This window comes from Cetorhinus maximus, chromosome 24 (assembly GCF_964194155.1).
Source record: "Cetorhinus maximus chromosome 24, sCetMax3.hap1.1, whole genome shotgun sequence".
Classification (NCBI taxonomy): Eukaryota; Metazoa; Chordata; class Chondrichthyes; order Lamniformes; family Cetorhinidae; genus Cetorhinus; species Cetorhinus maximus.
This window is the reverse complement of record NC_135902.1, coordinates 13,105,296-13,393,653: the sequence shown is the minus strand read 5'-3', so window position 1 is coordinate 13,393,653 and position 288,358 is coordinate 13,105,296. Positions and strand designations below refer to the sequence as shown.

General features: G+C 44.6%; 1 protein-coding gene across 1 annotated transcript; it reads right to left on the bottom strand.

The window, feature by feature from the left end:
- Positions 1-70,738: 70,738 nt before the first annotated feature.
- Positions 70,739-249,429, bottom strand: gsg1l2b (gsg1-like 2b). Its single transcript, XM_078570601.1, has 5 exons — positions 249,040-249,429; positions 247,670-247,717; positions 231,406-231,558; positions 76,189-76,300; positions 70,739-71,856 (listed from the first exon to the last, which is right to left on the bottom strand). The coding sequence occupies exons 1-5, from the start codon at positions 249,338-249,340 to the stop codon at positions 71,553-71,555; spliced, it is 918 nt and encodes a 305-aa protein (XP_078426727.1). The 5' UTR covers positions 249,341-249,429; the 3' UTR covers positions 70,739-71,552.
- Positions 249,430-288,358: the final 38,929 nt, after the last annotated feature.

Here is a 288,358-nt window from a genome sequence, read left to right as displayed (position 1 = left end):
TATTTCTGTTTTTTCCATTTGATTTCAGTCAACTGCTGATGTCTGTCACACTTTCCCGATCCACACCCCTGGTTCTACTCCTGATAATTATTGTGGAGTTACAAGATCCAGCCAATCATTGTTCGGTGGTCTGATGGAGACCTAATAACATGCAGCACTTTGATCATTTTACTCCAACAAAATACAAGCTCTTTTGTTTTGGCTTTCCTACCTCATCTTCCGTCTTTACTTAATTTGTGTACTTTCTTGTCATCTTGCTCTTTACTGTTACGCTCATGGTTTTTTTTTTCAAACCTTTGTTGTTACGGTTTATTTTTACCCAAGATGACATTATTATAAAAAGTCCTGGGGATCTATAAATACATGGTTTTACCCGGCGCTACTGCACTTAGTGCAAATCTGGAACGATTCCGCCCGGGGTGACAATCAGTGGCTGAGTGTCTATCAGTGACTGGGTGTCTATCAATAACTGGGTGTCTCTCAGTGACTGAGTGTCTATCAGTGACTGGGTGTCTATCAGTGACTGGGTATCTATCAGTGACTGGGTGTCTATCAGTAACTGGGTATCTATCAATAACTGGGTGTCTATCAGTGACTGGGTGTCTATCAGTAACTGGGTATCTATCAATAACTGGGTGTCTATCAGTGACTGGGTGTCTATCAGTGACTGGGTGTCTATCAGTGACTGGGTATCTATCAATAACTGGGTGTCTATCAGTGACTGGGTGTCTATCAGTGACTGGGTATCTATCAATAACTGGGTGTCTATCAGTGACTGGGTGTCTATCAGTGACTGGGTATCTATCAATAACTGGGTGTCTATCAGTGACTGGCTGTCTATCAGTGACTGGGTATCTATCAATAACTGGGTGTCTCTCAGTGACTGGGTGTCTATCAGTGACTGGGTGTCTATCAGTGACTGGGTATCTATCAGTGGCTGAGTGTCTATCAGTGACTGACTACCTATCAGGAACTGAGTGTCTATCAGTGACTGGGTATCTATCAATAACTGGGTGTCTATCAGTGACTGGGTGTCTATCAGTGACTGGGTGTCTATCAGTGACTGACTACCTATCAGGAACTGAGTGTCTATCAGTGACTGGGTATCTATCAATAACTGGGTGTCTATCAGTGACTGGGTGTCTATCAGTGACTGAGTGTCTATCAGTGACTGGGTGTCTATCAGTGACTGAGTGTCTATCAGTGACTGGGTGTCTATCAGTGACTGAGTGTTTATCAGTGACTGGGTGTCTATCAGTGACTGAGTGTCTATCAGTGACTGAGTGTCTATCAGTGACTGGGTGTCTATCAGTGACTGAGTGTTTATCAGTGACTGGGTGTCTATCAGTGACTGAGTGTCTATCAGTGACTGGGTGTCTATCAGTGACTGGGTGTCTATCAGTCACTGGGTGTCTATCAGTCACTGGGTGTCTATCAGTGACGGGGCATCTATTAGTGACTGGGTGTCTATCAATGACTGGGTGTCTATCAATGACTGGGTGTCTATCAGTGGCTGGGTATCTATCAATGACTGGGTGTCTATCAATGACTGGGTGTCTATCAATGACTGGGTGTCTATCAGTGACTGAGTGTCTATCAGTGACTGACTACCTATCAGTGACTGAGTGTCTATCAGTGACTGGGTATCTATCAGTGACTGAGTGTCTATCAGTGACTGGGTGTCTATTAGTGACTGAGTGTCTATCAGTGACTGGGTGTCTATCAGTGACCGGGTGTCTATCAGTGACTGGGTGTCCATGTGTGACTGGGTGTCTATCAGTGACTGGGTGTCCATGTGTGACTGGGTGTCTATCAGTGACTGGGTGTCTATCAGTGACTGGGTGTCATTGTGTGACTGGGTGTCTATCAGTGACCGGGTGTCTATCAGTGACTGGGTGTCTATCAGTGACTGGGTGTCCATGTGTGACTGGGTGTCTATCAGTGACTGGGTGTCTATCAGTGACTGGGTGTCATTGTGTGACTGGGTGTCTATCAGTGACCGGGTGTCTATCAGTGACTGGGTGTCTATCAGTGACTGGGTTTCATTGTGTGACTGGGTGTCTATCAGTGACCGGGTGTCTATCAGTGACTGGGTGTCTATCAGTGACTGGGTGTCATTGTGTGACTGGGTCTCTATCAGTGACTGGGTGTCTATCAGTGACTGAGAGTCTGTCAGTGACCGGGTGTCTATCAGTGACTGAGTGTCTATCAGTGACTGGGTGTCTATCAGTGACTGAGTGTCTATCAGTGACTGGGTGTCTATGTGTGACCGGGTGTCTATCAGTGACTGATTAACAGCCAGCACGAAATGTGTGCCGGGGAGTTCAGCGCTGCCGGGGTGGGGGCGGGAGAAGCCCCAGCGCTAAAGTCTGCTCTGCGCGGGGGAACACGCACTGAAAGCTCCCTGAAGGTACAGAGCTGCCTCAGGAAACTGAAGAATTTTACGATGAAAAATAAAGATTTTAAAAGGGAAACATGTTCCCACATGTCACTCAGTCACATGAACAGGGATGTATTAAAAATTTGTTATTTTTAAAATTACTGTTGGAAACCTCACCCTGTCCGTGGATGTGGTTTCCTAAAAGATGTAAAGGCCGCCTGGCCTATTCACCCCCCCTGCCAACCGTAAGGTTGGACTGGCAGCGAAAAATACAAGTTAGTTGCTAGTTTAATGGTCTTAATGGGCCTCTTAGTTGTTGGTGGGCTCTCGCGTGCACCTACTGACCAATATATCATAGAAGTGTGCAATGACGTTCGAATGCTTGTCCGACGCCGTTGCGCACTATTTTACACCCGACCGGGTCAGGCACGCGCTAAGTTAAATTCTCCCCTATGTGTCTACCAGTGACTCTGTGTCTCCCAGTGACTGTGTGTCTACCTGTGACTGGGAGCAGGATTTTGAGGTCACCGGGCGGGTGCAGAGGGTGGTCTTGGGAGTGGCTGAGAAATGGTTTACCGCCCGCGATCGGGCCCCTACCCTTATTTCACACTGGGCAGGCCAATTAAAGCCCACCCAGCGTGAAACGTGGCTCTGCACTGGAGAGCTGGTGGCCGGTTTTATAACGGTCCAGGCAGCCCCTGGAGGGCTGCTATGGAAGGACGTGTGTTCAGTATTCGCAATGGAGTCGATGCAGCTTGACACGGCTGTAGGGAGGGCAGGTCGGGTGGGCATTCAGTCCCCTGCTTTTCCGACAAGTGCCTCGCCGTCCTCCTGGAGGAGGTGGCTGCCAGGAGGGACACCCTTGTCACCATGAGGAGCAGGCCTCCACATCTCACCAAGTGGGTATGGGAGGAGGTGACAGCAATGGTGAGCAGCCATGTTGTGGTGTGGTGCACATGGGTGCAGTCCCGGAAGCGCTTCAATGACCTGCTGCACTCAGGAAGGGTGAGTACTATGTTGGCATGGGTCAATGTGCTGAAGTATTAAGGCCTGGCTGCCCTCCCTGTGGACATCGGGGTGTTAGAGTCTGAGTGCCAACTGTAAGTGACGCTGGAGCTGGCCAAGGGGGTGAGCCCCTGGTTGATTGGACTGATTGGACTGGGTGCCTTGTGGCTCAAGGCCCATGACTCAGCTTTGCCCTGCAGGGTGCTCCTCAGCTGGGGTTGGCCAGGCCACAATGGCGCTGCTGGTACAGAGTGGACTAATTAATGCTCCTCCGTTGTTTAAGGAGAAGACAGGCCATAACCAGGCAGAGAGGGCATGTACAGGCGGAGGGCAGCCCAACTCCTGCTGCTTAGCAGGTTCACGTAAGATGCTCTGGAGCTTGAGAGCCGGCACGCCCCACGTGCAACTGGGCGTGGAGAGGTGGGGGTGCCAGACGAAGGTAAGAGTGCAGTGCACAGAGGTGAGAGTTTCGGATTGTGCAAACATTTTAGTGCAGTCTTTTCATTGATGGGAGCCTCCAACCTGGAGTCCCCATTGATCATTGAAAGACGATGGCACCATGATGCAGATCTCCATTGTCTCACCAGGATACCTGGCATGCACAGTGACAGTGTGATGACTTTAACTAATGACATGTCCTTGTTCTCCCTTTTAGGTTCACCAACAGGCACTTGTTCTGCAGACCCCGAAGGGCCATCCCTGATGCCAGAGGACCACCGAGCTTCTGTTGCATCTGCATCACGCCCGCTCTCTGAAGCCGGAACCAACGCAGATACCGGCACTTCGGTGGGCATTACATCGGTGGCTAGTCTCTCGGTGCACACTGGTGAGGGCACTTCACAGTGGCTTGAGGTGCAGGCGGAGACAGAGAGTGCTGAGGGTGCCGGCAGTCAGAGGACTGCTGGAGACCAGGACGATGCCCAGTCGAAGGCAGATGATGAGCCTTTGGAATCATCCATTAGGCGGCAGATGCTGGATGTCCAGCGAGATGTGTGGGAAGATCTGGCGGAGATCCATGATGGTCTGCGTGCCATGGTCTCTGTTGTGGAGGAGTCCATGTGAAGCATAAGCACTGTGTTGACCCTCATCACCGAGCACACTGCCTCCTCCATTGATAGAGTGGGGACTCTCATGGAGAGGCAGCTGCAGGGACAGAATCAGGGGTTCCTGGGATTGTGCTTGGATCTGCAAGTCCTCACACAGGCACTGACCCCAGTGTGGGAGATGGATTGGGCACCCAGTATCCCAGCTAGGTGCCCGTCCATCAATGGTGAGCAGGGAGGTCCAGAGCGACCTCATGTTGATGCATGAGCTGTTTGTCATCTCTGCTGGCTCCTTTCAGGCAGCAGCTCCTCCCCCATCTGCCAGTGACCGTGGCACCTGATGAGGCTGCGGCGACTGGAGTGATGCCAACCGTGGCACTGGCTCCTCCATCCCGGGCGGGGCCAGCACAGGCTCCACTGACCAGAGGACAGTCGCCAAGGTCATCAAGGCCAACAAGACAGTAGAGTCAGCAGCTGTCTCCAATGCCAGTGCCAACAGAGGGGGTGGGGCATGTGGCGGGGACAATAAGACGTAGCACTCGCAAACGTAAGTTAAAGGAACCATGAGCACAAGAGGAACAGGTCACAGGTGATTTTATGTACATTTATGTTTACTTTATTTATACTGGTCTGGGAATGAAGACCAGAGAAGTTTATTTAAATAGTTTGGAATTGTCAAAATGAGATAAATTTTATTTTTATCATCATGGCTTGAGCGTGCTTTACTTTTTTATTTTATTGGTGCAGCGTATGCCAGTATGTAATGCTGGATATCAGTGGCTCTGAACTTTATTGCACAGGTACTGAGTGCTCTTTATGTTCAAACAAAAGGGTCCTTTGAGACATCCAGGATGGAGGCAGCAGCCCTGGCATGCGGTTGAAGCTGATCTTTGATAATCTAGCTGAAGGAGCTTTGGATCAAGGCGTCCCTGGTTTCCCTGTCTCCCTGGAGGTTATCAAGGTCTGCCTCCACACCCTTAGTGTTCTCCTCACCTTGCTTCTCTTCAGACTCACAACTGGATTCATCCTCTGTGGCCTGTGCAACAGCGTCAAGATCCTCTTCCTCCAGTGGGTCCCCCCTTTCCAGTGCCAGATTGTGGAGAGCGCAGCTCTTGTCAGTGACACCGCTCTGGGGGAGTACTGTAGTGCTCCTCCTGAACGGTCCAGGCATCGAAAGCGCACCTTCAGAAGACCTATGGTCCTCTCTACCACCACCCTTGTGGAGTCATGACTCGTACTGTAATGCTTCTCTGCCTCTGTTCTTTGGTGGCGGAGAGGCGTCAAGAGCCACCTCTTCAACCTTGTCATCTAGCAGCCATTCATCCAGTTGGACTGGAGCACTCAAGAGTTTCAACACCCGGGAGTATCTGAGGATGTAAGTGTCATGGGAGCTGCCAGGGTACCTTGCACAGACTTGCAGAATCTGCATCCTGTGATCACACACTATCTGCACGTTCATGGAGTGGAAGCCCTTCCTGTTGACGAAGGCACCGGGCTCACCTGCTGGTGCCTCGATGGCCACATGTGTACAGTCAATGGCACCTTGGACATGGAGGAACCCAGCAATCACTGCAAAGTCTCTGGCTCGCTGAGCCTGGTTGGCTTCGTCCACATGGTAAAGAATAAAGGTCAGTACTCGCTTGAACAGAGCTTCTGTCCCAACTTGATGCAACTGTGGACAGCTGATTGGGAGACTCCACACAGATCCCCACTGATCCCTGGAAAGAGCCGGAGAGATAGAAGTTGAGGGCCACTGTGACCTTCAGAGCCACTGGCATGGGGTGCCCACTCACACAGTTGGAGCTGATCTCAGGCCCAATCATCTGACAAATGGAGGTCACAGTCTCCCTGGAGAGGCGGAGCCTCCTTCGACATTGCACCTCGGACATATTAAGGTAACTGCATCGCCACCTGTAAACTCTGGCAGCAGATAGTGGCGTCTTCTGCATCTCCTTCCACCTTGGACTTCCTGTTGGCCCTGCGCCCCTTGTGCCAGCACCTCTCCACCCATAGGTCCCTCCCCTGGAAGCTGCATTGGCACACCTTGCCTCTTCTCCTTTCTGCCCCTCGCTTCCCCAAAGGGGGAGGTGTCACCAGTGGAGACCACAATCCCCATTACCAGAGTAACGGAAAGCTGTCTGACACCTGGGCGGGTCCACATGTTCAGAATCCACCAGGGTCCTTGGAGACACCAATGAGTCCTGAAATGAAGCCTGGAAATGCCTGAATGCCTATCAGTGCCTGAGTGTCTATTAGTGACTGGGCATCTATCAGTGACTGGGTGTCTATCAGTGACTGAGCGTCTATTGGTGACCGAGTGCCTATCAATGACTGGGTGTCTATCAGTGACTGGTGGGGTATAGTCTATAAATATCGAGGCGTCCCTTCCACTCTTGCAGATTGGTTATGGCAACATTAATTGTCAGTAACTGAGTATATGTTGCAGACTTGGTTGCTGTCAAATTCATGCCGTACTATGTAATTTCATGTCTCCTCGATGTATATGTGAGACAACTGCACATTAGACATCAGAACTAATAGCAAAGCAAATGTACCAATCCTGTAATGACATTGGTGGCAGGTGATTAATGTGATGACAGATCAGAGGAGGTGAAGGGAGACTCAATAGTTACATTTAAATTCAAATTCACTGGAAGTTACAAACAGTATTCATGTAAACCAAATACTCTTTGTTATGCCCAGTAAAGGCATGGCATATTCATAACCTGAAATATGCACTCAGTCTTTGTATAGACATTTCTGGGACTGTCTTTTATTTAAAATGGGCACTGCTGAACTGCTAAGATGGCTGCCCAGGGTCAGGCGAACTTTGCAGCTTCAACACAGGCTATCTGAAGTTTCTGGAAAGTTCTTAATTGCATTACCTTGGGTTGGGGCCTCCCCCTGGAATGGACATATCAAGATGAATACTATATGTGGAATTCACACTTGATATTGTTTGGGGATTTACTCAAAACACAAGTCCAGACTCCATGTCTCCAAGTTGGAACCTCCAATGAGAGCTGGGCAGGAAACAATTCAGCCTAAGTGTGAAGAACTCATCCATTGTCTCTATTGTTTAGCAATGGCAAAGCATTTCTGGGTTGACAATCTCAGTATTGGTCATGTGACTGAAACCAGCTAGAGATAACGAGTTTATCTGAGGACCCAGAAAGACCATGGGCAGTCTGCAGGAAATGCTGAAAGAGACAGCAACTGCAGCAAAAGGCTGTGTCATCTTTGCATTTAAGGATCTGGGGGCTGTACATCTTCAAAGAGTCTCCCAGCCTGATTCCAAAGCTCCGTCCATCTGTAAAGAAATTTGACCTCCTGATACAACAACCCCAAGTGCCTAGCATCGTGACCTGCTGAACATTCATCTGTTTCAAGAGATCCGCAACATCCAGATATCTGACTTCAGCTATTTGAACCCATCTGAATTACAATTTAAAGGTCGAAAAAGACCCCCTTCTTTATTGGGGCTGCAGTGATGAACTTAACACCTGAAATATGAACTTCTGGCTTACAACTTGTAAAAGTAGGCTATTTTCTTTAACTGTACCTTTCTTGCATGTGTGTGAGTGCTGAATGATTGACGCTGTGCTTAGACTTTCACGGTGAATGCGTGAATAAATAATTCTCTTTATTTAAACCCACAATAGCTCACTGCTGATTTTCAAATCGATTACAAACTCAAGAGGGCTGGGAGATGAACACACATGCACCTCCCTTTCTAAAACTATACTGATTATGGATAGGAAGGGAAGGAAACTCAATGTTTCAGCTTATCTCTCCTCCACTATCCATAACACATCCCAAATGGGGTGGTGAACTGTTGGCTTGATGGATCACTGACTGTAACCAGTCAACGCTCCCAAATTTCCGCGTGGCTTAGAAAATCTGGTAGTTTGGGGATTAAAAATGTGGGACCACTTCTACAACAGTAGGGTCAAGTAACAATCTGAAAGGGCGACAGAGCAATGCATTATATTACAGTCATTGCCCAAAGTGCTCTGTGATAGGATTGTTAGAAGAGCTCATTATTTTGATAAGTTAGGTTCACAAATCATGGCTAAGTCTACATTAAGAACCAGAGTCATGAAGGCACTCCTGAATAGTGTGATATGGTGAAATGAGAATACAATATCTGTCTGCATCATTTTCCCTCATTCATCTTCTTTCTGCTCGTAGAGGATAATAATTGATAGCTATGCTGAAATTCAGATTGATAAGTTCAATCAATATTCAAAGAAGATGCATGTGGATAATGAGGATGAATAGTCCAGCGAATTTTTATAGCTGCCTGAGAGTGATGGGGCAATTTGCTGAGGATACAATTCATCCTGAACCCTAAGATGATTCATTTGGCTGCTGTTTGAAAAGTAAAGGAGCAAAACCATCTTGTTTATTTAATAACCTACCTTTGAGCAGAGGACCAAAACATTTCATGTACCAGTCAAGTGCAGTGGGAGAGAAGTACTTGCATTTTTCTGGCATCTTTCATGATCTTAAGATATTGCACAGCCCTTTACAAAGAAGGCAGTATTTTTGAAGTTTAGTCACTGTTGTAACATAGGAAACAGGATAGCCAAGTTGCGCACAGAAATATCTCACAAACAGCAATTTGATAAGGTTCAGATAATCTTATCTTAGTGATGTGTACTTGTGGATAAATAGTGGCCAGGGCACTGGAGAGAACTAACCTGCCCTTCTTCAAATAGTGCCATGGGATCTTTTATATCCACCTGTAAGGAGTTTAGGTTTAATACATCATATAAAGAAATAGTAAAATCACTATTGTAACGACTGTCTTATATATTGGATGGGTTCAACTCTAGGATCAATGAATTGCCAAAGCTCTCAATGTAGGACACCACGAAAGCTAAGAAGACTAGGAAAGAAGCAGGGATGAGGTGATACCAAGCTAAGGTTTGAAAAACTGCAGATTTTTGGATGAAGAGGGGGGGAGGGAGTCCCATAATTTGTGACCCTGGAAATAGATTTGCCAACTTTGGTTAGATCGTATTCCAGGATATTTTGTCACCTGAGACCCACCTACCTCCAACCGCCCCATCCCCGTGCTTCTGCCATGCATGGCTGAACCTGGAAATCCTCACTGTAAGATCAATAATGGTGGTCATAATACCCACAATCCTCTGCACTCCAGAAATAACTCTATCTATCACATGCTTTTAGCAAAGCACGTCAGGGCTATATTGCATCTTGTTGGGGTTGGTCGGGGGGTGGGGGAGAGACTGCTATCACTGTGTTGCTTGTTGTGAGTCTCACGCGGTGAAACAGCGGATAACACATGTTCTATGCTTTTTCTCCTGGGCTCTTTAACATCCTGGAGATGAATCTGTAATTCCAGGAGAGTCCAGGTCATGCTCGGAGGTTTGGCAATCCTACATGGGAAAGAATGAGTTAGAGTGCAGCACAACACAATGAGCCTTGATTTAAGCTTAATGGGTGTATTGGCAGTGCCCAGTTGGCTCCATTGGAACAGATAATTGATCAGAGTGTAATTCTGATCCAGACAAAGGACTCCAGTTTTCTTAATTCTTTTTTCCAATTGTATAACCTTCTGGATCCAAGCGTAACACTCAATAAACCCAACCCAAGCTTAAAGCAATCTCCAAATATTTTGGTTTTCTAACTCAAAAATGTAAAGATAAGTGAGCCTGTTGCCAGTGAAGGAGCCACAAGGTAGAAATCAAGTTACTTTTGTACAAACCGCAATATTGTTCCTGTTTTGACTGTGTTGGGAGTGGGTGATTGACGGGTCACGGTACAAAGATTTACAGATTGACTATTTTTATCTTTGGCTAGTGCAATTCCTGATCTAAGCTCACTGCTGATCCAATTGAAACATACATTTGGCAAATTAGGTATGTGTTTTTGTAGGATTTGGTTCTACTAAATTTATAACATCTGCAGCCGCAGCAACTCAGAGGACATTTCGCTGGCTTGTCACCCTGCCACCTCCTGTGTTTACAGCTCTCATCTCATTTTACAAAAAATGTTTATTTATTCATGGGATGTGGGCTTCGCTGGCTGGGCCAGCATTTACTGCCCATCCCTAGTTGCCCCTTGAGATGGTGGTGGTGAGCCGCCTTCTTGAACCACTGCAGTCCATGTGGTGTAGGTACACCCACAGTGCTGTTAGGGAGGGAGTTCCAGGATCTCAATCCAGTGACAGTGAAGGAACGGCGATATACTTCCAAGTCAGGATGGTGAGTGGCTTGGAGGGGAACTTCCAGGTGGTGGCCTGTAGGTTTTGTAGGGTGGTCAAGTTGTGTCATTAATGATAGAGTTGATCTGCAGACACTTCCTGGATGGAAACTTTAAGTTTATTTACAATATAATCAGCAGCTACTACACATGTGCTTTCAACTCCAACTCTATCTCTACACTGACTGCTGAGGTAGCCTGCGCTATCTCCTATTGGTTACTACAGATCATGTGATCTCTCCTAACAAGTATTATTCTTAAAGGTACATTACACACTAAAATAAAACCATAATTACTACACAAGGTGAAATGCCAAGGTCTGTAATGCAGAATGAGATAATCTCTGCGTCCTGCTCCTAACCCCACCCGCCCTCTCCCCCTCCCCCACCAACCTCACCGCCTTACCCAATGTTGGCATCAAGATACAAACGGTTCCATATGATTTGGGGCTTTGGTTCATAGCATTTTGATTGGAAAATTTTGGATGTGAGTGCCTGTATTTTCAACACTATTGTTTGCTATGTCAGGCTCAAAACAATGTTTTTGCCGCCTGTGCACACTTCTGGTGTGGGTCATGCCAGACACCATTTTGGTGAGGTTGTTAGCACGGGCACTGGGAGCTTTCGCCGGGGGTTATGCAGAGTAGACAGATTGTGATGTCAGTCAGCATGGAATACTGATTTGACTCCAGTGGTGCCATTTTCAGCCTCAAACTTTAGCTGATGCTCTCTCTCAATCTTACACATCTGGACAGGTATTCAGCAACAGGGGGGATCCCTAACCTGCACAATTTAAAGGGATCATCAGTTACTTTCAAGTTAGTTGCTGATTGATTTCTACTGGCTGTTGCAGAGTTAGTTGAAGTATTTGGTGGATTGTGCTGCTATTTGAAAGGAGGCCTTATGGAGTGTGACCTTACCCAGTTCATCAAGCAGGTCAATGCCCATTATCCTGGCAGCTGTCAGGGTGCCTTTATTCAGTGCCAGTCCACTGTACCATCAGCATTTTAGCCAATACGAGAAACCAGAGGGTGGCTACTGATTAGTCATTGACTGCCTGGCTTATGACTCCTGTGTATATGTAATGAGAGCCAAGTTGCCACAAAAAATGCCATCAGGCTGACCACTGGGGTGTTTAAGCAACGCGTCCACGCCCTGCACTGCTCTGGAAGAGTCCTGGAGTTCCCTCCAGAGGCCTTGTCTCAAACTGTCATGGTCTGCTGCATCCTGCACAGCCTGAACATCATGAGGTACCAGGTACACAGCAAGTAGCTGAGGAGGTGGAGGAAGGATGAGACAGCTAATGCATTCTCTTTCTAGCTGGGTTACCTATTATTGGCTCATCCACTGTGCTATAAGTGAACCCTACCCCAATCTCCGGTACAACAAGAGTCCCACACCTCATCATCCCTCTGTTATGGATCATCGTAGAATCCTGGTGGCCACAATGCTGAAATACAAACCACGATAAACAAACACTCCAAATGAACTTTATCAAACAAATCATCCAATATTCTATAGACAAACTAATAACAAGGTTTGTGCATTCCCTTAGTGCCTGTCTTCCATTTGCTTTACCCTGTCTTACTGCATCCAAGCAGCACTACTCCAGTGGCTGCGGCATCGCTGGTCGAAGGCTACTAACTTCCAATGGGGGAGACACAGGTGGTCTTGCAGGATGACCATGGGCAGGTCTAGGCCCAGAAAGCCTAGATTCAGGCTGTACCACCTCAGCATGGGCAGTAATAGTGTAGGCTGGCTGACAGGTAATGGGAATGGGCACTATTAGAGTAGCTGCAGTGAGAGGACACGTTCTGTCATCCTGAGAGAGGAGACAGCGGGTTCATGCTCCATGAAGCCACTTCCACTCCCCTGTGGCGGTGCCTCAGTGACCATCTGGGAGACAGAGAGCCTGCAAACCCGTTTGGCAGCCACAGCTGAGCTGCGGTGGCAACAGTCTGACTTGTGCGGCAGCAACTCGAGCTGGAGTTTCCACTGCACCTGTCCTGCCTGTGCTGTAACGGAAACTGAGACATCGACCATCAGGTGCTGCCTCAGGTAAGATAAATGCAAAAAACTGCAGATGCTGGAAATCCAAAACAAAAACAAAAATACCTGGAAAAACTCAGCAGGTCCGACAGCATCTGCGGAGAGGAACACAGTATAGTCCGTAGCGGACTCGAAACATTAACTGTATTCCTCTCCGTAGATGCTGTCCAACCCGCTGAGTTTTTCCAGGTGCTGCCTCATGACTGAGTCCACAAGTATCCTCATGAAGTGAGCCACCACTTCCACACTAGAATGGACACTCTCCAAAACCTGTGTAAAAGCCCGTGTGAGGTTAGCGCTGGGTTTCTCCATTCTTCTTGTCAGTGACCACAGTGTTTCCGGCCATCGGTCAAAGCACCAATGATTCCTATGTGCGTCCTCATCAGCAGCACTGGTCTGGCCATAGCCCCTTCAGAGTCAATCATCTGGGTCCTCTGGAGCAGAACTCGTGTGCCTTCACCCCCCTGGCAAGCTGGCACCTATGCCACCCTTTCTTACTGCCCCTGGTTGCAGGCCTCTCATGCCCAGTGTCTCAGCACAGGCAGATCCTGCCTCTAAGTTTCCCTCTAAAGTCCAATAGGTCCTCGCTTTAAGTCACCCTGTTTTAAGTCGTTTTAGTCTAACATTGGCCGGTTAATGGAGCGAAAGGTATTTGCGCTTAGCTTTGGGAGTTTCATTTTAATATCGTTTCGTCCGGGTATGGTACACCATTTTGGAGCAGCTGCCTCCCGGCCCTCTAGGTCCGCTTTGTGAGTGACCTCCGCGACCCTGTAACTCGAAACTCTCTCGCTCTGTAGACCGCATCCTGCCTCTCGCTGCCCATCCCCTCCGAGCCCTGGCTCACAGGGTTTCAGGAGAGGGGAGCGGTGAGCAGGAGAGTTGGCAGCAACTGAGAGGGTTGGCCAGCGGCAGGCTTGGGAAGCGCGAGAGGCGGTGAACCTGAGGGTCAGGGAGCGCGGTTGATGGTGAGTTGGAGGTAAGTAGAAAAGGTGAATGCATTTCTTTTGTCATTTCAAATTTATTTGAAAAATGACTCAGTTGACGAAATGCTTTAACAGCCTATTACTTCTGTTTCCCGGGGTGTCATACTCAGAGGGTACCCCAAAGTTGTCCCCCCCCACCCCCCACCAAACCCCCAGAAGGATTGTAAGCCAATTACCCTGGAAGTTCAAACTTCCGTTGGGCAATTACCCTGACCCGGGAACCATCCGATACTATGACTTAAATCACAGTCTTCGTCGGTTGAGGGTGGGGGGGGGTCGGGTGATGAGTGGGAGGTTATAAGTTGGGGGGGTCGTTACTGAGGGTATTTTAGGGTGGGGATGTGGTCAGGGGGATTGGGGGGTAGTCAGGAGGGTAGGTGGAGGGTTAGTCGGGTGTCGGGAGGGTTGAGGGTAGATGGTTCCAACTCTCTTACAATTTTGTCCCACAGAATAAAAAACACTTCAAACTCCAGCGTAACTATAGTACTGACACCCCCAACCCTTCTTGGGACATGTCGACCACCCCCCATCCCCTGGCTACCCTCCAGATCACCCATGGGACCCACCGACTAAATCCCCACCCGCCCCCCATGTCCCCTCCTGACCCTCCTGAAAACCCCCAACCGCTGACTACCCTCCCGACCCCCGACTAATACCCAGCCCTCTGCCTACCCTCCCGACTACCCCCCAATCCCCCTGACCAAATCCTCACCCCTAACTACCCTCACTAACCTGCCCCCCACTGATAACCTCCCACTGACAACACAACCCCACCTCCCACCACCTGGTCCCACCACACTGATCCCTCTTGACCACCTGATGCATCCCCCGCTCCGCCACCACTGACCACCCGTCACCCTCCCAACCACATGACCCACCCACTGACCTCCTGACATCAACCCCCCCCACCACCAGACCCTCCCCACACCGAACACCCGCAGACCCTCCCCACACTGAACACCCGAACACCCCTGACCTCTGACCCCATCGATCCTCCCCACTTACCTCACACACTTACCTTCTACCTGGCTTCTCAAAGTGGTTAAGTGGACCTTTAAACCTACCTGGTTTACGTCTTCTTTTCCCCTGACTCAGTTGCCCTCGACACAGGGCCTCAGGATCCTCTTGCACTGGCTATTCTCAGCCGGCCTGGATCGGAAGGTCGGGCGAGAAAGTTGTGGCTGAATTTTAGTGGACACAAGTAGGAGCGGAGTGAGAATCCAAACTGTGACTGCCACTTCACAGAAGTTATGGCCCAAAACCTGACTAAAGTTTTGACATTGGTTTTAATGGGAAAATCTAGTTTGTTTAAAGTTGCACTCTTCAGGAATATAACTATAACATTAAGCAGGGACTTACTGAATGCACAGCATCAATATCTGAATTGGTGGCTGTGAGCGTCAGAATGAGTAATGGTGCTTATTCTTCATCAATCTTTTCTTCAGCTCCCATTTCTTCCCTAGGCCCCACTCTCTGGCCAGTTTGGGTGCCTGAAAGGACAAAGCCACAAAGGTTGCTTTGTGGTGAGGTGATGGAGGGGAAAGCAAGAGATGACACCACCTGCAGCTTATCAATCAGGAGAGAGGGTGTGAGGACGGGGAGATGGAATATGAGAAGGAGGATATATGAGGATCTTTTGGTTGCCACAGTCCTGCCTCTGACCACAGCCTCAGTCGTGGCTGCTCCAGTGATAATGAAGCAGTGTCTCCTCCCCGGGTGTTAGGACAAGCAGCGCAGCCTGTGTCCCGCCCGGTCGGTGTTGCTGACATCGATTCAGCACCACCTCGCCCTGCAAGAGAGAGGAGGTGTGTCAGATTGGTGATGTGTGTTTGAGTGATGTGGCTGCCATGGTTCAATAGCTGGCAGTGAGGTGTGGCTGTGAGGTGTGGCTGTGAGGCTTGCACCAGTGTGAAGGGTGTGAGGCTGAGGTGAAGCTATGAGTTTGAAATATGAGGTGAGTAAAGGGATTGGGGATGGGGGGGTGGCGGTGGGCTGCCTGCTGAGAATTTTTCTGAAGGACACCTGACCCCCAGTGGATTGGTAACGTCTCTCCTCCTGTCCAGGCTTGTATCAAGTCTCCCAGTGGTGTGTCTGCAAAGCTTGGAGCCTGCTCTCTGCGTCGTTGTGCTATTAATCTATATCCTTCCTGCACAGAATGTCTTCTGCAGCCACTTCCAACACCTGCTACAGCCAGAATGCACCTTCTCTTTCATTCGTGCACATTAGCTTTAAGTGGAGCTAGCATCAGACGTACTGGACCCCCTGCTGAGGCGTGCAGCCATTCAACAGCACATTTAGTGCTAGTCTGCGCACAGCAAACCTGTACTACCTGCATCGGGAGGAACGGTGAGGTTTAATCATAAATTCTGATGGGGTGCTATCCAGTTTTACCTCCTTCCTGCTACATTTTGTAACACCATTACTACAGCATCGACTTCAATGTGTATGGTGTAGTGTTCAGTTGTTCTGTGTTTGATTATGTGAGTCTGTTTACTATTGATGCTCACTGTGCTTGATTGGTTAATCCTAGGTGTGGACTCAGGGAAAAGAAAAGAAAGTTGTGGGAAGAGCTGGAAGCCAGGGCTAAAGCACGGAGTAGGCATTTATTTTATTCATTTGAGGGATGTGGGCCTTGCTGGCTCAACCAGCATTTATTGCCCATCCCTAATTGCCCTTGAGAAGGTGGTGGTGAGCTGCCTCTTGAACCGCTGTAGTCCATGTGGTGTAGGTACACCCACAGTGCTATTAGGAAGGGAGTTCCAGGATTTTGACCCAGCGACAGTGGAGGAACGGGTGATTTATTTCCAAGTCAGGATGGCGAGTGTCTTGGAGGGGAACCTCCAGGTGGTTGTGTTCCCATCTACCTGCTGCCCTTGTCCTTCTAGATGGTAGTGGTCATGGGTTTGGAAGGTGCTGTCTAAGGAACCTTGTGAGTTTCTGCAGTGCATCTTGTAGATGGTACACACTGCTGCCATCATTCATTGGTGGTGGAGTGTGTGAAAGCATTCTGAATAAAACCTGTTACACATAGAGCTGAGATATAAAATATACAACATATGGTAAGTGTAAAATGACCATTTTGACATGTCTTTTTCATTTACTAGTTATAGTGTTCTTTCCTATTATTAGTTCCAATCTAGACTGTGCTGTTCTCTGGCTAAGAAGTCAAGACAAGTGACCGTCCAAGTGACCTCTGTGGTTTACAGTGTTGCTGAGATCACTGAGAGGCCTAGAAAACTATATTAAGATGACTCCCAATTTTCCCTCCCTTTTCTGTGGTGGCTTTCTCCTCCACTCCTTTCTCCTGAAAGCACGATAGAAATTGGAAACTCATTCTCCAGAGGTGTATCAGCATAGAAACATAGCAACATAGAAACTAGGAGCAGGAGTAGGCCATTCGGCCCTTCGAGCCTGCTCCGCCATTCATTATGATCATGGCTGATCATTCAACTCAATAGACTGCTCCCACTTTCTCCCCATACCCTTTGATCCCTTTCGCCCCAAGAGCTATATCTAACTCCTTCTTGAAAACATACAATGTTTTGGTCTCAATTACTTTCTGTGGTAACGAATTCCACAGGCTCACCACTCTCTGGGTGAAGAAATTTCTCCTCATCTCAGTAGGAGTTGTATTCAGATACTCAGCGACACATATTTTAGCATCTCCATAACACAATATGGTATTCTCCAGGACACATATTCCAACACTCAAAAACACATATTCTAACACAGCATAGCTAATATAGTTTAAGTAGCAAAATAATACTTTGAAATACCATATGAGTGATTTGAGAGATAACATGTGGTGAGTGCGGTGTTTTTGAGAGGAAGAGGTGACTTTGGGTCTATGGTTCTCAAAACTCTTCATTGGGATTTTCCTCATGTCATTTTAAGGGCTGGTGTAACTCTTTCGAGTTATCAACAGTCACAGATTGTAACTCTTTTGAGTACATTCACAGTTCTTGGTTTCCGGGAGTGGGACATGAACCCACAACCTTAAGGGTTGGTGTAGATGAATTAATAGAGATTGATTGCCATGATTAGTCAATGATTCCAACGCTCCATCATGTGACTATCAGGATGTATAAACTAGATGGATCTTGATCTTTTCTCATCTAGTAACTCCTTTGTTCCTATGTTAATGCTCTAGAACATATGTTCTGGCCTTTAACAGAACACATTTTAGCACTTCATGTTGGAGCACTAACACACTGCACTGTGCCTGCCACGCTGGAGGACTTCCATTTGGTAGCGATTCTTCCTGTGAGTGATGCTGATTTGTATAATTATTCTGAATTCACAATCGGCTTCATTCTTATTGATTCACTGACTCCCATAGCTATAATACAAAGAGTGAATTAACCACATTGAATATGAGAGTGATCAATATTCTGCGCATGATTTCATATTTTCCTTCTTCTAATGTAACTGAATTACTGCACAACAGCAAAGACATTCCTGAAACTGTCGAATATAATGGTGAATGTAATCTGAAAACAAACTCCCCTCGATGTGCAATGCTGAAGCCACTCTCTCGAATTTGTTGCAAAATCAGTCATGTGACTTTGGAACAAAATCATGACTGTAGTGATAATTAACCCATGTAGGTTGCTCCAAGTTACTAGCTCAGTTGGCTAGAGTGTGGTCCAGAATAACACTGATAGTGCAGGTTCAATCTCTGTACCAGCTATGGTAGTTCATGGGGACCTGCCTTCTTGCCCTGCCCATGCTTGAAGTGGAGTGGTGCCCCTCAAACTGTATAACAATCGTCTATCTTTATGGAGAGAGACGCCTATGGTCCTTTGTGGACTATGGCTAATTACATTACCTATGGCTCATTACCGTGTGCAGAGAACTTGAATTACTTATTAGCTAATGTTAGAACAACCATGCAGAATGTCTATTGATACCTTGAGGGTGATATTGTCTTGCCAGCAAATAACACAACTACAAGCAGTGGCCAAGCCAATGGGCTCCTCTGCCTTGACATCCAACAATTTGGGCTCATAGGCCCAGCCTAGTGCTATGAATCTTATTGCCATAGTAACTAATTGCTATGATTAGTAATGTGCACGTTCTGGAAGCTAAACTGGAGAGCTGTATTTTCCCAAACTAATTAGCATTTGATAAGAAATATGTTGCAAGTGTGGCTTTGCAGCCTATGAGTCAGATTTTTTTGTTTGGACATTCAGCCATTGGGCTCGTGCACTCACTGAGTGTAGACCAAAGCCAAGACAAGTGGCATTTTCCAGGCTAGAAGTTTGTAATCAATGGTTTCTAAAGGCTGCCTGTTTTTTTCCAACCAGATGAATGTCTGTTGTTTAATGCTTATCATGGATGACCAGGTCATCTGGAGATGTTCTCCCTACAGAAATGGAATATAGAGAACACCTGTACTTTCTGAACTTAAACTCTTGACTGAGCAGCTCAGTTTACTGTATTTAGAATGCTGTATGTAAGAACATAGGAACATGATCAGACCATTTAACCCCTCCAACATGTTTGCCATTCAATGAGATCAAGTATTACCCAGTTGACTCAATTTCATTATCTCAACATCAGAGTGCACACTTTAATTTCTAGTTGTAGAATTTCTGAATGAAAGGCTTGGAAACAAGTGTGAGTATTCAGACTAGCCTGGGTGATGGTGCCTGTGAAATCAGTTTGGCCTTTTCACTAACCAAAACTGTTACCTACAGACTAACAAGCTGAGTGCCAATGTTCCCCTCGTTTTGGAGCAACTAGAGACAGATTGACCCTTCGGGAGGACCAGTTGATCTGAAAATATATATTTTTTATTGGTCAGCAAGAGATTATGAAAGACACCCTGTTGGTTTTTATTAAGAGTTTGGAAATCAGTGGGAACACTGGGGAGTTTTCGTGGAACATCTCATGCTGAGCAGCAGACAGAACATTAAGCAACAGGATCCAATCGAATAGCAAGTGTGGTCAGTGCGTTAACACACGGGAATATCAATCAGCAATTCATAGAAGGTGGCTGCCATTTCTGCAGTGGCTCCATTGGTAGCACTTTTACCCTCTCAGTCAGAGGATTGTTGGTTCAAGTCCCACTCCAGAGATTTAAGCAAAAAGTGTGGGCTGGTGCTCATACTGTTCAGGGGGAGTACAGCACTGTTGGTTATGCTCTCTGTCAGATAAGGTGTTAAATCAAGACCCTGTCTGTCTTCTTGGGTGGAAGTAAACAATCCTACAGTGCGGAGTGCTCTGTAATCCCTTGGCCAACCCCTCACTGATCATCACTAAAAGCAGATTATCTGGCCATCCTCTCATTGCTGTTAGTGGGATCTTGCTGTTCTTATCTTGACTGCTGCCTCTATGTTAAAATAGAGGCTACACTATTTCAAAAAAAAAAAATACTTCATTGGCTGTCAAGCCACTTGGGAGCTCCTGAGCTCATAAAAGTCTCTACATAAATGTAAGCATTTTTCCTCTTTTACCACAGGCTAAATGTGATAAAAACAAATTTTGCTCCTCGGGGAAAAAAATAATTTTGCTCGTTTCATTGTAAAATATTTCAACTGGAAAAAGTGCTTCTCTGCTTCTTCCCCATGGCTGTTTGCTAATGATATAAGGCAGGCCTTGGAAGCAGTTTGTGTCGCCAGTGTTCACAACTAGTGTCCCACTTCTTTTATTTTGCTGTAAAATCTGAAATAAAACAAATTTTGTGGAAATCTTTTTTTTTAAAAAAAGCTCTATTAATGAAGATTTTTTTAAATCCATCCTTCACGCATTATTTTACCTGTTTTGCTGATGCGAAGTCAGGTCTGAGCTATAGGTGTCTCCATAGTGCCATCTGCTGGAAACTCTTTGCATTACAAGCATTCCCCATTACATTGCATTTTAAGTCACATCCCAGTGAGGCATGTTGGTGTTGATTAGCTCAGTCGGCTATATGGCTAGCGTGTAATGCAGAATGACAGCAAAGGTGTAGGTTCACTCCCTGTACTGGCTGTGCTAGTTCATGGAGCCCTAAGCTTGTGGAGTGAAGTCCCTCAAGTTATATATAACTAAAGAGAGAGAGAGAGAGCTCCCTATTGTCCTTTGTGGGCTATAGCTGATTGCTCCTAATTAGGCAAAGAATGTTCAGTGATGGTTAAAAAAGAAGCAGATGCTCAAGGGTATAGAAACTCACCTCAAGGTGAGACAGAAATATCAAGAGGGAAAGAAAGATTGCTGTATTGATGGTTTCAGCAGAGAGGAGTGTGGAATATGACACCTGGTGTAGGGCTCCTTAAAGGAGCAGTAAACATGTGGTGAAAATTATATTCAGAATGGCTCATTGTGAAGAGAAATACTAACCTAGTCTAGGTGAGCTGAATGACCCCTTTCTCTATATAGTAACTTTTTGATTCAGGGTAAAACTTTGGAAAGGGCAAGTTGGCTAAAGGGTCAAAGGCAACGGGTATTGGTCAGGGACAAGGACTGAGTGGCCCCAAGTCTCAGTGCTAGAAACAGTATGGTCAGTGATTCTGGAGCTCAATGCAGAGTGGTTACATTTGCAGAGGATTTTAAACAGGCAAATCCAGTGGAATGGAAAGAGGCAGCCCAGAAATTACAGAACAAAATAAAACAAAATACGTCTATTGGTGCTAAGTGGGAGTACAGGACCAGGAGTAGGCCATTCAGCCCCTCAAGTTTGTTCCATCATTCAATAAAATCTATGGTTGATCTATATCCTAACTCCAGCTACCCACCTTGGCCCTGTACCCCTTAACATATTTCTCAACAAAAATCCACCGACCTCAGTTTTGAAATTTCACATTGATTCCCAGCCTCAATAGCTTTTTGGGGGGAGAGAGTTCCAGATTTCCACTACCCTGCATGTGACCATGGTTTAACTATAATTCTAAGGCCATGCAATCCCTTCTTCTGGACTGCCCCCCCACCCCCACCACCCCACCCACAACCCACGACCCTTCCCTGTCTGAGGAAATAGTTTCTCTCTATCAACAGATAGAGTGTCAGTGCAGACTCGATGGGCCGAAGGGCCTCTTCCGCACTGTGTGATTCTGTGAACACCTTCCATCATTTTAAACACCTCAGTTAGGTCACCCCTTAATCTTTTATACTCAAGGGGATCCATGGAAACCTGCAGAATTTAAATGGGATCTATCTAGAACTTTATTTAATTGTAATATAACTTCCATCCCTTTGTATTGCAGCTCTCTTGGAATAAAAGCCAGCATTTCATTTACCCTTTAAATTATTTTTGCACCTGCTCACCTGCTTTCAGCAGTTTTCATTCTTGGACTCCTAAATCTCCATTCTTCTATAATTCCTAGTCTTTCATCATTGAGGAAACACTCTGGTCTGTCACTGGTCCAAACAGGATAATCTCATATTTCCCATGTGGAACTCCACCTGGCACAGTTTTCCCTGGACCAACAGTAGATGGATTATATTGCAAGCCTTGCGCGGAGAATGGAAAAATGGGTGGCAGCCAGATAGTGCTAAAATATCAGATGATATGGTTGAAAAAGACCAATGAGACTTAGGGGATTCAATGCTTCATGTATACAGCCGAACGAGAGAACCGAGTTAACATTGAATTTTATAGTCAAGACAGTAGAGCACAAATAGGGAGATGGCTTGATCAAACTGTACAGTGCTCTGGTCAGATTGCATCTTGAGTACTGAGTGTAGTTCTGGTAGTTAATAAACAAGGGAGACATTTAACTACTGAAGGCAGTGCAGAGTACAGCCATGATACCGATTCTGAGTTCAAAGGTTTAAGTCACGGGCAAAGACTGTAAAGAATTGGGCTTTTCACTTGCAAGAAGATGCTGATAGAACTTAACGAGGTGTATAAGTTCTTGTATGTATGTGAGGTAGACAAAGAAATGGTAAAGATAAACCCAGAATATTACTTCAAGTCAAATTGTGACCAGAACAAAGAATTATTGGTTCCAACTTGGAAAACATAAATTTGGCAATGATTTGAGGATCTTTTTCTTAACGCAAAGGGTGACCAACAGATCGAATGCACTGTCAGATAGAATCGTGGAGAGGATGATAATCCCGGAATAATTGAAGAAATAATAAGGCATTTCCTGCATTGTCGAATTAAGATGGGCCAAATAACCTTTCACACCCATCAAGATATTGTGATCTCGCTTGCTTGAGATGGACTCTGAACCAGATAACCAGCAGGTTGGGAAATCTCATATCTGGAGCAGGACCTCAACTCCAGTTCACACCAATGAGGTGGAAGTTGTGATTCTGCCAGCTGGAAAGATTCCCATGTGTAATGAGGTCGGCCAGGCTCCATCCTGTTTCCAGTACCTGAGGGTTCACAGAAGAAAACTTACTCATGATTTGGTTGAAATGGATAGTAAATCAATGGTTTCACTGGGAAAAGGCACAAGCTTGTGTATGGTTTGGTATAAGGAGCAGGATCAGCATGCTTAAACATCTCTCTTAGGCACAGTTTGCAATTAATACCCCACTGCAGAAGTAAACCAAACAGATAGAAGGTATTGAAGGTTAATCCCTGTGCTACATAGTGATCTTATGTTTCTGAGATAGAGAGATGTAAAAGGAATGGAGATTCCAACTCCTACTTGCTAACCAGTGGCCATTACTGGGCGGTATTCCATATATATGTGTGACTGTTGGGCAGAAGTTGGATTAGGCTGTCCTCATTCAACCTAGGCCCACAGATGATGAACGGCTGCATTGACAAGGCGCTGGTGAGCAATTTGTCCCTGTGAAATCTTAGCCCAAGATTTCAGCATCTTTAAGCAATGAGGAGACCAAACCAGAGGCAAATAGCGGCACGCTGATGAAATGTGGAGTGTTGGCCATCATTTTGTCAGGGGCTGTGCAAAGTCATCAACACTGTCGCTGCCCCATATCAGCCCTGTAAATTCTACGTGGCAGATGGAAATTGGGAAACAGTCACAGATCCAGGCCACCCATTCTTTATCCTAATGAGCACCAAATGAGTCTTCAGGAATGATGTCTTCTCTGGAGGGGTTTGAACAAAGAGCTAATGGATCACTAATTGAGAAATCAATACCCATTACATTGCTGTCACTCTTGTTCTTTATTGATTGTTAAAGCTAATTCATCAAACACTTGATATTTATATATATATCACTACACACATATATATATATAATATATATAAATCCCCAAATGAAATTGTAATGGGTCCCTGCTATTACACATTCATTTCTAGCTGACAATGAAGGCGATTCCTGTGCAGGGACAGTTGATGGAGTGACAATAACAGAACATTGCTTCACTGGGCTGCTGCTTTCCTCAGGCAGGATGGACTGTGTTGTAATACAACATTTGGCAGTGATTTTTGTTCGCATTTGAAAAGATTTTGTAGACAGGTGACTGCTCTCTTTATTGGATTAAGCTGACAATGTATAAAGAAGCAGAGAGGATTGATTAGCGATTTGAGACTTGAAAACACCTTTGTGCACCAATTTGAAGCTCTGAATCCTGGATTTACTTTATGTTAAGGCAGGAAATCTAGATCAAGCCAAGCCTCACTGGTATAAAGTGATAGTGGGTCCTGGAAGACAGTGGGAGGAGGGCATATACTTTTATGATATTTAATATAGACAATGAAAACGTAATAATGGCCTGACTCTTCTGGTTGGTGAGCCGGGGGGGGCGGGCCCTGCTTGATGATGTGTAAAATGACACGCGGTGATGTCGGGCGTGCGTCCCAACGTCACCGCGCTTCACTCCGATCTTCAGTATGGCGGGCACGCATGGGAGTCGGCTGCACGTCTGCCGAACTGTCAGAGGCCTGTTAAGGCCATTTAAATTCCAATTAAAATAATTAACAAAGCTGCCCGTCCAATCTTAAGGTTGGAGGGGGGGGCAGGCGAAGAGCCCAGGCGGCCTTCGCATTTTTCATGGAACCTCATCCACGGGCGGGATGAGGTTGCATGAAGGGTTTATAAAAATTTTCAGTAAAATTCATTGACATGTCCCAGCTCATGTGACACTGTCACATGAGAGGAGAGGACATGTCCGAATAATTTAAAAAATTTTTATTTGCAAATTTTCCAAATCAAAATAAGTCTCCCTGATGCAGCTCTGTGCCGTGCCTCAGGTAGGTTTCTGCGCTTTCTCGCGCGCATGCATGAAAGAGCGCAGGCCCCAACTCTCCCTCATAAGCGCTTCCAGGTGCGCGTCGTGCTGGGCATGCCTTAATTGGCCCATCTGTGCCCACTCCCATGCCACCTACCTGATGGGGGAGAAAATTCTCCCCCAATGTTGCACCAAACCAATTCGTCCTACCATAGTGATTGATTCTGGGTAACATACATCTGCACTTGCATTGTATTTGATGTTTGTTTTTTATTCATTCAAGAGATGTTGGCATCACTGGCTAGGCCAGCATTTATTTCCCATTGTTCAGGAGACATTTAAGAATCAACCACAATACTGTGGGTGTGGAGTCACATGTAGGCCAGGCCAGGTAAGAACAGCAGATTTCCCTAAAGGGCAGTAGTGAACCAGATGGGTTTTTACAACAATGGTTTCATAGTGATCACCAGGCTTTTAATGAATTCAAATTTCACCATTCACCATTGGTAGGATTTGAACTTGGGTCCCTAGAGCATTATACTGAGTCTCTGGAATACTAGTCCAGAGACAATACCACTATGCCGCCACCACCTCCCCACAGATGTTAAGTGTACTCATTCCTAATACACCCTGGCTCTTCACAGTTCTTGTAGATTGAATATTCTGCCATGCAAATTGAGAATTTTGTTATCCAATTGAGTAGAACTTCTTCTACAGTAGCTTTTAGATGGACTCTGTTTGGATTAAACTCCTGACCCTGAAAAGCGGGAAAGGATAACCCCTCTTTAATATATGTCAATCAATTGAATCTTTACCCCAATACATTATCAATTGGTGGGAGTGGGTGGGTGGGGAGAAGTGGCCTAGGTATTGCATAATTTCTCACAGCAGTCATGGGGGTAATTCTACAACAATAGACGGCTGTCTCCATCTCACTCTGGGCAACCGGATCTGTTAAAGTAAAGGATCAGTGAAAGATCCCTTCAATAATCTTGTAAGACTCCATTCCTCAGTGCAGGAGAGATCGAGTCCTCAATTGCTATGCAGTCATATTAACTTTGTGCTAAATGATTGAGTCTGAGAGAGATAGAATTGTAAGCGTCAATTGCCAACCCAGAGCATTGACTGCCCTTGCTGGCTGTGCTAATAGCTCTTCCTGTGAGCGAACTGGAAACATGATGGTTTCCACTGTAGGTTTTGAGTTCCTCAGTGCTAACACGTATTTATTAGAGATTATGATGCACTTGCGGTAGTGGGCAAGTAGAATAGGATAAAAGTTGTGAAATCATCAAACCTTGTGTGAGAGATCAGGCTTGGAGTTGTTGAGTGCAGAGGGGAACGGTAGGTTGTATAATAAATCCCCAAGCTGTCCTGGAAAAGCTCAAAAGAGTACGACTGTGCTGCCGGGAATACTCGAACATTGGATTGCCATGGATGTCTGTCACAGTATGTGACAACACCTGCCCCTTTACCTCCTCCCTTTACACCGTCCAAGGCTCTAAACACTCCTTTCAGGTGAAGCAGAGCTTCACTTGCACAGCTTTCAATTTGGCCTATTGTAGTCGGTGCTCCCAATGCGGACGCCTCTACATTGGGGAGACTAAACGCAGACTGGGTGACCGCTTTGTGGAACACCTTCGGTCTGTCTGCAAGCATGACCCAGACCTTCCTTTCGCTTGCCTTTTCAACACACCATCCTACTCTCATGCCCACATGTCCACCTTTGACCTGCTGCAAAGTTCCAGTGAAGCCCAACGCAAACTGGAGGAACAGCACCTCATCTTCCCATTAGGCACTTTACAGCCTTCCGGACTTAACATCGAGTTCAACAACTTCAGACCATGAACTCTCTCCTCTATCTTCACCCTCTTTCTAAAATTCAACTTTAAAAAAATTTTACTTTTTATTTTCATTTTTTAATTAATTCATATTTATTTATTTAATACCTTTTCCCCAATCCCACCTCCCCCACCCCCACAGGGCCATCAGTCACTTGTTTCCATTTTGTGCCTTCCCAGAGCGCTGACCCTTGTTCTGCTATTAACGCATTCTGCTCTTACCTTTATGCCACTATCAGCACCTTCTTTAGTCTTTAACACTACTGTTAACACTCTCTTTGTCTTGTGTCCATGACACCTTTGTCAAGTTCTCCTTAGCTCCCACCTATCCTGACCTCCTATCTTGCTCCACCTGTTCCATCCCCTCTTAAACAGTATAAAATCCATCACATTTCTACTCTTTAGCTCCGAAGAAGAGTCAGATTTCCAGCGTCCTCAGTATTTTGCTTTTATTGTATATTTTGAGAGTTCTGCTGTTGAATCTCTAAATTGTCAGAATCTCTTGCAAGGTGGGAGTTTGAACATGAAGCCATGTCTCCTTATGGATAAAATCACTTTTCTCAGATGAAAAAGCCCTAATTTCAAACATCTTAAGAGGGGTGAAAGAGGTCAGGGGTGAAACCTTATAAAACGATGAGTGCCTCAACACAACATGTCACACATGCACCTATTGTCATTTTTACCATGGTAGATATCCAGCTGTGCAGATGCCCTGACTCAAAGGGACAGGACACTTCATTATCATTTTTAATCAGGCTACCACAGTTCAATGAGGAATGTGAATTAAGTTCAATAGCCGCTGACTAGAATGACAAGGCTCTTGTAGCGAAATGGAGGCTGGGGATGCCAGCTCCTGAAGGCAAGTGGCTTTAAGGCTTGTGGGCCCAAAGAGCAGGAGTGTCTCTCCCAGAACAACAAGAAGGCCTTCAATCACCCTTCTGCAGGCTGCAGCCCCTCTATCGCTCCTTCTGCGATTGGTGCCCTCCAGCTAACCCATTCCCACCCTCCTGCCCCCCCCCACCCCCCACCCCCACCCCCCCCACCAAACCCTGATCTGTAACTTACCCCTTGATTGAACTTCTAACACCAATTGTTAACCTCTGGCCTGTTTCACAATTACAACCCCTGACTGTGGCCTCCTGGACATGGATTTCCTGCCAGGCTATCAATTTGGCTAGCTACTGGGTGGGAAACTGAAGAGAATGATTACAGTGAGGTCCAGATTTTAAATTCGACAGGACCTCCATACACCACTCACCCACCCCTCTCTGACCCCGCCCTGCTGCATTTTCACCACAGTTCCAGGCCCCCATGCACCTTCTCTGCCTCCATCTAAATATCAGGGCCAAAGAGACTTAATTCCAGTACCGACTAATTAATTATAGAGCCAACACGGTACAGAGGGAGACCATTCGGCACATTGAGTCCACGCTGGACTCTCTTGGGATTGCACTGCTAATTAAGCAAGTGGAGCAATACTATAGAGGAAAATTTCACTGCTTGCAAACAGAAAGGTTAAGTTTGAAATCAGGTGGCATTTTTGAAACAAGAAAGTATGGTGTTTTAGTAGCTGATCTGGCTTCCCAGAAATGTCACAACTTCATAAAGAATGCAGTGCAGTAATTGTTATATTAAGCAAACATAGCCACCAACTTGTATCAAGATTCCATCTGTAGCATTGAAATGAAGGACCAGATAAACAAAGTGTTTGATGGGATTAGTTGAAGGAGAAACATTGGCCAGGGCACCAGGCAAGACACCCTGGTCTTCTTTGAATAATGTTATGGGATCTGGAACATCCATTCAAATGGCCAGGACAGACTCAGAACAAAAATAGAATTACCTGGAAAAACTCAGCAGGTCTGGCAGCATCGGCGGAGATGCTGCCAGACCTGCTGAGTTTTTCCAGGTAATTCTATTTTTGTTTTGGATTTCCAGCATCCGCAGTAGCTTTTAGCTTTTTGTTTTTAGGACAGACTCAGTCTTGGTTTAATCTCTTGGGTACTGTATCACAGCACCAGTCTAGATTGCGTATTCAAGTTCTGGATTGAGGGATCAAAGCACAACGTCTGGAGCCAGGGGAGAATGTGCTACCATTGAGTTAAACAGGCTTTGTTCACTTATGCAGTTTATCTAATGTAATGCTGCAGATTTTAATGAAGGATATGTTGATTGGGTAAACTAGCTAATAAAAAAGGAGAAGGCTATTCAGCACTGACATCCAGAAGCACTTCTTTAATTAGTTCTGGGGCCAACGTTCAAATGATTGACTTGAGAATGTTATTAATAAAAACATACCATCAGATACTGGTCCTCTTAAATCTGCAAATTAAAGATGTCAACCTTACATTCTGAGTGCCTGTTCTCAGGTTGCCATCCTCACTTGCTTTCTCATAGACACCATGAAGCTGAGGGGATTAGTCCATTCCAAATTGTTCTTTTTACAGAAGTTGCTGTGGCCAATCCAGAGCATGAACAAATGATTATCACATGGTGAGCCTCTCAACTGAATATTGACTCCAGAACCAATAGTCAGTGGGTTACTCAACATGAACAGATAGTGTGTAAAATGTGAAGTTTCGATTAAAATGCATTGGGGATTAATTCTACCTCTCGTATGAAGAAGACATCTCAATTTCTTAACTCAGTGAAATTGAAGAGCAGAATTTAAAAAAAACATTTGAAGCCCTTCAAAATTTGTAAGCAACAGAATAAAACAGAGCAAAACCAATGTTGAAATGCAGAATCCTAAATTATTATTAATGCCTAAATGAAAACAAGTCTTACAGTAGGCAAGCAGAAATTAATCTACCTAAAATACTCACCTCTCATTTTCCACTTTAATTAGTTCGATGTCCCCATGTTCCCGGCAAAATCCTGCCAGGTGACTCACTGATTGACTTGAGTATATAATTGATAAAAACATATCTTCAGATACATATTCCCTTAAATCCCAGGATAGAAGATGTTGCACTCCATTCCAGCACATGTAGGATCTTCCGTGTTTGTTATCCTGCCCATAAAACTATTGTGGGACGAGATATTATATAGGGAGGCATAGGCCTTGAAAAATATGTGTATGAGAGGGATAAGTAAAGCAATCACCATTGATTTGCACTAGGCTCATTACAAACATTTAAGTAAAATTAAAGCCATAATCTTCTTTGAATAATCCTGTGCAAAATGAAATAGAGAACCCAGAATTCTCACAAACTACATCTGCTTTTTAAGATTAAAGGCTGCAAGTTGCAAGAAGGCGATATGAGTAAAGGTTCAGTGAGTGATTAAGATCTGGAACGCACTGCCTGAGAGAGTGGTGCACACTGTGGGCTGAAAGGCCTCCTTCTGTGCTCTAACCATTCTACGATTTTAAATACTGGAGCAGCTATTTTCCGGATGGTTCAAGCCAGATCTGACCATTAACATAACAGGGGCTTAAACTTATGCTGTAGGGAGAACATGGTGGAACAAAACTTAATCTAACTCAAAGAAAAATACTTATGGGGATGACCTAACAGCATACGAAGGAACATGGAATCTTAAGAATAGGCTATTTAGCCCCTCAAGCCTGTTCAACCAATCAGTCAGAAAATGGCTGATCTGCTTCTTAAATCCTCAACCTACCTTGGCTCCACATCTGCTAATAATAAAAGTTTATTGATTTCAATTGATCTAGCATAAATATCTTTTTGAGGCATGAGACCGAGATTTTCACTGCCCATTGTGTGAAGAAGTGCTTTCTGACATCACCTCTGAATGGCTCAGTTTTAATTTTAAAGTTATGTCTCTGTCTCCTTGTTCTAGACTCTCCCACCAGAGGAAATAATTCCCCTGTGGCAGCCTATAAACTCCTTCGATCATCTTAACTATCTCAATTAGATCATCCCTTAATCATCTATATTCGAGGAAATATGTGTTGTGATGTGATGCGTTGCAGTCCTGCATAAACGTCATTGTAGTAATTGTGGTTTTGTTAAATGTTGGACTGTACCTTTAAGAATAGTCCTGTGATGTAAGATCACATGATCTGTGTAAACCAATGTGTTAGCAGCGTGGGCTACCTCCGCAGTCAGTGGAGAGATAGAGATGGAGTTGAAAGCACATGTGTAGTTGCTGCTGGCTGTATTGTAAATAAACCTAATGTTTCCACTTAGAAAGTTCTAGGCAAATCAACCCTATTACAAATAGGCGTCAAGGCTATACTACAACAGTCATACTATATCACTCTGACAAATTATACGAGGTATGTACCTTAACTATAGTTGAGTAACGGGTGGCTCTGGCAAATTTGCAGGAGAGGTTGCCAACTGAGGAGACACATTACAGATCTACAGGATGTCCAGAAGGAAAAAATAGTTTGGACAGTTTTAACTGGTGTTCCATTATAAGTTCGGACCAGCATTTTTATTTCCCAGTTTTTATTGTTTTTTCCTTCTGGGTAATGAATGGTATGGATGCAAACGACCTATTTTTGAGTTGAACTGTTGTATATTGTTGTATTATCTGTAAATAGCTAGGAACTAATGTGTTATGTGCAAGTGTTCCAGGGGCCACATCTCACGGCTGCACTAGAGACTCATGTTCTCATGTTAAGTATAACAGAACCAGTTCACTGGGGTCCTCCTCAGACAGCGTAGTAAAATTAAACAGAGTGTCTGATCTTTCCAAGCTTGAAGTGTGATTATTAACAACACCTGGGAACCAAAAGGCAACGAGAACACACAGTATGAATCATCTGCACAGAACTACGGGATGCAAGGAATAAATTCCGATTTCACACGAGTCTAGAAAGAACATTTAGTTTTCCACAAGGTAGTGAGAAAATCCCAGGAACGGCCGTATTCTGGATCATTTGGCACATTTTAAAAAGGAAATTGATTAATTCCTGTAGAAAGTGGGGTTAAGGGTTATCTTTTGGTGTTTTTTTTAGGTCAGATTGGATGGGTTTGATGGGCCGAATGATCTTTTCTCATAAGATGATAAAAAATAGAAGCAGTAGGCCATTCGGCCCACCGAACTTGCTCCGCCTGTCAATAAGATCATGGCTGATCTGATTGTGGCCTCAACTCTGCTTTCCCGCCTGCCCCCTATAACCCTTGATTTCTTTGTTGATCAAAAATCTAACTCAGGCCTTAAATAGATTCAATGACCCAGCTTCAACTGCTCGCTGGAGAAGAGAATTCCAAAGATTGTCAGCCCTCTGAGAGGAGAAATTCCTCCTCATCTTCATCTTAAATGAGACACCCCTTATTTTTAAATTGTGCCCCCTAGTTCTAGATTCCCTCACTAGGGAAAACATCCTCTCAGCATCTCCCCTGTCAAGCCCCCGCAGAATCTTACCTGTTTCACGAGGAGCAACTCTCATTCTTCTAAACTCCAGTGAGTATAGGCCCAACCTGTTCAACCTTTCCTCATAAGGAAATCCCTTCATTCTCACTCTGGAGCTTGATAGATTTCTTATTGTGTACTCCTTACTACACATTAGTATGTTTGGTTTGGAATAGTGTGCCATTCCTTCTGCGCTGTAAGCAGGATTTATTTATTTTGTTTGCTCACTGTGCTTCTACTTTGCCACATGAACTCCTGTGGTTCTTTCTGGCTTTGGTTTTGCAACGAAAGGGAGTAGGGGCTTTGCTGATGTTGGTATTTACCGTCTGCACAAAGACCAGGAATTGAGACCAGACCATTCATTAACCTTCAGAGTTCTCCATGTAAGAACGTGAGTGCAGAGTAAGAAACGGCCTCATACGCCCATCGAGCCCACAAAACCTGCTCCATCAGTTTTCCACAGTGACCTAACCCAGACTGGGGAGGGGATATCCCACTAGAAATATATATAATTTGCAGATTTGTTGAATTGTGTAGGGACTTTTGAGGGATGCGGACATAGTGTTTTGTTTTAAAAGGCAATAACACTGCTGTTGTGATTTCCCTAGTTCTTTAGTTGCCAATTCAGTAAATTCTTCAATGTGGGACAGTTTCTATTCCTAGGTGTCCTGGCCAATAGATATTTCTGAACTAATACCATTAAAACACATCATTTGGTCATTATTACATTGCTGTCTGTGCAAACTTGTTGTGTTTCCCACATTACAACAACAACATTATACGTCAGAAGTATTTCATTGGCTGTAAAAGCATTTTGGGACGTTCTGAGGTCATGAAAGGCACTGCATAAATGCAAAACTTTTACTTTTTGACGACAGTGACTGAAACGGTGACATTATTACCTCATAGGTTCTTGTTTTACTTCTGTCTTCATTTTTTTTAACATTAGATTTCTGTCTTGCACTCTCCGTAACACACATCTTCCACAACTGTGACAGCAAGTGACCTGCTCTTGGGAAAAGCACAACCTATCTCACTGACTCTTCCCCGTCTCTTTGGGGAAAAGGGCCTGGCCCACGCTGCTGCCTATGTGAGAAGCATGTTTTGGTAACCTTGTAACATAGCATGTAGCTGACCACAGTGACTCCTTATCACTCCATGACTGACAGTATTTGTGCAACTGTCTTATTTGCCATCAGTTTTAATTTTAAGAAGGAATTTCCTTGCATATTGTGCCACTTAAAGAATGGTTTAAGGCAGATAAGGGGAAAAAATTGGCCCATATTATACCCATGAAATAAAATTGAAAAAAAGGATCAGCGATTTTATAATTTACGTCAAGACCCAACACTTGGGGGAGAATTTTCTACCTGGCGGGCGGGCTGGTCGGGAGCGGGCGTGGCGTCAAATGCCGCTGGCGATCGGCTACGTGCTGCCATTTCACGTGGGCGGACCAGTTAAGGCCCAGTGTGACACACACCCGGAAGCACTCAGCACTGTGCGGGCGGAGAGGTTCCCTGAGTTGGGGCCTGTGCTCTTTTGCGTATGCGCGCAAAAAAAGCGCAGAAATCTCCCGGAAGCACGGAGCTGCCTCAGGGAGATTAATTTATTAATAAAGCATTGGAGAAAAGAAAAAAGAAAATTACTCAGACATGTCCCCTCATGTGACATTGTCACATGAGCTGGGACATGTTTACGAATTTTCATAAGACCCTTTATATAATTAATAAACACTTCATGAAGCCTCATCCCGCCGGTGGATGAGGTTTCATGTAAAAATGTGAAGGCCGCCTGGGCTCTTCGCCTGCCCGCCGACATTCAGGTTGGACGGGCAGCCCTGACAATCACTTTAATTAACTAATTAATGGCCTTAACAGGCCTTTGACAGTTCGGCGGGTGGGCAGCCGACTCCGGTATGTGCCCGCCGAACTGAAGATCGGAATGAGCCGCGGTGACGTTGGGACACACGCCTGACGTCACCACACATCGCTTTACGCGCTGGAATGCAGGCCCCGCGTCCCACAGGCCGAACAGAAGGTTCTGGCCTTGGTTAATTAACTAAAGTTCGACATTCTTCTCCATGAAGCAATTCCACCTTATTCCACTAGGTGTAGGTAAAGGCTTTTGGATGAAAGATAACCGCAGAAAGCACAAATCATTGAATTATTATTCTAATCTTACTACTCTCAGGCTGGTTGATATATACAACTTCAGCTCAATCAAACTGTGTTCAGACTTAACCTTGGCAATAAACTATTGTCCATTATTACATTTTATATTTTGTTTTCCATCAAAATAGTTGTCCAAGTAAAGAAATATTGCCTTCTTCAGATAGTCAGTTTTAACTCCCAAGTACTGGCTGTTATTTAAAAGGGGAAGTATCTCTCTTTTTCTTCTTTCACAGAGCGAGAGCATCATTTGCCCCTAATACCCATGAACTGAGCAGCATGCTCAGCCATCTCAGAGGACAGTTAAGGGTCAATTGCTTTTGGGGGGAGGTCCAGAGTCAGGTAAGGATGGCAGATTTCCTTCCCTAAAGGGGATGGGTTTTTACAACAATTGTTGATAGTTGTCATGGTCACCATTACTGAGACTAGCTTCATATTCCAGATTTTATTAACTGAATTTAAGTTTCACCAACTGCCGTGGTGGGATTTGAACCCATGTCCTGAGAGCATTGGCCTGGGCCTTTTGGATTGGTAGTCCAGTGATATTACCACCATGCCACCAACTCCCCATGTGGCCTACCCTCTGGTCTCTTACTCTCTAAATAATAGAGGTTAAAATGCGATTACAACTGTGGAGAATCACATCTGCTTCCCAACCAATCCTTCAGGTTATATTGAGGGTTCCATGACAGATCAAGGTTGAACTGGGCCCAGTGCTCTAGTAAAACTTAGCATTCTTATTTCTCATTCTGGCACAATTCCTACTGACACACTCTTGACCTTGCAGGGGGTTTTGTCGAATGGGGAATTGGATAATGTTACCGTTGTCACCAATGTACAATAAGGACTGCCAAGCCTGTCAAAAACCATTCATTGTTGCTTCACTCCATCTATATCAGTTTCAGAAAGCATTTCATAAAAATATTTTCAAAGGCACAGAGGGGTAAACAGGTAGTAACGAACGTGCAAAAATTGAATGACACAAAGGGGTCATCCTGGAATATCCAACATTTTCTGTTGCTTTACATTTTCAGCAATTTTTTGTTTCTTATTTGTAGCTAGTTTACTGAACCGTTCAGCTTCTGCCTTAACCCTTAGTCAGCAAGTAGATTCTCACTTTCCTGATATTGTATCAATTAGCATTGTCAATTGTTGGAAAGCAAGGTCACTCCACATAGAAGATCATCATTATTCATAGTATTTTGTGAAATGAACATGACTTTTTGAATTGTTACTGTATGAGGTGATCTTGCCTTTGTGGCCATTTCCAGGCCGTATATGTCAGGGAAGGTCATTGAGCCCAGATCACTGGCTTTATTTAAGAATCAATGCTACAAGGTTGGCAAAGATTGGCAAAAAGGCTTTTCTCTTTCATCTTGTGATCGAATTAGTTTTGACCACTTTTGCTATAAGAATTTGGCTCTGCAAATTAGCAACAGATTGTGTAAGGGAGCAACTGTAACAAGAACAGCACTTAATAACTTTTTTTTCTCTTTCATGGGGTGTGGATGTTGCTGACAAGGCCAGCATTTGTTGCCCATCCCTAATTGCCCTTGAGAAAGCAAAACGTCAACAATCTTATTTATTAAATGACATTTAGCAATGTATTTAATTTTCTGTACACAAAGGACAGAGTTCTAGGCAGTGATGCCATCAGCTAGGAATCCCCAGGGCAGTTCTGGTCCTTCGTGACTGATATAACTTTGAGGTAGAATACAAAGGTTCATCTTCAGTATTGACTGTTGTGATATGCCTTTAAGGGTTTAGCAGCATGCCATCACTAGAGGGGAAGTGTGTCATGTGATCCAGTTTCAGCTTCACTTTGGCCTGTGAACAAAACGCAGCACACACAGACCTGCTGCTGATGTCTTCAAACTTTCTATCCATGTAAATATATTCCTCTGTGCCTAGTTTAAATAAATGAACCCACAATGTGTTTACCCAATCCCTTATGAGTGATTGGCACCTTTATATCATCATAAAAAGATAAAATGGTGTTCAGCAGTGATCAAACAGCATGGCAGCAAGATTAAGTACAGATATGACATGGTCAACATCCTTAGATTGTTCTACATGGCATGAGATGACTGTCAATGTTTTGGTCTGACCACAACAAAGTCAGAGAGTCGGCGAGTGTTGAAACTGCAGTATGATGACTGCACAAAAAAGCTTGGAAGACACAGTGAGCTAGTGCTCAAGAAAAGAGCTGGGAAGTAGATAGATCTCTTGTGGTGAGATTGCAATGCATAGCCTGTCAGTTCTGGAGTCGAACAGCGCATGAGAGGACAGCAGTGGGTTAGCTCAGTCGGGAAAGGTGAGTGACCAGGTTGTGGGCAGGATAGCGAGCGAGGGAGAATCAAACAAAAAAAAAGACTTCATAAAATCGGGCCAGAGAAGGTTGCGATTATAATGGGTAGCTTTGGCAGTTGCTGAACAATAAATGGAATAAAACAAGGAGGAAGGTCAAAGGGATATTGTCAAAATGCCCACAAAATTCCCCAGTTTAAATTGGGATGCGGCTGACCTACTATCCAAATTCATAATGTTTAAACCATGTACAGAGCTGTTTATTCAAGTGTGTCTGAACCAGACAAGCAAGCCATAAATTGGGAATGGAGGTCTATACAGGCTGAACTTTTCAGGATTAATAGAAGAAGAGCAAAAGGATCGCCAAAAGATATGGACTACATTGGAAAACCAGTTCAGTATCAGGCTAAACTTCCCCTGGTAGCATTCCAGAAAAACCTGCTGTACAAGCCCAAAATGTATAGCATTGAAGAGCTACTCAAGGATGGACATAAGTATGAAGCGATCCTCGTAGGTCGACAATGCTTACAGATCCAAAGAACAACCTCAACTGTTGACGCACTCACTAGAACACCCAAACCTAACTAGACATGTAGAAGGTGTGGCCTTCTGCTCACACCAAGGAAATGCCCAGCATTTCATCAATTCTGCAAGGCGTGTGGCAGAAGGGGCCATTGGCAGCAGCAGTGCACTAGAGAAAAGGTTGATTCAGCTACAAAGAACCGTGGAGTGATCCAAACAGACCAAACACGATGGGTACCTTCAAGCGATACGAATGAGCACCCTGTATCCTGTCAGAAACATATACATGAGGTGAATGACACACCAGAAAATTATCACAATGTGCACAGTGAGACAAAGAACAGTGAATACGTTTCACACTGTCAATCTCGTGGAAAACCTAAATGCCATCACGCCATCCTAAGTGTTTGCCAAGATTAAAATGATCTGCTCTAAGAAAGTTGGTAACTATTTGTTATTGGCCAAGATTGACAAAGGGACAAATGCCAATATCCTACCTCTGTGGATTCTATAAGACATGCATCAACAGGTGTGAGGGGCCATGGTAAAATCTAGTGTTGTGACTTTCAGCGTATAACAGTTCACTAATTCCATGTGCAGGATCCATAGTGCTGGACTGGAAGGACAATAAACCCTCCTGCGTGTCACAGATATTCTACATCATTGAGACTAAAGATCCAACGATCGCAGGTCTACTGACATGCTGTGACCTCACACAAGTGACAATCCATGGAATTAATCAGACCTCATACCTCAGAAACTACTCCCATCACCTCAGTTCATGACTTAACATTGAAAGATCCAGAATGTCTCAACAAAATTGGCAGTTTCTAGGGAGCTGAAACATAACGCTTGCAGGAGAATGCAAGTCCATCAACTGATCTGGGACATTTTGCACAATGCAAATGCCAGCAGCTACAAGAATAAATGGTGAAAGATTCTATGCCACGGAATCTGTGGAAACAATCATTAAAGGATAGCCTGATTCAATTTAGCATGTCCACGAACATGTGAGACTATTTTGGTCTTACTGGGACAAGCTAGGCATCTCGCAGGGAGTCATTTTTAAAGGCGGGCAGGTCATCATACTGGAATCTTTGTAACCTGATATTCCGCAACAACTTCATCCCTCACACATGGGCGCAGATTGAATGAGAAGGCTCACAAGAGAGACAGTCTGTTGGCAGGGTATGAACAATGACATTGAAGTCGTTGTCAAGAAGTGTGAGGCATGTCAAGAGTATGTGCCAAGATAAAGAACCACTGATGCCACATAAAGCTCTTACCCGTCTTTGGTCCAAAATCGCACCTGACCTCCTTCATGTCCATGGAACTAACTTCATCATCGACTACTTCACCAAGTACCCCATTATTCAATAATTGCACAATACGTCAAGTGTAACTGTCATGTACACTCTTAAGTGCTATTTTAGGTTTATTTGTTGTGCCTAGAGAGATCGTTATGTATAACTGTCCACCATTTATTGGTAAACCATTTCAGGACGTGTGAAAAGTGGCATATTGATCACGCTACTTCTTATCCTCATTAGTCTAGTTCAAACAGCCTAGTTTAATGAATGATTTGCAGGGTGAAATCCCTAATTCTCATATGTAGACAAACCAAATAAAACCTAGACATTGCAATGCTACATCTGAAAGCAACACCTTTTAACTGCAACTATTCCATCACGGCTCATGTTTGAGGGATCATAGAGAGCTCAGACCTTATGTTTGGCAGAACAGTGCATACCAATTTATGTACTCTTACCCATTCTACTCTCTCAGAAACTAGAGAGCAACTTTTAAAATTGCAAGTGCAGATGACCAATGTGCACATTAAAAATGCAGGTGGAGAATTGCCAAGTTTACAGTTGAGACAACAAGTTCGTATCCAGGATCCCGCAGAAGGCATGGCCGAGGTGACAAGGATTTGTTTGGCACCAAGGTCCTATGAAGTCATTATACACAAAGGTGCAACAGTGAGTGGAAGCAAGGACAAATCCGATCCATTCCAGTGTCTCAACCACCGTACAGTCCCATTTTATCTAAGACAAGATCCCAAATGCAACCAGGAACAAGAAACAAGAATGAGAAGCCCACAGATCACTGTAAGCAATTAAAGAAACCCCCAGACAAGGTTACCATTGGAAGATCTGGGCGTATCAATAGATTATCACTATGCTTTAGAGACTCAGAGATTGGTCAGGTCTAAACGCTCATAATGGTAACTAAACATGAACGTGTATTGTAAATAGTAATATTTCTTTGGAAGGGGGGAAAGCATCTTTTTTAAAAAAAGGTTAATATGCCTTTAAGGGATTGCAGAATGCTATCACTAGAGGGGAAGTGTGTCATGTGATCCAGTCTCAGTTTCACTTTGGCCTGTGAGTAGAACACAGCACACACAGCTCTGCTGCTGATGTCTTCAAGCTTTCTATCCGTGTGTATATATTCTCATGTGTCTGGTTTAAGTAAGTGAACCCACAATGTGGTTACACAATCCCTTTGAGTGATTGGTGTTTTTTATCATTATAAAAACATGGCACTGACAACACTGTTGATTTGTTCCACAGAAAACCTGAGAGAAGCTGCCAACACATTCAGATCTATCCAGCGCTGTACAGTAAGCAGGCCCAAACTTCTTGTCATTGTGAGATTGGAGACTGTAAATAAAATATAAATCCATGCTGCTGTTCATTTCCACACCCCTAACATTACTGATGCTAATAAATCAGAACATAACATGGGGCAGAATTTTATGCCTCATGGGCAGGCGCGGGCGTAAAATCACATGAGATGGCGTCGGGCGACTGTCCCGATGTCATCCCGCACGTGAGCAATCTTCAGGTCGGCGGGCATGTGCGGCTATCAGAGCTGTGCCCGCCATCAATTAACAGGCCACTTAGGGCCAATAAAAGGGCAATTGTTCATGATTTCACATTGCCCGTGCGATTTCGCACCCATCACATGGGCAAAATGGGCAGGCGGGCAGCCCACTTTTTGCGAAAGCTCATCCAAGGGCGGGATACAAAGGGTCAGCAGCATTGCCGTTGTGAGCAGTGAGGAGTTTAGGAGATAGTTTGCTGCTGGTTGCTTATTTGAACCTGACAGCTTCATCTCTGTTCTCAGCTTCAGCCTTACAATTTCCAGGCTTCATTTCAGGACTCATCGGTGTCTCCAAGGCCCCTGGAGAATTTTGCCCATGTGGACCCTTCCAGGTATCAGACAGCCTTCTGTTACCCTGGTAATGGGGATTGTGGTCTCTGCTGGTGGCACCTCCTCTGAGGAGGAAGAGAGGGGCAGAAGGGAGAGGAGGCCAGGTGTCCCAATGCAGCTTCCAGGGGAGCGACCTGTGGGAGGAGAGGTGCAGGCACAAGGGGCGCAGGGCCAGCAGGTAGACCAAGGCAGAAGGGGCCACAGAAGATGCCACTATCCTGCTGCCAGTGTTTACAGGTGGCAATTCAGCTTCCTCAATATGTCCGAGATGCAATGTCGAAGGAGGCTTCGCCTCTCCAGGGGACAGTGACCTCCATTTGTCATATGATTGGGCCTGAGATCAGCTCCAGCTGTGTGAGTAGACACCCCATGCTAGTTGTGTCAATCTGGTGACTGATGCTCTGTTCAGGCAGGTAATGACGTTTATTCATTTCTACATGGGTGAGATCAGCCAGACACAGTGAGCCAGAGGCTTCGCGGCCATTGCTGGCTTCCCCCATGTCCAGGGTGCAATAGACTGTACACATGTGGCCATCAAGGCGCCAGCAGGTGAGCCCGGTGCCTTCGTCAACAGGAAGGGCTTCCACTCCATGAACGTGCAGATAGTGTGTGACCACAGGATGCAGATTGTACAAGTCTGTGCAAGGTACCCAGGCAGCTCCCACGACACCTACATCCTCAGACACTCCCAGGTACCAAAGCTATTCAGTGCTCCAGCCCGGCTGGATGGATGGCTGCTGGGTGATGAGGGCTATCCGTTGAAAAGGTGGCTTCTCCGCAACCCAAGAGCAGAGGCAGAACAGTGTTATAATAGGAGTCATTCCTCCACAAGGGTGGTGATCGAGTGGACCATAGGATGACTGGACTGTTCAGGGGGTGCACTACAATACCCCCCAGAGCGGGTGTCATTGATAGTGGTTCCATGCTGCACTCTCCACAATCTGGCACTGCCAAAGGGGGATTGACTGGACAAAGAGGATCTTGAGGCAGCTCCACAGGCCATAGAGGATGAATCCAGTAGTGAGTCAGAAGAGGAGCATGGTGAGGAGAACGCTGAGGGCGTGGAGGCAGACCTCAGTAACTTCCAAGAAGACAGGAATGCCTTGATCCAACGCTCCTACAGCGAGGCTGCCAAAGATCTGCTTCCACCTCATGCCAGGGCTGCTGCCTCCATCCCGGGATGTCTGAAATGACCCTTTCATTTCAACCCAAAGTCCACTCAGTGCCTGTACAATAAAGTTTAGAGCCACTCACGTCCACCACTACATAATGGCATACCCTGCACCAAAATAAAGGTAAAGCATACTCAGGCCATTAAGACAAAAGCAAAATTGATATAATTTTGACACTCAAAACAAATGAACATTACCATATCTAGCATCAATGTCCACACCAGTAAACATATAAGCAAAACATGGTAAAACAGAAGATCAACCGTGACCAGTCTTGTGCTCATGGTGCCTTAAAACTTACATTTGCGAGTGCCCTCCCCTCACTGGCAGCGGTATTGGAGACAGCCCGCTGACTCTGCTGTCTTGTTGGTCTTGATGACCTTGGTGGTCGTCCTCTGGCCAGTGGAGCCAGTGCTGGCCCCGCCTCGGAGCGGGTGGCCAGTGCCACGGCTGGCATCTCCCCAGTCACCGCAGCCTCATCAGATGCCACTGGCAGAGGGGCGGAGGAGCTGCTGCCGCCATCCAGAGCGCCCTGAGAGGAGCCCGCAGAGACCACAAGCAGCTCGTGCGCCAACATGAGGTCGCTCTGGATCTCCCTGCTCACCGTTGATGGACGGGCACCTAGCTGGGATACTGGGTGCCCCATCCATCTCCCACACTGGCACTGACTATCTGAGCTCATTGCTGAAGGCTTACAGGTCTGAACACAAACCCAGGAACCCCTGATTCTGTCTCTGGAGCTGCCTCTCCATGAGAGTCCCCACTCTCTCAATGGAAGAGGCAGTGCACTCGGCCATGAGGGTCAACGCAGTGCTTATGCTCCACAGGGGCTCCTCCACAACAGAGACCATGGCACGCAGACCCTCATGGATCTCCACCAGATCCTCCTGCACATCCCACTGGACATCCAGCATCTGCCGCCTAATGGACGACTCCAGAGGCCCATCATCTGCCTACGACTCAGCATCATCCTGACCCCCAGCAGTCCTCGGACTGCCGGCACCCTGGGCACTCTCTGCCTCCGCCTGCTCCTCAAGTGAGTGTGAAGTGCCCTCACCACTGTGCTTCGATATTCTAGCTGAAAATCTAACACCCACTGAGGTGCTGATATCCGTGCGGGTGCCTGGTTCAGAGAGCAGGTGTGACACAGGTGCATGTGAAGCCCGGTGGTCCTCGGTGTCAGGGGTGGTTCTTCAGAGTCCTGCAAGCGAGTGGGTGCTGGTAAATCTGAGGGAGAACAAGGATATTTATCAGTTTAAATCATCACACTGTCACTGTGCATGTCAGACACCCTGGTGAGACAATGGAGATCTGCATCATGGTGCCATTGTCTTCCAATGATCAATGGGGACTCTAGGTCTGAGGATCCCATCAATAATGAGGCTACACAAGAATGTTTGTACAATCCGACACTCTCACCTCTGTGCACTGCACTCTTACCTTCATAAGGGACCCCTGCCTCTCCACGGCCAGCTGACCGAGGTGGTTGGCGGCTTTCCACTTCATCGTCATGATTAGGAGGTTTGGGGAGTCTCTGCCTGTCCATGACATCTCAACAGACAGAGGAGCATTGATTCGTCCACTCTCTACCTGCAGCACCATTGCAGCCTGACCAACCCCACCTGAGGAACACCTTGCAGGGCACATCAGAGTCGTGGCCCTCGAGCCGCAAGGCACACAATCCAAACAGCCAGGGCTCACCCCCTCGGCCAGCTCCGACGTCACTGACAGTTGACACTCAGACTCTAGCACCCCTGAGCTCCACGGGCCAGACCTTAACACTTCTCCATGCTGTCCAATGCCAACTTAGTACTCACCCTTGCTAAGCGCAGCAGGTCATTGAACCTTTTGCGACACTGCACCCATGGGCGCCTCACGATGTCATGGCTGCTGACCTTGGCTGCCACCTCCTCCCAAGCTTTTTTAGTCTGAGGCGGTGGCCTCCTCCTGCCATCCCTGGGAAAGAGGGTGAGCCGCCTGATACCCACCTCCTCCATGAGGACCACGAGACACGCGTCTGAGAAACGGGGGCTGAGTGCCCACACATACTGCCCTCCCTCCTGACGTCACCAGTCACTGTCGAGGCCATTGCTCCAGTCTCTAGACCACAGAAAGGCTCTCCCCTGGCAGCCTTCAGGGAGCTGCCTCTGGTGATTTTAAACTGCCCACCAGGTTGCCACTGGACCTGGCGCCCGACAGGCGCTGCCTTTGCTCCACCAATGCTAATGAGAAAGTAGCCTGGATGTAAACCATGTGACCAGCAGACATTGTTCAGAGGAGCTAGTTTAGCTAGCAGCATGTGGTGTGAAGGAATTGCAGCCGCACTTTCCTGTTAACAATGGTTGTTGAATCTTAATCGTAAATCTGTCTGCTCAGTAATCCTGCATTACATCTGCAAACAAACCAAACCTACAGTTAGTTTACCAGTCCTGTGTGAGATGGGTAAGTTTGTACTAAACAAACAGCAAGCCATGTCACTGTCAATCTTACTATCAGGGATATTGATTTGGTGTTCTCAGTAGTGAAAATAATCAGGTATTTTTCCACTGGCTGCCCAATTCTACCTGCAGTAATTCCATTTGGAATGTATGCTTCTTCATGTTGTATGTTGGGTCATTGCTTTCACTGAAATTCTAGTCCGATTCCAGGAAGAATACAATTGACGTTTGTATCTTTTTTTATTTTCTCATTCTCATTGATTAAATTATTTCAATGTGAGCACAGACAGCATCACTGTGGAATAATTTGGATTGCTAAGAATAGTGCTGATCAAACAAAAGCCGATTGTATTTTTCCTTTGATGTGGGTTAGAAGTTCAGTGAAAGTACATTCAACACGAAGAAGCATACACTTTCGAACAAACCCAAGCAAAATCACTGAGGAGAGTTTTTGACAATTCAATGGAAAATTACTGGATTATTTTCATTACTAAGAACACCAAATTAATGTTGTTTTGACTAGGACTGACCGTGATATGAACCACCCAGGTACAGTTCCATCAACACTAGTTGACAGTCTTTCCACTGCGGCTATTGTGAACGACACAATCATGTAATGAGAGGCTGTTTTCCCAGGCCAAAGAGTGTAGAATTCTCAGGGCAAGGGACTGACCATTTCAGGCTGAGTGAAGAGAGGAGACATTCTTTCACTCAGAGGGTCTGAATCTTTGGAATTCTCTACTCCAGAGGACCATTACTATATTCAAGACTGAGATGGATAGATTTTTTTAAAAAACTGGACGCCAAGGGAATTAAGGGACAGGAAAAGCAGACAAGGAAGTGAATATGAGGTCAAGGATCAGCCACGGTTGTATTGAATGGTGCAGCAGGCTCAAGGGGCCATACAGCCTACTCCATCGAACCTAGAAAAGTTACGCTGCAGAAAGAGGCCATTCAGCCCATTGTGTCTGTGTGGCCATTATAAAAAAGGAAGCTAGCCACTCATTTTAAAATCCCACTTTCCAGCACCTGGTCCATGACCTTGCAGGTTCCAGCACTTCAGGTGTAGATCCAGCTACCTTTTAAATGAGTTGAGCGCTTCAGCCTCAACCACCAACTTAGGCAACAGGTCTTTCCTGTCTCCCCTATCTAGGCCCCTCATAATTTTGTACACCTCAATTAGGTCACCCCTCAGCCTCCTCTGTTCTAAGGAAAACAACCCTAGCCTATCCAAAACAAAAATAAAAATACCTGGAAAAGCTCAGCAGGTCTGACAGCATCCGCGGAGAGGAACACAGTTAACGTTTCGAGTCCGTATGACTCTTCAACAGAACATCTTTCTTCACAGTTGCAATTTTCAAGCCCTGGCAACAATCTTGTAAATCTCCCCTTTACTCTCTACAAAGCAATTATGTCCTTCCTGTAATGTGGTGACCAGAACTGTACACAAAATTCTAGCAGTGGCCTAGCCAGTGTTTTATACAGTTCCAGCATCCCTGTTTTTGTATTCTATACCTCACCCGGTAAAGGAAAGCATTCCATAGTGTTATGATCCTAGCTGATGTTACCACTGGACGAGTCAGATCCCAGGATGGAACCTGGCTTGATAGATCCTAACTTTTATTTTTTGTTTAGGTATGTGGAGAGTGGCTACTGAACAGAGTCACATAGGAGTCAGCTGGTGAACTTTTAACAAAAGAATAAAACATTTATTAAACAAGAAAAGATGAAGTATATTGCAATACTCCTTCGCACACAACTATACACTTACAAGTGTATACAGATTCATAAGGATAACACAAATTACAAAAGCTATTTAGCTATTTTATACTTTACTGTTCACAGTCCATGTAAACCAATAGGTGACCTGTGGTCAGGCACACCACACTCAGAAACCAAGTGACAGATGCCACCTCAATCAGATGCTATGGATCTCTTATCAACTTCCCCCAGACGCTTGTCACACCATGAACCAACTGGTCTCCATGAACTCTGTCTTTCACATGAGGGTTTCCAATCTCCTCTCTCAAAGAACCCACTTTGGAATCTTTTCCCAAATGATGCCTTCTGTCAAACGGCTTCCACAAGGGTCCACCGTGAGGGTTTCAAAATCTCCTTCTGATGTTCGATGCCACTGGATAACCACGTGCATTCAAGCTTCCTTCCATCCACTCTCTCTCAAGTGCTCAGCTGTGCCAACTGAACACAACTGCTTCACATGCCCATAGTAAAGAGTTACAGACCTTTGGCTGTCTCCTTGGATTCTCTGGCTTCTCGCATGCCTATTTTGCTTTAAGTCTGTGCCCTGCAGCTTTCTTCCTTTAAGTTTGGAGTCTTTCTCTGCTCCTCACTCTTAACTTCACTTAACAGGACCTTTTCCAGATTCCTGTTCTTCCGCTTTGACTAGAAGGTCTTCTTGCGGACTGCCTCCAGTTCCACTGCCTGGTGTTGGGGACTTCTTTAGTTTTTGGAATCTGCTTCCTGTAGTTCCCTCCCTCTCCTGTCAAGCTTTTCCTGGCTGCTGGCTTCCAACTTTAGTTTGGGACTTACTATCTGTCCCTCTCCTGGGATGCTTCTGCTGACAGCTGCTTTCAACCTTAAAGCTTAATCACCAACTGAACTCAATCTGCTTTTGGTCTCTGGCTGGAATTTTCCAGCCTCTCACGCCAGTGGGATCTTTCGATCAGTGCTGGGGGTGGGGGGCTAGAAAATTCCGGCCTCTGTCTTTTTAGGGCCTCTCTCTCTGGACCCCTGTTGCTAGGCAACAGCACAGCTCATTTCCACACTGTGTTTGTTTTAACTCCCCTTCAAGAATCGTAAACCTCATTAAAATGCAGGCATCTTTTAAAGTGAAACTAAACTCAAGTTCACCCTTTCTTAACACACAAAAACAGAAATACAAATTAAACTTAAACTTAAAATTAAAACTCATTCATAGCACCCACAAATACAAACATAACTTCCTTTACACTATCTCTTGTTCCTAACAATATGCTTTTTTAAAACCACCTTATCCACCTGTCCTACCACGTCCAGGGACCTGTAGACATGCACTCTTAAGGTTTCTCACCACTTCCTCAACCCCTGTCAATATCCTCCCATTTATGTGTATTCTCTAGCTTTGTTTGCCCTCCCAAAATGCATTACCTTACACTCCTCTGAATTGAATTTCATTTGCCACTTTTCTGCCCACTCAACCAAACCAGTGATATATATCCTCTTCACTATCAACTACACAGCCAATTTTTGTATTATCCGCAAATTTCCCAATCATGCCTCCCACATTTAAGTCCAAATCATTAATATGTAAAACAAACAGCAAGGGACCCAACACTGAGCCCTGTGGAACACTACTGGAAACCACTTTCCACTTGCAAAAACATCCATCGACCATTACCCTTTGTTTCCTGTCACTGAGCCAATTTTGGATCCAACTCGCCGCATTTCCCCATACCCAATGGGATCTCACTTTTCTGACCAGTCTGCTATGTGGGACCTTGACAAATGCCTTACTCCTACTCCTTCCTCTATTTGTTACGCTCTCATGTTCTTACCTGACAATATTCAATAAAACTCTGGGATGGAAAAACTGAACAAAAAAGTTGTCTAGATACCTGAGAGTAGTTATAAAGCAAGCAGTTCCAAAAAACTTTGATTGGATGATTATCTCTTAACTCACATGTAATTTATGTTCTCCACTGATGATGACATTCACGCAGAAGGATTAAATTTAGTGGCAGCATTACTGCAAGTTTATCAAGAGTTCACTTGCTGTTGAATGGTAGGAAGATCTATGACCAACACATTATTAAATTGATTAAAGGCAGGATAGATATTTTTTAGAATACCCCTCCCAGTTTGCTGGTAAATAATGGGCCCTTCTGATGGAGGCCCTTAGACATTTCTTTGTGTGGCTCATTGCCAGCTGTATCCATCCATCTATGAAAGCAGCTACCTTGCAGAGTTGAAAGCCAATTAACTGCATGACTAAATGGCTGGAATCCTGGAATTCCACCAATCCCCGCACCACCCCCCACCCGCCTCAAACCCCCCCCCCCCCCCCCCCCCCACAACCACCCCCCCCCCCAACCACCCTGCTGTGGGCTCCCGCATGGCAGGGCCGGTGAGCTATTGAAATTGTCATTCACCTCGGCGGGATCGGAAAGTCCCACTGGCGTGAGGGGCTGGAAAATTCCGGCCAGTGTTTTTTTTTCTCTCTCTGTTTCCCTTTCGGCTTTTTGCGAGGAGGGAGGGGAAAACGTGTTTGCCCAGCACCTCATCACATTTCAGAAAACTTGCTCGTGTTTTATATTAGGTGAATTACTTTGAAGTGGGTGATTACGCAGTTGATTGCAGTAGTCATTTTCCACACAGTAAGGTCCCACAAATAGCAAGCACATAAATGTTTTTTGTATTGACGATTTTAATTGAGGGAGGAATGTTAGCCAGGACACGAACAGAACTTGTCGCTCTAATTCAAATAGGAACATAGGAAGAGGAGTAGGCCATTTGGCCCCTTGGGTCTGCTCCACTCCCGTTCAATGAGATCATGGCTGATCTGTGACCAAGCTCCACGTACCCACCTTTGTCCCATATTCCTTAATACCTTTGCCTAACAAAAATCTATTAATCTTAGATTTAAAATGAACAATTGATCTAACATCATAGATTGGAGAAGGTAGGACTGTTTACCTTGAAGAAAAGAAGGCTAAGAGGAGATTTGATAGAGGTATTGAAAATCATGGGGGATCTGGACAGGGTAGATAGGGAGAAATTGTTCCCACTCGTGAATGGATTGAGAATGAGAGGGTTGAGATTTAAAGTAATTAGTAAAATAAGCAAAAGTGGCATGAGGATTCTCACAGTACGTGATTAAGGTCAGGAGCGCACTGCCAGAGAGTGAAGTGAGGGCAGGTTTAATTGGAGCATTCAAAAGGGAATTCGACTGTTTTCTGAAGAGGAGGAATATGCAGGGTTACAGGGAGAAGGTGGAGAATGGCACTAAGGGAATTGTTCATTGGGAGAGCCGGTGCAAACACGATGGGCTGAATGGTGTCCTCCTGCGCTGGAACAATTCTGTGATTTGCAAAAGAGAGTTCCAAATTTAAATACTCCCTTCCCTAATTCCATTCCTGAAATGTCTCGCTCAAATTTTTGGATTATGTCCCCTAGTTCTAGACTCCCAAACTAGCAGAAATAGTTTCTCTCCAGCTAGCCTTACTGTACCTCTTAATATTTCGAAAACTTCAACCAAGTCATCCTTCAACCTTCTAAATTCCTGGGAATACAATCCTAGTTTGTGTAATCTCTGCTTTTAATTAAAATGATGAAGTCCAGGTATCATTCTGGTAAATCTTCACTGCATTCCTTCTAAGGCCAATACACCCTTCCTAATGTGTGGTGTGCAGAAGAGCTCACAGTACTCAGATCGATTTAGTTGCCATCACCATTGATTCCGATGCCATTCAATTGCTTGACATCGAGCCCTGGACATGTTCTTCAGGCCGACACTGACACTACTCTGGCCAGTCCAGGATGGGGGGAGGGGTGAAGATGCTGATGATGCAAACCCCAACACTTGAAATGTTCATTTTTCTTTACTTTACTTCACATATTTTGGAGCCGTCACTTTGGAGTGTCAGGCAGTTACATTTTCTCACTAGGCATTCTCAACAGCATCCTTCTAAATCCACGGCAGCCTGACTGCACTCCATATTAAAATTCAAACCTTTCCCCACTATGTAAATCAACATAGTTTTCAAAATGTTTCTGTACAAATCTTCCTCACAGCAAAACACACTATTTTCCTACATTACAATAGTGACTGTACTTCAAAAGTACTTCATTGTCTGTAAGGTACTTAGGGATATCCTGAGACTGTGAAAGGTGCTATGTAAATGCCAGTCTTTCTTTCTAATTGTCCACTGGCTTGTGTGGGGTGAACTTCTATGGGGATTCTCCTGTTTGTTTACCATAGCTTCATCTATTGAGGTGTAGAAATTGTGGAGAAGGGGAATAAATGGTGTTATAAAAATGTTTTAAATTTTTCTTTTAATTCATGGGATGTGGGCGTCGCTGGCTGGGTCAGCATTTATTGCTCATCACTAATTGCCCTTGAAAAGGTGGTGGTGAGCTGCCTTCTTGAACTGCTGCAGTCCATGTGGTGTAGGAACACCCACAGTGCTGTTAGGGAGGGGATTCCAGGATTTTGACCCAGGGACAGTGAAGGAATGGTGATATATTTCCATGTCAGGATGGTGAGTGTCTTGGAGGGGAACTTGCAGGTGGTGGTGTTCCCATGTGTCTTCTGCCCTTGTCCTTCTGGATGGTGGTGGTCATGGGTTTGGAAGGTGCTGCCTAAGGAGGCTTCGAGAGCTCCTGCAGTGCATCTTGTAGATGGTACACACTGCTGTCACTGTGCGTCAGTGGTGGAGGGAGTGGACGTTTGTGGATGGGGTGCCAATCAAGCGGGCTGCATTGTCCTGGATCGTGTGAAGCTTCTTTAATGTTGTTGGAGCTGCATTCATCCAGGTAAGTGGAGAGTATTCCATCACACTCCTGACTTGTGCCTTGTAGATGATGGACAGGCTTTCGGGAGTCAGGAAGTGAATTACTAAGCCGCAGGATTCATAGCCTCTGACATGCTCTTGTAGTCACAGTACTTATATAGCTAGCCCAGTTCAGTTTCAGGTCAATGGTAACCCCCATGGTGTTGATAGTGGGGGATTCAGTGAAGGTAATACTATTGACTGTCAAGGGGCGATGGTTAGATTCTCTCCTGTTGGAGATGGTTATTGCCTGGCACTTGTGTGGTGCGAATATTACTTGCCACTTGTCAGCCCAAGCCCGGATATTGTCCAGGTCTTGCTGCATTTGGACACAGGCTGTTTCAGTATCTGCTGCTTTACGCTGCTTTTCCGAGATTCACCAGCCTTGTCATGGTGGGACCCGCGTGGGAGATTTGGCGGCCCAGCCAACAGTCCACTGACTTTCAGTGGAATCAGATGATCCCGGCAGTTGGCAGGGTCAGAAAATCCCGCCTAATGTGCCTTCCAAATGTACAGTGTTTGGAGAGCACCTACAGACAGTCACCCTCTTAGTTCCATTAGTCAGCCTCTGAACTTCTCTAATGGCCATTCTATTCATTTTGACGGGCTGCTGACTTTCAAAGCTGCAGTTTAAATCTTTGAACTCGGATTTCAGATGTTATAATCCACCACCTTATATTTAACTCAAAATTAGACACCTGTGGATATATATTCAGTGAATGGAAACGGCTTTATTGCATGGCAGTTGGCTTAGATGACAGATTAGTAAAGTAATTATCTTTTTACTTTATATACCCAAGTGAAGATATTCTACATGGGTATACATCAATGCAAATTTCTCCTGTCTTTTATTATGGCAGGTTGTATAAAGATTCCTCGGAACCTGTTAGAAAGGATCCTGCTTCACAGCACTTAGCTACAGCCCTGGGGAGATGCAAGGCCTTAGTTTCAAAGTCTGATTGATAGTCTGTACACGTCAGTCACGGGATTGCATTGAGGCTGTGCTCACACAGCAGTGCTAAACATCCTTTTACTCTCTAGAAGGCAAGCCTGTACTGACATACATTTCCTAAATCCATCCCTGACAAGAGCACTGCTGTGTGCTTGGCCGATGTTGGATTACAGAGTGACTGTCAGCTCCAACCTGACAAAGGGAGATGAAAAGGATATTGATCTGCATTGTACAAGTACAGCCGCTTAAAAGCTGAGCCAGTTGCTAGCATTAGCTGAACATGAACTCAGAGTAGCCTAAAATATCTTGTCTCCTACAGTACACTATTGTAAATCACAAATTCACTCAGTGGTCATCGGTATTTTTAATACAATATCATTATATCATGCTAATTTACAATTGGTCTCATCTTACTAGAGTGTTCATCAGTCCAAGGTCCATATAACATATGCAAGATTACAGCATCTAGTTCACACAGTAGGAATCTTCATTGCTTTACTCCCTAGCTAGGTCATGGTATTGAATAACTAGATGTTGGGCAATAAATTCCTGATTGAACATTGGAAGGGCTATTGACTTCACAAACTTCATTCCCTCACCATCAATTCCAACCCCGTTCCTGGCCACTGCCTGGGGTTGAAACAGACTATTCACAACCATGGGACCCTGAGCTGACCTTCCAATGCCATATTCTCTGCACCTGGTTCCACCTCTGTAGCATTGCCCATCTCTGCCCCTCCCTCAGCACATCTGCTGAGACCCTGCTTTTGTTAGTCCCAGACTCCACTATTCCTCTCATGACCAGTCTACCATCTTTTACCTTCCATAACTTGATCTCATCCAGAGCTCTGCCACTCAATGCTTGGATTGAAATGCAATAATGTACTAAAGGTCCTACCTGGCTTGCCATAGTCATGTGACCTCTGCCATGGGGCACTGACTGGGAGCAGCCATGTTACTTTCAGTTCTAATAAAGACAGGGTACAAGAAGCATTGTGCTCTTTGAGCTTGTAACACTAATATCCTAGCGTAACCATACCACATTCACCCCTGTGTTTGCTGACCTACATTGGTTCCCAGCTTTGTTTTTAAAGTTCAACAGCTGTCCTAATATTTCTTCCTTGGCTTGGTGTCAACTTTTGTCTGATTTCTCCCCCACCCCTCCAACGAATTGCCTTGGGATGTTTCACTACATTGAAGGCAATGCATAAAAGCAAGCTATTGTTGTAGGGGTCTATGGTTCAGTAATGGCAGAGACCAGCGACACTAAAGCCAAGAAAATATCTAGTGCAGTTAGCAGTTTATTGTAAATGCAAATATATGTACATACATATGTGTGTATGTACATATATCTCATCTCCATGGTAGCTTAGTGGTTATGTTAGTGGATCAAGAATCCAGAGATATGACTAAGTGGCCTGGGCATCAGTTCATGTCTTACCACAGCAGCTGGGTAATTTTAATTCAGTTGTCTAAATAAATCTGGAATAAAAAATGCATATCAGTGACGATGATTGTGAAATTACTACATTGTTGTAAAGACCCAGCTGGTTCACTAATGTGATTTAAGGAAGGAAATTTGCCATCCCCATCCAGTCTGGTCTCTATGTGACTCCAGATCCAGAGCAACATGGTTGACTTTTACCAGCTCTGTCAAATGGCCAGGGATTACTAATAAACGGTTCAAGAAGGCAGCTCACCACCATCTTCTCAAGGGCAATTAGAGATGGGCAATAAATGCAGGCCTTACCACTGACACCAACATTCCATGAGCTAATAAAAGAAATATATATATGGGTGTTTGTGTATGTATGACCTGGCAGGGAGAAATATTTGCTTTATAAACTGAATAAATTGTCTTTTTATCAGGAAAACAAGGAATACTTTTCAATAGTCGTAGCAAAGCACAAGGCATAAAACACGATTTGCTACAGCAAAATGATTTGCACCCATACTGTTTTTGATACAACTATATGCACATGATAAGAAATATAGCTGGAATCACTGAAGTACAGTTCATGTTTCAGATGGTTTGCTTGTATCTCTGTAGCTTAGTCCTAACAAATTAATTTTAAACCAAGAAAATGGTCTCATACTGCTCTGATGTTGTTGATCCAGTCAAGATGTAATATTGAAAAATATAAATGATGAGCTGCCTGAGGATTCATCATGATGATTATTCCAGGAACATCCATTAAGGTTTTTTAAGAAGATCTACAAAAAATTGCTTTGATGGTTACATGTAGTATAATGTGGGAAAATGTGAACTTGTCCACTTTGGCAGGAAGAATAGGAAAACAGTTTACTATTTAAATGGAGAGAGATTGCAGAACTCAGCGGTACAGGGTGACCTGAGTATCCTGGTACATGAATCGCAAAAAATGAGTCTGCAGGTACAGTAAGTGATTAGGAAGGCAAATAGAACGTTGGCGTTTATTGCAAGGGGAACGGAATATAAAAGTAGGGAAGCTTTACTGCAGCTGTACAGGGCATTGGTGAGACCACCTCTGGAGTACTGTCCACAAGAAAGACCCAAACTTCCCTGTCGCTTGCCAATTTAACACTCCACCCTGCTCCGTTGCCCACATGTCTGTCCTTGGCTTGCTGCATTGTTCCAGTGAAGCCCAATGCAAACTGAAGGAACAGCACCTCATCTTCCGACTAGGCACTTTACAGCCTTCCGGGCTGAATATTGAATACAACAACTTTAGATCTTAAACTCCCTCCCCCCATCCCCACCCCGTTTCTTCCCCTTCCCTTTTGTTTTTTTCAATAATTTATATAAATTTTTCTTTTCCCACCTATTTCCATTATTTTAAAATCTACAACTAATACCTTATCAGTCTTTCCACCCCACCCCCACTAGAGCTGTACCTTGAGTGTCCTGCCATCCATTCTTAAGTAGCACATTTTCTTAGATAATATCACCACCTTCAACACCTCTTTGATCCTTTTGTCTGTGACATTTTTTGATTATCTGCTCCTATCACTGCTTGCATGTCCCTACAACCACCGCACCCCCCTCAACTTCTCTCTCCCGCTCCCCCACCTTAAACCAGCTTATATTTCGCCCCTCTCCTAACTATACTCAGTTCTGTTGAAGGGTCGTGAGGGCTCGAAACGTCGACTCTTTTCTTTTCCACCAATGCTGCCAGACCTGCTGAGTTTTTCCAGGTAATTCTGTTTTTGTTTTGGATTTCCAGCATCCGCAGTAGTTTTTTGTTTTTATCTCTGGAGTACTGTGTATAGTTTTGGTTTCCTTATTTGAAAAAAAGACATAATTGCATTAGAAACAGTTCAGAGAAGGTTCACTTGACTCATTCCTAGGGTGAGGGGTTTATCTTATGAAGAAAGGTGGAACAGGTTGGGCTGAAACCCATTGGAGTTTAGAAGAATGAAAAGTGACCTTAATGAAACATATAAGATCCTGAGGGAATTTGATAGGTTAGATACTGGGAGGATGATTCCACTTGTGGGAGAGGCTAGAACCAGGGGATACAGTTTAAGAATAGGAGGTCTCCCATTTAAGGCAGAGATGAGGAGAATTTTTTTCTCTCAGGGTATCATTAGTATGTGAAATTCCCTTCCCCAGAAAGCAGTGGAAGCTGTGTCATTGAATTTATTCAAGGCTGAATTAGACTTTTGATAGACAAGGGAGCCACGGATTATGGGGAGGCAGACAGCAAAGTGGAGTTGAGATCATAACCAGATGAGCCATGATCTTATTGAAAGATGGAGCATGTTCAAAGGGCTGAATGGCCTACTCCTGTTCCTAAGTCCTAAGTTCCTATATGATGTTGCTCTATTACACACCTAACGTTGTCTTTTAGAATCCTGTGCAGCTAAATTTGATAACCCCTGAAAATGACAGCAGGTTCATGATTAGCCTGTTGACTGAAATGCGGGCACAGCATGCCAACTTTGTGCGACATGATCATTAGGATGATTTCTATACGCAGCCAGGGATAACTGAGCTGCTCATTGGCTGCATGCATTTTTTTTTTATTCGTCATTGATATCTGAGCTGACTTCTTGAACTGCTGCAGTACAAGTGGTGTGGGCACACCCAAGTGCTTTTGGGAAGGGGGCTCCAGGATTTTGACCTGTTCTTTAAAGGAATGACGATAAGGTTTCAAGTCAGGATGTTGTGTGACTTGGAGAGAAATTTGCAGGCGGCGATGGTGCTCCCATGCATCAGCTGGGCCTTGTCCTTCTAGGTGGTAGAGGTTGCGGGTTTGGAAGCTGCTGTCAAACAAGGCCTGGCAAGCTGCTGCAATGCATCTTGTTGATGGCACCCACTGCTCCCACTGTGTGCCAGTTTGGAGGGAGGGACTGTTTAAAGTAGTAGACAAGGTGCCGATCAAGTGGGCAGCTTTGTCCTGTTTTGAGTGCTGTTGACTCTGCACCCGTCCAGGCAAGTGAAGAATATTCCATTACATTTCTGACACCAACAGGGGACCTAAAATTGTAACTGCTTCACACAAGTTCAAGCTCGCCTGCACCACTCGAAGGGGAGGGTGATTGTGACTGCAGCAGGCGCTGGGAGATGCACACGCTGTAAAGAGTGGTCTCCAAGATTTTCAGATGCTGCATGGGAGGTTTTGGTGGAGGAGGTGGAAATTAGGAGAGATGCCCTGTACCCACAGGGAGCCAGGAGGAACTCCAAAGACACAATCACAATGGTAGCTGATAGCTGTGGAGGTTATTGTCAAGACTTGAGCCTAAGGACCTGGATGTAGAGCCTTAAGCAGTTAAATGACCTCACATATGAGTGATCAAGGTCAGTAATGCATCTTCAAATGCCATATCCTGTCAACTGCTTCATCAGCCTCAATTAACACTCAAGTCAGTACACTCCCCATCACTCACCTACCAAAAATCCCTATCAATCAGCACTCCTTTCTGATGTTCATATGCTTCACCTCACCCTTCACACACAGTGCTGGTGCAATCCTCACACCCACATCTCACAATTCGCACACTACCAGCTATTCAACCATAACAGTTACATTACCCATATGGATTGCACAACACTCACTTTCCCCCCGCCTCTTGCAGAAAAAGATGGAGCATAACCAGAGGTAACAGGAGCTAAGTAGAAAGGATCACGCACAGATGCATGCCCTGACCCCAGCGGAGGGACAGCCATGGCTGAGGCTGTGGCCTGCGGTGGGGCCAAAACCATTGAAGGTGACAGCGTCCTCGTGCCCAATCTTCTTTCTCACATCCAACTTCCCCCTTATCCCACAATCTCTTCGCCGCAGATGATGTAATCATGCACTTGTTACTTCCACCCACATCCACCATCCCCGTCCTGAACCACAACTTACCCTGCGGCCTTTCTCCTTTCAGATGTCCAAAAGGTGAGGCACAGCATGGAGAGTGTTGATAAGGCACAGTAATGCCACATGATTTCACACTCTCAGCCACCAACTCAGATACCAACACTGCACAGCTTAGAGCATGGATTAGAGGTGGGATCAGCAAGTGCTGAGACACCAAGTGTGAATGTGCTGCAGCCAGGGGAGGGGGCAAGGATAGTGCAGGTGCAAATTTATCGGGGGTGAGGTCGCATACGGGTATTACTGCAGAGAAATCAGAGGTGGGCTTTGATGGGGGTAAGAGCAGGAGAACGTTGATGGGTATGCAGAGTGAAATGCTTGGGTTTTTTTTTGAGTGCAGGCTTTCTACAATGTCAAGGGGCATGGAAAGGTCCAGCACCAACATAATATAGGGCTTTCCCCAGAGTTTGGAGCCCAATCTTACCAGCAAGGAAATGCTGGACAAATCCGTTTGCACACTTGTAGACCCAACTATGATACAGCTTCTGATGGCTGATATCTCAGTCACTATAGCAGCAGCCACCCAATGACATGGTGCTGCCTTGAAAGCTCAGACTGCTGCCATCATGGCTGTGGGTGTTCAAAGTGGCTTGCAGGCTTTACAGCAATCCTACAATCTATCTTCCAACAGATAACTAGGATTGCTGAGGCAACTGCGCTAGGGAGTGGCAATAGTTTTGTGGAGCACAAACTTGCTCTCCTCTCTCAGGATGACAATATTGAAAGCCCCACCTCTGCCACTCCACCAGTGCCTTTGCTGAATAGGTTTGGTACAGGTCAGGGCCCCCGTGCAGCCAACCTCCACCACTGGGCCTCACTCCAAACCCCTTATGCGCTTATGGAAAGACACAAACAATGCTGCACATTGCTGAGGAGTGTCCCCTCCACAGGTTAAGTGACGGACTAAACACCTTAAACTCAGCATTTGAGGAGGCTACCACTTGACTTTGGGGATTTGCATTTGCTAAATAAATTTAAGTGTCCTTGCTGTTGCTTATCAGTCAGTCCAGACTGCTTCTTCTCAACTGAGACAGTGTAATCCACAGCCAAGCCTTACGGCCCAGAGCTGCTTGACATCATCCTCCCAGGACTATTAGCACTCTCCCCTAGCGAACGTCAGCTCCCTCCATTATCCATGCTGTAGCTACTGGGGTCGCACTGTGACAAGGCAAAGGCAAGTGGAAGGCAGGCGCTAAGGGAATATGCAGTGTAATTAGGTTAGTTTATATGCAATATATGGCATCACATTATTTAGAAGTTTGGTTTGGAATCTTTATTCTGTGTTGGGTTTTATTTTTGCATTGCACACTAGCTGGAAGTTATGGGCGTGGAATTCATTTGGTTTCTGGTATAGGTCAGAGTGGGAATGCAGTACCTGTAAAGTGTTGTGTGTATGCTCAGTGGCACCGTGGGAAGTCTGCAATCTGAGTAAAGACCACAATAATATTGGTAAAATAGAAGTTAAATATTGGTCTATTAACAGACCAGAATGGGAGAGACAGTGGCGGAGTGGTAATACCACTGGACTAGTAATCCAGAGGCCCACGCAGACAATGGTTCAAATCCCACTATAGCAGCTGGAGGAATTTGAATACAGTTAATAAATCTGGATTTGAAAGCTAGCCTCAGTAATGGTACCATGAAACTATCATTGATTGTTGTAAAAACCCATCTGGTTCACCAAAGTCCTTTAAGGGAAGGAAATCGGCCATCCTTACCTGGTCTGGCCTACATGTGACTCCAGAGCAACAGCAATGTGGTTAACTTTTAGCTGCCCTCTGAAATGGCCAAGCAAGCTGCCCAGTTGTACCTCATTGCCACAGACCACATTGCTACAGATAGCAGATGGACTGCAGCGGTTCAAGAAAGTGGCTCACCACCTTCTCGAGGGCAATTAGGGATCAGCAACAAATCCTGGCCTTGTCAGCGATGCACATCCCATGAGAGAGTTAAAAACAATTATTTATCCATTACAAAATGGAGCAAATGCTTATGCGAAAGCTCGCAGGTTAAGTATGCTATCTGGCTTGTTATTGAACTATTCATGTTGGGGAAATTCCAGAATTGCTTCCTGGTCCATACTTGGAATATGAAAAGTTGGGAAACGTGATTTGAACTGATACTTTCATCCCTTTTTGCGTTGTTCAGACCCAACCTACCTGAAGTCTCACCATATCTCTTCTGACTCAGCAATTAATCAACTTGCGTCCCGGAGTCCGTTTGTATTCTCGGTTTCAGCAGTCCCTTTCAACACAGTGAAACTTTCTGCCCGACCTCGCCTCTTACTCCCCACTTGCTAATTTCAACTTGTATTCCTTGTTTAGTTGAACACTTTAATGGAACAAACTTTTGCCTGGATCAACTTTTTCCAAATCTCTTCATAATTTTCAAGTTGATTTGTCTCAGCTGGAATATGTGGGATGTAGACAATTGGCTGCAGTCTCTTCAAAACAAGGAGGGCGGTTAGATATTGGGCAGGATTTCTGGTGTCTTTCAGCCACTTGTGAAGATTGGATTAGCTTCAGTCATGATGCCTTAAATGATCACAGTGCATGTATGTGATTATTGACCAAATGGTCTTGTGTGCCAATTGTGAGGGTTATCTAGGCCAGTGTGTGTATCCAAGCATGAGTCAGCACCTTCAGGGGATCAGATTCTTAAAGAAAGGCAAGAAAAATGCAAATGCGACCAACAAATTACTTTAGAAAAATGCTTTATTAACCTCACGGATCATTGCTCAAAAATATACAGTTGTACATAAAAACATTGAAACTTTTCCACATGAATGTTTGATCAATATGCAGTACAGTGATCTGTATTACTGAAAAGTAATCATTTACAATAATATAAACCATATTTAATATTTAGAAAGTACATACAATAATTTATGCCCATAAATATCTGCGATGCTATTCAAATTCCCAAAAAAATGTGGCGCTGCAGTTTTTTGTATTGATTCAAATAATTGTTCTGTTTCAAAATAGAGGGTGGAATTTTATCACAAGACCATAGTTCATAACATTTCTATGATGCACTTGTCTGGGCCACAGCTCCTGTATGGGGCAGGGAACGGGCAAACTCGCCCAGTTCCAGTGGCTAGGGTGAGACTTATCAAACCTGATCTGAGCAAGGGGACAATCTGTATGAGGGGACATTTATTCTGCTCATTATGTGTTAGCAACATTGTAAAATGAGCTGCTGAATTCCACCAGACTGCTGCTTCTTGCTAAACCCTAAATCCGTTTAACACATTGACAATTCTTCTGAAAGTGGCAAACGCAGAAAGAAAGAGCTGCACCTTTCGTGACCTCACTGTCGCTGGGTCAAAATCCTGGAACTCCCTCCCTAACAGCACTGTGAGTGTAACTACACCGCAGGGACTGCAGGGGTTCAAGAAGGCAGCTCACCACCACCTTCTCAAGGGCAATCAGGGATGGGCAATAAATGCTGGCCTAGCCAGCGATGCCCACATCCTGTGAAAGAATGAAAAAAGAGCAGTATATAAAAAGCTTTACAGCCAAAGTACTTTTGAAATGTAGTCGCTGTTGTAATGTAGGAAATGGTAACCAATTTGAGCACAGCAAGCTCCCACAAACAGCAATGTGGAGCTAGATTGTACACTCCCCCACTGGTGGGTTTGAAGGCTGGGGGCATATAAAATCCAGCAGGCACCATGCCCACCAACTACCCACTTACTCCTGCCATCACCACAATTAAACTGGGAACAGGGAGCCCTTAGGTGGCCTACACACTCTTGGGCCTATTGAGACCCTTAAGTGGCCAATTAATGGCCAATTAAGAGCCTCATTCTGCCGCCGAGGGTGTTTTACCTGAGGCAGGGAAAGGCTCACACCAGTCGGGAAGTTGGACTGGTGTCAGGCAAGGTGGGGGGGAACCTCATTTTTGGATCCCCTGGGCTCATCAGAAATACCCCAGCCTCCCACCGACCAAAGACGCCACCCTTTGTTCCTCCCACACTGACCTGTTGAACCTGGCTCCTCCGCCCCGTCTTCAGCCCGCTCCAGTCTGCTAGCCAGGCTCCTGTGACACTTGACCCCAGACTTACCTGGGCTTCTCAACGTGGTGGGATTGCCTGTAGTCCCAGCAGTGGCCACTGCTTCCGGTGGCGCTGCTGGGACTACAGAGCTGCCACTCATCTGATTGGCTGGTAGCTGTCTAAGGTGGGACTTACCCCTGAGCGAGGAATAGAAATCCTGCCTCCAACCAATTAACGCTGCTCCCAGTGTTAAATGACTGTGGGGCAGCCAACGGGATTGTGAACAGGTCCCCGTCTCCGTCCCCCCACCCCTGCATTTTGAGCCTGGAAGGGTGGGGGGGGGGTGGGGGGGAACGGGGACTACATTGTCCGTTAAATCCAGCCCATGATCAAGACTGGGTAATCTGTTTTAGTGACAAAGGTTGAGGGATAAAAGCTGACCAGGATGTAGAAAACTCCCCTGCTCTTCTTCGAATAATGCCATAGGATCTTTTAATCCACTTGAGAGGTGCCTCAATTTAATGTCTCAGCTGAAAGATGACGCCTCTGACAGTGCAGCACCCCCTCAGTATGGCATTGGGGTGTCAGTCCAGATTATGGGTTCAAGTCTCTGGGGTGGGGCTTGAACCTGTAATCACTTGACTCAGAGGTGAGTGGGCTATTACTGAGCTCTGTTTAACAAAAAAACTCTGTCCACTCAATCTCACTAACACTCAGAGACCAGAGGAACTCTGTCCACCCCTACCATGGGGATATCATTTCAATTCAATATTTAGCAAGCACGTAGTTAGATACAAACACACACCCTCTGCTCAGGAGCTCGTGTAATAAGAAAAATATCTTCTCCACTTCACAGTCATGACTGAAATCTTGAATTCCTGCATTAGCCAACTTTGGAACTGCCCAAAAATGGAGCAATGTAAGTTGAAAGAGGGTTGACCAATCACATTCTAATATAATGGGAACAGCCTAACACATGAGGTCTTCACAAAGCAACAACATCTTAGCAGCTGTTATGCATTAAAGAGTAAACACCATTACTGCTACTGAGATCATTTTGGACTACTGATCTATATTTTGGGTATATAACTATAGAGAATTATAATTGAATAGCAATTTGTTTCAAGACTATAACACAACTGAAGGGTTCCACACAAATCAGAAATTTTCTTGACTTCTAACATTAGAAACCGCATGTCAACTTCCCTATAATAAATTATGATATAGGTCTGATGTAACAGTATAACTCAGGTGGGTACAGCAGCATTACTAATTGTATACACCTCTCTTTCAAACACACCTAATGAAAACCATATATTGTACACCTGTCAGCTCATATGCAAAGTGTGCAGTCCTGGATTGCAAGAAGCCAATCTTAATCAGTCAACTGCAAAATCTTGGCCACACATAAACTTTCTGAGTCAGGTAGGCCTTCAATTACAATTAGGTGATATTGTGAACTTCAGCAACAGGGCTGATCTAAATTCAAAAGGGAAAGCTGTGTATAGACTAGAACAAAAACTAATAATGTTTTATTTTGCTGGATTGGAACATAAAAATTCCCAGGTAAGGCATGAGTATCCCACTACCCTCCAATGGTTCAGGTAGTCGTAGCAATGGATGTGTAGTAACTAAAGCAGGGACTCCTCATCAGTGATGTCCCGCACCAAAGAGAAGGAACAAGTAGGACCTGTTTGTGCAAGAAAAATGGTTGAATCCAACAGAGAGCTCTTCCATTCAAATCCCAATTAAATTTCAACCAAAGTGTGTCAATGACTTCACATTATAATGGGACTTGGGGAAGAACGAACAATGGGTAAGTTTTGGTTTAGATTAGACCTGTTTCGACAAAGGCTAACATAGGCTTAACTGGTTGGCTTTAGAAACAAACAGTTGAGAAACACTACAATCAGCAGCAGAAGGTTGAATTACACTGTCCAGTACTTAATACTGATCACATATAGTTCTTCACGGATTATAACAAGTTATCACTAAAAAATATCGTTTGCTCCATTCTTCCTCAGAAAGGTTCAAGCTGTCAAAGATACAAAACTATCTACAATAGCGTGAGACGGAAAGTCTGAACAAGTAGTCTTATGGAACTGATGTTTTGCATATGTACAGTATGTCACACTGCCTCAGAGTGATGAGGTCCAAGAGTAAATGTTATTTTGTCCAACGTGTTCCAAATTTCTATTGGAGTTGTGTTAGGAGACATCTCCCCCGAGGGGTGGATGGAAAATGGTCAAGTTGCGTGGCTTACATGTCCACCCTTGGCATATCGACTACTCAGCACCATTGATGGGACATTGGGGCCCAATTCTGTGTCTCTAAAAATAAGGGGAGAGAATACGAGGCCCTGCCAGTTATCCAATCAGGTCATGTTCTGATAGTCAAGTCCATAAGTGCTGGGCTATAAACAGATTTTTCATGTACAGCCATTGTCCAGTAATTCTGTTCAGTCTTTTGAATGTGAGAGTAAAATTTCTGAAGGGGCTGAAGCTGTGTGAGTTGCCCTACACCACATATCAGCACAACCGAGAGGTTAGGATCGGCTGATGCTGTTGTTTCTGCTCAACATATTTTCATTAAACCTCCAAAATTTGGTTTGCAAATATAGAACAGGCACAGTTACGTGGAAGTTTCCTTTTTGACTAATGGTTGTTGAGGATCTCAAGTCAAATGAGTCTGGACCACCCAATCGAGCTTGAAGTTGCCACAGTTCCACAACATTTGGCATGATTTGTACTAATTCAGTCTCACTCAGAAAGGCCACGAGTACAGGCAGCTTGGCAAGTGGAAAAGTCATGCTGGTGCAGTATACTCTGTTCTGTGGAGGTTAAAGGTTAGACACTGTCAAAATAACATGAGAGCCTATGCTATATTGCATCTAATTTGTGCTACAAGTGGTCTGAGAGTGCAGCTTGTTGCTTTTGGATGTAAAGATCCCCAAGCTCCAGTGTTGCCATCCCATTCTTTATTGGCATACAGAATAAACTAGTAAACAGAACAGATATTTTGATAACTAATTGCATCCTGGGGAAGGTGAAGTGTTGTAAAATATTTGCACTATTGTTGCACCATTTTCCATTAACTATTTCTGGATGTATTTGGTACTGTAGAAACAAAAATTCCTAGCTAGGCCGGAAGAAGATGGAGCCTCGTCCTCACACAGTAAGACAGGCTGTTGGGGAGAAAGAAACAGGAATGTTGGGCTGGATCTTGCAACAGTGTGAAGTGACACTGACATCAAATAAATAAAATGAGCTGCCTACAAAGATCTAGCGATCTCTGCGATGTGGATTTTCCTTTTCCTGACATTGGTTTTCATGCCCAGTATATTATGAACTTTCAGTCAACTACTTTAAAAAACTGAACACAAACATATTAAAATGGCTGCTACAATCATGTGACCTTTGGCATTTGCGCTACAGAGAGTAGCAAGTTACAGTCGTAAACTAATCAAGTATGGACATTCATAGCCATCCGAGGAATTCATACATCTCTTTATTTAAGGGTAACAAACACAAGAGATTATGGAGTTACCAGGCTGCCTTTCTATGTCTCATACTGGACAGAAGGAAAGATTGAAACTCAGCTAAATGAGCTCTATCACCATCCCAGTGCATTACGATGACTGTGTCAAATCCTCAGAGGTGGTAACCCTCAACAAAGGTTGTGAAATCAACATAAATATCACCCCTTATTTGGAAAATGACTTGAATTTGTGAAGCTTATGGGGCAGTCATGTTTTGTTTGCAATTAAAAATCAGCTAAGAGCTGTTTTCAGTTAGTCAACAGTCATTAGTTGGTCAGAAAAGCAGACCATGAACTGGCTACAAGTCCTCAAGCAACCAAGGCAATTAACAGCAATACCTTGACAGTGGGAAAACCACAACAGAGATAATGACTGCACCCCAGCTTGTTTCAGTTTAAAGTTCGCCTGAGAACCTACCTACCAGCTATTCAACTACAAGAAACATCACTACCTTCTGTGAACCCTGTGCTTTACAAGGTCCTCCCTTCAACTTCAAAGGATTGAAATTATCCAAGAAACTCCAGGCCTACCACACAGGAGACCAGAGATCGTAAACCCGAGACTGTGATACATGTAATCTGTAAAAGTACATTACTTTCATCGTATCAAATCTTTGTGTGTGTATGTGTGTGCGCGTAAGTCTAAGAGACCGAGTGGGTAATGTTGTGTTAATTCGGGTTGAAGTAAGTGCGTGAGAATAAATAACTTCCTTTATTTTTTTTTTAACTCACAAAAGCTTGCTGCTGAAATTATTTCATTGGAACACACACTCGAAGGGGTAAGAAAACGTGCCCCTTTCCATAAAAAACATACTGAATACTGGCAATAAGAAAACGCACACATTCTGTCCATTACAGTCATCTAAAACTCTTGCTGCATTTTTAGATGAAAATAAGTATCTCTGATAAGATACCACATAATAGACTAATGAATAATGTCAAAGAATATGGAGTCAGGGGACAAGTCACAACGGCTAGTTGGCTGGCTATAAGGCAGGGAGCCAAGAGTAAGCGTGATCAGTATTCAGAGTGGCAGAAGGTGGGAAGTGGTGCTCCACAAGGATCAGTACTGGGACCACAGTTGTTCACAATTTGTATCAATGATTAGAAATTGGAATCTATAGGCCGGGATTTTCGGGCCCCGTCGTGGGTGGGACCCGTACCAGGCAAGGTGGCGCCCAAGCCAGAAGTCCATTGACTTGTGGCGGGACCGGAAGATCCCGACGGCCGGCAGGTGCAGAAACCCCCCACCCCGCCCATAATTTCTAAACTTTTCGATGAGTGAGTTGTTGAACTCCCCCTGCCACCCACACTGCCACCCCCCACCCCCAACACTCAATCAATGAGAAATCACTGAACGGAAGAGAGCTTGTATTTTTACACGATTGCTCTCACTGTAAAACCCTTGAAAAAGTTACATTTTGTTGACTGAGATGTCACTGAGTTTTCAACAGTGTACTAACCTCATAATTGCTGCTGAAGCGGAGAATCTAATTTGATACTTGTAGAATGTCAAATTTCTCCATTATGATTTTTAAAAAATGACACTTTTAAAATACTTTTAAAAACCTGTTTATGATATATCTGTTTCCACCTTAATCCCATATGCATGTCCCAACTATTCATTTTGTTCTCTGCAAAATTGGCAGGGATAGTTGGCAGAGGAGCCCTGCAACAAATTACATGATACTAATAAACTTAAGGAATGGGTTTATAACTGGCAAATGAATTTCAACATAAATAAATGTGAGGTATTACATTTTGGCAAGAAAAATAGAGGTTGCGTATTTCTTAGAAAAAATGAACATAAGTGGTTTAGAGGAATGAAGGGATCTGGAAGCACAAATACATAAATCATTAAAGGACACAGGTTAACAAGCCATAAAAAACCAAGCCAAGCACCAGGATTTAATTCTCGAGGGATAGAATTGAAAAGTAAAGGAGTTATTCTAAATTCGTATTGAACCTTGGTTAGAACTTTGGAGTATTACATGTACGTCAGAGAGATGTCTCAACCAGCCAACATTTGGTCCTGTGGCTTAGCAATTTCTCCCTGCAGGTTCTGTTGCAGGCCATGAGGGGATGGTGACAGTGCCTTGACCCCAGTGACCACACCAGGAGACCCGTCTGTCTGACCAAAAGAGGCCTGGACAGAAATCGCAGCGGAGGCTAACAGTCATGGGGTCCATAAGTGAGCCAGGGTCCAGTGCAGGAAAAAGGTCAACGACCTTTTCCACTCTGCCAAGCTAATTTGCACGGTGTTACATGATGTTACAGCAAAGTAGTTCTCATGAGGCCATCAAGCAATGTATCCGTGTGAGTGGAGAGGTAGGCTAAATGGGAGATAGTGTTCTTCACCTCAATACCAGGTGTTACTTGTGGCCTGAATGAGTGTGAGTCAGATCACATAGATAAAGCTGTGCCAGTTGCAGGAGTGTGTGTGTGTGGACCATTTACTAGGGAGGGGCCTTTATCTATCATAGGACTGCATGCACATAATGGATTATAGCCAGTGAGATGACACTAAATGTACCTGTCTGCCTGCAGGAAAAACTTATGCATAACACAGAGGAACGGGGGAGGAGTCCACGACATAGGGATACTGATCACTTCAAGGTCCAATACCCTTGACCGTCCATCCATCACCCTTGACCTGCCTTTAGTAACACTCGACCCTCCCACCATCACCCTTGAACAATTCTCAGCCACCCTCATGCTGTCATCTTCGAGCCTCCACCCATCATCCTTGAGCTGCCTTCAGTAACCCGGGACTTTCCCCCGGCCACCCTTGAACTCCCCTCCCCGAACTCCAATTGTTCAACCTTGACCTTACTTCTGTTGTCCTGATCCCTTCCCCTGCCTGCCATGAACCTCTTTAGGCTGACCATGGTTCTCCCTGGACAACTGACATGCACAGCCACAGACAGCCACCAGCTGCCCCAAACAAAGCTACTCAGCATCCCCTGTTCCAACGACCCTCCCCAAACAAGAAAAGCAGCTCCTACTCACTCCAAACCCAGCTCAAAAACTACTTCACTTGCTCCATGCCAGCTTTAGCAGTCGTGAAAGTGAAGCTTGTTCACCGTCGACTTAATGGCAAGTTAATCTGAACAACTTGCTTTTTAAAGAGTTTTCATGATATTCTAATGCATTACAAATAGGTTCCTGCAGCTTGCCATTGGGAACCCTGATCCGCCGAATTAATTCAGGAACTTCATCCCAATGTCAGGAAGCTGAAAATTTGCCTCCCGCCCAATTAAGTTCCCCACCCGCCTTTTTTCCCACTCTTGGGCCATCATTAAATTCCACTCTATTCTCTTCATTTAAACTTCAGCCAATCTGCTTTGATCAATTTTCTCAATTATCTTCACAAACGTGTCAACTTGAAGATTCCTCTCATCCATGGAAACAAGCCCAGATATATTCTGTATCGGGGGAGATGCAAAGTTGGACTTCGGAAGGCTGATGGGTCTTCAATATCTAAATCTAATATCTAAAGCAAGGGTGGGGAAACTTTTTCTTATTACGGGCCATTCAAGCATAGACAAAAATCAGTCATGGGCCATACACACGTAAAAATCAGCTTCATTTTGCTTTTTTAGTGAGAATACAGAAATGTTCAACTCACCCACTGTTTTAATGAGATGGCTGAATTTGAAATTTATATTATTAAATATTATTATAGTAATTTAGCTGATGCTTTTATCCATGATGATGTTATAATGATGATGTTAAATGCTATTTTGAAGGTGCTACTGCCTTAGGTCTATATTTTCAGAAATCTGGCTGCGGGCCGAATGAAATTGTGCAACAGGCTGGACCCGGCCCACAGGTCGTAGGTTCCCCTCCCCCTCACCCAATGAATAACCTTAACCCCTCCTTTCTTATCCTTAACATAATAGATATCGGCAAACAGTTGAAATGTCCCAACTGTGCCTTGTCCTTTTCCCACCATCCCGTTATCTTTTATAATATATATCAAATATGTTAAAAGAAACTTTGTAAAGCACATTTGAAAATAAAAACACATGCAGATTGCAGCCAGCTTATGAATGAAGTGTTGATGGTAATCTGCTTTGTCGGCATCATAAAGCTGATTTGCTGATGCAATGCTTCCAGTGAAGAGTGGAGTTCACAGGCAGCCCCTCTAACTGGAATATAAGCTTGGTGCATATTACATGAAATATAAGTTCAGTGCACGAATTCTTAATAATACTTGAATTTATCTATTCAAAAGCTTTGGTTCTCATTTGAACTATGCACTCTTAGTTTCTGAAATCACTGGTTGTCTCTCATTGCAAACTGTTTTTAGCTAACTTGAGTTTGTCTTGTGCAACAGCACTATATTAATGAACCTCATCATCCCATCCCCTTCACTACCTACAGCTTTACAAGTCCTTCGAAAAGAGATGGTGGTGTTGTGATAATAGCACTGAGCTAAGTAATCCAGTGGCCTAAGCTAATGCTCTAGGGACATGGGTTCAAATCCCACCATGGCAGCTGGTGGAATTTAAATTCAGTCAATAAATTTGGAATTTAGAGCCTCTGTAATGATAACCATGAAACCATTGTTGATTGTTGTTAGAGAAAGAAATCTGCCATCCTTACCTGGGATGACCCCACAGCAATGTGGCTGACTCTTAACCATCCTCTGCAGGCCTAGCAAGCCACTCAGTTGAACGGCAATTAGGGATGGGCAACAAATGCTGGCCTTGCCAGTGACACCCACATCCCATGAAAGAATAAAGGAAAAAAAAAACTTGTAAATAAGTCCTACCAACTGCATAGAATTCAGTGCTTTATTATTAACCTTGCTGGAATGTCATTCTGTCTAATTTACATCACCTTCCAAACAGGCTCAATGGAACAAAAATAACACTGCCATAAAGAAATTGGGGCTCTATTTCCCACTTTGTGAATGTATACGCTACTTTGGAGAACAAAAGGGGGTCACAAACTAAAAGAATGGGATTTTGACTTGCTGAATGGTGTGACTGGGGTTCTGTTTCATTTTCAGAATTGGACAGACTTTGGCACAATGAGACTTAATAGCAGATATACTAAAAGAAACTTTGCAAAGCACATTTCCCATTTCCAGAATTAAAGGGAAATATTACGCATGATGGAAATGTGGAATAAAATCAGAAATTGTTACAAATGCACAACAGGTCAGTCAGCATTGGTGAAGAAGAAAAGCAGTTTCTGACTTTTGAACGGTGTGGGTTAAAGGAATAAATTTAACATTTTGTAGACCTGAAGATTCAGATTCTGGATCTATACTTGCAACATGAACCGTCCTTTACACTTTCCGTATGCTGGTGGACTTGTGTATTTCAGCATTTTCTATTTGAATCTACTATTTTAGGAAAAAGCTGCAAAATTCCTGTTGGGAGGCAATGCAAAATAATGTCTAGCAGAAAGAGGAAGCAAAGTTCCATCAGGAATCAGCAACACTTGAGACTTTTGATCACTAACTGGAATTTAGATCGATTCTATTATGTGTGGTCTGTCCATTTGTGGCTACAGCACGGTCTCCAGGACAATCCTTAAATATCATTGGCTTCTTTGCACTTCCTAATGAATTGAAATCATTTGAGATCAACTATTGGTATTTCAGAGTATAACAGACTATGTTTTCAAAGATCCTACACACTGGGATTTATTAATGCTGTTGCTGGGGAGAACACTTCAATGTATTTACAGAAAAAAACTCACCCCATTTAATTTACCGTAAATCTTCAAATTGTTGGAAAATTATTTCCCCATCCATAAGGTGATTTCTAAAACGCTGCTAAGGTTGTTGCCACAGTCCTCTGGCGGTGTTCAACTTTTCTATAATGTTTGCTTCAGAGAAGGACCTTCTCTTCCAGTAAATGTAACCGATGGTGTACTGCCATAAGGGGGCTGGAGTGGCTCAGCGGGTAGCTTTCCCAGTCTCTGAAGGGCTGGAGTTCAAGCCCCACTCTAGGACTGACTTGCCATGGAAGAACCCAAGCCAGTGTTTATTGATGCTGGTCCTCAGTCTATATAAATGGGAAGAGTCTGTGGCTGAAAGGGCATTTGGCAGTAAAACCACCTGCCAAACTTAAGACAAAATGATGATGCCAGCAATGTGGCAACCCCATCTATCAGGGGGGGAAAAATTGAAAGAGGAAGCAATAGTATTGATTATAATTGATCCTTTCCATTTTAACTTCGTGACATCCTGCATTCTGTTGTATTGCCCATTGACTAAGCAGGGATCTGGAGCAGATAGCACTCTGAAGGAACAAAGGAAGAGGGCAGACTGTGAAATATGCAGCATGGAATGTGAAATAAAGAATTATGTGTGTGTGCAACAGTTTTGGTCTTATGAATATATTTTGTGACTTGTTTATATTTTTGGAACAAGTGTTTTACTGAAGTTCCATATTGTTCTTGGAGATCTTTCAACCTTTACTTCTTGGTTTTCGTGAAGGGGAACGATGTAAAGGAATGGAACACAATTTCCATTTCAAATAGGCAACCGTGCTCAGGTTGTGTGCAGTAGAGTAAAGCTCTCTGCTCTGCTTCAGAAAAAAAAGGTTCAATCACAACCTCAGAAAAGCTCTATCTTCAGCACTGGGTCCCATTCTGTGGCCTCTCTGAGCTGGATTGAAATCTAGGGCTAGATTTTCCAAGCATTGACTATGGATGGTTAGGAGGTCCAGTTCCTAATGCCAGATCAGCCCTATTTTGTGCTTTAGTAATGACCAAACTCATTTTACATATGACCTTTACAGAAAGCAAACAAAGGAGATATTGATCGCACAGCCTCAGCTGGATTCTATTCCAGCTTCCAGTGATGGAAGACCAGTGATTAACACTCTGTCGCCCCGTGTGTGTGTGTGAGTGTGAGTGTGTCTATTTAATCTATTCACTTTCCCATAAGGTATTTGTTAGCACAGCCTCCATAGGTGAATGCATACAGTAGTGACTCCCCCAAGTACAATCCAGTGATCAGGACCAATTGGGCACCACTGCTTAATGTTTTCAGTGGTTTGTGAAATACAGTATTGAAACAGAAAACATAGGGATCAGTAATCTTAATTCCCAGTTTTTACTGGTATTCCATTTTAAGGTATACAAGACCAGTTCGAACCAGTAATCTTATTTCCCAGTTTTTTCATTCTGGGACACCACACACAAACAAAGTTAGTAAGATCTGTAAACCAGCGATTAGGTGTGGTTATTTCCCTCCATTGCCAGGGATCTTTGCCAATCGAAGTGCAACAGTACAGTTGGTCAGAGAGGCAGAGTGTAACAGATATGCTTATTGCATTCTGTCATGATAATGCCTGATGTGTGACATTATAAACTTGAGGAGAAAAGGAAATAGTAAGAGAGAACCTTCCAGAACATATAGGTGATATCTAGAACCTATCTGGCACAATGTCCCAGAAATCTCAGCAGTATTCTTCACCCTGTGCATCCAGAATGTCATTGAGATCGGCGAAGACGGAACCACTGGACATCTTGCGGCCATTACTGGAGAGGTCGAGGAACTCCTCTGTGGAGCTGGGCACTGAGCTAATGTACCTGTCCCAGACTCGCTCCGCTGGTACTTCATGCTCAATCAGTTTGGGTTTTGTTTTTAAACTTCTTTCCAAATTCTTCCTTTTGTGCTTGAACTCGAGGATGGTCTTTGTGTACGTGTTTATTGTGGTCACTGATGCAGCCATACAGCACGTAAATGATCCCCAAGCGAGACTGAGGGAAAATATATATCTTAAAAGTTAATGAATAAAAATAGCAGTTTAATGTGCAGGTTAAAATTTAAAAAAATAGTGTAAGAACGTACAAATTTTTTAGAAGCAGAAGACAGATTCAACTCTCTCAATTCCTTCACTATCCAGAAACAGCAGTGAGCTTAGTATCCACTGAACAACATTATTGATGCACTCATTATCTGTATCACTTGCTCTGTATACAGGATTAAGCACTGATTTTGAAAATAAAAAATGACTGTGTTGGACTTCCAGCTTGCTATCCATTGTGTATGTGTTAAGTGATGCCTCAAAAATGGAGAACAAAATGAATTAAGTCAGTGTAGACTGCCTGATTCAATTGCCTTTCCATGAGAATGAGAAGCTACCTCTGCAATCTTCTCACCTTGTCCCATGGACTGCTTTCCTTCATGCATGGTATTGCCAGTACGATACCGACATGGCCCCAGATTTGCAAGGCTGCTTCATTTCAATGATTGGAATATGCCCTATGAGACATTGGCATTAGTTGAGGCTCACTGAGGGACACACATATTGTTTGTAAATGCTTGTTGCATTTTGCATTGGGAGGTGTTAGCAAGGCAAGGAATGGAACAGGGTTTGTGAGTAAGTACTGGGGAAGTGCAGCATCTGACCACCTGACTATTGGTAAAGGAAGTATGCTGAATGATTGAGTTTGTTCTGATTGACATTTCAAGATATTCTATCTGCAATGTGCCAGTGCACCATGTGGTGACCAGGCCTAATGCTATGCACAGCAGTCGGGCATTTCATAGTGGGGCATATCAGGTGCGGCGCATAACTGGCAGTGAGCATAATGGGTGAGGCTATAACAGGTGGAACATACAACAGGCAGGAGAGTCAAGGGCCCTGGGGTGCATGCAAGAAAGTGGAGTTAAAGCCGCAATCAGATCAGCCATGACCTTATTGAATGGTGAAGTACGCTTGATAGGCTGAATGGCCTACTCCTGCTCCTATTTCTAATGATCTAATTGTCTAATAGGTGGCTATTCATTTACCAAATCAGGCAGCAGAAGACATTCTGCGAATCACTACTATTTTATTGTTAAACTATAGTTCAGTACAAATACCAGTTTCCACTCTTCCCTTCTGGATCCTTGCCCTGTCCAAAAGCAAAAGCTCCTTACTAGGGGGAAAAAACCTAGCTCTGAAGTACAGGCTTCAATGAGCATCACCTGCTCTCAATTCACTCAGAAACTTGTCCTGGTTTCCTCTTAAAGGGACCTGCATTTCTAACATTGTCACTTATAACAGATGAGGCGATAACTGGTGTGGGTGTATAACAGGTGCAGTGTATAATGGGATGGGCATAGGACAGACAGGGTGCATACAAGTGGGGCATATAAGGGATGGACAAATAAAGGGTGGGGTATAAAGGGCAGGATGTATATTGGGAGGGGCATATAACAGGTATGGTGTACAAACGGCAGCGGGTATAACAGTTTGCTGATCTGATCCAATGTTACTTATTTTATACCCCTGCTGAAGTTTAAAGTTCCACTGAATCTACCTGGAAGAGGAAAGGTGCCATGGTGTTCTGAACCCGGGTCACTTGCATGGACTGGGTTCATTTTCACCAACAACGCACCTGCAGGAAGGGTTGTTGGACGCGCGGTATGGTTGGGAGTTCATGGAAATGGGAGTGTTGTTGCAGGTCTGAGAGATTAGCAGTGATTAGCAGTGACCTTTGGCTCCTGATAATGGAACTTGTTGGCTGTTGCTGGAGACTGATGACCAAAAAGGTTTCATGTCCCAAATCTTCTGGGGATTGGGGATGGGTGGGGGGAGGTGGGGGTTGGGGGGTGGCTGGTGAAGTCTTTCTTCTTTAGACTGCCCCTGCAACCTTTGCAAGAACTGCAGCTGGTTTCTTCAGCTAAAACTGTGGAACGTGAAGCATGAGACTAGGTTGTTCCCTCCTGCCTTATTGTAACATGTATGCTGGGTCTGCACCTAATGCTGACACAGGCCCTACTCTGCTATTTGGGGAACCCTTGGAAATACTAGCGCAGCATTCGGTGTGAAGACCTATCCCATTTTGTCCACCCTCAGTCTCCTTCCATCGCACCCAGGAAGAAATTGTTCCCCATGTACCAGGAAAAAGAAAATCAACCCTCAACTATCCAATGGGTTGCGGTACTTAGATTGCAGAGTTATGTTGTAACAGAGCCCTGAATTCAACATAATATTGTGAGCTATGAGATCCAAGTGATAGATGATTGTACAGCTAGCCATGTAGGGGATGCATAAGATTAAAACAGAGCTAGTTTCTGTCAGGCAGATGACTGATTCACAACAGTTAGCAAGTTACCAAGCAGTCAGTTGCTGTAACCAGGAGACCAAATGTAGGAGATCAAGGTAATCTGAGGCCCAAACGAAAACAAGAGTCATGGTCTAACGAATTATCAGCTGGCAAGAAATGATTACAAAAGGGATTGTAGAAAACAGACGAAAGGGGAAACGAGACTGGATGTAAAGACAAGCAGGATAGAAAGTGACATCTTGGAACCTTCAATAGTCTTCACGCCCAGACATTTTCCATAATACAACGTTTCTATGCATTGAAGTGGCTGGACTGGACCTGTGATGATTTTCATGGTCAGAGACCACCCCAACACCACCCCCTCCGCCCGCCCACCCCCCCCCCACCCCCCCCACCCCCGGACCACCCACTGGAGAACACTCCCTTCTCCCATCATTTCCTCTCCCACTCTCCGTGGCTGAGAGAGGGATTCACTGTGTGCATCACCACCATGAGAACAGCCATGACTTCAACACAATGGAGCATTTAATTCTTCCCTTTTTTAGGGCAATGTTCAACCTTTATCTATTGATATGTGCTCTGTAGACTCCAAGCACTGTTACAATCGAGAAAGCGGGAATAGTTTAAATATCGATAAGCTCCACAAATCAGATAGTGTAAAATAGTTCAAAACTAAATCCTAGCTCCGTTAATTGTTATTTGATCATGGCTGAGGCCAAGGTGGAGAGATGAAGGTTTTAGGCCAGTTTCTACCAAGGGAAAGGGTTAAAGAAATACTTTGTGCTAGGATATCAGTTAATGAAGCTTCCCCTTTAAGCCATAGTTTTGATTCTAATGTGGTTCTGCTGACTCCACCATGTAACAATGTTTGGAATTGCCTATCACATCCCAGAGACAAACTAGGCTGTTGATTTTAAAAATATGCCTTTGAGAGCAGTTTTCAACATTAAAATCTCACTGCCGGTCCTGTTGCCACGATTCTGTAATGTCATCCTGTCTGTTCACATTCAAGGTTCAATGTTCCAAGCATAATGTTAATGTTGTCAGTAGCTGTGTTACTAGATTCTCACTGGACACCAAACACGATCTGATTCCATTACATTTACTAGAAACTACTTTTCTCCCTCGCTCCTTGAGCTGTGGTTTCCCAGAGCTGTTGAAACGTCTCATATCTATGGAGTTGGCATGAGTTAAATCTTGTTCAGGGATCTCTGAAAGTTCACTGATCATTTCAAAGGAAACAGCTGTTTCAAGAGAGAAACTCTCGCAAAGATTACTGAAACAAGTTTCAAGAAATCTAGCTGTAGCAATGTCAGTCATTAGGGAGAAATAGTTAGTCCTAGCTAAAGTATTGGCCCTGAGTACACAGCCAGCTTGCCATTTTGAGCACAGCTGAATTGATGTGTTAACACCAGCTCACTGTGGGAATTGGGCACTATGGGAGTGAGCTAGATGAGAATAAAGCTGTCTGCAATGAAGTCTCCACTGTCTTCTGCTCATGAGTCACTGAACCAATAACTCTTGAACATTCTTGCAGCCCTCTTTGAAATATTGGAACAACATCATAATTTTCTGATGTCTGCCCATCAAAACACGCATAGGCCCTGAGAAAAACGGAGACGCTTTCTAATAAGTTTTCCGCATGTGAAAGAAAAAAAATAGTGTTAAACGGGATAATGTTGGAATTTAAATGCATAATATACGGTGTGCAAGCACTGCACATAAGCCCAGAGAGTGGTTAGAATGTGAAACTCACTACCACAAAAAATTGTTGAGGTTAAATAGTGTAGATGCATTTAAAGGAAAGCTGGATAAACATGACCAAGAAAGAAAGGTTGATAAGTTGGGTGAAAAAGGATGGGAGGAGAATCGTGTGGAGCATAAAAACACCAGTATGGACTATTTGGACCAAATGACTTGTTTTTGTACTGTACTTTTTATATAATATAACAGCAGACATTCAGCCATCCTCTACTTGCACAGAGGATGGATGGGAATTGTTACCTTTCACACAGTTTGGACAATGTCACTTACCAGTATGACCACCCATAATCCCAGGTCTGTGGCCGCCAATCTTCAGGACCAAGGTTGACGGTCATTTGAAACACAGTTGTGTACATCATATGGGCCACCATGCCCAGGAGACCTGAAACGCCAAGTCATAAGAACATTGGATAGTAAGCAAAGCTTAAAACCAATAAGTAGCAATTTACTTTTTTATTTATTCCAGAGTTAATATTTTGATACAGCATTTTCTGTTTTATTGCAGGTGCATCGATCCAATTCTTAGCAGAATCAAGTGTCTCACAGTCAGGACTGTCTAGGTTTGGATCATCTATAGCCTCACAGTGTTAGATAGCAGTGTGAAAGCAGTCTGTGCATGTGTTCTCCCACCGATAACGATGACAGATGCCTGGATTCAGTCCATCTGCAATCTTGCTATGTTAACTACCTCAATCCAATTCAGGTGTGATATCCCATTGTTAATACTGTCAGGTGCCAGGATCCAATTCATTATGGTGTCCCTGAGCTAGTACTGGAGCTGCCTGGATTGAGCTACATGTGACTGACCAGTTTTAATGCTGGCAGATGGCTGGATTCAGTCCACTGGCAATCATGCCCAGTTAATATTGAGATCTACCTGAATGCCATTCATGTCTGAACTCCCAGTGTTAGCACTGACTACTGCTAGGATTCAATTCATTTGTGGTGTCCATGAGTTAGTACTGGAGCTGCCTGGATTGGGCTATGTGTGTTTGACCTATTTATGCTGGCAGATGACTGGATTAAGTTTCCTGCAGCTTCCTTGGGTTACTATGGAGAGGTGCCCAGATCCATGGGATTGCCCAGTGTTAATTCTGACAGATGCTATGAATCAATTCATGCATAAACTTTAGAGGAGCAGTAAGGCTGCCTGAATTCAGTTCCAATGCAGTCTCTCAGGGCTAATACTGAGAGCTGCCTCTAGGGATAGAAAGCTAGAGGCAGCCAACAGGTTGTGAAGCAATAAAGAATACTATAGAAAAGAGAGGCAAAAATAAAAGACAGGGGAAAGAGGATACATGACAAGATAGAAAAATATATTCAGGCTACTTGTCTGTGCCCTATGAACAGCATGATCTGCTGCTGTGAATGAGATTAAATTGCAATATCTTTCACATAGTCGTTTGGTAGTACAGAACTTGAATGTTGCTGAAAAAAGACATTTTGTCAAAGCTTTTCATCTTGCACTCATCAAGACAATCGCGAGAATACCAATGTCAGGGGAAGCAACAACTTTATACTGTATGAGAAGTGCGCTTATTGGTTGGCAAGTGGACTCTGATTGGTAGAAGTGTTGCCATGGAGAATGCACCAGTTAATGGTGACTGACAGTTAACTGCTAAGTTTGAAATTTTAAGCCACGCAGCTTGACTCTGAATGGCCAAGGCATTGCCCTGAGGAATGAACCAGCAAATGGCTACTACTTATTTTGTTTAGCTGAAACAGGTGCAATGCGTGTATGTGTTCTTTCTGTCTGCAAAGAACAGGCACTGTATTAATATATGCAGTTTCTAATACACAAATGCTTCACACATATCTAATGTTGGACACAGTGTTTGGAGTTTTGCAAACATGGGCTGACTGGGTCCGGCCTGTTGTGAACAGCGGCTGGGACATGCTATTTGATACAATCCGCCAGTCTTTGGGGCATACGGCCTACATACCTGGCATCACACTGGCACTGAAATTCATAACCACATTACTTATCTGTGCAATAGACAGAGCATCTTTTGGCTTGATGGCAGCACCATGTTAGTGATGAACATCACGCATGTTGTTACTGCATAATAGCAGCGTGATATAGCTAGCTTCACCTGTTGCTCAAAGTTTTGAGATACCTTACCCTTCCAGGTAATCTGAGGTAGAGTGGGCACCTTTCAGGGCCAAAAGTGATCATCTTAGGCCCATTCATGAGTTTGTGTGATATACAGCACAAAATGATCTGATCAGGGTAGTCATTATCCTGCAGGATGTCTTTGATGCACCCTACTTCATCATCAAGCTTGCATGGTGAGCAAATGGCTTGGGCCCTATTTACGAGGTTGCCAATAAGGCCAATCTTTCGCGTGTGGAACTGTAAGAATCCCAACACGTGTATTGACCAGTGAAGGTAGGCTTGTGGTAGACCGTGGTAGAGAACCCAGCCCCTGGCAGATTTCTCAACTAGTATGTCAAAGAAGGGGAGTTCATTTAGCTGCTGCATTTCAAAAGTCAATTTGAGCGCAGGATGGAGCCCATTAAAACATGTAAAGAAATTATCACATGCTGCTATAAATTTAAATATAGCAAACGTATCATCCACATATCGGAAATATGCAAGTGGTAGGAGGTTAGGTGTCATTCCATCGAGGGCACATTTCTCATGGAACCCAACAAAGATGTTTGCGAGAACTGGGTCCCATGGCAACACCATCTATTTGGGTATACATGGTGTCTTTAAAGCTGAACTCATCTGCATAAGTTGCCGAGTTGATAAGCTGGATGAATACTGGTTCACGCAATGGTGGTGGGTCTAGATCACCATGATATAGTGCTGCAGCGCAAATACCTATGGCTCCTTTAAGTGGAACATTGGTGAATAAGCTAGCAATGTCAAATGCGCACATGGACACAGCATTGCTACCGATATGCAAGTCCTGTATGGTCTTCGCAAATGTGAAGGAATCCTTCACCGCATATCTGGAAAACTTGGTCAAAACTGGTTGCAACAACTCGCCCAACCATTTGGTCAATTCATGCTGTGCAGAACCGGTCATAGATAAGATAGGGCATAAAAGGATATCACTTTTGTGCGTCTTGGGCAGTCCATACATACATGGATGCAGTGGCCAGTGAGGATGAACCCTGTTATATACACACAAACATCTTTGTTGGGTTGGATTGGACAACATTTGCTAAATAATCCTCAATGTGCTAAAAATTAGGCTGACAACCAATTGGAGATTGTCAGTTCGGCTTGCAATTTGGTGCATTTGTGTGTACAGGAAGCTACATATATTAATACACCGGGCCCTGTTCTTTGCAGACAGAAAGAACATGCACACATATTATGCCAGACATAAAAAGTGAAAAAGGAAGCTAGCCGCTCGTTTTTAATCCCACTTTCCAGCACTTGGTCCATAACCTTGCAGGTTCCAGCACTTCAGGTGCAGATCCAGGGACCTTTTAAATGAACTGAGCATTTCAGCCTCAACCACCAATTTAGGCAGTGAATTCCAGACGCCCACCACCCTCTGGCGGAGGTATCTGGTCATTTATCTAGATGCTGTTTAATGGATCTTGCTGCAGACAAATTGTTTGCCAACATGACAACAATACTTCAAAAAATACTTTACCTCCAAAGCCCTTTGGGACATCCTAAGGATGTGATAGGTGCTAATTCACAGAATCACAGAATTTTAGCAGCACAGAAGGAGGCCATTTGGCTCATCATGTCTGCACCGGCTCTCCAAATAAGCATTATGACCTAGTGCCATTGCTTTGCCTTTTCCCTGTACCCCTGCACATTGGTTCTATTTAAATAATCATCTAATGCCCTCTTGAATGCCTCGATTGAACCTGCCTCCACCACACTTCCAGGCTGTGCATTCCAGACCCGAACCACTCGCTGTGTGAAAAAGTTTTTTTCTCACGTCACATAATTAGATACAAGTTGTTGTTGTTGTTGAGGATGGGCTATCCGAAGATTCAGAGTGATAATGAAAACTCTTTGCAGACCGTGGGACCATTACTTTAACTAGAAGGCTTTTGCCACTATTGTGTAAGGAGGAACAGTTTTGCTTCTATAAGTATCACTTGTTTCCTGTGTCACTTCAGACACAAATAGCAAGTGAAACTGCTTTAAAACATCATGGTGAAGATACATGGAAGGAATGAGAAATATAGAAGAAACAGCATGGGGAAGAGTGAGAAGGATAAGAGTGGGAAGGAATAAGTGGGAGAAGAAGAATACAATAAAATGGTTTGGCCAGCATAAGGAGATGCAGACTGCTGCTTTCAGCTGTATTTATTGTACTTTTAGCATCAGTGAACACCTAAAAACATATATGCCTGATGATGAAGATTTCACACCCCAGAACCTGTCGAATACTTCACTGTTCCAGTTCATGCTGATGAATCTGCCCATAGTCAATTTTGTGTATGGGTTATTGGTGTATGGGTTGTGTGCTGGGTTATTCCTGAGCATTATTTCTGTTTCATTGGCCCAGAATTTGTAGTAAGTAGTGAACAAACATTATTTGCCGTATGTTACACTTACACTTGCCGGCAGAGTTTCGATGGGCTTTTTCACTGTGATTTGCCATCATTAGAGGACTGAAGCAGCATGGCATGCTCTAAAAGGGAATCTGGGACCTGTGTGAACAGGGCAAGCCATGGCATGTCTCCTCAACCAATCAGATTGAAGAGTCCTTACTGAGGCACACAGAGCCTAAACCAGGAAGTGAAAATTAGAGTACCTAGTTCAGTGTAAAATCACATATAGAAAGCAAAATAAAGAGGAAGTTTATGCGGGATTAAGAGAGAAAGCAAGAAGAGACAGAAAGAAAAAGTTAAAAAATGTATTTAGCTTTTTAAAATCTTCAATAATTAAAATCTTAAGGAATGAGATAACACACTCATAGGGGAGAATTTCCCCTCATCGGGGGGGTTGTGCGGGGGTGGGTGCGGGCCCTATCAGCTCCCCTGATCAGGTCCACGCTGCCATTTTATGCGGGTGGGCCAATTAAGGCCGGCCCAGCGTGATGTGCGCCCAGAAGCGCTGTGGGACCCCTGTGCGGGCATTGGAGGGGGGGGTTCCCTGTGTCGGGGCCTGCGCTCTTTTGCACATGCACGCGAAAGAGTGCAGAAATTTCCCGGAGGCACAGAGCTGCCTCAGGGAGATTAGTTTAAGTTCCCAAAATTTTAATAAAGAAAAGAAAAAAATTTTAAGACATGTCCCCATGAGCTGGGAAACGTCGATGAATCTTTATAAAAATTTTTATTCAATTTTTAAACACTTCATGAAACCTCATCCCGCCCGTGGATGAGGCTCCATGAAAAGTGTGAAGGTCGCCTGGACTCTTCACCTGCCTGACAACCTTAAGGTTGGACGGACTGCTCAGTTTATTATTTTAATTGATATTTAAATGGCCTTAACCGGCCTTTGGCAGTTTGGCGGGCGTGCAGCCGACTCGGCTGTGTGATCACCGAACTGAAAATCTAAATGACTCACGGTGACCTCAGGATGCCCGCCCCAAGTCACCGCACGTCATTTTATGCCTCGGCGGGCAGGCCCCGCCCCCGCTCGCCGAGCCGAAGATCCAGGCCATAAAGATCAATATTCAGTCCTAGGGAGGTTGGTTAGCAGTAACGTTGACTTTCCACACCATGAAACATCCTTGAATGGACAAGCCCTAACTTCTCCTGGTTCATCTAGTGAGTAAGTACTGCAACTCCATGACATTGCATTGATGCGGATGCCAGGAGCCTATGTGAAGCACTGGTGAAGTGAAGCAGGATAACAGACAGAGAGACAACAACCTCTGATTTCAGCATTTAACTGGCCATGCGTAGATGTCAGAAATTGCTGTCCGAATTATTAATTCGTAATGGATAGCCTCGCCAATAGTCCTGCTAAAAAGTTGGAGACATTGGGTGGAATTTTACGGCAGTGGGATTTTACATTCCTGCTGAAGACAGTGGCGTTTAGAATGGCTCAGCAGATTTTATGGCCCCGTCTACGCCCTGGTGGGGCTGTAAAATTCCGGCTATTGTGTGTGGTTCCTATTGGGCTAATACTGCGCGCTCTCTCCAATTCACTGTGTTACCTCGAACAGGGTAACTACTGGTGGCTGCTGTGGCTCAGTTGGTGCTGCTCACACCTCTGAGCCAAAAGGTTGTGGTTCATCGCCTCACTCCAGAGACTTAAGCACTAAAGTCGAGGCTGACATTTTGGCGCAGTACTGCAGGAGTGCTGCACTGCTTGGAGGTGGGCCTTTCAGATGAGATATTAATCCAAAGTCTTCTCTGCACTCTCAGGCGGATGTATAAGGTCCCATATCACTGTTTCAAAGAAGAGAAGGGGAGTTTTACCTGGTGTCCGAGCCACTCTTTATGCCTCAGCCCACATCACTAAAAAGTAATTTTTTTGACCATCAGCCTACTGCTGTTTGTTATTCCTTGCTATGTGCAAATTGGCTGCCATTTTTCACTCCTTTACTACGCAGGCCTACCCTTCAAAAGTACTGAATTGACAGTGAACTGCTTTGGGACATCCTGACATTGTGAAAGGTGCTATTTAAAGCAAATTCTCTCTTACTGAGTACAGTCTTTTTCATTGTGTACAACCTCCAAAGGTTTAATGCTGATAACTATCTATTGCAGTATGTGTGATTGAATCTAGTCTCTGAGCAATTGTTAATATTGAGCCTGGGATCAATCTCCTGGGATTAATGTAGGGAACTGACTGAATTCAGTTCATGTGTGACCTCCCAGGGTGGCTAGTGAGAGTTTTCTGGATTTATGTCTGTGTGCAGTCACCTCGGGTTAGTAATGAGGCTGCCTGAGTTCCATCCATGCGTCACCTGGTGCTAAATTACCAGCCCCATTAATGCACCGAATTGTCCTTTCCCAAATAAACCAGCCAATGATTTGCATCAGGTGTTTGATACCAGGCCGGCCGATAGCCCAGATGGTCAGGGGGTCAGGCCTCATCACTTTGAAAGATGTTTGGAATAAGTATCTCTGTACTTGTTAATAGCGCAGCAAAAATTGATAGCAAACAACTCAAGTGTAGCTGGACCTTTGAACCGACGCTCCTTGGTGGCACAATAATGCATTTGAATCACACAGTTGGCAAACTCATCAGGCACTCGCTGTACTTTCTACGTGAAAACGCCAATGGAGCAGCTGAATATATGTGAAACTTTATTGTCCCAGTCTAAATATGAAGCGAATTCTCTGTATTTAGCATTAAAAGTCCTGCAGCTAATAAGGGCTTCTTCCGACATTCAGTTCATGCATTGGGGTAGGATTACATCAAAGCCCCAAATGTTTCAGTGATAGGAATCAGCAGAAAACCACTTTTGCTTGTTTGTGCCAAGGCTGATGCCAATCTCCGGCGCTGTGAATTGTGCTTTTGATGGAAATTAGCTGGGGTTTTCTTCCAGCTATGTTCAGCTCCACCTGTGGGGAGATCTTACTTCAGTGAACCAGTTAACAGCGGCAACAAGCCCGAGGACACTGTCTCTAACTTATTGCAGCTTTGATGAAAGGTCATTGACCTGAAACATTAGAGGGGAATTTTAACATGGGTGAGTGAGTTGGATTGGGTGCAGGTTGGGGTCTTAAAAGGGCAAAAATTCCAATTGCGTTGGGAAGCTGGCTCTAATTTCTGGGTTTTACTTAGGTGGAATTTGGGGGGCATGGGGAAGCCAACCCACTCCCAGCAGACAAACTGGCCTGGGTTTTCTGGGACTCAGGAAACCTGGAAGCTGCAGTCAGGCAAATACGGCCTCAGGGAGAAGGATGTCTTTGCCGATGCCCTTCCTCTTGCCCAGCCTCAAGCAACACCCCCTACCCCCATCCGAGCCCCCACCTATATAAGCCACCCTTCAGGATCAGGCCCCACTCTGGAGTTGGGAATCGGAGATGCCTCTCCACCTTTCCCACCCAACCCCTGCACCAAGGTCCTGCAGCTTCCTCTGGACTATATCCCACCCAATTGAAGACCGACTTCCAGACAGGGACCCTCTCGGGGCCAAAGGTTGTACCTACCTAAAGCCACAGCATGTGCAGAAGCACAGGCTTTACCACGTGCCATCAGGCCCCTTATCGCAGGCTTCCAGCTTATCGCAAGTAAAATGTCCCCTTGTTCATGATTTCTCTCTCCACAGAAGCTGCCTGACCTTGTGAGTATTTCCAGTATTTTCTGTTTTTGTTGCTGTATAAATGCAAGTCCTTTTTCTGAACAGTGAACCCTCAGGTTGTAAGCACCCCAATGGAACTAGTAATCTCCTTGGGCTGAATGGTTTCACAAGATTTCAACTCACTCACTGTGGCATTGAAATCCCTATTGATAAATAAACACTTCAGTAAAGTTACTCTTTACTGGTTTGATATTGAACAGTATCATTGCAGGGATGCTAACCCTACAGAACTAAAATAAGCATTGTTTTAAATGAAAAGAGGCAGCGTTTTAACTGAAAAGAAATTTTTGACAGTCTTCCCTCTCTTTCATCCCTATTTTCCCTTTATTCTCTGGGATTTTCTCATTCCCATTTCTTTGTATTCTATTTCAATGCAAATAGAACTCACCTGCTGAGCTTTTTGATCACTTTGTTTCTTCTTTCTAGCTCCAAATACCCATTTTCTAGCTTCTGAAAGTCAGCTTTCAAGTCCGTGCTGCCGACTAATTGGGAGCCCGAAGATTTTGGCCAACCTGGGTCAGTCTTTGATGCGTTTTAAGCCCTAGGCATGCAAGGGGGTTGCCAAACGCATCACTTCAGCAGCATCCAGTGATGGGTTGGCTGGGCAAGTAAATTCATCCTTGTGCTGCATATTCTACCATCACCATTTCAGAAAATGAGGCTGGAATCGGCGATTAACTGTGTGCGCAGACTGTAAAACTGTACACTTAGCTGAAAATCACCCATATTATTAAGCACTTAGCAGAATGGTTTCCATGGAAATGAATCCGAGTTACTATTTTGATGCAGTACACGTAGGGGTAACCTTTTATACAGGTGAAGGCTCTGACTGTAAAGTGCTTAGTCCTGATGGCTTCAATCTTATTATCTAATGTAGTTTCTTGGGAGTCATTGTCTGAGAAATGTCTGTTTTGTTCACGAGAACGAGAAGTCACCGTCAGACATCAGTGAATTGGATAGTGCTGCAAGTGCTTCCATTAAATATGTATATTTGTTTGTTACAATATGTGTGAATGTGTGTCTGTGTGTGTGTACACATGTACATATCTGAGTGCACGTGTGTATGTACCTACGTGTACACATATACAGGTATGGATTTGTATATCTGTAGTTTTGTTTGTGCACGTGTGTAACACTGAATTTGTGTATGTATACACAACACTTAATATATATAATTACTGTAGACTGTTCCATTATTGATCAAAAACTCATTCATTTTGATGAACTTTTCCCCTCTTCCTGTCTTAAAGGTGGCGACGCTGTCTGGGGTGCATATCCTGTGACAATGGCCAGAATTTTCCAGCAGATGGGATCTTCCGGTCCCGACGATGTGAATGGAGATTTCAATGGCTCGCTGGCCCTGCCGTGGGTTCACCCACAGTAGCGGGGGGGGTGGGGGGCGGGGGGTGAACCTGCAGTGGTGGGAGGAGGAGGGGGCTTGAAAATTTCGGCCAATGTATCCAGGTAACCATTCTTGACATGTTGGGCTTGACTTTCAATTGCCCATGGGGGCGAGCTGGGTGCAGGCACACTTTGAAAGTCACGCTCTGGTATGTCGTATCAGTGTTCCAATACTTCTGAGGCGTTCTACTGCTGTCAAAGGGATGGAAGGGTGAGGTGAGCCAGCAACCTTCTCGCCTTCAATTAAATGCCCATTAAACTCCTTGAGGACCTTGTAAACAGGTTGCAAGGTGATTTTCAAATCACAGATCAGCAAAACTGAACTGTCTGGTCCAAGGTAGTGCACAGTTGTCGGGTGCAATGTGGGGAGCCATTAAGTAACGTTTCTGCTTAACCAAAATTTTTGGAAAGAAAGATTTATCCTCTGGGAGTGGGTCTGCTACCTTTCCGTTGACCGTGTGGCCATTTGTCTGTGTTGTGAGATGTCGGCCCTCTGATTTCCAGCCTCTTCTATTCTGTAAGGCAGTGGCAAGTCCATTCATAGCTGCCATCAGCCTTCCAGGATTATACTCCAGAGTCATTTCATTTCCCACCTCCTGGCAGCCAAGCTCGCCTCCAGCACAATTACGGGATCTGCATTTAAAGATAGTGTCACTTTAGCAACCCTGACATAGCATGAGGTCAGGACCCAGTAAAGGTCTGGGCACTGGGTTCCTAATCCCAGGTTGAAAATCCATCCCATTGACTCAGGAACAGTGATTTGCAGCAAGCTATATCAGCATATTGTGGCAGAGACAACCTCTCCCGGACTTCACAACCACATTTATACATATTCACCCCAAGAGTGTTACTAAATAACCATCGGGAAGGACGAATCCTGACTGGCTATTTCCTCATTCCCTGGCTTATAGCAACCGAGGCCAACACTATTCCTCCTACTGCAGCCCATAAGAGTTCAGTTAACAAAGCATTGACCAATTTGTGGCTCAGTGGTTTCTGATACAGTGGCATACCCAAGTAATACTGCTTACTGTGCCTCACAGTGTGTTCAGTTGCATCAAAACTCTTTGGACAGGTGCAGAATTTGGATGGCAAATGTTTAATTCTGTTAGTGAGCATGGGAGCACCAATATCCAACTAACGTCTTGACAAATAAGATTGATATTAGAAATGGTGAACAGAGTTGATATTAGTTCCCCAAAGGCCCTGCAGTCTGCCAAGGCATTTTGAAAAGGGCATGTTTATTTGTGCCACACCACTAGGGGAGCAATTGCTGCACATGCACAGGGCCAGGGTGTCAACCCGTCAGCTGTCTTCATTAAAATAAACAAGCTGGCTTGACACAGACTAACAGTAAAGTTCAAGTTACCCTTTATTAGGTCTGTGCAGTCTTTAACCAATTGCAAGTTCCTGTATCTAGTTTACCTATCATTTATCAACTGTTCACTCTGTAAAACATGCTTCTGGTGATTCAGTAAAAGAAGTTACATAATCAGGAATTTTCAGTAAATGGGATTCCTAACTTCCAATGAATTCAGACTGTGGAGAATTGATTTTTTTTTGTAAAAATCAGTAAAAAAGTATTTTGAATAAAACATTTAAGGTAAAATTCATTACCTCATGTAGGGTTTAAAACAATGTGATTAAGAGTCCCATTGTCTATCAACTGAGCTATATAGGAACTCCCTGTACAAAGTCTTTTAACATGTGGGGGGAAAAATAGCATTCAAAATATATAAACCCATTTATTTTGTTTATTTTCATGGGCTGATTTATTATAGATTGTGGCAAGTTAGTTGGTGTACTCTGTGGAGGGTTTAACCCCTCTATAGATCCAGCTGTTTCTTTTTCAAAGCCCCTGGTGCCTTTTTAGACCCAGAGAGGAATGGCTGTAAGGTACAAAGTAAGCGTCAGTTCAATTCCAGTTCCTGTCTCAAAATCAAGGTAATTGCCCAGGATTTAGGCAAAAATTCCATCCTGCTGCCAACCGGAGAGGTGCCAGGAACACTTGTGCATTCGCTGGTGGTCATCGTGTGGGCTGAGTGCACGTGCGCAACTGTACCTGATGCTTTTCCAGTCAGCGGCAGGAGCTACAGTGTGTTGAAAATGGCAGCTTGAGTTGGAAAGAAAGAAAAATGTGTATTTGTGCAGCACCATTCACAACTTCCAGCACTTTACAGCCAATGAAGTACTTGTGAAGTGTAGTCTCAGTTGCAATGTTCGACATGCAGCTGACAATTTCTGCACAACAAGCTCACACTAAAGCAACATGACACTGACCAAATAACCTGCATTTTAGTGATGTTGACTGAGGGATAAATATCAAATACCAAATCAAAATGTAAACAGCATGTGGTGTGAGACTACTTGAGTCACACTAAGTCACAATGAGTCACACTGGGGCCTAACTCCTGAGTGATACTGACACTTATATTGATGTGCATTTGACTCTGCTTTGCATTGATGGGAACCTGTCATACGCCTTGTGGTTTTCATGTCTTGTAACTGTCCCTGTGATTTGCCTTTTATTTTAAATTGACTCTGTCGTGTGTTTTATTTATTTTATGGCTCCCCCATAACTTTTCAATGTGGGGAGATCAATGTCCAGGTCTTGTAGCCGACGAATATTTTGGATGAGTCATGTTTTGCTTTTGGTTCTGGATCATTCAAACATTAGTCTCAAGTGGATTTGCTACTGATGTGAAGAAATCAATCAAGGAAAGGATGGGTCTGGACCAGGCTGCACAAGCTATCTTGTAGATAAGAACATAAACAATCTTTAGCAGCAAGAAAAAGGCATTTGGCACAACAAGCTTTTCTGATAAATCATAAGCCCATTTTCCTGCCTCTTAAGCTATCCCTCAATCCCTTCTCCCTCCAGAAACATTGTTCAACTGACATCAGTTACCTTCCCTTCCCGTTCCCTGTTATTTATTCCCCAACTCTATTACCCCTTGTGCAATGAAAGTTCGACTTGGGGTGGAATTTTCCATGCCCGCTAGCAGCGGGCGTGATAAGTGGCGGGCGCGGACAATATGGCGCCATCTGGTTCACAACAGTGGGAATGCGGGTCGCGATCGTCCGCTCAGCCCCCTGACGGTGGGCCGCGTTTCCCGTCAACTGTGGGCGGGGAGCTCATTGTAATACATCAGCGTCTCGTTTAAAGGCCACCCTGCCAGGGTCCGGACCCCCGCTGGATCATCTGTCCATGTCGGCGGGAAAGCACATCGACGTGTTTCTCAACGGCACACAGCCGACATGCGCTTGGCGGCCTTCACTTTGGGGGAACTGAGGTGAGTGAACAGCATCATTTTCCACAGCTCGCCAGGTTCGCCTGTTGCTTTGCAGGTTTCAGGGGCACCAGGGGGTCCTGGGTGAAGGGCTGTCCTGCCACAGAGGCGACTGTTTTCAGCGGGGGGGTGGTGTCCCGAGGCAACTGCTGCCCTGGAGGTGGATCCCATGCACAAGCAATCGAGGTGGGGAGCAGGGTGGGCGAGGGAAGTGGCCACGCAGTAGGGACACCTGTATAAACTGACCATTCCTCTGCAACTGAGACAGTTCAGGCGCAGCCACAGTGATATGACTGGAGTCGGGGCCTGCCTGCCCGCGCAAGCAATGCGGAGGCACCAATGTGCCACCAAGCTCTCCAGACCTTACCGTCAACTACCCTGGCACAGTCTGCGAGTCTGCGACCACCTTACTAGACTGCTCAGCAGTTGGACTGCACACGTTTTACAATCTCCTCGCCAACGCTGGAGTCTCTGCTGGAGGTGCTCACAGCCCCTTGCAATCTCAGCACCCCGGTTTGGACCAGTGTCCCCCATGTCACAGGTTGACAGGGCAGCCATGCAGCGCACTCATCTGTGGCCATCCGAGGGATGGCCAGCACTCTCTGGGAAGCATTAAGAGGGGGTCACACAGGGCCAGGAAAGGATGCTAAGTACGCCCATGCTAACCACGTCTCTGTCTCTCTTTCATGTTGAAGGAGGACCATGTCTGGGTCATGGATCCTGGTGCCCTAGCTGTGTGCCTGATGGCCTACAGAGAGCAGGGAAGACGGAGGAGAGAGCGACTGAGGCTCCTGGCCGTGCAAAGGCAGGAGCAGCAACCTCAGGAAGGCTGCTGGGGCTGTTGCACACGCTGCCCAGGAGCGACAGTGAGCCGTGGCTGGTCAGTGCCTAGCGACACCCAGGGTCTATAGATTTTGCCTGTCATTCCTGCAGATGACTGGGAACCAGTGATGCTGATGATTGCGCATATCTGGGGATCTGGTCGCTCATATCTGCCACTTACTGCAGGACTTGGTGCCAAGGGGACTTGGAGGGCATCCACTACCAGTGGCTGTGAAAGTGACCAGAGCTCTCAATATCTATGCCAATGGCTCCTTTCAGGGCTCCAAGGTGACCTCTGTGGGATCTCACAAGCCGCCACCCACAAATGCATCCATGAGGTCACGGATGCCATCTTCTCCATGGCACACAACTTTGTGCATTTTGCCCGGGACCGGGACATTCAGGATGCAAGGGCCATTGGATTCGCCCTGATCTCAGGATTCCCACAGGTGCAGGGTGCGATTGACTGCACCCATGTGGCACTCAGGTCTCTGTTGCTGCACACGGTGGACTACATCAACCGCAGGGACTTCCACTCACTGATCGTGCAGCTGGTATGCGACTACCAGAAAAGCAACCTGCAGGTGTGTGCACAGTTTCCAGGGAGTGTGCACGGCGCCTACATCCTCAGTCGCTCGCAGGTCCCTGCAGTTTTCCAAGGTCCACAGAGGCTGCAGGGATGGCTCCTGGGGGACAAGGGCTACCCGCAGAGGCCGTGGCTGATGACACCCGGGCGGCGGCCTCAGACTGCAGCAGAGCGACGCTATAATGAGGCTCATGCTGCAACTCACAACTGGGTGGAGGAGACCATCGGGATGTTGAAAATGAGGTTCCGGTGCTGGGACTGTTCTGGCAGTGCCCTGCAATACAGTCCACAGAGGGTGTCACGCATTAGTGTCGCCTACTGCACCCTTGGTCTGAAGGCTGCACAGAACACAGGGAAGAGGCCCTGGGCTGAGACAACTGCCTTTATCTTGTGCAGAAAGGTTTCACATCCAAGTGACAAGAACACTGCTCATCAGAACAAGAGCCATAGGCAGGGTGACATTCTTAGGAGTTTATTGACAATAGTGAACAACATGTACAAGTGACCAACACCCGTGCCCAGGCTGTGCAACTACTTTTCCTCAACTGCCCTAACCCTGCCGCTACGTCTTAGTGCTCCCCGAACATCCACAGCGGAGGTGGAGGCAGCCTGCTGTCTGCTACGCCCTGTCTATGCTGACTTTGGCGGGCGACCTCTGGAGGGCCGAGACTTGGAGGGCCCCGGACTGCTCTCAGGGTCCTGCTGTGTGGCAGCGGCACCCTTCTCAACCTGTGAAGCTGGAGCTGCAGAGGTCACAGAGAAGGGGGGATTCTGATGGGCCGGTCACTCCTGGATGACCCTGGGGTGTGCATATGCTGATCCTCCTCCCTAAGGTTGGCAGGCCGGCACTATCACCTCAGCCTGAAGACGAATGGACAGACTACATCGTGTCTTGCAATCTGAGGAGTGCAGTGGACATCCCTTCGTGATGTTCCCGAGCTTGCCTTTGCAGTTCCAGCAACTGTGACATGACCGAGTCCAGAGGCTCCTCATCTGACTCAGACTCAACAGGTTCCTGGCCTCCAGCAGCCCTCCGAACGCCGGGGACCTGGGAAGTCCGTGCCGCTGCCTCCTGTGGATCAGTCTGTGCACTGTGCTCACCAGTATGTAATCCCGTGCTTATTCTAGAGCTAGGTCTCACCAAGGTGCGTGTCTCTGCGCTGGTGGGGGGTGTGGGTGAGCGCTGTGGTGGAACTTGCAGGGGGGGGTGCATTCCGGTTCCCCTTCGCATGTCCCTTCTGAACTGGCTTGGAGGCCCTGAGTCAAGGAGTTCATCGGCTATTTGGCGGATGTGCCTGCGGAAGCAAGGAGAGATAATTAGTGCAAGGCAGTGGCCTGTGAAACAGGACACATCACTCACAGCATGGTTGTCTGATGAATGTTGCAATGCTGGATCCTCACTCAGTAGAGCAGCGCCGACCTCACTGTCAGCACAGGCCCAGTCCTGATCATCACTGGCCAGTTGGATGGCTCTATTCTCAAATTCCGTAAGGACCTTGCATTCTCTGGCATTCCTCATCCGGTCTGTGACCTTTCCCTCCTGTTGTGAGCCAGTTTGTCCTGCATGGATAGAGATGGGGAGAGTGTATCAGGACGCCTGCTGGGCCAGATGATACATGTGCCTGGCCTGTGTGGGTGGTGAGTGGTCCCATGGACAGGCTGAGGTTAACTAAGATGTGTGTGAGAGAGTGAATGGTGATGTCCCTTGAACTGGCAGTGAGATCGCTGTGGATGTGTGATGGGTTTGTGAGTGTGTGAGTTGAGAGCGATGAAAAGACTGACTTACCCTGGCGGAATGGAGGAGATCATTCATCCTCTTGCGGCACTGGGTGGCTGTCCTCTTCTGAAGGGCGATTGCACTGACCACTGCCTCCCAAGTTGGATTGGTGACATTGCTGCCCATCCTGTGGCCAGAGCAGGGGTACAGGACATCCCGGTGGCCATCCAGCAGTCGCTCGAGGGACCCGTCGTTGGAGGGGGGCGGGGTTGCAGTCTTTTTACCTCTACTGGCCATGTCTCTTGGGCTGCGGTGGTGAGCTGGTGGCTCACTTTTAAACATGGCGGCTGGCTTGATGCAACGGTGAAATGATGGCGGGAGTGCGAATGGGAGCCTGCCCGCCATGGAAACAGCGTGTTTCCCGAGAGTGCATAAATAATGAGGTGGGTTCGGGACAATACGGCTCAGACTCGCCATCGCCGTCGGCGGGTGGGACGTCATTTTGCCCGTCCGCTACTGCACTTAGTGCAAATCTGGGAAAATTCCGCCCATGGCTTCCGTTACTCCTGGTTCCTATTTAAATTTATTGTGGTGGTGAATGATTTACTTGCATTAACTTTGCCAATTCACTTTACAATCATGAATACAGCAATTAGGTGAAGTACCATTCTAAATGAGCTATTGACAAGCTTAGGTGTACTAGAACAGCACCATCTGTTGTACAGGATGCTTGTACTTGTAGCTGAGAAGTCACTGTGGACCTAGAACCAGTGAGGTCCCAAGTGTTGATGTTGTAGACAGTTCTTGTTTGGAACTAAAATCTCATAAAAAGAACCAGGGAAGAGAAGTTGCAGTGAGTCTCTAAGTCATTGTTGCCAACATTTGCGATTCCCAAAGGAACCCAGACTGACTGCAGTGTCCAAATACTTGGTTAACCACGTCGATCCTGAACTTGTGGTCCCCTCGTGTCCTGAATTCGAGAGGCCTGCTCAGAAGCAAGTCCAAGTCTAAAGTCTGATTAATTTACAGTTCTGAAGTGTATCACTGTGAGTTCAAGCAGGCACCCAGGGAACCTGATTCTCTATTGTGGATCCTGTTTCATTAATATGTCTATCAGTTTAATATGCAGCTCCTGCTATTTTCTGTCACAGTTGGTGTCACTGAATATTGAAGCAGGTAGAAGTAGCTTCCAGAAATAACAGTGAAGTCAAATTGGAAGAAATTTAAATGTCTGAATTTATTAAAACAAGTTTCCTTTCATTCCTTCTTACTACCCCTCTCTGTCTGTCTCTCTCTTCCTTCCCCTTCTCTCTCTCTCTTCTCTCCTTTCTTCCTCTCGCTACTTTGTTCTTTCTATCTCTATCTCCCCCTCTCTCTTTCCTCTTCATCCCTCTTTCCTCTCCCTCCCTCCCTCCCATTTTATGTTCCCATCTTTCCTGTTCAGTTTTCCCTCTGCACCTGTTTTGTTTCTCTATATGGTGGTGGGAGGGATGAGTTGAAGGCCATTACAGTAGGAATGGGAGGGATTAGCTGGGGACCGTTACTGGAGAAATAATTGGGATGAGAGGGGGGCCATTACAGCTACTGTAGGCATGGGGGGATCAGGCAGGCACAAGTGTGTCAGCAATGAGAGTGGGAAGTAATGCAGCAGTGACTGGGGGAGGGAGGCTATTCGCTTCAGTTTTCTTATTTTTTAAGAGCCCTCGCTCTATCACAAACTTGCAATTCAAGTGGCAGCTTCACAAAATCATGCATATTTTTCCAAAAGATGCTACCAATTATTTTTATATTTCATCTCTTTGTGGTTATGTCTGTCTATTTTTGCATGCAGTTTTCTTTCCATCACCATCATTCCTTGAGGATTTTACTGTTTATTCCTTCTCCAGTTTTTATCTGACTGTTACCTCCAGCAGGCAGTGGCTTAAGCTGGAATATTGCCTGTGGATAGTTGCACCGTCCAGTAACTTGCCCAGGGCCAGGATTTTACAGCCCCACCGCAGCATGTCTCCCCTCAGCGTACGCGGTGACCCATCTAATTCTCCATTCGGTTTGGCGGGACCGTAATACCCGCCGGGCGGGAGGGAACGTAAAATCCTGACCCAGGTGACCATTCAACATGGTGTGCACCTGAACAGCAAAGTACTTGACCACAGGGGAATCACAGTGAGTCTGATCCTGTCCTCACTGAACTGAAAGTATATTCTCTTTCATTATGGTCCATTAGCTGCTGATGAGTAATGGAAATCCCAACCCAGGGGCACTGAGCTCAATAGTAATCAATCTTTCTGCTTAAGTGACGACACATCATGTGGCCATTCCAATTTCAATTAAAATGTTTCAATGGGAAATTTCCTGACTGTTTCCTCCTATGTATGTGGTGTCACAATAACAAGAAACTGACTGAGTGGGAGCTACCCACAACTTCAAATAACCGCCAACATATTGAACTGTTTAAAGAAGACCTGTTTCTACTAAAAAAAGAAACAGCAAGAAAAGACACTGATAAAAAATGGCTGCCATGAGTCAGCTGATGGCTGATACTGTAAAGTTGACCACTTCTCTGGAAAGTCTATACGCTGTACTGCAGACCTGTTACATGGCATTTCACACCTGGGGTTTGGGGGTGGGGAGGTAGTCTCAAGGTCCACTTCAAACAGAGACTTTTGAAAGGAAGGCATTAAAAATGCAAAGTGGTGGGTTTTTAATCCACTGTACTTCAATAAAGACAATGGAAACTGCTACCCAGCCAATTACATCCTACCAGACACTCAAAACCCCTTGTGGAGGATGAAACAATCCCATCTCTTGTTGATTTATATCTCAGAATGTGTCAAAAAGTTTCTGAGATGAAAAATAAAAAAAAACTGGGATTACTACAGCAATAGATGCAAGGCTTGTTTAATTGAATTCCCTTCGGTGAACATACAGAAATGAGTTTAAACACTGGCTCGGCCAAGAACAGAGAGGGACAAGCAGGAAGAAATGAAACATGACAGTCATCTAAGAGCTCTGCTGGAAAAGAGCAGGAACGATCTCTCTCTCTATCTCTCTCTCACTCACTCTCTCTCTCTCTGTGGCCAGAGTATCTTCAACAGAGCACCGGAAACCACCTAACTTCAAACAGCTGCAATTCCACAATTTATGCCTCGTGGGCAAGCAAGGGACTTACTCGTACCTTTTTTTAAATTTTATCTTTTGGACTCTCATTTTCTTACTTCTGATATCTGTGTGTGTCGTCGCATCTTCGATTATTTTTTTGGGGTTTTAATGACTAATAAATTACTCTTTCTTTGACTCAAGAAAACCTGGTTTGATTGGCTCCTTAGTAAGGAATAAATACATTTGGATCAAAAAGGAAACTACGGAGGAAAGACATTTTTAAGAGCCTCTGTTGCGACCAGCCAAGGAGGCTGAATAAAATGGGAGCCAGCTCACTTCTCCTCACCCAGTTGTAACAATGGCGAAATGGAATAATAAGGAAATCTGGAGTGGGGAAAGGCCGCTTGGCCAATCAGTTCACTTTGGCTGCTGTCCCTCTCTGATCTGCCCCGGCCAACATTCATCCCTCAGTAAATGCCAGCAAGAAACTGGCTATTTATCTGATAAAGGTAGGTGGGATCTTCTGTGTGGAAATGGCTGCTTCAAGGTGGGGCTGATTAGGGGCCAAAAAGGGGGATTGACACATGGAGCCAGAGAGCATGGCTGAAGCATTAAATGAATGCTTTACACCTGTATTTATCAAGGAAGGAAATGCTGCCCCAGTCATGGCGAAAGAGGAGGTGTTTGAGATGCTGGTTGAACTAAAAATTGATAAAGAGTAGGTATTAGAAAGGCTGGCTGTACTTAAAGTTGATCAGTCACCAGGGTCAGGTGGGATGCAGCCAAGTATATTTAAGGAAACAAGGGAGGAAGGTGTGAAGGTACTGGCAATAATTTTCCAATGCTCCCTAGATACAGGTGGGGCACTAGAGGACTGGACAATAGCGAATGTTACACCCTTGTTCAAAACGGGTATCAGGATAAACCCAGCAACTGCAGCCAGTCAATTTAACCCCGGCAGTGGGAGAACTTTTAGAAATGATAACCCGGGTCAAGATTAACTTATTTTGGACAACTCTAGTCTAATTAAGGAAAGCCAGCACATTTGTTAAAGGACAATCATGTTTAACTAACTTGGTTGGAGGTTTTTTGATGAGGTAATAGAGAAGCTTGCTGAAATTAATGTGGCTGGTATGGTGCACATGGATTTACTAAAGGCATTAGATAAAGTTCCACCCAATAGGCTTGCCAGCTAAGTTGAAGCTCATGGAACAGAAGGATCATTGGCACCATGGAAACAAAGTGTGGCTGAGTAACAGGAAGCTGAGAGCAGAGGTGAATGGTCATTTTTCGGACCAAAGGAAGAAATAAAGTGGAACTGTGAGGATTTTAGTGACGGATTTCAAGAGGACATAGATTGGTGGAATGGACAGATATGTGACGGATGAAACTTAATGAAAAGAAGCGTGAAGTGATCAAGTTTGGTAGGAGGGATGAAGGGAGGCAACATAAAGTAAAGGATGAAATTCTAAAGGAGATTCAGGAGCAGAGGGACTTAGAGTGTGTGGGCAAATCATTGAAGGTGGCAGGTTGAGTAAGTGGTTAATAATGCATGCGGGATTTTGGGTTTTGTGAGTAGAGGCATAGGGCCTCTCCTGATGCTGAGTGAACACATGAAAGGGAGGCTCAAACTGGAGGCATGCTGATCCACAATTTGAAACTTACCAGCTGATTTCCAATGGATACCATTTTCCCTGGAGCGGGAAACGTGATGCGTTATGACCCGACGCTCACATAAAATGATGTTGTGGTCGTTATTTAAATGTTTGCAGTGAATCCAATTTTCTTTGACATTGTTTTTATTTTGAGAGGAGTGTGGATTTCTGATGGCTATCGGAACTATGCCAAGTAAGTTAATTCATGAACCTTGGGTAAAGCCGGCTATGGAATGGGGAACCTTGTGACAGGTGAGTTTCAAAAGTCTTGTCAATTTCAAATGTCATAATCTAATGATGCCTGATGATTTAAGTATGTTTTCAATGCAGTGATTTATCATAGGGCTTTGTCCTTAAAAGATAAGTGATCATTAAATTGGCTGGCATTGTGAAAGTGTTCCATGCATTATAGCAATTTACCCAGTGGATAAAGTCCTCTTCCGCATTCAGCAGTATTGAGAATCTGGCACAAATGGGTCATCTGGATGCCATAGTTTGAGTTTTGCAGTGATTTAAATCCAGAGATCTTTTCAGACTTAAAAAAACTGAACAGTTGCCAGACTTCTTTGATTGAAACTCTATTAAACCTTTGCAAAAATGGAACAGACGGCTGGAGATCTGGTCAGACAATTTCAAAGAATCAATTGTATTGAGCTTTGTAGGTTCCGTTGATTCAGCTGTGTAATAAAATCCCATTATGAATGCTTGGCTGAGCTCTAAGCTCCACTAATGGATTTAGCTCAGTAGGAGTTGTTTACATAGCTGTGTGCTACATTTGATTGACAGTTTTTTGAGAAGCTAATAGAATTAAATGTTTTGAAGTGGTTTTGAATGGTTGTTTATTTATTTTGATAGATTAATGAGTGTTTGTGATGAAAGAGTGTTGTTTTTCAAGGGCAGTCTCAATGACTTTATATTTGATTGACAGCTTTATCAGCTTTATAAGAAGGACAATTGTTTTCAACTGGAGTTTGATTGGTTGAATTTTCCTGTACATTTAAAAGACTTCCCAATGTTATTATATGGCTCATGAGTTCTGTTCATAGTGGATACTGGGTAAATCGGTTCTGAGGGGGTATGAGGGCATGGAGAATGCATGTGTGGAACATAGGATACATGGGGGTATGGAGGTGGCATGGAAGATGCATGTGAGCATGGAGTGGGTATAAAGGGTATATGAGTTGTTGGCAGTGAAAGCCAGAGGGCCTACCAACCATGTAGACCACTGGGCCAATATTCCAGTGATTGGAGGTGAACGTTCTAACCTGCCAGCCTCGACATCCGCCTGCCTCTATTCCTGCCTTGGGCCTGCATTGGGAGGTGGCGGCTGCAACTCCAACCAACCCCCAACTCTGGAAGATGAAAATTCCAGGTGAATAGGCTGACTTTCAGAAATCTGGAACTCGATGTTGGGAATTGGCTCAATTCGCGCTTTCTGACTCGAAAGAGAAAATACATAAATACATAAATAAAATACATATGTAGAACATAAAAGCAGTGAAGATTGGTGAACCTTTATAAAACACTGGTTCAACTTCGACTGGAGTATTATGTCCAATTCTGGGTACTACACTTCAGGAAGGATGTGAAGGCATCAGAGAGGATTCAGAAAAGATGTGCAAGAATGGTTCCAGGGATGGGGGAATTTCACTTACGTGGATTGATAAGAGATGCTGGGGCTGTTCTCCTTAGAGAAGCAAAGGTTAAGAGAAAGCATTATAGAGGTGTTCAAAATCATGAGGGGTCTGGACAGACTAGATAGAGAGAAACTATTCTATTGGTGGATGGGTTGAAAACTAAAGGACGCTGATATGAGGTGAATGTCAAAAGTACCAAAAGCAACATGAGGAAATACTCTTTTAGGCAGCGAGTCATTGGGATCTGGAATGCACTGCTCAACAGTGTGGTGGAGGCAGAAGCAATCATGGCTTTCGAAAGAGAATTGGGTAAGCCACTAAAGAGAAAAAAAATAGAGGGCCATGGGGAAAGAGCTGGAAATTGGGCCTAGCTGACTTGCCCTTGCAGTGAACACAATGGCTGAATGGCCTCCTTATGCACTGTAATCACTCCATGATTCAGTGATACACTGGCCTGCATATAATCACTGTCACCACACTTCAAAAGCAGTTTCTCGCATATGAAGCATTTTGCGGTGTGAAGGATGTGACTACGTAAATGGAAACTTGTCTTAACTTTTAGCAGTTTGTGTTTATTTCTAACAGGATATACCTTGTTTGGTGAAATAGTGTTATGATGGGGGGGCGGGGGTGCGCGCAGGGGAATTACAGGAGGAAGCAAGATGTTGGGAGCGAGCGGTAGCACACAGGTAGCAGGTGCTTGCGATTTATCTCTCCTTTATATTGCTGGCTGTGCTCCAAGCAGGCACTGTGTGGTTGGAGTGCTGCTTAAGGATTCCAGCCCATTAAAGGTGGCAGTCTAATTTAAAATAAATTGCAGGCATAATGAGGCTAGTGCACAGCAGCAGGGGTCTAAACTAGGATTAACACTTGCCTGGTTTTCAGTCATTCCGAGGATGTAGATTGAACAGCCACAGTCTGGTTAAATTATAAATAAAAACCATGTTTTTCCACTTTGCTTCTGCCTGTGGTTTATGATGTGGGAACACAAGTTATTACATTTGCAATGAATTTTTACCAACAGAAAATCAAGCAGAGAATTGGCAATATTTTCACCAGATACTTGATCCTCCCTACCCACCACCCACCTTGACCAGCCCTGTTGTTGGTAACTGGAAATACATTGACCACAGGAACCACTAGGTCTTTTGCCATCTCACTCAGTACAGCAACAGGCCTTAAAACTCAAATAGTTAAAGTGCAAGGCTGTGTACCACCCAACTTTAATCGGGATTCTCCTCTGCTTAACACCCGCAGGTTACACTCACGCACACTAGATGGGGCTGTTGAGGTACGGGAAACAACAGATGCCAGAATCTATGACTACCATGGACCATTGATCCTTACTGCAAGGAGTGTGCATGGCTCAGTAAGTGACAGTTGTGCAAGACATCAATCACCACCACTGCATAGCTTAGCATAAAGTGATAGCTATCAACAGGACAGGATATAGAAGAAAATGAAATCAAGTTTAAAATCACAAGCATTAAACTGCAAAACAAGAAAGGCATAAAATAATCTTCAACTCATAGCAATAAATCTTCAAAACTATTTGTGTTTATTTATATTTACAAACAAGCGTATTCATCTATGGAATTATTTGGTATATACGATATGTACATTATATATATGTGTGTATATATATATATGTAGTATATATATGGAATTACTTTGATATTCAAATACATCAATGTATAGTATACATTCTACATGCATATACACACAGAAATATATAGATTTACTTTGATATAAAGATATTTTCAGGCCATCTACAGAGAGTGTCTACTTGCATACAAGAACTGACGGGAAGCTGTTCAGCCTTGCTCGCCTGAGATCCAAGATAAAGTTCTGCCAAGTCCTTATCAGAGAGAGCTCTACACTTATGATGCCACACTAACATCCATACTGAGGAATCCCTGTTGCAGCAAATGGACAGACTCCCTCAAGTCTGTAAAGAGTTTGGTTTGACCACCAGCATCAGAAAGAGAAATGTCATGGTCTAAGATACTGCCATTTCGCCTCCTATCAGCATTGACAATGTGACGCTAAATGTTGTTGACAGCTTCACATATCTAGGCTCCACAATCACTAGCAATCTGTCACTTGATGCTGAAATAACACACTCATTGCAAAAGCTGCACTGTTATGTCCAAGCTGAGTAAGAAAGTGTGGAACAACGGCAACCTGACTGAGAACGTCAAACTGTGAGGTCTAACAAGCCTACATCCTCAGCGCACCCAGAGAACCAGGACCATATTTTCTAGGCAGGAGAAAAGGCTGAACAGTTTCCACTTTCGCTGTCTCAGATGTATCCTCAGCATCTCTTGGCAGGACAAGGTTACCAACTCAGAAGTCCCAAAGCATGCTAAATCCACCAGCATACTATCACAAATATGTAAATACAAAATTACAGATTTTAAAGACAACCGTTTTAAAGGTACATTTCTGCCTTCAAATTTTTATGTTGAGTTTAAATTTTTTTTTCAAAATGGAATTATGGACAGACAACATGTCACCTACCTGTGCTAATTCAAACCCCGTCAGACTCGTATCTCTAGAACTGGCTACAAAGAGTCATTAAAATGCAAAAGACTTCTCCAGGGATGTCCATTGTATCCTCCAAAAAGGCATGAAAAGCCCCTTGGCTTTTGAGAGAACAAGAGACAGGAAAGGACTTCAGAAGACCACAACATAATTAGCTTCTTGGCCTGGTAAAACAATGACTCTGTGAAAATTAACATAGTGGCCATTTCAATGTTTTTTGAACTGTATAAAGGAGGCTGTAAGAAGACATCTTATGTGGCAGTGTGAGAAACAATACATTCTCAGCTGAAACAGCTAGAAAGCCCCTAGAAGAACCCAGAGGGCATTAGAGGGGTTTTCTCTCTGCCACTGGGAGTCAAAGGGGAAGGTATGAAGAAACCAACTGCTGGTCTGGTGAAAGAGTCCAGGCAATCCTCAAGCATTGTAACTGCAGAAATAGTGAGGAACAAGAAGCCTTCTCTCTCTCTCCCAGAGCCTGCTTGACCTGCTGAGTCCACCTGAAAAATGCAAACACTGACCAGTCGACTGCAGAAGTCATCGCAGCTGCTAATCCAAACCTCAAGCTTCAAGCCCTTCACATCAGGCAGAAGGATTTCGAGCAATGGTCCCCCAATGATACCTCACAAATTCTGATTCGAAATCTCATTTTTAAGTACCTTCTTATCTTTATCTACATTTTAATCTTCGTTATCTGTATTCTAGTTAATAATGTTATCACTTTTACCTAAATAACTTTCAGTAGACTTTATCATGTTTAAGACTAAATTTAAGACTAAAGCTTGTCTGCTGGGTTATTTTTAAATTGAACCACTCAGAAATGAGGAAACACCTTTTACATGGTCGTGACAATACACTCATTGCTAAACCAACAATGTTTGCAATGGCTCGTGGCCATGTTCATCGGATGGTTGACGGCTGTATACCCAAAGATCATCTATGCCTCCGGCTCTTTCCAGGGGTCAGTGGGGGACCTTTGTGGAGTGACCCAATCAGCTGTCCATAGTTGGGTCAAGTTGGTGACTGATGCTCCATTCAGGTGGGTAATCACCTTTATTCATTTTCAAATGGACGAGGCCAGCCAGGCTGAGCGAGCCAGAGGGGTTTCAGCGATTGCTGGCTTCCCCCGCATCCAGGGTGCAATAGGCTGCACACATGTGGCCATCAAGACGCCAGCGGGTCAGCCGAATGCCTTCATCAACAGGAAAGGATTCCACTCGATGAACATCCAGATAGTGTGTGACCACAGGATACAGATTCTACAAGTCCGTGCAAGGTACCCAGGCAGCTCCCACAACACTTATATCCTGAGACACTCCCAGGTGCCGAGGCTCTTCAGTGTTCCAGCCCGACTGGATGGATGGCTGCTGGGTGACAAGGTCTACCCATTGAAAAGGTGGCTCATGACGCTTTTCCACCATCCAAGAACAGAGGCAGAGCAGCATTACAAGAGGAGTCATGCTTCCACATGGACAGTGATCGAGAGGACCATTGGTCTTCTGAAGATGCACTTCCGATGCCTGGACCGTTCAGGGGGAGCACTACAATACTCCCCAGAGCGAATATCACTGATAGTGGTTCCATGCTGCGCTCTCCACAATCTGGCACCGGCAAGGGGGGACCCACTGGAGGAAGAGGATCTTGACGCAGCTCCACAGGCTACAGAGTATGAATCTGGTAGAAGAGGAGTCAGAAGAGGAGCACGGTGAGAAGAACACTGAGGGCATGGAGACTGACCTCTGTATCCTTCATGGAGGCAGGGACACCAGGGACGCCTTGATCCAACGCTCCTTCAGCTAGGCTGCCAAAGATCCACTCCCACTTCATGCCAGGGCTGCTGCCTCCATCCCGGATTCTGAAATGACCCTTTCATTTGAACCCAAAGTCCACTCAGGACCTGTTTAATAAAGTTTAGATCCACTCACGTCCAGCATTACAAACTGGCGCACCCTGCACCGAAAGAAAGGGTGAAGCACGCTCAGGCCATTATGACAAAAGCACGATTTATGTCATTTTCACAGTCAAAACAAATTAACATAACCATCTCTGGTGATCATTTCCACACCAGTAAACAGAACAGAAGATTACCCGTGACCAGTCCCTCTTGTGCTTATGGTGCCTTAAATCTACGTTTACAAGTGCTGCGTCTTGGTGCCCACCCTTCACTGGCAGTGTTATTGGAGACAGCCCGCTGACTCTGCTGTCTTGTTGGCCTTGATGACCTTGGCAGTTGTCCTCTGGCCAGTGGAGCCTGTGCTGGCCCCGCCTGGGAGGGAGAGGCCAGTGCCACGGTTGGCATCTCCCCAGTCATCGCAGCCTCATTAGGTGCCACGGTCACTGGCAGAGGGGCGGAGGAGCTGCTGCCATCATCCAGAGCACACTGAGAGGAGCCCACAGAGATGACAGGCAGCTTGTGCGCCAACATGAGGTCACTCTGGATCTCCCTGTTCATCATTGATGGACTGGCACCTAGCTGGGATATTGAGTACCTCATCCATCTCCCACACTGGCACTGACCACTTGAGGTCAGTGCCTGTGTGAGGTCTTGCAGGTCTGAGCACAACCCCAGGAACCCCTGATTCTGTCCCTGGAGCTGCCTCTCCATGAGAGTCACCACTCTCTCAATGGAGGAGGCAGTGTACTTGGTGATGAGGGTCAATGCAGTGCTCATGCTCCACATGGACTCCTCCACAACAGAGACCATGGCACGCAGACCCTCATGGATCTCCACCAGATCCTCCTGCACATCCCAGACATCCAGGATCTGCCGCCTAATGGACGACTCCAGAGGCAGCAGTCCTCTGACTGCTGGCACCCTGGGCAATCTCTGCCTCCACCTGCTCCTCAAGTGAGTGTGAAGTGCCCTTACTGCTGTGCTCTGACGTTTTGGCTGAAGCTCTAACTCTCACCAAGATGCTGGTATCTGCGCTGGTGCCTGGTTCAGGGAGCGGGTGTGACACAGGTGCAGCTGAAGCCTGGCAGCCCTCCTGCATCAGGGGTGGCTCTCAGGGTCCTGCGTGTGAGTGCGTGCTGGTGAATCTAATGGAGAACAACGACGTCATTAGTTTACCTCGTCACACTGTCACTGTGCATGCCAGGCACCCTGGTGAGACAATGGAGATCTGCATCATGGTGCCATCGTCTTTCAATGATCAATGGGGAATCCAGTTTTGAGGCTCCCATTAATGTTGAGACTGCACAAGAATGTTTGCACAATCTGAAACTTTCACCTCTGTGCACTGCACTCTTACCTTCATCAGAGACCCCAGCCTCTCCATGACCGGTTGACCGAGGTGCATGGTGCCTCTCCAGCTCCAAGGCATCCTGCTCGAATTTGACCAGGATTAGGAGGTTTGGGGGGGCCTCCACTTCCTCTCAATGTTGTTATGGCTCATCTTCTCCTGAAAGGACAGAGGAGCATTGATTAGTCCACTGTCTACCTGCAGTGTCATTGCAGCCTGGCCAACCCCACCTGAGGGACACCTTGCAGGACACGTCCGAGACGTGGCCCTCGAGCACAAGGCACTCAGTCCAAACAGCCAGGGCTCACCCCCTTGGCCAGCTCCAGCATCATTGACAGTTGGCACTCAGACTCTAACACCCCCTGAGCTCCACAGTAGGGGTTGGGGGGGAATGGCCAGCCCTTAACACTTCACCACACTGATCCATACTGACACTGTACTCACCCTTCCTGTGTGCAGCAGCTCATTGAACCTTTAGCGACTCTGTACCCACGTGCACCACACAACGTGGTGGCTGCTGACCTCAAGCGCTACCTCCTCCCAAGCTTTTTTTGTCAGGTGCGGTGGCCTCCTCCTTCCCTCTCTGGGGAAGAGGGTGTCCCTCCTGGCAGCCACCTCCTCCAATAGCACGGCAAGGCACTCGTCCAAAAACTGGGGGAAGTGGCGTTGGTGAGTGTCCACCTGACCTGCCCTCCCGCCTGGTGTCTCCAGCCACAGTTGAGGCCATAGCTTCGGTCTCGCAGAAGATATGTTCCTCCCTGGCAGCCTTCAAGGGAGCTGCCGGTGCCCTTTATAAACTGCCTGCCGGGTCACCATTGGACACTGCGCCCGATGGACTCCCGCCCCTGCCCAGCCTTTCCCGACCATTGGGAAGACTCGTTTCACGCTGGGCGGGGCTTAATTGGCCCTCAAGTGTGAAATCGTGGTCATGGACCGATCGCGGGTGGGGGCATGTTTCCCGACCGGTCCTGTGCCTGTCGATTGCATACGCCTGTCAAGGGTAAAATTCAGGCCTATGTGTGTGTGTAAAATATATATGTGCGTTAGCTCAACTCAGTTGATAGCATTTTAGTCGGAAAGTAATGGATGTATACCCCATATCAGGATTATGACTCCGTATCCAGGTGGTCAGTCCTGTGCAGTACTAAGGGAACACTGCATTAACCACATGTTGTCCTTCAGTGTGGGCATTAAAGATGCTCTCGCATGACCTGAAGAAGGGTAGGGGACCTATCCTAGCCCCCTGACCAACATTCATCCCTCAACCAACGCCCATCTGGGAACTGGCCACGAATATGTATGGGATCTTGCTGTGCAAAATGGTTGCCGAATTCACTTACACAACAGCTCCTTGCATTGCAGAAGGAGCTTGTTGTACATGAGGTGCAAGAGGTGTGATAAGGAGTTATATAAATGCGAGTCTTCCTCTTCTGTAACAATTTAACTTTCTGATTGGAATGCACGTACTTTAGTCAAACAGGAGTCCGCATTCCGCCTATGCGTGCATGAAACTTCATTCCTACGTATTCTAGTCTTCATGACGAACAGATATTATCTGCACTAAAATGTCAAGGACACAACAGAGAATCTCCTGCTTTTAGACTTCATTTTTTTCTCCTATCTCAGCTGGAATGGAAGCTGGAATGCGTGTGGCAGTCGAGAACAGTTGTCCTTTTGATTGATTCATTCATTTAAATGATTCCAACACAAGTACAATGCACCACTGTGTGACCGGAGTCACCTGAAATATTGCAGAAAAGTGTCTGTCCCACTTACTGTGTAACTTTTGAGCATTACACAAGGCCATGAGTCATTAGGTTGAGATTTTACCACTTAGTAGGAACTCCAGTACACTCTAGGCAAGGTCCAGCCTATACCAGCTGATGTAGTGGCACAGGCACTGAGCTATAGTGATGTAGATTGGTTCATGTACATATCACTTCATATGGTCATAATCTTATACTTTATCCAGTGCTAAATAAATGACGCAAAGTATTTAAGTACCATATATGTTATACACGTGCACTATGCCACATTAAACCAGCACAAGTCCAATGTCTGATTTGTACAGTGATCACCCTGAATTAAGTGTCCAATCTACCATGATGACCTGTGTTTGGGGTTAAGTCATTGTAGATTTTATTTCTGAAATCTATCCAAAGAATACATAGTATGTACAGTACAGAAACAGGCCAGTTAGCCCAACCAGTCCATTACAGTGTTCATGCTCAACTCAAGCCTCTTCCCATCTTCCCTCATCTAAATGGATCACACACCGTACTCCCTTCTCCCTTCTCCCTTGTCAAATTTCCCCTTAAATATATCTATACTATTCACTTCAACCACTCCCCGTGGTTGTGAGCCCCACATTCTCACCACTCCTTGGGTGAAGAAGTTTCTTCTGAATTACCTATTGGATTCCTTGGCGACGATCTTATATTGATGGCCTCTAGTTAGGCTCATCCTCACAAGAGGGAACATGCTCTCCGTACCCAGTCTATCAAAAGCTTTCATCATTTTAAAGACCTCTATTAGTTCACACTCAGCCTTCTTTTATCAAGAGGAAAGAGACCCAGCCCTTAATGCTTTCCTGAAATGTATACCCCCGTGTTTCTCATATCTTTGTAAACCTTCTCTGCTCCCTCTCCAGTGCCTCTATGTCCTCTTTACAATATGGCAACCAAACTGCACACAGTACTCTAAGTGTGCTCTAGTCAAGGTTCTTTGCAGGTTTAGCATAACTTCCCTACTTTTCAATTCTATCATTCTAGAAATAAAGCCTAGTGCTTGTTTTGCTTTGTTTATGGCCTTGCTAACCTGTGGCATAGCTTTTAGTGATTGGCGTATTTTACACTCTCAGACCACTTTATTCCCCTATCCGACCTAAACTCACACCTTCTAAGTAATAAGTTGCCTACCTATTCTTCTCACCAAAATGTACCATCTCCCATTTATCTGAATTGTTTATCTGTGTTACCTATGTGTATATATAATTTTTTTAAAAAGCCATTGTATTCCAACATCTGTCCTGTTGCTGAAATGTATTCTGATGAAAACACAGCTGGAAATATGGGGCGGAATCGTCCCGGATTTGCACTAAGTGAGGTAGCAGACAGGGAAAGACTATATGCAGTCCCCGTCGTTATTTGTCAAACATGTTAGTTTTGTGTCATTAGCTTACCTTGAAAGTGTGCTCCTTATACCCAAGTAAAAATCTTCTGTCAACTTCAAACCCAAAGCCTCTGTTGCACACCATAGGCGGAATTTTCTGTGCCCGCTGGCGTCGGGCATTCTTGGTGACATGAGTGGACAATATGGCGAGGAGGCCAGAAATTGGTTTCACAACATTGGAAAACCAGTTTGCGGTTGTCTGCTCAGCCCCTCGATGGCGGGTCGCATTTCCCACCATTGGAAATTGTGGTGGCAGTGAGCAGCCTTTTTGAACCGCTGCAGTTGATGTGGTGGAGGTACACCCACAATGCTGTTAGGAAGGGAGTTCCAGTATTTTACCCAGCGACAGTGATGGAACGGCGTTCCAAGCCAGGATGATATTATGACGCAGCCGATGGTAAAGGCTGAGTTGTTCAAATCCCAGTGGGAAACTTGAAATAGCTGTCATAACCAATTTTTGCAATTTGTATGTCTCGAAATGCAGGCTTTGAATTCAGTAGTAATAAGACTACCGGGTCTCAAGAGGTTTTTTATAAAACTAAATTAAACATTTATTAATACAAAAAACATTGTAAGCACATTCATATGTCTACAAAATTACTACAAAAAAACCCTAATTAATCTGACTCTCAGTTACACCCCCGTTAAGGCAACAGTAAAACACATAGATTTAACAGACCTCTGGCAAAGCACACCCTGGACAGTCACACTCAAAATTAGTTTCTTTCCACTCTGGGTCTTTGCAGACAGACTTGGAGTTTACAGGCTGGAGGCTTCTCACACTTGTTGATCTTAAAATGCCTCTCCCTTACACACAATCTCCTTTCTCCTTTATACATATCTTTCACTTTGAAGGTACATTTTCCATTGTATCACTAGGCTTTTAACTTTACTCTTCCAACAATAACATCCTTTCAACCCACCAAATTTATTAGTAAGATGAAAAAATAAACACATGGCTTGGCATCTTCTAGCTAGGTGTAAGATTTCACCCGCAGCCTTGAATGCTTTCTTTTAACAAATGTAAATTTACACTTTACCTTCTACCCTCCTTACATATATCTAATTACCATTTCAAAACTACTGTACATCAAAGCGCCCAGACTAGCTGGCTTTAATCCAATTAAGACACACACACTCACACTCAGACCTCACTAGAACCCTATTTTAAAAAATAATTTCCAATAACATAACAGACATTAATATCTCTTCATGACAATGGTGAGTGGCTTGGAAGGGAATTTCCAGGTGGTGGTGTTCCCATGTATCTGCTGCCCTTGTTCTTCTAGATGGTAGTGGTCATGGGTTTGCTATCTAAGGAGCCTTGGTGAGGTTCTGCAGTGCATCTTGTAGATGGTACACACTGCTGCCACTGTGCATCAGTGGTGGAGGGAGTGAATGTTTGTGGATGGGTTGCCAATCAAGCGGACTGCTTTGTCCTGGATGATGTCAAGCTTCTTGAGTGTTGTTGGAGCTGCACTCATCCAGGTAAGTGGAGAGTATTCCATCACACTCCGGACTTGTGCCTTGTAGATGGTGGACAGGCTTGTAGATGGTAGACAGACTTGTAGATGGTGGACTGCAATGGAGTACCACCCTTGATTTTTGTGCTTGAGCCCTGGAGTGGGACTTGAACCTAGAATGTTATGACTCAGAGGTAAGAACGCTAGCAACTGAGCCACAGCTGACAGTACTGGTATTGAAGCAGAGATAGTATTAGGGAGAGGATGCAGCTCAATGGGTTAGTTTTGGATGGCTCTGATAAACAGCCAGCAGAGACCCAATGAACTGGATGATCAACATCTGTGATGGAAACTTCAATGATGCTATTCCTAGTAAGGTGAGACAAATTTGGCTTGGAGAAATTGGTACAGATGGGATGAACTTCACTGACCCTGAAGTCAAGAGAGAGAGGGTTGCTAAGTCTGTGAGAGAGGGGCCTAGAAGAATGAGGAAGAAAAATCATGATTGAGGTAGAAAAAAATATTATGAAACAAAGCAGGGGTGATAGATGTCGGTTCAAATGCAGACACTAGTACAACTGGTAAGTGTGTAGAGTTTAAGGATATGGCCACTGGACAGATAAGCACAGTGGGCTGGATTTTCGCATTGGGAGTGGAAAATAGGAGTCAGGTCCCTTACCGGGTCCTGAACCCATCTCTGGGGTGAAATAGTCACTCTTTTGGATTTTCATGGAGTCACCCTCCTAGTTGGCACAGAGATAGGATTCCTATCCAATTAAGGATGGCAGGTGGGCTCTCAAAGCTGGAAGGCCAATCCGAGACCTTCCATGAGAAAAACAGCAGCTGGCATTGGATGGTAAGTGTAGTAATTATGGTTTTGTTTAGTATGTAATGTACCTTTAAGAATAATACTTATTAAGGAAGATCACGTGACCTGTCGGAACAAGTAGGAGAGTTAGAGTTTGAGTTGAAAGCACATGTAGTAGCTGCTGAGTGTGTTGTAAATAAACTTAATGTTTCCACCAAAGAAGTGTCTGCAGAACAACTCTATCAACAATTGTAGTAACTTGGTCACCCTTACAGCAGTAAGTAACTGAGAGGGCTCTTCAACATAGTGGTGACCTCCCACCAACTTTTTAAAAAGTTTAATTAGAAACAGATACAGCAGCAGCCCACTACTGTGGGCAGGGGGAGTCCCTTTACAGGGCGGCCTTTGGCTGCACCCCCACCCAGGCATGCAGGGAGGGCCTCCAGTCAGTTAAACTGTCGCCATTGGAGCAGGAAACTGAAAGTTGATGGAAAAACCCAAGAGAGCCTCCTTTTATGGTGCTCAGCAAGGCTTTTGATGAGCTTAGTTGGCTATACCCACCTCGTGGGGGCAGGTAGCTCCAGCGGCCCTGCACTTGCAGATATACCCATGTCGTGGGGGCAGGTAGCTCCAGCGGCCCTGCACTTGCGGCTATACCCACCTCGTGGGGGCAGGTAGCTCCAGCGGCCCTGCGCTTGCAGCTATACCCACCTCGTGGGGGCAGGTAGCTCCAGCAGCCCTGCACTTGCAGCTATACCCACCTCGTGGGGGCAGGTAGCTCCAGCGGCCCTGCACTTGCGGCTATACCCACATCACGGGGGCAGGTAGCTCCAGCGGCCCTGCACTTGCGGCTATACCCACCTCGTGGCCCTGAACCTGCCTCGGCAAAAATAGCTGGCACCCCGAGCAAGGTCGGGAAACTGGCATGTTAGTTGGCACTGATATTTTTGGGCCCCATCCACCTCAGCAGAGCCCACAAATTCAGCCCAGAATCCTTTCTGGATCTTTACTGTCCAATGTTGGCTCTGCATTTTCTGCCAAAATTTGTTTTCTGTTTTTAACTTAATTTGCAGGCGCATTTTTTTTTCCTCTCCTGGTACCCAGGCAGTGGCTGAAGTAAAGAAAGTAAAAGCAGTTAGGGGTGAAGGATCATGGAAAATATGTGTTTACCCAGCATGGCTCTAGCTCATGAAACCACACCAGGGTATAACCTTTTTAACAAAGCAGCAGCAAAATGCATGACAAACGAACAGGTGAAATTTGTTGTATCCAACATTCATGTCAGAAAATTCCCTCTTCGTAAATGCTTTATCACAAATGAGTTAATGCAATTAGTTACCATTTGTGCTGTAGCAGTCCCTCTACTCATGGTAGATTTTGCTGTGCTATCACATTTACTGGCGCAAACTAAATGAGTTTAATGAATTGGAAATTAGACTGTCAAGGAAGGGAAAAGGACATTTGGTTCATTAAGTTCATTTGTCTAGTATTCTCATTTTCCCAGTTTGAGGGGGAAAAACTTCTTTTTGGGCCTTTGAGGTGAGAATGATGATGTATCCATGTGAAAGTAGGCCCTCGCCAGCCATTCGAATTGGGCTCCGACTGAATCCGTAGCCGATTTTTCACTGTGTCTGATCTTCATCCCACTGAAGTTCACAGAGCAATCTTCAAACTCTTTTTGGAGACCCGTTTCCTTGTCTCACTGTCACTTTTACTTGGTTTGAAATGCTTTCCAAATTAGTGGAAACTAACTGGCACAGTAAACAAATCGGCCTATGATTTGCGACAGGCCTGCTTGGGGTAGTTGGCATATACCAATTTCACACCCCTCAAAGTTTCTATCTGTGCTGACCCACCTGGGGTCTATTCCAGGCATTTTTATCTTTCCATTAAAATTATACTTATGTTATTTGATCTAAACTGAGTTTATGACCTTTGTTTTGCCTTACTTTCAAGTAACAGTTGGGATTTACCTTATCTAAGCCATTGGAGATATTCCACATTCCCTCTCCTCTTCTTTCTAAATTATACAGATTGAGTTTCCTATGTTGTCCTCATTACTCTTAGATTCATGTTTCTTGCTCCCTGCACCTTCTCTAATGCTTTCAGGTCACCCTGGCAATGTGAGCAATAGTTGTTATAATCGTAAAATGCAACCATAAGACCATAAGACATAGGAGCAGAAATTAGGCCATTCGGCCCATCGAGTCTGCTCCGCCATTCAATCATGGCTGATAAGTTTCTCAACCCCATTTTCCCACCTTCTCCCCGTTACCTTTGATCCCCTTACCAATCAAGAACCTATCTATCTCGGTCTTAAATACACTCAATGTCCTGGCCTCCACAGCCTTCTGTGGCATTAAATTCCATAGATTCACCACTCTCTGGCTAAAGAAGTTTCTCCTCATTTCTGTTCTAAAAGGTCTTCCTTTTACTCTGAGGCTGTGACCTCGGGTCCTAGTCTCTCCTACTAATGGAAACATCTTTCCGACGTCCACTCTATCCAGGCCTTTCAGTATTCTGTAAGTTTCAATCAGACCCCCCCTCATCCTTCTAAACTCCATTGAGTATAGACCAACATTAGAGTTGGGAGAGGGGAAGAGATACGGAAACTAAAATTTCCTCAGAGCTTGGCAGAGGATATTCTCAACTGGTATATGACCACATTTACTTCTTGAGCATGCAGCTAAATGCTTCATTGTATGTTGACTGGGAAGAAATACATTGTTACGTGAAATGATCCATCACATCACTGAGTTACTTTTCATTGTACTGACTAGTGATAATTCTGAAATTGTGGCAAATTGTCAACAAAGTGAATTCTTGCAAACAACCAGCAATAAACACAGGGCTGAAGTCCCAGAACCCACAGTTTTTTTTTGGAGAAATGACAGATTTCTACTACCTTGTGTGTGGAAAAGGCACATGTGGAATACTGTGTGCAGTTTTGGTCTCCACATTTAAGAAATGATATACTTGCATTGGAGGCAGTACAGCAAAGGTTGGTCCCTGGGATGAGGAGGTTTTCCTGTGATAAGAGGCTAAGTAAATTGGGCCAATATTCTCCGGAGTTTAGGGGAATGAGAGGCGATCTCATTGAAACCTACAAAATTCTGACAGGGCTTGATAAGATAGATGACGAGAGATTGTTTCTATTGGTCGGGGAATCTAAAACACAGGGGTGTAGTCTCAGGATAAGGGACTGATCATCTAGGACTGAGATGAGGAGAAATTACTTCACTCAAAGGGTTGGGAATCATTGGGATTCTTTACTGTTGTGAAACTCAAATACTTACCTTGGAGTTCGGGAACTCCAGTTCCCAGTGGGCCTTGGGATATCTGCATACGCGCTAGCCAGGAAATGAGCTGCACGTGCACAGTTCGAGTCCTTTTCCATCTCCGTGTCTCCTGTGCATGCGCTAGCCGGGAGATGTCCGCACACGCGCAGTTCGTTGATTTCAAGCATGCCCCAGCCAGCAAAGGGGCTGCACGAGCGCAGTTAGCAGATTTTATGTCTTTCAGGCTGTGCACGCACAGAAGAAAAAGGAGAGAAGTGAAACAGCGTGAAACAGCAGGTCAGGTGACCTGAAAAGGAGCGTCATTGCAGAGAAGGTGTCCCAGGTGGTAGCACCTGGGGAGTGGGTTAGGGAGAAGGTCCCAAACAAAGAAGCAGTTCACAAACCAGGGAGTGGGGCAGAAACAGGTCCCAGAAGGAGGTCCCAGGTAAAGCACAAGGACAGAGATCAGAAACAGATCCTGATAAGTAAAATTGGGACAAAAAAGCAGAGCTCAGAATTAAAGAGAGAGAGAGCTGAGGGGAGCAGACTTAAAGCAAAATGGGCTTGAGAAGAGCCCTGAAGATCTGAGGAGGCAGTTGACGGTTGGTTACTCCTTACTGTGGGCTTTTAGAGCAGTAGTGTCCTGCTAGAGACGGCCGAAGATCTGAAATTACGCTTGGAAGGTGAAGCTTGAGTGTACGCAAAGATCCAGAGGAAAGGAATCTCAGCAGGTGAGATTGAAACTTGGGAGGTGAATCCTGGTTGAATCTGTCCAAGTGGGACTGATGTGTGGGAGAGAATTCCCACGCAAGTTTCAAATGTGGAGATTGGAAACCCTTGTGAGAAAGACAGAGGAGGAATTGTCCCAGATTTGCACTAAGTGCTGTAGTGGACACGAAGGAAGTTGGTTTACCGCCGGCCGCAATGGCGGGTTTTCGTGCTGTATCGTCCCCTTTTCGCTTAATAAATTATGCAGTCACGGGAAACACGCTGAATCACTGGAAGCCGGCCTCCGATTGCCCCACCATGCCGTTACCTTGCCGCTTCCTCACACCGGGCACCATCTTTAAAATTCAGCCTCTTCCCTGTGCAGTGGGTAACCTTCAAACCAAAGTGATGGTCTGGCTTTAAACTCACTGGACACATTAGTGATGCCCGCATTTTGATGGTGTTTGTCATTGCTGCCAGAATGTTGTGGGCAAGAGTCACAGAGTTCCGTCATTCTCTCTGTGTGCTCTCAGCACCTTTGAGGTGGGGCTGCCCCCACCTCCCCACCTCTTCAGCATCTGTGTCTGCTGACGGTGTACTCCATGAAGGGCTCAGGTGCTGAAGGCTGACAAAGGATCAGGTGCATTTAAAGTTTCATGGCTACGTCTCCATGATATGACACTGATCACAGAGCACTAGCAAACTGCCCTTGGCCAGACAGGAATCTGACATTTACAGAGGTAATGTGAAGATCTATGGACTGTCCTAACTGCATGTTGTCATCATTCTCCTGGAATCTTGCGGCTATTAGGCTCCCTGCTGCATCTTCATGACAGGAGCCAGAGCACTGAGGGTATGTGCGCTGCCATCAGCCACACTGGAGTCAAATATTCACAGATGCAAAGTGTCGATGTCAGGACTGCCCTTGCTGAATCTTGTCGTCTTCCTCCACGACTCTTGCAAAAGCTTGTCAGAAAAGTGAACATTCTTCTGCAGCTGAGGCTGTTCAGCAGTAGTTCAGCTGATAGGCTTGGAGTCAGGCCTCAGAAGCTTTTCTGCCCACTCAAGCAATGTAAAAACCATGAAAGTGCCACCAAATTCTCCAGAACTTTTCACCCCTCAGGCACAGACTGCAAATTAATTTGTGTTTTACGGGGCAGAAGAACAATTGGCCAACTGGAGAAGTGGTACAATTCCCTTGCGAGAGGTGGACATGGCGCAGGCACTGGTGGAGGCACCCACACACCCTTGCAATGTTTTTTTTAATGTTTGGACCAGTATCCCTCATGGTTCAAGCAAACAGCACAGACTTGCGATCCGGTTTAGGAGAATGCCTGTGCCTGAGCTGAGAGCACAGCATGCAGCCCAGAGACCGAAGCTGCCATCAATTGGTCAAGTGGAATGGGGCCGAGGTGGGTGGGGTTTCGGGCAGCCAATAAGCCGCTCTACACCCTGGCCATCCGAGTGGTGGCCAGCACTCTCCTGCATGCATGAAGGGGCCTTCAGACTTAGCCAAGAGAGATTCTTAGGACACCAATGCTAACCCATGCTTCTTCCTCTTTGATCCGACTGAGGAGGAGATGGAAGAGCTGCACACCTCCTCCGATGAGGAGGATGTCAAAGGGGATGTCGGTGATGAGATCCTCAAAGGTGACGATGATGGCGATGAGGCCATCGCACTGGCCAGACGAGGCCAGAGGGGTTGGAAGGACCTCACAGACGCAAGTATGTGGCCCCTTCCCTCACGCCACTTCCCCCACCCCAGCATATGCTTGTGTACTTCCTTCGGTCTGTGCTGCTGTGCCCCCACACACCCCCTAATCCTGCTCCCCCCCAACACCCACCACCTCACCTGCACTAGGGCCCTTGGCCTGGCACCGCACTGAGAGCCAGCTGGGAGAAAGCGACCTGCCCATAGCCCCCCCGAATGCGCAGCACCTCTTCCTTGATGTCGTACGGGTGATGCTCCTGAGCGCTGCACAAGGTTTTGTGCACTCACCTCTGAGTTCCCCTCAAAGTTCATGTCACCAAAGGCAATCGTGAAGCAGGTCGTTCTGAAGTCATGCCAACGTGGATGGTAAATTTGACATGGGGGGGCATGATTCCTCCCGCCGGCCGCAATGGCAGCTTTTCACACTGTATTACCCCAAACCCGCTGCATTAGTTACGCATTTCCGGGAAACACGCCGTTTTGATGGCGGGCGGGCTCTCATTCTGAAAGCGATGTGGTGCTGTCTGTGAAGCCTGGCGCTGATGACTGCGAGTGCTGACCGAAGGTAGGCAAACAAACCTCGAAGTCTCAAGTGAAGTGCAGCCCGCCACATGCACGCCTTACATATGCTGTTGTGAAACACGCCAGTGTGTTTTTCCACCCGCGTGGGTGGATGATCCAGTGGGAGGGGGCTGAGCAGACAATCACAAACTGGTTTCACGATGTCGTAATACTGATTTTTGGCCTTCTCGCCATATTGTCTGCTCATGTCACCAAACACACCCAATGCCAGTGAGCATGGAAAATCTCGGCCTTCTGTGTTAAAAGTTCAGACTCCTGTGAATTTTTTTTAGTAACTTTCCTCCACAGTTTCTAAAAGAAGATAAAACTTAGGATCTATCAAGCCAGGTTTCACTTTGGGATCTGGTTTGTCCAGTATTAAATTCAGATGGGAATGTAACATCTACTCCAGATGGTTATGGATGCTCCATTGTTAAATACATGTAAGACTGGGATAGACAGATTTTTTGTCTCTCAGGGAATTAAGGGATATGGGGAGCTGGCAGGAAAATGAGTTGAAGCCCAAGATCAGCCACGATCGCATTGAATGGTGGAGCAGGCTCGATGAGCCATACGGTCTACTCCTGCTCCTATTTCTTGTGTGTTCCTGATTTCACTCTTAAATGGCCTAGCTGTAACTTTAAGATTATGCCCTTTGATCTGGGTAACCCCACCGGACGAAATAATTTATTTGCGTCTATCCTATTGTCTTTTTCAGTTCTCTGAACAGAGGGAGGTCCATCCCAAAGTGTTGTGATCCCCACTGTAATTAGGGTGAAGAGGCAGGTCCCAAATCCATTGCAGCAGGAACAGGGATCGAAACGCAAGCTGTTGGCACCAGTCTGGTCCACACCGGCCAAACAGACCCCACGGAGGTTTCTGTGGCATTGTGAATATTTACATGTACGTTGTAGTCCACAGTTATGGATAGTGATGGTCGAGGCTCCAATCTTCTTTCCATCGCATGACTGACCAGGAATCTCTCCAGCTCTTACTGCTTGTCAGAGGTGTATGTTGGAAGAGCTTGCAGGTAGATACCCAAACCGTTCTGTCACATTATGGATGCACCTTCCTTGCCACCAAGTCTTGGAGTGGGACTTGAACCTGGAGCTTCTGGCTCAGAGGTGGGGATGCTACCCACTGCATTAAAAGACCTATCCTATAGTATCCGTCTATTTAAATACCTACATCAGATCAACCCTCGACTGTCTAACCCAGGCTTGTCTAACCCGTGGTCCATGGGCCACAAGCCCTCCATGTGGTTGAAAATGCAGGTAAGACAGCTTAGTGAGTGTAAAGATTACGTTAGGGGCTTGCTTCCCCAATCACGGCCTGTTTTGTTTCCAGTGTTTGCTGCTGATAGCCTCAAATTTGGGAGAGAAACAGGCTGTGACTGGAGGAGCAGCGAACACCAGCAACTGCAAGTATTTGAAGAAAGAGACAGAGAGAGACTCTGAAGCACACATTCACCATGCGTTCCCCTGGCTGCCGGTGCTCTGGGCCGGCTGCTTTCCCTCGGCTTTCCCCCGGTACCTTCCACGTTCATCCGGCTCTTGACCCTCCCCTTGGCGGGTGCTGCTAGGCCTCGGTCTCGCTCCAGCTGTCATTGCACCCCCAGCCCCCCACAAGCTGATTTAGTGAGTAATGGTGAGTGAGTGAGGGTGAGGGTGGGCGAGTGAGTGAGTGTGAGGGTAAGTGAGCGTGAGGGTGGGTGAGTGAGTGAGTGAGCGTCAAGATGGGTGGGTGAGTGAGCATGAGGGTGGGTGAGCATGAGGGTGGGTGAGCAAGTGAGCGTGAGGGTGGGTGAGTGAGTGAGCGTGAGGGTGGGTGAGTGAGCGTGAGGGTGGGTGAGTGAGTGAGCGTGAGGGTGGGTGGGTGAGTGAGCATGAGGGTAAGTGAGCATGAGGGTGGGTAAGCAAGTGAGCGTGAGGGTGGGTGAGTGAGTGAGCGTGAGGGTGGGTGAGTGAGTGAGCGTGAGGGTGGGTGAGTGAGTGAGCGTGAGGGTGGGTGAGTGAGTAAGCATGAGGGTGGGTGAGTGAGTGAGCATGAGGGTGGGTGAGTGAGCATGAGAGTGGGTGGGTGAGTGAGCGTGAGGGTGGGTGAGTGAGCGTGAGGGTGGGTGAGTGAGCGTGAGGGTGGGTGAGTGAGCGTGAGAGTGGGTGAGTGAGTGAGTGTGAGGGTGGGTGAGTGAGTGAGCGTGAGGGTGGGTGAGTGAGTGAGCGTGAGGGTGGGTGAGTGAGCGTGAGGGTGGGTGGGTGAGCGTGAGTGTGGGTGGGTGAGTGAGTGAGTATGAAGATAGGTGAGTGTGTCTGAGTGTGAGGGTGGGTGATTGTGTGTGGTCACGGGGGGTGAGCGTGTGCATGGGTGTGTGTGTGTATGAGAGAGAGAGAGGGGGTGAGGGGGGAGGGGGGATGAGAGGGGAGGGGAGGGTGAGAGGGGAGGGGAGGGTGAGAGGGGAGGGGAGGGTGAGGGGGGAGGGGAGGGTGAGAGAGGAGGGGAGGGTGAGGGGGGAGGGGAGGGTGAGGGGGGAGGGGAGGGTGAGGGGGGAGGGGAGGGTGAGGGGGGAGGGGAGGGTGAGAGGGGAGGGGAGGGTGAGGGGGGAGGGGAGGGTGAGAGGGGAGGGGAGGGTGAGGGGGGGAGGGGAGGGTGAGAGGGGAGGGAGTGTGTGTGTCTGACTCACTCCCAGTCTCAGGGCTCTCATTCCCCCTGAACCCCCCCACACTAAGAAGCACTCTCAATGTGGGTGAGACTGGGAGTGAGCTGGACACATGCACTCTCACCCTTTCACACTCGAATGGTTGTCTTTATTTATTACTCATTTATTAGTTCGCAATTTATTGTTATGAGTTCACATTTGCTTAGCAAGCTATTTTTTATCATATGTCAGCTTTTTTTAAATTCATGTTTGATGTTTGATATCTTTCTGAAATTTGCTGATTGGGCCCCTGTGTGTGAGAAAAATCGAAATGTGGCCCCACAAGGGATAAGATTGGATGAGCCTGGTCTAAACTCAAGTAAATGCAAATCAAGTTTATGCAACTTGTTCTCATAATTTAACCATTGAAGCCCTGGCATCATTCTTGGTGAATGCACATTATTCTTTCAAAGGCCAATGAATCTTTCCTGAGGTCCGGTGCACAAAATTGAACAAAGCATTCCAGATGTGGTTTGATCAATGCCCTGTGCAACTTTCTCACTCTTGTATTCCAACATCTGCTCAAAGGCAAGGTTCCATTTTGGATTTGCTTTTGTACCTGTGCACTTGGCTATGATCAATGCCGATGGACATCCAAGTCCTTTTGGTCCTCCACAGCTCCTCGTCTCTCACCATTAAGGAGCTAATTATGTAGGCAGCTGCACAAGAATAGTCTTGGCAAAATATATTTGGTCTGGATTTTGAGTGAAGTTAACATTAAGGCTATCCGCACTCATTGTTATTAAGGAGTAAGTCACACGCCAACTTCCGGCATCCATAGGTGTTCAGTCAAATGCAGAAATCAGGACGTTGCTGTCTGAGTTATCCTGCTTCTCCATGAGCCAGCAGTCACGTATATACAATGGAGTGAAGTTGCACTACTTACCCATTAGTTATTCACCAACAAATGCAGAAGGAGTTAGGCCTCATCTATTCACTCACTCTTCCAGCCACTCACTTCATCTAACGTGGGGTCATGGGCAGTCAGAGTCTATCCTGACAGAGCTGGGCGGGGCACACCCAGGACTGGATGCCAGTCTGTCACAAGGCACACACACACACACACACTGGGGGGAAATTTGCCATCGCCAATCCACCCAACCAGCATGCCTTTGGATGGCGGGAGGAAACCGGAAGATCCGGCAGAAACCCCACGCAGACACGGGGAGAACGTGCAAACTCCACACAGCCAGACACCTCAGATTAGGATCAAACCCGGGTCCCTGGAGCTGTGAGGCAGCAGCACTAACCACTGTGCCACCGTGCCACCCCCTCATCTAGTCAAGTGTAAGCAAATTTTCAAAGGGATATTAAATATTAATTACTGCCAGACAAGATCTCTCGTACTGAAACTCTACTTCTATAAGTGTGGTGTCTTTACCCTTCAGATTTAAATTACTGTTCAACATTTTTAAGAAATATCTTTTTTTGAAAGAACTTTTTCTTTCTATCTCTTTTATTGCTCTTCACCCCATCTTTCTTTCCCTAACTCTATTTCATATTCTGTAAATGATTTTACATTGAATTAAATATTTTAACTTACACTTGGTGTACATCTCTGCACTTAGATTCTGCACAACTCAGTAAAGATTCTTCAACTGGATTGGTTGATGCGATAGGCCATTGCTTGCCCTGTCCACACAAGTCCCAGGTCCCCTATAGAGGGCACCATGCTGTTTTGGCCCTCTTATAACTGTAAAAAGCAGCATAAAAGCCAATAGAAAGTCTGTAGAAAAGTGTAAGTGTAATGAATGGCATACACCATTCATTCACTGCTGAATGTAAAATACACACCAATAATAAAATAGACACTCATGCTAAAGCATTCATGCACATGTTCCCATATATCACAGACATTAAATCTTTCCTTTCACAGTTACACTATCCTGATGGATGTTCTTCATGATTCATTATCTTTAGTTTTGGATATTGTTGCTCTGTTCTGAGAAGCTCCCTGCACAATGTGTTTCTTTTCAGTCGACAGGTTTGGCACATGAAGTGGGCACAATAAATATTGGGGAGCTGTGGGTGGTGCAATTAAGAGACTGCACTTGGGGCCAGAATCATACCAGACTGATAGGATGCAAGTCTCATTGCTCCATTAGCTGTAAGGGTTAGTATGAAGTGAGTTTGGATAATCTCAATGCAGCACCAAGTGGGTATATGTTAATGGGTGAGAACGGATAACTGTGTGGCATTGGTTGGCAATTGCACTCAAAGGTTTGTCACTATTACTCCCATCCTTCCTTCCCTATGTTAATTTCACATTCAATGGATGATTTTACAATTAATTAAGTATTCTAACTTAGACTTCTTGGTTTAGATTCTTCAGTCTGACTGGTTGAAAAGATAGGTTGGTGCTTACCATAAGAATATAAAAAATAGGAGCAGGAGTAGGCCATTCGGCCCCTTGAGCCTGCTCTGCCAGTCAATAAGATCATGGCTGATCTGATTGTGGCCTAAACTTCACTTTCCTGCCTGTGCCCTATAACCATTGACTCCCTTGTCAATCAAAAATCTGATCAACTCAGCCTGGAATATATTCAAAGGCCCAGTCTCCATTGCTCGCTGGAGGAGCAAATTCCAAACACTAGCAACTTGTCTGTCAGATCACTAATGATTCTGTCTTTCTCAAACTTAAATTGGGAGGAATCAACTGGGAGGTATTTCTGATCTGGGATTGACTGAAAAAGGAGGCTAAAATTCTAATCCACCAGATGGGGAATGGGGAACTTTCCATTTCAAATGCTCCCAAGTGAAGCAAAGCACATTCTGCCCCAACAGTGTGTCTCAACCCGAGCATGAGAACAGAACCAATGAGATATTTTTCCATTTCCCATACTAGCAACTTGCAACCTCTCTGAGCAAGTTTGGTGATTCCAGGTAATTCTGGTTATTGGCCAAAGGACACAAGGATGGATGTTGGGACACTTTCAGGGAGTAGACAGAGGAGGCTTTCATTCCCTGAGCAGGGACTAGATCATCCAGTCACCCTGCTGTGTCCTAAAAGATCTATGACTCAATGTTTTCCATGAGAGATCCTGTGGTAGGATATTCATGGGAATTCTTCTCAATCTTCCACCATAATTCTATTTGAAACCATGGAGAAATGGGGAAAAATGGCTGCTTCCCTCAGCTTTCCACTGATTTTTGGTGCCAGCCTTATATCACCTTGGCTTCTGAAATTTGTGGGTTCAAGCCCCACTCCAAAGACTCTAGGCTTGCACTCCAATGAAACACTGAGTAAGTGTGCAAGGTCAGGGGTGTCGTCTTCTGCATGAAACTCTATCCAGGTCTCATTTGCCCTCTCAGGAGGATGTCAAAGATTCCACGGCATTATTTCAAGGAAGAACATGGGAGTTGTCTTGGCCAATATTTATTGCTCAGCCAACATCACATTTGGTTGGTCCTAAGATTATGCAGGCCACTAAGTATCTGCGCGTCTTTCTACCAAAGTTATGGCGAATCAAGAGTGCTGTGGAAATTACAGATGTTTAACTGTGGGGTTTTTAAAATCGTTTTTTGCACCAGTCCCACAGTGAGTACAAGTTGCGGTTAAATAAATAGAAAATAATGGATGGTTGGCAGTGAGCTGGAGTGGCAATTCAATTGTCCTGGTCCAATGGCTTAATAGGAGAGAATTCATGAGATTAATGAATATCAAGAGAACCCTGAGATTGAATTATTCCCCTAACTCAATATAATTTATTTTATCATTGTTGGTAATTATCCTGTGCATCATGTATAATTCTATAATCCTACATAGCACAAACACAAGGCTCGAAGTTAAAGTATTGCCTTAACTAGAGTGAAGAACAAAACTCCCATTTTGTGCAGCACAGGGTCCAAATAATTTGTTGATATTAAAGTAGGAATGATCAGAATTCCATTGATTTGACAAGACTCTAACAATTTTTGCGGTGCTATTTAAAGGATTTTACACATGACCGATGGACAAACCCATTTTGTGTTGCAGATCATGTGCTCTGGCGTAGAATTGGGAAACCTAATCTGTCCCAGTAGTTTTACACTGTTCTCTATCAGGCTGCTGATATGTTGGTGCCACCAGCTCCCGATGTGAGGGTCTTGTGCAGCTGATGGACCCCCCACCCCATCCAGCCTCCAAAGTAAACTGCCTGTTGTAATGACTCAACCGAGCAGACAGATTCCAACAAGAAACAGCTAAACTTTGTTACAGAGAGTATTTCAGGTGCTACACGCTCGGCCAGGACTCTCATCAGGAAACCCCGCCCCCCCCCCCCCCCCCCCCCCCGCCCCCCCGAGATTGCCCCTGCAAAGGGCTTGCTGGGCGGAGCCTCGCGGAGCATCACGTGACCCCTGATAGACAGCAGGAGGGGCTATACCCTCCGAACAGCACCTCATCTTCCGACTAGGCACTTTACAGCCTTCCGGACTGAATATTGAATTCAACAACTTTAGATCTTGAACTCCCTCCTCCATCCCCACCCCCTTTCCGTTTCTTCCCCCTCCCTTTTGTTTTTTCCAATAATTTATATAGATTTTTCTTTTCCCACCTATTTCCATTATTTTTAAATCTATACCTGTAATACCCTGTCAGTCTTTCCACTCCACCCCCACTAGAGCTGTACCTTGAGTGTCCTGCCATCCATTCTTAATTAGCACATTCTCTTAGATAATATCACCACCTTTAACACCTCTCTGTTCCTTTGTCTGTAACATCTTTTGATTATCTGCTCCTATCACTGCTTGCTTGTCCTTACAACCACCCCCCACCCCCAACTTCTCTCCCCCCACTCCCCCCGCACCTAAAACCAGCTTATATTTCACCCCTCTCCTAACTTTACTCAGTTCTGTTGAAGGGTCATGAGGACTCGAAACGTCAACTCTTTTCTTCTCCGCCGATGCTGCCAGACCTGCTGAGTTTTTCCAGGTAATTCTGTTTTTGTTTTGGGCTATACCCTCAGTTACCACACCTGTCTTTGTTAAGAGTGCCACCCCGTCTATTTTTTTAACTGGGGCTTTCCTGTTTTTTAACTGGAGTTTGTAAATCCAACAAGTTGTCTTTGGCGGCGCAAGTGTCAGGAGTGGGTGCCATGTAACCTGGCAGTAAATGAAAGCAAAAGGAACTTTGAAATCGGGAACGATAGCTAGGCTTTCACTGCAGCCTGTCAAACAGGTCACTGGATGGATATAGACCCACATTTCCCACGCTAATCAGTAGCAATGCAAGGGTATGGATTTGCCGTAGGATGTGAGTTCTGCAGCCTAGTAAATGCTCTGAAAGTGAATGCTCCATTCCTAGTCAGTGAGGTGAAGATGTCTAATCATAGTTTCTATTCGATTCAATATGTTGGACCAGGGATTCGATGGCGGGGCAAGAAGTGTAGTATGAGCAGATTACTTTAAAATTAGACTGCAGAAATATATATTACTGTTTATATACTGCTACATGTGGATGTTAGTGCAGTGATGATGTGATCTAGAGGCCCGGGCTAATAATCTGGAGAATGTGGGCAAGAAATCGGGCTTGTTAGCATCCTTTGGGCGTTATGAGTGCCCTCAGGGCTCCAAAGTGGTGTCTGCAGTTTGTGTGCACATTTATGGGGTGAATCCTGCCAGCTGAAGGCACTACTAACCTGCGTGTTGTGAATGTTCGCTGGAAACACGCAGAGCAGGCAGATCATGAAACTAGTCAGTATGTCATGCTGATTTGATGTCAGCTCAATGCTCTAGCCAACAATGTCTCTTCACCTCACATAGCTGGACATGTGTTCAGCAGCAGGAAGGATCCCCCCCTATCTTAAGGAATCATCAACTACTAACAGGTTAGTCACTGGCTGATTTTTTTCTGATTATTGCTATGTGCTTTCCAGAGTTTTCTCAAGTTGGAACAGTCTGCATGGAGAGGTGAGGCAGGTGCTGAAGGAGTTTTCACTGACCTCAGGGCTTTCGCACAAAGCAGTTTCTTCCAGAAAAATTTTCCCTTGGTAAAACAGGATGACTGGGAGAATGAACAGAGCCACACAGAGCAGGATACGCTGCTGGAAGAGGGAGGAGATGAGGGGGATGCGATCTCAGCATCAGGCCATATCTACCCAGGGGTTTTCAGGAAGCAGTGTCTAAACACTGTGAAACCCATTCTACCCCCTTTGTGCCATTGCTTGCTTTTTCTCAGATCAGAGTATCTTCAAACATGATTGCCAACATCTGGTCCAGCCACAATGCACCTCCCCTTTAGGAGATGCGGGCTGCTTTAAAAGGTGCTCATGATATTGTGCCCTCCTGCTGATACACCCAGCCAATAAACAGCATGATTAATGTCAGCTGGGCACAGAGATCATGGAAACAACAAATTGGCATGTTACCTGCATTGCAATCAATGGCTGTGGGTTAATCATGCATCATGATCCCCAAGCCTATTTTCAGGGGATAGTTGTGGCAGTTTATGAATTTAAATTCAGTTCATAAATAGCCTGTAAAGCTACAACAAAAACAGAATTACCTGGAAAAACTCAGCAGGTCTGGCAGCATCGGCGGAGAAGAAAAGAGTCGACGTTTCGAGTCCTCATGACCCTTCAGCAGAACTGAGTGTAGTTAGGAGAGGGGTGAAATATACGCTGGTTTAAGGTGGTGGGGGGGGGGCGGGGAGAGAAGTTGAGGGGGGGGTTGGTTGTAGGGACAAGCAAGCAGTGATAGGAGCAGATAATCAAAAGATGTCACAGACAAAAGGATCAAAGAGGTGTTGAAGGTGGTAATATTATCTAAGAGAATGTGCTAATTAAGAATGGATGGCAGGACACTCAAGGTACAGCTCTAGTGGGGGTGGGGTGGAAAGACTGACAAGGTATTAGTTGTAGATTTAAAAATAATGGAAATAGGTGGGGAAAAGAAAAATCTATATAAATTATTGAAAAAAACAAAAGGGAGGGGGAAGAAACGGGGTGGGGATGGGGGGAGGGGGAGTTTAAGATCTAAAGTTGTTGAATTCAATATTCAGTCCGGAAGGCTGTAAAGTGCCTGGTCGGAAGATGAGGTGCTGTTCCTCCAGTTTGCGTTGGGCTTCACTGGAACAATGCAGCAAGCCAAGGACAGACATGTGGGCAAGAGAGCAGGGTGGAGTGTTGAAATGGCAAGCTCTCCGTCCTTCATCTTGGGTCTTGTGACATCTCTTCAGGTGGTCTCTTTGAAACGATCCTCTGACTACTGGTCTCCAAAGATTTGTAAAAGTTCCAATGTCAGGGAGATCGTCAGTCTTGAAGTAAGCTGGGCGAAGGATTTGTACTTGTCGATTTTCAGGAAACGACAATTCTTGTCGAACCACTTCCCTCTTGCACCCATGACGAATCCGAAGTATTTTACTGACTCGCCGCCGGTCAGTTCCAGTATCTGCTTCTCAAGATGTTGGTATTTGTGCTCTTTTTCGGCCCAAGCTTTCTCCAGCGATTTGTTATTATCTTCGAAACGTACTGTCACATCCACCACCGCGACTACTCCATCCTTGACGAGGACTAGATCTGGCTTCCAAAGGGACCCGTCCTTTCCGAAGGGCCTCGGTTCTAGGTGAGATGTCCAGCCGTATTTGGCGATGAACTGGTGCAAGCGGTCCAGGATTTTGTTATGTCTTTTTTGTTTGTTTGTTTGTTTTGTTTGTTTGACTAAAAAGCTGTTGGATTGCCACCTGATTAATATACCTTTAACGAGGGAAACCTGCCAGCCTTACCCAGTCTGGCCTATATGTGTCTCCAGAACCCGCACAGCATGCTAGACCTGTACAAAAACAAAAATTGCTGGAAAAACTCAGCAGGTCTGGCAGCATCTATGGAGAGGAAGACAGAGTTAACGTTTCGAGTCCGTATGACTCTTCATCAGAACTCAGTAGACTTGTAGATAGCCTCTGAAGTGTCCCAGAAAACCACTACCGCATCAAAATATTGCACAAGAATTAGACTCACCGCTACCTTCTCAGGACAACTGGGGATGGGCAAGACATGTCAAACTTACCAGCGATGCTGAGCTCCCGATAACGATTTTAAAAATTATATGAATTCAGTTAACTCTCAGTAAACATAGAGGTAGGATGTTTTGTGGTGCAGTGGGTAGTGCTCCTGCCTCTGAGCCAGAAGCTCCAGCTTCAGGTCCCACTACTGGACTCGATGGCTAAGGGAGGTGTGTACAGAACATGGCCAAACAGGTTGAGTATCAACTTGTAAATCCTTCCACAGACACCAATGACAGGCAGTAAGAGCAAGAGGGGTTCCTGGTCAGCAATGTGATGGAAAGTAATTGAGCCTCTAGCATTTTAAAAAATGTATTTACAGGATGTCGCTGGCTAGGTCAGCCTTTATTACCCACACTTAATTGCCCTTGAGAAGGTGGTGGTGAGCTGCCTTCTTGAACCACTGCAGTCCCTGTGGTATAGATACACTCACAGTGCTGTTAGGGAGGGAATTTCAGCATTTTGACCCAGCGACAGTGAAGGAACGATGATATATTTCCAAGTCAGGATGGTGAGTGGCTTGGAGGGGAACTTCCAGGAGATGGTGTTCCCTTGGGCAGAATATTACGCTCATTGGGCGGGAGTGCACCCAACCCAAACTGAGCACAACATAACGTGATGATGTTGGGCAAGCATCCCAACGTCATCGCGCACATTTTAAAAATTTGCTCATGGGATATGGGCATTTATTGCCCATTCCTAATTGCCCTTGTTCAGAGAGCATTTTTAAGAGTCAACCACATTGCTATGGGTCTAGAATCACATGTAGACCAGGTAAGGACAGCAGATTTCCTTCCCTAAAGGGCATTAGTGAACCAGATGGGTTTTTAAGACAATTGGCAATGGTTTCATGGTCATCATCAGACTTTTAATTCCAGATATTTATTGAATTCAAATTTCATCATCTGCTGTGGTGGGATTTGAACCCAGATCCTCAGAGCATTAGCCTGGGTTTCTGGATTACCAGCCCAACGATAATGCCACTAGGCCGCCGCCTCCCCAATGTGCAATATTTTGGTCGGTGGGTGCACATGGAAGCCACCAGTGGCCCCGCAAACAATTAATAGGCCTATTAAGGCCATTAAAGATTTAATTAAATGAAATTTTTCGCTGTCCGTCCAAGTGTATGGTTGGCGGGCAGGCGAAAAGGCTAAGCGGCCTTTGGATTTTTTGCAAAACCTCATCCACGGGAGAGATGAGGTTTCGATCAGTCATTAAATTTTTTTTACATTTTTCAAACTAATTTCTAACATGTCCCTGCTCATATGAGGGGACATGTTATTAACATTTCTAAAATTTTTCTTATTTATTTTCAAAGATCTTCACCTTCCTGAGGCATCTCTGTGCCTCAGGGGGCTTTTCCTGCGCGCGCGGGCATGCATGAACTTCCGCGCTCGCCCTCCTCCCCTCCCCCAACACAGGCAGCGCTGAGTGCTGCATGTTTCACGCGCCCGTCAGCGTGAAATCGCAGTCAGGCCCCAATCGCAGGCAGCAGTCACTTTGCGGGCACTCCTGGGCCTGCACACTCGACTAGGGTAAAATTCTGCCCCATGTATCTGCTACCCTTATCCTTCTAGATGATAGTGGTCGTGGGTTTGGAAGGTGCTGTCTAAGGAGCCTTGGTGAGTTTCTGCAGTGCATCTTGTAGATGGTACACACACTGCTGCTACGGTGCGTCAGTGGTGGAGGGAGTGAATGGTTGTGGAAAGTGTGCCAATGTCACTATCCCTAGCTCCAGACTACAACATTTGTATAAAAAGTGCACGTTGCCACAGCAACCTGGACTCCCTGAGTGAACTGTAACACAACACCAGCAAACATAAAGCCGATTCTGGGTCTTTTTCTATTCTATCAATTTTAGTTTAAGGGAATAAGAAGACTATTGATTTTGATTGTAATTCTGGAACATTTCAGCCCTAGGCAAGACAGCCACAAAATGAGATTAACATTTCATTATCTTTGTGCTGCTCCGCCAAGTCATCCCATGCAGTGTCCGAAATCCTTGGAGCCTGTTCACTACCCGTTCCTCATTCTTTCCCAGGTCATATTCTCTTAAAGCGTGATTGCTGGCATCTGTTCCAGCCACAATGCACCTCCCCTTTAGGAGGGACAGGCTAGTGATACTGTCCCCAGCGTTCAGCCAATCGACAGCACGACTCATATTGGCTGGGCATTTCATGGAAATGAACAGATTGCAGCAAGTTGGCGTGTTACCCGCATTGCAATAAGTGGGCGTTGGTTAATCCTGCATCAGGATCCCCACACTCATTTTCAGTGTGTAAATTTAAATTCAGTTTATAAAAAGCCCATAAATAAAAGTCTGGTGCAAGTAGATTTGGCCATGAAACTGTTGTATTGTAATAATAGCCCAACTGGTTCACTAATATCCTTAACAATAGAAATCTGTCGCCTTTACCCAGTCTGGTCTATACGTGACTTTAGATCCATTACAACGTGGTTGACTCTTAAATGCCCTCTGACGTGACCCAGAAAATGCAGTTATATCAAAAATCTTCAATAATTAGGTCCATCACTACCTTAGGCAACTAGGGATGGACAAGAAATTCCAAACTTTCCAGCGATGCCAACCTCCCAAGAATGATTTAAAATTATATTCAAATTCCATGTGGTCTGGTGCCATGTTTTTAAAAATCTATTCCACCAATTTTAGATCAAGGGAATAAAATCACTGTTGCTTATGGTCGCAATTTTGCTCCATTTCAGCCCTAGGCGAGAGACAGCCATAAAATGAGATTAGTCTTCAACATCTCAGTTCTATTGCTATACCATTTACTGAGCGCATGTTGCTTCACTTCAAGCCCTGCCTCCCATATTACAAAAGCTTTATGCTCCTCTCATCTGTTTAGGTTGCTGACTCTCAGGAAGGTTCAATTCCTCGCCCTACTAGCGATTCTTCATGTCTGAGTTCAGATGGTCCGGCCTGGGCTTCACCTCTCCTCCCCACCCATGTACCCACCACCCCCCCAACCACTACCTCCTCCTCCTCCTCCACCCCCACCCCCCCCCCCCCCCCCCCCCACCCCAACCGTCTGTGGTGCGCCTGCAGTCAAGACATCCATTGCTCCTTAAGATGCCCCTTGAATCCAGGCCCCAGGTATTCCCTACAGCAGGAGGGAGAGGTGGCCAATGCACTGCCTCATCAAATCCCCAATGCTGTTAACAGGCTCATGAGTGGCAGCATTCAGAAAGTGCTGACCCAGACCCCTATTAAAGGCGTGGGGGTGGGGATTTGGCTGGTGCTGAGGGTGGAGAAAGGGATTGTGGCTGGTGGTAGGTGTTTGTGTAGGTGTGTGGCTGGCAGTGGGGGTGAGGATAAATTTGGTGTGGGGTGTGGCTGGCATTGGGAATGAGTCTGGCATTCTGGATAAGGGGACTAGCTGTTTGCACAGCTGGTGGAACCCTGGCAGAAAATGCAGATGTCGAATGTGAACGGGGCAGGAGAGCCCGAGGGACGCGAGGAGGGGAGGTGATCGGAACTTGTTCCCACAGCTTCACCCCGGATGGAATGACTGTCCCCAGGAATCATTAAAGACCAAGCCCAACCCAACGCCACTCCACTCCACATGTCAGTCCTCATCTGTGCCCAGGCCGCAGCCTGGATCCATGCCTGCTTGCACCCCACCACCTTCTAAAGGTAAAAAAATGATGGGCAGCAAAAGGCCATCTCGACCGTGACTCCCCATCCCAACACAGCAGCGTTTGAAACATTGTGATTTAACAACCCCCTTCCCCTCCTGCAGCTAGGTAAATTATAATAGACTGGAGTCTTTGCAGAAAAGTGGTGATGCTAATATGCAGCTGCACAAAACAATGTGACAAATGAACAAAACAATTAAAACATACACTGGCAAACTCTTGAGGATGCCTGAACATGATGGTACTCTCCTGGGTCTGACCTCTATGGCGTATAACATAAATGTTCATCGTAGGCACTGTAGTTTCCCTCTGTTGTCAGTACTTCTTTTTTGATTTGTTGTTTTATCAGCAAGCTATTTCTGATGTTCTATACTGCTAGGTATTTAAGCCTTACATCCTAAAGACTGGCGGATCATGTCAAGCAGCATGTTCCTTCTGCTGTTCACAATGGGCAAGGTGCAGACTGTACCCAACCAGCCTGTGCTTGCAAAACTCAAAACATAATGTCCAACATTTGATGTGATTCCGCGTTTGGACAACATTTGCTAAATAATCCTCGAGGTGCTAAGAAATACTCTGACAGCCAATTTAAGATTGTCAGCCGGGCTCACAATGTGGCGCATTTGTGTATACTGGAAGCTACATATATTAATACACATGGCCCTGTTCTTTGCAGACAGAAAGAACATATACACATTGTACCTGCTTGGCTAAACCAAATAAGCGACAGCCATTCACTGGAGCATTCCTCAGGGCAATACCTTGACCAATCAGAGTCAAGTTGCCTGGTTTAAATTTCAAATAATGTTTGGCAGTTAATTATCAGTCACCATCAACTGGTGCATTCTCCACATCAATACCTCTACCAATCAGAATCCACATGCCAACCAATCAGCACTCTCTTCTCATACAGTATAAATTGTTGTTCCCTTTACATTTGGTATTCTTGCTCTGATGAGTGCAAGATAAAAAGCTTCAACAAAAATATCTCTTTTTTTCACCAATACTCATTGAAAAGTTATTAAACAGGGTGCCCAGAAGTGGGCTGGATCTTGCAGGTCATTACATTATTTGCAGAGGGCGCTCAGAGAGTGAAAATTTAAGGGGTTCTTTAAGAGTGTGTCAACATCCCTAGTGGACACCTGAAAGTATGTCAGTGTTTACAGGGGACCCCAATGTTGATCATTTAGAAAGGTTTGATAATCACTGGTTTGATAATCACTGGTTTGATAATCACTGGTCTCTCAGGCTGTTAATCCCTGAAAATCTGGCAGCATGAAATTCGGATAAGTAGTGACCATTGTTTGGACATTATGGGAGTTGTTCAGTGTATAAAATGACATTACAATGCGTACGCACATGGCTGGGGAGAGTGGTGCTAGATGCCATATTGATGATGGTATTAGCGTGCGCAAAGTGCCAGAAGTATGCAGTGCATGAGGTCAGTCAGTGTGCAACGTTCAACTGAAACCAGTGGTGCTATGTTGGAGGGCAACACTCCAGCTATTACCCTCTCTTCATCTCAAACAACTGAACACACATTTAGCAACAGGATGTACTCCCCCACCCCCCACCACCCTTCCTCTACTAGCAATGAGGAATCATCAACTATTTTGAGTTGCTATTGATTTGATTCTACAATGGTTTTGCACTTTCCATATTTGTTTAAAGTTGTCAAGTGTTACAGGAAGTGATGTGGCAGGTGATCAAAAAGTTTTTTGCTGACCTCAAGGCTTCTGCACAAACCAATTCTTCCCAGATTTGAGTACACTGGCAGGCATTCCTCTTGCAATATGGCAAGACTTGGAGAATGAGCTTTGGGCACACAGAGCAGGACAAGTTGCTGGAGGGGGGAGGGGGAGGAAAGGGAGAAAGGCTCACATCAGAAATCTTTATCCACTTAGTGTAAGCAGGGAACAAATCCCCGAACTGAACCTTAGCGAGGAACAAAATGTGAGGCATCTGTACTTGAATGAGGATGTCCTGCCTGAAATCTACCAATTGCAGCAGCCACAACTGCAGCCTCAGAGCAGGTCAAGAACTGCATTGTTAGTGGCAGTGGAGGTGACTGCGGCTATGAGCTTTTACATGTCTGGTTCCATCTAGGCTGGAGCTGGGGTATTTGCAATGCCTCCCAGTTTGCTGTCTACTGTTGCATGAGGTGGGGCCACTGAAGCTCATTATTCAAAGAGAGCTAAATACATTGCATTCTCTCTTACCAGGGAGAAGCAGAAAGAGTGAGCACGTGGCTTTACTAGGATTGCAGGCTTCCTTATACCATTGACAACTAACACATTGTGCTCTGGGTGCTGAATGTCAATTCTGCCCACATCACAACCAGGAGAGATTCCACACTCTCAGCACCCGGTTGGTGTGTGACCATGTGCAGTGAATCATACAGGTTAATGCCCAGTATCCTGGCAGCATCACAGTGCCTTCATTCTGTGGCAGTGCACTGCGCCAGCTGCATTTGACCCATCAGGACAAATGACTGGATGACAAGGACTTTCCACATGGTTCATGCCTCAGGTGCACAAGTCAGGCACGCCTGCGTAGCATGCACATACTGAAAGTCATGCTGCCACAGAGAATGTGATGGCGCAGACCACTGGTGCGCTGAAACATCCCCTTCCGCTGCCTGGACCGCTTGGGAGGAGCCCTGAAGTAATTGGCAGAGCAGTTGTCAAGATATGCCGTAGTCGGCTGCTCTCTCTGCAACCTCAACATCATGAGGGCACAGCCCCTGCCACCAGCTGTACAGTGAGAAGCTGAGGAGCAGGTGGAGAAGAAAGAGAGGAGGCAACCTAAACAGCTACTTTCCGCCTGGTTAAGACTCAGCCGAGTGTGATACCAATGACCGTAACCTCAGTTCCCCACTCACCAACAGTCCCACAGCTCACTTTCCCTCCCTCACTGACCATCATAGTGTCTGCTTGACCACAATACAAAAATAAAAGCGACCACAAAATAAACGTTTCAAATCAAAGCTATGACTCATATCTTTCCATATTCCATGTAAAATTCAATGAATCTCCCTTGTGCATTCCCGTAGTGTCTTTCTTCTATGTGTCTTTGTCTGTCCTTGTGCTTTCTATGCAGTGCTACCCCAGCAAGGTTGATGGAAGGCTGCTGACTAAGTGGAAGAGACATTGGCCTTGATGGTCTTGGAAGATGGTCTTGAGAAGCTCAGGCCATAGAAGGCTTGGATGTGGACAGCACCATTTCAGCAGCGGCCTGGCCTGACTGACCAACATGCAACAGCAAAGGCACTGGCAGAGTGCTGGTGGTGGCAGGATGAATACTGTCTTCCTTAAGAGAGGGCAACAAATTTATTATCCATGAAACCGCTGGCACTTCTCCAGGGCAGTGCCTCAGCCATCCTAGTAACCTGTTGGAGGCCAGATTGCCAGATTGCTGTGACACAGTGCAAGGTCCTTCACTCTCTCTAATGCACAGGCTGCAAGCTGACCTTGCAAGACAGCAGCCTGAGCTCCCACCGCAGCACTCAGGCTGCTGGTGGAAGCTGCAATAGAAACGGAAACATCTGATTATCATGTGCAGAACCTTCCCCCAGATATGCTGTAAATTAGGTTTCAGTATCTGAGCTGGTGGCTATGAGGGAGAAATCAAGCTTTGTCTTCATCATCACTCTCCTCTTGTTGTTCATGGTTAAATGGCTGCGATCAGACAAAAAAATCTTGTGGAGCGGATCCAAGACTGGAGTTGACGCACAGATTTGCCGTGATCTGATTGAGGAGCAGGATAGGCTCAAGGACCCACTCCTGTTCTTAAGTAAAGTCGGAACTGAAGATCAGAATGTCCATTCATGGTGCTCAGGAGTGCCCCATGTGATATGCGAATGCAGTAAATGCCAGCTCAGAAGAATCTCTTTTTTTTTTGTTTGGATCCTGAAGAGAGAACATGATAGAGAAGATATGAAACTGGGGAACAGGCCTATGTTGTGGAACCAAGGGCCAAAGTCTGTGTTTCCTCTCCACCATTCCACAAGTGGAAAGGTAAAGCTTGTAGCAGTAAAGCTTGCTCACACTGCACTCTTACTGTGATAAAAGAGTATCTCTGCTCACGAGGTACGACTAACGCCTGTCAGTGCACGACTCGGGCTGTCAGCCCTACTTTCTCCAGTTCACTCTGATCCATTCCTGGGGAAGTTTATCCCTTTCAGTCATGCATCCATATCGTTTTATATCCAGCGAGTAGCAGGAAGACAAATGTGTTCTAATTTGCAAGATATTTCCACTTGGGTTTTGCAATGGAAAACATTCTGTGGCAGAAATAAAAGTGACTATTTTCAAAGCTGCAAAACCCTTTAGTGAACTCATTTTTTGAAACCTCTGCAGATCCCGGGTGTATACTGTGATTGGTTGGATGCTGGTAATCATTTTAATGACAGAAATATGTTCAGCGTTGAACTCAAACTGGAACTGATTACATCTCGAGGGGGGAAAGAAACTCACATGAGAAACCAGGGCGATTGGAAGACTGGGACAAGGGGATTTAATGGATTGAGAGACAACAGCTCTGAGCCAAGCTGGCTGAGTTACTGCTGCAATAAATCAAACATGGCTTATTATCCTGATTATATTGTCAAAGAACAATCGCTGGGTGAGGAAGGGAATTGCGTTTGTAATTGGCTCCAAGAAATCAGCAACTCTGCTAGATTTGTAGTGATTGTTGAAGAATTAAAATATTGATATTTCAGACACATCCCCATGCGGACCTGAATAAATCCAGCAACAGTTCAGTAAAGTTACCATTACACAGTACGAGTCCAGTTACAATAGGTGGACCCTTTACTTGCTCTGTTAACTGCACTCCCAAGTGTAACTGACCAGGGGTCTAAATTCAATACCCTGTAAACCAGGCACAGGGATCACAAGATGCGATTAAGCTACACCCATTGGCTGCAACACAGCACACGAACCACCTAGCACAGGCTGTTTCAAATGTTTTCACTGTTCAGTCAGTGCTAAGCATGCTGTTGAACGTGGTTGTGAGTGGCTCACCAGTTAAAGCTAGCCTGCACTACTTAAAGCGAGCTTGAAACTATTAAAGGTGCATTGTGGCTAGAGTAAGTGCTGGCAGTTGCTCAACCTGACCTGAGAAACACAGGAGAATAGAACATGGTAGAGCATGGATTCCAGGGTTCTCCTCAGCATCGCTGGAGGCCTTGGTGCAGGAGGTGGACAAGAGGAAAGTGGTCTTCTTTCCACTGGGGACCAGAAGGTGGGGTTCCAGCCAGATGCTGTGAATCAGTGGGTGTAGTCAGCCTTCATGGTTGATGCCAGCAGTATAATCCCAAGGACCTGGAAGCATTGCTGCAAGTTCAATGACCTCACTTGAGTGGTCAAGGTCAGTGAATACGTGTTGAAATGCCATATCCTGCCAACTGCACCACTAGCCTTAGCCAGTGCCCAGTTCACCGTACCCCCACCCTCCCCACCATCACTCGCCTACCAACAATATCTATCAATCAGGACTCATACCTGGCATTCACATGTTCCACCTCATCCTCACACACTTAGCACTGCCGCAAACCTCACACCCACATTTCACAGCTTGCACATGCTGCCAGCTATTCAACCATGAGAGCCTTCACCCAAAGAGATTGCACCATGCTCACTGATACACTTCCCCCTCTCTTGCAGGGTAAGACTGTGTGCAAACAGAGGTAGCAGGAGCTAACCAGAGGGGTCAGGGGTACATGTATATCCTGACACTCGTGGAAGAGGCGGTGGTGGCCACTAAAGGAATGGCCATTACTGAAGATGTGACCAGTGGAGGGGCTGAAACCACCAAAGGTGATCATACCAAACCCTCCTTATCACATTCCAGCTCCCCTCACCCCACACTCTGTTCCGTGTTACAAGCCACAGGTGCTGTAAGCATTCATCTCTTACTTTCCTTACTGTTCACACTACAACCTTACCCATGTGCCTTTCACCTTTCAAATATCCAGGAAGCGCAACCTGACCAATCAGTGCTGGAACAACAAGAGGAGAGTGATGATGAAGACAAAGCGCAATGACTCGATTTCTCCCTCATAGCCACCAGCTCAGATACTGAAACCTAATTTACAGGATATCTAGGGGCAGGATCTGCACATGATAATCAGATGTTTCAGTTTCTATTGCAGCTTCCACCAGCAGCCTGAGTGCTGCAGTGGGAGCTCAGACTGCTGTCTTGCAGCCTGTGCATTAGAGAGAGTGAAGGACCTTGCACTGTGTCACAGCAATCTGGCCTCCAACAGGTTACTAGGATGGCTGAGGCACTGCCTTGGAGAAGTGCCAGTGGCTTCATGGATAATGAACTTGCTGTCCTCTCTTAGGAAGACCGTATTCATCCTGCCACCACCAGCACTCTGCCAGTGCCTTTGCTGTTGCATGTTGGTCAGTCAGGCCAGGCCGCTGCTGAAATGGTGCTGTCCACATCCAAGCCTTCTATGGCCTAGCTTCTCAAGGCCATCTTCCAAGACCATCGAGGCCAATGTCTCTTCCACTTAGTCAGCAGCCCTCCATCAACCATTATCCAAGCAGGGAGCAGGACTCATCCTTGCTTTCCTTTTGTTCTTGAGTAGCTAATACAAGGAGCACACCTGACTTCTGATTTGTGCTTTAGTTTCTTTCACCACTTTTTGGCTCTTCCCCTTCTGAATTCTGTCAGGGTTCCACGAGTGCTGCAGTGTCACAAATAAAGAACCATCCTTCCTTTATGAGTCTACACAGGGAGTGTCAGCAAATTATTTAACCACAAAGCTTGTCAGCGTTGTTCACCCCTGCCCACACGCACATGCATAGTCTCTTATTCTTTCTTTTGCTCCCTTCACTCTCCCTCTTTCACTCTCTCTTCTCTCCTCCCTTTCTCGCTCGTCCCTCTCTCACCACTCCTCTACCTCTCTGCTATCTCATTGCTTCTCCTGCCATACCTTTCTCTCACATTCTCTATCTTTTCAGTAGATGCCGCCAGATAGTCATGAGGACTGTGGGCCCAGGTTAATCTTTTTCCCTCTGTGACCGGGGCAATGGCGCTAATTTTCTGCACCCTCTTCGACCTCAGGAGACACTGGGGGGTTTGAGCCTGGTACCTCTCCGCTCTGAAAAGCTCAGCTTTTCACTTGCACAATCAGCTGAACTACTAGGGTGGACAAGGAGTCTCTATTTCTACACCGTAGCTTATCATGTTTCCAATCTCTTTCAAGAAATCATTGCAAATAAAGGTACAGTTTTCAGTTCACTTTGCACCTTTTAATTTGCTACTAAAGTTAATTAAAAAAGGAATTCACAGAATATCATTATTTGCAGGTTATTTTTAATGCTGCATCAAACAGCATCCATATGAGAAATAGTCAAGCATCATATTGGCAGCTGGCTTCAATTCCCACTATTGTGCAATGTCCAAATTTAATTTTCATTACTCTGCTAGTCTCTCTAGTTCCTCCAGACTGTGAGGTAGAGCTCTGCAGGAAGAGGCATTTGTCCTTTTATCCGACTTGAAGCCGCATTAAAGCCCATCACTGCATTCAGGAACTTGCAGATATCAGAAAGGAGCAGAGGGGCCAATTTTGTTTTAAATTGTAAAAAAATGCATAGCTATTGAAATGTAAAATAAACATCATAGTGCAATGAGGCTGATAATAGTGTTAGCCCCCAATAGGGTTAAATCTTTTCATTACAAGGACAAGGGAGATGGGGAACAGAGGAGAGAGCAAAGAAAGACATATTCACAAGTAGGTGTGAAAATGGCTTTTTTTCTCTATTCTTTCATGGAACACAAGCGTCATTGGCAAGGCCAGTATTTGTTGCCCATCCCTAATTGTCCCTGAACTGAGTGGTTTGTTTAGAGGGCAGTTAAGGCCCAACATTGCACATATATTCCAGATCAGATAAGGAGAGCAGATTTCTTTCCCTAAACAGCATTGCTGAACTAGATGGGTTTTTACAACAATCATCCATAGCTGTCATGGTCACCATTACTGATACTAGCTTTAGAAAGCAGATTTATTAGATGAATTTAAATTCCAACAGCTGCTATAGTGGGATTTGAACCTGTGTCTGCATTAGCCCTGGGTCTCTGGATTACTAGTCCTCTGACATTACCACTGCCTTGCCTTTAAAGGATCGAGCCACTGACTCTCTTTCGACAGCCGCTCACAACCAGCCCAGATCCCATGGGCATGGTCTTCACCAAAATGGCTGCCTCTGGTGAATTGTTACCTTTAAAATATCTGAAGTAGTGGCAGTAACTTTACTTATCTTATCTGCACTCTGGGAACCAGCCTTCATGTTTCTTTCTTTAAACTGCCCCACACACAACTCTTCACAGAGGCAATCTGAGCAATCTTTATGTCTCTGTGTCTTGTCTGGTTTCAACTAGTTTTAGTTTCCTGAGAAACTTGAGGTCACGGTTCTCATTTCCCGGAAACCTGAAATTTTATAAAATGTTGTGACCAATGAGAAGAAAAAGACCCTAGTAGTCATTTATTGGACATTTCTAACCTGGAACCAGCAATTTTCAAACAGTTACAAAAATACATTTTCTTTTTTTAAATTTACTTGGCTACAGTTGCCTTGACAACTGAGTGGCTTGCTAGGTCATCTCAGAGGGTACTAAGAGTCAAGAACATATTGGCCCCGATCTTTCCGTCCCAAAGTGGAGCACGTTGAGATGTTCACTGCTGTCAAAGGCTGCAATGGCACTGCAAGTTTTCAGGAGCCAAGTTACGCTGGAATCCGGAACTTGTGGTTCGCCAGGAATGACTCCATGGGGTCCCACCAGGACCTGTCAGAGTATAAACTTGGGCTGTTTTTCCTTTAATTACCCAGTTATTTACACTGATTTATTCAGGGCTTGTCCTAGCAGGGCCTAAAGTCTGCTCCGAGAGTGCAGTTCTTTCAATCAGAAGGAGTGCCAATGCATTCCAGCACCCACCAGGCCCATCACCACTCAGCTCCCTCCTCACACTCCCCCAGCAGCTCCACCACCCATCGCCAGGCACCACGGCTCTGATCACCTCCCCACCTCCTCGACTGGCATTGCTCTCATCCCCTCCACAACCTGGTATGGGCGGCTTTGCTCACCCCACCTCCCTTCCCCCCATTCCCCACCCCTCCACCCCACCCCAAAGCACTATAGTCTTAAGCAGCTTACTTGTGGAGAGTAGACAAACATCATAGAACCCCATCTAAACCCAAAACACATGACAAAATGTGGTGGCAACAGACAACGAGTAAAAGAACCAGACAAAAGTCTACAAGAAGCAGTTACAGACCTGGCAAGTCAAGAGATCATTAAAAGAAGATGAAAGGAACAGATTCAAAGCTCACCAGAAAGTTTTAGCATCATAGGTGCAGCAGCTGCAAGCTTAGACACAGACCAGAATCAACAAGCAACACCGGTGAATAAGGTACTATTCCAGGGTTAGCACAAGTGCGGAATCTACACTCCAACTCCCAGAAGCATTCTGGAGATTTGAAGGCTCACAACAGGCTCAGCTCTGGGACAACTGAAAGAAGAGGTTTTCACTTCTGGTTTGCACCAAAAAGAACAAAAAGATCAGGTCAGTGCACTGCTCTATCCAGTTGGAGCTACTGCTGACAATGTAATAGTGAAGCAGGGAGTCAAGACTCCAACTTCTGACGAAGATGTCCTGCATGCATTTGATTCATATTTCAAGCATTTGCAAAAATTTAATCATAGAGAGGGCAAAATTTAACAAGCGAAAACAAAGACCAGCCGAGAGCATGGATTCCATTCATCAGTGATCCAGTGACAGGCTGGCAGACAATTGCAATTGAGGGATGGATTGATTCATGATTGGATCATAGTTGGGGTCTTAGATGAAGCTCTCTCAGATCTCTTCCACATGAGAGAAGATCTAACTCTAAGCAAGGCAGTACAAATCATGAGACAAACTGAGCTCAGAAAAAATACAGCGTTTGTTCATGGGGGAAGCAAGGTCCCATGGAAATGAATGAGTGAAGCCGTTCAGTATTTAGGACAGAAAAGGGATAAGCACAGAAGCAGTAGCCCATGAAAATGGGGAAAAGCATGCTGATCGCCATCTTGAAATTCCCTCGGTGTGGTGGGAAAAACCTGCCAGAATGGGAAGAATGCCCAGCAGGGGGAAACTGAGGGCAACAGCTGTGGAAAAATAGGACATTTTAAAATTGTCTACCGATCTAAAATACTGATAGCCTGCAAAAAGAAGGAAAAATATTAAAGCCAAACCAAATACAAGAAGTGGAAGAACCACAGAGAAAGGAGATAACTTTCCTAGGGGAAACAAATAAAATGGAAAATAAATACTGAAGCATTAAACTTGAAGTGGATGGACACCTGAAAGATTTTAAATTAGACACAGAGGCAGGCATTTTTGTCTTATCTGACAAAGTAAAATGGCTTAAGCACATTACACTACAGCCTTCATCTATCAAGTAACAGGGTCCAGGTGGGACTACACTGAAAGTAATCAGTGAACACATGGCAAAATGGAAATACAAATATAGAGACATCATTGAACTTCTGTATGTCATACAGAATCAAGAATCTTCTTTACTAAGCAGGAAGGCATGTTTAAAATAGAAGCTAATTTATGAAGTTAATGAAGCTGCTGATGGGCATTACAGCAACACATTCAGGAAAGAACTTCCAAGGTTATTTACAGGCTTGGGAAGACTGAAGACCGAGTACCATATTACCCTAACAGCTGATGCCAAACCATTTTACTTCTTCTCGGTGAGGGAAGTCCCTCACCCACTCTTGGACCAAGTCAAGGGTGAAATTGAGAACACAACTCCCAGCCCTGCAACTGAAACTAAAACCTAATATTACCTTGAACGACTGCGAGAGGGTCAAACAGCATGACGAAGAACTGAGAAACAAACAGGCTTGTAACTTGAACTCCAGGCACAGAGCATGAGACTTATCAAAGCTGAAGCCCGGAGACAGAGTATGGGTATGAAGCCAACAGAAAGAAGGCAAGGTAATTGAAAGTGTTCAAAAAGAGAGATCATATAGGATTGAGACAGACCTGGGAACTATAAGGAGAAATGACAGCGCCTTAATATGTTTGGAAAGAAAGCCAATAGCAACTTGGGCTTCCTACTGAGATACTGATGGGGGAAAAGAAGAAAAAAACAAATCAAAGTTCAACAGCCACGCAGGAGAAGGACATTCACATCAACAGAAGTGAGTGTGTGGAATGTCCTCGACCGCTGCAAGAGATCAGAACAAGATCAGGGAGATTGGTCTAGGCACCTCAGAGCCTAACCCTGTGAAGTTGAAGATGTAGGGTAAAGGGTTAATATCAGAAGCACGTGATGCTGATGTAATGATGATGTAGCCTCACATAACGGAATAACAGAGATCTGGAGGAAGGAGAAGTTCCAACATCTTGCAGAGGTCTTAACATGTACATAGTAGCCATAAATAAAAGGTTATGGTTTGAGCAAACTATAGTTTTAAGCAGCTGACTTGGGGAGAGTAGACGAATCCTAGAGAATCCCATCTAGACCACGAACACACAACAAAACACTGTTGATATTGGAGAAGAGCCAGGAGGAGTAGGGGCAGGAGACCAGGGAGTGCGGGGATTAGTGGTGAGGAGATCCAGGAGTGCGGTGAGGAGATCCGGGAGTGCAGGGCTATGTGGTGAGGAGAGCCGGGAGCACAGGGAGCAGCGGTGAGCAGAGCCGGGAGCACGGGGAGCAGTGGTGAGGAGAGCCGGGAAAGCGGGGATCTGCGGTGAGGAGAGCTGGGAGCACGGGGAGCAGCGGTGAAGAGAGCCGGGAGCATGGGAACCAGCGGTGAGGACAGCAGGGAGCAGAGCTGGGAGCACGGGGAGCCGCAGTGAAGAGAGCTGGGAGCAGCGGTGAGGAGAGCCAGGAGCAGCAGTGAGAAGAGCTGGGGCTGGGGGAAGTGGCTGGGGGCTGGGAATGCTGGTGGAATGGGGCTGGAATTTAAAGTTGAATAAAGTAATCCTCGTAAACTCTTAAACACTTCAAAGCCACTGAGCTGAAGGCAGACCTCAAGGGCCATGTCTTCAGCTCATGACACCAAAGGTGGCGTGTCTTTGCTTGGATTAACCATGATAACAGGCCTCCCAACTCACCGTGACAAAGGATCCATGATACAGCCAAGAAAGGAAGGTCCTGCCATAGCTGACGAGAAAGGTAAGAACGTATTTTGATATGCAGTCAGTACAGTGGAATAAACCACTGCTTCACCATTGACAGGATGGTCTGGACCACTATGTAGCTGGAGCAAGGTGGAGTCCCAACAGGTTCAGGGGTACTCTTGACAGGCACAAGTGAATCAATTTGGAACAAATTCGTTAATGAAGAAAGACCAAGATCCATCTATTTCGCATGGTATGGGCCGTTTGGCGACATCTTTTTAACCTGAGGTAGTGAGCTGTCTGCTGTTGCTTAGGGTATTTGGGGCACTTCAATGTAACTTCTTTTCATCCAAAGTCTTTGCCATCGTGAACTAGAAATCCAGATACAGCTGATAAGATACTTTTGGAATAATGAGGTTCAGTTAATTTTCTGAAGGATGGATTTGTGAATGAAGGAAAGCCAATCGAAGGAGTCCACATACAAAAGATGAGTGATTGCACATTGGAACATTACAGCTAGAGAGAGAAAGCCGATTCACGTTATCCAGCTTGGCACCATTGGTATATACTGTACTGCTGCTGACTTTAATAGGCTCTCTTATCTTTGAGATAAGTCAGCAGGATTCCGCTTTTATTCAACATATCTATTTGCTTCTGACCACTATGCGTTACTGGGTATTTGGTGTTATTCATATATGATTTGATATATTCATGCTGAATTTCTCTCAGTCCTGTTAATGCTGCTGTAAACCTATTCACTTTAACTCCTTTAATTTAACCAGGTTAACTTCAGAGATTTGGGCGCATGATACAGGCTGGTACTTCTGTGCAGTACTAAGAGAACACTGCACAGCTGGAGGTGTTGTGTTTTGGATAACATGTTAAACAGAAGCCCTGAATGCCCTCTTAGGAGGGAATTACAGAGCAGGGGAGTTCTCCTTGGTGATTTTTATCTCTCAACCCACAAGAAAAAAAGACGATCTAGTAATTTATTTAATTTCTGTTTGTGGGAGCTTGCTGTGCGCAAATTGGCTGTTGCGTTTTCTACATTACAACAGAGACGACACTTCAACAGTACTTCATTGACTGTAAAGCACTTCAGAACATCTTGAGCTTCAGAAAGGTGCTATATAAATGCAAGTCTTTTTTTCTCAAATAAAATAGGTGAATTTGGTATGTGTGCATTCAGTCATATGAGAACAGTGATAATCAGAACCCTTCTCAATTACAGCTGCTTCAACATTCTTTCCCTAATATTTTACCTTCTCACTGAGATAGCCTACAAGATGGAATCAGAGGGGAGAATTTTTTGAATGTCGGGCGGGCCAATTAAGACCCGCCCAGCGTGACGCACTGCTGGTAGCGCTCAGCGCTCCTTGTGCGGGCGGGGGGAGGAGGGAGAGTCGGAGCCTGCGCTCTTTAGTGCATGCATGTGAAAGAGCGCAGAAGCCTCCCTGAGGCACGGCGCTGCCTCAGGGAGATCAAGTACGTATTGAAAATTTTTAATAAAGGAAGATAAAAATTATTTACGCATGTCCCCTCATGTGACAGTGTCACATTGAGCTGGGACATGTTTGTCAATTTATCACAATTTATTTATTGATTTCGTTAAACCTTCAGGAAACCTCATCCCGCCCATGGATGAGGTTTCCCGAAAAACGCGAAGGCCGCTTAAGGTTGGGCGGGCAGCACTGTTAATGATCTTAGTAACGTCTCTAATGGCCTTAACAGACCTTTGACAGTTCGGCAGGCGCGCAGCCGCCACCGGTGTGCGCCCGCCAACCGAAAGGCCTAAATGACACGCGGTGCTGTCGGGATGCGCGCCTGACGTTGCCGTATGTCATTTTATGCATCGGCGTGTTGGACCCGCCCCCGCTCGCCGACATCATAATTCTGGCCAGAGAAATATTCTACACTGGCTGTAGATACAGATCTGGCTGCTGCATCTCAAAATATCCGTGTGCAAAGCAGGCAGCAAACAACCTGTGACGATAATTGGATGTGTTCCATGCTTATTTGCAGTAGCTGCTAAGAGGCTATGAACAATTAATGGATGGTTTAATTAAAATAGAGAAGTCTGATAGATTACCCAGTGGGACACTAATTCCCACTGAAACCCTGGCTCTCATAAAACCCAATTTAAATATTAAAGCTGTATCGTTAAAGGGGTCAATCTTCACAGAAACTATCCTGGCAGAAGTTTAGGATTGTGCAAGTTCAGTGATGAAATAGGGGGTCGTGGGCTGATTAAAACTGCACAGCTGCAGACCTTGCAATTTTTTAATTTCAAGGATCCTTGTCCAAATGAAGTGTCCAGACATCATAAAATCCAATTGCGTTTTCTGATTCACCGCACTGCTCCTTGCCACTGCATGAAACTCCGATGTCACACAGGCAGCCCATTGTGCTAATTGAGGACTTAAATACAAAACTAAAACAGCCACAATGGGCTGTTCTAGTTGCTTGTCCATACATGAGAAGCTTATCCATTCCTATTCAATTTCTTCATTCCCCATTCTCTCTCTCTCTCCGAACATGTTAAGTTTTGTCGGATACAATCCCATGGTTACTGTGCAGAATTGGAAGAGGAGCAGGTCATTCAACTCCCATTGAGTCAACTCCAACATTCAGTTAGATCGCGTCTGATCTGTACCTCAGTATCATTTAATTGACTTTAATCCATACCTCCTCATGCCTTACCAATTAAGAACATAAAAAAATAAACTCTATTTCTTGAAAATTCCAACTGACCCATGATCCACAACATTTTGAGGGAGTGAATTCTACATTTCCACTACCTTTTCTGTGGAAAAATGCTTCTACATTTCACTCCTAAATGGCAAAGCTCTAATTTTAAGATTTAGCTCTCTTGTCCTCCACCAGAGGACATAGTTTCTAAGTGTTTACCATGTCAAATCCCTTTATCATTTTAAAGACCTCCGTTAGATCAGCCCTCGACCTTCTAAACTCAAGGGAGTATAAACCGAGTTTGTGAAGCCCATTCTCATCATAGCATCATAGAATCATTACAGCACAGAAGAAAGCCATTCAGCCCACCATGTCCATGCTGGCTCTCCTAAGGAGCAATTCACGTACTGCCACTCCCCCGCCCTCCCCGCACATCCCTGTGAATTTCTCCTTTTCAGGTATTTAGTAAAATTAGAAAATGTGGAATAAGTTAGAGAGAAAGAGGCCACTCTGCCCACCATGTCTGCACCGGCCAAAAAACAAGCTTCCATCCAGCCTTATCCCATTTCCCAGTACTTGGTCTGTACTCCTGGAGGTTACTGGACTTCAGGTGCATATCCAGACACCATTTAAATGAGTTGAGGGTTTCTGCCCCTACTATCCTTTCAGGCAGTGAGTTCCTACCATCCTCTGGGTGAAAAAAAATTGTCCTTATCTCCCCTCTAATTCTTTTACGAATCACTTTAAATTAAATCTATGCCCCATAGTCACTGGCCTCTCTACTAAGGGAAATAGGACCTTCCCATCCACTCTATCCAGGCCCCTCACAACCTTATACACCTCAATTAAACCTCAGCCTCATCTGTTCAAAGGAAAACAACCTCATCCTATCCAATCTTTCCTCATAGCTGCAATTTTCCAGTCCTGGCAACATGCTTGTAAATCTCCTCTGTACCCTCTCTACAGAAATAATGTAATTGCATTAATGAGGTGACCAGAACTGCACACAGTACTCAAGCTGTGGCCTAACTAATGTTTTATATAGGCTCCAGCATAACTTCCATTCTCTTATATTCTATGCCTCGGCTAATAAAGGAAAGTATTCCATATGCCTTCTTAACCACCTTGTCCTGCTACCTTCAGGGATCTACGAACATGCACTCCAAGGTCCCTCACTTCCTCCACACCACTCAATATCCTCCTATTATAATGTATTCCTTTGCCTTGTCTGACTTCCTCAAATACATCACCTCACACTTCTCCAGGTTGAATTCCATTTGCCACTTTTCTGCCCACCTGACCAGTTCATTGATATCTTGATACATTGGCATGGATTGAGAATTGGTTAGCAGACAGGAAACAGAGAGTAGGAATAAATGGGTCTTTTTCGGAGTGGCAGGCGGTGACTAGTGGGGTACTGCAGGGACCAGTGCTTGGGCTCCAGCTATTCACAATATATATCAATGATTTGGATGAGGGAATCAAATGTAATATTTACAAGTTTGCTGACACCATAAAACTTGGTGGGAATGTGAGTGATGAGGAAAGTGTTAAGAGGCTTCAAGGAGATTTAAACAGGTTGAGTGAGTGGACAAATACATGGCAGATGCAGATAAGTGTGAAGTTATCCACTTTGGTAGGAAAAACAGAATGGCAGAGTATTAATTAAATGGTGATAGATTGGGAAATGTTGATGTACAAAGGGACGTGGGTGTCCTTATACAACAATCACTGAAGGCAAGCATGCAGGTGCAGCAAGCAGTTAAGAGGACAAATTATATGTTGGCCTTCATTGTGAGAGGACTTGAGTACAGGAGCAAGGATGTCTTACTGCAGCTGTACAGGGTCTTGGTGAGAACACACCTGGAGTATTGTGTGCAGTTTTGGTCTCCTTACCTAAGAAAGGATATACTTGCCCTAGAGGAAGTGTAGCAAAGGTTCACCAGACTGATCCCTGGGATGGCAGGATTGTCATATAAGGAGAGATTGGGCTGACTAGACTTGTATTCACTGGAGTTTTGAAGAATGAGAGGAGATCTCATTCAAATTTAACTTTGTCAGCTCTTGAATCTTTCTGGTGAACCTATGCCTTGGCTGGCTCCTCCAAGGTGAACATAGTCAACATAAAACCCAGCAGAGTTCATCTAACTCAGTATAAAGTGGGCATCTAACCTGCAACCTTTGAAGCTGGTGTTGGGCTACTCAGGAGGACACAAGTCTTCATTCTCAGAGATGGAACCTCGCAAAATAGAAATATGAACATAAAAGGAGAGAAAGCAGAGACACAAGGCTGGATTTTCTCCTTGGAGATGGGAAACAGGTGCCAGATCTGTTTTTGTGTCAGAAGCTCACCTCTGCCTCCGTCAATTGATTGAATTTAAATTTTCCTGAGCTCTTCATCGATATGAAGATGAGTTTCCTGTACAATTAAAGCTAGCGGGGACAGGAATAGAGGGGGGTTTTAGACACCCAAGGCAGCCATCGCTATAGCTGCTGGTTGTCCGGAGAGATGGTGTTTGTCCCAAAACCTGCCACTGCACTACAGGGAAGTGAGATATCGCAAGGGAGCTGGAGGACTGGCACCCATAAGGGAAAGGCAGAAGGTTCTCTTCCCAGAAGGTGGCAGGAGGGGGGCCACGTTGTTGTGCAGCAGGGGCATTTTTCTTTCCATTGTAATCTCACTCTGCTTCCAATTCCTCCTTCTCTCTTACTTCCTGCCCTGCTATTGTCCCAATGAACTGTCCTCTTCCAGGGCCACACTGGCTTTCAAGTCCACACCTCTCAATGGGGCCATGTAGTGGACAGCGCTGCAGACCACCACAATGACAGAGACCCTTCCAGGAGGGTTTTGCAGGGCACCATCTGACCAGCCCAGGCACTGGGCACAGTACCCTCTGAGCCTGTGATGCCCCTTCAGTTGTGATCCTGATGTGTTGCCCAGTGTCAGTAAGGAGGCTGCCTGTCACCCAGGTGATGGACAAGTGTGCAGCCGCCTGTGAGTTGCCGCAATGCTCTGCGCTGACGAGGGCACAGATATCTGTGACCATTGGCCTACAGAGTCATAATATTTCCTTTGCCACTGGTTCTCAGTCATCTCCATGTCTCTTCACTTCCGCCTGTGGATATGATAGTGTTTCCTTCTCCTTCATGCCCCTCAAACCTTTCCTCTGGCCTCCTGATGTTTGCCCTTCTTGTGAAGGCCGATGCTCCTCATCTTTAATAGCTTTGATTTCTGAGGGTGGAGAACCCCTTTCCATTTGCGGCCTTCCTGCTGCTCAGGTGGAGACTGAAAAGCCTTGCCCACTGCTCCGATGGCCATGCGATGCAAGGAGGGTGATGACCCCCTGAGCTAGCAAAGTTTTTAATGCCCCCAACCCATGCTGGGCTATTGAAACTTTATCTTCCAAGGGTTCAGCCCTTTCTACTTTGAAATGCTTGCCTTTTTAAACTATCCTGCCTCCATGACTCGCTCCACACGTAGTCCTCACTTCCTGACACAAACAGCTGCTAAACTCCGGTCCCCTATGGGAAAATTACAAAAACTGTAGGACACGGGCATTTATTAAGCCCACAAAGATGTTAACTGGCCTCATAATAGGCGCCAGCCTGTTCCGACGGCTGTGCTCTGTCCTGCTCTCGGGAATATCGGGAAGGGTGGAAACAAAAGTGGGACTTCCGGCTGTGCGATGTCACTGCCAGTTTTTCTTACTGATCTTCATTCTGGCCCAATCTGTTTTAACAAAATCCAACCCTTGAGTCTTGCTGAAAAAAGAGACATTTTCGTTGAAACTTTTTGTCTTGCACTCTTCAGGACAATTTGCAAGAATATCAAATGTAAAGAGCGCAACAATTTAGACTGTATGAGAAGAGAGTGCTGATTGGTTGGCAAGTGGACTCTGGTTGAGATGTTGCCATGGAGAATGCACTGGTTGATGATGACTGACAGTTAACTGCCAAAACTTAAAATGCAGTATCCAACATTGGACGTGATTCAGAAATTTGACAACATTTGCCAAATAATCCTCAGTGTGCTAAGAATTGCGCTGACAACCAATTGAAGGCTGTCAGTTGGGCTCACATTGTGGTGCATTTGTGTGTACTGGAAGCTACATATATTAATACCTGTTCTTTGCAGACAGAAGGAACATGTACACAAACTGCTTGAATGAAACAAAATAATAAATGTCAGCCATTTGCTGGTTCATTCCTCAGGGCAATGCCTTGATCAGAATCAAGCTGTTGGGTTGAAATTTCAAACAATGATTGGCAATTAACTGGCAGTTACCATCAAATGATGCATTCTCCATGGCAACACTTCTACCAATCAGTCCACTTGCCAACCAATCAGCACTCTCTTCTCGTACAGTGTAAATTGTTCCCTTTACATTTGTTATTCTCGCAAATTGTCCTGATGAGTGCAAGTCAAAAAAACTTTGACAAAAAATGTCTCTTTTTCAGCAAAATCCAGCCGATGAAGAGAAACACAAACACGTAACAGAAACACTGAAACTCTGTTGTAACAATCAATGATACAAGCACACATCAAGGAGACAGACTGAGACATATAACAAGGAGGGAGAGAGCAATATAGATCAGAATCAAGCAGAAAAGATAGCGGCGCCAAGTCAAACGACAAAAGGAGTCACACATCAGAGAGAGAGAGAGAGATGAGGAAGCTACAAGATGAATTAAATTCCAGCAGAGAGAAAAAAGCAAGTCAATGACAATAAAGAGAATCTGAGATGGAAATTATAAAAGCAAAAAGCCGAGACATAAAGGAAAGGAAATTCCAACTAAGACAAGGGAGATGTTTCAGAATAATACAAATATCACCGAGCTCCATAGAGCTTATGAATACTAGAGGGTCTCACAGGTCCATGGTAAGCCAGATGACAAGTGAAGCTACATTGGATCCTGTAATCTCTTGGCCTGGATTGTGCGTTAAGAAGAACAATGAGGCTATCAGCATTGCCTGTTCTTATAGAGCAAATTGGACACTGACTTCCGGAGTCCACACATGCGCAGATTGAACGTGGAAGTTGCTGTCTGACCTACCCTGTTCTTTCACAAACTGCCTTTTAGCAGTGCCTTGCCTTTAAGCTCAGCATTGAAAACAATGTAAGGATGTTGTTGCAATTTTGAGGCTTGTAAGATTGCTTGATTTTGGGACTATGTCTTTAATTTAAGGTAAAATGAAGGGAGTCATGTGACTTGTTCTGCAGTCTGCCTGAGAGAAAGCTTGGGTAGTTTGATTGTTAGAGATTAAAGAGGGCCCAGATTATTTTACTGGCAAGAAAGTGCAAGGTGTTTACACTCAGAGACATTGGCAGCAGCCTGTGTGCTAACAGTGGATAGGCTGGGACTCTCTAAAGTCCCAGAAAAGAGTTGAGAGTGTCAGGTTGTAAACAGTTGTTTTTCAAACTGTCCATTTGCTTACAAGATAAAAGAGAGTTGTGGTCTCGAGGATAGCTAATCAGATTTTGTACCTGCTTACAAGGCTATCTGATTCACTTTGCCACATAAACGAGCTTTGTGGGGGGAAGGGTCTGAGGCATCTCTGAAAACTCACAGACAATGTTAGCCCACCAGGACCCAGGAGAGGGAGAGCAGCTACAAGCAGCAAGATGCAGCATCAATGAAGGAATGCGGGTGGGAGCTCATGCTCAAACTGAAAAGACAAGAATTCATGAGGAGTTAAAACGAGGCTAGAAGATTTGCCTAGCATGCATTCAAGGAAGAATCCCCAGGGGTGAAAAACCTCACTGTGAAAGACAGTTCTGAGATTAAAGGCTCCCAAGCTGAGAAATGAAAAGTAAATGCTCATGAGCTAAGAATCACCTTGGACCGCTTTCAGGGAAATTAAAGGATGGTGTAAAGTATATCTATGAAGTGTGTTTTCGGTTGTGCTGAAAAAATGGGTAATGTTCTGTTTTGTGGTTGTTGCCTACAAAGATAATGTTTATCTAATAGTGCTTTTAGCCTTTTGTTACAGTAAAATTCTTAGAATGTGAACCCTTGTTGTGTCATCCTGTGTGGACTTGATTTTCCAGGCAGGTTTCTCATTAGAAACGTCAAACTTTATTTACAGGCTGCAGCAGGAGTTACATGCTTCCATCAAGCTCCATCAAACTTGAAGAACTCCCACGCTAAGTTTCCCCATGCTTAGAGCTGATTTTTCACACTGTTACGTGATACTATACAACACAATAAGTCTTAAACCTACAGTCACTACATTCCTTAAAGCTACAATTACTACACATTCTTTCAGCTATTAACTGGAAGTTCAAATTTATTTCTTTTATCTCTCTATGGAGACCATAACAATGTGAAATTGCTGTAGTTACTCACTAGTTACCTATTAAACACAGGAGAAAACGTTAGAGTTAGTACATTCAGGTGTAAGTTTATTTTTAATGGCATGTTAAAAGTTAACTATTGCTAATTCCTCTCGCACTGAAAATTGAATTTATGGAGAATGGCATCTCATTTCTTCAGAATTTAATCATTGTTGGAGTTTTTTTTTTCAATTTTTCTTTGTGTCCTCTCTTAGTTCTATTTTAATTTTCCTCATTATTAAGCTTTGTGTACAGGATTTTACATTGAATTAAATATTCTAATTTATACTTCCTGTTCTAGATTGTGTGTGTGTGTGTGTGATGATTCTTCAGGGACCTGCTCACACATGCCATAGATCATCTGTGGAGGGCTTCACACTAGAAATGACCTTTAGAAACTCTGTGGTGGTGTGTTACAGTTCATTCAGGGAGTGCAAGTTGCTGTGGCAACATGCACGTGCACGTTGTAGTTGGGAGTTATGGATTGTAATGGTTGAGGCTCCAATGTTGTCTCCATCACATGGCTGATCTCTTCCACTCTCACCAAACCTGCCATTGGTGTGTGTTGGAAGGATTTGCAGGTTGATACTCAAGGTTATGGATTCAAGGTTATGAATGCACCTTCCTCGGCCATCAAGTCCTGGAGTGGGATTCGAAATTTGAGCTTCTGGCTCAGAGGCAGGGGTTCTACCCACTGGGTCACAAGACCTCCATAGAAGCTGAGTATCACTGCAAAAAAGCCCATGAAAGTCTCTGTGGGTGCCTCTCAGTATAGTGAATGGTGAGTGCCATTCCTTCATAACCACAAAATCAAGTATTCTGAAGTTCAAGGTCTTTTCCGTTAAGGATTTTTATGTAATTGTCATAAATGACGACACTCCACAATCAGTTAGAGGTGAATCTTTGCTGGTGAGTGAAGCTTGCACATTGGAAGACGCTTGCAATTTTCTAGCTCCAGTTTAGTTGAAACCAGCATGAAATAACATTTTTACTAATACTAAAGATAAAAGTATGATTATTCCTGGGAGAAGAAGAGAAAATAGTGGATGAGGTTTAATGAAAAATGCGAAGGCCGCCTGGGCTCTTTGCCTGCCCACCAGCCTTAAGGTTGGACGGGCAGGTCCTTAACAACTTTAATTACTTTCTTAATGGCCTTAATAGGCCTTTGACAGTTTGGCAGGTGGGCAGCTGATGCGGCTGCGTGCCCGCCAAACTGACAATCTAAATGTCATGCGGTGACATCAGGATGCCCGCCCGACATCACCACGTGTCATTTTACAGGTTGGCGAGTGGGCCCCAACCCTGCTTGCCGACCGGAAAATTCTTCCAATGGTTTTAGTTAGTGTGCAATGTACCTTTAAGAGTAATACTTGTTAAGGAAGATCACATGATCTGTAGTAACCAATTGGAGAGTGGCACGGGCTACCTCAGCAGTCAGTGCAGAGATTGAGTTGGAGTTGAACGAAAATGTGTAGTTGCTGCTGAGTATATTGTAAATAAACTTAATGGGCAGAATTTTCTGCCTGTCGGGCGTGCGGGCCCGACCCAATCTCCGGCAGGCGGGGAGCTGATCCCTGCCAGCGAAGCGGGCCGCACCGCCATTTTACATGGGCGGGCCAATTAAGGCCCACCCAGCGTGATGTCCGGCGGGAAGCGCTATGTGTTCCCTGTGCGGCCGGTGGTGGGGGGGGGGGATTCCCTAAAAGTGAGAGTGCGCTCTTTCACGCACGCCCACGAAAAAGCGCACTCATCTCCCTGAGGCTAAGTGCTGCCTCAGGGAGATCACTTCCACTTTGAAAAATATTAAAAATAGAAAAAAAAACATTCCCTAACATGTCCCCCTGATGGGACATGTTCATAATTTACAGAAAAACTTTATTGAAAATTTTTAAAACCCTGCATGAAACCTCATCCCGCTGGTGGATGAGGTTTCATGTTTTCTCTATTCCCCGCCGGGGCTCCTGGCCTGCCCGCCAACCTGTCCTTTAATTGTTTAAATGATCCTGTCAATGGCCTCAAGTGGCCATTGACAGGTTGGTGGGCCCACAGCTGATTTTGCTGCACCCCCGCCTTCCTGAAAATTTTAATGGGGCGGGATGACGTCGGGGGTTCCGCCTGACATCATCCCGCGTCATTTTACGTGTGGGCGAGCAGGCCCCGCCCCCCCGCTCGCCGACGGCAAAATTCTGCCCAATGTTTCCACCCAAGAAGTATATGCAGATCAACTCTATCACTAACAGTACAACTCGGCCACCCTATAACAGCTCCCTGTCCTTTGTCAGCATAGTAATTGCACAGTATTATATCATGGCAATGCATGCATATTTAATTATTGTCAGTTATATGCTTGTTATGAAAGTGATATCTGCATAAAACATTTCCAAAAAAAAATCAAAGTAATTAAATATTTTCGTCAAAATTACTTTGTTTCTGAAGTGGTGACTGATCAGATTATTTTCTAACCCACAGAATTACAGAATGGGACCCACTTGCTGTCACACAAACTAAAGTCTAGTTGGCTCATACGTTTCATGCAACTAAACTACAGGCAGAATTTTGGCCTTGGTGGGCGGGCTCGGCGGGGGTGGTCGGGGCCAGTTGGCAAAACCGCGATCGGCACCAGACTGCGATTTCACACCGGTGGGCCAGTTAAGGCCCGCCCAGCCTGAAAGGTGAGCGGCAGCGCTCAGCTCTGCCCGTGCAGGCGGGGGGGGGAAGGAGGGTGAGCAGGCCGAGCGGGAACTTGGCGCATGCGCGTGATTGAGCACCTCATGATCTCCCTGAGGCAGCTCTGTGCCTCAAGGAGATGAAGCGTTGTTTAAAATAGAAAGTAAAGAAAATAAAAATGTAATAACACATGTATCCGCATGTGACTCTGTCACATGAGCAGGGGATATATTAGTAATTCCATTGCAAAACTTTAATGTTAATTTTATTTGCTTTTGGAAACCACAAGCCGCCCGTGGATGAGGTTTCCAAAAAAATACAGAGGCCGCTTGGCCTTCTCGCTGGCCCGCCCACCATTAGGTTGGACCGGCAGTGAAAAATTCAGGTTAATTGATTATTTAATGGCCTTTTAATTGTCGGCGGGCGTGCTGATGACTCCAGCGCACGCCCGCCGACCGAACTATCGCACGACCATGCGTTGATGTCACGCTCGGCCGACGTCAACGTGCGTCATTTCACGCTCGAGCGGGTCGGGCGTGCACCCACCCGCCGAGTGAAAAATTCTGTTCCATCAGTGGATTGTTTTTTTTTTACTTCTTTGAATCCGAGCTTCCTGAATCAAAATTAAGTGAAAATTAAATCAGTGTCTCATTGTGAGTACAACACAAAATCACAATTTGGAAATTAACTGGTGGAAGTCATTAGAAAAAAGTAATTGGAATCGAAGCAATAAAAAGGAAGCTGCAGTGGAAAATTAATTTGATTTTTTTTAACCCCGTGACATTTATGAGATTCCTTGAAATTTTCGGCTGAAATCGGTCTTGCGCAGGATATAAAACCAACAATAATGAATCATCAGCCTGTTTTACACAACATCTAATTGAACTCATTTTTGCAGTCCCAAAGAAAAAAGCTTGATAAATTTAATTTAGCTACAATCAGGATGCCTGCAAATTGTAGGTCCCCTCTTACTGCTCCACACTTTTTACATAACAAGAACAGAAAATGCTGGAAAAACTCAGCAGGTCTAACAGCATCTGTGGAGAGAAAAAAAAAGCAAAGTTAACGTTTCAAGTCCTGATGACTCTTCTTCAGAGCTTTGAAGAAGAGTCATGAGGACTCGAAACATTAGCTCTGTTTTTTTTCTCTCCACAGATGCCGTTAGACCTGCTGAGTTTTTCCAGCATTTTCTGTTTTTGTTTCAGATTTCCAGCATCTGCAGTGTTTTGCTTTTATCTTCTTTTTACATTACTGAATAACGAAGGTCTTTTTATTACTTTTTGAAATTCAGGAAAACAATGATGTTTTTTTATTCATTCATGGGATGAGGGCATCGCTGCATAGGCCAGCATTTATTGCCTATCCTAATTGTCCTTGAGGAGGTGGTGGTGAACTGCCTTTTTCAACCGTTGCAATCAATGTGTTGTAAGTACCTACAGTGCTGTTAGGAAGCGAGTTCCAGGATTTTGACCCAGCGACAGTGAAGGAATGACGATACATTTCCAAGTCAGGGTGGTGAGTGGCTTGGAGGGGAAATTCCAGGTGGTGGTGTTCCCATCTATCTGCTGTCCTTGTCCTTAATTCTAGACGGCAGTTGTCATGGGTTTGGAAGGTGCTGCCTAAGGAGCCTTGGTGATTAATTTGTGGAAAAGAAATGGGGCTGTTGTTCTTATAACATATTGTGGGGTGATTTGATAGGGGTGTTGGAAGACCTGAAGGGATATAGCACACAATAGACAGAAACAGGCTGTTTCCAATGGTTGAGGGGTCTGGCATGAGGAGCCACAGATGGAGCATTGAAAGTGCGAGATTTAAAACAGAGAGGAGGAGGAACCTTTTAATAACAGAAGATTGTGAGGCTGTGGATTGTTAGTGGTTTAAGAACAGATCAGATTGGTGGTTGAAGGAAAAAAGTTGTGAAAAAGGAATGAATAGGGTGGTACATCTAAGCACAGGTTGACGGCATCATACTTAGAAAGGTTAAGGTAACTTGCCCTGCCTTCTGATGGTTCTTGCATACAAAGGTAGGGGCATGAAACCCATTCATGTAGTACTTGCTTCTGGCAGCACTAAGCAGACTTTCCTTGTTTTCCCATGGGCCGGCAACACTGTAATGCTGCTCCTTGCATGGCAAATGCAGTATTCATCACCGCAGAGGTATCCCCTGTCTGAGCACCAGTGTGTGGAAATGGTGTATTCTCAACGTCACACAGCCCAACTGGCTGATGTGACATCAAGATACCAAAATTGGGCCTCAGAGATACTGGCAATGCCAATAACGGAGAAAGATGTGCGAAACAGCAAGTTGGGCCCTGCCATAGACTTATTTAAAGGGCTAGGTACCCTGATTACAGGTAAGTTAAACCTATAAACCTTTTTTCTTCTGGAAAGTGTCAGAAAGTACGCTGGAGTGTTTTGGAAGATACTTTGGTGCATTTGCCAGTTAGTGGGGCCTTATCCACGATTCACGAGAATTGTTCCAGGGATGAGGAACTGCAGTTACATGGATAGATTGGAGAAACTGGAATTGTTCTTGGAGATGAGAAGGCTGGGAGGAGATTAGATAGAGGTGTTCAAAATCATGAGGGGCCTGGGCAGAATAGATAGGGAGTAACTGTTCCCATTTCTGGAAGGATCAAGAACCAGATTTAAGGTAATTGGAAAAAGAAGCAATGGCGACATGAGGGAAATATTTTTCACACAGCAAGTGGTTAGGATCTGGAATGCACTGCCTGAGAGTGTGGTGGAGATCGGTTCAATTGGGGTATTCTAAAGGAAATTGGATTATTATCTAAAAAGGAAAAATGTGTAGGACTATGGGGAAAAGGCAGGGAGTGGGGCTAAGTGAATTGTTCCTACCGTGGACCAGCACAGACACAACGGACTGAATGGCCTCCTTCTGTGCTGTAACCATTCTATGATTCTATCCTCACAGCGGAGTAGGTGATCTGTCTAGACGAAGGCTGCAGCAGGTGGGGAGGGATACATTGGCAGTGCCTTTGAATCTGCAGTCCACAGGAAAATAGTGTAAAGTCTGTGGAGGCGGCAAGCTCAGCGCCATGCTCTCTGCAAAGCTGCAACCAGACTCCTCCATGCTCCTTGACAGCGACAGGGGGATGTCCAGCAGGCCAGGCAATGCACCCAACATCTTGGTCTGTATGCCTATTCAGCACTTTCCTCTATGCCACCCCACTGAGGTCCTTTTCTAAGTCCTCTGCAGCAATATTTGTCTGCTACCTCACCCTCCAGTAAGCTGGCAAATGCACCATCCTTTACCCTAGCCTGCTTGCAGGCCTCTTATGCCTGGTGACTCACGATGTTCCGATTTCAACCCCATGTTAGTCTTATATTAAAAAACATCAAGGAATAAGGGGATAGTGCAGGGAAACGGTGTTGAAGTAGAAGGTCGGCTGGTAGTAATCTAATGTGTAATATACCTTTAAGATGAATGTTGTAATGGAAGGTCACGTGATCTTGGAATCCAATAGCAGAGTAGCGTCGGCTACTTCTGTAGTCAGTAGCCTGAAGTGTAAAGACAGAGTTTTGAGTTGTAAGCACACAAGTGTAACTGCTGAGTTCCTTTTGTAAAGAAACAGAATGTGTTTCTTCTAAGAACGACCTACTGATCTTCTCTGTCTTGGTAACAACTCAATCACCCCGAAACAAGCATGAAACCCGGGTCCTTAAGTCTCAACAAACCAGGGTATGGGATCCAACAGACTGGCGACGAGAGTAAAAGGCAAGAAAAAGACACAAAAGGACAAGAAAAAGCAAGAAAGAACGAAGGAAATCAAGAGAACCGAAATCGGGCTGGACCTCGCAGGGTAATTGTAAGTGAAGAAAAATTTTCGTCCTGATCGTCGAAACAATCCCCTCAGAGTATGGCACAATTTGGAAGAATTGAACCTTTCGATCCAACCTCGGACGACTGGTCTCATTACGTTGAACGACAGGCGAACGACATTGTGGGGGAGAAGAAGAAACGCGCGATCCTCTTATGCACGTGGGAGTCGGAAATATGGATTAATTTGAAATTTGTTGGCACCCAGGGCCCCAGATTTGAAACTTTTGATGACTTAGTGAACCTTGCAAAGAATCACTACCAGCCCAAGCAGTCGGTGATGATGCAACAGTTCAAATTTAACTCAAGGAATAGAGCCGCGGGGGGGACAGTTGCTTGTTATGTGGCAAGTCTGAGACAATTAACAGGATATTGCAAACTTGGCACATTTATCAATGATGTGCTTAGAAGTCGTTTGGTGTGCGGTATAAGTGAAGATGCGATTCAGAAGAGATTACTGTCTGAAACAAATTTGGATTTTCAGAAGGCGTTGGAAGTTGCTCTGGCAATGAAAAGTGCAGTGCGAGACTCGAAAGCCATACAGGGGGCTCAAAGTGACACTGTCCTCCACAATGGGTGGGTAACCTCAGCCAAAAAGAGTGCGAAAGTTCAAGGCTTTGCTCGGAAGTGGGAACAGCCACCGCTAGCAGAATAAGAAGCAATGACTTAGCAGCGAAAACTTGGCATAATTGGTAACAGAGGTGGAAGCAGACAACCTTGTAATGAACCACAGTTTAAAAAAATTGAATGTTTTTTCTGTCATCGGAACGGACACCTGATGAGACATTGTAAATATAGAGTCAGGCAGACTTTCAAACAAAAGCAGAAACCCAATGAGATCCACAGTGTTGAAAAGCCTGAAGTAATAGATTCAGATATTTATTCATTGTATAATTTAAAGATAGGAAATGTCTATGTCTATCTATGTAACCATGAGAGTGAATGAGAGGCCTATCAGAATGAAGGTGGATACTGGAGCTTCCACTACAGTGACAGGTGATCATACTTTTAAATACCTGAATCATGGGGAACGTAAACTAAATTTGGAAGAAACAGATGCCATATTGAAAACTTACACGGGAGAAGACATACAATTCAAAGACATAAGTAAAGTCACAGTATACTACGGAGGTCAAACAGTGAAATTACCCTTGATGGTTGTAGCAGGTGAGGGACCTAGCCTCTTTGGATGAAACTAGCTGAAAGAAATTAAATTCGAATGGACTGAAATCTTCCAACTGAGAATTAATGGGCTATCAGAGCTGCTACAGAAATATGCCTCAGTCTTCAAGGACAAATTTGGAAAGGTTGAGCAAAAATTCATGTGGATGCAGAGGCAACATCCAGATTTATGAAGGCAAGACCTGTACCTTATGGCAATGCAGGAAAAGGTAGATGCCGAACCGGACAGATTAGAAAAACTGGGAGTGATACAACCAGTACAGTTTCAGAGTGGGCAGCACCAATTGTACCTGTTCACAAACCTGACCTAAAGCGTTCGATTTGTAGAGACTACAAATTAACAGTCAATAAAGTGGCTAAGTTGGACATACACCACATAACAAATATGGAAGACTTGTACGCTAGACTGGCAGGTGGAACTACCTACACGAAGCTTGATACAAGTCATGCTTATCAATAATTGGAATTAAAGAAGGCCTCCCGGAGGTTTGTCACCATTAACACACACAAAGGGTTGTACCAATACATGCGTTTACCTTTTGGCACATCTTCAGCTTGCGCCATATTCCAAAGAACCATGTAAAGCTTACTGCAGGGATTGCCCCACGTTGAGGTTCATTTGGATGACGCTCTGGTGACTGGACTCACTGAAAAGGAACATTTCATGAACTTGGAAGAAATTCTGAAACGTTTTTCGCAGGTTGGAGTGAGGTTGATAAAGGAAAAGTGCGCTTTCCAAGTGAAAGAGGTAACCTACCTAGGTTACAAGGTAGATTCACAAGGCCTACCCCCAGTTGAGGATAAAGTGAAAGCTATTAGAGAGGCACCAGCACCAAAGAATACATCCAAACTCAAATCATTCTTGGGGATGATCAATTATTACGGACGCTTCTTGCCTAGTTTGTCGACTGAACTGGCACCACTGTATTACCCGCTCAAGAAAAACCAACGATGGTCTTGGCAAACGCCACAGGAAGAAGCTTTCACAAAAGTGAAACAGTTGTTGCAATCATCTACCCTCCTAGTACATTTTGACCCGAAGAAAAAGTTGGTATTGACATGTGATGCACCTCCCTATGGAATGGGAGCAGTGCTCTCCCATCGAATAGACGATGGATCAGAACGGCCTATAGGATTCAATACAGCAGAAAAGGGTTCTCAAAGGTTAAAAAAAGAGGGCCTGTCAATCATCTTTGGTGTTAACAAATTTCACCGGTATGTACACAGTTGTCATTTTACTATCATATTGGACCACAAGCCCTTGCTGGGATTGTTCAGCGAAGACAAGGTCCACTCCTCCATCACCCCCTACTCCTCAACCCCCACCTATGGCACCTCCCCATGCCCACACAGAAGATGCAACACCTGCCCCTTCACTTCCTCTCTCCTCACTGTCCAAGGGCCCAAACACTCCTTTCAAGTGAAGCAGCATTTCACTTGCATTTCCCCTAACTTAGTCTACTGCAGTCGTTGCTCCCAATGCGGTCTCCTCTACATTGGAGAGACCAAACGCAAACTGAGCGACCGCTTTGCAGAACACCTGCGGTCTGTCCGCAAGAAAGACCCAAACCTCCCTGTCACTTGCCATTTTAAAACTCCACCCTGCTCTTTTGCCCACATGTCTGTCCTTGGCTTGCTGCATTGTTCCAGTGAAGCCCAACGCAAACTGGAGGAACAGCAGCTCATCTTCTGACTAGGCACTTTACAGCCTTCCGGGCTGAATATTGAATTCAACAACTTTAGATCTTAAACTCCCTCCCCCCAGCCCCACCCTGTTTCTTCCCCCTCCCTTTTGTTTTTTTCAATAATTTATATAGATTTTTCTTTTCCCACCTACTTCCATTATTTTTAAATCTACAACTAATACCTTGTCAGTCTTTCCACCCCATCCCCACTAGAGCTGTACCTTGAGTGTCCTGCCATCCATTCTTAATTAGCACTTTTCTTAGATAATATCACCACCTTCAACACCTCTTTGATCCTTTTGTCTGTGACATCTTTTGATTATCTGCTCCTATCACTGCTTGCTTGTCCCTACAACCACCCCACCCTCAACTTCTCTCCCCCCGCCCCCCACCTTAAACCAGCTTGTATTTCACCCCTCTCCTAACTAAACTCAGTTCTGTTGAAGGGTCATGTGGACTCGAAACATCGACTCTTTTCTTCTCCACCGATGCTGCCAGACCTGCTGAGTTTTTCCAGGTAATTCTGTTTTTGTTTTGGATTTCCAGCATCCGCAGTAGTTTTTTGTTTTTAAGACAAGGCTATACCAACTATAGCCTCAGCAAGAATACAGAGGTGGGCATTGATCTTAGCAGCGTATGAGTATACTTTCATTCATAGACCCAGAAGTCAAACTGAAACACTGATGTACTTCAGTCATTTGCCCATGCAAATAAACAATAATGGTGTTCCAATTCTTCAAGAATTTGTTTTATTATTGAACTTCCTGGATTTGTCACTGATATGTGCTACACAGATTAAAGATTGGACAAATTGAGACCCAGTCTTATCCAAAGTTCCAGAACAAGCTCTTCATGGTTGGTCGCAAGAACAGGAATCTGATGAAATTAAACCATATTTTCAGAGAAGATGCAAAATAACCAGCCAGGAAGGTAGCTTATTGTGGGGAGCATGAGTGATTGTTCCTCCAAAAGGATGAAAGCCATTGTTGTGTGAACTTCACAGCACACATCCAGGAATTTCCAAAATGAAGGCCATAGCATGCAGATATCTATGGTGGTCTGGGATGGATGGAGAAATAGAGAACTTAGTGAGAAGTTGTAGGCAGCGTCAGCAAGTACAGAAGTTACCTTTGGCAGCTCTGTTACACTCTTGGGAGTGGCCAGGAAGGCCATGGGTGCGATTACACATCGACTATGTGGGACCTCCTATGGGAACAATGTTTCTGCTTATCGTTGGTGCACACTCGAAATGGATGGACATATAGGAAATGAAGTCACCAACATCTTCTGCTACAATTGACAAGCTACGTCAAAGTTTAGCAATCAACGGACTACCAGAAATGGTCGTATTAGACAATGGAACGGCATTTACAAGTGCTGAGTTTCACCAATTTATCAGCCTCAACGGTATTACTCATGTAAAAACTTCACCATACCACCCTTCTTCAAATGGACTGATGTTCAAGTCCGGTATGAAGAAATTGCCTGGAGATTCTATAGTGACTAAACTAGCATGTTTTCTTTTCTAACATAGGACCACCCCTCATACAACCACAGGTGTCACAGCTGCGGAATTGTTGATGAAGCGCCGTTTCCAATCGAGATTGAGCCTAATTATGCCAAAATCGGGAGGGAAGATGGAAAGAAGTCAGGGAAGTCTGAAAACCAGACATGACTGACACAGTCGTGTCAGGATGTTTAATGTAGGAGAGAAGGTATAAGTGAAGAATTTTAGAGAAGGACCAACATGGTTGTTTGGTGAAATAAGCGCAGTAACTGGACCTCTTTCCTACCAGATGAAAGTGGAAGATCAAGTCATACAGGGACATGTGGATCATATAAGAAGAGGAGAAACAAAATGCCCAGAAATGATTCCGCCAGCGTTCGTGATTGAGTCAACATCCCCTGTTGAAAGAAATCAGCTGAGTACAGATGTGTCTGAAGGGTCGGCTGTGCCTGAAAGAGTCGAGGAAACAGATTTACAGGTACCTACCGAAGAGCCAGATGCTCAGACAACTCCAGTGAGGGAGGTTCCAGATAAAACATCAGAAGCTGTAGAGCTGAGACATTCACACATAAGGAAACCCCAAGAAAGACTGACTTTGTAAATTACTTAGCTGTGTGAAAAATTTGATATTTTGAGAAAAATTGTCAAATGTATTTCTGAATAAAGGGGGAGGGATTTAGTAATCTGATGTGTAATATACCTTTAAGATGAATGTTGTAATAGAAGATCACATGATTTTGGAATCCAATAGCAGAGTAGCATGGGCTACTTCTGTAGTCAGTAGTCTTGAGTTGGAGTCTGAAGTGTAAAGACAGAGTTTTGAGTTGTAAACACACAAGTGTAGCTGCTGAGTTCCTTTTGTAAATAAACAGAATGTGTTTCTTCTAAGAACGATCTACTGATCTTCTCTGTCTATGGCACCAACTCAATTACCCCGAAACATGCACGAAACTCGGATCCCTAAGTCTGAACAAACCAGGGTACGGGATCCAACATCAGCTGTGATCTCTTTGAATGGCTGAGTGGGTTAGAAGGGCTGAATGGCCTAGTCCTGTTCCTATTTCTTATAGTTCTTATGTTCAATGCAGTGCCAATGTCTGAACTGGTGGCTGCAAGTGGCAAATCAAGCGACGGGATCTCTTCATCACTGCTGCACTGGTGCTCCCTCCCTTCCACTCAGGGTTGCAATGGCTGGGCTGACAGTAGTTCTTGGGTGTCTGAAAGCAGGGACTCAGAAGCAAAAGGTTAAGTGTGAGAGAAGGGTTGTGGGGGTGGGGGGCGTGGTGGGTGGGATGGAAAGCGAGATGCTCATGGTCACACCATTAGCAACTTGCTCATGATGCCACAATGCAGGATGAGGGTGAGCTGGGAGTTAAGAAGGGGCCTAAGGCAGGTACGAACTATAATCTTCGATGTCCTCACCGACATTGGATGCCATGGACCCGATCACAACCAGCTTCATGGTGCAGAGAACCATTTCCGCTAAAAGGTCCAGGAGAAGCAAGCCTCATCCTAGCGTAATTCTGCTCTGCTCCCTCCTATTGTGTGCCACCTTTGTAATACAGACAGCAGGATGTCAGTGGTTGTGCAGTTTGGGTGATACACCTGTATTCACTGAATATGTGGAGACAGAAAGAGCTGGCAGCACTAGTAGGTTTGAGGATGAGGTGGATGTTAGGGGCAAGTCCTGTTTCCCAGAGGATGCTGCCTGCTGGGTGAGTTCTGGAGGTATGGTTGGTTGAGCAGTGTGAGAGGCTGGTGTTGTAGTGGGTAGGAGATGTCACGTGAAGGTGCATTCACTGCTGTTGACCATCCATTAGACCTGTTGTCGCACAGCTGCCAGGTCCTTGGGTCTAGATTCTTGGAGATGACCTTCCTGGCTACCTGCTCTCCTTCCCTTCTGAGGGTGTTCCATAAGACTCTCATGACCCACTGAGGGACTGGCGCATCTCCCCACATTGTTCAGTCTGAATGCCTCTGTCTGCTGTGGTGTTCATTTTTCAAATATTTCCATTGCGTCCATTTTATTCCACTTTCCCTTTAAGAAGCAGCCTGCCTGAATCACAAGATTGGCAAACACACTGTGTGCAAAGCTCATGGCAGCATGGCAAAGAGGAGGCCAGTGGTTGAGGTCCTAGAACTTGGGCCACATTCATGCAGATGAGGTGGGTGGACCAACAACCAACTATTGGTAATACTCACCATGATCTGAACGGGTGTGGACATACCATGAATACCTTCATGCTCAGAAATCAGAGCGATGGAATTTTGCACCTAAAAAACTTGCAGAGTTGCATTCATGGCTTATGTTGGACTTTAAGGGTCCAGTCAAATGGAATAAGACTCTATTGTCTATTGTCAAAACTGGGAACAGTTTAGAGTTGAAGAATGTCTGATCTTCTGTTACATCCTTAATTATCATTATCTAGGACTGTCCAGTTAGAAACTCTATAGGGTTAAAATGGAAGGGTACTTGAGAGGGAATGTTGAGCCTTATTAAAATTTTTGTATTGTTTTCAATGCCTGTTTCAAAGATGACAGATCCACAGGTGTACGTTGCAGATCTGAAGTTACAGGGCCCTCCATTTATGACCTCATCAAGTTTTTGTGCCGCAAGTCAACTTTTTATGATGATTTCATTTTATATGATTTTTCTCTCTTATCCTTGGCTAGGTTTTTAGAGCATTTTCCTCCTTCTTCCCACCCTTAGAGATTATTCTGGTGATTGTTTCTTTGTGAGACAAGGCCCATTTCAACAGCAATGAACTTGCTGATGTTCCTGATGTGAGGCAGTAACTTTTCAACAGTGTGGCAGCAAATCAATTTTCAATCTTAACCCAGGGAGTTAATTAATGTCACAGCACTAAGTTAAGATAATGGCCTGCTGTAATATCACAGTCTATTTTCATTTTGAAACAAAGGTGACTGATTCTATTAGACAAAGAATTTGTTCCTACGAGATTTGCCGAACTGGTATATGTATTCCCAAAATGTTTCCATAAATTCTGCTAGAAAACATCTTTGGAATGTCGGCAAAGGAAAGATGAAAGGTATCTCACACAGTGATGGGGATTGTGTTAGTCTCCCCTGTCCCTGTTCACTAAGGATGAGAATTTAGGATTGATTATGTACTTAGTAATGGAGGTGTATCATAAGCAGTAGCTCATTAGTCTTTTGTGAAGATGAATTGAATCGATAAGATTATAGGACATGTTACATCAGCAGTAAACCACATTTGCTCGCTTGCAAAAGTTAACCAACTGCTTCAGAAAAGCTGCCTAAAAAGCTGATGATTTAAGAATGACCCTGATTATAAGCCTCCAGTACACAAAGTAAAATAACTGCATGGCTTTTACAACTTTAAAACTGTTAGTTTACCAAGATTTCTAGACTCACATTGGAGAGGCAAAAAAGCCCCAGAAAGGTAGGATAGTTGGAGGGGAGGAATTTCACATGTTAAAGTTACAATTAGTGGTGCATTTGGTAGGGGTTCTCAGGGAATGCTTTCCTGGAAAGTTTTAAGTATACATTCAAAATGCTGTATCCTAATAAACTTTAACCATCCTTTTACCTCACAATTGCAATTCACAATCGCACTGTGCTCCCTCAGTTGATGCTAATGCCCTTAACCCTCCTGACTCCTAAGACTATCACAGGTTCTTCTCTAAACCAACCCTCCTCAGGGGCAAAATGTCTCCCTCAACTGTTCTGCTCTTCACTCCCTAAGCATTTTGCACCTGGTGTTGCATCCCTTCTGTCCTTTTCTCCAAGTGCTGCTCCTACCCGGGAAGCAAATGAGAACAAACGGGTCTGGTCTCAAAGGTGTGGGCACCATTTTGAGCTGCCAGGCACTGACCATCCTTCATGGTAGGTTTGGTGAAGAAGATTGATAGGAATTTCTACCACTTTAGTTTGTGTACTGTACAAAGAAGAATTACTTTGCTGTTATCAATAACATTTCTTATGGTGTCATAAAATGCTCTAAGATCCATCCTCTGTTTTAACCACAACAGTGAATTTACCCAGATTTTCTCCCAAACAGGAAGTAAGATGAATGGCTAATTAAACTGTCTTTCAGTTATGTTGGTTAATGGAGGGGCACAAGGCACAAAACATGGAAAATAAAACTGGAATTACTTCCAAAAGATCAGATACATATTTTGCCAATACTGCTAGGAGCTTATTGGTAAAAACAAAGAGGATGGTGCCATATCTGTCCAGTTGAAAACATTTTGTAGAAAAACAACCCAACTCTAAGACATTCTGTGGTAAAGTGGAGTGCTTTGTACCTTTAAGAGAATGTAGTTAGTTGACCATGTGACTGTATCAACTGTATTGCTTCACAGTGTGGGCTACTTGGTTAACTGTAAGTCTAGAGCTGGAGGTGATTGAAGAAGCACACATGGTGCTGGTGCTCTGTCCTTAGTTTCAATAAACCACCAATGTTTGTTCAGTTAATCAGTCTCTCTGCCTGTATTGTGTTTCAAGCACCAACTAATGTGTTAATATCATGGGTGCAGCTAGTGTTCGCCGGGCAAAGCAAACCTGATAACCTAAAACATGAAACTGGCGATGAGGATAAACCGGAATAATTGACGACAATAAGAAAGCCGCAGTAAGCCAGCTACGTTACTTCGCCACTACTTTGAAGCTGTTTGAAAGTGCAGTCTCCTTCGTCATCAAGTATGCTGTGGTTCGGGCATCTTGAACCATTCGACTCCGTTCCTGATGTCTGGTCTCATTACGTTGACCGCCTAGCGTTCTTCTTTACCGCTAATTACATCACGGGGGAGGACAAGAGGAGGGTCATTCTTTTGTCCACATGCGGGAACAAAACATATGGGCTGATCCACAGCCTCGCACCACCTAACACCCTCGATACGAAGACTCTCGATGAGTTAGTAAACATTGTAAAAAAAACCACCCTCAGTCACTATGCAGCGTTTTAAATTCAATTCTAGGAATAGGCTTCCAGGAGAGACAATTGCTGGCTAAAGGAATTTAATGGAATATTGTGAGTTCGGAACTTCAATTAATGACATGTTGAGAGACTGATTGATATGCGGAATCTGGGACGATGCTATTCAAAAGCAATTGCTATCTGAAACTAATATAGATTTTAGTAAGACATTAGAATTGACAAGAGCCATGGAGAGCGCTGTTAGAGACTCAAAGGCAATTAAAGACACACAAAACGGAGCCGTCCATCTTGTAGAGCAGGAAGGGCCGGTAACAAAAGGCGCAAAAACTTTGGGCTCCGCAGAGAGGCAGGAAACACCCACCATGTACAGACCATTGAAGAACGACAGTACTACAGTGAAAACCCACCACATTAATGAGAGAAATGCATCCAGGCAGCCTGCAGGCGATCGACAGTTCAGAAATATCAAATGCTTTTTCTGCCACTGCAATGGTCACATTATATGGCACTGTAAAGATAGGTTGAGACAGCATTTTAAAAACAAAGGTAGAAAGCGAGAAATCTGTCTCATTGAAGAACCAGAGGAAGCAGAATCTGACATCTATTTATTACACAACCTGAAAGTGGGCAGAACTGAGCCAATCCAGGTAGTCAGTGGAGTCAATGAACAACCCATCAAGATGGAGGTCGGTACTGGGGCATCAATAATTGTCATAGGAGAACATACGTTCAGACACTTGAATAAAGGAGTCCATCCTTTAAGGTTGGAAGAATAGACAACTAATTTAAAAACATATACGCGCAAAGAAATAAGAGTGAAAGGGATATGAAAAGCCCTGGTGCAGTAAGGGGATCAGTCTACAAATTTATCCCTTATAGTAGTAGCTTGGGTGAGCCCCAGTTTAATTGGTCACAACTGGCTAAAAAAGATTAAATTCCAATGGGTTGAGATTTTTCAAATCAGAACAAGAAACTTACAGGAAATGTTACAAAAGTACGATTCCATTTTCAGTGACGCGTTTGGAAGGATTTGTGGGCTACAAGCCAAATCCACGTCGACCCTAACGCAACCCCCAGATTTATCAGAACCAGACCATTCCCTCATGCTCCATGGGACAAGATTGAGACTGAGCTAAACAGGCTGGAAAAGTTGGGTATCTTATAACCGGTGCAATTTTCCGAGTGGGCGGCACCCATAGTACCCGTACTGAAGCCAGACCAAAGTGTTCACTTATGTGGTGACTATAAGCTAATTGTAAACAGAGTAGCCAAACTTGATAGTCACCCGATACCAAAGAGTGATGAATTATATTCAAAAGTGGCAGGGGACATCACATATTCAAAACTCGACATGAGCCATGCCTACCAGCAGGTAGAGTTGGAAGAAGGCTCTAGGGAATTTGTGACCATCAATACACATCGAGGATTGTATCCATATACTCGACTACCCTTTAGGGTCTCATCGGCGTGTGCTATTTTCCAATGTACCATGGAAAATCAGCTTCAGGGACTGCCCCACGTCATTGTTTATCTGGATGATGTCTTAGTCACTGGACGAACTGACGAAGAACACTTAGCTAATTTGGAGGAGGTGCTGAAACGCTTCTCACAAGTGGGGGTGCACTTGAAACGAGAGAAATGTCTTTTCCAAGCCAAGGAGATAGTTTATTTGGGCCATAAGGTCGAGGCACAGGACCTGCATCCCATGGAAGAAAAGGTCAAGGCTATTCGTGAGGCACCTACACCAAAGAACACTACATAACTAAAGGCCTTCTTAGACCTGATAAACTACCATGGGCGATTTCTCCCAAATCTATCAACCATATTGGCTCTGTTATACACATTGCCTAAGAAAAACCATAAATGGATTTGGCAGGCTCTGCACCAGGAGGTGTTTCTGAAGGTAAAGCAGTTGTTAATATCATCAGCCTCACTGGTCCACTTTGACCCAAAGAAAGAATTGATTTTAACTTGCGACACATCCCCTTATGGAGTAGGGGCTGTCCTTTCACATCGGATGGCTCTGAACGACCCATTGGTTATACATCTCGCACGCTCAGTGCTGCAGAACAACAATATTCTCAAATTGAGAAGGAGGGCTTGTCTGTTGTGTTTGGTGTTCAGAAATTCCATCAATATCCCCACAGTCGCTATTTTCACATTATATCTGACCACAAGTCTCTGCTGGGGTTATTTGGAGCGGATAAGGCAACAATACCATCGCATCTGCTCGCCACCAGAGGTGGGCACTGATATTGGCTGCTCACGAATACACTTTTATTCACCGACTGGGGAGACAGATCGCACACGCTGATGTGCTGAGGCCAGATATCAGCTTGAAAGTTCCAATTCCCCAGGAACTTGTCTTATTTCTAAATCTTTTGGATTCCTCCCCTGTCCAGCTCAAATAAATCCGTGAGTGGACAAGCCGAGATCCACGTTTATCTCACGTCCGGGAGCAGGTCTTGAATGGACAGTCAGGTGAGCTGAAGTCTGATGACATGAAGCCCTATTTCAATCGTAGATATGAGCTCACCTGCCAGGATGGCATATTGCTCTGGGGAGCAAGGGTTATCGTGCCCCTGAGAGGGCAAAGGCCATTACTGGTCAAATTACATAGCACTCACCCTGCCATTAGTAGGGTGAAGACATTTGTGCGCAGCTCCTTGTGGCGGCCAGGGATGGGCACAGACATCGAGACCCTAGTCAAAAGTTGTCTTCAATGTCAGCAGGTATAAAAGCTACCCCCCCTTATCTCCATTGCACCCTGGGAATGGCTGGGCCAGCCACGGGTGCGCCTCCACATCGACTACATGGGCCCCTTCTTATGCACGATGATCCTTTTACTAATAGACGCCTATTCTAAGTGGCTGGATGTCCACAAAGTCCGGTCACCCACATCTGCTGCCACCACAGACCGTTTGCGACAGAGTTTTGCAATGTACGGGTTACCAGAGGTGCTCGCGTCAGACAAGGGGACTGCATTTGCCAGCGGGGAGTTCCACAGGTTTACAACCCTCAACGGAATAACTCATATCAAAACCTCGCCTTACCACCCCACCTCTAATGGTTTGGGCGATCCAAACTTTTAAGTCTGGGATGAAAAAGCTGGATGGGGATTCCATCAGCACCAGATTGTCACGGTTCCTGTTCGCATACCAGGTGACGCCACACACGACCATTAGTATTGCCCCCGCTGAATTATTACTGAAGAGATGTTTCCGCACACGTCTAACACTTATCAGGCCGAATTTAGTGGGGAGGGTGGAGAGAAGCCAAGAGGCCCAGGAGACCAGACACGATGGCCATAATCAGGAAAGAAATTTCACGGCGAGGGACACAGTTCTCGCAAAGAACTTTGGAGATGGGCCTAATTGGCTATTAGGCGAAGTGAGTGCCTTGACAGGACAAATAACATGTAGGTAAATGGTCAAATAATTAGATGACATGTGGATTATCTCCGGAGACGAGAGTCCCACAAGAAGGAATGGAGCCATCACTTGCGTTCGAGTCTCCACTGCACGTGGAAGAAATGTCACATGATTTGGAAGTACCAGTGGGGCCTGTTGGACCCGAGAGAGTCAAAGACACAAACTTGCCCACTTCCACCGAAGAGCGTGATGGACAGTTGACCCGAGAAGGGGGCCTCAGAAAAACCAGCCGAGGCCGTTGAGCTACGATGCTCGACACGTCCGAGGAAGCCTCCTGAGAGACTTGACTTGTAAATAGTTATTCATGCAAATAATTGGGGTATTGTGATGCTTGTCAATTGTACTTCCAAGTAAAGGGGAAGGGATGTGGTAAAGTGGAGTGCTTTGTACCTTTAAGAGAATGTAGGCAATTGACCATGTGACTGCATCGACCAATCGCTGTACAGTGGCCTACTTTGGTAACTGTAAGTCTAGAGCTGGAGGTGATTGAAGAAGCACACATGGTGCTGGTGCTCTGTTCTTAGTTTCAATAAACCACCAGTGTTTGTTCAGTTAATCAGTCTCTGCCTATATTGTTTCAAGCACCAACTAATGTGTTAATATTAAGGGCACAGCTAGCATTCGCTGGACAAAGGGAATCTGATCACCAAAAACATAAAACATTTGAATGGCAAAGTACTGCAGATGCTGGGAATCTGAAAAAAAAACAGAAAATCCTGGAAATACTGAACAGGTCAGACAACATCTTTTTCTTTATTCATTCACAGGATGTGGGCTTCGCTGGCTAGGCCAGCATTTGTTGCCCATCCCTAGTTGCCCTTGAGAAGGTGGTGGTGAGTTGCCTTCTTGAACTGCAGCAGACCATATGGTGTAGGTACACCCACAGTGCTGTTAGGAAGGGAGTTCCAGGATTTTGACCCAGTGACAGTGAAGGAACGGCGATATATTTCCAAGTCAGGATAGTGTGTGGCTTGGAGAGGAGCTTCCAAGTGGCGGTGTTCCCATCTATCTGCTGCCTTGTCCTTCTAGATGGTAGTGGTTGTGGGTTTGGAAGGTGCTGTCGAAGGAACCTTGGCAAATTTCTGCAGTGCATCTTGTAGATGGTACACACTGCTGCTACTGTGCATCGGTGGTGGAGAGAGCGAATGTTTGTGGATGTGGTGCCAATCAAGCGGGCTGCTTTGTCCTGGACGGTGACAAGCTTCTTGAGTGTTGTGGGAGCTGCACTCATCCAGACAGGTGGAGAGTATTCCATCACACTCCTGACTTGTGCCTTGTAGATGGTGGACAGGCTTTGGGGAGTCAGGAGGTGAGTTACTCGTCACATGATTCCTAGCTTCTGACCTGCCCTTGTAGCCACAGTATTTTTATGGCTAGTCCAGTTCAGTTTCTGGTCAATGGTAACCCCCAGGATGTTGACAGTGGGGGATTCAGTGATGGTAATGGCACTGAACACCACGGGACAAAGGTTAGATTCGCTCTTGTTGGAGATGGTCATTGCCTGGTACTTGTGTGGCATGAAGGTTACTTGCCACTTGTCAGCCAAAGCCTGGATATTGTCCAGGTCTTGCTGCATTTAGACATGGACCGTGGAGAGAGAAACTGAAATCTCTCTCCACAAAGGTTGCCTGACCCCACTGAGTATTTCCAGCATTTTCTGCTTATTTATCTAAGTATTTGAACTTACCAAGTTTAGATGCTATCTGATATAAGTAAAACTGCATTTCCCCAATTTGGCTCCCTTCCAGTTTGGTTTTCGTCCCTATAATACCTTTCATCTGTATGATTATTCTGTTCAGCAGAAGGAACTGCTTTGAAGATCTCTGCGGCTGGGACAACTGTTGCCTGCTCAAAGGACTGAATTACCCACCACCTACATGGGACCCTTATGATTCTACGTTCAAAATGAACCATGCAACACTTAGGGGGGTGGAATCTTCTGCCCCTGCAAGAGGCTGAGAACGAGGTAGGACGGCCTGAAAATTTGGTGAGTTGGCGTTGGGACTGATATCCAACACCTTTTCACCTCCATCGGAAGTAGGTTCTGGGTGGGAAGGCCCATGGTTGACCTTCCTACTTCCACTCTAAGGGCCTACTCCCATCTCCGCTCCAATTTTCTCAGCACCAGGTGGGCCTGCCGACATGCAGCCTGCACGACTGGTTAAACTGTGCTTGTCAGCTGGAATGGGGCTGGGGGTGCTTCCCTCGATCTGCACTAACCTGTGCATCATCGAGGGCATGGATATGGGGCAGAGGTGTAGCCGCTGACAGCCACCCCCTTGTCTTCTTGCTTCCGACTCCTCTGCCCCCCTCTCCCCCCATTACTTACTATTCTCCTGAGACCTGGGATGCTGGGGTGGAGGTGGGGTGACGCTGTTGATCAGGGGAGCTGTCTGCCTCTGATTGGCTGGCAGCTGTTGGTGGGCAGGACTTCTGCTTCCAGTGACTTGATTCTGAAGGAAGTTCCTCTTACATAGCGTCAAAATGTTCCATGCTATTCCCAACACCCTAAACATTTCCTTGCCTATGATCCTCTCAGGTTTTCTGTCTTCATGGATAGAATGAGTAAGATATGTGCTGTCCATCCTTTAACTCACTTCACAATTGGAGTCAAAGTAAAGGTGGTCTGTCTGCTGAATGGATATTCAAGACTCGCTGTGCTGCCCTTACTCAGAACTGGGCCCACAACTTTCTGCCTTGAAAATCAGTTGAATAGGAAGGGGTGACAATCAATATAGAGAATAGGAAGAAAGGAGATCAGATTATACCAAAAATAATTAGTTCGATACAGGGAGAGACACTTTGACAGAGCCTGAAAGGCGCCTCGAACAGCAAATGCGAAGGAGAAATTGATCCATGGGAGAAAGGAAGGAAAAGACAGGTGAAATTAAAAAGTGAATGAACTGGCAGGAGACATGGCGAGAAGCTCATTACTGACTGTGAGCGGTGCGCAGAGCTACGGAAGAGAGGCAAAAGCTGAAGAGACAGTGATTTGCAAGAGTCAAGAGAGCTACAGAAACAAAAAGCAAGCTCAGGCATTCCAAACTTTAAAAACAGTCGGGCAGATCATCAAAGAGGTTTAAATTTTAAAAGTGTTGAGAGCCTGGATTTTCTGTCCAAAAGGGATTCTGCTGCTGAGAGACTTCATGTGAAAAATGGTGTAATAACAGCTTGAAAATTTTATATATCCAGAACCGAATGCAGTAATATGGCAAAACAAAACTTAATAACTGACTTAATGGCAGATGCAATCATGGCATTCAAAAGGGAATTGGATCATTATCTGAAATGGAAAAATGTGCAAGGTATTGCTACAAATTTACTTTAGCTCCATTGTGATTGGAAAGTTATGCAAATTACTGTAAATAACATTATAGCTAACAATATGCACTCATTAACAACATTGAAACAATTGCCCTGAGGTGGGATACATAGAAACACAGACACATGGAAAATTTATGACACAGAAGGAGGCCATTCAGCCCATCATTTCTGTGCCAGCAGACAAAGAGCTATTCAGCTTAATTCCACTTTCTAGCTCTTGGTCTGTAGCCTGTAGGTTATGGCACTTCAAGTGCATACCTAAGTAATTTTTAAATGTGGTGAGGGTTTCTGTCTCTACCACCCTTTCTAGCAACGAGTTCCAGACCCCTATCACCCCCTGGGTAAAAAATATTGCTCCCCACCACCCCTCTGATCCTGCCACCAATTACTTTAACTCTACCCCCCTGGATAATGGCCTCTCTGGTAAGGGAAATAGATCCTTCTTATTCACTCTATCTTGGCTCCTTTTAATTTTATAAACCTCAATTTCCCCACAGCCTCCCTGAACCAAAGGACAGCACAGCAAGCTCCCACAAAGTGATAATGACTGGATAATCTGTTTTTGTGGTGCTCTTCTTTGAAATATTGCCATGGGATCTTTTACATCTGCCTAAGAGGGCATAGAGGGCATTCGGTTTAATGTCTCATCCAAGAGACCAATATTGTAGCCAACCCTCTGTATTGTGTGTCAGCCTTGAATTTTGTGCTTAAGGTCTAGAGTGGGGCGTGTACCCACAACCTTCTAACTCAGAGATGAGAGAGCTACCAACTTAGTTATGCCTGAGGGCATTCTATCTTATGTTATTGTATTATATTCTATGAATCAGCTAATCGAGGAAAGTATCCTTTATGCCTTCTTATTTATCTTGTCCTGTTACCTTCAGTGGATCTGTGAACCCTCTGTTCCACAACATTTCTCAACAAAATCTTGTGGCTACAAGAGCAGGTCAGAGGCTGGGAATTCTGTGGCGAGTAACTCACCTCCTGACTCCCCAAAGCCTGTTCACCATCTTCAAGGCAAAAGTCAGAAGTGTGATGGAATACTCTCCACTTGCCTGGATGAGTGCAGCTTCAACAACACTCAAGAAGCTTGACACCACCCAAGACAAAGCAACTCACTTGATTGGCACTCCATCCACCATCTTCAACATTCAATCCCTCCACCACTGATGCACAGTGGTAGCAGTGTACACCTGCTGCCACTGTTGCAATGCAGCAACTCACCCAAGGCTCCTACGACAGCACCTTTCAAACCCACAACCTCTACCACCTAGAAGGACAAGGACAACAGATGCATGGGAACACTACCACCTGCAACTTCCCTCCAAGCCACACACCATCCTGACTTGAAACTATATCTCCGTTCTGTTATGGACAAGAGAGAGACAGGAACACTGTACTTTTTCCTCTCACCACCTGTCCTTAAGCAGAAGATATTTTGAATTATTTTAAACTACTTACCTATTATTCCACTCTATTTTGGTGTTTTGTATGAGTTTTTATGAGGTATTGAAATATTGTGATAAAGTTGTGTTGCATAGTAGATATTGAAAATATATTGTAATGACAAGCAGCAATTAACATAGTCTTCGGACTTGCTGGTCAAGCCAAAACAGATACAATTGTGAATCACTCAGTCTTTGTATTCTGGCCTCTTAAAAGTTGTTCTGCACAGAGACACCTGAGGGCTCCAATGCTTTTCACTGACAATGAAGACTTATGTTGTTCAATCATTCCACTTTGTTGTTTAGGAGTCATTTGATATTTCTACCCTGTGAGATTACTGATAAAATAGAATCCAGTTATACCCCTTGTATGAAATGATTATATTAAATAATAACATGCATCCAGGTGGAAGAAAGTCTTCTTCCACTTCTACAGAATGAAAAATATCTTGTGAAGTTTATCTGGGTTGCAAGTATTGAATCTTTCCCCAAATATGAATTTACTGTCAATGTGCAGAACATGTTAACAAGGGCTGAGGCAGTCACTGAAATCAATGTTATCATCTGCATAGTGTTATAAAAAACTAATGGGATATTTTCCAGTCAAATTAACAATATTGCATCATGCTGTCGAATAAAATTTGTACTTATCGGTTTGTTTGATAGTCACAGTGGGACTATACGACACAGAAGCTAACACTGTATTATGTTGTTGCTGCTCTTTAGATTAATGACCCATGCTGCAAATATATCAGACAATATTTGTAACCAAATGCCAACAATGGGCATTATCATGTTACTGAGCCTTTCTGTGATTGTTTGTGAATTGATTGGCGAATCTTGAAAGGGGAGAAAAGATGCATGATTGAGGCGGAGGGTTAAAGTGTGTGTTTGGGAGGGGAGGGGGAGAGGGGGGTGGTGGTAGTAGACATAAGGGTCCCAGAGAAACGAGAAGCACAGGGTGCATGATTTCTCTCCCTTGCCCTGCCTCCAGCACTACATCTAAGAAACTAGGCAGCGCTTTCTCTGGTTTGCTGCCCCTATTGCTCCAGTTTCTTCCTGCTCAGAATGTCTTTCCCACCCATTTCCAGTATCTGCTGCTGCCAGAAAGCACCTCCCTTTAAGAGATGCAGACTAGCTTTAAGAAGTTCACGTTAACTTTAATTGGTGCTAACCTCACACAGTTTTCCCTCTTACTGCGTGTGCACCCCCTCCAAAGCACACATAGTACTAGTCTGCAGGCCACAATCACAACAATGAGATGGCAGCATGAAGTTTGTGTGCTGCCTGCAGCACTTCCATTGGACATGTTGCAATTGTGCATCACTAATGGGGCTGATCAAATCATTCTCCCCTGCAGCTTTAGCACTCCAATGCTGATTTGGTGCTATTTTCATGGAGCAGTTTGTGTGGTCTCCATCCATCCACTTTCACTGAAGATATGTCCTGCTCTGGCTGGCACACAGAGGCACGTTGCAGGATGGATCGGGGGCCGAGGGAGAGGGCACACAGGCTCTTGGATGCAGCATTGGAGGCCTTGGTGCAGTAGATCCAAAGGAGGAGACCTGTCCTGCACCCACAGTGGGAAGGTACGTCACCTCACCATCATTGGTCTCCTCACCCTCCTTCTCGTTCTCCTGCGGCAGCTGTCTGGCCTCATGTCCTCCTCCAGTTCCTCATCCAGACATCTAGCAATATGCCCACGGCCAAGCACTTCCTTTCTCCTGCTATCTCCTATAAGGCGGAATAGCAAGCACTTATTCTTATTGTGTGAAGTCCTCAAAGAATTAGCAGAATAACTTGTTCACGTTTTGGTGGAGTTTTGAAAAAGTGTCCCTGAAACACCCCTAACATGTTTTAGAATTCCTCTTCAAAGTTCCAGCACCAATGACCATGAAATAGTGAGTATCCCTTAAAATGTTTAGTATGTCTTAAAGTAGCATTTTAAATTGATGTCAATGTCATGTTGAGTACGCAATAGCTGATCGCTGTTAAGAGTGGATGTTAATTGAAGATTTTGTCATGAAAATGCAGTTCACCCGCTTGAATGAGTGCAGCAAAATGGCAATCAGCTGTTTAACAAGCTTTCGTGTGGCAGTTCCTAGCGCTGACTTCAACTCTTTTACCAAACTGATGCCTTGCACTAAACATGGACTAAACCAACATTTCCACTTAAGACCTTAACTTAGCTAACTCTTTACTGACAAAGGTTTTTGGTGGAAATCGTCCACACAGAGTTATGGAGGAAGAGATCAAGGAAGTGGCTGAATGCCTGCTCAGAAAGGTGGTCTTTGAGTAGGTTTTTAAAGGTGAGGAGAGAAAGTAACTTCCGGAGAATAGGTCTCAAGCACCAGTGGTGGTGGAGGCGAGGGAAGGATGTTTTGTATAAGAAGTCAGAATCAGAAAAGCTGTGGGTGTGAATTCATGGCTGGGGGTGGTTGCAGAGGTCAGAGGTTGTGTGCACATAATGTCATTGTCACTGAATGTTCTTAACATATCTCCTTTTTAAAAGTTTGTTTTTCAACACTTTTGGATGTTTTTTCTGCAAAAAAAAACGTGTGCGAGTAGTGCAGGGTAACTCCAGAAGGAAAAATCATATCAATTAAATGTTACGCTCAAGTCAAGACGCCTTCAGATGCTTTCTGTACTGTCTAAGCTCATGTTTAGCAATGCAGTCTGTGGTAATTGTGGCAATCTGTGTTACACAGGTGTGAGAGCAGCTATTTGTCCAATGCCGTATGGTATTATTCCATTGCCTGGGTGTCAAAGAGCATAAAGTGTGTTAGGATGAGAGAAAAAAACCAGAATCTTATGTCATATACTGAGAAGCTCAATACTGAGAGCCTAGAGAAGAATATAAAGTGCAGGGGTGAAAAGGAAATTAGGAAAGCAAAGAGATGGCATGAAAAGATAGTAACAAGTAAAATCAAGGAAAACCCAAAATTGCTGTACAATAAATAAGTCAGGAGCAAGTGGATAATTAAGGAAAGGGTAGGGTCGATCAAAGATCAAAAGGTAGCCTGTGGGTGGAGGTGGAAGATGTGGTAATGGTTTTTAATGAATACTTTGCATCTGCCTTCATAAATAAGGGGGGCAATGCAGACATTGTAGTTTAAAGAGGAGGTGTGTGAAATATTGGTGGGATAAATATGGAGAGGAGGTATTAAGGTAGATAAATTACCAGGCAAAATGAAATATATCCGAGGCTTTTAAGAGAAGAAAGGGAATGAAATAGCAGAGGCTGTATTATTTTCTAATCCTCTCTGGCACAGGCATGGTGCTGAAGGATTGGAGGCCTGTTAAGGTTGTACCATTGTTGAAACAGGGAGAGAGGATAGACAGAGTAACTACTGTCCAGTGAGCCAGTGACTACTGGGTAAATTATTGGAAAACTTTTGAGGGTTAATGTTAACCATCATTTGGAAAGGCATGGAGAACAGTCAGCATGAATCTCTTAAAAGAATGTCATATCTAACTAATTTGATTGAATTTTTGAAGAGATAACATGGAGAGTCGATGAAAATGATTGTTCAATTGATGTAGTCTTTATAGATTTCAGCATGGCTTTTGACAAGGTCCCACATGGCAGACTAGTGAGAAAAGAAAAAGTCCATGGGATCCATGGGCAAATGGCAAATTAAATCCAAAATTGGCATAGTAGCAGAAAGTGAAGAGATATTTTTGCAATTGGAAGGCTGTTTCCAATGGGGTTCCACAGGGCACAGTATTGAGTTTATTGTTGCTCATGGTAATATGTACTGGTCAGGCGTGCAGAAAAATGGCAGATAGAATTCAATCCATAGAAGCATGAGGTAATGTATTTGGGGAGGGAAAATAAGGCAAAGGAATGCACAATAAATCATCGGAATTTTTTAATTCATTCGTTCATGGGATGTAGGAGTCGCTGTCTAGCGCAGCATTTATTGCCCATCCCTAATTGTCCTGGAGAAGGTGGTGGTGAGCTGCCTTCTTGAACCGCTGCAGTCCATGTGGTGTAGGGAGGGAGTTCCAGGATTTTGACCCAGCGACAGTGAAGGTACGACGATATATTTCCATGGGCAGAATTTTGCCCTTTGTTGGGTGGGCTCGGCGAAGGCAGGTGGGGATGGTCAGGAAGCCGATCACCACCTGCGATCGGGGCCAGACTGCGATTTCACGGGCCAGCGTGAAAAGCAAGCGGCAGCGCTTGGCGCTCGGTGCTGCCTCTACGGGCAGGGGGAGAAGGGCAGGCGGGACGAGTGGGGAACTTCACGCATACGCGTGAGTGAGCGCTTGAAAACCTCCCTGAGGCACAGAGCTGCCTCAGGGAGATGAAGAGTTTAAAAATTAAAAATAAAGATTTTAAAAACGTTATAAAACATGTCCCCTCATTGTGACATGAGTAGGGACATGTTATAAATGAAATTAAGAATTTTTTATATTATTTTTAGCTGATGTTGGAAACCTTATCCTGCCTGTAGATGAGGTTTCCAAAAAAAAATGCAAAGGCCGCTTGTCCTTCTTGCCTGCCCGCCAACCATAAGGTTGGACGGGCAGTGAAAAATGTAAGTTAATTGATACTTTAATGGCCTTAATAGGCTTTTTAATTGCCGGTAGGTGCATTGCCAATTCCCGCGCGCGCCCGCTGACCGAACTATCGTGTGACTGCACATTGACATCAGGACACTCGCCCAATGTCATCGCGCGTCATTTCACGCTCCAGCGGGTTGGGTGTGTGCCCACCCACTGAGGTGAAAGTCAGGATGGTGTGTGGCTCGGAGGGGAACTTGCAGGTGGTGGTGTTCCCATGTATCTGCTTCCCTTGCCCTTCTAGGTGGTAGAGATTGCGGGTTTGGAAGGTGCTGTTGAAGGAGCTTGGTGAGTTGCTGCAGTGCATCTTGTAGATGCCACTGTGCATCAGTGATGGGGGGAGTGAACGGTAAAGATGATGATGGGGTGCCAATCAAGCGGGCTGCTTTGTCCTGGATGGTGTCGAGCTTCTTGAGTGCCTTCTTGGTGTCCAGCTATTTAGTTATGACAGGGATATCATCCAAACACATTGCAGCTCAGTGGCACTTTTCTCTCTCTCTTGCAGGAGAAAGTGGCGCATAACAGGAGGCAGCAGCAACAAACCGACAGGATACAGGCAACACTGCACATCCTCCTCTCATTGGAGGAGGCAGTACTCAGCATTATTGGTGCAGCTATCACTGAGGCCATGGTAACTGGTGTTACCGAAGCCACCTGTGATGGTGGTCTGTTCCTGCCTTATGCATCTTCTGAAATCCCACTGCACTCCCATCCTGTAGACTGCTATGATGTACAAGCTGCCGGTAGTGTAACCATGAATCTCTTGCTTTTGCCCCCTCCAATCCTCTTCCCTCACCCCAACCCTCCCCTTGAGCATTCCTGCTTTCAGAGACATAAGGCCTTCTGTCTTGCTAGACAATGGTAACTGAGGATTAAGACCCAGAGGAAGAGCAGACCAGTTGATCTGACACTCACACTCACCAGCTCGGATACTGGCACCGCATGTAACTGAGAAAGTAATCTAGAGGCAGGATGATGAGACAGTGGGCATGAGTGAGCTGCAACCAGGCCAAAGAAAAGGATAGTGCGTCTGCCAGCTCAAAGGAGGGTGAGGTGGCAGGTAAGTTAAGCTGCGGAGAACTTGGATGTTGTGGAAAAGGCTGATGGACATTCACACCATGATGCTCGTACACTGGCTGGCCTGCCAGGGGGCCGGTTGTCACTGTCAAGGAGCGCGAAGAACTCTGGCTTCAACTTTCCTCAGGGGCTTGACTCAAAGCTTAGAGCCTTTCCTTCCCACTGTGGAAATGTTGGCCAGCTCTGCACGTGGACTCAGCCATGACGCAGTGTGTGAATGCCAATGTTTCAACTACCACAGCAGCACAGGAAGAAGCCAGCAATGTTTAACCGCTGCAGAGGGCGGTCATGAGATCTTTGTTTGTTGCCAGGTAAGCCCAGCTTGGTGCCATGCAGGCTCAGACTGCGGCCACCATGGCTGTGAGCACCAGTGCTCAAAGGGACTTGCGGACTCTCACATCACTCAGCAATTTGTGCTGCAGCAGGAGTGCTGAGACATCATCCCAAGGAAATGGCAGTGGCTCTCCATGATGCACAAACCTGCTGTTCTTTCTTAGGATGACAGCATTCGTGCTCCTACCACAGCCACTCTATCAGTGCAACTATTAATGGCTCTCAGCCCCCTGTGTTGAGAAGATGCAGTCTGAAGCTGAGCCCTCAAAGGTGAGAACTAATTGAAGGTATCCCGGAAGACCATCTGCGGTCTCCCCCAGTGTCAGTCAGCAGCCTTCTACCAGCCATGCTGCAGTGACTGGGGTAGCATTGTGGAGAGTACTAGGCTGGTTAAAGGCACCCACAAGATAGGCTCTAAGGAAATGCACAAGCATGAACAGCTGAGTTTTCTATATATTATCGGAAGCATTGTTGGATAAATTTGATTTGAAATGCTTTTTCTGTGGTGTCTTTTATTTCAAGATTTTGACCAAGAGAACTCTGTGATAGTCTAACAGAGGGATCAATAGGTGGGAAATGTAGAGCAGCAATAATCTGGAGATCTTTTCAGGGGAACAGAAGTCTGATGAAATATTCACAGACAGCCCGTTTGGAGTGCTGATGCACTGGGTGCCTGCTCCCTTCCTCATTCTTTTCCTCCTTCTCCTCTTCCTTCTCCTAAGTTGGTCATATGTCTTCATGATGGCCCGGTTGTGGAGGACGCAGCAGACCAGCATAAATTGGGGAGTATTGGAAGGCTCCCTCGAGGAGTCCAGGCAGTGGAACTGGTGCTTCAGAATGCCAATGGTCTGCTCCACGATATCCCTAGTTGCAGGATCAACCCTTTCAGGATCACTGTGCACATGTGATCAGGTGGTGGAGGGGAGTCATTATTTATGTGTAGAGCCCTAGTCACTGAGCCATTTACCCTCTGTTTTGACATGGTGGCTCAAAGGCAACTAGAACAGCTGAGGGGTGCAGGAAAGCTTCCTGACTGCTGCCAGCAAAACGGGTATTTACCAACATGATGGGCTGGGTGTGCTCACATATCAACTTCACTGGTCAAGGAGTGGAACCCTTTGCAGTTGTGATATGGTTCTGTGTTGAGATACAGTGCCTGCAGAGCCATGTGTGTGCAGTAGATGTCTCCCTATACCATCGGGAAGCATGCACCTCCTGCTTATCTCTTAGAGACAATACAAAGAAGCCCCCTATCCTGACACACAGGACCTTAGTGACCTCCTGGATACAGCAGTGAACAGCAAATTGAGATAGGTCAGCAATGTCGCTGGCTTCAGCCTGGAAGGATCAGCTGGCAGAGGTGTTGAGGGCGATGGTGACCTTCACGGCCACTGGTAGCACCACCCTGGGCCTGCTCTGTGCCTGGAGATTCTGCTCGGGGAGCTGGCGAGGTTTAATGACCACCTTTCCATAGCCAGCACAGACATCGATCCTGACCGAAATGCAGGTCAGAGAAGCGTCCTCTGAACACCCTCGCGCTATAAATAGCTTTTCCTCTTTACTGCCTCTGCTCCACTTCCTGGCCAACCCAAGGGGAACAGCAACAATGGCCGCCATGACTGCGTTACTGTGCTCTGCAACATAGCTATTGGTACAGGCTACACTGATAATCTTTGGGAGTGGAACCCTGCCATTTATTTTTTTGATGGCCACTGTAGTGCTGAAACCACGGCCAGGATTGTACGGCCCTGTTGCAGCAGGGATGGGGCTGTAATATGCAGCGAGTATTCTAAACTCCATTGACTTCGGTGGGAAGGTAAAATCCCGCTGCCGTAAAATTCCACAGCAAAGGCCGACTGATCTGACTGCTGCAGCCCAGCTGTCTGTTTAGCACCTCCAGGCAAGTTCAAATTATGGTAATCAGCAAATTGGGACCAAAATTGCGTGTTAAACGCAGACTTCCAAACGGGCATGTCTTATTAGCACAGTACCTGTCCAGTCCTGGTTTTCACCCGTTGGCCAAAATAACCCCCAGCGCCTTTTATTTCATCTTCTTGAGAAATGCCCTGGAACATTTTATCACAGATGTAACTTGTCATTGCAAAATATAAATTCTGGAAGACTTTTATGAGTATTATGAGTTTCGGCCGAGCTGGGTCGCTGTGCCCAGAGTCATGGTTGGAATTGCAATTTTGATGAGAGAATAGGTGAAATATTAAGAGTGGGAGAGCTGGGGCTTCAGGCTCATCAGTAGGGAGTATCATATTCCACGTACATGTAGCATCGGGTTAGGTGCTGGCATGTGGTTTGTCTGTTGTTATCTCAAAGTAATGCTGCATAAAAACAGAGAACTGGCACCTTTCCTGAGTGTCTGGGAAGATGTGATATCTCACATTTGGAGCAGAGCTGTCAATGCTGGAGAAATCCCAAGCTTTTGACTTTGTAATAAGCCTTATATCTTGCACTTCTGACTAAGCAAGGTTGAAGGTGACCAGCTATGACTGACATTTGGGCTAGAGGAATGGTGAAATTCTCTCCTCTACATTTTCTTATCCTCTTTTCCCTGTCGTTCATTTCTGGCTCCTGCTAAAAACTCATTAATTATCTCTAAACCTTTCAGTTTTTTTTGGTATGCCTTTCATTTTAAGTTATGCTGCTCATCTCATTATAAAAGACAAATATTTAATTTGGAGCATGGTGAGTGACTCAGTGAAGGTAAATGCAATAACATTTGCAAAGATTGGACGAATGTCATGTGAATAAGTGTCACATGAGCAGTGTCACATGATCAACTCTCCAGGTGATCAAATGTCACATGATCAAATCTCCAGGAAAATGTCAAACCAGAATTGAAACCTTTATCTCACTATAGAACAGGAGAAACTGTTCCCAATGGTTGAAGGGTTAGCTACAGATGTTTGCTTAATTAAGCTGAATCAAGATGTACATCAGTTCAATGCCCAGTTTGACCCTCCATTGAGCTTCAAGCTCCATATCTATCTCTGAAATTGAACTTCTTTTGCTGAATCTAAAGGCCTTTTAAGGAAACAGTTTGTTATAATGACATTTGTAGCAATAACATTTGTTGCCGTGAGGTATCTCATTGCATGAAGTTCATAATGGGGACGTCTGAGTGAAAACAGTAGTGGGCTTATGTTGCATTAGTTTTTCACACAGGCCACTTGCAGCCTCTGTGAATGAGTCATTAAGTTGCCTTCAGTCCTGGCCCTCTGTCTGTTCCATTGAGTCACCAAGTCAGCTACAGTGATATCAGAAATCTGCAGTCTTAAAGTAACAGGCCCATACCTCTATCATCAGTCTTCAGTACTGTTTCTACGATTGATTATTTTAATTTCTATAGGGAGAATTTTCTCCCTGTCGGGTGGGCAGTTCGGGAGCGGGCACGGGCAGGCGCCTAGCCGATCGCCGCCCTCGCTCAGCTGCGCGCCGCCATTTTGCGTGGGCGGACCAATTAAGGCCCGCCCAGCATGACGCATACCCGGTAGCGCTCAGCATTCCCTGTGCGGGCAGGAGGAAGAGGGAGAATCGGGCCTGAGCTCTTCCGTGCATGCATGTGAAAGACTGCAGAAATCTCCCTGAGGCACGGAGTTGCCTCAGGGCGGTTGCTTTGATTATGAAAAGTTGAATAAAAGAATTTAAAAAAAAAATTCAGACATGTTCCCTCATGTGACAGTGTCATGGGACATGTCAATGAATTTTAATAAAATTTTTTATTAAACTTATAAACCTTTCATGAAACCTCATCCCGCCCGTGGATGAGGTTTCATGAGAAATGCGAAGGCCGCCTGGGCTCTTTGCCTGCCCCCCGCCAACCTTAAGGTTGGATGGGCAGCCCAGACAAGCACCTCAATTAGTTTAATAATGGCCTTAATAGGCCTTTGACAGTTCAGGGGGTGCATAGCCGACTCCGGTGCGTGCCCGCCGAACTGAGGATCGGAATGACGTGCAGTGATGTCAGGACGCACGCCCGACGTCACCGCACATCATTTTATGCGGGGCTTGCCACCACACCCCGACCAGAAGATTCAAGTCTATGTTTCTGTCAGTAACAACCCAATCAAAATTCCTGACAAAATGTTCACATTGCTGGCAAGAAATATTACCACAGTTCAGTTCCTTGTGTGTTCAGTTAGCTGCATAAGTCGGCATAACTGGCACTTGGGTCTTGGAACCTTTGCAGTAAGAGTTGGGCAGTATGCTCTTCCAACTGGTGTAAGTGACCACTTCTACAAAAGTGTAAGCCTGGGGACATTGAGTGAGAAAAGAATCAGGATTTACAGCGATAGACTTTAGTGGTTTTAATTTTCCAAAATTCCCTAGATTCTGGAAAGGTCCCATCAGGCCAATTAGTTTAACATCTGCTATAGGGAAAATACTGCTATCTATTGTTAAGGAGGTTATAGCGGGACACTTAGAAAATCTCAATGCAATCACGCAGAGTCAACATGGTTTTGTGATAGGGAAATCATGCTTGACTAATTTATTGGATTTCTTTGAGGAAGTAGTAAGCAACGTGAATAAAGGGGAACCCGTGGACATGCTGTATTTAGATTTCTAGAAGGAATTTGACAAGGTGCCACACCAAAGGTCACTATGGCAAATAAGAGCTCATGATGCAGGGGGGTAACATATTAACATGGATACAGGATTGGTTAACTAACAGGAAACAGAGAGTAGGTATAAACGGGTCATTTTTGAATTGGCAATGATGCAACAAGTGGTGTGCTACAGGGATCATTGCTGGGGCCTCAGCTATTTAAAATTAATATCAATGGCTTGGATGAAGGGACTGTATGTTTGGTTGTTAAATTTGCCAATGACACATAGATAGGTAGGAAAGTAAGTTGTGAAGAGGACATAAGGAGTCTACAAAGGGATCGAGATAGGTTAAGTGAGTGGGCAAAAATTTGACAGATGGAGTATAATATGTGAAAATGTCCCACTTTGGCAGGAAGAATACAAAAGCAACATTTTATTTAAATGGAGAGAGATTGCAGATTGTAGAACTCTGAGGTACAGGGGGATCTGTGTGTCCTGGTACACAAATCAGGAAAAGTTAGTATGCAGGTTCAGCAAGTGATTCGGAAGGCAAATGGAATGTTGGTGTTTATTGCAAGGGGAATGGAATATAAAAGTAGATTGTTTTGCCACAGTTGTACAGGGCATTGGTGAGACCACATCTGGAATACAGTGTACAGTTTTGGTCTCCTTATTTAAGAAAGGACATAATTACATTAGAAGCAACTCAGAGAAGCTTCACTTGACTGATGCCTGGGATGGAGGTTTATCTTATGATGGAATGGTTGGACAGGCTGGGCCTATATCCATTGGAGTTTAGAAGATTGGGAGGTGATCTTATTGAAGCGTATAAGATCCTGAGGGGACTTGACAGGGTGGATGCTGAAAGGATGTTCCCCCTTGTGGGAGGGACTAGAACTAGAGGACACAGTTTAAAAATAAGTGATATCTCATTTAAGATGGAGATGAGGAGAAATATTTTCTCCCAGAGAGCTGTGAACCTTTGGAACTCACTTTCCCGACAGCGGTGGAGGCAGGATCATTAAATATTTTTAAGACAGAGGTCGATAGATTCTTGACAAACAAGGGAGCGAAGGGATATCGTGGGTAGGCGGAATGATCTCATTGAATGGCAGGATAGGCTCGAGGGGCTGAATGGCCTACTCTACTCCTACTCCTAGTTCGTATGTTCGTAGGTAGGAATAGATTCTTGGACATTCACTTAGCTTGAGTGAAGAGCATTTGTTTACTGTATCTCAGCAAAGGTTCAGATACTCAGGAGAGATGGGAAGAAATTGAGAGAATAAGGAAAGGGAGGATGAAACACTATCGCTACTTAGAGTTGTGAATTTGAGTTAATGTGTTGGCCTCTTGTGGAATACAGCCAGTATCTCAGCTAATATTCTCCTCTTCAAATTGTTTCAGAATAGTTTTCTTTAATTATTTCATGGGATGTGGGTGTTTCTGGCTAGGCCGGCACTTGTTGCCTATCTTAATTGTCCTTGCGAAGGTGGTGGTGAGCCGCCTTCTTGAACCGTTGCAGTCCCTGTGCTGTAGGTACACTCACAGTGCTGGTAGGAAGCAGAGTTAATCTAAAGGTAGTTCCTGGCATACAGCAAAGGCATTTAAAGGTACTTGTTCCAATCAGGTACTGAGAATTCTGAGAATCATTAGCATCCTTTCTTAGTTTACTCTATCCATTTGATTTTGCCGTTTCATATCTTGTGACACAGAAGGAGGTCATTCAGCCCATCATTCCTGTGTGGCTCTTTGGCAGAGCTGTTGAATTAGTCCTAATTCCTGTTCTTTGCCCATAACCCTGCGATTTTCTTCTCTTCAAATATTTATTAAATTTTCTTTTAAAGTTACGAATGAATCTGCTTCCGCTATTCTTTTAGGCAATGCATTCCAGATCTTTAACTGTGGAAAAGAGTTTTCCCTCATCTCATCCCTGGATCTTCTGCCAATCGTCTTAAGTCTGTGTCATCTGGTTTCTGACCCTTCAGCCAATGGGAACAGTTTCTCCTTATATACTCTATCACAGACCTCGATGATTTTGAATGCCTCTATTAGATCTCCCCTTATCCTTCTCTGCTCCAAGGAGGACGTGACAACTTCCCTAAAATGTGGTTTCAGAACTGAACTCAAAACGCCAGCTGAGGCCCCGGTGTTTTTAAATGTTTAGCATAACTTCCTTGCTTTCGTATTCTGTGCCTCTTATTAATAAAGTCAAGAATCCCAAATGCTTTTATAACAGTATTCTCAGCTTATCCTGCCGCTTCAAAGATTTTGGTATGCAAATGATCATATCTCTGTTCCTGCACCCCCTGCATAGAATCACAGAATTGCTACAGTGCAGAAGGAGGCCATTCGACCCATTGGCTCTGCACTGGCTCTCTCCAAATGAGCAATTCATTTTGTGCCATTCTCCCACCTTCTCCCCATACCCTGCACATTCTTCCTTTTCGGATAACTGTCAAACTCCCTTCTGAATGCTTCGTTTGAACTTGCCTCCGCCACATACTCAGTCAGTGCATTCCTGACCTACTCGCTACATGGAAAAGTTTTTACTCGTATTGCTTTTCTTCTTTTGCCAAATTACTCTTTATTTTACTGGAGTCTTTAATTCCAAGAGACTCCAGAACAATTCTGGAAGGTTAAAATTATACCATTTAGTTTCTATTGCCTCTCCTCATTCTTCTTACCACAATCCATCACTTCACACTTCTCTGCATTAAGTTTAATCTGCTGCCCATTTCACCAGACTGTCTCTGTCCTCCTGAAGTTTGCTACTATTCTCCTCATTTTTTCAAGTTTCATGTCTTTGGTAAACTTTGAAATGTATATGTATATCCAAGTCCACACCATTAATATATATCAAAAAGAGCAGAACCCCTAGTACCAGTCCCTGAGGAACCTCCCTCCCTCCATACCTCCCGCCCTCTGAAAAAGAAGTGTTCACCATTTCTTTCTGCTTTCTATCCCTTATCCAATTTCGGATTGACCCTGCCGATGCCCTTTAATCTGATGGGCTTTCATTTTTGCTAACAAGCACCTTCTGAAAGTCCATACACACAACGGCAACCATACTATGCTCATCGGTTCTCTCCATAACTTCAAAGAACTCAACAAAATTAATAAAATACAATTTGACTTTAATAAATCTGCACTGGTTGTCATTGGTTAATTCCTATTTTTCCAAGTAGCAATTAATTTTGTGCTGAATTATTGTCTCCGACAATTTCTCATTGTTGAGGATTAGACTGGGGATATTAACATCTGCAATCCTCCAGTTCTCTGACATCCCTCCCATTATTGGAGGAGGATTGGAAGATTATGTCCAGAGCCTTAACCATCTCCACCCTTACTTCCATCAGCAACCTAAGATGCATTTTATCTTGACTGGGTGACTTTTTTACTTCAAATATTGCAAACATTTAAGTATTTCCTCTTTATCAATTTCCATCCACCTACCTCCTCCTTTAATGTGATGTTGGCAATATCCTATTCTTTTGTCAAGGCGAATGCAGAATACTCATTCAATATCACATTTTATCCCAAATCAGCACTGCTCATCCTTTCACAAACCTTTTAACTCCTTCCCACTATTTCTCCAGAGTTTCTTTGGATCTTCGTCCAACATTATGGCAAACAATCGCTTGAATGTTTCTCAAATTCAACCCCTCCTGTGTAACTCAAATGATCCGTTTCTTATTTATTTTCTGACTAACACTAACTTGATTCTGAAGTGAACTTTTACTGTTAGTTTTGACCATTCATGACTCCTCAGATACTGAAACAGTCCATGCCTGCATGCAGCAAGACAGGGACAACATTTAGGCTTGGGCTGAGAAGTGGCAAATAACATTCACACCACAGAAGTGCCAGGCAATGACCATCTCCAACAAGAGAGAGTCTCCCCTTGGCATTCAATGGCATTACCATCACTGAATCCCCCACTATCAATATCCTGGAGGTTACAATTGACTAGAAACTTAACTGACCAGCCATATAAATACGCTGACTATAAAAGCAGGTCAGAGGCTCGGAATTCTGTGGAGAGTTTCTCACCTCCTGACTCCCCAAAGCCTGTCCACCATCTACAAGGCACAAGTCAGGAGTGTGATGGAATACTCTCCACTAGCCTGGATGAGTGCAGCTCCAACAACACTCAAGAAGCTTGACACCATCAAGGACAAAACAGTCCCCTTGTTAGGCACCCTGTCTACCACCTTAAACATTCACTCTTTCTATTACCGACGCGCATTGGCAGCAGTGTGTACTATCTACAAGATGCACTGCAGCAACTCACTAAGCCTCCTTCGACAACACCTTCTAAACCCATGACCTCTACCATCTAGATGGACAAGGGCAGCAAATACATGGGAACACCAGCAACTGCAAGTTCCCCTCCAAGTCACACACCATCCTGACTTGAAACTGTAACACAATTCCTTCACTATAACTGGGTTAAAAATTTGGAACTTCCTTCCTAACAGCATGATAGGTGAAACTACTTTACATACGAACATGCGAATTAGGAGCAGGAGTAGGCCATTCAGCCCCTCGAGCCTGCTCTGCCATTCAATAAGACCATGAGTGATCTGAACATAACTTCAACCCCACATTCTTGCCTACCCCTGATAACCTGTTACCCCCTTGTTATTCAAGAATCTATCCAATTCTGCCTTAAAAATATTCAAAGACTCTGCTTCCATCACCTTTTGAAGACGAGAGTTCCAAAGACTCACAACCCTCTGAGAGAAAACATTTCTTCCCATCTCTATCTTAAATGAGTGACCCCTTAGCCCTAGATTCTCCCACAAGAGGAAACACCCTCTCCACATCCACCCCGTCAAGACCCCTCAGGATCTTAAAGGTTTCAATTAAGTCGTCTCTTACTCTTCTAAATTCCATGGCCTGCAGCAGTTTAAGAAATGCCTCACCACCACTTCTCAGTTAGGGATGGGCAACAAATGCTGGCCCTTTCAACAATGCTCACATTCCATAAATGAGTAAAAAACAATTCTCAGAGAGGTGATAAGCCATACTATAAAAATAATTTATTGCCCATCATGATGATGAGAAAATGCCTATAAATGCATGTTCTAAATGGACCATCAACAGGCCAATGGAAGTAATGGTTCCTGATGGTGATGTAAATACAGATAGAAAGTAAGTTAAGAGGAGATATTCCAGAACATGATTTGTAATGGGGGAGGTGATGGCATAGGATAGAGACCCAGGGTAATGCTCTGGGGACCTGGGTTGAATCCCACCATGGCAGGTGGTGGAATTTGAATTCAATAAAAATCTGGAATTAAAAAATCCAACCATGACCATGTTGTAAAAACCCATCTTGTTCAGTCTGTTGTCCTTATCTGGTCTGGCTTACATGTGACTCTGGACCCACAGCAATGTTGCTGACTCTTAAATGCCCTCAGTTGTATCAAACCGCTACAAAGTCCACTCCACATGCCAAAATTGGGAGAGCTGTTTCACAGAATAGTCAAGCAACAGCCTGACATAGTCATTCTCATGGATTCATACCTTACACATAATGTCCCAGACACCACCATCACCTGTCCCACCATGGCATCAGGTCAAACATGGGCAAGGAAACCTCCTACTGATTACCACGTACTGCCCTACTTCAGCTGATGTATCAGTGCTCCTCCATGTTGAACACCACTTGGAGGAATCACTGAGGGTGGTACTGTGGGTGGGGGACTTCAGTGTCCACAAGCAAGAGTGGCTCGGCAGCGCCACAGCTGATTGAGCTGCTGGACTGGGTCTGCGGCAGGTGGTGAGGGAGCCAACAAGAGGGAAAAACATACTTGACCTCATCCTGACCAACCTGCCTGTCGCAGATGCATCTGTCCATGACAGTATCGGTAGGAGTGACCATCACACAGTCGTTGTGGAGATCAAGTACCACCTTCACATTGAGGATACCCTCCATTGTGTTATGTCACACTACCACCATGCTAAATGGGATAGATTTTGAACAGATTTATCAACTCAAGACTGGGCATCCGTGAGGCACTGTGGGTCATTAGCAGCAGCAGAATTGTACTCGAACACAATCTGTAACCTAAAGGCCCGGCATATCCCCCACTCTACCATTACCATCAAACCAGGGGATCAACTCTGGTTCAATGAAGAGTGCAGGAGGGCATGCCAGGAGCAGCACCGAGCACACCTGAAAATGAGGTGTCAACCTGGTGACGCTATAACACAGGACTACTTGTGTGCCAAACAGCTTAAGCAGCAAGTGATAGACAGAGCTAAGTGATCCCACAACCATCGGATCAGAACTAAGCTCTGCAATCCTGCCACATCCAGCCGTGAATGGTGGTGGACAATTAAACAACTCACTGGAGGAGGAGGCTCCACAAATATCCCCACCCTCAATGATAGGGGAGTCCATGTACATCAGTGCAAAAGATAAGGCTGAAGCATTAGCAACAATCTTTGGCCAGACGTACCAAGTGGATGATCCACCTTGGCCTCCTCCAGAGGCCCCCAGCATCACAGATGCCAGTCTTCAGCCAATTCGATTCACTCCATGTGATATCAAGAAACGGCTGAAGGCACTGGATACTGCAAAGACTATGGGCCCTGACAATATTCCGGCAATAGTACTGAAGACTTATGCTCCAGAACTTGCCGCACCCCTCGCCAAGCTGTTCCAGTACAGCTACAACAATGACATTGACCCAGCTATGTGGAAAATTGCCCAGGTCTGTCCTGTACACAAAAAGCAGGACAAATCTAACCCGACCAATTACCGCCCCATCAGTCTACTCTCAGTCATCAGTCCGTGGGGAGGCAGTGGTGCAGTGGTTTTGTCACTGGACTGGTAATCCAGAGACCCAGGATGATGCTCTGGGGACCCGGGTTCAAATCCCACCATGGCAAATGGTGGAATTTGAATTAAATTTTAAAAAAAAAATGAAACCATCGCTGATTGTCGTAAAAACCCATCTGGTTCACTAATGTCCTTTAGGGAAGGGAATCTGCTGACCTTACCTGGTCTGGGCCTACACGCAATTCCAGATCCACAAAACTGTGGTTGACTCTTAAGTGCTCTCTGACTAAGAGGGCAATTAGGGATTGGCAATAAATGCTGGCCTAGCCAGCGATGCCCACATCCTGCGAACGAATATAAAAAAAAAGTAAAGTAATGGAAGGGGTCATCAACAGTGCCAACAGGCGGCACTTGCTTAGCAATGACCTGCTCTCTGACACCCAGTTTGGGTTCTGCCAGGGCCACTTAGCTCCTGACCTCATTACAGCCTTCACTCAAACATAGACAAAAGAGCTGAACTCCCGAGGTGAGGAGAGAGTGACCGCCCTTGACATCAATGCTGCATTGGACCGAGTGTGGCATCAAGGAGCCCTAGCAAAACTGGAATCAATGGAAATCAGGGGGAATACTCTCCGCTGGTTGGAGTCATACCTAGCATAAAGGAAGATGGTTGTGGTTCTTGGAGGTCAGTCATCTCAGCTTCAGAACATCACTGCAGGAATTCCTCAGGGTAGTGTCCTCGGGCCAGCCAACCAGCTGCTTCATCAATGACCTCCCTTCCATCATAAGTTCAGAAGTGGAAATGTTTGCTGATGATTGAACAATTTTCAGCACCATTCATGACTCCTCAGATACTGAAGCAGTCCATGTCCAAATGCAGCAAGACCTGGACAATATCCAGGCTTGGGCTGACAATTGGCAAGTATTATTCACAGCACACAAGTGTCAGGCAATGACCATCTCCAACATGAGAGAATCCAATCATCGCCCCTTGATGTTCAATGGCATTACCATCACTGAGTACCCAACTATCAACATCCTAGCGGTTACCACTGACCAGAAACTGGACTAGCCATATAAATACTGTGGCTACAGGAGTAGGTCAGATGCTAGGAATTGTGTGATGGGTAACTCACCTCCTGACTCTCCAAAGCCTGTCCACCATCTACACGGCACAAGTCAGGAGTATGATGGAATACTCCCCACTTGCCTGGATGAGTGCAGCTTCCACAACACCCAAGAAGCTTGATGCCGTCCAGGACAAAGCAGCCCGCTTGATTGGCATCCCATCCACAAATATTCACACCCTCCAACACTGATGCACAGTAGCAGCAGTGTGCACCATCTACAAGATGCACTGCAGGAATTCACCAAGGCAACTTAGACATCATCTTCCAAACCCACGACCACTGACATCTAGAAGGACAAGGGCAGCAGATAGATGGAACACCACTGCCCGGAGGTTCCCCTCCCAGCCACTCACCATCCTGACCTGGAAGTATATTACTGTTCCTTCACTGTGGCTGGGTCAAAATCCTGGAACTCCCTTCCTTACAGCACAGTGGGTGTACCTATACCATAGCGGTTCAAGAAGGAGCTCACCACCACCTTCTCAAGAGCAACTAGGGATGGGCAATAAATGCTGGCCCAGCCAGCCATACACATCCTGTGTATGAATAAAAAAAAGAGGAAACCTTGTATTTCTGTAGTACCTTTCATGACTTCAGGATGTTGAAAAATGCTTTACAGCTAATGAAGCAATTTTGAACTGCGGTACCTTGTAGGAGATGTGACAGGCAATTTGCATACATCAAGGTCGCACAAAAGGGAATGAGGAAATGACAAGATCATCTGTCTTTTAAGGGTACATGTAGCAACAAGGGTGAGCAGAGAGCTACTGATAACTGTAATGAATCTTCTTTTATACAATTCATGGCTAAGTGGCTACTTAGAAGGATCCTTGAGTCTCAGGCCTGCATGTCGACTTATCCCTGCTCACTGTAAAATGTAAGCATTTACACCCATTTGTAATCCAGCACTGTTATTATACATCTGCTGCTCTGATACTCCAGCTTGGAAGCTATTCCACTCTTAAGTATTAAATTTAGTTGCGTTCTATAGGCTTCCCAGAAATAACATAATTAACCAACAAGTTTATGATAATGTTAAGTCTCCCTCCTGTGTATCGCATCTGCATTAAATGGGGAAGACTGGGAATTGTAGAACTAACAAGTAGCTGGCATCAGCAGCAATAGTTATTATTGAAAAATATGTTGTTTTAAAAAGGTGTGATTTGGGACCTGAAATTGATTTTTCAATTATGAAATTATATAAATGCTTCTTCACAACCTTAGCTTCATGGCAAAAGGCTAACGACCACACATCTCTAAACACAATGACTTACCGCGACTGAAAACACTTCTATTTTTAAAATTCTAGTTTGAATGAAATTAATGAGGATGGAGTCATTGGGCTAGGTCTTGACTCCGTGCAATAGTGTCATCAGATTGTAGTGAGACAGCAACCAGTTTTACATCTCTGCCAATTATTATTTTGTTCCTGAATATCACTGTACCTGAACTTTTAAATAGCAAATTAATTAGAACTAAAATTAATTAAAATTATGATCTTGTTTGTGCCAGTTGGCAAAGAGACAACACAATCTCATCTTCCTGCACTAGGTCCGTAGCCCAGCATGTCACGGTTCTTCAATTAGATGCCCGAGCACTATTTAAATATAGTGAGGGTTTCTGCCTTTACCACCCTTTCAGGGAGTGGTTTCCAGATCTCCGCCATCTGCTGGATGAAAAAATGCTTCCTTATCGACCTGTAATCCTTCCAACGATTACTTTAAATCTGTGACTCATGGTTTTTAACCCGTCTACTAAGGTAAATAGTTCACTCCTATTTACTCTTTGGCTTTTCTGCTGCTTGCACCTGATGATGACGATGCAGCGATGGAAATGACATGGAAATGTGTGTTAGGTCTCCTGAAATAGTGCCAGGTGCAATTCGAAGCCATACGTACTGCATAAAAACTTGGTAAACCAGTTATTGCTCCAGAGGTGCAGATTTAGAGTCATCATCTTAAGGAGAAAACTGGTATTGTCCAAAAGGAGCATCAGTTTTGAATTTAAAAAAAAATGTTTTTTTTCCCCTTCTGTAACTTGTTTTTTAGAGGTACTGAGTTTTAAAAAATACTATTGACTTAAATATACAAAATAAGGTAACAAAATATTTGTCTATGTAATAAATAACTGGATTAAATAGACTATGAAGATTAATATGCACTACACTCAAGTATTGTGCAGCAGTAATTGCTATCCACTGTGCTTAATCATCTGTCTGACACAGTTTTTACAACAGTCAACAATTAGAAGGATTAAAGTGAAATCCATTGTGGACACTGCAGATTTGGGATGTTCTTCATCCAACTAAAGGGATACGACTCTAACCGTTGGCGAGTTCAGTTGCAGTGGGTCATTTACACTTAGTCCAGGATTTTGACCTTTATTGGCCGGGCGCAGTGGGTGGGCCCAGCAGCGGCCGCGAAGCCAACCATCACCCGCGATTGGGCCGCCAATATCGATTTCATGCTGGCTGGCCAATTAACGGCCCAGCCAGCGTGAAACGCACGCTGCAGCGCTCAGCGCTACCGGGGTGGGGGCGGGAGGAGCGCCAGCGCGTAAGTTCACAAGTACGAGTGCGCACGTTGAAAGCCCCCTGAGGCACAGAGCTGCCTCAAGGAGCTGAAGATTTTAAAAAATCAGGAATAGGAAACTTCGCCATGTTAAAAACATGTCCCCTCTTGTGACTCTGCCACATGAGCAAGAACATGTACTAAATGAAATTTAAACATTTTTATTCAATTTTCAATTGCTCTTGGAAACCTCACCCCGCCCGTGGATGAGGTTTCCTAAAAAATCCAAAGGCCGCTTGGCTTTTTTGCCTGCCTGCCTACCGTAAGGTTGGACGGACAGTGAAAAATTTTATTCAATTCGAACTTTAATGGCCTTAATAGGCCTGTTAATTGTCGGCAGGCACACTGCCGACTCCCGCGCGCACCCGCCGACCGAAATATCACGTGAGTGCGCGATGACGTTGGGATACTCATCCGATGTCATCGTCCGTCATTTTACGCTCAAGCGGGTTGGGCGTGCGCCCGGCGGCTCAGCGCAAATTTCTGCCCTTAGTGTCACAACGATGTGTTGTGTTCAATATGGAATATTAATCGTCAGTTTCATCGGTTGGTGTAATACCTTGGATTGTTTTTAAAAAAGTAACAGCTCGACCTGCAAGGACACTGTTTTAAAATGGCTGCAGAAGTCACCTGACCTACAAATTGGCCAAGTTCCTGGAAGCCTCTGAATGTGGATTACTAGGGGATATGTCTAGGCAGTTCCCCGATGGATTTCACACCTGCCATTGTCTGAAATCTCTGCAAAACGTAAGGAAAATGGGCCACCAGACTTCATGACTTCAGAAAATGCCTAGAACAAAGAAGGACTAACAAAACCCATTATACATGGCGGGTGCTAAGGACCCCTATCTGTTTCAATGACATCTTGATAGCTTTGATAAAGGGAGATTAAAGCTCTTTTGTTAATATGGATTACTCTCCACTGTATGCCAATAGTAGCAGTCACACGTTCGGAACCCCACTTGTGAAAGGCTATGATTATAAGTTTGTATGTTTTGTTACAGCTGCAGAAAGCCCCGGTAACATCCAGAAGAAAACTGTAAGATGTAACATCATCTTTCCCTTCCTGCTATTTTCAAGTTTGGACCCAATTTCTATTACATTTTTGGAATATATCACAGAGATAGAGAATTTTAATCAAAAGGAACTTCAAGTATCAAAACATCCATTATAGAAAAGGATGGATTACGGTTTAAAGGATATTGTCTCCAGAAAAAAACAACCAGCTTACATCAGCCACAACACCTGGTAATTCAAGACCACCAAAGGAATGTCAGAACGTGTATTTCTTTTTTTTTTTACAGACTTTAACTCTTATCAATTCCACCTCCTCCACCCTGTAACTTGTTCTGTTTTGCATGCTTGTGTGTATGTGTGTGTGTGTGTGAGTGAGTGTTTGTGTGTGAGTGAATGTTTGTGTGTGTGTGTTTGTGTGTGAGTGAGTGTTTGTGTGTGTATTGTATGTGTGTGTGTATGTGAGTGAATGTGTATGTGTGTGTGTGAGTGAGTGTATGTGTGTGAGTGAGTGTGTATGTGTGTGAGTGTGTATGTGTGTAAGTGAGTGTGTATGTGTGTGTGTGAGTGTTTGTATGTGTGTGTGTGTGTGTGAGTGAGTGTTTATGTGTGTGCGCGCACATGTCGCAGGATTCAGGATGTGTTTTTTCCTTTTAAATAAGTCTTAAACTTCTACCTGAACTGGTTTTTAACAATAAAACTAACTCCTTACTTGTTAACTCAAGAGATCTGACTGGCTTATTTCTTCAGATAGTTTTACATGTAGTCAAATATATATTGAATTGAAAAAATACCACTTTTTAAAGAATTCAAACTCTGTTATAACCAACCTCGGGAATGGAAAAGAGAGGAAATTATTCACCCCTCCAGACTTGGTCATAACATTAGTGTGAGACTGTGGTTGGTATAGTATCACTCACACCCACAACTGTCTTTTGAGATATGGCTTATTTAAAGAAAAAAATGAAATTCCATTTATTCAGTACTTTATATGATCTCCACCTTCCTGAAGCACTTGACAGCCAATGAAGTATTGTTTAAATGTAGTCATTGTAGTAATAGTTACAGGCAGGCAATAGCAAACAGGCAGAGGCCCCCTTGTTGGTCACTGAAATCATGTGCCTGAGCTACTCCTGGATTACTAACAACCTTTCCTTCCACAAAGTAGGAACCCTCTCTCCCTCAACTGGACACCCCCCACCACCCCCAACAACCACACACCCCACCCTTTCCTTCTATCTTGAATAGAACTCTCATCATCAAAACTACAAAGTCCTCCTACTGCCATTCCATCATTCTTTACACTCTCAATTGTTTTAATCTGTTACAACTGACTTAACTGTGATACTCCCTTACCAGCTCACTCTGAGGTAGGCCACAGAGGAGACCAGACTGCAGGATTGAAGAGTTGCTGCCATTGAGCTATGGCATAACAGTATGAACTCATTCTCAGATATCGAACCTTTAAATATTGTCATGAAGATATTAATGTATGTAATATTATTAGAAAAAAAATTTCTTTTAAAAGAGAGGTTTAGTCTGTGGGAGTGTCTTAATTGAATTGAAGCCATTTAGTCTGGGTGCTTTGATGGGTACTAGTTTTGATATGTAAGAGAGATAGTGTACATTTGCATTTTTTGAATAGAGTATCCAAGAAGCAGGGTGAAAACTGACACCTATCTAGCAGCTACCAAGCAAGATGTTTACATTACTAATAAAATTGGTACTATGAAAGGGGTTTTATTGCTAGAGAGGTTTAGTTCAGAGGTTGTTGATACAATGAGAGTTAACAATCAATGGGAGTGGTAGGTATAACTTCAGCAGTTTTCGGGTGTGCAGAGCGGAGGCAATGCGAGATCAAAAGGCAGCTGTAAGCCTCCAACTGGCTCCACAGGAACCAAAATGAAAAGAACTTAATTTTGAATTCGTAAGGTGAAAATGCTTTGCCTGCTGTCTGGTTGAGTCTATAGGTTGCTATTGCCTTAATGGCGATTAGTTTGGGAATTTGTTAAAAGTTATGATAATAGTAATTTGTAGCCATGATATATATACTTTTAACCTGTGTAAATTAATAAAAGGTTTCATTTAGCTTAATATAAAACCTTGAGAGCTGGTGGTCTGATTCCTGAATTTAGAGTCGCATCTCAAACATAACACATAAAATGATAGGTTATGACAGTTGTTTAAAGTTTCCCTCTGGGAATTTTGAATAGCAACTAACAATATAACAATATACACGATGAATACCCACAACACACATGCATTAAAATAGTCAGACCGGATTTTCATCATCAAAGCAGGAAGCTCGAATTGGGAAATCTTTTGACTCGCCCGACCTGTCTCCATGGAAACAACCCCATATGCATGATTCTTGCCCTGGGGGGTCAGGGGTTGTGATTGAGTCAGACATGTTGCATTGGAGGCTGCTGAAGGCAGGAACTGTGGAGAATTCCCCTGCTTTTCTTCAAAATAATGCCATGAGATCTTTTATGTCTACTTGGGAGGGCAGATAGAGCTTCAGTTTGATGTCTCAACTGGAATGCTGCACCTCTGACAGGGCAGCATTCTCCCAGTACTGTACTGGAGTGTCAGCCTAGATTATGTGCTCAGGTTTCTAAAGTAGAGTTTGAACTGTAATATTCGTGTTTAATTTCAGACTCTCAGGTCACCAGCTGAATATCAAAGAAACCAGCAAGCCCCAGGGGATAATAGCTTCCCTGGATCTGCTGATAGTTTATGGGTTAAAGGCAGAAAATGGAATTAAATTGTGCCATAACATATAATTCCTCCTGATGTGAAGTGACAGGAAAACAGAAATCAACAGGCTCTGTATCTTTTTCCTCCAGTTCCAAGCTTATACCTTGATATATTCTCGATCTGTAATTATAGTAATAATAGCATCCATCAGCCAATTGCGAAATACTTGTGTAATTTAGTATTACTGCATCTATAAACAGCTATCAACTCATTTTTGTGCTGAATGCATATTTATATTAATTTTCATCAAGTGGCAGTAATTCCCTTTGAAGATGATGCGCCCTTTATTTTTTAAAACTATTTAAATCTGCTGTAAACTTTTGGAATATTTCTGATGCACTGCGAAGATGGAATGGAAGTTGGAGGCACACACGATTGTGCCAGGTTAAGGCCCCTTCGAACCTTTGGATCTCAGTTGACCTGGGACCTGAAGGCGCTTGGAAGCTGAGCTGCTTAGCTCTAATGTAGTTTCATTTATCTTCAAGCTGGTCAGGGGTCCAGGGAGTGTGTGGGGATGTTGCACAGTGTGCAATGCATGGTGAGAGGGCAGGGAGAGAAGCAGCAATTGTATTTGTACATTAGCACACACCTTCTCTTTCTCTCTCTTTTTTTCTCTTTTATACTCTTTTCCCTTTTATACTTTTGCCAGACACACATAAGTCTGTGAGAGTCAACAGCAGATCGCAGTATGACCTCAGACAGGCATTGCATATAAGTGGGATCGATAGCCGTTGGGTTCATTGATGTTCTACTGTAAAAGCTGCCAGTTTAAAAACCATCAAACTTTACCCAGGGTTAAATTCCCCATTGGCGAAACTGGACTCCATGAAGGATCCTGTACAAGCAACTTTATTTTTATATTTAAAATATCTGCAACCCATTCAGGAGAAATTTATTTTTAGCTTGAAAGGCAGAATTATAATCGATGTCAAGGCAGGTGTTAAAAAAAATCCTTCAATACTCACAGCCCATCCAGAAATATCTAAAACTATTATCTTTGGCAAACTGCAATTTTTTGCAGCAACGTTTAGTTCTTATCATATCCCTGGCAGCAAAATGATCAAACGCTGAGTAAACCTACAGATTATTAAAAGCCTGTATCTCACTGCACTTTCAGTGTAACTACTTCCTCTTACATGTCTACTATCAGGGTCGTTTTTGAGTTGTTAGCACTTCTGGGCGTATGCCATCTTTTCTGAATGCTTCACTCAGGCATTGTTGATCTTCCAGACCGAAGCATATGAAAATAATTCAAGAAGAAAAAAGATAAGGTTCATGGCGATTATTAAGGCAAAATAAATGCTTTAATCCTGAGGAAAAATTTGAAAAGAAACAAGATACAGATTTATTCTTCCTATGCTTTCCTAAATATTTCATGATTTCAAAAGAAAAATCCATTCGCAGGATGTGGGTAGTTATTGTTCATCCCAAGTAACCCTGAGAAAGTGGTGGTGGGACTCCTTTTGAACTGTTCCATAGCAGTTTGATATGAGGCCACTTGAGCAGACAGTGAAGAGTCAACCATATTGGTTTGACCCATACTTATGCCAGACTGGGTAAAGATCCTAGCATAAAAGCAAAATACTGCGGATGCTGGAGATCTGAAACCAAAACAGAAAATGCTGGAAAGACTCAGCAGGCCTAACAGCATCTGTGGAGAGAAAGAGAGAGTTAACGTTTCAAGTCCATATGACTCGAAGAAGAAAAGTCATACAGACCCTAAACGTTAATTCTGCCTTTCTCTCCACAGATGCTGTTGGACGTGTTGGGTAAAGATTTCCTTCCTTTAGGGACATCGATGAACCAATTGCATTTTTGTGACAATCCAACAGCTTCACGTTCACTTCTGCTGATATCAGCTTTTTATTTTCCAATTAGGAAAATCTAATTCTCAATTTGCCATGGTGGGATTTGAACTCATTTTCTCCAAATTACCACCCTAAATGCTGGCATTTGAAGCCCGAGATTATAACCACTACACTATCGTAGCATATTAGGCTTAGGAGACTTCTCACATCTAAGGACGCATGAGGCAGGCAAAGCGCATGCTTAACTCGGTTTCCATAGCTTGCTTTTCCTGGAAAGTTACTACGCCAAAGGCCCCAGCTTGAGGGGCATCACTCCACATCAAGTATGGCGATTCTCCTGCCCTTACCATCAGCCATTGGTGTATTGGAAGGATTTACGGGTTGACAATCAACCTGTCTGGCCACATTGTGAATGCACCTTCTGTGGCCATCAAGTCCTGGGGTGGAACTCGAACCTGGAGCTTCTGGCTCAGAGGTAGGGACACTACTCGCAGTGCAACAAGACCACCTATGCCATGTTCCTCTACCCTTCTCTAGCTCTTACCTCCCTTTATTTTCTACTCTTTTATATTTTTATCAAAGGATGAGCTGACTGTTCTTCCCAGCACTGGTTCCAGTGCACACGTCTCAGTTACACTGTTTTCTTTACATTCAGTTGGTAAGAAATAAGCTTATCATGCAACCGGCAAGGATTGGATGGAGCACAGGAATTGGGTGGAGATTGCTGGGACTCAGCTCCTTACCATCAGGGATTTTTAAAGCCAAATACATCAGTTTTGCCAATAAAGCAAAGATAGCACCAGCAAACCTTAGCCCCCACCCCAACTGACTACTTGTGCACGATTCAATATTCATCACGTTTATCCTAACTACCGTTCTAAAATGAAACCTTCCAGAATATTGATGAAGGATTTCATAAACTGGCCTTCAAAGGTTTAAGGAATGGATCAGGTACAAGGTGAGCAAAAAAAAAAACTGACCTGTCAGCTTGGCCAAAATCAGAGTACATGATGGGCTTAGCATACTGTACGGGATGCTTGAGAAAGACTGCACAGTCAACTGTTGTAATATGCCTTTAAGGGATAGCAGCATGCCATCACTTTAAGGGAAGTGTGTCATGTGATCTGACCTCAGTTTCAATTTGACCTGGAGAAGAACACAGACACGCTGCTCTGCAGCTCTGATGTCTTCAAGCTTTCTATCCATGTATATATGTTCACATGTGGCTGTTCTTAATAAATGAACCCATAATGTGTTTGCACAACCCTTTATGAGTGATTGATCCCTTTATATCATTACTAACACACACGACATGGCATGCCGCAGTGGTTCCTTCTAAACAACATGGTTCTTAATCTGGCAGCAAGATTAAGTACAGGTGTGACATGGTGAACAGTTTTAGATCCTGCTACATGGCACGAGATGGCCCTTGACATTCTGGTCAGACTGCAACTGAGTTGCAGCATCGGAGAGTGTTGAAAATCGCAATGTGGTGACCACGCAGAAAGGTTTTGAAGACACGGGGCCAGGGTAGTGCTCAGATAAAAAGCTGGTAAGCAGACGGATCCCTTGTGTTGAGATTGCAGTGGATAGCCTGTCGGTTCAATGAGTGGGACAGTGCATCGAGAGGGTCAGCACCCGGTTAGCTCAGCTGGGAAAGGAGAGTGACCAGAATGTGAGCCTGATCAATAGGGAGCAAGTGAGAGTCAGCCAAACAAAAGTCCTAAAAATTGGGCCAGAAAAGGTTGCAGCTATCATGGGCGGAGCTTCAGAAAAGTGCACAAAAGCGGCTCTAGCGACGCCCATCCCAGGTACTACAGGTAAAGGGAGGTCAAAGGGCTAGTGTCAGAATGTCCTCAAAATTCCCCAGTTTAAATTGAAATGCAAATGACCTACCATCTGAAGTCAGAATGTTTAAACAGCGTACAGAGCTATGGGGCAGAATTTTACGTCATCGTGCACTCGCACGATATTTCGCTCGGTGGGTGCATCCAAAAGTTGGAGGTGCGCCCGCCGGTAATTAAGAGGGCACTGAAGCCCATTGACAGCGCAATTGTCTCCGATTTTTCGTGGCCCGTCCAACCTTACGGTTGGCGGACGGGCGAATTGGCCAGGCGGCCTTTGAATTTTTCATCAAGACCCATCCAAGGGCGGCATGAAGTCGCCATTATGAAATAAAGTAAAAATAAATATCTGCGGACAGCATTTTTATTAGGTATATTTTCAGGTGCTTGATTGTGATGCATGCGCATTTTTTGGTAGCTTTTTAAACCTTTAATAAATCATTTGAAGGTCTGCAGCTCCCTGAGGCAGCTGTCTGCCTTAAGGGAGCCCTCTCGCAGCGCTCACCTGCGCCTGTGGTGACATCATCGCCCACCCTTTTGCCACTCCCACCCCAGCAGCGCTGGGCTTTTCAGCGTGGGTTTCACACTGGCTGGCCGTTAATTGGCCAGCCAGTGTGGAATCGCGGTTGGCGGTCTCTTTCCCGACAGCTCCCAGGCCCGCCAGTTGCGTGCGCCCACCAAGGGTAAAATTCAGACCATGGTTCCTTGATTCAGGTGTGTCTGAACCAGACAAGCAAGCCATAAAAATTTGCCTAGCAATTGGGAATGAAGGTCTACAGAGGCTGAATACATCAGGATTAACAGAAGAGGGCTAATGGATCCCCAAAAGATATGGACTACATTGGAAGGCCAATTCAGAATCAGGTTAAACCTTCATATTCATCGACTAAAGTTCATGTCATTTCGACAGCTACCTACAGAATCCATGGACCACCTTCTCAGCAGATGCAGAGAAACGGGTACGTGTGGTGATTTTTCAAACACAGAACTAGCAGACAGAATTATTGAGTTGGTGATCACATCCACTCCCATGGAAGAATTCCAGACAGATCTCCTAGACAAACCCAAAACATATAGCACCAAAGAGCTACTAAAGGATGGACTTAAATATGAAGTGATCCTCACAGGTCCTCAGCACAACACCAATTGTTTATGCACTTACTATAACACCTAAGCCTAGCAAGCCACGTGGAAGGTGTGACCTTCTGCACGCACCAAGGAAATGCTAAGCTTTCCAACAATTCTGCAAGGCCGGTGGCAGAAAGGACCATTGGCAGCAGCAGTGCAATAGAGCAAAGGTTGATGCAGCTACAAAGAGCCGTGCATTGATCCAAGCAGGCCGTACACAATGGATAACTTCAAGCAATAAGACTGACCACCCTGTATCCTGTCAGAAACATATACATGAGGTGATTGACTAATCAGAAAATGACAATGATGTGCATAGCGAGACAAAGAACAGTAAACACATGTTTCACACCATTAATCTCGTGGAAAACACACAAACTATTGGCCAAGATTCAAATATCTGCCCTAAGAAAATTGGTAACTATTCGTTATTGGCCAAGATTGACAGAGGGGCAAGTGCCAACATACCACCCCCATGAGTTCTAAAAGACATACATCTACCGATGTGGACAGCCATGGCGAAACCTACTACTGCGCAATTTTCACTGTACAATGGTTCATTAATTCCACAAGCAGAATCCATAGACCTGGAGTGCAAGTACAATCAATCTTCCTGGGTGCCACAGCTGTTCTACATCGTGGAGACTAAAGGCAGGTCTACCAGCCTGTCATAAGATCACATCAGTGACAATCCATGGAATTAGTCAGACATCATCTGGCAGATCAATCTCAGAAATATTCCTATCGCCTCAGTTCACCATTTAGCATTGAAATATCCAGAATATTTCAACAAAATTGGCAGCTTCAAGGGAGCTGTAATGTTATGTTTCCAGGAGAATGCAAGACCACCAACTGATCTGGGACATTTTCCATAACACAAACGCCAGTAGCTACAAGAAGAAACAGCAAAAGATTCCACACTGCAGAAACTGTGGAAAAGCTTAATGAAGGAAGGCCTAATTCAATTATCATGTCTATGAACACGTGAGACCATTGTGGCCTTACTGAGATGAGTTAGGCATCTCAAGGAGATTCACTTTTAAAGGCAGGCAGATGATCATACCAGAATCTTTGTGACCTAATATTCTTCAACAACTTCATCACTCACACATGAGCATGGGTTGGGTGAGAAGACCTGCAGGAGAGACAGTCTACTGGCAGGTTATGAACAATGACATTGAAGTCATCACCAAGAAGTGCAAGGCATGGCAAGAGGATATGCCAAGTCAGCACAAAGACACAAAGAACCACTGATTCCACATGAAGTTCCTACCCATCCTTGGTTCAAAATCACATCTGACCTTTTTCATGTCCATGCCACTGACTTCATTGTTATCATCTACTACTTTACCAAATACCCCATTATTTGAAAATTGCACTAATGTCAAGCATAACTGTCACAAACTCTCTAAGTGCTATTTTCAGTTTATTGGTGTGCCTAGAGACATCGTTATAGATATGGTCCATAATTTACTGGTAAGCCATTTCAGGATATGGGTGAGACGAAGAATATCAATCACACTACTTCTTCTCATTACCCTAGATCTAATGGCCTAGCTGAACCAGACAAAGCAAGATCTACACATTACAAAGTTATAACTGAGAGCAACACCTTTAAGCGCAACTATTCCATCACCAGCAGAGCTCATGTTCGACAGACCAGTGTGTACCAATTTACCTACTCTTATCCATTTTACACTCTCAGAAACTAGAGGGCAACTTTTAAAGCTGCAAGAGGAGGTGACCAACATGCATGACAAAAATATGGGGTTAGAAACACCAAATTTAAAGCTAGGACAACAAGTTCACATCCAGGATCCTACAGAAGTTACAAGGCAACCAGCCGAGGTGACAACGATTTGTCAGAACCAAGACTCTATGCAGTCATTACACACAAAGGCACAATGGTGAGGTGTAACCAAGGACAAATCAGATCTATTCCAGCTTCTCAACCACCATACAGTCCTACTGCATTGAGGACAAGATGTCAAATGCAACCAGGAACAACTGCCAGCAATTAAAGAAACCTCCAGACAAGATTATCATTACAAGATCTGGGCATACCAACAGGTTACCTCTACACTTTAAAGACTCATAAATTCACCAGTCATATACACTTACGTAATGGTAACTAAACATGAACATGTATTGTAAATAGTTATACCTTTTGGAGGGGGGTGGGGGGGATGTTGTAGTATTTTTAAATAAAAAAGAAAGGGGGATGTTGTAATATGCCTTTAAGGGATAGCAGCATGCCAACACTTTAAGGGAAGTGTGTCATGTGATCTAGCCTCAGTTTCGCTTTGGCTGGGAGCAGAATGCTGACACACAGTCCTGCAGTTCTGATGTTTACAAGCTTTCTATCCATGTATATATATGTGCCTGTTCTTAATAAAGGAACCCATAATGTGTTTGCACAATCCCTTATGAGTAATTGGTGCCTTTATATCATTATTAACACACACAACATCAACAACACAGATTGGAGCGCTTAGTAAAATGACAAGGCCTGGAGTCGAAAAACACGCTGACTGCTGCAGACATAAGAGAACGCTGGACTGTTCATATGGAAAACATGTCCAAATATAACATTGTGCCATTATCAAGGATGAAGAAAAAAAACATATAAAAACATCCCATCTTTCAAGGGTTTTTTAGAAGAACCATATGAGACATTGGAACAGGATGAAACATGAGAGGATCTTTCATATCTCCCAAGACAAAGGATGTGATCATGATTTTCTTCTTGAGTTGTTTTCACTGGGTGAGAAGCCAGAGTTTTCTTTCTGATCAAAACTGCCTTATGCCTGAACGCTAAATAAACTTCTTTACAGTTATAAAATAACAACAGTGTCTCATTTGATCCTTGAACCTGAGAGGAATTCCTAGACTAATATGCTATACAGACTGCAGTGCTAAGGCAATGACCTCTCTGCTATTTAAACAGTCCTGACTGCATGCCAGTCCAGGTTTCCTGCTGTTACATCCAGTAAAACATCCGGCACAATTCCTACGCTGTCCAAAATCGAAAAGTTTTAACTGAAAAGTTCCAGTTATTATTTGAGGACATCTGCTCAGCCTGCAGGATTTAAATAAGGTAAATGGCCCTTGATGTTTACTGCTACTCTATCACACTGCAGGTGGTGCTGTGAAAGTGAACTGATGGACCCTGATCACCATTCATGGTTTCACATTCAGACCTGCTACTGGGCATTGTTCATGGGAGCACCTAGCAATCAGTATGCTAAGTAAGAAATAAGATGAAGCTATCCAGCAGAGGTGAGTAAATTGGTTTTCGATTAGATATTTAGTTTAAAATTTGCTGAAACTGGTGCTAGCAGCTCCTGCCTGGGGCTGAGCTAAGGCACAGGAACTGCCGAATTAAAATGAACTATATGAATTTCTTGGAACTCAAAAATCGCTGTCATTTTGTATGAAGCAGAAACATTCATCTGCCTGAACTGGAGAAGTTAACATAGAAGCAGTTTGTTTAAACTGAGCAACTTGCCACTAACCCCAACAACAACAATTTGGGCCAGATTTTTCCGAGATTGGGACGGAACCGAGGCGGGATGGTGAAAAAAAAAGGTGCCGATATGGCCTGAGTGCTAACCTTCTGCCTCCGTTCACAACTCTGATGACTTTCCCGAGGATGGCGGGGGAGAATGGGGGCGTGGGTGGGTAAGTGAAGTCTCTCACCTCCTTAATTAGGTGGATTGAGGTTAAAGGGGGGTTGGTTAAGAGCTCGCCTCCTGACTCCCCGAGATTTTCATGGGGTCAGGAGGCCATTATAAGCTCTGTGGAGCTGACCAGCCCTAGCCTGGTGGGAACAGGGGCAGCAGTGCTGAAACAGTGATACAAAAAAGGGAGGGTTTGAACAAATAAACTATTGACCAGTTATAAAATGTTACTAACTGACCTTTCCCTCCCCTATCTCAGATCCCAGCTCTCCATTTGCCCTGGCCACCTTGAAAATGGAGACTCTCTCACCTTTTTAAGACTACACACAGACACTAGCCGGAGCAATGGCTACCGAGGCCCATTTCTCCTGTGTCCTGCCTCCATTCTCACTTCCCCCAGCCAATCGGCTGGTAGTCCTGTCTCTAGGGTCATTAATTCAGACATAAAAACAAAAAATGCCTTTATCATTAATTCAGACCCCGGCCCTATGAAAATCACGCTTCATGCTGGAGACAGAAGCGGGAAGGTGAAGTGGGATCAGTCCCTCCTCTTGATTCCCATCTTTGATGGGAAAATCTGGCCCCTTGTGTTTATATTGTGTCTTATGTAGTTTTCAAGAGAGTTAAGAAACAGTTTGACTCTGAGGAGCTATTAGGACAGATGGCCAAAAGTTTAGTCAAAATGTTGATTTTAAGGAGTGTCATAAAGGAGGTTGAGAGGTGAAGAACTGGAGAGGTTTAGGGAGGGAATTCCAGTGTTTAGGGCCAAGGTGGCAAGGAACCAACCAATAAAATCGTGGATGGTGAAACAGGTCAGAATTGTAGGAGTAGAGATCTCAAGAGGTTGTAGAGATACAGGAGATTACAGAGATATGGAAGGGGATGTCATGGAGGGATTTGAAAAAAGGATATGAAATTTAAAGTTGAGACATTTGCAGACGGGACAACAACCCTCATTGCTTTATCAGGTCACTGGGGTAAATGGACACACTGGGGTTTAATTTTGCTTCTTGCCTGGGAGCATCAGTTGGAGATAGAGCTCAGACCATCAGCAACACAGTTCCCTTTGAGTAAGACTCCATACCTGGAGTGTATCCGTGCATCCGAATGAAAACATCCTGATGAAACTTTTCACCCTACAGGATGTTGGTCAACTGTTATAATCTATATAACCTAATTGGTGCTAACCAGATGTGCTGTCGAAACAACATGTTTGTGGTCCCAGAAGCTTTTACAGCTCTTTAAAGAACATTAGGCTCTTGAATTAACTGCTCATAGGGGAGCTCATTCCAAGTATCTACCACTCTGTTGGGGGGAAAATCTTTTATCTTTCTCTTGCTTGAGGCTTGTTCAATTTTGGAGCCACGTTCTCCGGTTCTGTGATCACAGTTTGAATCAAATAACCTGCTCAGATCCACGTGACATGGGGTTAAAAATTACAGCAAATCTATGCTTAATCATCTTTGCTTCAATGAAAATCTCGTCCTCTCTCATTTTGTAACCAACCTGCCCATTGGGAAACTGGTAAGGTTGGTTGAAGTGCTGGTTTTACATTCCTGTCTGATTTTACCCTCTAGACAGAGAGTAATATTGGATGGGATGTAAAACTGCTGTTGTGCTTGATCCCTGTGTGTTCCCCACCTGAGGAGATAGGTTAAAAACCCTAAATCTCAGAACTATCATCGCTTTTTCTGAATCGTCTCTCATGTATCAATTTCTTTTTAGAATAATGTGCCAAAACTGCAGGCAACGGTCTGGAAATTCTGCTTCACTTACAAAATGGGGCAGAATATTACATGATCCATGTTGACATGACCATGTACTCTTAGGATTGAATTTCACGCTTGGCGTTGCACCAAATCGGCACGAGCGGAAGAGGATGTGGAACCTGCTCGCGGCTGCGTTGTAAACATGATTTCGCGCTGGATGGCCAGTTATGGCACGCCCAGCATCAAAAGGGTCTTCTGAATGGTTAGGAAGGGCCGGGTGGGAACCCGGCGGGCACCGGGACCAATGGTGACCTGGCGGGTGCCCCTTTAAAACCGGCAAAGGCAGCTCCCTGAAGGCTGCCAGGGGAGAATCTTTAGAGTCGAAGGCAGATGATGAGCCTCTGGAGTCGTCCATTAGACGGCAGATGCTGGATGTCCAGCGTGATGTGTGGGAGGATCTGGTGGAGATCCAGCAGGGTCTGAGTGCCATGGTCTCTGTTGTGGAGGAGTCCATGCGGAGCATGAGCACTGCGTTCACCCTCATCACCAAGCACACTGCCTCCTCCACTGAGAGGGTGGCGACTCTCATGGAGAGGCAGCTCCAGGGACAGAATCAGGGGTTCCTGGTGTTGCGCTCGAATCTGCAAGCCCTCACACAGGCACTGACCCCAGGTGGTCAGTGCCAGTGTGGGAGATGGATGAGGCATCCAATATCTCAGCTAGGCGCCTGTCCATCAATAGTGAGCAGGGAGGTCCAAAGTGACCTCATGTTGGCGCACAAGCTACTTGTGGTCTCTGCGGGCTCCTCTCAGGGCGCTCTGGATGACGGCAGCAGCTCCTCCGCCCCTCTGCCAGTGACTGTGGCATCTGATGGTGCGGTGACTGGGGAGATGCCAAACGTGGTACTGGCCGCTCCTTCCCAGGTGGGGCCAGCGCAGGCTCCACTGGCCAGAGGATGACTGCCAAGGTCATCAAGACCAACAAGACAGCAGAGTCAGCGGGCTGTCTCCAATGCCGGTTCCAGCGAGGGGGGGGTGGCAACAAGATGCAGCGCTCCTAAACATAAGTTTAAAGCACCATGAGCACAAGAGGGACTTTTCACGGGTTATCTTCTGTTTTGCCATGTTTTGTTTATATGTTTACTGGTGTGGCAATTAACACCAGATATGGTAATGTTCATTTGCTGTGTGTCAAAACTATATAAATTTTGCTTTTGTCTTAATGGCCTGAGTATGTTTCACTTGTTTTGAAGGTGCAGGGTGTGCCAGTATGTAACACTGGACATGAGTGGCTCTAAACTTTATTGCACAGGCACTGAGTGGACTTTGGGTTCAAAGGAAAGGGTCATTTCAGACATCCAGGATGGAGGCAGCAGCCCTGGCATGAGGTGGAAGCAGATCTTTGGCAGCCTCACTGAAGGAGCGTTGGATCAAGGCATCCCTGGCATCCCTACCTCCTTGAAGGATACAGAGGTCAGTCTCCACACCCTCAGCATTCTCCTCACCGTTCTCCTCTTCTGACTCACTACTGAATTCATCCTGTGACCTGTGCAGCTGCCTCAAAATCCTCTTCCTCCAGTGGGTCCCCTCTTGCCAGTGCCACATTGTGGAGAGCGCAGCATGCAACCACTATCAGTGACACCCGCTCTGGGGATAGTGTAGTGCTCCCCCTGAACGGTCCAGGCATCAGAAGTGCATCTTCAGAAGACCCATGGTCCTCTTTATCACCCCCCTTGTGGAGGAATGACTCCTATTATAACACTGCTCTGCCTCTGTTCTTGGGTGGTAGAGAGGCATCATAAGCCACCTTTTCAGTGGATAGCCCTCATCGCCCAGCAGCCATCCGACCGGTCGGGCTGGAGCACTGAATAGCTTTAGCATCTGGGAGTTTCTCAGGATGTAAACATCATGGGAGTTGCCAGGGTACCTTGCACAGTCTTGCAGAATCTGCATCCTGTGGTCACAAACTATCTGGACATTCATCGAGCCAAAGACATTCCTGTTGACAAAGGCACATAGCTGACCCACTGATGGCCTTGATGGCCACGTGTGTAGCCGATTGCTCCCTGGATGCGGGGAACCCAGCAATCACTGCAAAGCCTCTGGCTCGCTCAGCCTGGCTGGCCCCGTTCCTATCGAAAATCAATAAATGTCATTACCCATCTGAACAAAGTGTCTGTCACCAGCTTGACACAACTGTGGGCAGCTGTTTGGGACACTCCACTGAACCCCGGAAAGAGCTGGAGGTATAGAAGTTGAGGCCACTGTGACCCTCAGAGCCACTGGCACGGGGTGTCCACTCACACAGTCGGAGGTGATCTCAGAGCCAATCATTTGACAAATGGAGCTCACAGTCTCCCTGGAGAGGCGCAGCCTCCTTCCGCTTTGCACATCAGAAATGTTGAGGTAGCTGCATCGTTGCCTGTAAACACTGGCAGCAGGATAGTGGCATCTTCTGTGGCTCCTTCCGCCTTGGTCTACCTGCTGGCCCTGCACCCCTTGTGCCTGCGCCTCTCCTCCCACAGGTCGCTCCCCTGGAAGCTGCATTGGGACACCCGGCCTCCTCTCCCTTCTGCCCCTCTCTTCCTCCTCAGAGGAGGTGCCACCAGCGGAGACCACAACCCCCATTACCAGCATAACAGAACGCTGTCTGATACCTGGAAAGGTTCACACAGTCAAAATTCTCATCAGGCTTTGGAGACACCAATGAGTCCTGAAATGAAGCCTAGAAATGCTAAGACTGAAGATCAGAACAGAGATGAAGCTGTTAAGTTCAAATAAGCAACCAGCAGCAAACCATCTCCTAAACTCCTCACTACTCACACTAGCAATGCTGCTAGCCCTTTGTATCCCGTCCTTGGATGAGTTTCGTTAAAAGTGGGCTGCCCGCCTGCCCGTTTTGCCTGTGCAACGAGCGCAAAAATCGCACGGGCAACGTAAAATCATGAACAATTGCCTTGTTAATGGCTTAAGTAGCCTTTTAATTGTTGGCAGCCGTGGCTCGGACACTCATGCACGCCCACCGACCTGAAGATTGCTCACGTGCGATATGATGTCAGGAAGCTCGCCCGATGTCAACTCGCGCTATTTCACATCCATTCGGGTCAGACACGTGCCCACCGTGAGGCATAAAATTCTGCCCTTGGTGTTTGAGATTTGTACATATCAGCAGCTCTGCACTGTAGTGTATTGAAAATAGCATTGTGCATTTTGTCCACTTGAGGTTACCATATACGCATGCATTGGCAGAGGGAGTCTAATAGGGAGAGATAACAAAGGATCCATGTTTAACAGCTCGTGCAATTCTAATTCTAACTGTCTCTGGCTGGATATATAATTGTTCCTGTCCCAGGAACTTCACATGCTCCAACCCTTTGCCTTATTTGAGCATTTTGAAGGACTCCAGCAGTCATTCAAATGGTTACATTTTTGCCTGCAGTAGAAGGAAAGGAGTTTTGAGTAGTCAAACTTCAACACGATGGAGACTTCTCATATATACAGCACCTGATTTACCAATGCAGTGCTTGAAGATGTGAAGCATGAGCTGAGGAGTGGACAGTTATCTTTTTCAGTGTTGAATGAAACCCACCAAAAATAATGACGCAACAAGGCTGTGAATGTTGTCAGTAATGTCCAAAGGACCAGTCCTCTATTCCTTAGGAAAACGGGTAGCTCTGAAGAAAGCTGTCAGGGGGAATCTTCCAACAGCGTCCTACAATCTTGTATGCAGGCCACAGTCTTTCCCCATGCTTTGTAAATCATTTACTGCTCTCCAGAGCTTGCACAGAACTTGACTATGAAATATTAGGGAAGAGTGTCCTGCAGTCAGCATTGCAGTGAAGCAGTCTGGAAAGAGTGTCTTGCAGTCAATATCACAGTGAAGCAGTCTGGAAAGAGTGTCCTGCAGTCAGTTCTTATTGAAAATAACAGGAGTGACATCACAAGACAGCAGTGCGAGAGAATGGCGGAGAGATCAGAACGAGTGTGGGGAAGCTTCAAAAAGTGACGTCAGCACAAAGGTGAGAGCTGATTGGTGAGTAGTGGGTAAGTGTTTTTCTCCAATTTTTTCTCCAGTTTAAAATAGATTAAGCCAAGGAAAGGTGAGCTTTCTAGTTTGTATTTAAATTACATAAATGATTTAACTTTTTTTTTACTATATTTAACTTAAAATAAGGGGTTTTTTTTCAACTAGAGGCATGGCAGGGCAGCTCAGTCCCGTGTTATGTACCTCCTGCAACACGTGGGAAGTCCTAGACGCTACTTTCGCTCTGATCGACCACGTGTGCAATAAGTGCCACCAGCTGCAATTACTTGAGCTCCGAGCTTCAGAGCTTGAGCGGCAGCTGGAGGCACTGAGGTTCATCCGCGAGGCTGAGAGTTTTGTGGATAGCACGTTTTTAGGCGTGGTCACCCCACAGCTTACAGAAATGCAGACAGAGAGGGAATGGGTGACCATCAGTCAGAAGAATGGTGTCAGGCAGGGAGTCAGGAAATCCCCAGGGTGCATCTCGCTCGAGAACCATTGTTTTGTGTTGGAAAACGGTGAGAGTGATGGCTCCTCCGGGGAGTGCAGCCATGCTTATGGCACTGTGAGTGGCTCAGCTGCACAGAGGGGGAGGAAAAAGAGGGGAAAATCAATAGTGGTAGGAGACTCGATAGTAAGGGGAACAGACAGGCGTTTCAGCAGCTGTAGACATGACTCCAAGATGGTATGTTGCCTCTCTAGTGCCAGGGTCAAGGATGTCACTGAACGGCTGCAGGGCATTCTAAAGGTGGAGGGCAAACAGACAGAGATCATGGTACATATTGGCACCAACGACATAGGTAGAAAGAGGGATGAGGTTCTGCAAGCAGAATTTAGGGAGCTAGGAAACAGATTAAAAAACAGAACCTCAAAGGTAGTAATCTCTGGATTACTTCCGGTGCCATGCGCTGGTGAGCATAGAACTAGGGGGTTAGTCCAGATGAATGCATGGCTGGAGAGATGGCACAGGAGAAAGTGCTTTAGATTTCTGGGACATTGGGACTGTTTCTGGGGGTGGTGACACCTGTACAAGGCGGACGGGTTGCACCTGAACCGGAATGGGACCAACATCCTTGCGGGGAGGTTTGCTAGTGCTGTTGGGGAGGGTTTAAACTAACTTGGCAGAGGGGTGGGATGCTGAGAGGAGGTTCAGGGGGAGATGCACAGTGAAAATTAGAAGAGAGAGCAAGTGAGTCTAGAAGGCATAGAAATTATAGGCCAGTTAAGGCACAAGGGAGTTTAGCAAGGTTGGATGGTATTCATTTTAATGCAAGGAGTCTGATGAATAAGGCAGATAAGTTGAGGGCACAAATTAACACATGGAAGTATGATGTCATTGCTGTCACAGAGACATGGTTGAGAGAGGGGCAGGATTGGCAGCTCAATATTCCAGGATATAGGGTCTTCAGGCGAGACAGGGAAGGAGGTAAAAGAGGAGGGGGCATCACAATATTGATCAAGGAATCAATTACAGCAGTAAGGAGGGATGACATCTTAGAAAGCTCCTCAAATGAAGCCATATGGGTAGAACTGAAAAACAAAAAAGGAGCAATGACATCGCTGGGAGTGTACTATAGGCCCCCAAATGGCCAGAGAGAAATAGAAGAGCAGATATGTGGGCAAATTTCAGAGAAGTGTAAAATTAATAGGGTAGTAATAGTGGGGGATTTCAACTTCCCCAACATTAACTGGGTTAGTGTGATAGGTTTAGAGGGAGTGGAATTCTTAAAATGCACCCAGGAGAGGTTTTTAAGCCAGTAGGTAGAAGGTCCTTCAAGAGGGCGGTCCTGGACTTAATTTTAGGGAATGAAGCCGGGCAAGTGGTAGAGGTATCAGTGGGGAAGCATTTTGCAGATAGTGATCATAACTCCGTTAGATTCAAGGTTATTATGGAAAAGGACAAGGATGGGTCAGAAATCAGAGTTCTAAATTAGGAGAAGGCCGATTTTAATAAGATCAGATATGATTTGGCCAGAGTGGACTGGGAGCAGCTACTTTTAGGTAAATCTGCGTCAGAGCATTGGGACTCATTCAAGAAGGAAATAGAGAGAGCACAGGACCAACATATTCCAGTAAAGTGAGAGGGATGACATGGGACCAACAAATCCAGGGAATCCTGGATGTTGAGGGATATGCAGGATTGGCTAAAGAGAAAAAGGGAGGCTTGTGGCAGATACCGAGGGCTCAAAACAGCAGAAGCCCTAGAGGAGTATAGAATGTGTAGGGGGGAACTTAAAAAGGAAATTAGGAGAGAAAAAGGGGGCATGAAAAAACATTGGCAGGTAAAATAAAGGAAAATCCAAAGTTATTTTATAAGTACATTAAGAGTAAAAGGATAATTAGGGAAAGAGTCGGGCCCATTAAGGACCCTAGTGGTAATTTGTGTGTGGAGCCAGAAGACGTAGGTAGGGTTCTAAATGAATACTTTCTATTGGTGTTCACAAGTGAGAGGGACGACGTGGGTATGGAAATCAGGCAGAAGGACTGTGATATAATTAAAGAAGTTAGCATAGAAAGGGAGGAGGTTCTAAGTGGTCTGGCAGGCTTAAAAGTAGATAAATCACCAGGCCCGGATGAAATATATCCCAGGCTGTTGAGTGAGGCAAGGGAGGAGATAGCAGGGGCACTGGCAATACTTTGCAATACCTCTCTGGTCACAGGAGAGATGCCAGAGGATTGGAGGACAGCCAATGTGGTACCATTATTCAAGAAGGGAGGAAGGGATAAACTAGGGAACTACAGGCCAGTCAGTCTAACCTCAGTGGTGGGGAAACTATTGGAAGCAATTCTGAGGGACAGAATTAATCTGCTTGGAGAGGCAGGGATTAATCAAGGACAGTCAGCATGTTTTTGTTAAAAGGAGGTCATGTCTGACCAATTTAATTGAATTTTTCGAAGCGGTGACCAGGTGTGTAGATGAGGGCAATGCATTTGATGTAGTCTACTTGGACTTCAGCAAGACTTTTGATAAGGTCCTGCATGGGAAGCTGATAATGAAGGTAAGAGCCCATGGGATCCAAGGCAATTTGGCAAATTGGATCCAGAATTGGCTGAGTGGTCGGAAGCAGAGGGTAATGGTTGAGGTGTGTTTTTGTGTCCAGTGGGATTCCACAGGGATTGGTGTTGGGTCCCTTGCTGTTTGTGGTATATATAAACGAGTTAGACTTGAATGTAGGAGGGTTGATCAGTAAGTTTGTGGATGACACGGAGATTGGTGGAGTAGTAAATAATGAAGAGGATAGCCTTAGATTACAGGAGGATATAGATGTGCTGGTCAGATGGGCTGATCAGCGGCAAATGGAATTTAATCTGGATAAGTGTGAGGTGATGCACTTGGGCAGGACAAACAAGGCACAGGAGCACACGGTGAATGGTAGGACCCTGGGAAGTACCGAGGATCAGAGGGACCTTGGTGTGCATGTCCACTGGTCCCTTAAAGTAGCAGGATAGATAGATAAGGTGGTTAAGAAAGCATATGGGATACTTGCCTTTATTAGCCAAGGCATAGAATATAAGAACAGGGAGGTTATGCTGGTACTGTACAAAACGCTGGTCAGACCACAGCTAGAGTATTGCATGCAGTTCTGGAATCCACACTATAGGAAGGATGTGATTGCACTAGAGAGAGTGCAGAGGAGATTTACCAGGATGTTGCCTGGGCTGGAGAGTTTTAGTTATGAGGAGAGATTGAATAGACTGGGGCTATTTTCCTTGGAGCAGAGGAGATTGAGTGGGGACATGATTGAGGTGTATAAAATTATGAGGGGTATAGATAGGGTAGACAGGAAGGAACTTTTCCCCTTGGTGGAGGGATCAATAACCAGGCGGCATAGATTTAAGGTAAGGGGCAGGAGGTTTAGAGGGGATGTGAGGAAGAATCTTTTCACCCAGAGGGTGTTGGGAATCTGGAACTCACTGCCTGAAAGGGTGGTAGAGGCAGAAACCCTCATAACATTTAAGAAGTATTTGGATGTGCACTTGCGATGCCATGGCTTACATGGCTATGGGCCTGGTGCTGGAAAATGGGATTAGAATAGTTAGGTACTTGTTTGACAGGCACAGACTCGTTGGGCCGAAGGACCTTTTTCTGTGCTGTAGACCTCTATGACTCTACTCCAAAGACCTAACCATTATGTGCTATGCTTATAGCCTAGCTTTGCACACAGTGTGTAGTGTAATGGGTGAATAAAACATTAATAAATGTTGTAGACCATGAGATAACTGTGACATCAGCAGTCATGTGCTAGAGGCTCTGTACGGCAGACAGGGCAGGCAGAACTCAGGAGAGATGGGCCTACTCAGCAGTTCATTACGTATATAGTGCACATGATGTAAATAAACCAGTTTGAAGTAACTACCTGAGTCAGACTACAGTTTCTCTAGATAAGATAGGCTACGCCACCAGTATTTGAAACACGGTGGCAGCAGTGGTGACACCAATCTAATCAACTGTTGGTGCCATCAATGAAACACCCATGGCACAAAACTGGAACAAACCCTGTTCGGAATGGCAATCCACAAACGTACCTAAGAAGGAGGCCAACAGGGAAGTTATAGCGATGGCAGTACCAGAGAGCAGTCACTGCCCCATCCCACCCATTTGAAAGCCTCGAGTACCCACACAGAGGCCAACAGAAGACATGGCGAGAGAATTCGATGAGGTATTGAGCAGGCTCAGGTCTCCTTATCAAAGAACAGATGCACCCAGGTCAATTCATTCCTCAGTGCCGCAGGGTCTATAGCTGACGAGGTCCTCCTCACACAGGAGTAGAAAGACCTCTGCCTTTGATGTGGTTTTTACTCCAAATTCATTTGTCACATGGATGACATCCTTATCCATGGGTCCACAAGAAAGTAGCTTGACCACAGGGTTCGGAAGGTTCTCAAGGTCCGACAAGACTTGAAATGACACTTGAAAGAGAAATGTGAATTCACCAAAACTACCTTCAAATTTCTGGGGCACATCATTCAAAGACAGGGTATCATAGGAGGCCCTCAATAAAAATGAAAGCCATCAGCAAATTCTGCTAACCAAAGTGTGTCACAGATGTCCTCAGGATGTTACCAGAGGTTCCTCGAATAGTCAATCAGGTTGGCAAATTTATTCCAAATCTAGCCACTATCATGGAACCTTCAAGGAATCTTCTACAGAATGGGCAACAGTGATTCTGGGGCATGGAATGAACGAAAGCATTTCAATGTATCAAGGAAAGGCTGGTCTCTTCAGATGTGCTGACACATTAGGATCCAGCATTGCCCAGAGCGGTGGCTGCTGACGCATCCTCAATAGCCTTTGGAATTGTTGTTATCCAAGTCCAGAAGGATGTACACTTTGCTTCCAGGGCGTTGACAGAAACAGATCAATGCTACCACCATAGAAAAGGAGGCATTGGCAGTGACATGGGCCGTTGAGAGGGTCTCCGACTGCCTGATGGGCTTACCTTTCCACATTGAGACCGACCATAAATCATTAATCACCCTGTTGAATTTCGCAGAATTCGACAAAATGCCCCAACGCATTCAAAGGTTCAGGATTCAGTTGATGCGTTGCCAGTACACAGCTTCCAGGAAAGTTGCAAACCATGGCTGGTGCTCTTTTCAGAGCTATGGTGGACTAAGCTGTTAGCCAGAACTTTATACTTGTTTCCGAGGTGGAAGCATTCTCATCGAACATAACAAACTTCTTGCCGATCTCTGCCAGAAAGCTGCAAGATGTCCAAAAGCACAGAAAGCAGACGTGGAATGTGCCCAATTCCGAGAACTCTGCCAAGAAGGTTGGTCCAAATATAGTCCTGCTGACCAGCTCCTCCCGCAAATATGCACAATGCAAGCACCTGACCATAGTGGATGATCTCTTGATCCTCAATCACTGCCTGGTCATCCCTAAGTCGATACAGGAAGAGAACCTCCATAGGCTCCATGGAGGCCGCCTGGGGATTGCAAAGAGCACATAGACTGCAATCTGTGTGGTAACTGGGCATTACACAGGCTGTCCAAGATTTCGTTCTCTCCTGCCACACCTGCAGAATTAACAGCCAGACACCCACAGAGCCCCTAGTACCATCCCACTTCCCAGGCTGACCTTGGCAGGAACTGGGAGTTGACCTCTTTGATTTTCAGGGTAGGATATGCCTCATTGCTGTAGGTTACTATTGCAGCTGGATGAAATCAGTCAGAATCCACACCACTCCAGCTGAGTCTGTGATCAGGGTGTTACAGACCATGTTCTATCCACGGGTTTCCAGATGAAATTGTCATAGTTAATAGGCCACAATTTACCAATGACCACTTTAGAAAATTTCCTGACAACAATGAAAGCACCCATGTCACCAGTTCTCTCCACCCACAAGCTAACGGGAAGGCTGGAATAGCGGTGAGAACCATCAAGACCCTAATGACCATGAATTCTGACTGGAACTCAGCCCTGCTGAACTACAGGGCCACACCTCTGGCTAATGGATTCTCACCAGCTGAGCTGATCATGGGCTGACAGCTGAAGACACAAGGCCCTCTGCTGCCAAGGAACCTCCAACCTAACATTACGCCAACTGACCACAAGAGGATGAGGAACAGGGAGATTGGCCTCCATCAGAGGCAACAACATTGGTACAACTCCAGACACAGGGTTAAAATCCTAGCACCCTTAACACCAGGCCAGAGGGTTTTGGATTCAGGATCTTTAATCTGAAGGTGTGATCCTTCAAAGGACGAAGCGACCATGGTCATACCCGGTCCAAATACCGTCTGGTACTGTCAGTCGCAACAAGAGAGTCCTGATTTCATTGGTGTCCATGAGAACACAGGTCTTCGATTACCACACAGTGTGGGATGGAGACCCCAAGGATACTGGGAGCAGCTTGTGAGATGCTGACCTGCCGCAGGACCCAGTTCAAGACCACCTGCCCCGCTCAGCATTCATAACAACGCAGTCAGAGTGAGTGGTGAAGGCATCACAAGGACTCAACCTCTGACTGGTGGACTTTGGGGGGAGGTGGCAGTACAGCAAATGCAATGTAAATAGTTTAAAAAATAGTTAACATTGTTATTAAAGAAGTTGATAGTATACTTGGGAGGGAAGTGCACTGTAATGGATTAATGGAACAGCTATGGTAATGAGTGATGTGGACCACGATGTTACAATGACATCAGCAGCATGTGTTGGAGACTCTGTACAGCAGACAGAGCAGGCAGCACTCAGGAGAGATGGGCCTACTCAGTAGCTAATCATGGGGTAGAATTTTTGGGCTGGCGGGCAGCCACATTCGGCTTCCTAGGGAGCAACCAGGGAATGGACTGCTGACAGCAATCGGCCCCCGACCGCGATTCCACGCTGGCCGGCCAATTAACGGCCAGTCAGCGTGAAACGCACGCTGAAAGGCCCAGCACTGCTGGGGTAGGGGTGGGAGGAGGCCGAGCGCTGAAGTTAGTGTGGGCGCGGGGGAGTGCGGAAGGAAAGCTCCCTGAAGGCAGAGAGCTGCCTCAAGGAGCAGACGAATTTAAAATCATTGAAAACAGAATTTAAAATACGGAAAAAATGTTCACATGTCAGAATGAGTCTCCTCAACATACAGACGCTGAAAATTCTGTCCAAACATTTTAATTCTTTTTAAAATTAATCTTGGAAGCCTCATCCTGCCCTTGGATGAGGTTTCCTCAAAAAGGCAAAGGCCACCTGGCCAATTCGCCCACCCGCCAACCGTAACGTTGGACTGGCAGCGAAAAATCACCGTCAATTGTTACTTTAATGGCCTTTAATAGGCCTCTTAACTGTTGGCGGGGGCGCGCGAGAGTCAGCGCGCGATGACGTTGGGATGCTCGCCCGATGTCATCACGCAGTATTTCACACTCGAGCATGTCGGACGTGTGCCCGCACACCAGCAAAAAGTTCTACCCGGTGTATATAGTGTACATTGTGTAAATAAACCAGTTTGAAGTACTTACCTGAGTTAGACTACGGTCTCTCTAGATAAGATAGGCCCTGCCAACAGTATATGAAACACAGAGGACCTATCAATATATGATGCTATTGACTCACTGGATTCCTTCTGTGCTCACGGTTCCTGCACAGTCCAACCTCACTGCTTGAATCTAATTTTGTTTCTTTACTTACTTGTTCTGTTTAAAAATTCATTGGGTGGATCACTGCTCCCTGACTTTGGTGATGCCCCCGCTTTAAGGGAGTCAAGTCATAAATTTCCTTAGGTATGAATTCCACAGGCCCACTGCAGGGCAGAATCTAATTACTATGTCTTATAATTGAGCTGTAATTTGTGCCTGTGTTCCACTGGAGGAACAACTTGCAGTGTCTGCCAGCTCTTTGGATGCTTTCTGTAGCTGGTCAGGCAGCATACAGAGCTCAGTTTGATTTCCTCACTGATATTTTTGTTTTGTTTTTGTCACTTTGGCTGGACCAGCTCTCCCTGAGATTTTCGTGATATCATAGCCTATAAATGGGAGGTATCTGATGCTTGAATTTTCTCAACATGGGATTTTCTGCCTCTGTTTCATGTTTCCCGTCCTAATATTTGTATAAAAACCAGCCACTATTCCCAGCCTGACTGCTTTCTCTGCCTGAATCTTTTTCTATGGTTTCAGTTTCTTTCGCAATAATCACTATTCTTTTATAATCACTAGGTCAAAATTCTTGAACTCCCACCCCTAACAACCCTGTGGGAGCACCTCTGCCACAAGGGCTGCAGTGGTTCAAGATGAATGCCCATCACTACCCTCTCAAGGGCACCTACAAATGGGTCATAAATACCAGCTTTGCTAAGAGCACCACATCCCAAAATATGATTTTAAAAAATCATCTAGCCACATCTCCTTGAACGTTATTTGAATATTAGAAAATTATGGAAAATACTTTTAAAGGAAAGAAACACCTGATGTGGATGGAAGTGAATGGGAGGATGGTAGATCAGGAATGTTGCACAATTCCTCCAAAAGTTAATGAGTTAATATAATTAATGTGCTTGCTGCCTATCCAATGAGGGAAACAAGTAAATCTCTAATAAACAGTATCTATGTGGCAGACCTGTTCAAGTCTCGAGAGATTGCCCCACACTTGATTTTTAAAAAGCTATTCATTAATATTACTAACGAAATAACCATTAAATCTGTGGGTATGCAAATCTGATGCAAAAAAATCCTTACCTACACCAAATCAGATACTGATATTCTGCCTCAGATCATTAATGCTTCACTGATCATTAAATAGTTTCTGATGTATTTGCAGATCCACATAAGTGGATAAGGTGAATGTTAAATGCATCAGGGTGGTGACTGGTGTGTGGGAATTTTAATCAGTGCACACATTGCTTAAGCTGACAAGTTTGCTCCTGCAGAATACAGAATACTGAAGGACACATTTCACGATCAAGAACTCAGTGCCTTTGTCAATTTAATGTCTTTATGCAGGGTATCCAGGCGGCAATTGCAAGAGCTGCTTTAAAACAAGGTCCTTGTTTTAAACCAAAGGTAAATCTAAAACTGTCATGAAAACATTAAATGGTTACATTAGCACCATGGATTAGGGAAAAGTGCCAAGAGGGAAAGTAACACAGAGATTATGTATTTCCCAAATAATTTTGTTCAGCTTAGTTTTTTCATTCATTCATGGGATTTGGGCTTCGCAGGCTGGGCCAGCATTTATTGCCCATCCTGAGTTGCCCTGGAGAAGGTGGTGGTGAGGTGCCTTCTTGAACTGCTGCAGCCCATGTGGTGTAGGTACACCCACAGTGCTGTTAGGAAGGGAGTTCCAGTATTTTGACCCAGCGACAGTGAAGGAACGGTGATATATTTCCAATTAGGATGGTGAGTGACTTGGAGGGGAACTTCCAGGTGGTGGTATTCCCATTTATCTGCTGCACTTGTCCTTCCAAGTGGTGGTGGTCATGGGTTTGGAAGGTGTTGTCGAAGGAGTCTTGGTGAATTCCTGCAATGCATCTTATAGATGGTACACATTGCTGCTACTGTGCATTGGTGGTGGAGGGAGTGAATGTTTGTGGATGTGGTGCCAATCAAGCGGACTGCTTTGTCCTGGACGGTGTCCAGATTCTTCAGTGTTGCAGGAGCTGCACTCATCCAGGCAAGTGGGGAGTATTCCATCACACCCTTGACTTGTGCCTTGTAGATGGTGGACAGGTTTTGGGGAGTCAGGAGGTGAGTTACTCGTCACCCAATTCCTAGCCTCTGACCTGCTGTTGTAGCCACAGTATTTATATGGCTAGTCCAGTTCAGCTCCTGGTCAATGGTAACCCCCAGGATGTTGATACTGAGGGATTCAGTGATGGTAATGCCATTGAACATCAAGGGGTAATGGTTGGATTCTCTCTTGTTGGAGATGGTCATTGCCTGACACTTGTGTGGCGCGAATGTTACTTGCCGCTTGTCAGCCCAAGCTGGATATTGTCCAGGTCTTGCTGCATTTGGACATGGACTGCTTCAGTACCTGAGGAGTCATGAATGGTGATGAACATTGTGCAATCATCAGTGAACATCCCCACTTCTCACCTTATGATGGGAGGGAGATTATTGATGAAGCAACTGAAGGAGATTGGGTTGAGGACATTACCCTGAGGAACTCCTGCAGTGATGTCCTGGAGCTGAGATTACTGACCTCCAAAAACCACAACCATCTTCCTTTGTGTTCGGTATGAATCCAACCAGTGGAGAGTTTTCCTCCTGGTTCCTATTGACTCCAGTTTTGCGAGGACTCCTTGATACCACACTCGGTCAAATGCTGCCTTGATGTCAAGGGCAGTCACTCTAACCTCACCCCAGGAGTTCAGCTCTCTTGTCCATGTTTGAGCCATGGCTGTAATGAGGTCAGGAGCTGAGTGGCCCTGGCGGAACCCAAACTGGGCATCAGTGAGCAGGTTATTGCTAAGCAAGTGCCACTGATGACCCCTTCCATTACTTTACTGATGATGGAGAGTAGACTGATGGGGTGGTAATTGGCCAGGTTGGATTTGTCCTGCTTTTTGTGTACAGGACATACCTGGGCAATTTTCCACATAGCCGGGTAGATGCCAGTGTCGTAGATGTACTGGAACAGCTTGGCTAGGGTTGTGGCAAGTTCGAGAGCACAAGTCTTCAGTACTATTGCTGGAATGTTGTCAGGGCCCATAGCCTTTATAGTATCCAGTGCCTTCAGCCGTTTCTTGATATCATGTGGAGGGAATCGAATTGGCTGAAGATTGGCATCTGTGATGCTGGGGACCTCCGGAGGAGGCCAAGATGGATCATCCACTCGGCACTTATGGCTGAAGATTTTTGTGAAAGCTTCAGCCTTGTCTTTTGCACTGCTGTGCTGGGCTCCTCCATCATTGAGGATGGGGATATTTGTGGAGCCACCTCCTCCTGTGAGTTGTTTAATTGTTCACCACCATTCATGACTGGATGTAGCAGGACTGCAGAGCCGAGATCTGATCCGTTGGTTGTGGGATCACTTAGCTCTGTCTATCACTTGCTGCTTATGCTGTTTGGCACACAAGTGGTCCTGTTTTATAGCTTCACCAGGCTGACACCTCATTTTTAAGTATGCCTGGTGCTGCTCCTGGCATGCCCTCCTGCATTCTTCACTGAACCAGGGTTGATCCCCTGGTTTGATGGTAATGGTAGAGTGGGGGATATGCTGGGCCATGAGGTTACAGATTGTGTTCGAGTACAGTTCTGCTGCTGGTGATGGTTCACAGCACCTCATGGATGCCCAGTCTTGAGTTGCTAGATCTGTTCGAAATCTATCCCATTTAGCACAGTGGCAGTGCCACTCAGCACGATGGAGGGTATCCTCAACATGAAGGCGGCCATGGAAGGTGTGTTCATGTTGTGGCCCGTGAGATGATCAATCAGCCTGTGAATTCTTCCATAACTTCATACTATTCTCCAAAGGAAGATGTGAAGATATGAAAGCCCCACCAAGTTGAGACAGTTAGACAGGAAGTTTGCCCAGGATTTTTGCAACGACAGCCTCCAATAATGGAGGAGGAGGCCAGAATCCAGAAATCCTGCACCTGAACCTGGCACCTACCATTTTTGCAGGGGTGGGAATGGGCCTCGGTCAGGATTCGCACACGCGCGTTTTGTGGAGTCAGCTGCCTACACTCATGTGATTTTGGTGTGAGAGATGTCTGAAACCTGACATGCACAGATTAAACCTAGCAGGAGCAGGCCTGAACAGCAGTGAGATAATGACTGGATCGTTTGCTTTCAGTGTTGGTTGAGGAGTAAATGTTGAACAAAATACTCCCCTGCACTTATTTGAAATAGTGTTGAAGAACTTTTACAATTACTTGTTAAGGCTGACAGGGCCTCAGTTTAATGTCTCATGCAACACACTCTCAGAGTTGCAGTGGGAGTGACAGCCTGGTGTATATGCTCAAGACCCTGGAGTGGGAATTGAACCCACAACCTTCTGACTCAGAGGTAAGAGTGCTAGCACTTGGAAGCATTCTTCCTAACAGCACAAAAGTGTTTGCATATTCAAGGCATGGTATTGCTTATGATCAATATTCTCATTATGGTAATTTCAAATTCTCATGTGCTGCTGTGCTGACCCAAGACACAAGGGATCTAGAGCATCTAATTCCTGAGAAATGCAATGGGAGCTGACCCTGCAATGACATCAGATAAATCTCCAATTCAGTCACATTGGAAATAAAGCAGATAGAATCATTACTTTTAATAGACCGGGGCTTAAAATCTGGTTCGAAATGGGATTGAAGACTTTTAAAATAAGAATAGACATAAGTGGTCAAGTATTTATGGAATGTGAATGTCTTAGAGTTGTGGGGCCGGTGGACTGTCATTGTTTAGTGTTGAATGATGTAGATTGTCCTGTCAGACTGAGATCATGCAGATTTTACTGGTGATGCTTTGGATAAGCGAAAAACTTCTATTCTGTGAAATGCTACCCACATTGACTCATCTCCCACAGGAAATTAAATGTTCATTTCAGCTGTGGAAGAGCTTCACAGCTTCACTCAATGCTTAATGCATGTATTTCCTGTGAATGTGCCCTGCATAGGTATCAGAAGGGGAAGCCTCAGCTCTCTTTCCACCAAGGACATTGAGGCTATAGCACCCGCACCATTGCTGGGATCAGCTAACTCAAGAGAGACAACGGGGTCCAGGTTTTGTTTTTAAATGCTGAATGGCATGTGTGCAGATTGGAGAAAGATTGATTCATAGAACAAATTAATTCATGAATAATTGGGATTGCCAATTCAGGCTGTTGACCTCCGTCCCTGTTATGGTGATGCCAGAGGTTCGTTTTCAGGCAGAAATGCTGGCTTGGCCTTCAGATGCTTTGGTCTCTGTGAATGTCATGGCAATGGCATTGTTCCACTTGGTGTTTGGGCCAAAGCTATTGAATTTTGCTGCAGAAGGGTCAGGCAATTTTGAGGTCATTCCAATTTATTTAAAGCAGTTTTAAAATATAGCTTGCTTGGGAAGCATTTGAAGTCATTGAAAGGGTGGTTTGATTGTAAACACATTCCAATTGGAACCTAAGGGAGATAGAGAGTGAAATGTGAGCAATAGTTTGCATGGTTAGAGTTGTTGGGGCTATAGGCAGAACTATTGTTGTCAACAATAGTCTAGTCTGGGATGAGCACTCGGTACGTCATAACATTCAAGGCTATGGGCCAAGTGCTGGTAAATGGGATTAGGTAGGTAGGTCAGGTATTTCTCACATGTTGGTGTGGACTGGATGGGCCGAAGGGCCTCTTCTGCACAATGTGATTCTGTGATTCTATGAACATTATTTACCAATTAATGAGCTGAAGGATAGAGCAATTGGAAAGTAGAGTTCTTGTGCTTGTGGAGATTAGTGAGGATACATAGAAGGTGTGTGCCAGGTACATAGATTACAGGGGAGATAGGGATTGTCTGAAGAGAGAGCATGTCAATGAGGAAAAGGTAGACAGAGGAGATGGAATTGGGGTTACAGTAAGGAAAGGCAAGGAAAGTAGTAGAGTAATATGTCCAATATGTTTTAGAAAGTATATTATTGTAAAGGTATTAGGAAAAGGGATTGGTCAGAAGTGAGAGTAGCTTAAGCAGAAAAACTGGGATGGCAAAAACTGGGGAATGAATAGTGCAATTTATAAGCAGTGGGGGTGAAATTGGATCTCTTTGCACCTGTTTCTCAGACAGAAAATGGGATGCAAAGAGATCCAATTTAGGTGTCGAACCATCATCACCTGAACAGTGTCAGAAAGAAATTTGATATATTCGTGTGGGGACTGTAGAGGTGTCCCTGGTGGCTGCCAAGCTTCTTAAATATGCCAGTAAAAGGCCTAACACCTGTATTACAACCCAGTCCAGAAATTAGCTTGCCCTGAACACGCCAGGTTGTTTGGTCTACATCTGAACTAACCACTGTTCTTTAAAGGTCCATATTAAAACTGCTGGATATTGACAGTCACTGCTTACCCTCCCACTGGACTTGCCTTGAGTCCTCAGATACCATTGCAACCAACCAACCTTACTTCCACACAAAAACAAAAAATAGCTGGAAAAACACAGCATCTGTCAGCTATTTTTGTTTTTGTTTCAGATTTCCAGCATCTGCAGTATTTTGCTTTTAACCTCAACCTTACTTCCATCTGCCAATGGCTGGCAAACTACCTCTGGGACAACGATTTCCTCAGATGCAAGGTTACACTATTACTGACATGGTTTTGCACCAATATTAACATTGCACCAACTTTTCACAGAGCTGTAAAATGTCCTTGAATCGCCTTGCTGTTTTGAGAGCCTTCTTTTCAGACATTTCAGTTACCCTCCATTCACTTTGTACAAGTTTAAATCTTAACTACCTTTCAGGGTTGATTTTAAGTCACCCTCATGTCAGAATACATGAGGGTAGATATTTAAAATGGCACACGTTACTGACTAGCCCTGGAGCTGCTGATTTTACCATCTGCTGAGCCAGTGGCATGAACCCTCAGTCAAAGTGAACAGAGGTGTGAAACCTGTGCATGGTTGACCACTTCTTCTGTAGACTATTTCAACAATCAGCCCGGATACAACAAGCTTAAGTCACCACTCTAATTCAGGTGAAGTGTTTTGTGTTTTATTCACATTTGATCTCATCCTTCTGGAATATCGCCTCCTCAATTACTACATTAAAAAGTCCAAGGCCATCGCTTCAAGGACCATTCCTGTCAACCTACTGATCGCTCTCCATGGAGAGAAGCTTCCCTTTCATAACCCTGAATATGTGCACTCTCATTCGACTGCCTTGGCACATTTAAAAGTAATGCTGCAGGCTTTATTTTCCCCATCAGTTAGTCATATTCTTCTCCGCGACATCTATTGTTGAAGTTAAGCAGTCATAGTAGTGAAAACCAGCACTTTATGTGGGACTCGAGGGATTACCTGAGCAGATTGCTGTCTTCAGCATGACTCCTGCCATTAAAAAGTGTCGTTATCTAGGACACATCAACGATTTTGTCATTCCTACTGTTTGTAAACATTTATCATATTGTTGGACTCAGTAACTCCTCCAGGCCAGTTTTGATCAATTAAGTATTCTTGGAAAAATAGGACAGACACACCCACTTGAGTCAGACGATATTGTCACACCAGAATTGATCATTTGCAAAATGGATGCAGTCTTTAAAAGTTGTGGAACTTGGTATTTTCTGCCTGGTAACAAGGCAGGAAGAAATGAGATTGTCTCACTGTGGAAGGAAGGAGAAAGGTTCTGAATGTGGATGACTTATAGCCACTATTTATTCTGAAGGATGAGTTTCTCATTCTCCACAGCGTTATGATTAATGGGTTTTATAAGATTGTCATGTTTTAAACTGTTTAATTTAAGGTAAAATGGAGTGAAGAAGTCATGTGACCTGTTCAGAATTCTACCCGACAACAAGCCTGGGTCACTTGGTTGTTATGGGGACAAGAGGGGCCCCAAGTCAAAAGACTTGCTGAACAAGGTGCAAAGTTTTCACATCTGAAAACAAAGGCAAGGGCAGCTGTGCTGACAGTGAATAGTCTTTCAATTTCCAGGTTTTTGGGCAGAAGAGGAAAGAGCGAGAGAGGAAAATGACTGCAGTTAGTGTGGTTAGCAGAGAGAAGAAGCTGCCGAGTTCTCTGTGAGATAACACAGCAGGATGCTGAAGGGAGCATGGGCTCTGGTCGAAGAGACACATCCTGTAGCTAACTAAAGAACCTGGATGATTTGTCCTGATATAGTCAGACAGGGAGAAGAACCATCGAGCAAGCTTTACTGTCACTAGTGGATTTGGAAACTTTCCAAAAACTGAAGGATCTTTAGATGGGCACTTGAAGTTACTATCTGGCGAAATGGAGAAACACAAATGCATTGGAAGCTGGGAGTAACTGTAGACTGCTTCTTATAAGGACTGTAATTCCAAGGAGAGTGCAGCATAATGTATATCTGAGGCATGGGTTATCAGTTGTGTTAAAGTAATAACAAGGGTTAACTTTTCTGTAACTTAGCATATAAGTTGCCTACAAAAATAGTGTTTAGTCATGTTGTTTTTAGTTTGTTTGCTACAGTAAAAGTCTAAACACTTGAAATCTTGTTGTGGATCCTTCATTTACTGGAAATTCAAAATCTTCTATAAAATTATCAGTCTCTACAGGCATCGTAACAACTGACCCTAAATAAATGAAATCCTGGAAAATTTAAAAGGCTTTTCTCAGATCCAGACAAGCGCAGGTGAGCCATCTAATTTATTAACAGGTTACTCTCATGGAGACTCTCATGTCCCCATTGAAAGGGACCAACTTATTACCTTGTTCCAGTTAATCCGGTTATCCCTGTTTCCTAATAAACATTTAAATATATGTTTTGGTGTCATCACTAACCAGTTATATGTATCCCCCATTGTCTTTTTTGACAATGCACATGTTTGTCCCAGTGTCACCATTAGCAGGGTGAGCTGTGACACACAGTCCTTGTTAACTAGTTAACTGTGGACTGGTTATGCACATTGCCAAAGACTAAAACCTGTGAACAGCCGGTTCAGAGTAATCACTTAACAGTATTGCTTTAAGCTGTGCAAAGCTATGTCGTTCCTTCGAACTCGGATCATAAATAAACTGGAATCTGTTGTTTCTCAGGAGACAGATAGTAAATAATGAAATAATTACCTGATAGGACGGTGAAGATGGCAGCGAAGGCATTCAGTTTTAAGCCATCAATCACATTTGTGTAGTGGCAGATCTCGATGCACATGAGGCTGAGCCCAACAACCAGCAAGAGGATATAAAGAATCTCTGCCACAATGGACAGCCAGAGGACACCTAGAAGAAAAGATAAAACAAAACAAATAAATCACCTGAAGCAATTTCTCATTATGAAAGATTTAAGTTTCTAATCAATGAATTATAACCATTCCTGACCTATGCGTTAATGTATGATTGCACAGATTGTTTTCCCCAATAGCAGAGCTGTTGAGTTGTGGTGTTGACCTTGGCTGGAATGCTCCCATATAAACAGCTAACACTAACTGCCTGGGCTTACCCCCTAAATAATAGGCACTTAGCAGTGGTAACTGTGACTGTTAACAGCACAGTTGTACAGCTCAATGTCTTTGCGAAGAAAAGGGGTGGGGGGGGGGTGGGGGGAACATCATAGGGGAATGAGAACATCATAGTCATCATATGACTATAATCTATAATTGCGAGCGAGAAGCAGAAATTGACACAAATTATGTTTAAGAGGTGATGATTTTGCAATGTTATCTACTCCTTTGCTCCATGCAGTTTTTTTAAAGTAATTGTAACAAGTCTAGTGAGGTAACCAAAAAGAGATATGAAGTGGAAATCTCTATACCAAGTGGCAGGAGTGCCTGTTGGATTATTATTGTTCTTTTTGTTCAGAATGCTACATGTAAATAATCAGTCGCACGCGTCATTACGATCCCATCTCTTGGCCCAAACCCAGCGTTTTTCCCTCCGCTCGGAAAGTTTGGGATTGCTGCCAGGGAGATTAACAGATCCATCTGTACTGGCGGGCTGCATTCCACCTATTCCAGGGACAATGTGATTTTCAAGCAGTTACATGTATACAATGCCAATTCTTGTGCATGTGAGTCTCTATTAAACCCTGAACCAATGGCTGGAGAGGCACATTAGATATCCACCATCTCCCAATGCAGCTAACAATCCAAGATTTTGCACTTTGAACCATGATCAGAGAAAATGCATTGACTGTGTGAGGAAAACCAGGCACAGATAGGAGTGGCAAATTCACTATTGAGTGCTATTTTGCAGCTTTGTGCAAACAGAGCTTTGGCTTTAAGCTCATGGTGAGGTTGACTACAGAAATCCCATTCACTGACTTGGCACCATCTCAGCCACCCACTCTCTCCAGCTCCTAGAATGAACTGAGATGTCATGAGTGACCACACTGCCAGAGTCTCCAAGTTTAAAAAAGATGAATTATGCAGTGAATTCACCTTTGTGTTTTGATTAAAGTTCCAGATTCAGATACAGGTCAAATCTCATTCAAAAATAACACTGAATAATTATCGCTCTCAATCAATCCTATTTTTATCAGCATTTTAACATTTTTGAGGGCATATTTATCTGAAGAGTGACTGCTGTGACATTACCAGGAAACCTGGTTTTAGGCAGACTTCAAGAGGCCAGCTGTTTTGAGAGCTGAATTGACATTAAAGAATTAGATAAAACTAACCCAGGGTACTTTAGCATCCACTGTGTATGTTAATTCAGTTGGCATCAGTCCGCCCCCTCAGTGCCAGGTCCTCTAATAATTTTGTCAGTGACAAAAATAAATATATTTGATGGAAAGAGAGGAAGATAAAATGGAAATCTGTATGAGGATTATTTGTAATGGCTTGATATTTCCAAGACATAATGATGCTATGATACATTCTGCATGGTGATTTACTCTGATTGCTCTCGCAGTCAGTTGAAGTCCAGTTACACTTGTTTCTTTTATTATTTCAATTCGTCCATTTTCATTTGAAAAAAAAAATACAAATATGTTGTTTAGTGTCTGTACAGGGAAATATATTGATGCCTTGGGACTGTTGTGTGTATACTGAGAGCAACAAACTGCTTGTTAGGAGCTTCCAGGTAATTTGGAAGCTGTCTTGATCAGTTAAGCTAATTTATCCATTGAGTAGTTGAGCCAGTTGAGTAGAGGCCAACAACATCTGAGGTTTGCTCCCTGCTGTGTATTGAGTTAGCTGATTTCAGCTGTCACAGTGATGGAGATGTTACCCAGTGCCCTGCGTGAAAGAGCAAGGAAGCAGCTGGGGTTCTTGTTCTTGTTCTTAGTTATCTAGTGATCTGCTCGAGGTACATGTGTACATGTGTGTGAATGGAATCAGGAAAGAGCTGATCTTCCATGACATCCACAGTGAAATAACCCCAATCCTTACTAAAGGTTATGCTTGAATAATGAACATTCATGGAATCTACTCTAGCAATGAGTCAATGTCTTAAGAACAGGGTGGAAACAACTGAAGAAGAAAAATACATTGTTTGAGGGTTGATTCTCTGGTTGAACTAGATTGTAGAATATTGAGAATCCTGTTTAACTGAGCTGGTTGTTCAGATGCTACCCTATATGCAGCTTTTAAAAAGGGGCTGTTGTTAACTTGTGAAACAAAGAAACATAAAAATAAGAGCAAGACTATGTCATTTGGCCCTTCAAGCCTGAATTCAATATTATCATGGCTGATCCTCTATCTCAATGCCAAACTCCTGCTCCCTCCCCATCCCCTTGACATCGTTAGAGTTTGGAAATCTATCTGTTTCTTTCTTATATATATTCAGTGACTTGGCCTCCACAGCCTCATGTGGTAGGGAATTCCACAGGGTCACCACCCTCTGAGTTAAGAAGTTTCTCCTCATCTCAGTTCTAAATGGTCTACCCCATATCCTGAGACTGACCCCATTGTTCTACACCCCCTAGCCAAAGGAAACATCACCCCTGCATCCAGTCTGTCCAGCCCTGTCCAGGATTTTATATGTTTCCATGAGATCCCCTCTCATTCTTCTTAATTCCAGTGAATACATGCCTAGTCGGCCCAAACTCTCCTCATATGACAATCCTGCAATCCCAGGAATTATGGCAAGTATATCCTTTCTTTGCTCTGCACTGGAGTGCTGCTTTGGGCTGCAGTAGAGTGCTTAAGTTGGAGTTTGGTGACTGAGGGAATTTAAGGGTTAATTTCTGTCTAAAGTCTAGTCTTCCTTTAATTTAGTAAACAACTAAAAGTGGCTGTTTGGGTTGGAAGAACGTGAGTTTTAGGTCAGCTTTAAAACAGGGTTTATATTGGCTCTGCTTGCAGCAACAACTAGTTAATTAGATAACTGGCTTAAACAGGTTGTCAGAGGCTAGATTCAGAGAGTATAAAAACAGCCATCTTACAGTGCTGACTTTGTCTGCACTGGAGTGCTGCCTTGGGCTGCAGTAGAGTGCTTAAGTTGGCGTTTAGTGACTGAAGGAGTTCGGTGAGGAGGGAATGATGTGATCCTTTGAGTACCGTGAGTATGGTTGGGTAAGTATTTACTACTTTTATCGCTTAAAGTTTTTAAGGTCTTATTTTATTGTTCATCGTTTGTAAGGGCTATATTCTATAACATTGAGCAGCAGGGAAGAAGGGCCCTAGAGTAATTGATATTATTTAATATTAAGGATCTTCCAAAAGGTTTCTTTTAATTTAAAGGGGTAAATCATGGCAGGAGAGCTCAAAGCCATGGTGTGCTCCTCCTGCTCTATGTGGGAAGCCGGGAACATTTCCAGGCCTTGGGGTGAGCATGTGTGCGGGAAGTGTCTCCAGCTGCAGCTCCTGGCAGCCTGGGCTTCAGAGCTAGAGTGGCAGTTGGGGACACTATAGAGCATCCGTGAGGCTGATTGTATCATGGATAGCACATACAGAGATGTGGTCACACCGCAGGCTAAGAGTCCACAGGCAGGAAAGGAATGGGTGACCACCAGGCAGACCAAGAGGACTAGGCAGGCAGTGCAAGAATCTCCTGTTCCTGCTATTCCCCTGAAAAACAGATATACCGCTTTGGACACTGTTGAGGGGAATGGCCTCTCAGGAGAAAGCAGCAACAGCCAAATTTGTTACACCACAGTTGGCTCTGCTGCACAGGGGAGGAGTAAAATGTGTGGGAATGCAATAGTTATGGGGGATTCAATTGTAAGGGGAATAGATAGGCGTTTCTGTGGCCGCAAACGAGATTCCAGGATGGTATGTTGCCTCCCTGGTGCTAGGGTCAAGGATATCTCAGAGCGGCTAGAGGACATTCTGAAGGGGGAGGGTGAACAGCCAGCGGCTGTGGTATACATTGGTACAAATGACATAGGTAAAAAAAGAGATGAGGTCCTAAAAGCAAAATATAGGGAGTTAGGAAGTAAGTTGAAAAGTAGGACTTCAACGTAGTGATCTCAGGATTACTACCAGTGCCACGTGCCAGTCAGAGTAGAAATAGCAGGATATATCGGATGAATACGTGGCTGAAGAGATGGTGTAAGGGGGAGGATTTCAGATTCCTGGGACATTGGGACCGGTTCTGGGGGAGGTGGGACCAGTACAAACTGGACGGGTTACACTTGGGCAGGACTGGGGCTGATGTCCTGGGGGATTATTTGCGAGAGTGGTTGGGGAGGGTTTAAACTCATATGGCAGGGAGGTGGGAACTTATGCAAGGCGTCAGAGGAGGGGGAATCAAGGTCAAGAACAAAAGACAGAAAGGGGAATGAGAAAAGTGATAGGCAGAGAAACCAAGGGCAAGAATCACACAGGGCCTCAGTGAAAAATAGTGGGAACGAGACAAGTAATGTTAAAAAGACAAGCCTTAAGGCTTTGTGCCTTAATGCGAGGAGCATTCGCAATAAAGTGAATGAATTAACCGCGCAAATAGATGTAAACTGGTATGATATAGTCGGGATTACGGAGACATGGCTGCAGGGTGACCAGGGATGGGAACTGAACATCCACGGGTATTCAGTATTTAGGAAGGACAGTCTAAAAGGAAAAGACGGTGGAGTTGCATTGCTGGTTAAAGGGGAAATTAACGCAATAGTGAAGAAGGATATTAGCTCTGACGATGTGAAATCTGTATGGGTAGAGCTGGGAAACACTAAGGGGCAAAAAACGTTAGTGGGGATTGTATATAGACCCCCAAACTGTAGTGATGATGTTGGGAGTGGCATTAAAGAGGAAATTAGAGATGCATGCAATAAAGGAACATCCGTAATTATGGGTGACTTTAATATGCATATAGATTGGGCAAATCAAATTAGTAATAATACCATAGAGGAGGAATTCCTGGAGTGTATACAGGATGGTTATCTGGACCAATATGTTGAGGAACCAACTAAAGAACAAACCATCCTAGACTGGGTATTGTGTATTGAGAAAGGAATAATTGGCAATGTAGTTGTGCAAGGCCCCTTGGGGATGAACGACCATAATATGATATAATTCTTCATCAAGATGGAAAGTGACATAGTTGATTCTGAGACTAGGATCCTGAATCTTAATAAAGGAAACTACGATGATATGAGGCACAAGTTGGCTATGATGGATTGGGAAACAATACTTAAAGGGATGACGGAGGATAGGCAATGGCAAACATTTAAAGAGTGCACGGGTGAACTACAACAATTGTTTATCCCTATGTGGCGCAATAGTAAAACAGGAAAGGTGGCCAAACCATGGCTTACAAGGGAAATTAGAGATAGTATTAGATGCAGGGAAGAGGCATAGAAATTGGCCAGAAAAAACAACAGACCTGGGGACTGGGAGCAGTTTAGAATTCAGCAAAGGAGGACGAAGGGATTGATTAAGAAGGGGAAAATAGAGTACGAGAGTAAGCTTGCAGGGAACATAAAAACTGACTGTAAAAGTGGAGAGAAAAAGATTGGTGAAGACAAATGTAGGTCCCTTACAGTCAGAAACAGGGGAATTTATAATGGGGAACAAAAAAGTGGCTGACCAACTAAATACATACTTTGGTTCTGTCTTCACAAAGGAGGACACAAATAACATACCAGAAATGTTGGGAACACAGGGTTTAGTGAGAGGGAGGAACTGAAAGAAATCAGTATTAGTAGGGAAATGGTGTTGGGGAAATTGATGGGATTGAAGGCAGATCAATCCCCAGGGCCTGATAATCTAAATCCCAGAGTACTTAAGGAAGTGGCCCTAGAAATAGTTGATGCATTTCTGAGATTCTATAGACTCTGGAACATTTCCTACGATTGGAGGGTAGCTAATGTAACCCCACTGTTTAAAAAGGGAAGTACAGAGAAAATAGGGAATTATAGACCAGTCAGCCTGACGTTGGTAGTGGGGAAAATTCTAGAGTTCATTATAAAAGTTTTAATAGCTGAGCACTTGGAAAACAGTGGCAGAATCAGACAGACAGCATGGATTTACGAAAGGGAAATCATGCTTGACAAATCTACTGGAATTTTTCGAGGATGTAACTCAAAGAGTTGATGAGGGGGAGCCAGTGGATGTGGTTTATATGGAATTTCAGAAGGCTTTTGACAAAGTCCCACATAAGAGATTAGGGTATAAAATTAAAGCGCATAGGACTGGGTATAGTGTATTGAGATGGATAGAAAACTGGTTGGCAGACAGGAAACAAAGAGTAGGAATAAACGGGTCTTTTTCTGAATGGCAGGCAGTGACTAGTGGGGTACCACAGGGATTGGTGCTGGGACCCCAGCTATTCAAAATATATATTCATGATTTAGATGAGGGAACTAAATGTAACATCTCCAAATTTGCAGATGACACAAAGCTGGGTGGGAGGGTGAGCTGTGAGGAGGATGCAGAGATGCTTCAGTGTGATTTGGACAAGCTGAGTGAGTGGGCAAATGCATGGCAGATGCAGTATAATGTGGATAAATGTGAGTTTATCCACTTTGGTAGCAAAAACAGGAAGGCAGATTATTATCTGAATGGCTATAAATTGAGAGAGAGGAATGTGCAACAAGACCTGGGTATCCTTGTACACCAGTCGCTAAAGGTAAGCATGCAGGTGCAGCAGGCAGTAAAGAAGGCAAATGGTATGTTGGCCTTCATAGCCAGAGGATTCGAGTACAGGAGCAGGGATGTCTTGCTGTAATTATACAGGGCCTTGGTGAGACCACACCTGGAATTTTGTGTGCAGTTTTGGTCTCCTTATCTGAGGAAGGATGTTCTTGCTATAGAGAGAGTGCAGCGAAGGTTTACCAGACTGATTCCTGGGATGGCGGGACTGACATATGAGGAAAGATTGAGTCAGGTAGGATTATATTTGCTGTAGTTCAGAAGAACGAGGAGGGATCTCATAGAAACCTATAAAATTCTAACAGGACTAGACAGGGTAGGTGCAGGAAGGATGTTCCCGATGGTGGGGGAGTCCAGAACCAGGGGTCACAGTCTGAAGTTACAGGGTAGACCATTTAAAACTGAGATGAGGAGAAATTTCTTCACCCAGAGAGTGGTGAGCCTGTGGAATTTGCTACCACAGAAAGTAGTTAAGGCTAAAACATTGTCTGTTTTCAAGAAGGAGTTAGATATAGCTCTTGAGGCAAAAGGGATCAAAGGATATGGGGAGAAAGTGGGAGCAGGCTATTGAGTTCGATGACCAGCTATGATCATAATGAATGGTGGAGCAGGCTCGAAGGGCCGAATGGCCTACTCCTGCTCCTATTTTCTATGTTTCTATGTTTTCTATGTTTCTATCTAAGGAGATCAAAACTGTGCACAAGGTGTCTCACCAAGGCCCTTTACAGCTGCAGTAAGACATCCTTCCTCCTGTACTCAAGTCCTCTCACAGTGAAGGCCAACATGCCATTTGCTTCCTAACTGTTTGCTGCATCTACATGCTTGCTTTCAGTGACTGGTGTACAAGGACACCCAGGTCCCTTTGTACATCAACATTTCCCAATCTATCACCATTTAAATAATACTCTGCCATTCTGTTTTCCTACCAAAGTGGATAACTTCACACTTATCCACGTTATACTGCATCTGCTAAGTATTTGTCCACCCACTCAACTTGTCTAGATCGCCTTGAAGCTTATTTACATCCTACTCAGAGCTCAAATTCCCATCTATTTTTGCATTGTCAGCAAACTTGGAAATATTACATTTGGTTCTCTCATCCAAATCATTGATATATATTGTGAATAGACAATTGTGAAACACAATTAACTCATTCTCAGTTCTTCCTCCTCCATTTTTAATTTCTTGTCCTTCCTCAGAACCCCTCCTATTCCTACAACGTTCCTCACTCAAGTAGTTATATTTCCACTCTCTGTCAATTTTGCTAGCACCAGTAGGTGAACCCTAATGCCCTACACAAGAGGGCCCCTGATTCTCCAGTAGGCCCATTCACCACCCACAACACGTTGCAGCATTGACCCACTAAGCTACAGTGCCACTACCTATTCCTCCCAGGGCTCCTAGATTTAAACCTTACGATTAATGGATGGAACATCCCAGGTACTCAATCTTCTGATGTGTGCTCTAGGCAGGTGTCTGGCATCTCACCCAGATGACACAAAACTCAGAAATGCAGTAAACAATTAAATAATAGACTTCAGGAGGGTATAGACTGGGGAAAGGAGCAACACATGGCAGATGAAATTTAATGCAGGTGAAATGTGAAGTGACACATTTTGCTCAGAATAATGAGGATAGGCAATATTTTCTAAATGGTAGAAATTAAAGGAGCAGCACAAGGAACAGAGGTACCCGGCGATATATGAAAGCAACTTGTTGAAGGTAGCAGGACAAGTTGAGAAGGCCGTTAAAAGAGCATCCTTGATTTTATTAATAGAATACAAAAGCAAGGAAGCTATGCCAATCCTTTATAAAACACAGGCTGTGCCTCAGTTAGAAAATCATGTCCAATTCTGGGCACCACACTTTAGGGAGAATGGCAAGTCCTTAGAGAGGGTGCAGAAGAGTATTTCAGTTATGTGGAGAAACTGCACAAGTGGTTTATTCTCCTTAGAACATAGAAGGTAAAGAGGAGATTTGTTCAGGCATTCAAAATCATGCACTGTTTTCAGAGAGTAAATGAGGAGAGACTGTTTCCAGTGGCAGACGGGTTGGTGACCAGGTTGAAGATGATTGGCCTTAGAAGCAGAGGCGGAATGAGGAAACATTTCTTGCATAATGAGTTGCTGTGATCTGGAGTTCAAAGCCTAAAGGATGATGGAAACAGATTCAATAGTAACTTTCATAAGAGAATGAGGTAAATACTTTGAAGGGAAATAAATTATTGCACGACGGGGAAAGAGTATAAGAGTGGGACTAATTGGATAGTTCTAAAAAAGAGCCAGTATGAGCACAAAGGGTCAGATAGACTCCTTCTGTGCTGTATCTATTCTACAATGGTCAATGGGGGTTAGCCTCAGCCGAGACTGGTGATGAACCTCCAAATGATGTCAACTATATCTTAAATTTCCACAAGGGCATTCTATTGGGAACCCTGGCAGATTCTGATCGCCACACCCTCCCCACCTCTTTCCAATTACAGCTCCTCCAGCATTAATCAGATCAGGATCCTAATTTGCTCATACCTGGGTTCTTAATACACTAACTGTATGCGGTGAGTCATTGCTGAGAAATTCCAAAATGTATCATTTTTTCTTAATTGCAACCCTATTTATTTTCTGCAAGTGGTATCTAATGTTACGCAGTATGTGCAGCACACTGCTGCTATCATAGGACATTGATGTATGGTGCCGTAACTCCTGTAAATGACCATTTTCCTGTCAGCTGGTATGATGAAATCAAGTAACCTTTAAGGCAGTGATCAAATCTACAGGATGATGATGACAAACTCCCAGCTTATAAAGCATCCCAAACTTTCAGAAATATATGCAACTTAAATATTGGTTTGCATACTTGTCTGAGCATGGTCAAGAATGTGACAATCTCAGTGCTCTGACAGTGAATCAAATTGCATGCACTCTGCTCTGCTGGTTGATGATCATCAAAATCTATGCCTTGTATAGTAGTTTTATAACTGTACATGAGCATCTCTTAGCCTCTGTATAATAGATTAGTGGAGCTCCCATGGTTCTGTTTATCATTTATTTCTTGTCACTTGATCGTTTCCCATTACTGAAGACCCTGCAGCAGAATTAACTCATAGACCCAGCCTCAATTTTTGACCCTCTCTAAGAGTCAGTCTCCTCAGGTATAAGTTAGCGAGAAGGAAGGGGTGAGGGCCCAGCCTGCAATCAGGAAACTTAAGAATAGTTACTGCACCTACCAGTGCCAGGGAAAGATAGAGAGTTATCTCGGTCTAGTCTCGTAACGATCCAGCTTTAGTGATTAGAACTAATTGGCACAATCAAATTGGGAACTGTTGAATTAAACGCAGGGAATGTGAGGACTGGCAGATGTAAAGGTGGTAGTGATATCAAGTAGTAACATTGGGGAACAGAGAAATAAGGAAAAATGGGGAAAAACGCTTAGATTAAGAGTAAAGGGGGACATAACTAATCTCCCAGAGAGAAATAGCATTGTGATTCATACAATCTGCGTCAGCTTCACAGACAATTGCATGACATGACTGAAATTGCAAAAAAAAAACCAGACTAAATATGTCTTTCTAGTCCTGTGTGAACACTAGGCTTTGAATTATTAGATTTTAAACACAACTGATGATCAGGCTCAGCAGGCTACCTTTAATGACTGGTCTTGCTCACAAGCACAAATTAGAATGAGGAGATTAATTTTTCAATGGAAGCAAGATAGGAATAAGGTGGCCATGCATGATTCAGCAGGTGTTCTGCTGAAATAGGGTTAGAGAGATAATTTCAGCAAAGGGAGTGCTTTGCTTGGTGTGAGGTCTCCTACTTTCTTTGCAATAATCCTGAATCATGCACTATTGTCATAAATAAATGTCTTAAGGGGGATCTAATTTTTACAGTCTCTCAGTTAAACATGATTCTTCTGCTTTTCCCTGCTGTTGACCGTTGTGAGTTTGGTTCAAAGTTGTTCTCAGGATCTGCTCTGTTCTGTCCACAAACTTCTGAATTTCAAATTAGTTTGTGAATCAATAGCTGTTTATCAGGGAATAATTCATTATTGACTGGTTAATTTTATTCAATCATGTCTAAACCATCTGTAATAAATTGTCTGCAGCAACCTAGTGCAATTGTACAGTAATCTTGGCACTGTAAACATTTAGCTCATATTGTGCTCACATAAAAAAAGTGTTGTGATTCTCTTTAGTTGAAAGAAATCAGAGTTTGGCTGTACTTTTTTATTTCCTTCTCTTGCTAATTAAGAGCAGAAGTGATGAAAACTTTTCTGAATGGAGTCTGGAAGAGTAATGGACTATTCATCCCTATTTAGGCTGATCTGATCATCCTTACCCTTATAAGTATTAGTCATAGCACTTTCACCTCTGAATCAGAAGTACATAATCGAGGCTGACACGTCAGTGCAGGACTGATGGAGTGCTGCACTGTCGGAGGTATCACCTTTTGGAAGAGGCATTAAACAGACTTCCTGTCTGGCCTCTTCAGTAAAAGATGCTGTGGCACTATTTGAAGAAGAGTATGTGAGTTCTCCTGATATCTTGGCCAATATTTATCCCTCAAACAATATCACAAAAATGAATTATCTGGTTATTGTCTCAGTGCTGTTTGTGGGATCTTACTATGCGCATATTGATTGCCACATTTCCCTGTATTACAACAATGACTACATTTTTGAAATACTTCATTGGCTGTCAAGTGCTTGCGATGCCCTGAGGTCATGAAAGATGCTTTAAAAATTATGTCTTTTTTCTGTGTTTTTTTAAAAAATAAGTCAATTAGGCTGTCGAAATGCAAGTTTTTTTTGTTCTTTCAAAAATAGTTTAGTCTTATGGAAAAATGAGATGCAGTAAGGCCAGCTATAGTGACAAAGCCTGCAAAACCATAGTCAATGGTGTACGGCAGAGTAGAGATGGAACTAACGGTACAGATGGACATACCTTCCCTCTCGTGAAGCACAGGAGAAAAGACACTGCAGGATATTACAAAGGCGATATATTGAATCTTACAAACAAGGAACTTCCACAAATACCCTTGCTTCATGCACACTCCAGTAGCCTATTCCTTAACATCTGAAAAGTAGCTTCCTTGTAAGAGTGCCATCTGCTCGTTGTATGTGTTAGGAAATTCAGAAGATGTCTGACCTTGGATTAATTAGCAAAGTAAGCCATTTCAGTTAATGTCATAACTATATTATATAGCAATGTTAGCAGTACAGCAGAAAGAGAGCTGTTTTAAAACTACATGCTTCTTTAATAATGCCATTGTAACATAAAGGAAATTTGAACGCGCATAGAGTCATTACGGCACATTCAATCCATCGAGTCCAACCCGGCTTTTTATAGAGCCATCCAGTCAGTCCCCCTCCCCTATTATATCCCTGTAGCCTGCAAATTTAATTCCCTCAAGTGTCTATCCAATTTCCTTTTGAAATAACTGATCATCTCTGCTTCCACCACTCTTGTAGTCAGCAAGTTCCAGGTTATTACTGCTTGCTGTGTAAGAAAATTCTTCCTCACATCCCTCTCCAAAACCTTAAATCTGTGTTCCTTAGCCCCTGTACCATCAGTCAATGGGAATAGCTTTTCTTTGTTTACTTTATTGAAACCTGTTTAATCTCATAAATCTTTAGTAGTTCTCCCCTTAACCTCCTTCACTTCAAGGAGAATAACCCCAAAATGGCCAAAGAAATAGCTTTTAAGGGACATCTTAAAGGAGGTAAGAGAGGAAGAGAAGCCAAGAGGTTATAGGGGGGACTTCAGCTATGCAAGTGAAGGCACAGCCACCAATGGTGGTGTGATGAAAATTGTGGATGTGCAAGAGGCCAGAATGAATTAGTGGAGAGATCTCGGATGTAGAGTTGGACCTTATAGAGAGGAGTAAGGTCGTAGAGGGATTTGAAAAGGAGGATTAGAATTTTAAACTCATGTGGCTAGCATGGGGCCTAGTGAGAGAAACACCCAGAGAGAGGGAAGCAGTCCTTTTAGAAGTGGTACAGAAGGAACATGTTAGACAAGAAACAGGGAAAATTACAGCAATTATCAATGGGGGGCTGGAAGAAAGACGGGAAGAGCTGTGCAGGAATGGTACCTGGAGAATGGATACAAGGAGCTCACAGCTTAGAAGGCAGAACATGGAAGGTAAATAGATCATATCGGACTTTGTAGTAGAGTTGTCATAAAATGAAGAAGGTACATGATATACAATTTAGTGCATGGTTCATAAAGAAACCATTTCAGTAGAAGGAGAACCCAGATCCATCGGACAGATTAGACGGGAAAACTCTGGGTGATACAATGACCAAAAAGGCAATGAGTGGGTTAATGTGAGAAAACGGCTAAGAAACCAGGTAATAAAATATTGGGACTTGCATCAGAAAACTGACTCCAAGCCTGAGCCTTAGGGCTGACTGGGCAGCTGTGGATACTTGAGTGGAATGTGAGTGATAGCTTCTGTCTTTAGACAGAATGCTAAACAAACATGTAGATATTGGTCTAAGTAAGGAAATGGAGGGCAGTCGCCAGTCATGATGAGTTCCAGCTATTACTTCGGAAATACAGGAGGCATTTACTTTGCAAGCCGTATTCCAGCGCTGCCAACTCCTGACATGCAGATCTTACAGGGTCCAGCAGAAGCCCCAAAGTCTCCAGCAGATTTGGATAAAGCCAGGTGGAGCCAGATTGAAGGACACTGATAGAAGTAGCAGAGCACTGAATCCAATGGAAAAGATTAGAAGAGCTCCTGGGCACCTGTTAAAGACTAGTTGAGAAGAAGAAATGGTAGGGTGGGATCCGGGCTATACATAAACAGACAGCAGGTAAGAGGAAGCAATCAGATCAAGCATGCAGCATTAGAAAGGAGAATATGTTAATTAGAGAGCATGGCGTGGCAATCAGATAGGGAAATTAAGGGGCAGAGGTAGAATCAGATACCTGACCATCAAAAGCATTTCAAATAACCATAGGTAAACTGCAGGCACTGGTGGCAACTGATAATTCCAATCCTATAGGAATCATCAAGATAGGCTAACACTGATAGGCTAAATCAACATGGGTAAATCTACATTGAATTTGCACTGCACTATTTGCAATGAATTTGTAAAAATCAGCCTGCAATGTGCATAACTGGTTCATTAAAGGCTGATTTGGCATCTGGTAAACAAATTAAGACATCTGTTAAAAGGATAGCCAGGAGAAATTCTTACAAATGCATTATATTAGTCCTTGATGTTGGACAGTATGATTTCCCTAAAGCATGACACCATACAGACAGAATCTGTTTCTGATTTTAGCACCATTCAGCTGTATGGAAGCTTGTGAGAGCTCACTTGGCCCCGAGAGCTTTTTTGCAAGTTACATTGTCTCCTGAACACAGCAAAGAAGTGCTGTGACTCACCATAATTGTTGACCTACCCTCCATTTCTTTAGTGAGTTAGAGCCGCTTACAAATCCATTTGTTGTTCTGCTTTGAGATAGAAGCAGTTGCTTAGTTTGAAAACTCATCATTCCTCACAGTCACTTTTCCCATAAGCAAACTGTCCACTTTAAGCTAAAACATTCATCAGCAGCATCTTTTCAGTTTCTCTTTTCAAGTGATACATTGATATCGTTTAGGTTGTTTGGTGGAATAAACAGTTTTGATCCTGAAGGAAGCAATGGAACATGCAGTGCTTTATTCCTGCCTCAAATGTAATATGCTGCATAAAGAAATGACTTGAACTCATTCAGCACGTTTCCACCTTCGTAGCACGTTCCATATAGTCACCAGCCAATGATGTACTTTAAGTGAACAGACACTTTTGTTATGTTGGGAGAAGCAGTAACCAATTTTCACACAGTGAGGTTCCACAAGTACTAATGAGATGAATGGCTTTTTAATATAGGGATGAGAATTGAATGATAGATGTTGGCCAGGACACCAGGAGAAACTCCCCTGCTCGTCTTCAAATCCTGCCATAGCATCTTTTACAGCCCCTTGAGAACAGATAGGGTCTCGGTTTAAAGTTACTAACAAAAGGCAACTCTCTCAGTGCTGTACTGAAGTGCCAGCCTAGATTGTGTCTCCAAGTCTCTGCAGTGGGTCTCTGCATGACTTTCTGACTCAAGAGACAAGAGTGCCACCAAGACTGACACTTAAGGAATTATGCTGCCTGAATATTAGCATACAAATGCTTAATTTGTTTTATTCATTCATGGGATGTGAGCGTCGTTGGCTAGGCCAGCATTTATTGCCCATCCCTAATTGCCCTTGTTCAGAAGACATTTAAGTGCCAGCCACATTGTTGTGGGTCTGGAGTCACATGGAGGCAGACCAGGTAAGACCAGCAGATTTCCTTCCCTAAAGGACATTAGTGAACCAGATGGGTTTTTACAACAGTTGGCAATGATTTCCTGGTCATCATTAGACCTTTGCTTCCAGATTTTTTTTTATTGAATTCAAATTCCACCATCTGCAGGATTCAAACCCAGGTCCCCAGAGCATTACCCTGGGTCACTGGTCCAGCGACAATACCACAATGCCATCATCCACCGCCCTCCCCAATATCTTACAATGAAATTGTTTAGTCCACTATTTTATTACATTAACCCATATAACGTTACAGGTTAGTGTCTCCACTAAAATATAGGAGCAAAGAACTTTGCACAAATACATTAAATATTAAATGTGCAACTTTACTCAGCATAAATTCAAGGTTTAAATCTAATGGGTCAACTTATGAATTTGTGTCCTTGGTGTGGAGCTTTGCCCATCAGAAGCTCAATAGGAATTTGGAAAATCATTGAGGGACAGATGCTCCAATTCCTGATTTGCATCCCTGGGGCTAAATCCCTCCCCCCCGAATTCCCGAGTTGGGTGTACTCTGCACTGGAGTGTGGATTTGTTTAATTTAAAAAAGACATTCTTGGAATGCTGGCATCACCGGCAAAGTTGGCATTTATTGTCCTTCCCCAGTTGCCCTCCAGAAGGTGGTGATGAGCCTTCTGTTTGGCTGCTGGTGTGATTCATTTGGTGAAGGTACATTCACAGGGCGGTTAGGTAGGAAGTTCCAGGATTCTGAGCCAGCAATGATAAATGAATGGAGATATGTGTCCAAGTTGGGTTGGTATTGGAGTTAGTGGGGAACTTGGGGGTGATGGTGCCCTTATTCACCTGTTGCCCTTGTCCTTCTAGATAATGCAGGCTGCAGGTTTAGGGGATACTGGGATGATTGGACATCTCTGTAACTAGAGGTAGTAGGCCTGCACGATAATGAGACATTTTGAAAGGTAATGGGTCACAATAATTAGCAAGACAACAGGAGTGACGGATGCCGCTACTACAGCTTCAGTGAAAAGTAATAAAGTAATACATTCACTCCAAACTAACCTCGTTCAGCAGGCGGCGTAAGATGGATAAAACTTCGGCATTTTTCCCCTGTGAAGCAACATAAAACAAAAAAAAAAGTGAATAAAAATTAAACAACACAGAGCACAATGAATCGTTTCGAAATGTGGAACAGGCACGAACAGCTAACAGCATTTCTCCTTATCCAAAAAGAGACGGAAATAGAGATTTCTCGGTATTCTGCATCAATAGATGCTGCCTCATTCCAGGGAAAGCGTGGGGAAAATGGGAGCTTTCGAGCTGAACTGAAAACTATTAGCAGGAGCAGAAGTTAAATCAAATGCTGGAAACGCAATGTCACCCTTACATAGAAGAAGGACAATCATTTCAGCAGCGCAAGCAATCGCTGTGTGATTGCAGAGAATTTATGTTCTCAGAACGAAATATTGTGCTGTGTCTTTGCGTTTTATTTTGTTCATTCCTCCAGTGACTAGATAATGTTATTATCAGAGTAGGTCTCATTCCTCCCCCCCTGTTACTGCACCCGGTGCAACAGGAGCTGAGAGAGGAGGCGAGTTCCACTCAGCCCCAAGCTGGACCCATTCAGCTCCCTCACATACAACCGCCAGGACTGCACCACCCTCCCTCCCCGGGGTTCTCAGTCTGCTCTTGTTGCTTTGAGCTTTGCCAGTGTAGATTCTGCACCTCTCGGAGGTCTGCCTGAACACTCTGGACCTCTCCAACAAAAATGTACCATGTTGGCGGAAAAGGTCATGCGAATTTCTTATTCCCCTTTTCTGTCCTCATACCTAAATGTGGACAGGTCAGGGCACCGCTCCTGTATCCCTCATATATATATACATAGAGAGAGAGAGAGAGAGAGAGAAAACTAAAATGTAGAGAGTAAGCGAGTAAAATGAAAATAAAACTTTCCAGTAACACTTTGGTTGGGGTCTGTGGGTTCATTGGTTCTCGAATGCGGCTGAAGCTGCTCTTTCTGGGTCCAGTTCCAGAGCTGCCGGCCGCCCGGAAGCTAAACAAACAAACACACAGCCTCCACATCAAAGGGCAACTAACAGAGAAACTCTAACCTCGGAAATCATCAGGAAATTATCGTTTGTCAACTTCACACGTAGACAGAGTTGCCCCAATAATAAATATTGGTAGATTTGCAGAAGTCTATCTCTCTGCAGATATATATGTATATATATATGTGTGTGTATGTGTGTGTGTATGAGAGGGACACATGGTTAAATGGATAGATACGTTGAAGAAGATAGACAAATGGATACAGAGAGACATCGGGAGAGAGAGAGAGAGACATTATATACACACAAACACACTGACGCACTAATGTACAGATGGACAAATAGATTAGTCCATTTTAAAAAGCTACCCAAATCTTGACTAACCTTCCCCGCTGATGTTTTCTTCACAGGAGAACCAGATACCGGCGTGAAAATAACAAATGACATATTTATCATCCCCCGTCTCCCAGCTATACCGGACCACGCTGCTGTCGTTATTGTCCGGACTGTTATACTCGATACAGTTGCTCTGTTTTCCCTTTACGTTGGTTTTGCAGAAAGGTTTCACTACTTTCCTGGTGCCCTCGCACCAGTAGCTGGTACTGAAGGCGGTGACACAGAAGACCAGGGCTATAAAGTTGAGAGTAAGGGCGAGGGATGCCCTGTGCCTCCTGTCGATTCCCATTTTACCGGAGCGAGTGAGGTCGGAGAGAGCAAGGGCACCGACATTAATCCGCGCTGCAGCTCTTAAATGTCCAGAGCTGTTTTGCCAGCTCCCCCCTGCCCATCTTTCACCACTGAGCCCATCCCTGGGTGTTCAGGCTCTGGGTAGCTCCCTGGTCCATTCTGTGCAGGTTGTCACAGAGACAGGAGGGAGCACTCCATCCCTCGGAACTCCAGCAACGTTACCTCTCTCTCCTCTCTCTCTCCTCTCTCTGTCTCTCTCTGTGTGATCTTCGCGGGTAAGTCAAGCCAATCACACGCGGTCCATTCATCGCAATGAGACAAGGCAGGGCACCAGTCCCCAGGAACCCTGTCCCCTTGCAACAGGTTTCCCTCCCCCCCATTTCTCATGGTTGATGTGCTGGAATTAAAATTGATCAGAACATTAAAGGAATGAATCACCTGTTCTACAGCGGGAAAAGCAAACTGCTTCCCAGTAACTGCTTCTAAACTCGATTTTTCAATTGCCGAGACCGCTCAAATCACGAGCAAGTGGGCACCGCGTTTGGAAATCGGGTAAAACATCGCAGCAGATATGAAAACTGTCCCATGCCCAGTGATAGACCTTGTCCAGAATTAACAGGCCTGAATAGACAATGTTGGGGAATTCCACTTCTACCACAAATGAATGTTTTGTATCTGGGGTTGGGAAGGTGTTAAGGGTGTGTTCGGTATTCGGGCAGGTTAACAGCCGGGCGGGATACTGAAGAACTGGCGAGTTTCACTTTCGACACTGGGTAGTGCTATTCACCAAGGAGGAAGATTATCTTGGCATCGCTCTTGTGTTGGCCACACTGTGAAAGTAAGCACGACATTTACCATGCTGCTTGTTTCAGGCAACACGGTAGAAGTTTTCTGAAAGATGCATTACATAGGATTTACACAGAGGCTATAAGACATAGGAGCAGAAATTAGGCCATTCGGCCCATCGAGTCTGCTCCGCCATTCAATCATGGCTGATAAGTTTCTCAACCCCATTCTCCCGCCGTCTCCCCGTAACCTTTGATCCCCTTACCAATTAAGAACCTATCTATCTCGGTCTTAAATACACTCAATGGCCTGGCCTCCACAGCCTTCTGTGGCAATGAATTCCATAGATTCACCACTCTCTGGCTAAAGAAGTTTCTCCTCATCTCTGTTCTAAAACATCTTCCCTTTACTCTGAGGCTGTGCCCTCGGGTCCTAGTCTCTCCTACTAATGGAAACATCTTCCCCACATCCACCCTATCCAGGCCTTTCAGTATTCTGTAAGTTTCAATCAGATCCCCCCTCATCCTTCTAAACTCCATCGAGTATAGACCCAGAGTCCTCAAACGTTCCTCATATGTTAAGCCTTTCATTCCTGGGATCATTCTCGTGAACCTCCTCTGGACCCTCTCCAGGGCCAGCACATCCTTCCTGAGATACGGCGCCCAAAATTGCTCACAATATTCTAAATGTGGTCTGACCAGAGCCTTATAAAGCCTCAGCAGCACATCCCTGCTTTTATATTCTAGTCCTCTCGAAATAAATGCCAACATTGCATTTGCCTTCCTAACTACCAACTCAACCTGCAAGTTAACCTTAAGAGAATCCTGGACTAGGACTCCCAAGTCCCTTTGCACTCCAGATTTCTGAATCCTCTCCCCATTTAGAAAATAGTCTATGCCTCTATCCTTCCTATCAAATTGCATGACCTCACACTTCCCCACGTTGTATTCCATCTGCCACTTCTTTGCCCATTCTCCTAACCTGTCCAAATCCTTCTGCAGCCTCCCCGCCTCCTCAATACTACCTGTCCCTCCACCTATCTTTGTATCATCTGCAAACTTAGCCAGGATGCCCTCAGTTCCTTCATCTAGATCATTAATGTATAAAGTGAAAAGTTGTGGTCCCAACACTGACCCCTGCGGAACTCCACTAGTCACCAGCCACCATCCTGAGAAGGACCCCCTTATCCCCACTCTCTGCCTCCTGCCAGACAGCCAGTCTTCTATCCATGCTAGTACCTTGCCTCTAACACCATGGGCTCTTATCTTACTGAGCAGCCTCCTGTGCGGCACGTTGTCAAAGGCCTTCTGGAAGTCCAAGTAGATAACATCCATTGGCTCTCCTTTGTCTAACCTATTCGTTACCTCCTCAAAGAATTCTAACAGATTTGTCAGGCATGACCTCCCCTTGATGAAACCATGCTGACTTTGCCCGATTTTACCATGCACTTCCATGTATTCTGAAATCTCATTCTTAATAATGGACTCTAAAATCTTACCAACGACCGAGGTCAGGCTAATCGGCCTGTAATTTCCCATCTTTTGCCTCACTCCCTTCTTAAACAGGGGGGTTACATTAGCGATTTTCCAGTCCTCTGGGACCCTACCTGACTCCAGTGATTCCTGAAAGATCGCCACTAATGCCTCCACTATCTCTTCAGCTATTTCCTTCAGAACTCTGGGGTGTAATCCATCTGGTCCAGGTAATTTATCCACCTTCAGACCTTTCACTTTTCCTAGCACCTTTTCGTTGGTAATGGCCACCATATTCACCTCTGCCCCTCGACTCTCTTGAACACTCGTGTCTTCCACTGTGAAGACTGACGCAAAGTACCTATTCAGTTCCTCCGCCATTTCTTTGTTCCCCACTACTACTTCTCCAGCGTCATTTTCCAGCGGCCCAATGTCCAGTTTTGCCTCTCTCTTATCCTTTACATATCTAAAAAAACTCTTGCAATCTTCTTTTATATTACTGGCTAGTTTACCCTTATATTTAATCTTCTCCCTCCTTATTTCTTTTTTAGTTGTCCTCTGTTAGTCTTTGTAAGCTTCCCAATCACCTGGTTTCCCACTGCTCTTCGCTGCATTGTATGCTTTCTCTTTAGCTTTTATGCTGTCCCTGACTTCCCTTGTCAGCCATGGTTGCCTCGTCCTCCCTTTAGTATGATTCTTCTTCCTAGGGATGAATTTTTGCTGTGTCTCCCAGCAGGTCTCTGCCATGTTTATAATCCAGGAGCCCCCTCCCATGCTAATACATCTCAGTCTGTCAGTGTACCCTTCTATTCCTTTCTCCCTCATGTACTTATCTAGCTGCCCCTTACAAACAGCTCTGGTTTTGCTTCACCTACTCCTTGTGGTAGTGAGTTCCACTTTCTAACTACTCTCTGGCCAGGGACGTTCCACCCGAATTCCTTATTGGATTTCTTAGTGACTTCGGGATAAGGATTGGCTCTAAGGGCTGGATCGGTCAGGCTGGGGTGTGAAGTGGGGCTCGTCACGTGTTGCGTTGGACAAAGCTCTACTCTCTGGGGTACTAGCAAGTGTAGAAGCACATTGTGCCCTTCCTATTGATCCTGTTGAGCAGGTGAGTCACCTCTGCTGATGCCTAACAGCTGAGGCAAGCTAAACCGGAGTTCCCCGGATGACGAAAGAGATAGAGAGTAAAATGAAGCAGAAAAAGTGTATATATCACAGATGTCAGTGTTTATGTTACAAGTGAGAAACAGGCTGAATGTAGAAAGCTCAGAGCCAAAGTGGAGAAGGAAATAAGAAAGGTAAAGTGAGTGGATGAGAAGAGACTGGCAGTTAACATAAAAGGGAATCCAAAAGTCTTCTATAAGCATATACATAGTAAAAAGAGCTGATTAGTGAACAAAAAGAGGAGCTACACCTGGAGGCAGAGGGCATGGCCGTGGTACTAAATGAGTACCTTGCACTTGTCTTTTCCAAGGAAGATGACGCAGTCAAAGCCATAGTGAAGGACGAGGCGATTGAGACACTGAATGGGCTAAAAATTGATAAAGAGGAGGTATTAGAAAGGCTGGCTGTACTGAATGTCGAAAATCCACCAGGACTGAATCCGATGTACCAAGGATACTCAGGGAAATAAGGGAAGAAATTGTAGAGACCATTATCTCCCAATCTTCCTGAGATATAGGCGTGGTGCTAGAGGACTGGAGAATTGCAAATATGACACCCTTGTTCGAAAAAGGTGTAAGGATAAACCCAGGTTAGTCACTTTAACCTTGGTGGTAGGGAAGGTTTTAGAAACAATAATTTGGGACAAAATTTACAGCCACTGGACAAATGTGGATTAATTAAGAAAAGTAAGCAAGGATTTGTTCAGGGCAAATAGTCTTTAACTGAATTGATTGTTTTGGTGACCTAACAAAGAGGGTGGCTAAGGATAACATGGTTGATGTGGAGTACATGGACTTACAAATAGCGTTTGATAAAGTACCACATAATAGGCTTGCCAGCAATTTTGTAGCCCATGGAATTAAAGGGACAGTGGCAGCATGGCTATGAAGTTGACTGAGTGACAGGAAACAGCGTAGTGGTGACCAATTGTTTTTCAGGCTCCAGGAAGGTTTAGAATGGTGTTCCCCACGTGTCAATACTAGGACCACTGCTTTTCTTCATCTATATTAATGACCTACACTTGGTGTGCGGGGCACAATTTCAAAATCTGCAGATGACACAAAGAAAAAAGTGATAGACTTGATGAGAACATAGCTTGACAGGTGGCAGATATAATTTAGTGCAGAGAAGTGGAGTGAAACGTTTTGGTAAGAATAACAAGGAGAAACAATATAAAATAAAGAATACAGTTCTAAAGGGGGTGGAGGAACAGAGGGACTTGAAGATAATAGTGCACAAATCATTGAAGGCGGTAGGGCAGGATTAAGTATATACCATAGGTGTCAACATCCAGGTTGACTTTTGAAGCCTTGAAAAATCCCTCCAAAAGCAGGAGTCGGCTTATGTGCCAAGTATGAGAGTGAAGCACCACCCTGGGCGTGGGTGGTCGCCATTTTGAAACATCTTCTGTTTCCAATGCAAAGGGTGTGTATGCTTTTTCGCAGCACAGCCTGTACTGCCTGTTTGATCCCTTAGGCCCGGTTATAAGCTACCAGTAAGGAAAATATGCATTTGTGGGGAGAAAAACTCAGGCTGACTACTAATATAAGTATAGCATGTCGAGGCTGAAAAAAGGGTCAACTTATACACCGAGTACATGTAAAAACGTGACTTTTGGGGCCGGAAAAATGGGGTTGTCTTATCCGCCGGGTTGACTTACACACCACGATTTATGGTAATTTTTTAATTTTATTCATTCATGGGATGTGGGCCTCAGTGGCTGGGCCAGAATTTATTGCCCATCCCTAGTTGCCCTTGCGAAGGTGGGGAGTCAGGAGGTGAGTTACTCGTTGCACGATTCTTAGCCTCTGACCTGCTCTTGTAGCCATGGTATTTATATGGCTAGTCCAGTTCAGTTCCTGGTCAATGATAACCCCCAGGATGTTGATAGTGAGGGATTCAGTGATAATAATACAATTGAATGTCAAGGGGCAATGGTTAGATTCTCTCTTGTTGGAGATGGTCATTGCCCGGCACTTGTGTGGCGCGAATGTTACTTGCCACTTGTTAGCCTAAGCCTGGATATTGTCCAGGTTTTGCTGCATTCAGATATAGACTGCTTAAGTATTTGAGGAGCCATGAATGGTCCTGAACATTGTGTAATCTTCAGCAAACATCCCCACTTCTGACCTTATGATGGAAGGAAGGTCATTGATGAAGCAACTGAAGATGGTTGGGCTGAATACACTACCCTGAGGAACTCCTGCAGTGATGTCCTGGAGCTGGGATGACTGACCTCCAACAACCACAACCATCTTACTTTATATTAGGTGTGACTCCAACCAGTGCAGGGTTTTCCCCCTGATTCCCATTGACTCCAGTTTTGTTAGGGCCCCTTGATACCACACTCGGTCAAACTGTCAAGGACAGTCACTCTCACCTCACTTCAGGAGTTCACCTCTTTTGTCCATGTTTGAACCAGGGCTGTAATGAGGTGAGGAGCTGACCCTGGAGGAACCCAAACTGGGTGTCAGTGAGCAGGTTATTGCTAAGCAAGTGCCGCTTGATAGCACTATTGATGACCCCTTCCGTCACTTTACTGATGATCGACAGTAGGCTGATGGGGCGGTAATTGGCTGGGTTGAATTTGTCCTGCTTTTTGTGTACAGGATATACCTGGGCAATTTTCCACATAGCCGGGTAGATGCCAGTGTTGTAGTTGTATTGGAACAGCTTGGTTAGGAGTTTGGCAAGTTCTGGATTACAAGTCTTCAATGCTATTGCTGGAACATTGTGAGGGCCCATAGCCTTTGCACTATCTATTGCCTTCAGCTATTTCTTGATATCACATGGAGTGAATCAAATTGGCTGAAGACTGGCATCTGTGATGCTGGGGACCTCCGGAGAAGGCTGAGATGAATCATCCACTCGGTACTTCTGGCTGAAGACTGATACTGAGGGAGCATTGTACTATTAGAGATAATATGGTGGGCTGAAGGGCCTCTTTCCATGAAGCCATGAGTGTTAAACAGATGTTCTCTGTCTCCTTAGGTGAATGTAAGCTATTCTGTGGCACTAATTAAAGAAGAGCAGGGAGTTTTCCCAGTCCCTTGGTCAACATTCATCCCTCACCCAACAACACCCAAAATAGATTAACTGTATCGTGTTATGTGCTATTTTTGGGATCTTGCTTTATGAATTGGCTGTTGAATTTTGCCTTCAAAATGATCGATAAAATTCAGCAAATTAACTGTGAAGATATTTAGTATGTTCTGATAATATGATAAGCTGTCATATAAATGTCATTCTTTGAGGATCTGTTCATCTGAAATTCAGTTCCAGTTCCCTGATGTGTCTCCAAACTCCTGCAATCTAGGTAAATGCAAAATACTGCGGATGCAGGAAATCTGAAACAAAAACAAAAATAGCTGGAAAAACTCAGCAGGTCTAACAGCATCTGCAGGGAGGAATACAGTTAACGTTTCGAGTCCGTATGACTCTTCACCAGATGAAGAGTCTGGTGACTCCAAACTAAACATTGCTTGTGCCTCAAACATTCGAGTCGTCTGAATTTCTGCTCATAGCTGCCCATACTTTCAACTTGTTCTTGCTCTTAATATGGAAATAAAACATGGATTAGGGAAAGCTACTGGGAAAGCTGCTGGGAGGCACAGTTCTCTCAATCCTGCAGGGGTTCAAAATCAGCCCTATTATTACTTCAGATAACAGAGTGATTTCATATTTTGAGGATGGAGCTAAAGGAAAGAAGAAAGGATTTGCAAACGATTCATCCTCCAGTTGTCCCAATGCTCTTCAAAGGCAATGAATTGCTTTTGAAGTGTGAGGAGGAAGACCAGGATAGAAGAATTTATTTCACTCAGCATAATAGACAACTATGAGAAGAGCCTCAGCCAGTTCAGATCACTTGAAGCCACCTTAAACAATAATTAAACTCATATAACAACAACTACCTGCATTCATGTAGCATCTTTAATAGAAAGTTCATCCCAAGGCACTTCACAGGTGGGAGGTAAAATCTTGATACTGAGCCAAGAAGTGGGAGACTAGGAGGGGTAACTGAAAGCTAGGCCAATGAAATAAGTCTTAGAAATGTTTTAAAAGGAAGCGAGAGGGCTGGGAATGTTTAGGGAGTGATTTCCAAAGAGTAGCATCTAGACTGAATGCTCTGCAACCAAAAGTGGGGCGAAGGAAGAAGGGGATAACTAATAGGGCAGAGTCAGAGGAATGAAGATGGTTACAGAGACTGGAAAAGGTTGTGAAGCGATTTATTGATGAGGGTCAGGGTTTCGCATTTCATTCATTGGACCAGTAGGAGTTTACGGAGGATTAGGGAAGGGAGACTAGTTAGGAGACCATTGGAGTAGTTGCTCAAAATTTCAGGAGGCAAGGGGTTGAGCCAGGGGTTTTTTATTCCTTTACATGATGTGAGCGTGGCTGGCTAGACCAGCATTTACTGCCCACTCCTAATTGCCCCTTGAGAAGATGATGGTAAGCTGCCTTCTTGAACCGCTGCAGTCCCTGTGGTTTAGGTACACCCACAGTGCTGTGAGGGTGGGAGTTCCAGAATTTTGACCCAGCGACAGTGAAGGAGCGGCTGATATATTTCCAAGTCAGGATGGTGAATGACTTGGAGGGGAACTTCCAGGTGGTGGTGTTCCCATGTAGTTTCTGCCCTTGTCCTTCTAGATGGTAGCGGTCGTGTGTTTAGAAGGTGCTCCCTAAGGACCCTGGGTGACAGATGATAATATGATGGTGGAAGTGAGGGGTTTTAGGGAGAAAATGTGGGGCCGGATTTTCAAAGCAGGGTCAGGAGCCTCACTCCTGGCTATACTCTGAGCCCCGACTCCGCACCCCAACGATTACTATTTTGAATTGCAAATACCCTAATTGGACAGGAGGCGAGCTCAGTGCCTAATGAGCAGTGCCGAGCACCTCCAGGAGGTGGGAGCTTCCTGCAGGGTGTGAACAGGAAAGGCATGTGACAGCCATAATGGAGCCTGCCTTCTGAAAGGAGCAGGCAGTTCCTTGGAGGAGCAGCAGCACAAAGGCATAAGGCAGTGTGGAAACAGCCAAAACTGAGGTAATGTGCATGATCCAGTGCAAGATAGCCAAGGCCCAATAATTTTCAAAGTCTAACAACATAGGCCCATAACTTCCGATGGAGTGACAATTGGGTCATATGCCACTCCACTCGTGGTTACTTACTTTGAAATCCAGCTGCTCCTATCTTGCCCAACCTTCTGACTCAGCCCAGGTGTGACATGTGTAGTGCAGTGAGCTCCTGGGGCCTACAGTCAAGGGGGACTCAGTCACAGGTAAGTAAGCCATGCCCCCTTTTTTACAGCACTAGCTGCCATAAACCAAGTGAGTTTAAAGGCTCAGCTAAGTTTAAAGGTCTTTGACAAGCCAGGGTGAAGGTAAGTGTATACGGTAAGTGGGTAGGATTTGGGGAGGTCGGGACAGGTTGGGCCTCATGGGGGACCTGGCCTGGGTGGGGCCTGGGTGGGGGTAGTCGGGTTGGGCCTGGGAGAAGGTGGAATCGGGTAGGTCCTGCTGGGTGAGGATGAGGGTAGGCGGGGGCGTCCCGTGGGGAATCGGGCAGGGTGGGGGAAGGCCCGTGTGGGACTGGGGTGGGTCAGTGCTACAGTTACCCAGAAGTTAGAAGTAATTTTAATTCTTCTAACTGTTTCTGGGTAACTATTGCTGTAAGACAGTGGGAACCATCCGAAGTTGGTGATTTAAATTGTGTTTTCAGACGCTTCCCAGTGCAGTGCAACCCTTATCTGGGAACCTCTGACGGTGGCCGGTGATGGGGGGGTGGGGTGCGAGGGGGGTAGGGTCCCCAGTGCATCTTTGGGGTAGATCCCAGATGCACTGCTCGGAAATTACGGCCCTATATTTTTCTTTCCCACTGTGAGCCTGACAGCTGTGCACCAAGCAGGAGCAGAGAAATCTCCTTTGGAAAATAGAATCCTGGCCTCCCCAACCTCACAACAAGCTCCCAAAGGAGCTGAATGGGCCATTCATTGGAGGTGGGTGGGCTCCATGTTCCTTCCACTCTACCCTCACTTTGAAAATTGGAGACTGTAAAGGGTATCTCGCTTGCATCGGGCCCAAACTCTGCTGGCAATTGAAAACCCAGCCTCTGTGTGCCCAGGATTGAGCAAGATGCCAAGGAACAGCAGGTCACCTAAAATGGCACTTTGTAATTTTTCAGTCACTAAGTTCATGCTCTTTAAGTCAGATGAAGGTTCAGTAAAATAATTCTCCCCCCCCACCGATATCCCGATGTTTCTTCACACGGACACGACTTTTATTTCCTGTGAAATGTGAACCTTAGCTGAGCCAGGGCTGCATTATTCTTCATTTTAATACAATACCTGATGCTTTATAGGCATCCCAATAATCCAAGAGATATTAAAACCACAAAGTGTGATTGCACGATATCGTAAAACTTAATTTCAAAGGACTCTCAGAAATTTAACTTACATTGAAATTGCACATTATGAAACATTTATAATTTACAAACTAGTGCTAGACAAGCCATTCGCTCCATCGATTTATTAAGAATGACCTAGGACCCAGAACAAAAGTATAGAACATTCCGGAAGCTAACAGAACTAGGCACAGGATTGCCTTGCAGTCTGATCTTTGCCTTTTCCTTTTAAATTATTAAATCACAATTAGTTATCAGCTTTAAGGAGAAAATGAGTCAAAAAATCTCAAATGCAGAAAGATAAAAGATTATAGAGGATATGTTTCCAGCTGACAATCTTCCCATGTGAATGCATAATACTCTCCGACAAAAATCCTCTCTGCATTTTTCAATGCAAGTAATCACCCGTTTGGAAAAAAATGCATAGAGGACTTTAGAGAAACAACTTGTATTTATACAGTACTTTAAAAAATATTCTTTCATGGGATGTCATTGGGAAGGCCAGCATTTGTTGCCCATCCCTTATTGCCCTTGAACGGTGTGGCTTGCCGTGCAGTTTCAGAGGGCAGTTTTAAGAGTCAACCACATTGCTGTGGGCCTGGAGTCACATGTAGGCCAGACCAGACCAGCTAAGCATGGCAGATTTTCTTCCCTAAAGGACAGACATTAGTGAACCTTAACCTGTTTTTATGACAAAAAAAATGATAGTTTCACAGTCACCATTGTGGAGACGAGCTATATATTCCAGATTTGTCAACTAAATTCAAATTCCACCAGCTGCTATGGCGGGATTTGAACCCATGCACCGAAAGCATTAACCTCGATCTTTACCCCAGTGACATTACCACTACGCCACCATCTCCCCTTGTGTAGCAAAATGTGCCATGATGGTTTACAGAATTGTACTCACCTGGTTCCATTCTTGTCAAACGATCTAATTATAGCCACAGTATCACATGCAATAGCTTCTCTTCCTGCTCCCACATTATTACTTCTGGTGCCCCACCAAGGTCTGTCCTTATCTCCCACCTATTTCTCATCAACATGCTGCACATTCCGGAATTTAGAGCCTAGATGGCTTAAGGTATGGCTGCCAATGGTAGAGCAAACAAAATGGTGTTGTGTAGGAGGCCAGAGTTAGAGGAACACAAAGATCCCAGAGGCTCACAGGGTTGGACGAGTTTACAGAGATAGAAAGAGACAAGCCCATGATGGGTACACTGTTAAGTGCTGGTCAGAAAATACAATTTCATAAAACCTGTTAAAGGAAAATACTATTTAACCTCAGAGCTGATTTAGAGACTTACCTTGACGATGACTCAATGTAGAACTATGTGAGTCAGATGTAAATTAGTCACGAGTTTGAGGCTGAAATGTGCCAACAGACTGTGTGGTCTGACAACAGATTTGATTGACAATATAAATCTGGTTCATTGGGAGGAACCTCTAAATAGTCAGCCATTAAGGTAAGAAGGTTATCTCCATGTTTCTGGAGCACTGGCTATCAGAAATTAATAAGTAGCTATATCTGTTGACTTCCTGAGCTTTGTCAAGGAGTGTGGGTGTTTGCAAACCAGTCTCCTCAGTATATCAGTTAAGGAGCTAATCTGCTTAACTAATTGTGCTCCATCTACTCACATCATATGGTGTAAAGATATTTGATTATTGCATCGCTGGAGTGCTATTTTGGGTCCATTCTGCCTGGTTCAGACATAACCTCTTTCTTTATTTTGGCTTCTTGGTGGCCTCAGAATATAAGGTTCTTTCATGGAGGATGCTGGTGTGAGATGGTATCCTCCTTGTATATGTCCTTCTGATAGCATCTCTGGTTGCAGAAAATTCCATGCCCACTTTGCAAGATGAATTGCAGGTTGTTTGGGGCACAGAGGAGTCACCTGTAAATGGAAGAAGAGCAATATGATGAATTTATGACTGAGTTATCCAAGCTGGATTCCTTCTGTAGGTTTTGTTGTAATATGCCTTTAAGAGATAGCAGCATGTCATCACTTTAAGGGAAGTGTGTCATGTGATCCGACCTCAGTTTCACTTCGGCCTGGCACAGAACACAGACACATGGCTCTGCAGCTCTGATGTCCTCAAGCTTTCTATCCATGTATATCTGTTCACATGTGGCTGTTCTTAATAAATGAACTCAAAGCGTGTTTGCACAATCCCTTATTAGCGATTGGTGCCTTTATATCATTATAACACACATAACAGGTTTCTGTATAAGCTGTGAATTCTAGTTACTTTCAAACTTTGTGCAAATGGAGGCACATGAGGAATATTACAAACTGGAAATAGTTTGTGAAATTTGCCTCATATATCTGTTTTTATCAAATTCTTCTGTGCATTCTTTTAATGGAGGTGTTAACTTGTTTATTTTAAATGATTAATGTTGCTACAAAAATATTTCATAAGCATTTCTACAATAACATCATAATTCTGCGTTATTAAACATAGCTTAGACCATATACAGAAATACAAGTTTCTTTACATCAAAGGAACAAAAAAGATAAAGACTTTCATTTTTATAATAGAGTCATAGAGGTCTACAGCACAGAAAAAGGCCCTTCGGCCCATTGAGTCCATGCCAGTCAAACAAGTATCTAACTATTCTAATCCCATTTTCCAACACTAGGCCCATAGCCTTGTATTCCATGACATCGCGAGTGCACATCCAAATACTTCTTAAATGTTATGATGGTTTCTGCCTCTACCACCCTTTCAGGCAGTGAGTTCCAGATCCCCACCACCCTCTTCCTCAGATCCCCTCTAAACCTCCTGCCCCTTACGTTAAATCTATGCCCCCTGGTTATTGATCCCTCCACCAAGGGGAAAAGTTCCTTCCTGTCTACCCTATCTATGACCCACATAATTTTATACACCTCAATTATGTCCCCCCTCAATCTCCTCCGCTCCGGGGAAAATAACCCCTATCTATCCAATCTCTCCTCATAACTAAAGCTCTCCCGGCCAGGCAACATCCTGGTAAATTTCCTCTGCACTCTCTCTAGTGCAATCACATCCTTCCTATAATGCGGATTCCAGAACTGCACGCAATACTCCAGCTGTGGTCTAACCAGCATTTTATACAGTTCCAGCATTACCTCCCTGCTCTTATATTCTATGCCTTGGCTAATAAAGGCAAGTATCCCATATGCCTTCTTAACCACCTTAACTACCTGTCCCGCTACCTGAAGGGACCGGTGGACATACACACCAAGGTCCCTCTGATCCTCGGTACATCCCAGGGTCCTAACATTCATCGTGTATTCCCGTGCCTTGTTTGTCCTGCCCAAGTGCATCACCTCACACTTATCCGGATTAAATTCCATTTGCCCATTTGACCAGCCCATCTATATCCTCCTATAATCTAAGGCTATCCTCCTCACTATTTACCACCCCACCAATTTTCATGTCATCCACAAACTTACTGATTAACCCTCCTACATTTGTTTATATATACCACAAACAGCAAGGGACCCAATGCCGATCCCTGTAGAACCCCACGGGACACAGGCATCCAGTCACAAAAACACCCCTCGACCATCACCCTCTGCTTCCTGCCACTCAGCCAATTCTGGATCCAATTTGCCAAATTGCCTTGGATCCCATGGGCTCTTACTTTCATTATCAGACTCCCATGCAGTACATTATCAAAAGCCTTGCTGAAGTCCAAGTTGACTACGTCAAATGCATTGCCCTCATCTACACTCCTGGTCACCTCTTCGTAAAATTCAATCAAATTGGTCAGACATGACCTCCCCTTAACAAAACCATGTTGACTGTCCATGATTAATCCCTGCCTCTCCAAGTGTAGATTAATTCTGTCCCTCAGAATTGCTTCCAATGGTTTCCCCACCACTGAGGATAGACTGACTGGCCTGTAGTTCCCTGGTTTATCCCTTCCTCCCTTCTTGAATAACAGTACTACATAATAACTTTCACAACCTTATGATACCCCAAAGAGTTTTACAGCCAGTGGAATATTTTTGAAAGTGTAGTCACTGCTGCAATGTAAGAAACATGGCAGCCAATTTGCACATAGCAAGCTCCCAAAACAACAATGTGACAATAACCAAGTAATTTAGGTGTCGCTTGAAGGATAAATATTGATCAAAACACCCAGGAAAATACTTCAGCTCTTTGTCAAGATAGAGCCATGAAATCTCTTATATACTCCTGAGAAGACTGATAGGCCTTGGTTTAAACTCTCATCTGAAAGACATTGTCCCAGTGTCAGCCTAGGTTATGGCTCAGTTCTTTGACGTGAGGCTTGAACCCACGACCTTCTGACTCAAAAGGAGAAAGTGCTACCTGGAGAGTCACAACATGTTCAAATGAAATTCTTTTGCCTGATAATTTAACTGAGGCTTTGGAATATTTGAAATGAGAGGGTTAATGTCTCTGTGAAAATAGTGGGCGGGGGAATTAGCATTGGCCTGGTACTGTCACCAATGGTAGCCTCTGGCCTGTGATCTTTGGGAGATCTGGAAGAAACGAGAGTTAGATTTATTCAACCAAGTAGTTGTATCATCGTGACTTCATACTCCCTCTCAAACTAGTCCCTTCGACATTACGCTTACTAATAGAATATAATTGAAATTTTGAGAGTAAACATTTTGCAAAATTTCATGAGGCAGTGAAAACAAACGGTGTGTAAATGATTGACTCTAAGAACATTTTGAACTATATTCAAGTATAAAAATTAAAAATGATGCATTAGTGTGCTCAATAAATTATACCTATTTGAACAACTAAAAGTAGTCATAAATATCTAAATTAATCTGGACTCTTCTCTTGCTAGCAAAAATAGAGGTTTTATGATGAACAGCCAGAGGGCACCTATTACCATTTTAACTCGTCTACTTTCATCTGTGATTTGAAACTGCATGATGAAGCCGTGTTAATGTAGTTAGCCTGCAACACCAATTCTATAATGCAGCTCGAGCAGGACAAGTGAGATGCCTCGTGCTCGTACCAGCTTTAGCAGCACTGGCATAAAGCCAGTGTTTACTGATTGAATCACTCCAGTGTGAAACACAAGAGAACTGCAAAAAACACGCATAACAACCCACCACCCCCATCCCTCCACACCCCCGCCCCCACGCAAAGGCCTTTTGCATCCGTAGAATACCATGGAAGAAGAATTAATTTTAATCTCCCTTTTTTGTCCTATCATCCAATTAGGCATATAGAAGAGGCTTGACATTCCAGGGTTTTGATAGAGGGGTAGTAAGGGAGTGTAAATTCAATGCAGTGGAAGTGGAGGGATGGGAATATGGGGTGTTTACATCAGGGTTCTGCCCCTCTTTGTTGTCAATGATAAATTCCTAAGGGGGAGGGACCATGATGTTGGCATCTCTTCCATTTTCCATTTGGAGATGATTCTAATCGGTTGCTGGGTTCTTTATTTTGTACAGTCACAGAGGGGCCAACATATACAAGGCTGGTGTAATTACCATACAATGGGTGAAAGTTGACCCTGATGCTAATATGCCCTCAGTCTTCAAGCAGCTAGCTATTAATTGAATTGTGTTATGGACAGGAGAGGTTTAATTTAAACAGCACTAGTTTCTCTTTTCAACACCCGTCCATAAACAGAGAGGTGTTTTTTGATTTGCTTCCCCCTTTTCTAAGCGGTGGCGTATTTCCCAATCCCTCAGTTTTGTTGTGATCCAATTTTCCACTGATAACCCCATTTTCTATTAATAACCCTACAGTAAACTCAAGATAGGATGAATTCAAAGAGTTAGTTTATTTGCACATACTCAATCCATGGGAGGAGGGTCGTAATGTTGCCTCCTTCGCTTTCACATGGTAAAAAAGGGATAGACAGAAGAAAGATTTACAGTGCAGAGACCACAGCGAAAATAAATATTGTTTCACATGGGTTCAGAGCCCAGAATCAAAGTCCATTGAGGTATTCCTTCATGGAAGTCGGCGGGATGAAAACCGATGCTGTATAATTCCCTTTATCGGTGGTGTTGACTTCACATGATGAGATAAGCACGCAGAGATGAATCTTGTAGGTGATGACACAGAAGTTCCAGCAGAAAACAGTGTAGATGGGGCAGCTATTCGACCTTGGCAGAGCCCTTTTTCTGTGAGGCTACTAGTATCAATACAAAATTGGGGGCTCTTTGCGGAATTTTAAAAATTCCTTGATTGGCTTGGAGTTGGTGAATCTTAAGGCTATGAGTAGGAGAAGAACTTTGAACTCAGGACTTGGTGTTGAGAGACGTCAAAGTGGTACAACTGCAAAAATGACTAACAATTGCTAAGACTTTTCTGGGAGTAGAAGATGTAACCCTGATTGGTTTACAAAAAGTAAGTAAGGCTCAGTTAACAGAATTTGCAGATAGGTTGCAGTTAGGATTACCTGTGGGGAAAAGAAAGCAGACACAATTGAAGTAATAGCAAGCATTTGAAATTGGAAGAGATACCTGACACCACTGAGTCACAGTTGGAGGTAGTGAGACTTCAGTTGCAAATGAAAAAACTTGAATTGGAGGCAAAAGAGAGAGAAAATGAAAAAGACAGAGCATTTCAAAGAGAAATGGAAATATGAAAATTTGACCTCCATCGGGAGAAGTTAGCAATGGGAGAAAGAGAAAAAGAAAGAGTAAAAGAATACCAGCTTAAAAAACTGGGCCTTAAAAAAGAGACCTCTGATGCTGAGGAAGGCTCTGATGTGGAAATAACCACTTCCTACCCAAAACCCAATGAGGAGATATTTAAATTTGTGCTGGCTTTTCCGAAGTTTGAGGAAAGGGATATTGAAGCATTCTTTATTTTGTTTGAGAAGATAGCTAAGCAAATGAAATGGCCACAAGAAATCTGGACATTGCTTTTGCGGTCTAGGTTGGTAGGTAGAACTCATGAGGTATATGCATCACTGTCAGAAGAAGTATCAATGGATTATGATGCAGTCAAAAAGGCTATCTGGAGTGCATATGAGTTGGTACAGGCAGAAATTTCAGAATGTAAGGAAACAGCCTGGAGAGACTTATATTGAGTTTGAGAGAGTGAACCAAAGTTATTTTGACCAGTGGATATGGTCATTAAATGTAGAGGCAACATATGCAGCTCTTAAGGAAGTAATTCCTTTGGAAGAATGCAAAGGCTCAATTCCTTTGGCAGTTAGAACTCATGTGGAAGAACAGAAGGTTAAAATGACTAGGCAAGCAGCAGAGATAGCTGATGATTATGAGCTAGTCAATAGACCAAAACCATTTTTTCCATGTCCCTCTTAAATCCGAGAAGGATGGAAAATGGGAAGGTGAAAGGAAGGCAGGTAGTCAGGGAAGAGAAGGGACAGCTGGAAATTTTCAGGAAGTTTCTCCTCAGACCAGAAAGGAAAGTGCTGAGGGTAGAAGCGACACTCGAAAACTTAAATGTTTCTATTGTAATAAAGTTGGGCACACAAAGTTAACGTGTTGGAGGTTACAGGGAAAACCTATTGCGGTAACTGGAACACAGAAAAGCTCTGGAAATACGGGTACTGTGGGCTCTGAGATCCAGAAGCTAGAAAATAAGTGGTTTGTGTACAGGTGGAGCAGGAAGAATCAGTGGTAGATAAAGAAGTGGGAATATGTTCACAATTTACCCAAGGGAGCGCTGAATGGCAGGTTACAGAAATGTTTAAAGATTTTGTATATGAAGGTAAAGTCCATCCATGTGTACAGGGTGGAACAGGCAAAGATATTAAAATTTTAAGGGACACAGGGGCTATTCAGTCCTTAATGTTATGGAATGGTGCTATTTGTTGTCCAGAGTGAGTATTGCAGGAAATAATATTAATAAGTGGAATTCATGGAGATGCTAAATCTATTCCATTGTGGAAGGTAAATTTGAAGAGTAGGTTGAAAACAGGAGATTGTTGGGATAGTGGAAAAGTTGCCCATTGCTGGGGTTCAATTTGTGCTAGGTAATGATATAGCTGGATCACAGACATTGGTGATGCCTACTGTAGTCAAACAGCCTGTAGAGATGCATTCAACAGAGATGTTGCAGAAAGAGCTTCCTGGATTGTTTCCAGATGGTGTAGTAATGAAATCACAAACTGACAGGTTGAAACAGGAAGAGGAGGAATCTAAAAGACATGGGAAGGATGTTGACATCCAAATAACTGGATCTGCCTTTGAAAAGATTGTTCAGGAAAAGAAGGTTGGAGACAATGAGGCTGAAGTGTTTACCTCAGCAAAATTGGTAGTGATACAGCAGAAAGATCCAAAAATAAAGTAGTTATATCAGACCGCTTATTTGGAAACAAAGGCAGAATATATTCCAGAATGTTATTACCTTAAAGGTAATGTGTTAATGAAGAAATGGAGACCGTCTCATATTCCGGCAGATAAGAAGTAGGCAGTAGTACATCAAATAATAGTACCATCTGGATACAGAAATGAAATACTGAGAGTGGCTCATGGAATTCTAATAGCTGAACATTTAGGAATTAGGAAAACTCAGGCAAAAATACAGAAACATTTCTATTCACCTGGACTGCATAAAGATGTCATCAACTTCTGTAGAACATGTCACACATGTCAGGTGACAGGAAAACCTCAAGCAGTGATTAAACCTGCACCTTTAATTCCAATTCCTGCATTTGAGGAACCTTTTATCAGGGTCCTGATTGATTGTGTAGGGCTCCTCCCTAAGATCAAAAGTGGAAATCAGTACTTGTAGCCAATCATGGATGTGTCTACAAGATCTCTGGAAGCGATACCTTTATGAAATATTACAGCAAAGAGGATTGTAGAGGAGCTGACCAAATTCATTACAAAATATGGGTTACCAAAAGAAATACAGTCAGATCAGGGGTAGAATTTCATGTCACAGCTGTTTAAGGAAGTAATGAACAACCTGGGGATAAAGCAGATTAAATCATCAGCTTATCACCCTGAATCACAAGGTGCTTTAGCAAGATGGCATCAAACTTTAAAATTTATGATTAGATCTTATAGCCAGGACTACCACAGGACTGGAATCGAGGGATTCCATTCTTGTTATTTGCTATTAGGGATGCCCCTAATGAATCAACAGGGTTTAGTCCTTTTGAATTAGTCTATGGCCATGAAATAAGGGGACCATTTAAGTTGATTCAGAAGAAATTTTTGGGCTAAAGTTCACTCGTCTGGAAGGTAAGCGCAAATAAGAGGACAAAAACTCATAGTTTTGTTTCTGGAGAGAAGGTGTTGCTATTGTTCCCAGTATCAGGCAAACCAATAAAGGCAAGGTTTAGTGGACCTTACAGGATTGAAAAGAGACTGAGTAAAGTAACTTATTTAATAAATATTCCAGATAGAAGAAAGAAACACAGGGTGTGTCATGTCAATATACTTTAAAAGTACTTTGACAGAGAAGATAAACTGAAGGAGGTGGTGGTAGATAAGGGGAAAGAGGTAGAAATGAAGGATTCTGAAATTGACTTTTCTCTAATTAAATTTGACAATGAGGGGGGTACTTAAAAAATTAAATGTAATATCGAGTTGACTTCCAGACAAAGTTATTTGGAAAAGCTCTTGCAGTCACACAAAGCTATTTGTGGGAATAAGTTGGGGAAAACAATTTTAGCTATGCATGATGTAGATGTAGGAGATTCAGTTTCAATAAGGCAACATCCTTATAGATTAAATCCGGTAAAATTAGCTCAAGTGCAAAAAGAAATTGAATTCATGCTTCAGAATTACATCATCGAGTCTAGTTGCAGTAACTGGTATTCACCTTTTGCGATGGTGCTGGAACCAGATGGAACACAAAGACCATGTGTGGATTATCGAAAAGTAAACACAGTGTCAAAAGCAGATTCATATCCTGTTGTGTGGTTGGAAGATTTTATTGAGACACTGGGGCAATCAGAGTTTATCACAAAGATTGACTTGCAGCGAGGATAGTGGCGTGTACCGTTATCGGAAAAAGCAAAAGAGATACCGACTTTTGTAACACCAGATGGATTATATCAGTTTAAAGTTATGCCATTTGGTATGAAGAATGCACCAGCAACATTTCATTGACTGACAAACAAAGTAATTGCAGGGCTCAGCAATTGTGCTGTTTATATTGACGAGTTAGTTTTTAGTCAAACATGGGAGGAGCATTTACAACATCTGAAAGAATGGTTTGATTGACTGCCAGAAGCTAATTTGGTGGTGAACTTGGCTAAGAGTAAATTTGCAAGTGTGCAAGTTACCAGTTTAGGCACAACATTGGACATGATCAGGTGACCCGACAAGATGGAAAAGTAAAAGGCACCATGAATTTCTCAGTGCCTACAACAAAATGGGAAATTTTGAGATTCCTGGGAATGAGTGGATTTTATTGGAAGTTTGTACCAAATTTTAGAAATGTGGTTGCTCCACTGACTGAAGTACTAAAAAAGAACAAGAAATTTCAATGGACTCAGGAGTGTCAGAATGCATTTGACAGTTTAAAAACTGTGTTCACCACTACATCAGTTTTGGCAGCACCTAATTATGCCAAGCAGTTTAAGTTGGCGATTGATGCAAGTGATTTGGATATTGATGCTGTGTTGTTACAAGAAGATGAAACAGGAATTGAAAAGCCAGTAGGCTATTTTTCATGGATGCTGAATGTACATCAGAATAGGTACTCAACCATCAAAGAAAAGACTTTAGGTCTGGTGTTAGCGTTGCAACATTTTGAGGTTTATGTTACCAGCAATTCTTCGGAAATATCTGTTTATACAGACCACAATCCTTTACAATTTCTGGATAAATTTTGTGACTGGAGTGTAAAACTGCTCAGATGGAATTTATTACTGCAATCATTTAATTTGCAGATTATGCATGTGGCTGGATGAGAAAATTTAACTGCAGGTTCGTTGTCAAGAGTTTAAAGTTCAAAGGAAATTGGACATTTGAAATGTGGAGACTGGACTGAAATGCCTCTGTTGATACAAGGGCTTTGTATATATTGTCATGTTAACGCATGTACCTGGTAGTGTAATAGCTTTGTTTGTATAGATAAGTATAGTGTGTAATATAAGATGGGTTGGGAAAATTAAGCCGTCTTTTAGAATTATGATGGTTCATTTTTCCATAAGGGTGGAGGTGTAAAGGAAATATAGTTTTTTCCTAATATTACTATGGGATACTGAAGCAGGCTTATGGGGACTGTGTGTTTGTATGCTTGTGTGTGTGTGTGTCTAGTTTAGTTAAATTACAGACAGCCAGACTGCAAGGTTTGAATCATCAAAAGGGATTACATATAAAGCAGGCATTTGAAATGGAGTTGGGTAAGCTAGGATGAAGTCTTAGCAGATACAGTGTGAATGGAATTTGCATTTTTAGGTAAGTTGCGAGGTTGTTTGATTTTCAAAGGGTCATGATAAGATGTTTACAACTGGCAAGATAAATAGGGAAAAGTTATTAAGTTTATTTTTCCTCGAAAGTGCTGTCCACAATGACATGAAAGATTTTTATATTCTGGGAAAAGTAACTTTCAAAGAAGCATTGAAACGATGGGGTTTACAGTTTACAGATCAAAAGGGAGGAAATATATTTAAAGAAAGATGGAAAGCTGTATGGGGTGTGGCTGTGTGAGATCTTGAAATGTGCACTGTCTGAAACAGACTTGCGGAAAAAGCCTCTAGCCACTCTGGAGACGTTTGCTGTTCCAGTAACTAATGTGTTAAAAGCCTTTGGAGTTCCATTGTCGAGTGAGGGCTAATTCACAGGCACTTAGGATGGCAGCCTTGGTCTGCTCATAATTCATAGACACATCAGGAGTCAGCATGGAGTAGACCTCTTGGGCTCTTCCTGACAGCTGCCCTTGAGCTAAAGTGTCCAGATGCATGAGGGCCATTTTAGCTGCGTTGCTACTTTCTCAAAAGTGGAAAAAAAGGACTCCATATCACTCTCTTCGAATTTGGGAATGAATCCAGCATACTTGAGGGCTCAGAGAATGGTTCTGGACTGTGGAGATAGGGAGTGTTACTAGGTAGAGAATGATTTTCTCTCACAGCTTCCAGCTGTCTGGTCTCTCTCTCCCTTTGTGCTGCGAGCTCCATTTCCAATTTTTGGAGCTGGAATCCTCTTTCTCTTTCTTTTTCCCTCTCCTGAGCCTCTCTTTTTTTCCCTTTCTCTCCCCTGAACCTCTCTTTCTCTCTCTCTCTTTCCCATTCATTAAATTATAGCAGCATTCTGAGCTTTTCCAGCTCGACTTTGGCTCGGGGAGGGAACCCAGGGTCATGGTGAAGCTCGACATCTAACTGCTCTGTCGGTAAAGTGAGGTCCAAATGTTCTACCAACAACAGGATCAGTTCACTTCTTTTCACTTTACTGGGCAATTTTAACTGTACCTCCCTAGCTACAGCTTCCAGTTGCTCTGTGCTAAGGGAAGCTAAAGTCCCACCATTCAAATTTCCTTGCTGGATCCACATCTGGGCATCAAAAGTTGCCATTTTCAAAGTGTTAGGGGAAAAGGAGTTTGCTGTGGGTAAGTTGCTTGTGTTTTAAAATCTGTTCCAGCCACAGAAATTTTCTCCTTTGGTTTCTAAACAGTTCTTTTATCTCAGATTTGGCTCATCTTCACTTGGACTCTGGTCAAATTCAAATGGGTGACCCCGAACTTTCTGTTATGGGCAGGAAGAGTGTTAATTTATACAGCACTCGTTTCTCCTCTCGCCACCCATCTGTAAAAAGGTGTTTTTTAATTTGCTTCCCCCTTTTATAAGCAGTTACGTATTTCCCAACCCCTCAGTTTTGGTGTGATCCAATTTTCTATTAATAACTCATAGCAAACTTGAGATAGGATGAACTCAGAGGGTTAGTTTATATGCACACACTCAAAACCATGGGAGAAGGGTAGCAACGTTGCCTCCTTTGCATTCATGCAATTAAAGATGGATAGAGAAAAAAATATTTTGCAGCACAGAGACCATAGAGAAAAGAAATATTGTTTCACGTGGGTCCAGAATAAAGTTCAATGAGGTATTCCTTCACGGAGGTCGGTGGGTTGAAAACTGATGCTGTATAATTCCCTTTTCTGGTGGTGTTGACTTTGTGTGATGAGACAGGCATGCAGAGATGAATCAGCCTTGTGGGTGATGGTGCAGATGTTCCGGCAGAAAACAGTGTAGATAGGGGCAGGTGTTCTACCTGGACAGAGCTCCTTTTCTGTAAGGCTGCTAGTTAGAAGCTAAAATGGTAGACTGATATTTGACAGTACAGCAAGGCAATATAACTAGTTCCACCAGCTAACGGTCCATGCCACATCTCTCCACACCGCCTTTGACAAAGGGATGTGTATCCCTTGTCTGAGTCCCTGAGATTGTTAAATGTTCCAGCCATTCAGAATTGAAAGGAAGGCTATGGGGCCCTTTGTCCTAGCAGGCAGGTAGACTCTGGTTGTCCATCATAGGTTGCAGATGGCCTTTGCATAGTTCTCTTTGAATTTGGTCTGTGCAACTCCCAGTGGGGATTGTTAGTGTCTCTTCAGGAATAATGAAGTGTAAGTTTCTTCGATACTTTCAGGTAGCTCAAAACAAAAGGTTTGAGGGTCACAGGCAGATATAGATTCAGTCATTTTAAAATGTCTTTGTCCAAGTTTTAACATTTTAGAAATAGCCACGAGAATATCTATATATATATATATATATTTTATAAAAATATACAGCGTGAGGTCTTTGTTCCCTCACAGATAGCAACAGACCAGTGAGGGACTAAGGCCAAGCACAACATGTTATCTGCTGCACTGCTGGCCAAATTTGTCAGTACCTCTTTGACGGGAGAGGTAAGGTTGTTCTCTGGAATCCCCTCGCTCTATAGACTGATGTTGCAGGTGGGTTTCAGAGGTTGAGGCATATTTACTTATGTTAGGATACCCCCCACCACCGCTCAGCCCCACCGTAACTGCAACGTTTTTTGAGGCCAGAGTACATAACCCCCCTGAAGCTGATGGAAGTCTGAAGTGAAGAAAACAAATGATTGTCAAGAAGTATTACAGCAGCCCAAATTAAGAGTAACATAGAAAGCTTCAGGTGACAAAGATTGATGACTAAATACACTAGGCACTCATTCTGCTGGCACTTCAGAAGCAATCAGTCAGCACCTAGAGATTCTGTTGCCAAGATACGTCAAAATCTGTTCTACTGTGTTTAGGACCATAGCCAAAGTGTTGGCAACTTAGCATAAAATTTTGTCCATTCTAATGAATATTTTTATCTTCCTTGCTGAAAAAAAGTGTTGTTCAGTGATAATCATAGCATCCGAATAATTCGGCAAAGAAGAAGGTCACTTGATCCATTGTGCGTGAGCCAGCATTTTGCTTGAGCCAGCAGATTAGTCCCACTCCCCTGCTATATCCCCATAACTCTGCAACTTCTTTTCCTTCAAATATTTATCCAATTCTTGTTTTAGTATTATTTTTGACTCAGCTTACTTCCAGTATTCTTTCAGGCAGTTCATGCTTAATCACGACAACTTGCTATGCACAACAAAATAATGCTACATGAGGTAAAACTTAATATCCGCTTCTGGAAGGTCACCACGGAGGTCATTGGCTGGAAGGCCATACACAATCTGACTGATGTCCACGTTGGTGGAGGGGGCTGATTACTAATGAATGCGATCGTTAGCAGGTGTGAACGAATGATTATGTTGCTCTGTAAAATACTGTATGTTCTGGCTGCGCAGCAACACATACTTGATTATGTGACCTAGAAATTGAATGGCACTGTACCCATTTTTCAGGCACTAAACCAACACCAAAGCATCCAATATGGTGTGTCGGGTGCACATGATCGCGATGAGCTGCACTCGCACCTCCTGCCATATTGGGTCGGGCTGCTCCATAAGAATCCAGGATGCATGCCAGAACTATTTCAAACAATGACTTAAATATTTAATTTGGCCTTTTCTGCTATTGGTTGGCCCCAGTATCGGACTCACCATGAGACAAACTCACTCAGCCACTCACAGTGCTAACAGGAAGAAAGGACTTTTCAGCAGCACTATTTAAAGGGTCATCCACCTTAGATGCAGGTTTCCTGTTTGAGCCCACCGACTAACGTTTGATCATTTCTCAGCCCATTTTCAGAGATGGAAAACCTCATCGTCACTACTCAGAGGATGATTTTGCTTGTGCTGCAGTATTTTTGTCTGCCTTCTAAGCAGAGAAAGGGATTGAAACAAGGAGAGAGCAGGAGCAGCTCACAGAATAGAGAGACGAGGCCACAGTCACAGCGGGTCTTCAGGGAGCACTTTTCCTCAGATGAACGTCCCAGAGGAGCAATGTAGCGGGTGCCTTTGTTTGATCAAGCAGGCTGTCGCCAAGCTACGTCACCTGCTGAAACCAGAGTTTGAGCCTTGCAGCCAGGCATTGATAGTACTGCCTGTGGCTGTCAAGGTCACTGTGACCGTTAACTTTTACATCACGTGTACCTTTCAAGCTGCGACAGCTAACATCAGCAACGTCCCAGTTTGCAGCCCACACTGTACCAGGGAGGTCACTGAGTCCCTCTACACCATGAGGAATATACACATCTCTCCTTCCATGGACAGATAAAGCAGGAGGAGAGAGCACTCGGCTTCATTGACATGCCAGGCTTCCCCTGGGTCCTAAGGTACCATAGTTTTCATTCTAATTGCTTTGCATGCTCCCCATCAAAAGCTTGGCATCTTTGCCAAAAGAAAGAATTTCAATTCCTCATCAACCTGCTGGTTTCTGACCACAGGTGGTGCATCATGCAGGCCTTTGACATGTTTCATAACAGCAGTCATGATTCGTTTATCCCTTGACAGGGCTCTGTGCTGCTTTTGTTCTAGCCACATCAACAGGTTGCAGGCTGGCTATTAGGTGACAAGGCCCATTGCCTCCAAACGTGGCTCAGGACCTGTAGAGCTGCAGAGTTGGCCTTCAGTGCAAGCCATGCTTCCAACAGAAATGAGCAGAGAATTCCCATCCTGAAGCAACACTTCCATGGCCTGGACCACTTCAGAGGGGTTTTGAAGGGGGACTGGGAAGATTCAGATTCATTGTTGTACACTTCACACCTTTACCATCATGAGGCACCAATTCTTGCCACCAACCCAGCAAGGAGCACAATAGGAAGAGGAGAAAGAGGAGACAACATGCCTAGGTCTACCCCTGCCAAGAGTAGTCTTGAGGCTAATGCGACACGACTGACATGAGAGCAGCAGCCTTAGGGGCAACTTGGCAGATTGTAGAAAGCGAGTGCACAGGAACAGGAAGCCATTGAGGGCTGGGACTGATATGAACTCATCACTATAAAGGGGGAAAGGGGAAAGCCTGAGGACAGCAAGAGCCAAAGGCCTATACTGACGAGAGAAGGTCCTTGAGGCAAGTATAATTGATTGTGTTCAGGAAAAGCAACTTGGTGCCATTTCCTTGAGGAGACTTGGACCCCTCTACAGGCTATTGACCTTTTCATCTGTGAAATTTCACAGTGACATGGGGTCCACATATTCCGAAATAGGATAGACGCCTGAGGAGATGCTTTAGTGTCCTCCAGCTCAGCAATCACCTCACCAAGACTCCTTTGACAGCACCTTTCATGCCTGCGACCTCTACCACCTAGAAGGTCAAGGGCAACAGAGGTGTGGGAACACCACCATCTGTAAGTTCCCCTCTAATCCACACACCATCCTGACTTGGGATTATATCACCATTTCTTCACTGTCACCTGGCCAAAATCCTGGAACTCCCTTCCTAACAGCACTGTGGGTGTACACCACCACGTGGACTGCAGCGATTCAAGATGGCAGCTCACCACCACCTTCTCAAGGGCAGCTAGGGATGGGCAACAAATACTGGCCTTACCAACGATGCTCACATCCCATGGAAGAATATTTTTAAAAATCCACCAGTGGTAGGGGCAGCAACTGCAGGAGGAGCAGCAGCAAAGTGGTGATCAAGGCTCCATCGGAGCAGTCAGGTTTCTTTGCAGATCAGAAGGGGTCCCACATGTGCAATGTGCCGTTGATATGCAATGGCCACCAGAGGTTACTGCAGTTGTACCCAAAGTTTCCAGGGAGCAGTCATGACATTTTATCCTTCAGCAGTGCCAGGTTCCTCAGCTCTTCATCCCATCAGATAAATGCAATGGTCAAGGGGTACGTGCTAAAGACCTGGCTGCTGGCACCAGTGAGTCACTCCATCGCAGAGGCATACAAAAGGTACAAGTGAAGCATCCAAATAGCCAGGACCACAATAGAGCAAGCCATTGGATTCCTCAAAATGTGGTTCGGGTGCTTAGAACAATCTGGGGTTGTCCTTCGGTACAGCACGGCAAGGGTCTTTCAAATCATCGTGGTGTGCTGTGACCTGCACAACTTGACATTTCAATCTGGCTCCAGAGAAAGGTAAAGAGTGCCTGGCTTCCACGGAAGAGGAGGAGGGCCCAGGAGAGCATGACCATTCAGAGGAGCCACTGTGCGTGCTGCTGTATATCTGCATGCCAGAAACGGCACCCTCATCCAGACACGCCTCAGCTGGGTACAGTGCTTCTAGTGTTACATTCTTGACACCCTGACCCCAGTGGCAGACAGTGCAGCCTCTCGCACCACTCCCTCCCAACAAACAAAGCTACTCACTGCAAAGAGCTGGGCACATATTGCATTTTCAGCCTTGTTTTGACATTCAAGAGTCTTAAACCACTCCCCTGCATTCACCTCACCCGCTATGCTCAATGTGAAATGGAACCGAAACACCATTACTCTTATCAGGAGGTAACAACACCGTGCCTCTTGTGACACTAACTTTGGATCAGGCACCCAAGGGACTACCTGTTCAGGACAAAGGGCTGTTTCCTGTTCTCGTTCTCATCTAATTGGGTGCCGTCTCTGTGGCTGTAGCAGAGCTCAATGCAGGCTGCTTGTTCCCCTGCTCTGATGTCTGAGATGCCTATGGTGGATGTCCTTTGGATTGTGGAGCCTGTGATTGTGGAGCCAAATACTTCCCATCTACAGGAGCAGCTTCAGCTGGGAGAGGAGGATGCAGTGTTTGTGGCTCTGTCAGACAGTGTAGCCTCACCCACCGCCACCTCCAAACAAACCTATCTACTCACTCAGAGGAGCTGATTATAAGGGCTGTGACCTGGCCGGAGGGGGTGGGGGGGCGCCCTGAGGAGAGCCATTAACCCTGTCCCCCTTATCACTGTCAGGGCCCACCTGCACTTGCCTGCTAACCAAGAGCTGGAGAGCATGTGGCTGCGTTTGAATCTAGTGTTCAGCCATTGGGCAGGATCGGCCCAGATTTGCTCTCAGTGCGGTAGCAGACGGGTGAAATGATGTTCCACTTGCTGGCCGCGATGCCGGGTTTCACGCCGTATCCTCCCAAACCCACCACATTATTTATGCCTTCCCAGGAAACATGCCTTTTCTATTGCGGGCGGGTGGGCTCTCATTTGCCCGCCTGCCATCACCTCGCCACTTCATCACGCCAGGCGGAATATTTAAAGTCCAGCTGCACGCATCACATCTCAGTGCTTCCAGACCACGGCCGCTGCAAGGGAGGCATGGCCCTGAAAGGCAAAACGACTGCAGCCTCCAGGTTCAGCATTCACTGGAATGCCTTTTGGAAGCCATGGAGTCCTGCTGGGATGTCCTCTAACCCCGCTTTGGCCGCAGGATGGGATAGGCTATGGAGGCGGTGCCAGTGGTGGTCAGCACCAACGCCCTGCAAAAGAGAACAGCCACCCAGTGCCGCCAGAGGATGAATGATCCCCTTCGTTCCGCCAGGGTAAGTCACTCATCTCATCACTCTCAACACACACACTCACAAACCCATCACACATCCACAGGGCCCTCACTCACTGCCAGTTCAAGGGGCCTCACCATTCACTCTCTCACACACACTATCATTGTCCTCATCCCGTCCATGGGACCACTCCAGCAGTGACTGCTCCATGGCTAGCTTTAGCAAGGAGATTGGACAACGTATGCAGTCGTCCAATTGTTCTGCAATTCACTAAAACACTCATGACTTAACAGTCTGTGCCGGAGGGAGTGGGGGTGAAAAGCTTTGGAGATCTTGGTGGCACTTTGATACCTCTGCATTGCTTCAGTGGGCAGATAAGCTAGAAACTTGACCCCAATCATATCAATATGGCTGTGCCTGAACTGTCTCAGTTGCAAATGGTCACTTTATACAGGTTTCCCTAATGCGTGGCTACCTCCCTCGCCCACCCTACCCCCGAACCCCGAATGCTTGTGCGCTATATTTAATGACAGAGCAGCCCTTGAACCCCCCCACCAACTCCCCTACAAGTGCCCTCAATGGTAGGGCTGCCCTTAACCGGCACCCCCCTGACCCCCCAACACCCCTCAAGCTTGAATTCTAACAGGTGAACCTGGCAAGCGCTGCACAACGTTACTGTTTACTCACCTCCGGGTTCCCCTCAAAGTGCAGCCTACCAAGTGCACGCCTTTTATGTGCTGTTGTGAAACACGTCGGCGTGCTCCCCCGCTGATGTGGACGGATGAACGGGGGTGGACCACTCCGGTGGGCTGGCCTAATAATGATGCAGAGATGTGTTACAACGGGGCTCCCGACATCCGATGGTGGGAATCACGGCCAGCCATTGGCAGGCTGAGCGGACAATCGCAAACTGGTTTCACGCTGTCATGAAACCGATCGTGCCATATTGTCCCCTCACACCACCAAACACACCCGACACTGGCAGGCATGGAAAATCGCAGCCAATGACCGATCAATGCTTCTGAAGGTCGCTGTCACTGTATGGAGGTCATTGGTGCGTGCCTACAACCATTTGTTGGCCTGTCACATATGAAGAGTTGGCCATTCTTTCTTTGGAGGTGGTCATGTGCTCAAATGCCTGAGAAGTCATGGGAGACACATCCATCTTCAGCGCAAGGTTGTATATAGGCCTGGAAATTCAGGCAGATGAAGCCCAAAGCTTAGCATCCATGTTCAGCTGAGCAAAGCTTGAGGGGTGCTCTGGTAGGATCCCTCCTTAGCTCTCTCTGCCTCCAGCGCCTGCTCACATATGAGGCGAGTGTTTTGCGCTGGTGGAGGGGATGCTGGAATGATATGATGGTGCTTTCTCAAAGTGATGCCCCTCTTCTGATCGGACTCCACTGCCTCCTGCCTCACCTTCTGGAGTGGCTACGCGCCTGCAGAAAATGAAAGACATTCATTAGTGCGGTATGTGGATGACAGAGGGATCCATCTCTAACCTGTTGAAGACCATTAACTTTAACTATTGGTGACAATGGTTCAGTGTGAGTGACAGGTCAGTGCCAAGTGGCAGTGTGATATCTAATGCTTTCACCCAGTTTCTATGCCACTGCTGTCTCTAAAACGGCAATATCCCATCCACTCTCAGGACATCCTCCTCCATTGCTGTCAGGATGGCCAAGGATGCAACTCCAACCCCTGCTTCTCTGCCACTCTGGATTTTTTTCCTGTGCAATGAGATAAGACAGAGATTTAGGACTATTAGGAGTATAGTCTACACCCAGGAACTCGGTATGACATTTGAATGGGGTTGGAGTGGGGGAGAGTGGGCCATTGTGGGTTGGACAGCACTAAGTCAGCACATTGAGGGGAGTGTCAGTGCTGTCTATGGAGAAGGGGAGTTGAGGAGGAGCCTGAGGAGACATTCTTTTGTGTGGCTGCAAATGATGTGCCTCAGAGGATATCTATGATGCAGACTTGTTACAAACCCCAACGGAAGAAAGGAAAAGAAGAATCTACCTTTTAAAACAGAGATCAGGCCTCAGAGTTTGGGAACTGCAGTTCCCAGAGAATTGCCGCACATGCACAGTTTGTGCATGTTCACCCTCGCCTTTGAATCAGAGGGTTGTGGGTTCATGTCCCACTCCCGGAAACCAAGAGCTGTGATTGTACTCGAAAGAGTTGCAATCTGTGACTGTTGATAACTCGAAAGAGTTTCATGTCTGCACGCCGGTAAACAGCACTGCGCACATGCGCAGTTTGTGCATGTTCATGTCTGCAGGCTGGTAAACGGCCCTGCACACATGCGCAGTTGCTTCCTTTATTTTTTGCAAATCTGGAAACTGTCCCTGCATGCCTGCACAGAAGGGAAACAAGACCCGAGAGTGAAACAGCGTGAAAAGAGGATCAGGTGACCTTCTACATCTCCATTGTGGAGAAGCCAAAAGGAGGAGCGCCATTCTGGAGAAGGCTCCCAGAGAAGCAAGATGGGAGGGGGACAGGGAGCAGGTTCCAAAACAAAGAAGAAGATCCCAAACCAGGGAGTGGGACAGAAAAATGTTCTGAGAAGACAGTCAAGTCAAAGGAAAAGAACAGGAATCTGAAAAAGGTCTTGTTGAGTGTAAGGACTAGAGGAAAGGACTCTGAATTAAATAGGCAGAGCTGCAGGGAGCAGACTTAAAGCAAAGTGGGCCTAAGGGAAACCAGAAGATCTGATGAGACAGCCAAAGGTTGGTGACTTCTCACTACAGGCTTTTGGAGCAGTGGTGTTCTGTTGGCACAGAAGGGAGTGCGTGTGGAAGGTGTAGCTTGAATGCACAAAACGTTCCATGGGGAAAAACATCAGAAGGAGAGCTTGAAACCCTGGAGACAGACCCTTGTTGGAGACATCTGAGTGAAAGCTTCATTTGGGAGAGAATTCTGAGGCCAGTTTTTTGAGCATGGAGATTGGACGTCCTCGTGAGAAGGACAGGGTTTCAGTGAGACCGGTTGGCTCACAGTGTAACTCACATCTGGGGGCTTGGGGTGGGAGTTGCGGGCAGCATTGATGAGGAAGCCATAGAAAGTTAGCCTTGGAGATGGTGTGTCTGACCACAGTTTGCCTATTATTTTACATGGACTGTGAATATTAGAGCATAAGATAGATTTTGTAACTTGTGCTATCTTTACGAATTTGTATATATCTGCAAAGGTATAGTTGGGGAGAAGGAGTAGTGTAATGTTCATGTTTTCTTCTTTAATAAATGTTTTATTCTTTTGTCAAAATTTCATCAGCTGACGCATGTGACTCTGTTCAGTGGCTGCCCTTCATGTTTCTAAACAAAAAATAAAAGTTAGGACCTATCAAGCCAGGTTCCTCCCTGGGATCTAACTTGACCAGTATATCAGCTGGGATCATAATAAATTGGGGGCTCATCTGGGATATTGTAATAAGGTGGGATCTCTTGTAGGATTAGAAACCCTTGAACTTCAGTGGGATCTGTGAATCCTTAAGGAAACAAGGACGTGGAGTTACTGTGTGTAGGAACAGGATTTGCTGTGAAGTATATTACACGAGTTGGGATTCAAAAAATGGCTTTGATTATTGCTAAGACTTTTCTGGGAGTACACAATGTAGCAGTGGATTATTTGAAATCCTTGACTAAGACCAAACTGAGAGAGTTTGCAGATTAATTGAATGCTGAAATAAAAGCAGGATTTTGTAAGGATGATATGATTGAAGTAATTGCCCAGCATTTAAATTTAAAAGGGGAGATCTTTGACATGAATGTACCCAGCTAGAGTTAGCTAAGATACAATTGCAAATGAAAAAGCTTGATTTGAGGGAAAGGAAGTTTGACAAAGGAACCAAGCCCGCATTGGAAAAGGAAAAAGAAATAGAAATGTGAAAGCTGGGGCTTGAGTTTCAAAGAGAGAAAGAAATCAGACAACGAGACTTGGCTAGAGAACAGTTTAGATTAAAGGAAGAAAGAAGAGATAGTGGATTCGAGGACAAATCTGATTCTCTGGAGGAATTTGATTTAACTAAAAATCTTTGTTTAGTGTCCAAATTTACAGAGGATGGAGTTGAAAAATATTTCATTTCCTTTGAAAAGATAGCTGTGAAGTTGAAGTGGCCAAAAGATGCTTGGACATTAATGGTACAAAGTGTCCTGTTAGGTACAGCTATGAATGTGCACACTAGTTTGTCAGAAGTGGTTAAAAGGGTAATACTCAGTATGTATGAGCTTGTCTCTGAAGCTTATCAGTCAAGGTTTGGGGCCATAAGAAAGCAACCTACTCAGACATTTGTAGAATTTGCAAGGGAAAAAGAAATGCTATGGGATCAGTGGTTTTGATCACTCCAGTTAGAGAAAACCTTTGAGAACATGAAGGAAATCATGATTATGGAAAAATTCCAAAATAGTATTCCAGTAACCATTAAGTCTTATTTAGATAAACATCAAGTGTCAAAAATATGAGAAACAGCAGTTTTGGCTGATACTGATGATATTTCACACAGATGGGAGAAAATGGTCGTATGAAAGTGAACAAGAAAGTTGGAGGAATAGAAAATCCGATAATGGGAAAGATAATAGTTTTAAGGAGCAAACAGAAGGACGCCAAAATAATAGAGGAGATAGGCTAGAACCTAAAAGTGATATAAAGAAAATGGAATGTTCCTATTGTAATAAACCTGGATATAATAAAACTAATTGCTGAAAATTAAATGGGAAAACTATTGCAGCAGTAAGAATTCCTAAGGAATCCCCAGGAAGGTTGCAGCAGAAAAGGAAATGGTCATTAAAACTGTAGCTGTGGTACAGGTGAACGTGTTCCCTCAGAACCTATGGAAAGTGGGAGGGGGGGGGTGGGGGGTGTGGATATGGCTCAGGATAGTCCAGAGAATTCTTCTTTGATTACTGATACAGAGAGTCAGGCTACACGGGGCTCTGGATGTTTTATCTTGAAGGGAGAAGTTTCCCCTTACTCCTCCAACAAAATAAATAAACAGACCTGTCCTTAATGGTGACTGATGATACAATGCGTGTTCCAAACGTTTTTATGAAGGAAGAAGTATTAATAAGGGGCATTAATAAGGGGTATGAACCTGTTTTTTTGACTTCATAAATGGAATTGTTACAGTGGGAATTATTCCTAGATCACTTATTGAAGGGGCAGAGTTTATTCAGGGTAATGATTTGGCTGGCAGAGACAGTAATGTGGCGATGACTGTATTGCAGCAAGGGTTTGATCATGTTGATCTTAACCGATGCCTTAAAATTACTGTGGTCAAAAATGAGATGTAGAGATCTAACTTTCAAGCACAAAAGAGGAAATTTGCAAATGAAAAATGAGAATTGGTAAGAAGAATTGAGCATCAGTCACAGAAAGTAGACTAAGGACTTGAAATGTCTAAATGATAAACTTGTTGTGGCAAATTTGATTAAGGTCGATCTTCAGATAAAATTTGATAAATTTTAAGCATCAGGGGTCTCCATGAAGTATCGTGGAAAATGCCTTGAACAGGAAAAGGAATTACTGGAAAATTAGAACAATTGGTCAAATGTGGAGTTAAAAAACCTAAACTAGCAAACTGTTAGAACTTTGTCATGAAAAGAGTAATGAGGTTCTTGAATCTTGATGCAATCTGCAGAAAATGAAAGAGATGTGTTGTATGACGTGTCACAGTTCCAAAGTTGTTCCTATGAGTAAAAACCCCTTGCTGAATTGTGATCTTGTTAAACAAAGAACTGATCCAAGTAACATTACTGACGTATCAACCTCAGTAATGGGCAGTATAGAAGCAACTGAAATACTTGAACCGAAACTGCAAAATGACCTGGAGGCCAATGAGCAGAGATATTAATTTATAGGCTTGCCAGTGTTAACACACAAGATGCAACATCTGGAGTCCAGGCAATTGGATGTTTTGCAAAACACCATTTGAAACCAGCAGGGGAGTGGAATGATACAGCTTGTGGATTATGTAAAAGAATTGAAGGGTTAAAATGGACAATAAAACTCTAGAAGGAAGTGTTTGATAGTGCTCAAAGAGAATTGAAAAAGACCAATTTGAAATGGGATTGGCAGAAACAAAAAAATTGTAAAATGTTCAGGGATCAAACCAAGTATGAACCCTTTTGCGTGAACATAAAAAGCATCTCAATAACATCCTTGAAACAATTAAAAGAGATTTGGATCAGAGGAGAAATAAATTGTTAATACATAAAAATGCCATTCTGACCTGATAATCTTGAAATGAGAATTTGCCACATGTGAGTTTGGAAAATTAACTTGAGGATGGAATTATGCCTACAGCTAACAAAAAGGATGATTGAGCTGTGGATTTAAATGAAACATTCTTTGTTGAATTGAAGACTGGGCATAAGGAGAAAAAGAAAGGCAAGGGTTGAGTATTGATAATTCTACTATGTGTAAATTATGCTTGTCTTACATGTTATATTTGCAGACTTTTGTTTTGGTTAAATCTTTGCAATTGTACGATATGATGTGTGGATGTGAAACAACATGATAAGTTTATTTGTATAGAATGTACTAAGCTATGTGTTAGAAGTTCATGATGTTAAGTTCTTGTAAAGAAACCTTCACAGTCATGAAGCTTTCTTTCTTTGAGGGATAATGTGTTATGAATCCCAAAGGAAAAAAAGAAGAAAAACTTGCCTTTTAAAACAGAGATCGCACCTTGGAGTTTGGGAAATACAATGCCCAGTGGGCCCTGATGGTCTCTGTGTATGTGCCGGTCCTGGAATGGCCACACATGTGCAGGGAGTTCTTTTTTATGTTCTTTGACTTCTGTGCATGTGCTAGCCGGAGATTCGCTGCACATGAGCAGTTTGTGCATGTTCACGTTTTCAAGCCAGTAAACAGCCCTGTGCACATGCACAGTTTGTTTCCTTTCTTTGTGTTTAACTGGAAATTGTTCCTGTGTGCATGCGCAGCAGGGAAACAAGTCCTGAAAGTGAAACAGCACAAAAAGATCTGGCGACCTTCTACATCCCCATTCTGGACAAGGTTCCCAGAGGAGCAAGATTGGAAGAGGACAGGAAGCAGGTCCCAAAACAATGAAGTAGGTCCCAAACCAGGGAGTGGGACAGAAAGAGGTCCCAAGAAGACAGTCAAGTCAAAGGAAAAGAACAGGAATCTGAATAAGATGCTGTTAAGTGAAGTTAAAAGTAAGGAGTAGAGGAAAAGACTCTGAATTAAAGAGACACAGCTGCAGGGAGCTGACCTAAAGCATAGTAGGCTTAAGGGAAGTCAGAAGATCTGAGGAGACAACCGAAAGTTGATGACTACATACTATGGGCTTTTGGAACAATGGTGTTCTGTTGGCATAGCTGAATATCTGAGAGAGTGCGTGTGGAAGGTGAAGCTTGAATGCATGAAGAGATCCAGGGGAAAGAACATCGGAAGGAGAACTTGAAACCCTGGAGGTGGATCCTCGTTGGAGATGTCCGAGTGAAAGCATCATTTGGGAGAGAATTCCAAGGCGAGTTCTTCGAGCATGGAAATTAGAAATCCTTGTGAGAAAGACAGAGTTTCAGTGAGACCAGTTGGCTCACAGTGTAATAAGCATCTGGTGGGGGTTGTTGATGAGACATCCACAGAAACTTGGCTTTAGAATGTGGTGTGTCTGACCACAGTTCGCCTATTAGTTTACATGGACTGTATACTTACTGTGAACATTAGAGCATAAGATAAATTTTGTAACTGTGTTATCTTTATGAATTTGTATTATCTGTAACGGTATAGTTAGGGTGAAGGAGTAGAGTAATATACTTCATGTTTTCTTGTTTAATAAATGTTTTATTCTTTTATTAAAAGTGACTCCCATGACTGTGTTTGGTGGCTGCCCTCCACGTTTCTAAACAAAATATAAAAGTTAGGATCTGTCAAGGTTCCTGGGATCTGACTTGTCCGGTAGTAACATCAGCAGCGATCATAACAAACTTCTAAGGAGGTGAGAGACTGATCGACACCAGCTGGGAGTTGCATGGCTTTCACCTTTCCAGATCCCATGAGGTTATTGAACTACTTCCTGCACCTACCCCACCCCCCCCTGAAGCTGGTTGGCCTCCTCCTTTCAGCCTCTGGAAAAGAGCACAGGTCCCTGTTGTCTGCCTGCTCCCAACACCACCTTCAAAGATGAGGTAGACTGCAGCCCTGCCCCTTCTATCGCCTATTCCCAACTTCTTTTGCGTCTCTGATTGAAGTGGCACTGGCAGCACTGACAGTGGCAGCAATGTGTGGCATGGTTCAATCAAATACACTTCATTCACGCGCTTCATCCCTCCTGCGCTCTCTAATTGGATGGCTATTGCAGAGGGAGGATCTTAATTACTCAGCCCCCATAAGGAACAACTGGAAAGTACGCTGATCAGCTGTGCAGATTCCAGACTCAGTAATGGGCCCGGCATTTTGCCAGAGGTTAAGGCAGTGAGATTCCGCCCCTAGCGTCAGGACTAGCTTTCTCTCCTGGACCGGAATTGCCAAAAATGCATTAAACGGCCGTTTACCTTGCTGCTTGTGGGATCTTACTGTGCGTACACAACAGCAACTGTACAGTAAGGGGATTCATTCTTTGTGAGGTATTTTAGAATCTTGTCAGAGCTGGGTTCAGGCGTTATATAAATCCTAACTCTTGTTTCCGTGGCATACTTGACATGTGCCACCTGATTCATCTGGCACACCTTTGCATTAAATTCAGTGCCAGGATGCAAGAGAAAACTCAAGGATAATCTCTCAGTGCAAACACAACCTTTCAGAAGACAGCAGCCTTCTAATGATGTTGACTCGGGCCCATGCTGTGGTTGTTCTTGTGATGACTATTATGTTCACAGAGTATAAATTAGTTGCTGTGATCTCATTTAAAAGCAGCCTGATTGCCATTCGATGTTAGTCCGTGACAGACGTTACCTTTACACTCAAGAATTTCAAGGAGATGTGTAAAATGTTAAACAAACAGCAACTTTATTAATATGCTGTCTTGTGATAAGGAAACTCTAAAAATAATAGTAATTGCAAAGTTCAGCCCAATGACAAATCAGCCTCTTGTGAATATTATCTCCCATTTCTCATAAACCTGCATTATACAATGAGCCCTTCACTATTCCGGAGTGAATGTTCAGTCATAGCATCAAGATATGAACTTTTCCAACCCAATTAGTTCTCACTGAATCACTCGTATTCCCTTATACTACTGGTACCCGTTTGACCTGAGTTATACTGCTGACTCTACATGTTCTCTGTCCTGTGCAAGCATGCCTCAGCATACCTCTGCTCGTTGACATCCAAAGGATGATTACATTTTAATCTAAGAATCAAAGGAGTCAATGCTTTTCAAACTAGTTATTTGAAATGTTCCCAGCTGGTGCTTTAGGTGCACTTTGTGCCCATTGCAAAGGTACTGCAGCTGCTGTGAAGTTGAAGTAGATGTCCAAGAGGTTCATAGAATAGAAGAATAGAATCTTATTGCAGAGAGGTAAGCCATTCATCATTCCTGTACTGGGTCTTTGAAAAAGCTATTCAATTAGTCCCACCCCTTTGCTATTTTGTCATACCCATGCAATTTCCAACCCCCATGCCCCCTGCACCCTTCCACTATTTATATAATTCCCATCTGAAAATTGCAATTGAATCTGCTTCCACCACTCTTCTCGGCAATACATTCGAGATCATTATAACTCACTGGGTGAAAGAAAAAGCTCATCTCACTTCTAGTATATTTTCATATTACCTTAAATCTATGTCCTTCTACCTGTGGAAGCAGTTTCGCTTTCTATTTATTCTATCAAAACATCTTTGAAAAAAATCTCCCCTTAACCTTCTCTTTTCTGTTCTCAACTCCAGCTTCTCCAGTCTCTCCACAACAACTGAAGTCTCTCATTCCTGATACCATTAGAGTAAATCACCTTTGCACCCACTCCAAGACCTTGACATCTTTCCTAAAGCATGATGCCCATGAGGACACAGTAGAAAAGCTTAGATTTAATTTGGGTGACTTCATTATTGGTGTCGCACAATATGTTTTACATCAAAGTGAAATGCTTGGTGCAAACCTCAATCGTGGCCTATATATTGCCTTGTGTTTTTCTAGTTTCTTCTCAGGAATATTGCCCAGCCCTATTTTCCTGAAGAAGGGCACCTTCTTGAGCTGATAGTGGCAGGAGCGGTAGGATCTTTCTGGATGGGTATTACGTTACAAGTAGGAAACCTACCAATGAAGAAATAGCAAGCAGCAAATCAATACCCAACACACAGACGAGAGACCAATAAACTCACTCAAAAATACTTCAGCTACCAGTTTAGTTTAAAAACCCTGAAATATAGAATTAGAAATAAAAATTTCTAATACACTGAAATTTGAATATTGCTTTTTCTCAATTTCTTCCCATAACCTGTGTTTTCATTCAATTCAGTGTGACTGAAATAATTCTGTTGGATAATATGTTTGAACCCTTAATGTATTCGTTTGCAAATCTTCACTCCAATACTGCAGCAAAAATGT

Coding starts and splice junctions, on each gene's coding strand:
- gsg1l2b (XM_078570601.1), bottom strand. CDS start 249,340: ATGGGAATCGACAGGAGGCACAGGGCATCCCTCGCCCTTACTCTCAAC. Junction 231,559..247,669: donor TACGCCGCCTGCTGAACGAG/GTTAGTTTGGAG, acceptor CTTTTCTTCTAG/GTGTCCTCTGGCTGTCCATT. Junction 71,857..76,188: donor GATTATGGGTGGTCATACTG/GTAAGTGACATT, acceptor ATTTTCCCTCAG/TCTCGCTTGGGGATCATTTA.